The 218,723-nt window shown below is 45.1% G+C and overlaps 1 protein-coding gene and 3 long non-coding RNA genes across 5 annotated transcripts; 3 read left to right on the forward strand and 1 right to left on the reverse strand.

The window, feature by feature from the left end:
• Positions 1–5,267: 5,267 nt before the first annotated feature.
• PARVA (parvin alpha) lies at positions 5,268–151,862 on the forward strand. 2 transcript variants are annotated; one of them, XM_023646063.2, is made up of 13 exons: positions 5,268–5,634; positions 101,134–101,223; positions 101,303–101,373; positions 104,187–104,289; positions 121,996–122,136; positions 128,282–128,397; positions 131,913–131,971; positions 134,617–134,636; positions 135,992–136,053; positions 136,776–136,844; positions 139,909–140,010; positions 140,770–140,842; positions 149,812–151,862. In XM_023646063.2, the coding sequence occupies exons 1-13, from the start codon at positions 5,499–5,501 to the stop codon at positions 149,886–149,888; spliced, it is 1,119 nt and encodes a 372-aa protein (XP_023501831.1). In that variant the 5' UTR covers positions 5,268–5,498; the 3' UTR covers positions 149,889–151,862. The 2 variants fall into 2 exon arrangements, with proteins under 2 accessions (XP_023501831.1, XP_070130892.1); XM_070274791.1 differs by lacking the exon at positions 5,268–5,634 and adding an exon at positions 80,884–81,172.
• Positions 88,117–97,480, reverse strand: LOC111774359 (uncharacterized). The gene is made up of 4 exons (XR_002809339.2): positions 97,004–97,480; positions 96,162–96,289; positions 91,386–91,492; positions 88,117–90,898 (listed from the first exon to the last, which is right to left on the reverse strand). It is a non-coding gene; the product is annotated as an uncharacterized lncRNA (long non-coding RNA).
• A 1,714-nt stretch (positions 151,863–153,576) lies between the features above and the next one.
• LOC138925214 (uncharacterized) lies at positions 153,577–156,708 on the forward strand. Its single transcript, XR_011441132.1, has 3 exons — positions 153,577–153,739; positions 154,044–154,318; positions 154,406–156,708. It is a non-coding gene; the product is annotated as an uncharacterized lncRNA (long non-coding RNA).
• A 2,886-nt stretch (positions 156,709–159,594) lies between these two features.
• LOC138925215 (uncharacterized) lies at positions 159,595–165,889 on the forward strand. The gene is made up of 5 exons (XR_011441133.1): positions 159,595–159,738; positions 160,786–161,069; positions 161,470–161,610; positions 162,402–162,546; positions 162,928–165,889. It is a non-coding gene; the product is annotated as an uncharacterized lncRNA (long non-coding RNA).
• Positions 165,890–218,723: the final 52,834 nt, after the last annotated feature.

Genomic DNA, 218,723 nt, shown 5'->3' on the forward strand with positions numbered 1-218,723 from the left:
ATGTGACGGGCTCACCTCCCTGGGATCTTCCTTCTAGATCTTGGCCCTATAGGTGTTGTCAGCTTTCCAGTACTCTCAAGCAGATGATTTTACATTCTGTTCAGCCTTCCAGTTTTTCTCAGCAGGGGCTTGGCCTCTCCTATACAGGCTGATGGTATAAGTCCGAACATCCTTTTCCTGTCTATTTGTTAGGAAGATTCTGGAAGCCGTCACATAACACTTTGCTTACATCCCATCACTCAAAGTTTAGTCATGTGCCTGCAGCTAGCTGAAAAATATAGTCTTTCTTCTGAGGGACCATAATCCTAGCTGAAGATTGTGAGTTCGATGGATATTTGGGAGAACAGAATCTTGGGGCTATAGTATTAGTCTCTCAGTTATTGGCCATGTGATCTGAAGCAAGTTATTTAAACTCTCTGAGTTTCAAGTTACTCTCCTATAAAATGGAGGTCATGATATCATGTATGGGTCTCAAAGGAGATCCTCATAATCAACATTTATTGAGCTAATCCTTGTTATCTGCTGGGCACTGAGCTGAGTAGTTTGTTTATACTGACTCTCTTGGTCCTCCCAACAACCTTATGAGGCAAGCACTCATTTGTTCTCATTATGATGAGAAAATTGAGGCACAGAGGGGTTGTATGACTTGTACAAGATTATACAGATATTTGGCTGCAGAATGGCATTTGAACCCATACCCTTCACCACTACATGGTCTTGCCTTGTAAATCGCAAAGCCATGACTGTTGGAATTGCTGAGGGGAGATGACAGGACCAGGATGGGAACGATGCTGGGTGGCACATGTTTAGCTAGAAAAATGGTCTCCTAAAAGAAGGTCTGGGGACAGAACTGGCCTAGTTTGGGACCTATGGATTTTTGAGTGATGTGGGCTACCCAGGGAGTTGGAGAAGGAGACCACAGAGATAGAAGGGACCCTACAGAGCATGTCGTCCCATGGCTTCAATTTAAATATTTAATCATTTTTGTGATAAATCTATGAACTTTGTTGAAGTACTTTACACATACAGAAAATTGCTCAAATTATTAAGCACATGCTCCATGAATTTTCAAAGTGAATACAGCCATGTAACCAGTACCCAGATCAAGAAATAGAACGTTACCAGCTCCAGTAACTTCCCTCATGTCTCCCCTCACTGCCCCTGCCCCCTTCCATTCACTGTCCCTCCCAAGATTAGTCATTATCCTGACTTCTAATGGGTTAGTTTTGCCTGTTTTTGAACTTTGTATGATTAGAACGATAGAGTATATGCTCTTTTGTCTGATTTTTTTCACTCAGCACTATATTGAGATACATTTCTATTGCTGCTTGTAGTTGGAAATTGTTCATTCTCACTGCTGTATAATATTCCACTATGTAATTATCACAATTTATTCATCGATTCAACTGTTAATGGGCATTTGAATGGTGTTACTATGAACTTTCTAAAACATGTATCTGCGTGCACAAATTTAGTCGTTTTTGTTGAGTGTAACCTAGAATTGAAACTGTTGATCATAACGAATGAGGGACGTTCAGCTGTAGCAGATACTGCCTTGGCTTTGCTTTACTGATGATGGAAATGAAAGTATAGGAAAGGCAAAGATTTGTCCAAAGTCACCCAGCTACTGAGCCAGGACCGGAAGCTGGCTAATTCTCTCCAAGGGCAGTTTGTCCAGGTCTAGATTTCAGGGAGAGACTGGCCTGGGGATTCAGCAGAGTTTCACAGCAACACATTTAACTCATGAGCTGTCCTTCTCATCTAACCCTTGGGTAACATGACACCAATGACCAAGCATGAGAGGGGCTACTGAGCAGTGGGGCCCTAACTGTAAATATCCATTGAGATTGGGGAGAGCTGGCACATCTTCTCTGCATCTCATCAAAGAACAGCACGTGTGTGTCCCTGATTATGCTAGATTTAGATTCAGTCTACTTCAGTGCCAGGCCCTGTGCAAGGTGCTTTCCTGTATATTATCTCATTTAATCTCCTGAACAAACACCAGATCAATTCATATCCATAAGGACTGTGAAAGCATAACATCAAAAGAGAGTCTATAAACTCTGTAAGCAAACCAGAGCAATTTAGAACAGTGCTTTTCAAATAATCGATGGCGAAGGACGAATCCATCATAGATCAATATTTTGTAAAATACAATAAAGAAAGAATTATTAGAAAAATAAAATGAAAAGACATTCAAAATATAAGCTTCCAATTTTTATCATTAAACAAATACAAAATTGCATTGTTAAATTGCTATAAAATTTTCTAAACACTCAGTTTCTATTTTTATATCATTGAGGACCAATAACAGCTTGCGGATCAATATTGGTTTCAGACTACACTTTGAGGAGTACTGATTTATAATTCACCATCCATTCTCCCTTGGACTTTCAAGAGAGACTGATAATTATCCTAGAGGCAGAAAGGTTTGAATAACAAGCCTTCTGCATAATACTGAGACTCTGGAAACCTCTCACACCCATACGATCATTTCCCCATCTTTATCAACATAACTTTATTCCAAAAAATTCCTGCAGAGAAAGATTAAACTTACAAATAACTTTATTGTTTTTTTCAAGAACTTCCCCCCAAATCTCATTGAAATTAACATAGAACCCTTAAACTTCTCAATAGATACCATTAAAAAGACTATTTACTCTCGTCTTGCCTTGCGTCCACCAATCCTATACTATTATATCACAATCCTTAGCCAAAATAAAACAAGCATCACCGCATGGAAAGACCTGCCTTAAACCAGATTCCAAAACTTTATAAATATCCCCGCTTTACCCTCCCCCAGTCTGAGATGCTACTGAGACTCTGCCAAGGCAAGGCTCTCTTTACCGTGTATGATAAACTCAGCTTTGCCTTCTCTACAGCTTGTTTTGCTGGTATTTTCTGGGAGCCAGCATCCAACAGTCAAGTCTTTCCTTTGTTTGTTCCTCCTATTAGTCTTGTTCACTCGCTTTCCAACTTTAGCATGCATAAAAATTACCAAAAAGTGGGGGCCAGCCAGTGGTGTAGTGGTTAAGTTTGCACACTCCACTTCAGCGGACTGCGGTTCACAGGTTCAGATCCCAGGCATGGACCTACACACTGCTCATCAAGCCACGCTGTGGCAGTGTCCCACATACAAAACAGAGGAAGACTGGCACAAATGTTATCTCAGTGACAGTCTTCCTCAAGCAAAAAGAGGAAGGTTGGTAACATAGCTCAGGGCCAATCTTCCTCACGCACGTACACAAAATTACCAAAGAGGGTTGTATATGCAAAAGCATGCACAAGCAATTTAAGAGATCTCCATGTACAATTTTGATCATGCCATATTTGGGACCTAAGCACTGCATAGAGATATCAGCAATTGGTGAAGAATAGAGAATCATGGAATGTTAGAGCTGAAAGTGGCTCTAGATGCCCAAATATCACTGCATGGACCAGCTATCTCAAAATCACCTGATATCATCCCTGTTAAAAAATACCCACCCCTTGGTTTTGCCTCAGAGGTACTGAATCAGAGTTTCTAGAGATGGGGCCTGTGAACGTTTGCAGCAAACTCTTTAGCGGAATGAGATGCACAATCGCGTTTGAGAACCACTGTTCTGTTCCACCACTTCATCTTGTAGATGAAAAAATGGAGATTCCGAAAGGGGAGTAAACTGGCCCAAGATCACCTGGCTATTGAGCCGTGTGTCTCCTGATTCCCTGGCACGAGTGCCCAGGGCTAGAGATCAGATTTTGGAGATGTCCTTATGTATCCAATATCTGAACAAGAATGATTAATGATGTAATCAAACCACAATTCTATTTTGGCTTCTCACCATTAGATTTATCAAGATGGTAGCTGGAGGAGGGGAAGAGGGTGTCGTAATCTTCCCCTGCTCCGGGGCGAACATTCTAGCAGTCATCATGACTTCTCTGCTTTCAATCAGGTAAGAGGCACCAGCTAAGGCATAATTTTCAAAAGAGGTAAACTTATGACTCTCAAGCAAGGATAAAATGAACACATACTCTGCTGAGAGTCTGAATCTGTTGACCCTCTTGTTTGTTCTGCTCAGGAATTGTCACTTGTCATTTTGCTGATTAGCTCAAGTTAAGGCAGATGGGTTATTAAAAGGCTTCAGGAACATGTCCTAGGAAGGAAGCGCAGCCAGCCCTCCTGGGAACTGCAAGGGAGCACCGGGAAGAGATTCAAGGTCCAGGCAGCTACTTCCCACAATTGTTCATTACTCAGACCACATGGCTTCTTGAGCAAACTTCTTTGCTCTATTCTTTCGTTTCTCTATTTATCAGCATGCATACGGCTAAAGATGGCTACCCCAGTCTTGAGTCTGCAAGATCATCACTAAGTGCTCAACTTTGGACAACAGTCTCTGGAGCTTAGTTCGGTTCTCCCTGGAGACCATCTGATTGGCAGATCTCCAGTCAAGTAGTAGTCCTTTGGGTCAGGTGATCACCCAGGGTCAACCAGCTGTAGCTGCTTGGAGGAAACAGTTGCCAGGGGGCCGTGTGAGTCTGTATGTGAACGAGAGACGGCCAGAAGAGCCAAGCGAGAACTTCAAGAGGGCAGGCACAATAAAACCTGCTGGTAATCATGTCTAGCGAGACTCACTGAAACATTGGGGTTTATGCCACTCCCTGTTAGCCCGAATGAGTCTGGTCATCACTCTGTTGCTTTTATGTAGGTGGCATAAGTTTGGGAGGGGGTGGTCTCACAGGAGCCCATGGTGGTACCTTCCAACTCGTTTCCACCAGCATTTGGGATCCTCCTTTGCACAAGTCATTGAGCTCCAAGAAACTGGGGTGTTTGTAAGAAGCAGCAGCCTAGGCCCTGCGCTCGTGGACTTAAACTTCTCGGTCTTGGATGGGGGTGAAGAGGAGGTTGACAGCCAGGGAGAGGGGCAGGAACAGTTGGATGTGCCCCGCTCATGGGGCCTGAACCCATTTTGGTTCACTGTTTCTTCCCAGAGCTGGCTCGCTCTCTTTTGTGGGCACAAGACATGGGCCTCACAGCTGTCCAGGTGGAAATCAACGAGAGGGAAGAGCGAGCTCCTCACCAGCAGCCGGGGCCAAGGCACTGGGAGACGGAGGAGCAGGTGGGTTCGGTCCAGCAATGACTGAACCCCCATTTGTGCCCGGATCTGTGCTGGGTGCAGAGCCAGGGAAAGGAGGCTCCCCAGCTGGAGGGTCACCACCCAGAAACAGATCAGACCCCGCGTCCTGCAAGGGGCAGATGGGGCATCCTCCCGGCTCGGGCGGGCAGCCGCGGGGCGCGGGGCGCAGGCCCGGCCGGGGCGAGGGCCCGGAGCGCGCAGCTCCTGCCGGGCGGAGGGCGGCGCGAGGGAGGGAGAGAGGGAAGGGAAAGGCGAGCGCGAGCTGCCTCAAATGCTTGGAATAATTCCGCTTCCGTTTGGAAAGCCGCAGCCTCCGTCCCGCCGCCGCGCCCGCCCAGCGCCAGCTCCGCGTCCCCACCGGCCCGCGCTGCCCGCTCCGCCGCCATGGCCACCTCCCCGCAGAAGTCGCCCTCTGTCCCCAAGTCCCCCACTCCCAAGTCGCCCCCGTCCCGGAAGAAAGATGACTCCTTCTTGGGGAAACTCGGAGGGACCCTGGCCCGGAGGAAGAAAGCCAAGGAGGGTGAGTGCGGCCGGGCCAGCGAGCGGCGGGGGCCGGGGCCGAGGGGCCGGGGGAGAGCGGGGCCGGGCGGGAGCGCGCGCGGGTGCCGGGGGCGGAGGCGGGTGGCGGCGGTGGCGCGAGCGCGCGCTTCCCGGTAACCTGGTGCCGCGGCCGTGCGCGCCCCGCGGCCCCGTCGCCCTGCTTGTGGTCGGCCCGCGCTGCGCTCCGGGCCTGGGCGCTCTGGTGGCGCAGCCGGGGACTGGGACCAGGCGACGCCCGCGCTGGGCCTGGCGGCTCCGCGTGGCCCGAGGGCCGAGGAGGCGGCGGCGTCCTCCCCTAGGCCCCGAGTCCCCGCCTCTCCGCGCCCGTAGGCTGGCATTTCCCGAGTTAGTGCAGAAACTTTTCTGGGCGCCGTCAGTCTCACTCTTCGCCTTCATTGGTCTTTGCCATCACGTCGTTTCCTAGACCTGCTGAAGTCCAGATGCAGCGGTGGCCTCTTTGATCTTTTGTCCATTCCCAGGGCCCGGCAGGGCTCTATTAATGAGTAGATTAACATCAAATGCTTGTTGAGTGAATGAGTGAAAAGCTGGCTTTCCTAGTGGTCCCACCGTGTAATAAATGATCAACTGGCACCCAAGGGGAAAACCTGGATTAGACACACACACTTAGCATCATGGCTGCGACCCTTCTGTGAACTCAGGAGCTGAGGGCTCCTGCAAAAACCATTTCCTTTTTCCCACCGGGGTGAATTGAGGCGATCTTAGTTTTTTCCAGGACAGTCTGCCTGTAAAATATTTGGTCTCTTGGGCAGATTTCACATCCTGGTTTTTGGTTTGAAAAACGAGATCTCACTTCTGAAGACGCATTAGTGATAGATGTGTAGAGGTTGTTTGGTTAAGAAAAATTTTTTCCATAGTTTCAGTGATTTGGGAATAACCCTTCTGAAGGCCGTGATGCTGAGAGGGAAAACAAGTTTCACGTTCTGAGTTATCCTAAAGCGTAAGTTCTTTTAACTTCAGTGTTGAGAATCACCAAACTTCACGCAAAGAACTAGACTTCTGTTCTCTGTTTTGATGTGAAAAGCAGCAAAACACATCCCCCAAAATGTTTTCCCCCAGTGTGGTTATTTTGGTAAAGCATTGTCTGAGTAGAGTGCTTTGGTACCAAATCATGAAATCCTGGCTTGGAAAGTCCTTTTCTAGACTCCCTTTCTAATTTTCCCTACAGTATTCCTGATACAGGCTCTCTGGCTTCAGACTGGGCAACTCAGAATTTCTGAAGCTCGTGTCCTACCAGGAGAGCTCACCCCACCTTTGCCAACTCTTTAGAAAAGTTTACTTTATAGTAAAAGTAAAAAGCTGGTGTCTCTGTATCTACTGTTATTCTATTCATGGAACCAGGAGAATGAGTCTAAGGGTGGCCCTTCATTTTGTTGGTGTGGACAGCCTGCTTCCTGGAGTCTTCCCTTCACCAGCCGAAACATCCTCTTTTCTGGTAGCTGGGCCGCATAGACATGATTTTTTGGCCCGTCGGCATCCTGACTCTCCAGTTTTGGTCAGGGTTCCTGCAGGAAACAGAGGTCAATTTAGTTGGGATTTTGAAAATAATGTCAATGAAGGGACTATTTACAGAGGTGTGGCCAGGGTTAAGGGAACCCAGAAGGAATGATCAGGAACCTTCAGGCTAACAGCGGACGGGGGAAGCTGTTACCACCCCAAGACCCGAAGGGACAAGGGGACCCATTGAGTGTAACAGGAACCCATTGAGAGCTGGCGCTGTGGCAGGCGGGCTGCCTGACGGGAACTGTAGCTGCAGAGGGGCATAGCCTCTGTGGGAAACGTGCGGGTGGACAAGGGGGACAGTGGCACAACAGGGACTCTGCGTGTTCCCTCTCTCTTCTTAACCTTGAATCTCTTGTTGGCGTTTCCCATTGGCTGGACCCAGTGGGAAGTCACAGGGACAAGGGCATCTGGGTGATGCATTATGAAGGGGTCAGCTCCCTTAGGGCACAGAGCAGTGCGGGAGTAGATTGTAGTCAGGGAGGGGGCTTGGAGAATAACTGGCAGACCCTCTCAAAGTGAGCTGCCCAGAGGTCAGCATAGTGCATAGCAGCCCAGTCCAGCCAGCACAGGTGAGAACAGGACTGTCACCTCCTTTGTTCTGGCATAGACACCATGTTCTCTGAACGCAGCTAAGCTGCTTTTCTTTATTCTTCTGCCAGCTGCGTCACACTGTTATCTCTCATGGCGCCTGCTATCTGCTTACTCGAAGACATTTTTTGTTTGTTGCTCCTAAGCCATTTCCTTCGCCATCTCAGATTTCCTCCGTTGGGTTTTTGAAACCAAGTGCAAGATCTTATTTTCATCTTTGTTAAACTTAACTGCTAAGTCCTGATTGTGTCGTTCAGTCCATGAGCTGATCCGGGGGATGTAAGTGGGTGAGTTGAAGAGCACGTGCTTTTTCTAATGGGGCCCACCGTCACCCAGCTCCAGCTGCTCGCTGCTGCCCGTGGTGGTTCTGTGAGCCCAAAGAAGGCAGTGGGGTTGGTCTGAAATGACTTGCTCTTGGTGAGTGTGTGCTGGGTCTCAGGAATCAAAGGCGCACTAACCATCACTTCAGTAACAGTATGGCTAGATCTTGCTCTGGATCCTGCAGAAATGTCCTAGCAGAACCTGCATAAATGTCTAGTGTCCTAGAACCTCCCATTCTTCATGATTCCTCAAGATTGCTGACATCGGTCTGTCCGCAGATTATCTCCGTGCTTTGGCATAGAATTCTCCTGGGCCCGACGACTACCGTTCATTCCTCTGAGACCTGTTGTGTCCCACTGTAGGACCCAAAGATTGGAAAAGCAGTAATACACGTTAGTTAGAATATTTAGGTCAATAATTTCATATAAAAATATATCTTCCTAAGAATTCCTACTATATGCATCATAGAATGACTTCGTCTCATAAAAATACATTAAAATTAGTCATCACTTCCTGTGTTTTCATAAGAAAAAATAGTGTTAGGCAAGAGAGACTAGAGATTAAAAGCATCGTCTTGGCACCAGACACATTTGGGTTTGATTTCTGGTCTGGCCCCTTATTTATTGCCATGACTTAGGACAAGTTCTTTAATCCCTCCAAGCTTCTGTTTTTTCCTCTATAAAACGGGAATAAAAACTTCTTCCTTACTTGGAGGTTTTGAGGCTTAATTGAGATGATGTATGTAATGTGCATAGCATGGTGTGAATAATGGTAGCTGTTAAGAATGACAGCTCAGTTTTAAATAGTCTTTCAATTTTGAAATTGTCTTTTCGTTATGGACTGCAGAAGATTCCACAGGTTCTGCAAATAGCCTGTGGCGCACGACTGTGTGAAGCCCTGGTAGCACTATTTTGTTCCTTTAGAAATTAGGGATCTTTCTTTGCAAGTCAGATCCTCTTCTTTCCCAAGATGTCCCATTTCAGCATTTTGAAATATCTGGGCCCATTCTCATGAGCTGTGGCTGAGTGGCTTTTGCTTTTCTCTATGGATCTTCTCTTTTTGGATTTCCAGTCCCCATTTACACTGCACATGGCCCTCCTGTGTAGGTTCTTAGATGAGTCTTTCAGGGTCTCCTTGCCAAAGAGTCACTTTTCATCTTTCTTCCTCAAGACCTGCTCTTTCCAGGAACCGCACCTTGAATTGTATCTGCCAGCTGAAGGCACCCCAAATCAGGGCAGCAGCAAGGGTCATTCCCATCATTTACCCACTGATTTAAGTTATATCTGTGAGAGTTTTACGTTTTGTCCATGTCCATGCCTGAAGTGTACAATGAAGGCTTTACCTTAATAATTCTTAGAGTAATAATAAGACTGACCTCTTTGGTTCTCGCTGGCTGTCCAGTGTTGCTGGGGAAAATCCCCAAACCCTGTAACAGATGTAAGATTTCTAGAGTGAGCAGAGCCCTCAGCACTGCTGAGCAGTCCTTCTCTTCTCTCCTAATCAGCTTGCATTCTCATTTCCAAAGTGCCTTGTTCATACCCTTACCACTCAAGCTCTGCCCAGACCTTGAGACAGAAAATTGAGTGCCAGGGATGCGCTTGTTCAAATTCCCTTTGCTGTTAGTGCCCCCTGTATCTACTTCCATGCTTCCCTGCTGCCTTCCTGCCCTAGTCCGTTGCAAAAGATCCCATCTCCCCTTGCTTATGAGGCCATCATTTCTGCTGGCCTGGCATAGCCAGATAGCCTTTCTCATGCTGCTCAATCCCCCTAACATTCTGCAGATACGCTCGGGTCTTTCCCAGTTGTAGAAAATATCTGAGGCTGGTTTCCTCTTAAGCTACTCACCAGAGGTCCTGAAAGAGTTGTGTGTCCTGGCTTCCCTTTTCTCATCTCCTAGTCACTTCCCGATCCACTATTCCCATTCTTCCACCAATTATGTATTGAGTGCCTACCATGTGCGGGCACTGTACTCAGTCCTGGGATACAGCAAGGAAAAAAACCAGACAAAACCTCTGCCCTCATGGAGCCTACAGTCTAGTGGAGGAGACAGGTAACAGACAAGATAAATTAGTAAAATGTGTGTGTTTTGTTAGAGTGGTAAGGGCTATAGAGTGAAATAAAGCAGGAAAAGGGGAAACAGAACGTTGTGCGATGAAGGGTGGTTGGCAGTGTTAAGTGGGATGATTAGAGAAGACCTCACTGAGAAGGGGATTTGAGTAAAGACCTGAAGGAAGTGAAGGAGAGAGCCAGATGTGTATCTGGGAGAATATGGCAGGCAGAAGGAATGGTGAATTCCAAGGCCCTGAGGTAGGAGTGGACCTGGTGTGTTGAGGACCAGCAGGGAGGTCGCTGTGACTGGAAGAGGGGGTGAGGACAATTGTGGAAGGTGGTGAGGTCTCAGGGTAATTAGGTAGGGTGGGGGCAGGTTGTGTAGGGCCCCAGAGGCCATTGTAAGACTTGGGCCTTTCCTCAGAGTGGGATGGGTGGGTTTTGGAGGATTTTGTGCAGAGGAATAACACAGTCTCACTTCTGTTTTAACAGGATCACTCTGATGGTGTTAAGTGACTGAGGGGGGCAAGGGTGGAAGCAGGGAGAAGAGCTAGGAGGCTGCTGTGATGATCCAGGTGAGAGATGGTGGTGGTCTGGAGCTGAGTGGTAGCAGTGGCGGGGGACGAGCATTGAATTCTGGATATAGTTTGAAAGGATAGCAGATAGGATTTACTGGAAGACTGGATGGAAGATGAGAGAGTCGAATCACGATGACTTCAGGGTTTTTGGTTTGAACAACTGGAAAGATGGAACTGAGTTTAACTGAGATGGAGAATCTGCAGGAAGAGCTGGTTTTGGGAGAAAGAGGAGGAACTCACTTTTGGACCTGTTTAATTAGAGGCACCTACTGGACTTCCCAATGGCGGTGTTGAGTTGGCAGTTGGTTTTAGGAGCCTGGTTCTGGGGAGGGGTCTGGGCTGGAGATGCATCAGTGCGGAGGCATAGTTACAGCCATGAGACTGGATGGGATCATCAGGGAAGGGAGCATGGATGGAAAGTAGAAGAGTCCAGGGACTGAGCCCTATGGCATTCCAACATTTAGAAATTGGGAGATGAAGAAGGACCAGCAAGAGAGGCTGAAAAGGGGTGGCAAGTGTGATAGGAGGAAACCGGAGAGTGTGGAATCCTGGAAGCCACCTGGAGAATCCATTCTGTTCCCACTGTTTGTGCTTCGCTGGCTGAGGCCTCCAAATGCACTGTTCCTTTTTCAGTCCTCATTCCACTTGGGCTTTTGGTGGCATTTGGATTATTTAACTTTTTCTTTTCCTTAAAATTTTCTTCTCCCTTGACCTTATCCCCGCTGAATTGTTCCCTATGTCTCTGACAACTCTTTGTCAGACTCCTCAGGCTTTTCTTGTCTGTTTTCCCCCTCATGAGCATTTCCTGGGGTTCTGACCTCACCAGCTTTGTCCTCTGTTTTTATTTTACCCATGGATTATCTCACCTACTCCCATGGCTTCAATGACCACCCACCCATTGAAGATTCCCGAATCCAGATCCCAAATTCAGATCTTTCACCTATATCCACATACATCCTTCCACCATCTCCTGGATGTGTCACAAGGTCCTCAAACTCAGCATGCCGTTGATGGAATCATTATTAGTTCCATTTGCTGAAATCTGCTTCTCCTCTCCCACCGTCCCACCAGCTGCCTAAAGTAGAAGGGTGCAGTCATCCTATATTTCAGAGATCGGCAACTTTTTCTTAAAGGGTGAGATAGTAAACATTTTAGACTTTCTTGGCCCTGCGGCCTCTCCTCAGCTCCAGCCTTGTTGCCATAGATGATAGGCAGATGAAGGAACATGTCCGTGTTCCAGTAAAGCTTTAGTTATGGACACTGAAATTTGAATTTCACGTAATTTTTATGTGTCACAAAATATTCTTTTGTTCTTTTTCAGCCATTTAAGAATGTGAAAACCATTCTTAAAGCTCGGGCTGAACAGGAATAGATGGCAGGCTGGATGTGGTCGTGGCCAGTAGCTTGCCCACCCCTTCTCCGTTTTATCCCCCACGTTAAATCATCTCTCATGAAGTCCTGCTGGTTCTGGCTTCTAAATATCACTGCCTTGACTCAGGCCTTGCGAGTACTACTCGTCTTCTTGAGATTGTTTATTTTTTAAAATTTGACCATCTTTATTTTCCACCTGAAATATTGCAGTATCTACCCCATTGGTCTCCCTATCTCTGGTCCTTTTTTCTTCAATCCACCCTTCATCCTTTGCCAATATGGCATTTTTTTTAAACACAAAGATAACGTCTCCCCAGGACAAACTTCTTAGCATGACATTTAAGACTTTTGCAATGGCTCCTTTATCTACGCTTTTGGTCTAGTCTCCTCTATTTCTCTTTTGAGAAGCCTCCATTTTAACCACACCAAACTGCTCTTCATTCCCCAAACATGTCATGTCCTTTCACATGTTTAAGCTTTATGCATGCTCTTCCATCTTTCTGGAATGACCCTCGTCCCTTCTCTATACAGCAAAGCACTGTTCAATCAGATATCCCCTTCTGCTTGATGCCTTTTTTGCTCCCCAGGAAGAGTGAGACGCCTCCTTCTCTGTGCTCCCACACCACCTTGTCCATACCTCTGTTGTAGCACTGGCCACATTGCATTGCAGCCATATGTGGGTGTGCAAGTCACACACTATGGTGAAAGCTTTCCTGTTGAGCATGATATTTAACACATAATGGTATTGGAGTTGCTGTGAATGAATTTCCCCGTCTTTACCTTGGTGCAAATAGCCTACCACCAACTGGTTGTGTAATCTTAGACAAGTCTCTTCGCCTTTGCCCATTTCTAACATCCGCAGATTAGGCTAAATAACCTCTTAGGCCTTGCAGCTCTGGTATTCTATGATTTCTGAGCTCTCATTTCACCAGGCTTCTCTCAAATTCAGTTTTATTGTCTGTGTAGTGTGGTCTGGGAATGACATCATCTCAAAGACCTCTTTCTTTCCTCCACTAATGAAGGCACCTCTGTGTCGGGAGCAGGAGATGGAAACCGGGATAAGTGGGCCCCGACCCAAGGACACCTCCATATTAGGAATCGGGCTCCTTGTCTCCTGGAATATCTCTATTTGGTTAACAAGCGCAGCTCGTAATTACGTCTTAGCCATTAGTACTGGAGAAGAGATGAAATCCTCGTGTAAACATTTGTAAGCATCTAAAATCTCCACTCACTGTCATGGAGAAAGGAACACGTTTCTGGAAAGCCCTGCAACAATTTCAGTAATAAAAGACTTTAAAAAATACTTTAAAAATAACAAAAGCAAAATACTTTTGAAAAAGATGTAAACATTCTGTTAAGTTTTCAGTCTGTTCTGCAGCCTGCCGTCAGTAGGAAATCCAAATGAGGGCTGGCCAGAGGACCGAGGTGGCCTCAGCCCTGCCCTTTGGTTTCCCCGTGGCCTCCAGGAGGACAGGAGTTGTGTCTGTTCTGCTCCCATTTGTCTCCTGGGTGCCTAGACAGCACCAGCCACTTCACAGGTGCTCTGCAAAATGGTTAATGAACGGGCTGCATCAGCAATGGGCATCTTATTCCCACTGAGGGTGTCCCCAGGTTACTTCAAACTCTGTTCTAACCTCAGATAACTCTTCTGGTCCCCTGATTCCACCCAGGCCTCGACTTCTGGCCCCATGTGTACGTGTGTGTGTGTGTGTGTGTGTGTCTTACGAAACAGGCTTCTCCTCCCCCTAGGAATCTCTCCACCCTTTGTGAGAAGACATTACCACTTAACCCTATTATTTGACAAACACAGAAAGGGCCCTGAGACTGGAGGCTTGGGTCCTGGAATCTGTGGGCACTGACTGTGCAGGGTGGCAGTGAACACCCAGGGAGGCCCACTGGTCAAGGGTGGGGACCAGTATTCTTTGTTTTCATCCAGAAAAACTTGCTTTGTGGCGACGGCACTGCACATATCACATTAGAGTGCTTAAATGAAGGGGAAACCGAGGTGAAGTAGCCTGTTTGCGAGGCTTGGGGGAGACGAGAGACGTGTGCAGACTGCAACTCTGCAAGAGAGATTCAGAATTCCTTTAATTCCCCAGAGTCAGCCATTCCCCCTCCCTCGCACCCCTTCTTGCCTGGCTCAGCTTCATTTACTAAGCAGAGAGTGAAGGAAATCTGAACATCTGCCAGAGCAGGGCCACTATCGTCACTCCTCATCAAGAGAGCTCCATCACTGCAGCTCTCCCCACCTGAACCCATCAAGAAAAAGAACCTTCCAGAAGGAGAGAGAGGGCCCAATGCCACCCTTGCGCTGAGCTTTGCCTCTATCTGTTCCTTGTGGCTGCTTCATTTTCCTTCAGGCCTGGGAGAAATGTTTGCCTGGCGTGTGGATCATTATGGGACTGCCCTAAACTCTGGTTCTACTAGCTTTTACTAAGTGGTAATTCTCGTTGCTTTGCACATGACAGCCTGACAAAGCCTTCAACAAACCAACTTTGTGACTAGTGTCGTTGTCTTCCCTTCAGGCCAGCCTTAGGGAAACGTTAGGCTGTGGATGGAAGAAGCAGTGAACTTAATCAGTTTCAAGAGAAATATTCTTAACTACTGCACACGCTCTTGGAGGAATGAAGCATGTACCAAATCACTTAGCATCTAATTTTTTTAATAAAAGGGTTTTTTTCTTCCCCATTATAAAACTAACCCATGCGTATGGGATTTATGGGAAAATAGAGCAAACAATCTTGCAGAGTTCCAACTTCCAAAGGCAATCACTGGTAGAATTTGGGTTTATTTCTTTCTATTCTTTTTTCTTCATTATAACTTTTTTCTTTTTTATAATTGTGAGTATACCATATGTATTATATAGATAAAACTTCTGTATCTTTTTTCATTTATTATTATGGTGTAAATATTTTTCATATTATTACCAATCTTATTAAATGTACTTTTTATAGGTGTATAATATTCCATTGAGTGAATGCCCTAATGTTTACCTAACCGTTTCTTTTGGTCCTCTTTATAGTTTTCTAGAAATAATGCTGCCTAAAGTTTTTTTTTAATATTCAGAATAATTTCCTTTGCAAGCCCTGGAAGTGCAATTACAGGATCAAAGGGCGACAGTTGGCTTGCTTATCATCAATACTTTACTACTGACAACCAAGGAGACATTGCCACCATCTGGGTGGTCTTCCTGGTAGATGGTTTGAAAGTAAAACCAACACTGTTAGGCTGGAAGTTTCTGTCTGCTCCTGGCTGGTGGGCCCAGGTCACTGGGGGATGGGGTCGGGTGGGAGGAGGATGCGTCAGGGGAGCACAACTTTCCAGCCTGGCCAGGAACATGTTCAAAGTCAGCTCTACTGCAGGCAGTCTTTAGTTCACAACATTCTCTTATAGTCACCCTTCCATCAATATATGGCCTGGTGTGTCACCCCCAGTGCCTGTTCTTCCTTCTAACAGGGCCCAGGGTGTGGCCCCCTTGGGACTAGTCATCCTTGAAGCTCTCCTGGGAGTCATAGCTACTGCCCCTGTCCCCTTCTGAGTTCTCACCACTCCCATGTGAGACCCAGTGGAGGTTTGGTCAAGAAGTCCCTCCTTCCCTTAATCATTTCCTCCCCACCTCCAAACTTCTGAACTCTTGGACTTGCCCTGGAACTTGGTAACCACAGACAAATGAGAGGGACTCCCAAGGCAGTGGGCTATGTGCTACGGCAGAGAAATCTAGGTGACGGGCTTGAGGGACCCCTTAGGAGACGTGGTGCTTTCAAGCTGGGTCTTCAAGCCCGAGGAAGGACTCCCCCAGGCTGACAAGAGAAGGGACAGGATTTGGGAGCCTTCTGTATTTCAGTTGGATTTGACAGAGTGGGCTGGCCTGGGCTGGGCTGATGCCTCAGGGGCTCAGGTTCCTCAACCTGTATTAGGAGGCAGGAGGCAGGTGTCTCAGTTCATCTCCTGAGAATGGATCTGAGCTAGTTGGAGCATGTAATTATCACACCCGGCACCCCAGGGAGTATTTCTGGGGAGTCAGTCATGGAGGCAGACGCCTCCATGGGAGTGATGTGTCAAGGGCATTTATTTCACTGTTGAATCATGTCCCATTCTCTTCACTCATTCCCTTATCTCTTTTAAAATCCAGAGGCAACTCCTCTCTTCTCTGCTGTGAGAAACACAGCCTGACATGGAGGAGCTGCGGATGATGCTCTTCATGAAAAGGCAGCAGATCTCCTGGGGGTGATGATGTTGGACTAGAAAGAGGCAAGGCTGCCGGCCTGCTTCTGCTCCCTCGGTGACGTAAACCCAGGTCACAGGGCTCCTGATTACACCAAGGGGCTCGATGGAGCAGGCTCTGCTCTTGTTTCTTTCCAGGATACAGTCATCGGTAGAATAATTAATCTGCCAATTGAAAGATTATGTTGACTTTGCAATTCAAAACAATTGTTCTTATAGCAGTTTTTGTCTTGGCCAACATGGCTTTGGCTGTGGGGCGTCCTGGGAGCCCCTGTGGGGAGGGGAAATGAGAGGGGAGTTCAGGAAGAGGTTCTGCAACCCCAAGCACCAAGGGTAGGGGGCAGGGCGTTCCAAGTCCGTTGAGGTGGCAGGATGCGGAGATTCTTGGCATCTGTTTGGTGTCTGAGTCCCGAATGAGGGAGGCTCATCCGAGTCCAGGTGGGATCTCAGGTTCAGGGTCTTGGGGATGGAAACTGGCAGAACTTAGCAGGCAAGTCAGAACCCCAGCTGAGTAGGTGAGGAGTGGGGACAGTCTCCGGTCTCAGTGTGGACTCGGGATTCACTGGCCCCACAGAATGGAGGTAGGTTGGGGAGGCTGCCAACGCCCACCCAGGAACCCTGGGTCCTGCCTCACTCACCGTCCTCTATACTCCAGGCTTGGAAATAAACTTTCCTGTCAGCGTGGACGATTTTCTTATTTACTGTAAGGCTGAGCTACCCATGGCTCCCAGCCCTGGTGGGGCAGACCTGAGGATAACAGGGAGTTAATAATATAGCTAAGAGAATCAGGGGCGGCAGAAACTGGCAGTTTTGATGCTGTTTGCAAAACACAGAAGGAGGGTAACACAGTTCCATTTTAAAGCAACTCAGGATCCAGGCAAGTCCTGAGGTAGCCACTTGCAAGGAGCGGCAACTGCGTCTTGGCTGAAGGTGGCAAGGCCTTTCTTGGTGGGCTCAGTAGCCCCTCCAGCTCATATCCATGTGCCTGGAGAACAGAACGATCCCTTCGCCTGCTTTTCCTCCATGCCTGTCATTATGGTAAATTACAAGGCTCCCGTGATGACTTGGGAGAGGCAGATTGATTTGTTCCTTCTGATTGTCACTGTGCTGGACTTGGCCAGGATGATGGGCACCCAGATTTCACACCTTGTAATGGTCCTGCCAGGGGTGGATGTTAGCACAATTGGGACTTGACACTTCAGTAAATCTGAGACATTCTGCTGCAGAGATCAAAGTTCAGAATTGCTTAAATTGGTGTTGGAGCAGGTGGGAAACAGGAGTCCAGGGCCATGAATTGCATAGGTAGCAATTGCCGTTCAGTTTGTAAGGCCTGAATGTCGGCTTTTCAAATGATAGGACATCAATTTAAGTCATTTGGGCTCCCAGCTACCTAGCCCTTTCAGTAACACTGGTTCTTGGAAGTGTGATTCATATCTAACGAATGCTCTTGTGTGGACGAAAGGAAAAAACCAACCTGCTTGTATCTCTGGGGTCGGTCAGTTATGTTTGCACAGGGTTGGTGTCATTGGGCTATCGGTTTTCACGGGAGTATGTATGACGATTTCATCTCCTACCTGGATGTGCCAGTAACTCCCCTGGCTACACTTCCAGCCGTGACCCCTTGCCTGAGCTTCAGACTCATTAGCATTTTTGTGTCATGGCACTGTCACTTGCAGACAGAGACGGACTTGGGTTTTAACACAGGGCACATCATTCTCAAGGCTTCTGACGAGGTGAGAATTTGCTCTGGTTTCTGATGACAGCTCAAGTCCAGAGGAGAGGTGGTCTGATCCATATGAAGGAGTGGGCCTTTTACAAAACATATTGCAGCTTTATTGAGATACAATTCACTCATTTAAACGGTATAATTCAATGGTTTTTAGTATACTCAAAGTTGTGTAACCATCGGCACAATCAATTTTAGAATACTTTTGTCACCCCAAAAAGAAATCCTGTACCCATTAGCAATCACTTCCCCTCCCCATTCGCTTACTCCCAAGTAACCACCAATCTGTATTCTGTCTTCGTAGATTTGCCTATTCCGGACGTTTCGTATAAATGGAATTATGCAGTAGGCGGTGCTTTGTGACTGGCTTTCTTCGCTTAGCATAATCTTTTCAAGGTTCATCCATGTTATAGCATGTATCAGTACTTCATTCCTTTTTATGACTGAAAAATATTATATGACTTTATCACATTTTGTTTATCCATTCATCAGGTAATGGACATTTGGCTTTTTTGCACTTTTTGGCTGTCATGAATAATGTGGCTATTAATTTTGGGGACATATGTTTTCATGTCTCTTGGCTGTATATCTAGGAGTGGGGTCATGTGGGAACTCTGTGGTTAACATTTTGAAGATTTGCTAGACTGTTTTCCCAAGGGACGGCACCGTTTTACACTCCCACCAGCAGTGTATGAGGGATCCAGTTTCTCCACATCCTCACCAACACTTGTCACTATCTGTCTTTTTGATTATGGCCTGCCCAGTGAGTGTGGAGTATATCTCATTGTGGTTCTCATTTGCATTTCCCTGATGGCCAGTGATGCTGAGCATGTTTTCATGTGTTTGTTTGGGCATTTGTAGATCTTCTTGGGCCCTGGTTTTTTAAATTCCATAGAGCTGGGTGCACATCTCCTCAGCCCTGCGCGTGATAAGAGCTCTGGCTGCTAACCCGGAAAGATGCACGCTGAGGAAGTCTCAGTCTCCCGTTTTTTCAATGCCAGCTGGGAGCACTGGAGACATGCTACATCTTGTACTAGCTGCATTTCATCTTGCAGAATGACTGTATTCCTGAAATATTTCCTGTTAAGCAATTGTCATAATCTTGTTATACCACTGACTTTCATTATTAAATTGGAAATTGTTTGGCTGGAATACAATTTTAGCCCCAAATTACAACAACAACAAAAAATTCATACCAAGAAAATAGCAAAGATTTAAAACTCGCACATTTCAGTGAAATGTGGGAATTTTTGGTGATATACTGTGACTTTTCAAATAATACTGCCAAGACCGCTGACAAAAACGTAAGTACATCAGAGGCAGGCTCTTATGCAGTGCTGTTATGGGTCAGGCAATCTAGTAGATGCTTTACGTATATTAACTTATTTGATCTTCCTAACAAGCCCATGAAATAGTTATTATTAGCATCTTTGCCCCTTTGCAGATGAGGAAAGTGAAGGACAGAGAGGTAACTTGCCCAAGGTCAAGGCTGGTGTCCTAGTTAAGGTAATACTAGCTGCTGTAACAGATAAGCCCCAAGTTCTCAGAAGCTTAACAAAATAAAAGTTTATTTCTTGCTTAGAACAGAACCCAGTGGCATCATTCTTGGTTGGATTGCCTTCCGCGTGATCATTTCATCTTATGGCTCTGCCTTCCTCCAGGTTCTTTGAGTCCTCACCAATTGATCAGTGGGTGAGAAAGAGAACGAGACTGCACTGGGAGGTTTATATGGGCCAGGCATAAACATGATGCATATCACTTCTGCTCACTTACCACCAGCCAGAACTCAGTTATGTGGCGAGACCTGCCTGCAAGAGAGGCTGAGAAACGTGGTTGCCTTCCCAGAGGGAGAGGAAAGGAGCTTTGGCAAATACGTGCGTCCTTTTGCTAGCTAGTGGAAGACATGGGATTTGAACCCTGGCAGTCTGGCTCCAGAGACTTGCTCTTGACTAGGACATTCTACCACCTCTCTGTGAACAGTGGCTCAAAGTCCGAGAAAATTGTGGAGAGCACAGGTTTTGATTCAGTTTTCTCCCGCATTTGGTTGCCTGGATGCTGTCCTTGGGATTCTGTTGGAGTCACTATCTCTCGGGAAAGAATAACAACGGGAACTAAGATTGAGTGAGTGTTCGCGCGCTGTGCCAGCTACTGTTCTGTCCATCTTACCTCTTCTGTTTCATTTCATTCTCACAATAACCCCGTGAGATGGGGAGTTATTATTATTCCCACTTTCCAGGAGAGGAAGCTGAAGCAGAGCTTGGTTGCTATCCAAGGCCATTCAAGCTGGAGTTGTCTCTGGGCTTCGGACGCCCTCACTGTGAAACCACTGTGCTTGGGGCGGAGCTGGGGGGTGGGGGTGGGGTTGAAGGGAAAAGGAGAGAAGATGAGAGAGCCAGAGCCACCACAGGTACGATTCAAAACCCAGCCAGACCTTCGTTGGGACCCTGCTTCAACCAAATCAACTTCTAGAAGTTATTTACGTGACAGTCAGGAAGATGACAACACTCAGTGGGGATCCGATGACTTTGAGGAATCATTGTTAACTTGGAGGCTATGAGAATGGTGGTGTGGTTCTGTTAAAAAGAAAATAGTCCTTATCTTTTCCAGATACATTCTAGAATGTTTATGGATGACATGATAAAACGTCTAGGATTTGCTTCAAATCATGCAGTGTAGGGGTTGAGGTGGAGATGGGAAAAAAGCGGCCGCGAGTTGCTCGTTATTGTAGAAGGGTGGTGGGTACACGGAGGATTGTGGTACTAGTCTGTTGCTTTGGGGTATATTTGGAAATGTCTAGAATAGTCATAATAAAAAGAGAAGACTTTAGTGGATGGACTTTCTGTGGCCCCCTGGATGGTGAATGAAGGGAAGGGGGGTGGGCTCAGAGCACAGGGCAAGATTGCTGAAGAACAGCTGAGCGGCCTGGAGGGTTTTGTGACGCCGGTCTGCAGGGACCCTTCGGGAACCATAGGCTGGTTTTTGGGTTCTGAGTCTGCGATAGTCCTGGAGGCAGCGTTTAGTGCCTGGAGAACTGAGCGCCTGCAGATGAGCGCTGGGGCCTCCACAAGGCAGAAGCACAGGCTTCCTGGGTGAGGGGGAGACTGAGCCAAGGCCTGGCTCTGCCCTGGCCAAGTGGCCTCAGCACAGGCTGGTTGTGCAACCCGTGACGAATATCTTGCTGAAAGGTACAGCACGGCGCCAGGCCTCAGCTGCGCTTTAATTAAACAGTGAAAATCCATCAAAGACTCAGCCTCCTCAGCCGGCCAGTGCGCCTGAGTCCCAGGTGAAGCCAGCTCTCGACTGGCCTCGGGCCAGGAGGAAGGTGGGCTGCCGGCCCTCCCAAGGCCCTGCCTAAAACCAACAGCCGACACCCGCGCGGCAGCCCCGCTTCGACCCGATGCAAATGAAGCCTGGCATTTGGACATGGGATTAAGTGTCCTAACCCAATATACTAGAGGCAGGATCAGAACAATTAAAAACCCTGATTTCCTCCTCAGATTGTTGGAGTATATATGAATATAAGTTTTTCAGTTCACTTTTAAAACTCAGCGGGTTGAGAAAGGTGGGGGTCGGCTCGGCGGTGCTCTGAGCATCTTTTTCTATTTTTATACATGTCCAACATATGTGCCTGACATAGGGGCTTTCATTTATGATGTCACATTTAATCCTTGCAGTCACCCTGGGAAGTCCTGTCAGCCCCATTTTACAGATGAGGGCACTGAGGCTCAGAGAGGTGGAGTGCCTTGCCCAAGGTGTCTCAGCGACTCAGTGGTAGAGTAGCGATTTGAATCAGTTTCTTCGTACTAAAATCCAATGCTTTGCCCACTGTAACACAGCCGACTTTTCTGAATAGTGTTTATTTTTCACTCATCAATAATAATAGTTAACAACGATGAGTAAACAGTAGAATAGTAACTGTTTAATAGTTTACGGTTTCTCTCGTCCTAAAAGATGTTGGCACTTTTTCTAGTTTGTCCATTTGCTCAACAAACGTTTATGGAGAGGCTGCCTCCTGGGGAGGTTTCTGGGCTCTGGAGCCCACCAGACTGCCTGGTCCCACCCCACACTGGCTGTGTGACCTAGGACAAGTTCCTCTGCTCCCCGAGGCCCGGCTTCCTCATCTGCAACATGGGATGTTACTAGGCCCACCTCACAGGGTCGTCATGAAGAGGAAAGGAATTGGCACTTGCAAAGTGTTGAGAGTAGGGCCCGGCCCTCACGGGGCTTTCCATGAACACCTGCCCCTGGCGGACACTGTCCAGGCCCGAGAGAAAGAGCTGTGTCTTTGCTGTCATGGAACTGACCTCTTATGTTTCACCAGTTGATACTGTTGCTTCTGTTTTTAAGAAGCTGGCTAAAAATGTTGATGGTAAAAAATTTAAAGAGGCCCGAAATATAAACTGAAAAATAAGGGCCCCCTTCTACTTTCCCACCCACAGGCTTTTGAGATAATCTATAATCTATACAGATTTATATAAATAATATATGTAATATGTAATAAGAGGGTAGTGTCAGAAATACTCTGTTGTGCAAGTGTATGTACTTGTTTTGTTTTTATAAAACAGGAATATCATTGTAAAGAGTGTTCACCAGTGTATATTTTTCCACATACCTATTTGTCTTGAGTACCTTTCATATATGGATTTACCTCGGTTTTTAAACAACTTTATGCATTGTGTGGATGTGCCATAGTTAAATTTGGTCAGTTCCCTGTCAATGGACGTTTAAGTTTTTGTTGTGTTTTGCTGCTCCACACAACGCTGCATTAAACATGCTTGCAAACAAACACGAACATTCTGTACCTGTTTATTTGTACAATACGTTCTTAGAGGTGGAATTGCTGAGTCAAAAATTAGGTTTGAATTTTGTTGGAGATTACCAGACTGCTACTCAAAAAGGAAATACTAGGGAAGAAAAACGCCTACCCAAACTTTAACTCTTATTTCTTGTTAAGAATTGTCTTGAAAAGAGAAGGTGGAAATGGAAAGTTATCCAGATCTCTAATTTTAGTGAAAATGCTTTTCTTTGGCCACAGATTTTTAGACGTCAAATTCTCAGGTTCCTGTCTTCGGCACTTAGTACAGACAGAATGTTCTGGATTTCAAGGCAGAATCCTGTGTTCTTAACTGTCTCTCTACTCCCAGGCTCCCTGCCCCTGTTCTCTGAAGGAAGGATTTTGTTCTCTCCCTTCCACTTCCAGGATAAATATTTAGAGGTTTCACCTTCTTCTGGAATGGACACTCTTTGCTGCAGAGGGCCCGGATTTCTCCCTGGAGGGAAAAAAAATCACAGAAGAGCATCCCCAAGCGAATGTCTGAAGCCAGCATCTTGCTAAGCTTTCCACAGGCCCAGCAGCACAGGCCTCCCTGCCTCCCTCCAGGCCCGGAAACAGCTGGGTCCCGCCAGTGTCCTTCCTTCTGCCTCTGGTCCCCCTGGCAGGGAGAGATGGGGCTTGGTACCACACTGATTTCCTTTTAGGGGTGGCTGTTCCACCAACCCCCAGCCAACCAGGAGCAGAAAACCCAATGACGAAGATAATAAATCACGTCCAGGGACACGGCGAGGAGGGGGAGCCGAATGACTCATGAGCCCCTACATCCTCCTGCTGCATTCCAAGAGCTGCCTTCCTCGAGGCTTAGATCACTCCCTAAGAGCAACTCCAACCAGGCTGCGGAGGAAGGCCAGCTGCTGTTTTCTGGCCTGGGTGAGGGGGACCCGGTGAAGGCCCTCGCTGGAAACAAGTCCTGGATTTTTCTTTTGGACTGGTTTTTGAATAGGCTGGTGACCCGGCTCCCCTGGGAACAAGACACAGTGCCTTTCTGTTCCCAACGGCTTGCAGTCTAGCCTCCAGGGACTCCTGTCCTCCTGTGCCTAGATCAGTGCCCTGGTGAGAAACAGACCTAGGTGACCCTGGGCAAGTCACTTCCTTTCTCTGAACCTCAGTTTTCTGCTCTACAAAATGGGGATGAAAAGAACTTAGTATCAGTCTCTAGTGTTGTTAATAATTAATGAGCTGTTTCGTGTCAAGTGCTTGCATGGAACCTGGCATACATAAAGCGCTTAATATTACTTGATGTTAGTGCTACTATTTCCACCAATATTTCTTGACCCATTTTGCAAATAAAAAATTGGGTAGTGTGGTCTGGCTGTGGCTCCATGATTTATAATAATAATAGTAAACATTTATATGGAGCTTATCGTGTTCCAGGGCTGTACGTATGCTGACTCATTTAATTCTGCCAAACTCTGTGAGTAGCTGTGAGATAGGTTCCGTGATTATCCCCATTTTACGCATGGACAAACTGAGGCACAGAGAGGTGGAGAACCAGCCCATAGTTAGTAAATGGTGGGGCCAGGAGTCAAACCAGGTTGTCAGCTCTGGAATCTATTTTCCTAACCACTTTGTCATCCTGCCTTTCAGGATGCTGGTACATTTCTATAGGGAAGTTTTCCAAAGGTGTAGCACTCAAGTGATATTTATTTTCCTCTTTCTGCTGGCATTTAAAAAAATAAAATATGTTGGTTTTTCTTATAGCAATATAGCATTATAAAAAAATTTGGAAAATATAGAAGACGAAGATAAACATATTTATCTCCAGTGCTACGACCAAACCAGTGGTCTAGAGAAAGGGCCAGTTCTTTTTTATTTCCAATCCTTTGTGGGCTGTGATGTCCAACTGTGTGTGACTGCTGTACAGCTCGCATCACCTGTGACTCTCCATTCCAGTTTGCCAACACTCAGGCTGGTCTCTACTCTGTTCAATTAACTGTACATGATCCCATGGAACATGCACTTGGATGTCACAGCCATACCAAATTGCTGAAAGTTTCTAAATGCATACTATAAAATTGTTTCTTGTCGTGATAGACAGGTAACATGGTTCACAGACAGGCTGGTGTGTGAGCCACGCTCTGAGGAGCACTGACCTAGACAACGACTCTTTACACTTTACCACATTTACCCCCAGTACTCTTCTACATTTTTTTTGTTTATTTTTACTCTGTATCCACATTTCTTTTTCTCACTCTATTTCCTGTTACAGTGTTACTGTCAGTAACTCTTGAGCATAATCTTTAATGACTGTAACATAATGATAATATTCCATCTGGAAGATGCACCGTGGATTACCAACCCGTTCCCTCTATCATGGAGTTTGGTATGTTTCCAGTTATTTACCATGATGAAAATATGATGGTGAACAGTTTTAATATAATTATTTTTCCATTTTTATATTATTTCCATAGGGTAGATTTCCTAGAATGGAATTACTGGTCAAACCATAGGAAGCCTTTTCAATTGCTTGATAGATATTACCAAATTACTTTCTAAAAGGGATGTGCCAATATATGCTCCAAGGAGTGGTTTATGAGAATACCTGTTTAACTACATCTTTTTCTGCATTCATTGTTATAATTTAATTAATGGGAAAAACCTTAATTGTTTTTAATTTCTTTGATTACTGATGAGGTTCAGCATTTTCTGTGCATGTAGCCATTTGTATCTCCTCTTTTGTTTTTATACTCAGTTGGGCACTAGAGTAAAATTTTACTACTTTGAACAGATTTCAAACTACTTTAGACTGGAAGCCAAGTCAATCCATACATAAAGTCTGTCCATATTGACGTACGGTATCTCCGTTGTCTAGGTCTTTCCTCTTTTCTCTGCTGCCAGATTTGGGGGATGCTTTTATATGAGCTTGATGGTCCTCATCTTTAGAAAAGCATACCAACTACTATGCATTGATAATGTGCCAAGTACAGTCAGGCATCACTTAACGACGAGGATACTTCTGAGAAATGTGTCATTGGGCTATTTCGTCATTGTGCGATCATCATAGAGTGCACTTACACAAACCTACATGGTATAGCCTACTACTACACCTGGGCTATGTGGTACGAATCTTATGGGACCGCCATCATATGTATGGTCCGTCGTTGACTAGAACATCGTTATAAGGCACATGACTGTATATGGGACTGTTACAGTCTGAATCTTTGTGTTCCCCCAGAATTCATATGTTGAAATCCTAACCCCCAAGTGAAGGTGTTAATTGCTGGGGCCTTTGGGAGTTCACTGGGGAGACATTAGTGTCTTTATAAAAGAGGCTGCAGAGAGAGCCATTGCCCTCTTCCGCCATGTGAGGACACAGCGACAGGGTGCTGGCTATGAACCAGGAAGCGACCCTCACCAGGCACAATCATGCTGGCACCTTGATCTTGGACTTCCAGCCTCCAGAACTGGGAGAAACACGTTTCTGTTGTTTATAAGCCCCCTAGTCCATGGTATTTTGTTGTAGCCACCAGAACGGACTAAGAGGGTACTTTTCTTGAGTATTTTCAATTATTTCCTCAGCCATATATTTTTTTTTTGTATGATTTAGGTCTTTTTTTAAACATTGCATTCCAGCTTGAATTAATCGATTTCAAAACTACTGATCCATTGGAATTTCTGACATATTTTTGTTAATTATGGGGAAGGTAGGAAGAATTTTTGAAATCCGGATGATTTTAGGAAATTCTAGATGCCTGAACACAGGTATTTAACCGTATTCCTGTGTGCTGTCTTAGCAGTGAGGGCGCAATGAGGCCTGAGGAGCCACAAGGGCAGTTTGGGCTGGGGTCTGGCACTAAATGTGGATTCACACTTCCCTTAAAGGGATTCAGCGAGGGCTTGTTCGCTCTTTAATAACATTAGGAGATATTTATCAATAAGACAATGATTTCTCAGTATGCCCCAAAGTACACCCTTTCAAAGTGTACGCCGACAGCGAGTGGAGCAGTGGTGGTGGGATGAGGATATTCCCTTGCAGTTGGCTCCCACCTTAACAGCCTCAGGTCCCCTCCCTGTGCTGGTAGATATTTTTAAGCAATGCAAAAGGCCCTAATTGGAACCTATACTGACTTTACAGGCAAATAATTATAACTGGCTAAAATATGTGGATATTAAGAGAATTTAGAAAGAAAGTTATCTAATTTTATATTTAGGAAAGCTGTTAATAAGCATCTACCCAAAAAAAGTATCCCTATGTTCAAATTAGTTCAGGAAAAGTTAGCTTAAAGGAGCTTCTTTTCTTGCTATCAAGGCTTAATATGCTCTGAATTTCAAAAGCAGAGGTGAAATGCAATACAGCGTACAGTTTTTCCAAAACTATTTTTGCCTATAGAATCCTATTTTTCAAGAAGCACCTATTAACCTCTTGCAAAATAGTGTTTTGCAGCACACAACATGCAATGGAAAATGCTGGAGCCAGCCCAGCTTCTGTGGCTTTGATGCTCACATTGCTCATGAATCTTTAGAAGCTGGGGATCGTTGTACTGAAGTAGAGAACCATCTGTGAAATGGGAATGATGGCCCCTCCTTTGTAAGAGTCGGTTTTTGAAATGCAGTGCTTCACTGCCAACTCCCCTCTGTGTCCAGTGGGAGACCAGTCACCTTGGGGAGCAATAGGGTTGGGAAACCATGATCACGGGTCAAGTCTTTGATGGCACTAAAAATATTTCTTCCTCTTGCTAAAATAGAACAATCAAGACAGCGTTGTAAGTGAAGACATTTCACACAGCTTAGGTTACAGGGGCAATATTGCAGTAGTTAAAGAGAGTAGAGGCATGGAGCATGACTGCCTGTGTCAAATCCAGACTCTGCCACTTAATTAGCTGTGTGACTTTGGGCAGTTAGTCAACCCATCAGAATTCTCAAGTCCCCCATCCATACAGTGAGGATAATAATTTCACCCATAGAGTTGATAGGCATTAAAAATGCATGGAAAGTGCTCAGAGCCTCAGGTATCAGTTGAGGTCCTGATGGACAGTTGGCCCACTCTATGGACTGATTGAGGACAGTAATGAAGGGACCCTTACAAAGGTGTGGGTGGAGTTGAAGGAAACCAAGGATGGCGAAGCTTCACAAGGGTGACAACAGCAGAAAACAGTTACTGCTCTTGGTTAGGCCTTAAGGGGACAGGCATTAACCAGCAGTTGGGGAGGAAGCTGTGGCTGGAGGAGTAGAGTAGTCACTGTCCACTCGTGGTCCCGCAGCGAGGGAGCCAAGGAGCAAACATCCTAACCTCATCCACTGGCCAAACTCCGCCGTGGTCCAGAGCGGATTCGCAGCAGCAAATGGATGGCTCAGATGGTGAGGGCTCAGTACCTGCTAACTAATGTTGATGGGTACCACGCAGTTAATTTCTGTTTTTTCCCTTGGTCACAAGAAATTCTACAGGATTGCTCTGACTTACTATCTGTGTAACTTGTGGAAAATTGAAAATTACTTAACTTCATTGTGCTTCAGCTTTCTCTCTCTCTCTGCAAAGGGGCTACTATTAGTATGTTTCTTGTGATACGAGTAAGATATCGAGTGTCATCCATGTCGGGCACATAGACTAGTGCCTGGCCCATAGTAAGCTCTCAGTAGATGGGAAGCAATGAGCTATTTCCCTTCCTCGCAGTTTCAAAGAGATGTCGACGTGTATGTTCTGCTTTGTTGCAGATCATACACACATAAATGTAAGGAGTTTATTTCCCTCCTGGGTCTGGTCCTCTATCTGAAAGTTGAATACCTGTCTGATTTTGTGGTTCAGTTGTTGAGTCTCCATTCTGTGGGCCTCAGTTCAGTCCCAGAAACCTGAAGACATTTTTCTGATGCTTATGGTAACTTTTCTGTACTTGGCAGCGCTGAGAAGTATTTCTCAATCCCTCTCTAGAACCCGTGGTTAGCTCTGCCCATTAAATCTTTGTGCTAAAGCATATGTCATCAACCCTGCTAGCACATGTCTTGGCGGCCTCCCTCCCTCCCCACCGAGGCCAGTGGGGGGCAGCTCCAAGATCCTGTCCGCTTTTCGGTTTCCTCTCTCTCACTCTTTTCCAAGGTTTCATTGTGAAACCCCTATTCCACTCTGCCTTTTCCTTAACCCCTACTCCCCTCCTCTGCCATTTCTGTTAACCGTAACGGCGGGAGGAGGGGGAGGAAGAACCCTCTTGCTTTTCCAATCTTGCCACGAGCAGCCTGAGTTCTTGGTTTTAAGGTCACCAGGATGGGGGACCAGGTGCCCTGATTAGTCCCCTAGCAGGCGATGGGACACTATATAGCCCTCAGGGGGGTGGGGACTGATTCTCACCGGCTTTCACATGATGATAGGACCCCCCTCGCCTTCCTGTGCTCAGGCAGCTCTGAGCATTTTGACTGTGTGCCTGAGAGGTTCTAATATGGTGGGACCCAGTGTTAGGCCAAATACTTGAAGTGTGTGTTCAACATTTAGGAAGTGGGGATGGGGAGAAACTGATATTTGTATAAATAGAGCTAGTACACCTGTTCCTTTATATTCAAAATAAGGGATTACATGTGTTTACTTCATGTGATTTTCTGAGCTAAGCAATGTTTTGGAAAATAGAGTAAAGAAGTTAAAATTGAGTTACTCAACACATCAGTTATTCCCACTAAATCACTTTAATGTCTAGGGTTTGTTTGGTTTCAAAATTTCTGCTGACCTGGACCTGCTGACTTCAGGTCCCTGTCAGGTGGTTGGTTTGGGGGTTGTTGATCTGGCCTCTAGTTACGCTTTGCAGCTTGCACATCTGGCAATGCAAACATGTTCATCCGAGATAGCTTTCAGAAAGGACTGCCTTTCCCCACTCCCACCACGTGCACTGTCTTCTTTGACAAAGTGACCATTTTACACTTGACCAGTTATGGGAGAAGCAGCATGTAGAAACCTGAGTTAACTGGTACTGTATTTCCAATTATTCCAGGGATGTTTTAACATTTCTTATAAACTTGTACCCAAGGCAGCTGCCCAGCTGGCTCACCATTTAATATGGCTTTTTTGGTGGGCCGGCCTGATGGCGCAGTGGTTAAGTTCGCACGTTCCGCTCCGGTGGCCTGGGGTTCTCTGGTTCGGATGCCCAGTGTGGACGTGGCACTGCTTGGCAAGCCATGCTGTGGTAGGCGTCACATATAAAGTAGAGGAAGATGGGCATGGATGTGAGCTCAGGGCCAGTCTTCCTCAGCAAAAAGAGGAGGATTGGTGGCAGATGTTAGCTCAGGGCTGGTCTTCCTCAAAAAATAAAACAAACAAAAATAATAATAATAATACCACTTTTTTTTTTTTTCCAATCATTGGGAAATGCTTAGATAGGAGACTTGCCAGGACCTCAGTTACGGCCTATCCGTAGTATGTTGAGTCATTTGTTCAGCAAACACCAGGTATTGCTCCAGCCTGGATTACCACTGGGTCTTGGGGGTGCAGGTTATGCAGGATCTTCTGGGGCACCAGTGCTTGGGCGTGAAGGGATCCTGATTTGGGGAGGGCAGCCCACTTGGTGCAGGGATGCTGTACAGCAGGCCCAGTTTCCTGAGAGGCCAAGGAAGGTGTCAGCCCCAGGAAAAGTGTCCAGTCCTAAAGCGATTCAAGAGTCCACTTAGTCTGGGCAGGCCAGGAAGAGGGGAGGACGGAAGTTCTCTTGGTGCTAGAGCCCAGTCCGACAGCTTGGAGCTGCCGGCAGCGGGAGTTGCCCTTGTATCCTAAGTCTTCTGCAGTGGGGCCGTCCCTTTACGGGCACGGGGATGGCAGCTGGCCCCGGCCTGGTGCCAATAATGAGGTGGGATCTGGAGAGGCTGCTGAGAGTGGAAAGAAAGCGCTGAATTTCCGCCATGTGGGGCAGTGCGGGTGGCCCTGGTCACTTCCAGCTGTGGAGCTTGAGTCAGCAGGGGCCCTGGCCCGGGTGCCTTGGACATGTAGCAAAAGCCAGGGCCTTTTTGGTGTTGGCACCTGACCCTGGCCATTCTCATCCTTCCTAGAGCTTAATGAGCTATTGTCTGAAGTCAGAGAAGGCTGTGGAAGGCCGGGGAGAAGACCCCGTAATGCAATTGACATGGTTCTCACACAATCCATCTGGGAACAGTAATGAAAATCACTCACATGTGCCTAGTTTTATGGTTTAAAAGGAAGGAATTTGGGCTGTGTCAACCATCAGCTGGGTGTCCATGTACAAACCGCTTAAACCCTCTTAGCCTCAGTTTCCTCATTTACGAAACAGGGAAGATAAAAGTCATTGTCTTGCCCATTAAATGGGTTTTTCTTGCCAGGCAAGAAGGAAGGGGCAGGATGGCACACAAAAAAACTGGGGCTGGAGGAAAGACCAAGAATAAAATTTTCGGCTTGAATAGCAGGTGAGAGGTAAAGAAGGGGTTTTCTGGTTTGAAAAGTGCACAGTATACCTTTTAGTGGACGGTGGAATTGCGCTGTGGAAGTCAGATCATATTGCAAGTATGTTTTCCCTGATTACAAAAGTGAGACACGCTTATAGGAAAAAAATTTAAGTAAAAATTAAGTATAAAGACAAAAATTAACATAAACCATAATCTTTTCACTGTTAATATTTGGATATGTTTCCCTCTCTCTCATTGTTCAAATAGCTAATAGTTTAATAGTAAAATCAGAATCATACTAGATATTCAGTTATGAGACTCAAGCTTTATCAATGTAATTTATACATGAACATTTTTTTACAAAATTGGAATCATACTGCGTATCCGTCAGGGTTCTCCAGAGGAACAGAACCGATGGGGGAGACACACACATGCACGTAGACATACATTCATACATTTATGTATATGCACACATACGTATTTACATATGCATATCAAGAGATACATATACATGTATACGCATACATATCTATGCATTCATACATATATATACACACATACATATGCATATTAAGAAATACATATATATATATCCACTCTCACACATACATATGAAGAGATTTATTTTAAGGAGTTGGGTCATGTGATTGCGGGGGCTGGCAGGTCTAAAATCTATAGGTCAGGCCGGCAGGCTGGAAACTCAGGCAGGAATTAATGGCGCAGTCTTGAAGCAGAATTCCTTCTTCTTTGGGAAATCTCAGTTTTGCTGGTAAGGCCTTTAGCTGATTAGATGAGGTCTATCTACATCACAGAGAGTAAGCTCCTTTACTTACATTCAACTGAGTATAGACATTAACCACCTCTACCCATACCTTCACAGCAACGTCTAGTGTTTGATTGAATAACTGGGTACCGTAACCTAGCCAAGCCAACGCATAAAACTGACCATCATATACCAAATACCCCAATTTTGTGTTTCGACTTTTTCACTTCACATGTCATGAACATTCTTCCATAGCATCAAACATTTTATAAGAACTTGATATTTAGTGACTAGATTGTTTTTCTTCAAATGGCTTTACCATTATATATTTAGAAATTTCCCTGTTCTCAGATGTTTAGGTTGTATCCGTTTTTTACTGTAGATGTAACAATGTGATAAACATCGTGGGGTGGGGTGCATTTTCTTTTTAGGTGTTCCTTATTAGTCCCTACTATATATCATTAACAACAAATTACTGGGTCAAACGTTATGAAGATTTTAAGGCTTTTGACATACATTGCTAAATTTTCTCTAGGATGTTGCTTCTCAGGGTGAGACCCTTGCACCGATACCATCACTATAACCGGGTAGCTCGAGAGAAATGCCGATTCTTGGGCCTCACCCTACACTTACTGAATCAGAATCTGCATTTTAACTAGGTCCCCATCTGACTTGTATGAACACTACAGTTGAGAGGCACTACCTGAGAAAATTTGTGCCGATTTATGGTCCTACCAGGCTATGGGCTGAATGTTTGTGTCCTCTCAAAATACGCCTGTCGAACTCCTTATACCTGATGTGATGGTAGTAGTAGGGGGGACCTGTGGGAGGTGATTTGGTCATGGAGTAAAGCCCTCATGAATGGGGTTAGTGCCTTATAAGGGAGGCTCCAGAGAGCTCCCTGGCCCCTTCCACCATGTGAGGACACAGCAAGAAGGGGCCAGCTCTGAACCAGGGAGAGTGTCTGCACTGGAGAACTTGACCATGCTGGAGCCTTGATCTTGGACTTCCAGCCTCCAGAACTGTAAGAAATACATTTCTGTTGTTTATGAGCCCCCTAGTCTGTGCTCTTTTGTTATAGCTGCCCGAAGGGACTAAGACGCACCGGAAGTATAGAGAGACTTGTTTCTCTTCACTCTCTTCAAAACTGGGCATTATTTTGTTTATTTTGTTTTTCATCTTTGTTAACTTGCTAGCCAAAAAAGTGATGCTCTATTCTTTTGATTTTTATTTTATAACAAGTTTATTGAACAGACTGATTTCCATAGAAGTTCAATCAGGAGAAAGCCTTTTTTTCTTCCCTAAGCACCGCCTTAAAATATGCTCTGTAACATCTTAGGCAGATCATGTGACTTTCTAGTCCCTTCCAACTCTAAGGACAGTCTCATTTAGGAAATCGTGACTCACTTGTAGGTATGGAGGTCTAGTCCAGTCTTACTTCAGTTTCCCACCCACTTCCATGCTTTTCCCCTCCTCCTCGCTGGGCCTGCGCGAGTAGGCGGTGGGCCTAGTGTGGTCTTTCTCTCTTTTTCTACGTCCTCCCCTTGCATCTCTTCGCTCTGGCCGGGGCAGGAAGGAATTACGATGAGGGGGCCAAAAGTCCTCCAACATTGGTACCGTTGTTTGATGTTCTCCTGGTTGTTGCTGGCTTGCTGGCTCATTGCTGATGTCCCGTACTTGGTTCTTCAGAGGCCCTACAGGGAGTGTTTAAAGAGTTCTTCAATGTGGTTAGCTTGGTTGGGATATCATTCTGTGGAGTCTGTGATGCAATGGCCTCCCCTGTCATACATTAAAACAATGACCCTCAGGGCTACTGCTGCTGTCACCCATAGAAAATGTGATGACATCTGTTTAAATTCCCCACAGATGACAGCAAAGTGGACTGAGAATTCTGATGTTTAAAATGTGTGTATCTGATTATTAGAATATGGAAAGATCAATCCCTTTGGAGGTTGGAACCATCTTTTTTCTTTTTGGGGGTTTATTTCTGAAGCCTCAATTCTACCTTGGATGTCTTGGGAAAAAATAGTGCATGAGTACAGTTTTCTACCGTAGGCATTATAGCTAGCACTGATGCTAGGAAAAGGCCATGCAAATATAGATTGTTATTCTTTGGAGTGGAAGCATAGCGGAGATAAACCATAAGGGGATATTTTTAAATGTTTTGTTTAAAACAGGCTCAGTGAATCAAAAACTCTCCCCAGTCAGCTTTTTAATTTGTTTTCTGAAATCAGGAAACTAAATATTCACTCTGGGGGTTGGGAGAAGAGGGAATTGCTTTGGCTCCAGTTACAGGTCACGGTTCCCAATCTTTCTACTCTTGGCCACTTCTTACCCTCTCCCACGTGTTCCCAGCTGCCCACATGACCACCATCGTAGAGGAAAGCAGTTTGACAGGCTTCTGGCCCAGAGCTGTTGGGGTCTCTCTGCATCACCCTCTTGAAGGCACTTCGCTGGAGGACAATGCTTAACCCAAGGGAACAGAGCCCCAAGAGCAGGCTTTGCGATGTAGCCATATATATGGTCCAAGGCCTTTTTGGCACCTACTCCACCGAGCAGAGAACAAGTCTTCCTGCCATCCAATCCATGCTGCCTTCCTCTGCTAAAATAAGTCTTTCAAAAACATGGGCTTTTCTCCCACTCAAGAACCTGCCATGACTCCCCATCCTTTTAAAGGATAAAGTATAGATTCTTCAGTCCAGCTGTTAAGGCATCCAGAGTCTGCTTCTCACTTGACTTTATTTTCGTCTCCTTCCTAATGTTCACCTTCTGCTGATTGTCTCCCACACATGTCCTGCCCATCCTGGGGTCTACGTCTGTGCTTGTGCATCCCCCTGTCCATCCTTCTTGCTGTGGCCCAGCAGTTAGACCCAGCTAGTGCGGCCCCCATGTGCCCTCACACATCTGGTCCCGTGGCCTTCCTGTCTGGCAGCGAACCCTGAATCGTGTGCCTCCTGGTCCATCTGATTGTTTCATGTTTTGGGTTGGTTTCCCCGAGTTGATTAGGAATTCTTGGTTTGCAGTGACCGTGTCCTCTCCTGGTCTCATAGCCCTCCGAGCCAAGCACGCAGACCATACTCAGTTATGCTCGCTGATTGATTGGGACATGGCGGCCTGGTCAGCAGGCCCGTGTCACTGTTTCACTGCACTCCACTCAGCAGGGGGCTGCTGGAGAGCTCAACCCAGTGTTTTCATCCCTGCACCTCCCAGCTGGCCCGAGGGTCTCTGATGGTGAGCTTGGGAGTGGTCTCTTGAGAGGCAGAGGTGTGGAGTACGTCCTGTGTTGGAATCCCAGCTGACTAGCTCTGTGAACTTGGTCATATCATTTCGTTTCCTCACTTACATAGCTTAGATTTGTTCATTTAATAAGTGTTTATTGAGTGAAGACTATGTGCTAAGCCCTATTTTGGGAGTTGGGGATATAACAGTGAATAGGATAGAGATCTGAATAATGAGGGAGGGCCAGCTGTGTGAAGATCTTGGGGACGAATGTTCCAGAAAGACGGGTCAGCAGGTGCAGCCACAGAAGTTCGAGGAACTGAAAGGAGCACCACGTGGGCAAAGCATGGAGGTCGAAGGGGGATGTCAGGATATGGGGCTGAGAGTGGGCCAAGGCTGGATTCCACGGGGCCATCCGAAGGCTGTGAGTTTTTCCCAAGGACATATGGGAAGCCCTTAGAAGACTTTAGCAGGTGAGTGACACAATCTAGTTTATTAACAGTGCCTGCCTCATTGAACATTAACTACAATTAAATAAGATCCTGTATGTAAGGTGCCAGTGGTGTGCCTGGTACACAGTAGATCCTTGCTAAGTGGTTATTATTTTTATGTTTTGGAGAAAGAATAGTTATCTCCTATGGTTTGACCTTAAAAGATGAAGTTTGTGATAGGCTGAATAATGGTGCCCCCAAAATGTCCATGACCTGATCCCCGGAACCTGTAAATATATTACCTTACGTGGCAAGGGAGAATCAAGGTTGCACGTGGAATTAAGGTCACTAATCAGCTGACCTTAAAATAGGGGGAGTATCCTGGATTATCCCGATGGGTCCAGTGTAATCACAAGGGTCCTTAAGTTGGAAGAGGGCGGCAGAAGAGAAAGGCAGAATTACGCAAGGTCAGAGAGATGCAGCGTTGCTTTGAAGGTGGCGTAAGGGGGCCACAAACCAAAAAATGCAGGTTCTCGAAGCTGGACGAGGCAAGGGGATGGATTCTTCCCTAGAGTCTCCAGAGGGAGCGCAGCCCTGCCAACGTTTTGATTTTTAGCCCAGGGAGACCCATTTTGACTTCTGACCACCAGAACTGTGAGATGACAGATTTGTGTTGTTTGAAGCCACTAAGTCTGTAGTAATTTGTTGCAGCAGACGTAGGAAACGATACAAGGACTTTGTACCAAATATTCTAAACTCCAGTTTAGTACACTGCAATTTGACCTATGACCTGTGAACTTTTAAATCTGTTTAGTTCACTGTCTGTTGACTGGTGCCTGCTACGTGCCAGGCTGTGTGAAATTGCATCTGTGCTTTTGGGGAGCTGGCTGGCTAGGAGACTTGCTGGTACTTTCTGTAACCTTTAGGGGCACCAAATTCCCTAGTGCCTTTCGGTGGCCCTTAGGAGCCTATCAAGCACGCTGGTGAAGTGAGTCTTGCTTTTCATTGATCAGAGAAGGCAGAGAAGCTCCAGAGCTCTTAGCCCCAGTCCTCTCCGGCTGGGTGACCCAGGCATGGGATGGCGGGGTGGGGGGTGGGGGGTTGGGGGGGATGTTGCCTTATGCTGGCCTTGGGCCCTGCCTGATGTCCCTCCATCTGCCCTTCCCTAGTTTTCAGGACCCAACCCCCCGGCCTCCTCTGTGAAGCACCCTGTCCTACCCTAGCCCGCAAGAAGCACCAAGACCCAGCTCCTCCCCTGGCAGGGGCTCCGGGCCAGCCTGCTCCATGGCTTCGGCTGTGCTCATTTTCCATTTGCTAACCGTGGGCTCCTGTCTGTGGAGGCGGCAGACAGGGAGCTCCTGGAGGCAGGCCCGGGCCAGGCACACGTTTAGGAACTCAGCAGTCCCCGTGGTTTGATGGGTTGGGGCTGGATAGGAAGTGTTCCTATTGCAAGGGCTTTCTTTATCCTTTTAGGGAAGTTCATTCTCTCTGGCTGCTCCTCCTCCTTTTGGAGACTTTGCTAGGAAATCTTAGCTGCAGAGACCCAGTGCCTGCCCAGTCCATCCTTCACACTGCAGCTGCCAGAACGTTCGCTCGAAAACACAGCTCTGCCCCGGCCCTCCTCCTACCCACCCCATCTATAGCTGTGGTTTCCAGTGTTAAAAAGGAAAACAATAAAATCGGTCCAGAACCATCTTTTTCAGTGAAATATCAGTATATAAAAGTCAGGAGGCAGTAAAGTATAAAGTCATCATTGAGCATCTGGACTCTGGCATCAGACAGACCTGGCTTCAAATCCAGGCTCTGTCACTTATACAACCTCAGGCAAGTTGCCTAACTGCTCTGTGCCTCACTTACCTCATCTGTAAAATGGGTTCCTAGTTCATGGGGCTGCTGTGATCAGATGGGTAAGGAATGTGGAGTACTTAGCAGAGTGCCTGGCCAGGCATAGGTACTCAATAAATGTTGGCTGTTGTTACTAGAGTATAAATTAACTTTCTAGGTTCTCATTAATAACATTTAATTATCATAAAGCCCATCAGGGACAATAGTTTGGCTGTTTGGATGAACACAGCCTATTTATTTGTTTATGTGTTTATGAACACATATTTAATTTTTAAAAAATATGTTTAATTTTTTTGAACAGTTCTAGAGTTACAGAAAAATTGTGAGGACAGTACAGAGGGTTCCCATATACCTAGCACCTAGTTTCCCCTATTGTTAACATCTTAGATTAATATGGCATATTTCTTACGGTTAATGAAGCATAATCATTAACTAGGATTCATACTTTATTCAAACTTCCTTAATTTTTACCTAAGAATGTGCTTTTTTCTGTTCCAGGATTCTGTCCAGGACAGCACATTAAATCTAGCTGTCATATCTCCTGAGGCTCCTGTCGGCCATGCCAGCGCCCGGACTTCCCTTGTCTTTGATTAGTTTTCAGGAGCCCTGGTATTTTGTAGGATGCCCTCTACTGGAATTTGTCTGATATTTTTCTTCTAATTAGACTGGAGTTGAACACATAAATTTGCAGTCACTGGGTCACAGATGGCTACTGTAGTTTTCTTCTAGCCTCAGCACACATGAAATTAGAATCAGATGTCAGTGGGAAGCTTCAAGTACAATTTGAAACATGATGATGGAGAAGATGAAGTCCACGCTCCTCGGTGTGGCCTACAAGGTTCTTCTCAGTCCACCCTGCCCACTTCACCAGCCTCCTTTCCCCGCCGTGAGCACCCCACTTCACCACATTCCCCCAGTAGGTCTGGACTTTGGGGCGTAATGATTCTTCTACCTGCAATGCCTGCCCTCCTTTCTCTGCCTGGCTAATTCCTGGTCTCTAAGAAAAAACTCCTCCTCCCTGACGCCTTTTCCACTTTCCCCAAGGAGACTGTCCCCAGGCTTCCCATAAAACTTGGCACATCTCTTTTTGCGTTGTCCTTCGTGGGTCCTGTCTCTGCCTCTTTCTCTAGGCTAGACGCCTCTTGAAAGCAGAGACTGAGTCATAATCCTTTGTATTACTCATGCCCAATGTGGGGCCTGGCACACAGTAGGTGCTCAGGAGATGCTTAGTGAATGACTCTGACATTAGAGAGAGGTGCTGTTTCCATAGCAGCCTTAATACACGGTACGCTGCCATGGTCCTAAGAGTGTGTGTGTTCCAGTGCATGATGGATGCCAGTGATGAACCCTTGCGTGGATCTTTCAGCTGCTTTCTCTCTCTGCCCCAAAGGGGTATGAGAACTTGATGTGAACATGGAAAGGGCCACCAGGGGGCTCCAGGAAGCAGTTCACCAGCCCAGCCCTAGAAGAAGGTTCGGCAGTGGCTTCAGCAGCAAGCCCTGGGTCCAGCAGAATCCACAAAGAAAGTGTGTCAAAAGAGAGGTCTGTTTTGCTATTGGTGTGCCAGGCTCTGTAGCAAGGACAGGATGTACCAGCCTGTTCTGAAAACATGTGTGGGCCCCAGACAGTATCTTTCCCCCAGAGGTCTCTGCCTGCAGAAATCAGGACGAAAGATACCAATAGCCAAGAAATACTATCTGCAGGAGCAAATAATCTGCTTAATGGGTATTCCTAAAGCCAAGTTTATCCCTGAGAAGTTGGAGCCAAAATCTCAGGGCTTTTTTTGAATTCTATGAGGAGGGGGAAAAAAATAGCTGAGTTAATTTGAGATAATGAAGCTTGAAATAGAAATTGCAGTCTGGGATCAATAACATCTATTATTTTGTTCTTGTGGCTAATGTTATTAACAGTAAAAATAATAAAAAATAGCTCTCGTGTCTTGGGTGCCCACTCCATGTGGCACTGGGATGGAGATGTCTGCCCGTGCCAGGCGTTTGCCCTTGGGCATCCACAGGGCATTAGAGCGGCATAATTCCTGCCCATTCTGCTACAGAGATATGAGCTTCATTTCATAGATGAGGACACTGAAGCTCAGGCAGATTAGGTGATTTCTCAAGGCTGGAAATCTAATTCTCTCTGGCTTCAAGACCTGAACTCTTGTCAATCACCCAAACATACCCCAAAAGGATCTAAAAGAGTTGCCAATCAGAAAACATGACTGTGCCCAGGAGAAGGGAAGGGATTATCACACAAGACAGAAATGTATAGGCATTACAAGTAAATCCATCATTAATAATAATGATGAGGGGCCAGCCTGGTGGCATAGTGGTTACAGTTTGTGTGCTCTGCTTTGGTGGCCTGGAGTTCATGGGTTCAGATCCCTGGCATGGACCTACTCACCACTCATCAAGCCACACTGTGGTGGCGTCCCATATACAAAATAGAGGAAGATTGGCACAGATGTTAGCGACAATCTTCCTCACCAAAAATAATAGTAATAATAATAACAATGAAAGGAATGATAATATCTTACCTTGTGGGGCCATGAGTTTCCTAGCATTCGTGATAGACAAATGAAAATACAGAGGGATATGTGCTAGAATTTAATACTGTTTGTATTCAAAAGACTTCTATAGTTTACTGTAGAAGCAGAGTTAAGATGGAATCTCTAAACTCATACACTTTAAGAGGCAGACCCCTCCTCCAGAGGGTGTTGACCCAGAGGCACATGATCCGCACCCTTCCTCTGTTTGGCCCTTCAGACGTGAGTGTGGTCAGGTGAGGTGCCGTCAGGCAGGCTCCAGGAAGCTGGCACTGGCAGCTCCCTGTCCCGAAGGCTCTCTGGCCCCAATTTCTGAGGATGAGAAGGCAAAACGGTAGAGCCCAGAACCAAACTCAGAGAACACGCGAGCCCCCAGCTGAAGGACGTTAATCACATGCACAGCTTTCTTAAACAGCAGAGAGTTTGTAACCAGAGCACAAAGCCGTTTCTGCGCAAAACCATGACTAATGACCTCTTGGACTTTCGTCCCACATAATAGCCGAAGTCCCCCCAGAAGGTCCGAGGTTCTCGGGACCCAGTGTGCACCCTGCCCTTGGCCAGGCCCGGGGTGTGGGCCACACGGCGGCCGTGCCTGGCACATCCTCAGCGAGTTCACTTCGCCACCCTCCGGGACTCGCCCCGTGCCAGCACAGAGCTATTAATTCTTTTTCTTTGTCAAACCTTTGTCAGCAACTTCATCCCAAAAGAAATGGTTTATTTTCCCTTTGGCAGTGTTTGTGACTCTAGTAAATACGAGATAATTATGCTGCAGTTTAAAATTAAAACCAAAAAAGCTCGAGATGCCAGTGAGGAGTTATTTACATTTTCCAGCAGCCCGCTCCCTAGTCAGAGATTCAGCTGACTTAGTTTGTGATGTTTCATGCAGACTCTCAGGGTTTGAGTGGTTTAGATGTTAAATTTTTAAGAGGCCCAAAGCTTCTTTTCTTTTGCTTCCAGTTAGTATTAAATAATGCTTCACATTCTTTTGTATTTTAGCGCCTCTGGAGGAATGTGAGGCTCTGAAACCGCAATTAAAATGTGAGCATTAAGGAATTGCAAGATTAAATGAGAGAATGTATCAGAAAGTGTTTGGAGATGATTTTATTGTGTCATATTCTTTCTGTGTGCATAATGCTTTGATCTGGCGGGGGGCACTTGTGACTGCTTGACTCGTGGCTGCTGAGAATTTTTTCTTTGTCCCCTAGTTTGTACTTAGAAAGTGAAAATATATTCAGAGTCCTTACAGACATTTGATCTTGTTTTCACAAGAAGTGAAAGGAATTGTGCAAAGTAATTTTAAAAATGGCATTCAATTCTTATTGTTGTTTGGCCCATGCCCCCATCGGCGGGGTGGGAGAGAGGAGTTCTGTGGGGTGTGGCCAGCCCTGGATGGATGTTAACAGACATCTCATGATGGAAGTTGGTGAAGCTTTGCTACAGGAAGCGTTTTGGGAGGAGAAGACGTCTTCTCGTTGTGTCAGAGGAAAAACACCACAGATTAAAGGGCCTTGTTCTTTTCAGAATGTAAGGCTGGACACAGGAGCCCGCCTGGGGGCTGGCAGGCTGGCTCACTTCCAAGCTTTTCACCCACATCCCCCTCCCGACTCCCACCCCCTGATGAAGTGATGTGCTGCGGGCAGTAGGGCAGCACTGGGGACTTGGGGAGAGTTTACTTCTGACAAGTGAGCTGCTGGCTGTACTTACACAGATGGGCACTGGGCACCGGAAATCTGTGAATACCCCCCAAGGACACTGTAGGGCCCACGGAAGCAAAGATGGAACGAGAAACTTAAAACAAGAATTCCAGTGTGGCAGAGTGGGAAGAGAGTAAAGTTTTGTGTGCTATGTGCTAAGCTTTCTGATAGGCCTTTCATTTCTGTAAATCGAAGGAGAAAGCCATGTTTTGACAACCGCACATTTAGCCACACCAACCACTTTGACTATTTGCAGTGGAACTGGACGCAAGATGGGGATGTGTCTGTAGACTCTGCTGTCTTAAAAGCACTCCCTGATGTCATCAACGCTTCAATTTATTTGGAGAGATGAGGAGAGTTTCAGACAATGAGAAACGATGGCCAGTGTTTACTCTCCAGGGGATCAGCCTTTACATCATCTGAACCAGAGACGTTTTCTGGACGGCAATATATATTATCCCAGATCTTCATTAGAGGCATCGATGCTAGAATAATTTCATTTTGAAATATAGTGGTAGTAAAATTCATCATTAACATGAGCAGTCAGTAATTCAAACTTTTATTTGCTCTGATATCAAAGGGATATCTTTCTGCTCTCATCAGCCGGGGGGGAAAAAAAGAGAGAGATTTAGCATTTTACTGATAATAGTACTTTTTCAGCCCAATTTTTTTCTTAAGGGAGAAGCTTTATAGTTGATTTGTATGGTTTCTGAAGTCCGCGAGGCTCCTGCATAGCTCCCTGGATCTTCATGGAAAGGCGCACGGCCTTTCCGACTTGGCTGTTGACCTCAATGCCTTATCGGGGGCAGAAAGCTTGAAAACTTAGGAGAACTGTTTGTAATCTCCATTTGTTTCCCCTTTGACATCTTAATGTCGTGGTGAACTGGCTATTTTGGCAAAGAGGTCTAAAGCAGAATGATGGGGGCGCATTTTCCCCCTTGGTGAAACTGATTGATTAGCCTATGTGACTAGCTTTAGAAAAAATTTCATCTGTAGAATAATTTTGGCCATTATGAGCATAAATGGCTTTGTCACCATTTAGCAGGCAGATGGAGCATGTGTTTCACATTATTAATTCGAGGCAGCATTGGGGCTGGTTGAAGCAACTTTTAAGAAAGCACAGTCTACACGTCCCCATCTTGCTTCCAGTTCCACTGCAAAAGGCACTGTAAAAATTGTCCGGGGTTGTGGAACAGCCCCTTCTGATGGGAAGGCTGTGTGACATGGACCTTGCCAAAAACTAATGGATCATTTACAGGAAATAAGAAGTTAAAGAGGAGGATGAGTCAGTAGACTTCAAAGCTAACCCATTTCCACAGAACTTAAATAATGAATACCAAAAACTGAAGATTTCATGGACAGCTTATACAGCTCTCTGTGCAGCTGGAACCTTCGCCCAGCTCTAGCACTGTCTGCTTTGGTGAAGGGTTCCTACAGCTTCAGGAAGAGGAGACAAGGAGGAAGGAGGGAAAGAAAGGGAGAAAGGAGAGGGAATGGAAAAGAAAGAAGGGAAGTGATTTGAAAAGAAAGGGAGAGGAAGAAAGATGAATGGAAGGATGGGTGGAAGGAAAGAAGGAAGAAGGGAGGAAGAAAGGAGGAAGGAGGTAGGAAGGAAGGAGGGGGAGAGAGTTGGAGGGAAAGAGGGTGAGAGACATTAGAAGGTGGGTAGTTAAGTTTAATTTTACACAAATGTATTTTACGTGGCAAGTATCTTGGTGCATCTATCATGTGGGTCTCTGTTTAGCGAATTACTAAAGTCAAAATAAAATTGTGTATCTTTTTAAATGCCACTGAGTCCTTTATGAACTCTTAGACAACAGGTTTAAGGAGTTTTATTTTGGAACCACTTATAGTGGAGAACTGTGCTTGAGAAACCAAGGGCTGGTTCAGGTTATAAGCACGGTGCAAAGATCTGTCACTTTTTTTTTTTTTTAAAGATTTTATTTTTTCCTTTTTCTCCCCAAAGTCCTCCGGTACATAGTTGCATATTCTTCATTGTGGGTCCTTCTAGTTGTGGCATGTGGGACGCTGCCCCAGTGTGGCTTGATGAGCAGTGCCATGTCCCTGCCCAGGATTCGAACCAATGAAACACTGGGCCGCCTGCAGCGGAGCGCGCGAACTTAACCACTCGGCCACGGGGCCAGCCCCCAAAGATCTGTCACTTTAAGGAAACTTGTGTATCAGTGAAATAGACTGATTAGGGAGATTTATGCATGTTACAAGACATTTTGAGCCAGCATTTCAACTTTTACGAGTTTATTCTTAAGATATAATTGGACAAAGTTGTAAACCCTGTGTGAATACCAGCATTGTTCACACTTGTGAAAACCTTGAAATAAACTATATGTCTAAGAAGAAGAGACACTAAATAAATCATCACATATCATATAATAATATACTATGATGTCACTAAAAATACAGTGCAGTTCTACATTATTGACATGGAATGATTTTCACACTATAGTAATAGAAACATTTTCCAAGAAGTATTTATGTATTTTTATATGTGTATATATATGCAAAAATATATGTTTATATTTGCATTGAACAAAGTCTGGAAATGTTTACCTAAAGTGTTAATAGCAGTGATTAAATCTGGAAGGTAGTGTTTGGAGTGATTTTAATTTCTCTGTCTGCATTTTCTAATTTATTTTCTACAATGAATATGTATTACTTTCCTAATATGAAAAACAGTTGGTAGGAGAGGAGGGTTTTTCGCTCTGAGAGAGGATTTATTTAAGCTTTTTTTCCACAGAGAAGAGCCCAAGTTAAGTTTGTGTTTACAGAGCCCCTCCCAATGTTGAGAAGGGAAAAAACCTTTCCCAAATGTCAAAATCCTGTTTCTGGATGATTTTTGCTTCAAAGGCGCCCTGTTGCCAAGCCTGCCTTCTTGCTTGCAGCCTGACCTGAGTCTTCTCAGAGGGCTGGAGCACCCTTTCCTCTGATTGGAGACCCCACCAGTAGCAGGCTCTGATGGGAAGTAACCGTAGGCCACACAAGGCCAGCTTGGTTGTTTTAAAAGGCTTGGAGATGGGTGGGGAGGAGAAATCATTTCTTTGAAAGAAAAAAACCCTAAACTGCAAGTCACTTTAAGGTTCCTGCTGGCACACCCCTCTGGGCCCGGAGGAAAACTGGGAACTGAATTCCTGCCCTGTTCTCAGAAAATTCTCCAAGGAGATCTGCATGGGCCCAGTGAGAGTCCAAGGTGGGAGTGTGGGCCGCCTCCCTGGGCTTTGTGCTACATGACAGATGCCCCTGGTCTCTGGCTGGGTGACATGGGTTTGTTTCCTCAGTGTGGGCTTGGCGAGGGTGCCCTGGCAGGCTCTGACCACAGGCGTTTGAGATCTCGCATCTGGATCTTGCTCTTCCATCTGCTGGGGGGCCGTGGTGACCTCTGGGACCAGCTTCCCACTTTTGTCTTATGTTCTCTTTGTTGGATCCAGCTGGTCTGGTCCCTGGGGCAGGATGGGTGTGGGAGGAGGATGAAGACAGTTGGGATTCTTTAGCTGGTGGGTTGTTGGCCTGGAGCAACGCCAAGCTTCTCAGCCATCCCCACCACAGCCTCCCCCACCCCTGCTTAATGGTTGGGACATAAGCTCCAGTTCGGACTTGATCTGGAGCCAGCATGATGATTGCTTACTTCTCTGTAAGGCAAGTGGACCTCACTGGAGCTGTATTTCATCTTTATTCTGCCACGCACTGGCTTTGTGACCCAGGCAGATGACTTAACCTCTCCGAGCCTCTCTTTCCTCATCTGTAAAATTTCAGCTTTATTGGGAGTGGCGGTGGGGGGGTTGAAGACTAAATGCCATAACATAGGAAAGTGCTTCCAATAGCGCTTTGCACAGTGTAATAAGTATTCTTATTACTGCTGTAACTCACACTTATTGAACAATTCTTTGTGCCAGGCACTCTTATCAACACTGTATGTGTAGTCATTGACGGTGCTCACAATGGCCTCTGAGGTGGGTACTAACTAATCCCATTTACAGATGAGTTAATTGAACCGTGGAGAGATTGAATAACCTGCCCAAGTTAGTAAGTGAATTAGTGAAGTAACCAGGCTGTGACCAGACTTCTTTTTTTTTTAAACTGTGGTAAAATGCACATAACGTAAAATTTACCATCTTAACCATGTTTAAGTGTACGGTTCAGCAGCATTAAGTACATTCACATTGTTGTGCAACCAATCTCCAGAACTCTTTTCGTCTTGCAAAACTGAAACTCTGTATCCATTAAACAATAACTCCCCATGACCCTAGAAACCACCATTCTGCTTTCTCTCCCTGTGAATTTGACTACTCTATATACTTCATATAAGTAGAATCATGCATGTTTGTCTTTCTGTGGCTAGCTTATTTCACTAAGCATAATATCTTCAAGGTTCATCCATGTTGTAGTGTGTGTTAGAATTTACTTCCTTTTTAAGGCTGAATAATATTCCATTCTATGTATATAACACATTTTGTTTATCCATTTGTCTGTCAGTAGACACTTGGGTTGCTTCCACCCTTTGGCTATTGTGATAATGCTGCTGTGAACACAGGTGTATCTGAGTCCCTGCTTTCAGTTCTTTTGAGAATATACCCAGAAGTATTGCTGGATCATACGGTAATTCTATTTCTAAGTTTTTGAGGAACCGCCCTACTGGTTTCCATAGTGGCTGTACCATTTTATGTTCCCACCAATAGTGCACAAGGGTTCCAATTTCTTCGCATTTTTGCCAACATGTGTTGTTTTCTGTTTTTTTGATAGTAGCCATCCCAATGGGTGTGAGGTGGTGTCTCATTGGTTTTGATTTGCATGTCCCTATTGATTAGTGATTTGAGCATCTTTTCATGTGCTCATTGGCCATTTGTGCATCTTCTTTGGAGAAATGTCTCTTCAAGTTCTTTTTTTTTTTTTTTTGAGGAAGATTAGCCTTGAGCTAACATCTGCTGCCAATCCTCCTCTCTTTTCTGAGGAAGACTGGCCCTGAGCTCACATCCGTGCCCATCTTCCTCTACTTTATATGTGGGACACCTGCCACAGCATGGCTTGCCAAGTGGTGCCATGTTCACACGCAGGATCTGAACTGGCAAACCCAGCGCTGCCAAAGTGGAAGGTGCGAACTTAACCGCTGCACCACTGGGCTGGCCCCTCTCTTCAAGTTCTTTGCCTATTTTTTAATCAGATTTTTTGTGGTCGTTGAGTCGTAGGAGTTCTTTATGTATTCTAGATATTAACCTCTTGTCAGATATACAATTTACAAATATTTTTTTCCCATTCTGTGTGTAGCCTTTTCACTCTATTAATTGTCCTTTGATTAACAGAAGTTTTAAATTTGAGATAGTCCAATTTATCTATTTTTTACTTTTGTTTCCTTTGCTTTTGGTGTCATATCCAACCAAGGAATTCTTTTGGGTGATCTGTAGTTGAGGTAAGATGAAGGAAGAAGCAAATTCTACCCATTTTGTTTGGAAAGTAAGATGTGGAGATAGAAACCACCATTCTGAGCGGTACTGAACAGTGCAGAGAAACTTAATAAAAAAGATAAGAAAGCTTAACTAAGGGGAGGCAATTTGGGATTGGATCCCAGCCCAAAATCGAGAGAAAAAGAGCCTGAGAATACTGTATTAGTAGACACTATTTGAGGCAGAAAAGAGAAAGAGTCTTAAAGGACCGAGAGCCAAAAAGTCCAATAAGAATAAAAAATTAGGAGAAGATGGGGAAATGATGGGCCTTTGACGAGCTAAGGGGGGAAAATGGTGGCGGTCATTAGGGAAGGCATTATTGAGTAGAAATTTGAGCAGAGAAGTTGGTAAATTTGCCTGGCTGGGGAAAAGGGAGATTCTACTGACTGGGGTAAAATGGATTTTGCAACAGTATAGGAGGAAAAAGCAGGACAGGGAGGAAGCGAGGCTGCTAATTAAGAGAGAGGGAGGGCTTTTCGGAGACTCAAGGAAATGACTGCGGAGCTAAATTCTTAGTCCCTTTCAGCCTTCCCTGTAAGGGGTGGCAGTGACAATGAATCCAGCACAGCCGGAGTAGGCGAGGAAACAGGAGGAATGGGAGTGCTAAAGAGCAGGCGAAGAAATATCTGAAGCCCATGCACGTCCCTTGGTTTCTGTTATTTATTTAAAAAATGGAGAGAGCTGCACCTTGGCAGGAAAAACCCTGGCCAGGATGGCTGCTACAAACCCGCAAAAGGTGGAGGAAGTCTACACGTCTGAGGCAAGCCGACTTCAAACAGCCGCAGCACTACGTGAAGACGATTCTACAAGCCAGGGGAGAGTTCAGCTGGAAAGGACACTGTGCTGGGAGTCAACAGGCCTGGCACGGCCGACTTTGCTGTGCATTTACTCTGCTTCCGTGGTTCCTCACATCTTCATCTAGAAAATAAAGGCCACCGCTAGTTGATCTTTGTTTCCGAGAGGCAGAGAGTCTTAATCAAATGATCTCAAGTAATGGCGGGTTTATGTTAAGGATGCACAATGACGAGAGCTCTGAAGAAGAGGAAAGGCAGGCAGACCACAGGCTGGGCGGCCACCACGTGACAACTGGACCTTAAGGAGGAAGGAACATGAGAGGTGCTCAGAAGCTAAGGCAGCAGGAGTGGCCTTAGAGGTAGAAGTTTTTGGATTTTCAATCTTGTGTGCTGCCACTGAAGTGACTCTATGCTCTTTTCCTGCTACTGGATGGCTTTCTGACCCTCCACTCCAGACCTATTCTCTCCATTTTTGCCTCTGCTTACCTATCATATCAGCTTGAAGTAAGGATTGTTCTGTGGGATGGTTCAGATGGAGAGCCCAAGACCTGTTCTTGGTGGATGACGGGGATGATAATGATAGCCAACATTTATTGAGTGCCTACTGTGTGCCAGCCACTGTTCTAAGCACATTACTGGTCTTAATCACTTAATCTTCTTACCGATCTTGTGGGGCAAGAACCATCCTTATTCTCAGTTTAGAGATGGAAAAAACTGGGCCCAGTGAAGCACTTTGCCCATGTCACAATGGCTACGAAGTGGCGTGTCCAGGAACTAGACTCCAGAGTCCACGCTCTCCATACTAGCCACTACCTCCCCGCAAGGATGGAAGGAGTTAGCTGCCAGAGGTCTTAAATTCCTGTTTCCTTTGATGGTCACCCAAGCGGCTGTCAACCGTCTTCAGATCAACCCGTTTAGTACTTTTTTGGGGGTATTTTTCAATCTGTCCCAGCTCTGAGAGGTAGTACTAACCTGAATTTACTACATGGTATGTCTTGATGGACTCAGGTGCTTGCCATTATGGATTGTTTGACGTGAGATGGGCGAGGAGGTAGAATGGTGAGAGGAGCCGCTGAGGATCTGGCACAGGTGAGGGCATTCAAGCATGGTGACAGAGGGATTACAGACATCTCAGCCCTCAGTAGACGTGTTGATGTTCTATCCTATTAGGAAATCTAGGCAAAGACGTGGGACTAGAATTCAGGTTGGGGAGGGGAAGTGGTGGCCATTAAGCCATAAGAAGGAATGAACTTTCCTAAAGAGAGTGTATGATGTGGTAACTCCAACTGCATTTATCAGATTCTTTCTCTGCCAGCCTAAATACCAGATGAATCCCAACAACAGATTTTTTTTTCTTTAATCTGCCTTTTAAACTCTCCTTCCTTTGTAGTAACTGCAAAACAGTTTTGCTGAAATGGACTTCACTTTGTGGATATCCATCCTCCAGTGCCTATCTCAGTGGCCCACCCGGTGATGTCTAACTGCCCAGGCCATGCTTTCTGCACAGGCTGGTGACGGGTAGTCACAAATGGTGTTCTATTGGCAAGGCTCTAATTGCAATGCTTTTAGTCATTTATGTGTTTCAGTGGGAAACAATGGCTTAAATTCTTCAACTGGAATTGCACAAATGTAGTTTGTACGCTCCAATCCTTAATCCACAAAATAAAAGGAAAAACCAAAAGGATGCATTCCAAAAATATTGGGGCTGATCAAATCTTTTTCTGATTAAGTTTTTTTTTTTTTTGAAGTTAAACGATCTAAGCTCTAGAAATATTGGAGCAGGTCAGGCCTGGAGCATTCTTGATTGAGTAGTTCAAGATCTAGTGATAGAATTCAAAGCCTTCGCAGGCAGCTGTGCAAGCCAGATGCTCTGCTTTTAACCCGGCTTCTGCCTGCATTTGGAGGGTTTTCTAGCCGGGGAAGGATTTTGATTCACAATCATCATCGTCTATGTCTAATTTGAAATGCTTCGCATTGCTCTCCCATTTAGCACTCTCACGCTTGTTTTTTTTTTAAACTTAAAATTGTTCCGTGTATGCCTTTCTACCCATAGATCTACTCACATGATCACTTACAGTTTTTGATAACTTTTTAGAATGCCATTGAATTGCTATACAGAAGTTACTTACCTGTTCCCCTGTGGTTAGACATTTAAGCTGATTGGATTTTGGTTCTCATTGATAGGCTGTTAGAAACTTTGTTCACATTGTTTACTTTTCTTTCTTTCTGTCTCTCTTTTCCTTTTGAGTATTTCCTTGGAAATATAGTCCCAAAGAAGAATTAAGGATCAAAAGGTTTTATAGCGCTTGTTCCGTATGGTCAGACAGCCTGCAGAAACCCCTGGAGTGATTTACCGTGCCCTGGCAAGGGTTGCGTATGCTTGTTCCAGACAGCTCCACCAATGTTGTTCTATCGTTGTAGCTCACATTGTTTTTAAACAGGTACTCAGTTATTTTGATTCTGTAATTGTTAGTGAGACCGAGCGTCTTCCCATGTGTTGGTGTATCGGGGACATTTTCCAGTGTGCATCGTGTGTATATATCAAGTGCCTGACACAGGATCGCAGTTTCTTAACGTTCCTTCTCTCTCTCCCTCTTCAGCCATGTGTCAAATAGGGCCTTGTTACTGATGACAGTATGCTTATATCACAGTATAAGATGGCATTCCTATTTTGGATTGTAAATATTTATCCGTTATCTTTATCATAATTTAAAACTTTATTTCACCCCCTTTGTATTTGTTTTGTTACTTTTATTGAGGACACTTTAAATCGACTTTAAAATAGTTGAATCCACCTTCCTCCAGCCTTATAATGCTATTTCATTTTTCAGTAGTCATGAATTTCTTTCTCTGCTACAGCTGGGATAAATACACCATCCTTTCTTTCTTTCTTTTTTTTTTAATGCTCTCTGTGTTTAGTTCATTGACCAATTTGGAAAGTATTGTCATATTTGGTGGGTTATGGCTATAATCCCCTTTTCTTCATATTGCTACCAGATTGTTCTACCAGCATTTATTAAATGGTTGTTCCTTCTTCCATTATTGTGATTCTTAGTTTAGTTTTTTTGTTTGTTGGTTTGCTTGCTGTATCCTCAGGGTTTATAAGTGCTTAAATCCATCTCTGGAATCACTATCTTATTAGAGTTTTTGTCCTGGCTTTGATCCAGCAAAATTCAGTTTTGACGAATATCACTTTATAATATATCCTTAAATTTGATTATTTCATCCTCCTCCAGTCTTCTTTGGTATGATTGTGTATTTATTTTTCCTTATTAATTTTGCCAGTGATTTATTATATGCTAGAGCATTCCAGCAGGAATTTAATTGTTCTTATGTTAATCTATTTTTGTTTTATGGACTAATGTCGCTGATATTACTCTAAGTTTTCTAAATCAGGAGCAGTGGATGTAACTTTGTTTGTTGAGGTATTCTTTTCTTTTTCCCACTATGATTTTATAATTTTCACTTCACTAGGTATCTTATTTATCTAGATATATAAATTCTCAAGTATTTTATTTGTTTCAGTATTGGGAATAGCACCATTTTTCATTGCTTTTCTAGCTTTCCATCATTGGTATGCGTTTGGTTGATCTTGCATTTTCTATTTACGCTATTATATCATCTGCAAAAAAGTGATGTTTCTACTTCTGCCTTTCTTATATTTATTCCCTATTTCTTTTTCATCTTGCGCTTCAATATTTTCTACTATTACCTCTGATAGGAGTGCTGAGAGGAGCATCTTAGCCTTCTGCCTGAGTCCTAGGGGCTGAGTGAAAATTGAAATTTAAAATTCAAAAACAGAAAGAATTCAGTTCCTCAGTCCCACCAGCCACATTTAAGTGTGCAGTAGCCACACGTGACTAGCTGCCCCTGTACTGGACAGTGCAGAAATAAATATTGCCATCATTGTAGAAAGTAATAATAGACAGCACTAATCTAGGATTGCCACATATTCAGTATTATTAAAAATAATATTGAAACTCAGATTTAAATCTATACTCTTTTTTATCTTAAGGAATAAATCCCCTCTTCCTGTTTCAAAGAGTTCTTACAAAGAGTTAGTGTTGGCTGTTGACGATGGCCTTCTCAGCACCCACCAAAATAATTCTTGGATTTAAAAATAGATTTTTTTCTGTCAAAGGATCAAACTATCCTGATAATTTCCCCCATGTGGAGCTAGTTCTGGCTTCATAGAGTAGCTCATGCTTGTTTGTTTTTGAAACGTTTCCACTGTTTGTAGGATATTATTTATGATTTATTAAGCAATATGCTTGAATAAGATAGTCCTGTAATTCTCTTTCTCACTCCTCTCTCTCAGCGTTGTCCTCAGTAGGTGTTTTAGAGCAAGATCCTGTGAGCTTCCTCATGTGAGTTATGTAACATACAGTCTTGTCCACGTTCTGACACCTTTTCTGTAAATGGTATTTGAAAACGTGGAGATGTTCTCCTGAGAAGCCATCAGAAGCTTCCCTTAGAAATGGATCCAGGGGACAGAGCTTTCCCTCACTGTTCCTCTGACATGAGTCTATTTGTGCTTTTAATTTTTTATTCAACCTAATTAGTTCAGCCAGCACCGTTGAATATAAACCTCCCGTAAGACACGAGGCAAAGTGCTGGATGACAAGATACATGTGACACTGGCCGTCAGAAAGAATGAGGATTTTCACATCCTCTCTTCACTGGATTCTTCAAGGCTCTCCCCACCTCTCTGTTTCCCCACTGTACTCCCAACGCGAATCACCAGATCAGGCTTCTCCTCCCTCCACGCAATACATTGAACTTATTTCTTCCTCCCCATTCCAGTTTCTCTTGCAGAGAAAGCCCTTTGCCCCTTCACCTCCCATTCACCCCGAGGACCCACCCAAAGTTCCCATCTGTGATTTTCCCTGAGTGATTTCTCTCTGCTGTCATCTTAATGTATTCCTTGAGTGTGTCATTCTTTTTGGCAAATAGCTCTTCACAGCCTTGTCATATTATCTAATTATCTTCTGTGTTATGTACATCTCATATGTCTAATAGCCCTATGGGGTGGGAGTAGAGGGGATTTCAGGTCTTGTATTTCATTTCTTTAGCAAACAGAGGCCTAAACAGAGTGCTAAGTGTGTGGCAGACATCAAGAGATACTTGTTGAATGTGTGTGTTGATAAATGAATGATCCTCACTTCATTCTCAGGCAAAACCAGTAAAAGCTGTGGCCAAAGGAAGGTTTGATTAGCTTTAGTAAATTAGGATAACCTATTTTGAGAAAAAGGCAAAAGAGTTTCCGTAAAGGACCGTACTCATCTTTTAAGTTTTTTAATTCAGCCGCTCATTCCCATTGACTCAACGGAGAATTATTGAGTACCTCCCAGGAGCTAGATGTGGGAGATACAGGGCAGAATAAAATAAACATGGTCCCTGGCTTCGTGGCATTTGCAGTCTAGTAGGGGAGATTAGTATTAAACAAGTAAACCAACAAATATATAATTACAAATTGTGGGAAGTGCTATAAAGGACAGAGAAGGATAAGGACAATTAAATTTAGTCTGGGTGGTCTGGCAGGGTTTTGATCAGATTAGGAAGTGACATTTAAACTGAGAGCTGAAGGATGAGTCATTAGCCAAGTGAAGCCAAGTGAAGAAGCCAGGGAGAGGGAACAGCATGTGCAAAGGCCCTGAGGTGTGAAAGAGGTTAGTGGGTTTGAGAAACAACCAAAGGCAGTTTGTAACTGGAACATGGTGAATAAGGGAGTAATTGATGTGGGTTGAGGCAGTTCCATATCCAAAGGGTTGGGTATCTGGGTTTTAAGGAATCTGATGTACATTTCCAGAGATTTTTCTAAGCCAATATATCTGGCTAGTACTGCTCCAAACAATATAGATATATTATCTTATTTAATACTGAAAACATCCATTTGACATAGGTACTTTTTTTGTTTTTGTTTTTGAGGAAGATCCACCATGAGCTAAGGTCTGTTGCCAATCCTCCTCTTTTTGCTTGAGGAAGATTTGCCCCAATCTAACATCTGTGCCGGTCTTCCTCTATTTTGTATGTAGGTTGCTGCCACAGCGTGGCCCCCGATGAGTGGTGCGGCTCCACGCCCAGTATCTGAACCCAGGCCACCATTGCAGAGCGTGCCAAACTTAACCACTACGTCATGGGGCCAGCCCCATAGCTACTTTTAATATGCCCATCCTCCAGATGAGGAAACCAAGGCCCAGAGGTGTTAAGCAGTTAGCCTGGGGTCACGCGGTATGTTCAGGAAGGGGCCAGTGTAGAACCAGGTTGTCCTGAGCCTCCACAGCCCAAGCTCTGACTGCTGGGTGGCCTTCCCACAGCACTTGGCCACTGTGCGCTGATGAGTTGGGCGGTGGAGGAGCAGGCAGGTAAATTTGGGGGCGCTTTCAGGAGTCCAGGTGAAAGGTCACGGCCTGGACCAGGGGGTGCTGGGTAAGTGGAGAGAAATTGATACTCTGGGGTCAGGACAAGGAGAGAGAAGGGGAAAGATGATATAAGGGAATTAACATATATGATTTATTTAGACTTAAAAAAGGCTTTGAAGTCTCTTTTTAAAGAATTTAGAATTTAGAAAAGAAACAAAGCAATCGGCAAAAGCACAGCATGAAAAGGAAATTAAAGAAAGAAATGAAATACAAGTCAGACTAATAAAACAATTTTTTTTCTATTTTAATTGATACAGTGGGAAAAAAGAAAAGAAGTGAGAAAGGAAATATAAATATTCTAAAAGAAATGTGTCATTTGTATTATGGAATATTATTTATAACTCTCTGCTAAATTAGCTAACCGAGCTGAAACAGGTAACTGCTTAAATAAAAGGAGATACTGAAATTGGTCAATAATTTCTTGTCATGAAATCTGATATGAAATCCCCTGCCTGCCATGGGGCCCTACCTTTTCCCTTCTTCCCCTCTCCTGTCCCTGCCTCTTGAAGTCTCCAGTTTTCATGAACCTGTTCAGATCCCTTCCTAAAATAGAAAAATAAAGCCATCAACATGAATACATGGTTATCTTAGCCCAAATCAACAATTACTAGCAATACAGATGGCCCTGCAGTAGTGGAAGCAGATTATGTTACGTTCGGCCTTTTCTGTTGAAAAGAGCAGGGATGGGTTAAATCTGGTCTAGCAACATTTTCTACCACAACAGACACATTTTTAAAAAGCAAGTTTGGGAGCATAAAAGCCTAAAAATTATCTAGAAATCTTTATCATGTGGATTACCAAGTGGGCTGAATAAAGTTAGAGGGAAGCAGCTGTGGGCGAATTTAGGTCGTCAGCTTTTAGGTAAAAACCTCAAATATAGCTGCCATGTTACTTTTATTCTCTTGGGAAAAGGTGAACGACAATGGTTAGAAGTAAATTACAGTCGGGTTCTCCAGCTGAGACGTGAGGATGCCGTTTCCAGTGAGCAGGTTTGCGGCCAGTCTGGCGTGTGCCCTAGGAGCTCGCATCCTGGCCAGCGCGAGAGAGGGCAGAAGAACTCCAAGTGTGGCTGCTGGTTCCACCTCACGCCTGTCTTCTCCAAGCCTTCCTCATCCTGGGACAGGGCTCCCTACCAGCCTATGCGACCTCCCCTCAAGAGCGAGCCCCCCTTGTAAATGGTACCAAGTGCTTTCTATGAAGGGACAGGGAAATTTGCAGAGTGATGGCAGAAGGTGAGCAGAGAAGTTGGGCAAAGGTGGCTTCTCAAGCCATGTGCATTAGGTGTTGCCAGATTACAAATCTTAGGAAGGCAGTCTTACTTTCATATATTTCAGGTTCAGGGGGCCGGCCCGGTGGCGCAGCGGTTAAGTTCGCACGTTCCGCTTCTCGGCGGCCCGGGGTTCGCTGGTTCGGATCCCGGGTGCGGACATGGCACTGCTTGGCAGCCATGCTGTGGTAGGCGTCCCACGTATAAACTAGAGGAAGATGGGCACGGATGTTAGCTCAGAGCCAGGCTTCCTCAGCAAAAAGAGGAGGACTGGCAGTAGTTAGCTGAGGGCTAATCTTCCTCCAAAAAAAAACAAACAAACAAACAAACATATATATCAGGTTCAGGCCACTCTAGTTTCCTTTTCTATAACCCTAACGCTCATATGAAAGGGAGGAAAGGAAGGTAAGAAGAAGGAAGAAGAGAAGAAACAGGATGGATAACTAGGTGCAAATATTAGGCCACTCAGTCACTCATTCGTGCACTCATGCCTGCATTCGACGTTACTAAGCCGGGACAGAGCTGGGTCCTGAGAACTGAGAGGACCGAGGCACAGACTCGAGGTACCTTCTTTGGCTAGTCAGCCACGTGTTCACAGATGCTGGTGAGTCTAGATAGTCTGTGCAAGTCCCTGGCGTAGCATCTGGCACGTACTTGTTGCTCAGCAAACCCTGGCCACCATCCCATCACCATCATCATTACAAGGCTGTGAGATCCTTGAGGACAGACGAGTTGTTCATGCATTTTGGAATCCCTGGGTTGACAAATGTCTGGTGCAGAGGTCAGACTCCATGAACATTTGTTGACCCATTGACTAACTGAATGAATTCATTTTTGAATACCTGCTCCATGCGGGCACCTTTAAAAGGCCTGTAGAAGTCTGCTGAGACTGACCTTTGTCCTAACGCGAGATGGAGCGTAAATTAAAAATGTTGTAAGTTGAAAAACCAAAACGGGGGTAGCATTTACTAAGTGCCAAATGAATAAAAACAGAAGGAGCTTCAGGAATTTGGGAGAGGAGTAAATTCTGTGGGGTGGTAGGGAGCGTGTGACATGTATTAATCCAGAATCTAATGAGGTCCAGAGTCTTTTAAAAGAAGTGCTAACCCTTTAACCCTGTACTGATATAAATGACGCATAGCACACGTTTCACAAATATTAATAAAATGTCCAATACTCTTTATTGTAAATTCCATGTAGCCACTTGATTCTCACAGAATGCATTTGTTGATTTCTGCGGAGCTCATATAGCCATAGCTAACCCATGATTGCAATTCAACCACAATTTGACTAGTGGAATTTCATCCCAGTCCACTAACTCTTTGCCCCCAGATTTATTGCCATTAAATCTGATAGGTGATCTGCTAAACTATTTCTCACCCTTGTGCATATTATATTCATGAAACCGAAGCCTGTTTCAGCTTCAGCACCGTGCATGTCAGAATTTACTCGTTCATCAATGGCGTGAACACCTTTGCTGATTCAAATAATGGTTTTCAAATTCAGGAAGAGTATTTTCCTCTTTCTTTGTGTGTGCTGTTCACAATGTAATGACTACAGACTCGCTTTTAAGTTTAATCTGCATTATTGACATTTCCTCCATCCCTTTCTTAAATCTCGATAATCAACCAAACAAGAATTCAAGCCCTGACTTGTAGTGTTTGCTGATTTCCAAGGTGTAAATACCCCCCCCACCATGGCCAATTTTGTGATCTCCTTGAACATGGAATTGCCAAGAGATTGCACACCATTATATAATAGCAATACCATTATATAGTATTTCTACCATATATATGTTGTCAATGTAAATAATCTCAAGAGCATAGACAATAAAATAGTGATGAGTTTTGAGTGTTTATTACCTTTGTTTTTAAGTATAATTTATTTAACTGAGTTTATATTATAAATTTTAATAATGGCCGTATTTAACAATGGCGCAATGAATTCCTGAAAATCTAATAATCAAGAGCTGGTAGGAGCCGGCTCTAATAGCCCCCGTCAACCTTCTTCCTAATGAAATGGGGGGCAAGTCTTCTGTTTGGGTGAGGAGGCCTGCTCCCCCCTGGCCTTGCCCCTCCCACACAGGCAGGCCCTGGTGCGCCTGCTGCCTTCAGCAGAAAGATTCATGTGGAAGCTGGTTTCTCTCCTGAAGCTGGCACCGGGCACGCTGTAGGGAGGGTGATGTGGCTCTTGCCTAGGCCTCATTCCTCACCCTGATCATGACGTTAGTGTATCTCCTAATACATTGACATGTCACACTTCTTTCCATCATGTCTTTCTTTAAAGATAAAAACAAGAAGGAAGGACCTCGTGTGGCTGTGACAGAGGATGGTCATACACAGAGCACTTGGCCAGCTGTCACATTAGCTGCCCTCAAGTGCTCCCCACAAGCTCGCTCCTGACCTCGCTCCTAAACAGGCTGGAGATGCGGGCGCCTCCCCGCCCTCCATCTCAGCCTCACCACGAGAATGAGGAGACACAATTCCTAATATCAAAAGCACAACCTTTTATCAGCAAAGCAAGCTTTTATTGAGAAATCTGACAGAAACAAGCTCCCTCTGGCTGCACCCTCAGCCTTGTTTTCCTTTCTTGAGCAATATCCCTTTCACACAGATGTGGAAAAAACGGCCAAGTGGGAGGCGGGAATAACCTGTCCACCCTGCCCCCAGGGCTGACTCATGGCAGCTTATTTTTGCACTGACTGGTAAATAGCTGACCCCTGTCCCCACCAGCGCCCCCGACCCCCGTCAGGCAACCTTGCCCCTCCCCAGGCCCGGTGAGGCCCTCTCACGATCCAGCGACTGCCCCCACATCTGACTGGACAGGACCCGGATGTCACCCATTGTTCAGTACTTTGACTGTCACCCCTGTCACTGCCTGCATCCTCCCCACCACGGGGCTTGAGCCACAAAACACCCTGTCTGCTCAGTGGCTCCCTCCAGATCTGGAGGCTCAGGCCCGCTTCGTGGCTGTGGGATCCATCTTGTTCTTCATAGAGAACTCAGCAGCTTAGAATGGGGCGAGAATCTCCAGAATGCAAGGCCCCAGCTCCCATGTGTCGGCCCTGCATTTCCAGTCCTCGACTGGTTCCCAGATGGCTTCACTCATTTATCCCCACATCCCAGGTCCTTTAAAACCAGGGCCCTGTGGGCTCTCACCTGCCCTGACAGGGCCCCCGTCCCTGCTAGCATCTTCCCATCTACGAAACTTTCCAAGGCTGACCCTCTGGTCCGCTGGGGCTTATCATGCCTGCGTCCAGACTCCTGAGGCTGAAGCCATCCAGGCCCCACCTCGCTCTCTACCGACTTCCCTGACTCTTGTCACTCTGTTGCCATCAACACTTAGTCACAGTGCCTCACTTGCCCGTGGGGACTTTTTCTTATCTTCTGTGTGTTCCAAACCTAAGCAATCATCTGAACCCAGCAGTTGTTGGAAACACCCAACTTTCCCTGTTCTGCCTACAGCCCTGTCCTCATAGAGGTAAGGGCACTAGTTTACATTGGGGTCTCCTGTCCCTTTGACCAAAATCACAAAAGAGATGGGACATTTCTTCAAAGGGAAAGGTCTCTGCAGAGGAACTGGAATGTGATCAATATCCAGTCACAGAATCATAATACAATCATTATTTCAATTAACGTGAAATTTTTCCTACTTGCTTTGGGTTGTGAAATTACTACTACAATTGAATAATGATTAAATCGTGGGGTTTTTTCTCATTTTCTTTCTTGCCCGTTGCTTTAAGAACATTGTTCACAGCTGTTTGAGAATTTTTATTGGGGCTGGCCCAGTGGCATAGTGGTTAAGTTCGGCACTCTGCTTTGGCGGCCTGGGGTTTGAGGGTTTGGATCCTGGGTGCGGACCTACGCACCACTTATCAAGCCATGCTGTGGTGGCGTCCCATATACAAAATGGAGGAAGACTGGCAACAGATGTTAGCTCAGGGCCAATCTTCCTCACCAAAAAAATAGGGGAAAAAAAAAGAATTTATATTAAAAGTGAATTCCAGGGGCCTGCCCGGTGGTGCCAGTGTTTAAGTTCGCATTTCCACTTCAGCGGCCCAGGGTTTGTGGGTTTGGATCTCAGGTGTGGACGTGGCACTGGTTGGCAAGCCATGCTGTGGCAGGCATCCCACATATAAAGTAGAGGAAGATGGGCACCGATGTTAGCTCAGGGCCAGTCTTCCTCAGCAAAAAGAGAATTGGCAGCAGATGTTAGCCCAGGGCTAATCTTCCTCAAAAAAAAAGAAAGTGAGGGGCTGGCCCTGTGGCCAAGTGGTTAAGTTCGCACACTCCGCTGCAGGTGGCCCAGTGTTCCATGGGTTCGAATCCTGGGCACGGACATGGCACTGCTCATCAAACCACACTGAGGCAGCGTCCCACATGCCACAACTAGAAGGACCCACAACGAAGAATATACAACTATGTACCAGGGGGCTTTGGGGAGAAAAAGGAAAAAAATAAAATCTTTAAAAAAAAAAAAGAAAGTGAATTCCAATAAAAGGCCTATTAATTAAATTATTCAGCTTGGTTCAGTAACTCTTTGTAAAAATCATGTGCATGTTTAGGACAGGAGTGTTTTCCAATTGTCATTTCGTGAGATAAATGTGTTGGGAAATGAAGAGATGTGAATGTCATTTTATCTAGTTGAAGACGAATGCTGAATTTGGGGAGCTGTCGGAGAATTGAGTCCTGGTTCAAACCTGCCTTGAAAGAGATTTATGATCATGGGATCTGAAGCTTTGTCTCCCAAGGGCTCTCCTGGTGACCATTAACTCCTTCAACTCAGTGCTCTGTCTTTGTGTGTCTGGAAGAGGCAGCTTGCAAGGTGGATAGGGGAGAAGGAAGGAGGTTGCAGATTGTTTGACAAGTCAACAAGACAGGACCAAACAAAAAAACCAACAGCTTCCTCTGGGCCTGTGGAGCTTAATTGGTTTGAAACTAAAATTCATCTTCTATCATGTGTATATTGTGCCAACTAACCATCCCTTGGGCTTTTAGATCTTTTTCTCTTTACATCATTGAGATTTTCCAGAATGTTTTTTAAAAAGGGAAGTAGAGGTAGGTTTAGGACAGTTGGGTTTAGACATTATTGTTGAAGCCAAGCTTAGCCGTGCATTTGAGCTTGATTTCCTCCTTGACCTCTGAAAACCTTTTCCCAGAAAACTGACTGTTTAGGTCTGATCTGTGGTTACACACAAAGCAGATTGTGCTAGAATTGAGGGCTCTGTTGTGGCCGGGATACTAGAAGATGCTTTCCTGATAGAATACTGCAAGGCGTGGTTTAAAATATTAAGCGGTGTGTTAAATGGGGTTGTTTTGGTGGCTTGAATACCCTTAGAGGTTGCTGGGGAAAGCTCGAGCCCTTAATGACGGACTTGAAGAATGAAATGCACTTGAACCCTCCAGGTCAAAGGCTGAATTCCTTCTGCAGGTGGAAATGCTGCACCTTACAAGGGAGGCCAAGGCTCATTTTTGTGATGACCTTACCCGTTTGAAACTTTCCCGGAATCTCTTATCATTAGCTCCCCACCCAACGGATGAAAAACACCATCTGATTTCTAGTTTTCCCATCTCCTATTTGAGTTTGCAACTTTCTTGACTAACAGATGGCCAGAAAAATGTGTAAGCCCAAATAAAAGCAAAGCATGGGCTTCATGCGTCTTCACTGGTGTCAGTGCTTTTTAAAATTAAAATTATGTAAATGATCCCTTGGCTTTAAGTAGGAGAATCAGAAATGAAGGAAACAACCCCGGCACTTGAGAGTGGTTTAGTTTGGGTTGTGTATAGGGCTTTTTTCCTTTTCTTTTTTTAAAGCTTTTAATGTTTCCTTTTAAAGAAAAAGAAGAGAAGAGGCATTTGGTGGAAGCATTTTGCAAGTTGCTCATTCACAAAGCTCGCGGAGTTTCCCCGGCAGCCCGCCTAGAATATCAGGGCTGGCAGAGACCGTGGAGGTCCTTGCTTTAATTGACTTGAAGATAGGGAAAAGGCACAGGAGGGCCCGGCCGCTCTGGCTTTGGCATCTTTCTTACCTCAAGGAGTTAACATTCTGGGGCTGAGCGTGATCAACCAGATGGTCTTTAACAGTAACATGGTTCATATTGTTTAGATTATCCTGTTGCAAGTACCCTGCCTCGTTTACCTTTTATGGAATAAAGTGTGGAAAATTGACCACAGATGTAAGTAACCAAGAATGACGGGGAAGCTGTTGTTACCAGGCCTCCTCTTTTCTCTCCAACACGCCTGATCCCGCAGATAAAAATAAAGAGAGAAATGGGAGGCAGGCCGAGAAGCAGCCTGCCTTACCTCCGCGGCTTGGGTCTGAGCACCGTTACTCCTCTGTTCCACGTTTTCATAAATCCACCGTTGGCCTCACGACGCATGTTGAGCCTCAAATTCTGGTTTTCTACGTGCCCTCCAGTTAAAATATCATACTCTGAGCAGTTTTTCCATCCTGTTTTGAAAAGCAGGGGTGCAAGGCCAACAGACTGACCTGGAGCGCTTTTGCAGCCCTCTGTTCCCTGAAGGAGAGAAGTGAGTGGCATTTTGCAGCCCGAGGAGCGCGGATAAATTCTGCATTCCCGTTGCTTTGATTGCTATCTCAGCTGCAGGCTGGGCCAGATTAATTAGAACTAGGCCCTCGTGATTCCCGAGAATGTATTTCCGAGCTTTACAAAAGAGTTGCCTGCCCAGAATGGGCCCAGCGTAGGAAGGAGCTTGTTGAGACAGGCCTATGCTCTCCTTTATGGCATGCTTTTTAGGATTATAAAGGCATTTATGCCTTTTTAAACCCTCAGAGGAATATTCTCCAACCAAAGTAATAAACTAGGTTTTATGAAGTCCCTTTGTTTTCTCTCACTTCCTCTTCACCTTCCTCAGTTCTGTGCACCGTTGCCAAGGCCGCTCTGACTTTTTCCTCTCCTCCTTCTCTGTGGCGCTTGCTGCCTCTGCTCGTGGCTATAACCACAGTCAGGTGACCAGACTTCTGCTTGCAGGTCTGCTGGAGGCAGTGAGGGTCAAAATGACCCCCTCAGAGGCTCTGGGCCTCTGGAGAATGGACGCCACTTCTCAGAGTGGTCTACTGGGTTGCCTTCCCTTTATGTGGGGTCCATGATGCGACGGGGCCCGCTCCTCCGGTCACATGTATTTTCTGCCTTCTCAGTCCCCTCTAATTCAGCTCTCCTTTCTCCCGCCAGGCCCCTCCACTAATTCTTTCTGCCAGGCTCTCTCTCTGCTGTCCTGATTCTACTGTCTAGAAACTCCCCAACATGGAACCTCCTTAAGCCATCCCTTACACACTTTCCTGGAAACCTGGGCCTGTCTCCGGGACACGGCTTCCCTCCCAAGCTTCTCTGGTTTTCAATGCACACCTCCATGACCCCTTTGAAACTTCTCCTTTTAAGCTGAGGTGCCTGGTTAGCCCACTCTCATCTTTTATGAACCCTGGGATGCTTCTTCATGCTCACTGAGGACTTTGGCATCTGCTGTTGTCACACACTCCTCTGGTGAACTCAACAGCCTCCCTGCTGACCTGTCCACTGGCCACGTAGTTCCACTACCTTCTCTGCTTCTGTGGCTGTTCCCTCCACTCTATCAAGTGAGTTTGCTTCCATGCTCCAGTCTGGAATCGTGAACTTGCCCCCTGAACTTCCCCTCCCTAACCGCAACCTTCCATTTCACCCTCTCTCCTGCTCTGTAATTACCATGAAGATGTGATCATCAACCTCCAGCTCCTGACTCTGTTCTCCCAGAGCATCACTCCCCTCCCACCCAGGCTAGTCAACTGTGGATTGCTTCAGCCACATCCTCCAGCATCCTCAGTTTCCACCTCCCCTACGCCAACTCCCTTTCTTCTTTCACTGTTCCAACTGAGTGATTCCCAGCCTGAATCAACTCACAAGGCCTTTTTCCTGAGCCTGCCACAGGTCTGCTAAGAGCTGCTGGAGATATTCACTTAATCTCCTAAATGACCTGGGACAAACCCCTGGTTTCTAACATTACCACCACCCTCAGTGCCACCCCCATCCATTCTCCTCCATCAGCTCCGTTTCTTCCCTTGTTCATTGAGTGTCTTGAAAACACATCTATGGCGTCGCTTTTTCACTTCCACTTGTTGGGGAGGGGAAAATTCCCTCCCTTCCCTTCTTGGTTCTTATAGCTGGTCAAATAATTAAAATGACATAAGACAGGTTAACAGGAGAAAATCAAATTTAATACGTGTGCATGGGAAATTCACATAAGCATGAAAAATTTCAAAGACAATCAGGCAAAATGAGGCATATATGCCTTTCTGGACTAAGTAGAAGTCTGCAACTTCAAAGGGAAAGAAGGCAATTGACAGGACGATGAAGAGAGTTAATGTTTGGTAAACAAATTTTGTTGGACCATCCAGAGACGTTGGGGGCCCAGAGAGGCCTTGCTAGGTTCCTCCCTGTCTATCACACCTAGTTCATATTATACTGGAGTTATCTATGATGATAGAGCCTTCCTGGACTAGGCCCTTTCTAACTTAAATTCTTTTAGGCAGTTTAGGGGAAGGTCAGAGGTTCTTCCTGAGCCTTCCAAGCCTTGATTGTTTTTAGCTCAAAATAATCTGCATACCAGAGTGGCACATCTTGGGGTGGCCTGCCCAAACCCCATCACACTCATGCCTCAAACTGCAGTCTGGCTTTTGCTCCCATGGAAATTGCTCCCAATTTCCCGATTTTCTTTCTTGCTCTTATGTGACCTCTCTCCAACTGTCTACTTCTTGGAGCCCTCCTCTTCCTCAGCTGTGGCAGGCATGTCTCGAGGTTTCCCTCTCTCTCTCTCTCCCAACACTTGTTCCGTTTTCCCCACAGACGCTCCCTTTTCTTTCTGCTTCTTAAAAATTATTACTCCCTGAGTTCCCATCCTCTGCCCCTTCTCTTCTCACTCTAGCTAAGACCCTGATCCTGAACGTGAGAAAAAGTGAAGAGGGTTGACCATAACAAAGCCACTTCTGAAGCATCCTTCTCATTCAACACAGGTGGGAAGTGCAACATCCCAGATGACTGATGACGCTTAACAGTCTGCTTCTGAGATGATGAGCATGAGTCCCAGGACTGAAAAGTATGAGTTCTGGTGGTGCTAACAAGTATCGGTGCCCATGGGTTCTGGATGTGCAAGCCTATGGCATGAGTGAAGGGTTTGTGCTGCCATGTTGGGTGTTAAATTCTTGTAGGCCGTCAGGGGCAATGAATGAGTGGTTCCTAGAACCTGGAGAAGAGCTGCCATTGCAAAGCCTGGGGTGAACAGTGGAAACAGTGCAGGGTTTGGATTAGACATTACATATATTTCGCATCCCACTCTCCTCTGACCACTTGTGTGACCTTGGGCAACTGACTTCTTTCCTGGCTGTATCTCAGTGTTTCCATTTGCAAAATAGATAACATTATCTTCTTCTTCTGAGCATTAGGGATAATGCACATATTAGGAAGATATTATTTGCTAGACTTAATCGGTAGGATGATTGAGCTGATACAGTGATACTCTCCTGAGCCAACTGTAAACCTGACAACCTTGACAACTCACCAAAAATTACCTAATAACCTCTTTGATGGCACTAGCATCAAGAGTCAAGGAAGAGAAAGAAGAGAACTGGTCTCTACTCTCAGACTGGTTGAAGCTACACACGATGCAATTAGAGCCCATTCAGTACCAATCTCTCTCACCCAGGTTTCATTGATGTTGGATAACAAGAGTTCTGGAGATGGAGAGATCAGTATGGGCCAGAGTAGATGGGACAAGTAGCCTGGGAGAATCTTGGCTGCCTGGAATAGAAATGTCATATTAGTATAAAGCAAGTAATGAGTGATAGAATCATAGGCTTCTGTTAAAGTTAGGTGGGAGAATTAAAATTGTTGCCAAAGGCCCTGGGGAGCCATTGAATATTTTTGAGTGAGAGCATGATAAAAATGGTGTTTTAGGAAGATTAGTTTAGCTTCCTTATATGTAAGACACTTTTGATTGGGAAGATGGGGTCAGGAAGGACATTGGACAGACTGTTGCAGGAACTAGAACCTGATCTGAAGAAGTGCAGGATTAGGTTGGGAACGAAAGGATGGCAATGCAAACTATTTCAAAAGAAAAAACTATTAAAAGTATCAGTGATCATTTTCATATCAGAGATTCCAATATGGGTTTTTTTCAACACAGCCAATCAGTTCTGCAGTTCTCAGCAGACACTGACCAGATGTCCTACAGTTTAACTCAATTCTGACACTCTCTGCCTGGCAATAGTGTCAGATCCTGCAGGTTCAGGGCTCAGTCCTACGAGACTGTTCCCCTCCCCCACTCCCACTTATGCCAGTCTCAAGTCCAGGTTGTTACCTGTGTTTCTGACTGACTGCCTATAGATTGAAGGCTCCCATGATGCCCTCCTCGGGTTCAATTAATTTGCTTGAATGGTTTACGGAACTCGGGAAAACAGTTTACTTACTAGATTGCCGGTTTATTAAGAATGTAAGCCAGGAACAGCCAGGTGGAAGAGACGCATAGGGCAAGGTCTGTAGGAAGGGGCACCAAGCTTCCAAGCCCTCTCTGGGCGCACCACTCTCCTGGCACCTCCACATGTTCACCAACTGGAAGCTCTCTGAACCCCGTTCTTTTTTTGGTTTTTATGGAGGCTTCCTTATGTCGGCGTGATTGATTAAATCATTGGCCATTGGTGCCCCTCAGAGGTAGTGGGGTAAGTTCCAATTCTCTAGTCACGTGGTTGGTTCCCCTGGCAACCAGCCCTCATCCTTGGGGGCTTTCCAAAACTCCCTCATTAACATAAACTCAGATATGGTTCAAAGGGGCTTGTAAAGAATATCAAAAGACACTTTATCGCTCTTATCACTTAGGAAATTCCAAGGGTTTTAGGAGCTCTGTGCCAGAAATGGGGACGAAGACCAAATATATATTTCTTGTGATAAAGCACAATATTACAGAGATGAAAGTAAAAAATGACTTAAAAGTAACTCCAAAATTTCTACTGCAGATATTATGAAAATGAAAGAAATTTTTTGTGTCTGGTAAAATATACACAACATAAATTTTACCTTTTTAACCGTTTTAAGTGCCCTGTTCAGGGGCATTAAATACATCCACATTCTCGTGCTACCATCACCACCAGAGGAGAAACTTTTACAGCAGTTTGACTTCGCTGCAACATCTGAGCACGTGATGAGTGTGCTTGTGTTCTGTATGCTTTGTTAGTTCAATATTTTCTAGTAATTTTTTTTATCATATATTGCAAAGTATCAGTCTGCCATGATTTGGAAATTTAAAAAAAAGAAACTGGTGCTTTTTGTCGGATTGCTTGAGGAACACTCTCCTCGAGGAACAAGGTATAGGGGGTCTGGGAAGGAAGAGGTGAGGTGTGGGAAGAATATCCCCTCCCTCCTCTCGCAGGCAAGATCCTCTTCCTTCTCTGCAAAGCTCAACTCTGGAGCCCCTCCCTCCCAGAAGCCTTCTCTTCCCAAGCTCCCCGTAAACTTTCAAGTCTCACCAGAGGTTAACCAGCTCTCATGTTGCCGCTGTCCAGTGGACATACTTCTGTTGCTGCCATCATGATATTGTACGAACTGGCCGTCTTGGTGGTCTCCCCCAGTAGAATATGAGCTCTACATGGAGACCATGGCTTTTCATCTCAGTGTCCACATTTCTGCACACAGTAGGTGCTCAGTGCAGTGTTGTTCACGTGAATTGAATTGAATTGAATTGAGAGAGCAGACTTGGAGGGTGGCTATAGAGATAATGATATGTCGGGTGAAGACAAAAGAGCATCAGGGCCATGCTCGGTATCCAAGTCTCCTTCGGGAAGGAGGAGGCCATTCATCTGCTATGAGTAAGACATGTGGGGAAGACACAGAAGCTGAAGCACAGAAACAGAGTTGGCCAGCCTGTGTGGGGAAGTGCTGGGGAGGCAAAGAGAGAAATTAAGAGGAAGAGATGGCAGCGTGGTGTCTGCTCCCATTCTTTGACCTTTGTACCTCTGCTGAAGCATTCATCATAGTTTCTTCATCAACATCCAGTCATCAAATATACTTCAAACCTTGTCATTCATTTATCCATTTATTCAACAAATATCCACTAAGGGTCTACTTTGTGTCCAGCTTTGTGCTGCAGACTTTACTTACATTATCCCTAACCCCTGAACATCCTTTTAAGGTAGGTATCATTGTCTCTGTTTCATAGAAGAGGCTCAGGAGGTTGAGTTATTTGCTCAAGTTAATGCAGCTAGTCGGTGGCAGAATCAGATTTTGAACCCAGGGCTTGAATCCCTCCTGTCTTGCACTATGTCACGAGGCTGGTGCTCAGTAAGTGTTTGTTGAATCAATTCCAGGTAAATTTGGACCAGGATGGGAAGACAGAAGATGGGAAGACCAGTTCAGAGGAAGACTGAGGAAGAATGGGGTTAGGGTCGGCAGCATGGAGCCTGGAATGGTCATGTCTCTGGGAGGGCCTCATGACCCAGGAAAGAGAGGCTGCATGAGTAAGACTGTGTTTAGGATGGAGAGTGGACAGGTTTGGGGATGTGGCAGAGGAGACCCTGCTAGTTCTGATCCCAGGGGCACTTATGAACAATAACTCTTCTGGAGTCCCTATCCTGATTTCTGAGCTGAATGTGTCCTAACACACTCTTCTCTCTAGGGACAAGAGGATAAATGGGGAATAGGACCGCTCCTGGGCCCATGGGTCTGCTGATTATTCTCCAAAACTACATGGGCAAGAGAGATGGAAGGAGGGCCCAGCTGTCTCTGTAGGGCGGAGCCTTTGGTACAGACATTCTCGTCGCATTTACCAGTGCCCCGTTACTGCCTGTGGACTTCACCCTGATTTAGTCCTCAGGCTTCCACTTGAGGACGTGGTTGAAATCCAATTGAATTAACCACCGTTGGTCTTAGCTGTAATGGGGGCATGGAGCAGCCATCTAGCCTAAATCATCCATCACCCTTTTCTTTGGGAATCATGGCACCCAGAGGCCCAGCTTATGGGGCAGGCCATCCTCTAGACCTTGTTTGGGTCTCTGACCCAGGACGAGCCAGTCCACGTCACTACCCTGCAGTCAACTCTCTAATGGTTTTCCAAAGTCCATAGCGTGGCCTGCAGGCCCTTCTTGTGTTGGCCCATGCTGCCCTCCCCCTCATTTCCTGCTATTCTCCCCTTGCTGCCACTGCTGCAACTCTGCTGGCCTTGTTCCCTTCACAGGCCAAGTAAATATCCATCCCAAAGCCTTTTCACTTTCTGTTTCCTCTTCCTGAATGTTCCTTCCACTACGTATCTGCATCTTCGGCTCCTTCACTTCACTGAAATCTCTGTTCAAATGCTCCCCTCCCCCTCAGGCCCGTGACCATGTATTTAAAAATAGCACTTCCTGTTTCCCTTGATCCAGTTGCCCTGCTCTGTTTTCCTGTGTAACCTATCATTGCTGGCACAACATGTATATTTGCTTGCCTTTTCATTGTCTCTCGTTCACCATGATGTAAACTTCCTGTGACCAGGAGTTTATCCTGTTCATTGCTGGATCCCCAGAGCACGAGAACAATTCTTAACACATTGTATGTGCTCAATTAATATTTGCTGAACAAATGAGTGACGAGTGACCAGCTTCTCTCTCAGGCATCTGAACTAAGGACACAGTGACTTCCTTGGTGGATCATAGATCCTGGCCCTGTGGGGTGGGTCAGGCTTGGGACCGACAGCTATGTTTGTCACATGTAAACACAGGAAGCTGGTCAAGATAAAAGAAGCTGAGGAGAGAGTCCAGGTGTCCCTGAGAGGGAGGAGAAGATTTCACTGCCTGGGGCTTCTCTCTCTCCCTTTGTGGCCTGACTGTATTAGCATTTGGTTTTGTATTTGTTTTGCCCATGGACTTGTCTGGGAATCTGTACTAGCATCTCTTACTGCAGAACAAATTATCCCAAATCTAGCGGCTTAAAGCAACACTCATTTACTATCTCCCAGTTCTGTAGGTCCGAAGGCTGGGTGGGCTGGCTTCTCTCCTCAGGGTCTCACAAGACGGAAATCGAGGTTTTGGCGAGACTGGCCCCTTATCTGGAGGCTCTGGGGAAGAATTTGCTTCCAAGCTCATTCAGTTTGTTGGCCATCTTCAAGTCCTTGCAGTCGCAGGACTGAGGTCCCCCTTTCCTTGCTGGCTTTTGGCAGGGCCTGCTCTTAGCTCCCAGAGGCCACTCTTAGCTCCTGGCCATGTGAGCCCCTCCTTATCAGCATAGAGAGCCTCCCACACATCCAGTCCCTCCCACACGCTCTGATTTCCTTTTCTGCTACCAGCAGGAGAAACTCTCTTAAAGGGCTCAAGTGATTAGGTTAGGCTCACCTGAATAAGCTATTGATTAACTGAAAATCAACTAACCAACAACCTTAATTACGCCTGCAAAGCTAACATCGTCAGAGTGTGAGACCTCATCATATTCATGGTCGGTCCTAGTATTAGGACTGAAAATCTTTAGGGACTATTTTAGGATTTTGCCGACCACAGTATTTACATTTTAAATCTTTATTAATTAATTAGCTGGGGGAGCGGAGGGTGGAAGGGGTCTGTTGCTTGCAACTAAAGAGCCGTGACCATAATCCACCCAGGCCTAGCCTTGGGCAGGGGTGGGGGAGGGAGCTGCAGTTCTAAATTTTGTCTTCTTGACCTCTGCTAAATTGTGGTTCTTTATTTTTCCCCTGGAATAGAGTTCAGAATACAGAGATGTGAAAGATTAGTCCATCTGCCATACTTCAGATGCCAAAAATAATGAAAATAGCCCCTTGCCTCTAAACGCTCTGGTAGAAAAGTTTTTTTTTTTAATGCTTTTTCTTGCGGATCACTCTCCAAGTGAGATCACTGGTGATACTGAGCCTTTTCCCATGACTTAATTGACGAGGAGAGGACCGCCCAGCGAAAGCTCACAGAATACATTTGGGGGTAATTGGCTCACAGCCTCCAGGCTCTTGTTGAAATGAGTGGTTTTGGTTTATCCACACCATGAAGCTGAAAAGCTATTATGTATGTATATTTTCATCCTGAGGTATTATCAAGAAATTCCATATAGAAGGGAATAAACTATGGTTTGGGAACGAAAAAAAAATTTTTTTCTTAAGAAAAATGCAAGACCAACTCTATTTCCTACAGATGTAAATCAGAGCAAGTTTTAAAGCCCTTCGTGACTCAGAGAGAGGTCACCGACCAAATCTGCTGAGGGAGGCAGGATGAAACAAAAACGGCTACATTTTTATGATTTTTTTCCCCTGCTGCCGTTAGCTCTTCCATTTGCCCAATGTAACACAATTTTCCAGAACGCTGTAGGAAATCGGAGATGGGAATTGCTATCCAGTTCACTGCCTAGCTTCAAAAAATGTATAGTAGTAGTTAAGTGTCAAAACATAGCACATGTGGCAAAGTGGGGAGAATCGAGAGGGGATGCTTGCTTTGAGGAAAATTGCCACAGGTTGAAGGGCTGTAGATTATAGAATCAGAGACGCTTAGAGCCGGGAGGAGCCTTGCCCCTTGTGGTCTAGTCCAGCCCTTATTTGGTGCATGGACCAGATCCACAACACAGAGACAGCAGGACATCAGCTCTGCCTGGTTCTACTTTTTAGAGTGAGTGCGAAGAAGTAAGGAGGCAGCGGCTGCTGGAGGACCTGGCACTTTTGAGCCTCAGTGTCAACTGGAGATCATGATACCTAGTGAGCAGGGTTTTAATAGAATTAAACATAAGATGCACGTGTAAGCTTTGCAAACCATTAAGCACATGTAAGTGACTGTATTTTATTAGCATGATTAATAGGAAGACGTTGAAACTCTCACCTAGGATGGTGGATGGTCGGTGCCTGAAGAAAAGGTACACGGCGCCCAAGACAGGCAGAGGAAATGCAGGGAAAGACATTGTGTCTTCAAGGCCAATAAATGTAAGACTAAGGGCTTGAAGCTGCTTTAAAAAGGGAGGAGGGGACAGCCACTGTGCAGGGCAAGAAGACTCGGGCCCGAGACAGAAAAGCCCACGCTGCTCCGGTATATGGAGGTACGGTGTCTATATACAGCAGCCTAAGAGCAGAGCTCTGACACGCTGCTCACCAGGCTCCCTGACAAACCAGTCGCCAAGGTTGAGCCTGAGGACCTGAGGGGAGAAGACCCAGCCCAAAGCTTCATGAAGGGAGGATGTGTAGGGCGGCCACAGCCCCTAAATAAGATAAAGGCAGTTTCCAAAAGCCATAGGGCAACTTCGGCAGCTGTATCCAGGGGTGCTATGATGCTTATTGACTTCTTAAAAGCATCGCTCACAAACTGTTTCCTCTTTTGGGAGACACTTGCCCCCCTGCAGATGTGGGATTGAAGATGTGAAGCTGACCTCTTGGCTGTTGGCAATAACAGGATTAAGTGGATTCCTTCATTTCTCTGTTAGACAAGGCTTTATTGATGCCTACTCTTGCTCAACCCTGTTCTAGGCCCCGGGGAATCAGACGTGCAGCCTAGTGGGTGTCAGACAGGAGCACATTGGTGCTTAGATGGAAGCAGGTGTAGCATAATTTTTGCTTTCCCTCTGTGCCCCCAGCCAACAGTGATTTAAGATAGTTACCATTGCTGCTGATTTCTCTCCCTATGACCTTGCTTTCTCTCCTCTGCCTTCAGGTTCTAGGCTGACCCCTGCTTCTCCTCCAAAGCCTTACTGAATCTTCTCATGCATGTGGATCCGCACTTGCTTATCTGTGCCCCAGTTGTCTCATTCCTGTTTGCCTCTTCCTTTTTGCCTGGCCTGATGGTCCAGAGCCTGACTCCGTGGGTGCTTGTGGAGCTGAACCTTGAGGTTGTCACTTCCGGTGCTGTGGGGAGGCGGGTTGGAATTTCCTGCTCCCCGACTCCTCTCTGCTCCTGGTTTCCCCAAAGAATGGGCATGTCAGTGTTGCCCCCAAGTGGTGTGGACTTGGCAGAAGTAGAATCCGAATTGTTAATGGGAACACACAGTAGGGCATCAGGCAGTGCCGTGGGTAAGAGGTGGGTCAGTAGAAAGAGGAGGCATTGAGAGGTACTCCAGATACCACCGTGAGCTAAAGTTCAAGGGCCAAGAAGAAATGGGTCCCCACCAACAAAGGCATGGGGTCCAGGAACAGGCAGCCCCGATGCTTATCACCCGGTGCTTGTGGTAACTAAACCAACTTTTATGTACAGTGACACTCAGCCCAATGTGTCTTCAAGGCATCATAGGTCTCTGGCATTCTGCTTGCCCCTGAAGAAAGAAGCCACTGGCTGTTGCCACAAAGGTGAACCTTGAGGCACTCTGAGACCTTAGTCCTGGCCTGGGGAAGAGAAAGCAGCTGGGATAGAGAAGAACCGGGACCGGAAGTTCAGGATCTCAAGAAAGTATGAGCAGCTGGATTGCAGTGCCTGGTGGTCTGTCCAGGGAGGAGCAGTCCGGCCGTCAGTGGGTGGAGTTGAGCCGTCCTGTCCTCCAGGGAAGGGGCTGGCACAGTTGTCAAGTAGGCTGTGGTGTAGGGAGGGCTCTGCTTCCAGAAGGAACCGAGGCTTTCAACCTTTGTGTACACAGAGCCAACTTAGTGATGGGTCTGGGGAAACTGACACTGCAGTTGTACGTGTTCACTGAGCAGCCTGGATCCGGGGTACGTCGGTCAGTCCCTGACACTCAAATTGTGTAACTTGAGTACAGTTTAATGAAGGGTTTATTTAAAAGAGCTAAGTGTCCTTCATCCTGGGGGAACTGTTACCACTCCTGGGCCTGAGTGGTAACTGAATTCCAGGGATAGAAGGAGTGGTGTGAGCGGGGCTACTCAACAGACAGAGCCCGTGACCTTTGGTTGTGGTGACTCCACAGCAAGGGAATCAGGAAATAAATATCCCAAGCTCCTCTCTCCCTCCCAGTCTTCTTGGGGTGCTTCCCGTTGATCTAACTTAAGCTGAAGGCACAAGGCAAGGGTGCCCATTAATGCAGCCACTCCTGGGCAGGGAGCAGGGTGGGGAATGAACAGATGGTCTGCAGGGGCAAACAGGGGGCTTTTGCAACGTAACTACTTCTGGATCCTTCCTTCTGTGGGACTGACCCTACTGACACCCTGCCTGCCCTGGTAAGGCTGGGCTCGGGACTCGGGTGCGGTGGGCCTCAGGCTAGGAATCTCTGTTGCTTAGAGCCGACAGGAGCTGAGTAAAGAGGGCCTGGCGCTGTACCTTTAAAATAACAGCCTGCTCCATACATACGGGGGCCATATGTCCTCAATTTTCCAGGACAATCTCGATTTCAAATACTCTGTCCCATTTTGCCCATAATAGTACTGGCACTTGTCAGATCACATGTTCCAATTTTTGATTCAGAAAATATGGTCACTGTACCCCTACACCACAACAAATGCCAGATGCTTTAAAGAGCTAATTTTTTTAATGGGATACTTATCCCAATTGTTGAGAAAAGACAATTTTCTGACTATTGAAGCAATTGAAGAAATTATCAGTGACAAGTTTGATGGGTTCAATTACATTTAAAAAAACACCTTTTTTTTTGTTCAAAGAAAATCAACAAAACTAGAAGGTGAAAAGAGAACTCAACAGATTAGGGAACTAGTTGCAATAAACATAACAGCTAAAAACTTAATATCCAGACATTTTGGGGGAGTTTTATGTAAATCTTAAAGGGCACAATCAAGACCTTGATGGACAGGTGGTCAAAGGATATGAGTAGGTAATTCACACAAGAGAAACATTCACTGTAAACAAATCTCGCGGAGGTAGTTGAATAAATTCTAGTTAAAACAACTGTGAGTTACCATATCACACCTATTACATTATCAAAACTAAATAAAAGCTATAAAATATACGTGGGCAGAGCCTTGTGGAAACAGATATACAGTGCAGAAGGCATTATAAATTATCTTTTTTTCCTCCTAGAAAACTGTGATGGTATGGAAAGTAGATCAGAAAAGCAATCCTCTGCTCTGACCCATCAATTCCACTTTTCGAAATATATCCCAAGGACATAACATTAGGAAGAAAGAAATATATATATATATATATATATATAGTTTTACCTGCACTGAAACAAATTGCCAGCAATTGTTTGCTGGCTTTAATATAGTAGGCTAGGACAAATAAGTATTATATTATCATTAAAATATCAAATATGTTCACCTTGTAAATATGAGGGAAGATATATTTCAGAATGTGAAGTGATAAAGAATACAATGAGACTCTGTGGCAGCGATGATGGTGGTCACGTGGAAGCTAGTTTTCTCCAATTACGAGGATCAGATAAGAGTCTAGATTGTGCAGTTCATTGTTTCCTATGGAAAAAGTGTATCCTGGCTCACTGTTTCATTATTATTGATTTTAGACATTCTAAATGTAACTAGATTTTCCATAAAAATAATGAGAAAAGTAAGAACATGGCTCTGACGCCTGTAGGTCTGTAGACCAAGTCTCAGGCATGAATGCTGGTTGCTTCCTAATTTTTTTATTTACTTATTTTTTTAAGTTTATTTTTGTTTTTTGTTTTTTGAGGAAGATTAGCCCTGAGCTGACTGCTGCCGCCAATCCTCCTCTTTTTGCTGAGGAAGACTGGCCCTGAGCTAACATCCATGCCCATCTTCCTCCACTTTATATGTGGGACGCCTGCCACAGCATGGCTTGCCAAGCGGTACCATGTCCACACCCGGCATCCGAACCAGTGAACCCGGGGCCACCGAAGCAGAATGTGCAAACTTAACTGCTGCGCCACCGGGCCAGCCCCTGGTTGCTTCTTTACATGGTTCTCCATCCAGGATGGGTGGCTTCGGCCAGTACAGCATTGTAGTCATCAGTTGGGGAACCCTCTGTTCTCTGTCTCTTTTCTCTCTGTCCTAATGTGTCTGATAAATGCCTAGGTGTCTCGTTCTAGCAGGTAATAAGGTTCCTTCTATGTGTTACTCAAATCCTGAAACTTTATACTGGACCTTAAAATCACTGTAGGTCCATCCATGTAAAGATCAATCTAGTTACTCCCACTGCAGGGAAAAGCCAATATAATCTCCAGTGTATATATTTTTGTGGTATTTTTAAAGCTTTAAATGCTAATCTGTTGAAAATAAAAGGGGCAGAGGGGCTAGAGTTCATTGTGTGAATGTAAAACTTACAAATAGGGAACCCATGTCCCTCTTAAAACGTGCAGCCAGGGACCAGCCCGGTTGCACAGCGGTTAAGTTCACACTTGTTCCACTTTGGCGGCCCAGGGTTCTGCAGTTCGGATCCTGGGTGCAGACCTACACACTATTTTTCAAGCCATGCTGTGGTAGGCATCCCACATATAAAGTAGAGGAAGATGGGCACGGATGTGAGCTCAGGGCCAGTCTTCCTCAGCAAAAAGAGGAGGATTATGGGCTCAGGGCTGCTCTTCTTCTTCAAAAAAAAAATATGCAGCCAGTGAGGACTGCTGTGTAGCTGACGGGGGGATCTCTAGCATACTTTGTGTCCCCAGCAGGGAGAGCGGGGCCAGAACACACTGCTGAACCCCAAGCCCTGCAGACACTGTGCCCGTCTGTTTGGGTGCCTTGACTTCCTCTGGGAATGCCAGGGCCCACTGGGGCAATGGCTCCCGTAAACCTGTAATAAATAAGTGCTTGTACACAGATCCCTTGAGGGTGTTTATGGAATTCCACATTTCATTTTCTGCGTGACCTCGAGTAAAGCACTTGACACCTGAATTCTCATAGCAGAGAAACCTGGGAGAGGAAGCCGAGGACATTTTCTATTAGTGCTCTGAGTTCAGTCCCTAGATCTGAAAGTAGATGCCATGTGTATTATGGAAATGTTTAGAGGCAAAAAAAAAAAAAGAGAGAGAAAGAAAGGATAGAAACCCTGTAGGGTTGCAGCTTCTCATCAGAAAGACTGCTGCCAGTGTCAGGGAAGGAACTCAGGTTTTGAAGCCAGCAGGACCGCTGTTCAGATCCCTGAGTGATGCCTCCTGGCTCTCTTCCTCATACGGAAAATGGTAATGACGACATTTAGCTCCTGGGGTGGCCGTGAGTTAAAATTAAATAATTGCATAAAGCACATAAATGAATGTCTGGTGCCAAGTAAACCTTCAATAAGCGTTAGTTCTCCTCTCCTGCCTTCACCTGCCAGGCCCTCTTGCATATGGGAGTGCTCGGTTCATGATGTATATTCATGATAACTGAGTCACATGTGTGGCTTCAGTCTGATTTACCTGCCACGCAACAGAGATAACCAAATGCAGAGAACGTGCTTTGCTATTGGTCATATGAGGCGTGGGAGTTGCCTACAGCGGAAGGGGAAGGCGGGGAGGGATGCGACTCGGAAGGGACTCTTCCTCAGGGATAGGATTGCGCTCAGATTCCCGGCTCACACACTAACAGTGAAGATGCAGTCCGTCCAGCATGGGATGCAGCAGTCTCAGATCACCATCCCAAATAATCAACAGCAGCAAAGAAGGCTCCGAGATGAAGTAGTAGGATGTCCCAGTGGGTGGATGGAGCACAGCAGCAGGAACTCGGGGGCATCATGCTCAGATGTGCAGAAAAGCAGGTGGCAGCCTCGGGCAGTCTGGTGCTTTAGCCCCAGGCACTGGGCGGTGGCACTTAGCAGGGCTCTGGGATGGTGTGCCAAGCAGATTCTTGGACACAGATTCATCAACAGGGACCAAGGCAGAAGGTCAGCAATAAGAACCTGGGTAATGGACTGGGACTCTGTCCGTTACTGGAATGAGGTACGGTATTGGGGTCTGATGATAATGCTGTTGAACCCAGGCCAGCCTCAGGTCAAGTTGGATCCTGGAAACTGAGGCAGGACTAAGTTACAGATGAGGCTCAGATGGTCCCATCGTAGGATGGGATGCAGCAGCTGGGAGCCAGGCTGGGCCAGACATTGTCCGTCTTGAAGGCAGACTCACTTGTTGCCACCTGGTTAGAATTTGGACTTATCTCCACAGATACCCGTGGACATTGCTCCAGCATTCTTCAGGGCTGACCTGGAAGGTTCCCTTTCCCTGCTCCCTTCTCTTTTATCTCTCCCCACCTTATCTAAATCAGTGTGGGGTGACATTGAGCTAAAAAACTTGTCAGAATTTTGGTGAGAGGAGGGAACTGTATGTAATGGAAAATCATCTTCAATATATTATAGTTGCTTTGATTCAGGTTTAGTCGTGATGTTTGATTCATTTTGAAATCTTAGTAAAGTGGTTTCTATGTTTAGCAAAAGGGACCTAGATTTAAAATGATCAGAAAGTACCGTTTCTGGCCCCCTCTTCCATGCAGCCTTCCCTGGCCTTCTGTTGACGGGCTCCCTCTTTGACTTACTGTAGTTCGTTTCCTCTTGACCACAGATGCTAGCTCTGCGTTGTTCTTCCTTCCTCTCAGTACATTATACTTTCCAGCTAGACCAGTAGTTCTCTGTGGGGGCGATTTTCCCCCCAGGGGACATTAGGCAATGTCTGGAGACACTGTGGTTGTCATGCCTGGGGGGGCGGATGCTCTTGGCATTTGGTGCGTAGATGCCAGTGATACTACTAAACGCCTTACAATGCACGGGACAGCCCCCTGCCCCCCTAACAAAGACGTATGCCGTCCAAAACATCAATAGCGCCTCTGTTGAGAAACCCTCGGCTAGTGTGTAAGCATATTATGAGCTGACGTGATGTCTTAAGATTCTGGCAAAATAATCATCACCGCTAGCAACTAACATTTATCAAACTCTCACTGCCTGCCAGGCATTGTTTCAAACACTTTCTACGTATTAACTCATTTAATCTTTCTCGTCAGGAATTACTGTCATCCCATTTTGCAGATGGGAAACGTGAGAAAGTTGCGTCCCTTGCCCAAGGTCACACTGCCAGTAACTGGTGAAGCCGCTCAGCAGCAGTAAGAACAGTCATAACAGTGGCAATAGAATTTTTACTAATTTGTATTAAGCCCAGGGCTTTGTACATATTGACTCATTTCATCTTTGCCGTGAGCCCACGAAATAGATGTTCTATACCCATTTCAGTGAGGCAGAAGCTAGGACTCGGTAGAACTTGCCTTGTGTTTATAGATTTGTGTATTTTTTAAGTTAATGTCCGTCTCCCCCGCTGCACTGTAATCCTAGGAAGGCCAGGACTTTGCTGCTCTTTTGCTCCCTGGAGTGACCCCCTCTTCATCTCGGGGTCTGCCAATAGGGTATACTCTGTAAGTGATGAAGGGACAAGGGAATGAAGTGGCAGGGCGTTAGATGCCCGTGGATGGACCTGTTGAGGCTATCTGTGGCTTGGCAGTTGTGCCGTGTTTTCTCTGCCCTGGAAAGCACCAGAGCTTTCCTCTGCTCCTCTGGACCAGAGCTGCCCCATGAAAGGATCTGGTCCTTATCACCCTATAGAGCCCCCAGAGTGGCGGGGTCTGGTTGAGAGCATCTGCTCTCTGGCCTCTCCTGGGCCTTGTCAGAACAAGCAGGAGCATCTGATTATTTATAGCAGCTAAAAAATTGTGACCGTGTTAAACCCCAGATTTTCAGGCACCTTTGAAAGTCTGTACGACCTGCTCTCAAAGGAAGGATGGGCTTCCTTATGGCTGGATGCTCATGTCCCGGCCTAATGAAATTTGATGAGACATGAAGCCAGGGAGAGATACTTCTTTTCCTTCTGATATCTGGATCTTTTCAGAACTTAGATAATTTTATCCTATTTACATCAAACATGCAGGTAACTCTAGACTTTTATATCTGTATTATTTCTGGGGAAGTATAATATGATTATGAATGACAGTAATTGACATTACATGCTTTAATTAAATTTCCTTCGCTGTGAATCAAAACCTTTTAGTCCAGTCCTGCAGTGCTATTTCTAGGCTTCTCTTTCACATACTCTGATGCTTTAGGCAACAGGTATGACATACATCCATTTTTATAAATTCTGCATCCCGTAGATTAAATGAGATAGTGTGTGCGAGGTCACCTGAATGCCAGTCACATAATAATTGTTAATCCAAAAATGTTAGCTGAATTTGCATACTTTGTGCCTTTTAGTTGTTGGCTATTTGAAGAATATGGTGCTTCTTATGATAATCCTAAAGCTGACACTTATGAAAAAGGCCCCTTTTTCAAATGATTGTGGGTAACATAGTAATTACATCCCAGGATTTCTCCTTCTAGGCCGTTAGGTGGTCTGTAGGGGCTTAGAGTATTATCCTTTCCCAAAAGAGAAAAGTAGCCCAGATGGCCTCCAGCTACCACCACCCCCAAAATGATGACAACAACAACAACAACAACAACAAAAGCTCATCCATCATCTGGAGCTGCCAGCCTGCTAGGAAGAACTGAAAAAGTGGATCTGGTCAGTTCCTCGAGCCTAACCCGCATCCTTTCAATCAAGTGGGCAAAGCATGTTACCTGGGAAAATGCACCTGTAGCCATTTCCAGGTGTCTGGCTGCTCCTGGGCTTTTGAGCATCCTTGAGCACCTCTGCAGCACAGTCTCCTGGCACGAGCTACACCTTGGTCGCTTGATTCTGCCCAAGGTGTCTCCTTCCAGCCTAGAGATTTTCCCTAGGTCCCCTTCTTGTCAGAAAGGTCATCTTGGTCCCCTTCCTCAGTCTCTCCCCACCCCTGGGATAGGGAGAACTGACCACAGTGGTGGGCATCCCTGCTGAGGCCCCCAAGATCCAGCATCTTGGGATCCAGTCCTGAAACTCCTCAGGGGTACTCCACCAGGACGCAGATGAACTGGTCCTGGCTTCTGAAGAATCCATCTAGTCCATGCTGGTGCTGGGTCACCTCCTTGTTTCGTACGCAGGTGAAATGGTGCAGAGTACCAGGCTCCGCCTCCCCCAGCAGAACATTGCATTAAACCAACCAGCCAACAAACCCAAAGGGCCATAGTGACAAATGTTCACATACAAGAAAGTTTTCTTCTTGTCCTTAACACATACCTAAGATTATAAATTCAGGCCTAGAAATGTGTGTGTGGATACCCTCACATCTTCACTATCTAACTGAGGGTTCAGGTTCTCTTCTGAAAGGACAGGTTCCCCCACAACGGAGAAAAGGGTTGAGGGCACAGCATGGCCACCATGTCCGGGGTTGCCTGGGGTCACCCCACTGTACCCACACCTTGCCTCTGCCTAAGGAGATGCTTATGACTGAATCTGGGTGGACTGAGAAATTTCAGATCCCCCCAGATGAGACTCAGTTCTCAGCAGCCCCCAGCAGTTGATCCCTTGAAAATACCCAGCCCAGCCTCCAGCTCTGACAGGTAACTTGAGTTGTGTACCCAGACTGAGCAAAAACAAGCAGGCACTCCAGATTTCCAGTTGCCTAGAGGCGAGAGGCAGAATCCTGTTTGCTCTGCAGCAGGTCTATGAGTCTCATGTGGCATCATATTAAATTATATAGGCAGCCACTTGTTCTCAACTGATGCACTGAGCTGAGAGTTGTATCGAGCAGGCAGCATTCTCCTCAGGAAACCGTTGGAAAGATCCTATAGCTCTGAAAGCAGAAGTGTGTGGGCCAGCGCAAGGAGAGGTCGGTTCTGGGCAGAAGATACCATGAGTGTGGCTGAAATCCTAGACCATGGGCTGCGGGGCACTTTGCCCTAAAGGTAGGTCAGAGCCTGGACAAAGTTGGACATGCTACACTGGGGGTGAGTCTATGTTGGGGGTGCCCTGGCCAGCTCCTGGCTCAGCTCTGGTGTTTGGGCTTCTGAGATCATAGGTACCCCCTCCTCTTGCCTCTGAAGGTTTGTTATATCAATCTGATCCGCATTAGCCTAGCTCTGTTGTTAGAGATGGTGTGTGTGCACGTGTGTGTGTGTGTATAAGATTTTTAGGGGTTGGGGGAGAAGATGAGGATGAACAAAGAAATAAAGGGGCAAAGGACTTATGAAAGAAAAGCTCTGCTTAATTTTACTGCTTGCTGTCCTCTGTTCCTCATAATGGTAAATCTAAGCGTGCATTCTGAAAGTGTAGAAAGCAGCTTTTGGCCTCTGTGAGCTATTAGCCTGCTAAATGCTTTTCCTAAGACCTAACAGCCAGCTCTGCTCCGTAGCTGGAGCAGAGAGGGTGCTGTAATTCTCATTAGTGACAGTAATATGAACAGGACAAATATCTTACTTTAAGAGCTCATAATCAGTAATGCCTAATGGGCCTTTCCAATTCCCCCCAAATAGTTGGGAATAAATAGATTAAGACCGGAACTGAAATGGGTTTGATGGATGTGCATGCAAGACCTTAGCAAGACTTTCCACTCAGCTTCCACCCAGATTAAACATGGTTTGAAAATTCACATGTTTGGGTTTATGGCTGGGCTGAAATGCCTCCCCAAGGATTTTGACAGGTTAAAGGTTACATCAGTTTGGGCTCCTTGATCTGGGTTCTGAAAAGACCATAATTAATGAAGGAGTAAGAAGGGTAGCCATGAGCAACTTGCAGCCACGTGGGAGCGCGAGGGATGGCCGTGGTTCCCCTGAATGCGTGTGGTTGGGAGACCTGGCTCCTCCCTGGAACCCACATGCTTTCGTCACCGATATCAGCCCACTCCCAATGATGAACGCCGAATGCACTCATTTGCACCCTCTGGGAAGGCATTTGTGTTGAAGGTCCCAGCGGGGGAGAATAGCAACGCTGGGGGCAAAGCAGGAGACTTTGAGGGATCCAGAGGTTACAACTGACGCCTGGGAGCTCGTAAGCAGAGCTGGAGTTGGCCCTTTGGTTGACTAGGGCAGTGGGTGAGCAGACACCAGAGGCAAGGGGAGTACTGAGGGGTCCAGGCTGCTCCTGACAGGCATTTCCTTGTCGCTTCGCTTACATCTCTATGGATACCGATGGAGATGCATATTTCCCCAATATTTAGTTATTTATGTATTTTTTTCTTTATATAAATTACCACTTAATGTATTTTATTAACTTTCCTTAGGGGCTTTGATAGACTGCTATTATGGATTTTTATAATGAAGTCATTATATGTTAAGAATACTAATCTATGCTTGCCACATTACTTGCATTTTTTTTTTCCAGATTGACCTTATTCTTAGTTGCTTGCCCTGATCTGCCTCCTTATTTTCCAAAACAAGCCTGTGGTTTCCTTCTGCTCCCTGCACCCAGAATCTAATTCTTAAGTACTAGGAAAAAGACAAGTACTTCTTACTACAAAAAACTTCTAACATACACAAAAGTAGAGAGGATAGTGTAGGACACCCCCAGTGAACCCGTCACCCACTTCAATGATTAATCCATGGCTGGTCTTATTTCATGTATGTCTCCCAGCTGACCCTCAGCCCCCACTGGAAGATTCTTTTGTAGCAAATCCCAGATATATCATTTCAGTATATGTGTATTTCAGTTGTAGCTCTTAAAGATAAGGATACTTTTTAAAAACACAATTTATATTACATGTAGACAAAAAAATTAATAATTCCTTAACATCTTCGGCTGTTCAGTCTCATAATTTTGATTGTTTCATTTCTTTATTTTTACAGTTTGTTGGAATCAAGATCAAAATAAGGCCCATGCATTGCAAATAGTTGATATTCTCTCAGATCTTTTATTCCTTGAAATATATTGAAGAAACCTATAGAGTTTCCCACAGTCTAGATTTTGCTAATTGTATCCTGATGGTGTCAGTTAACATGTTCCTCTGACCCCCGCGTTTCCTGAAAATTGCTTGGTAGATCTAAGACTGATGGCGTGTGTCTCTTTGGGATGGGGGAAGGGGAGGCATGATATCTGGTTGTCCCTCATTTGTGAGGAGCTGTTGGTGATCATTGTCTAGAGGCATTAATTCATTAGGGGTTTCCAAATGGTTATATTCTAATTCATTTATTCCATCGTCATTGATTGACTGAAATGCTTTATAAAGGTAAACTTTCCCTCTTGACGTATTTAATCAGCCACAGGTACGGTTTCATTTAGAAAGATGGGATGAATGTTAGATTTTTCCTTTTATTTACCATTTTTCAAAATGAGTGGGTTCCCTAGCTTCCTCCGGAGGTGACTAGAGTGGTGTGGTGCTTTGTTTTTCTAGCGTCATTATTAACTCAAGGATTTAAATATATTTGATGTTTCAATCTATTGCAGTTCTTATTCTTATGGGTGCTCAAATTTTCCTTTGGCCAGTGGAAGCCTCTTTGATACGACTCACCTAATAGATATTCATAATTTATTGGTTTCTGGCAACAAAATGTTCCAGGCTCACTGCCTCTGATCTAGAATCAGCCATTTCTCCCAGGAGCCCTGATTCCTTTTAGTGGGAAATGGCATTATAATTTAGAGGCCACAATCCGGGTGCTGTGGGTATTGAGTACCATTTGTTTCCACCTCTGAAAATTCATCCAAAATGCACTCACCACTATCAGTAGCACCACCACCCCTGAAAACCACCACAGCCGTCACCTCCGTGTCATCACCATACAGACTTCACCTTTCCCCAAGTCTGCATAACACCCATAAAATATTCCTTCTCCAACCCGCCTGGGTCGTTTCACTTGCTCCAGAATGTCCTTCCGCATTGTAAAGCATTTCAGCGGCCTTTTTCTACTCCTTTCACTATCCTCTCTTCGTCTGTTTAAGACCCAAGGCAAGGGGATAGATCATAATTTCTTAAAGTCTCCTCCAACTTTGTTTTTGAGCTCTGTTGGCTGGCCAAAGTCATTCTTGTTTCATTAGATCTTCTCTGAGTGGTCCCTGTGTCTCCCCCAGGGCACACGTGTCACTACGCACACACTGAGCAAAGGTGGGGAGAAGTAGACCAATGTTGCTGAACGCTTACTGCGGCATGTCCTACTATGCTTGGGCATTTTGTATGTGTTTTATCATCGATGCTTCGTTACAAACCTGTGAGCTATGTATTATCATCCCCATTTTAGAGAGGAAGAAAAGTTAAGTAAGAGGCAGAGCTGGGATTAATCCAAGGTCCACTTTCCGCCAGCACCCAGCCAGGCAGCTGAGACTGCCTTATCCTGGTCCATGCGTCCCAGGAAGACTTCTGCTTAGAGGGGTCCAATAGGGAACCTTTTCCCAGCTGTCCTGCACACTTGCAAAACTCTGCGTTTCTTATCCTTCAGTGGCTCCCCATTGATTTCAGAATTAAATGCACCCTCTGTCTGTTCTGGCCCTGGGCTTAACTCCCTAACAACACCCTACAAACACATTACTTTCCAGCAATCTTCCCGAAAACGTGCCTGTCCTCATGTCTCCTGCTCTGTTGTGTGCCCCCCACTCCCTCCTCACCTTGTAAACGTCTCCTTTAAGAAACCAGTGAAGCATCTCCTTGAGGAGGAGTTCAGTGATACTGCGTTGGCTCCCACAGGGTGCTGTGCTGTACTCTGGAGCCGGGTTTTACTCATCCGTTTGACCCTGGCCCAGGAAAGTTGCTCAGCAATGCTGCTGAATGCACATTTAAACAGAGCAATGAGTGCGTGGTACCAGCTCTCCCTCTTGCTCACTTGAGTAAAATGTTATCTTCTTTGAAATAGTGTATACACTTTCTTGTGGCTCTGTCACTCTATGCTTCTGTTGTGCGTGTTTATTTCTGCCTATAAGTTAAATTATGCTCTGGGCCTGGAAGGCGCAACCGGAATGAGGCTCCCAGTGCATTGCCTTGCACGTAGTCAAGGCTCAGTAATTATCCGGGGAATTGACTCAAATGGAAGGTTGTACAGAAAGAAGCCACAGTGAAAGTGTCAGGCATGCAATCAGCAGAACGCCAGACAGTTAAAGCATCTCCGATTTACTGCAATTTCTTTTAATGGGTTCTCTGTACAGATTTGCTGTCAACATGGATTGTTGGTTTAGGAAAAAAACAGGGAGCTGCAATGGCCCTTGTGATGCCCAATGACGGGCAGCATTTTACCACTTCTAGTGAGATGTCCACAGATTTCCAGTTTGGGACAAGACTTCATCATTAATGCTGAGGAGGTCCAAGTGACGAGCAAAAATGCTTCCAAGTGAATGTCTCAGACCCTCACGCTCAGAACCAGCACCTGTGTGCCCTCTCTGCTCCCTCCATTGCTTCCTCCAGTTCCGTATCCTCCTCTTCGTAAAGCCCGGACCCACCCAAGATTAATGTCTGGCTCTGATGTAGGAGGTGAAGCTGTTTGTTTGGCTGTGGCACTCTGCTGCAAGGGAGGGCTGCTCAGGGACCAGTGCTGCCATACGGATCATTCATTCATTCAGAAAATATGCGTTAAGCAGTTATTGCATGTCAGGTGCTGGCAGCGCAGTGGTGGGCAAGGCCTCGGTCCTCTTGGAGTGCTCAGAATAATGGAGGAGACAGGTGTTCTTCAGATATGCACACAGATGTCTAATTACACATGGTAGTAAGTGAGATGGAGGGCAAAACAAAGACCTAGCCACACAGGGTCTGGCACTGCCTTCTCCATGAAGCCCTCCCTGGTCCCTCCTGGCAATGCAAGGCCAGCCTGCTGCTCCCTTTGTCACCTGGAACCATGCCTATGTCAGCCCTCAGCCCACTGAGACTGAGCGTACGTGACTGTGAGCTCCTAGGGCAAGGGTTTCTTCTTTCCTAGAACAGTGTATGGCATACAGCAGGTGCTCAATAAGTGCTTAAGGGTGGGAGGAAGGGAATGAGCTCATTTTACAAGGCCCCACTCCATCAGATGAAGGAGCCGTAGACTTGCCTCACTCAGCCCCGTGATCATGATGGTGTGATGATGAATGAACTAGTGCCAGAACTTCAGCTCTGTCCCCAAGAAGAAGGCTTGTCTTCTCCAGAAGGATTGTGGGGATGCAATAATGCATGGAAACTCTCCATGCAGGGCCTGGCCTGTGGCAGGAGCTCAGCACAAGGGGCATCCCTTCCCTGCCCCAGACGTTTCCTCAGGATGCTGTCGTGCTCTGATCAAAGCCGCCTGCCCACCAGCATTACTTGGCATGCTCTCATCCTAGACCTGGGCAGGGGCAGGGGCGGGACTTGTGTCCTGCTCGTCTCTGAGTCTCCATTGTGGGCACAGCAGAGTCGGGACAAAGGAAACGTTTATTTTGAACAGCGCCAGCCTCTTGTCATCGTGTGAAGATAGGATTCTGCAGACTGTCCATTGTTGTTTGCTTCTTCCTTGGAGAAGAAGAGTGTGTTCCCCTCCCAATCTTTTCCTAAAAATGTACCCTCTTAAGTCCTACCCAGTCTCCTGGGATTTCTCTCCTGGGGAGAGGAGACAGAGGACCCTGGCCCCCAGATTTCTGGGGGAGCATAGCAGATGCTTTTGCACTGCACATCACAACCCCCGGCTACCTCTTGTTTCAGCCTGGCTGTGGTAGACAGTTTGGCACACCCAGCAGGGTCCTGCCTTAACCTGGCACCTCCACTGTCCTGTCCCAGAGCTCTAGCTTCTGAAGCCCCTCAACCAACACCCAGTGCAGCCTGAGGGTGTGGAGAGGCAGCACCCTTGGGGTAACCTCAGCTAAGGGGGCAGTCCGCGGAGACAGTCTCCATAGTTCCTCAGAGAACCCCCTTGGGGCAAGCCTCAGTGGCCCACAGGGAGCCGGCTCAGTAATGCATGCCCCCTTTGGGGGCTCTTCCTGGGTCTCTGTGTCATTCTCCTTGCCCCTCACCCCTTTCCCTGGCATTTCTTCCCACTTTCAAGTGGCTCCGTACTAAGACATTGGGAAAAGGAGATAGTGAACTGTCTGGATCATCCTCTAGGGGACTTTTCAGGGAAGTCACTTAACTTTTCTGAACTTCAGCTTCTTCCTCCATGAAAGAGTGAGAAGAATAGCCTGTGACCTGAGACTCACTTAGGGCCCTGCATCTGGCTCCCCGGAGGCACCACATTCTACTCTTGCTGGTCCCGCTGCCTGAGCACCCGCTCACCCTTCATGGCTGGCGAATGACTCAACCTTCCAGACTCAGCCACCCCCCAAGATTGGAAACCACCTAAATGTCCAACAGTTATGGGATGGTTCAGTAATGTATGGTGTGTACCTTCAACGGAGATTAAGGAAGACATTTAAAGTGATTCTTTTGATGGCATAAGGAAAGGTAATGAGATTATGTGGTGTGATGAAAGCAGCCTATAGAACTATGTGTACCCAGCATGTTAATGTGTGTATGTGTGTAAAGCAAAGGAAAGCAGGTAAGAAAATATACCATGTTAACAGTTTTTCTCTAAGCAGTAGGATTATTTTCTTAGTTTTTTTTAATGTTTTCAAAGTTCTCTTAAATGAGCATGTTTTTCTTTTATAGCCATTTCTTTTATGCATTTTTTTTTCTTTTTGGTGAGGAAGATTTACCCTGAGCTAACGTCTGTTTCCAATCTTCCTCTTTTTTTTTTCTCCCCAAAGTCCCAGTACATAGTTGTCTATCCTGGTTGTAGGTCATTCTAGTTCTTCTGTGTGGGATGCCACCACAGCATGGCTTGATGAGCTGTGTGTAGGTCTGCGCTCAGGATCCAAACAACTGAACCCTGGGCTGCCAAAGCAGAGCACATGAACTTAACCACTTGGCCATGGAGCCAGCCCCCTAGCCATTTCTTTTTTTTTGTTTTTTGAGGAAGATTAGCCCTGATCTAACATCTGCTGCCAATCCTCCTCGTTTTTTTTTAAAGATTTTATTTTTTTCCTTTTTCTCCCCAAAACCCCCCAGTACATATTTGTACATTCTTCGTTGTGGGTCCTTCTAGTTGTGGTAGGTGGGATGCTGCCTCAGCGTGGTTTGATGAGCAGTGCCATGTCCGCGCCCAGGATTCGAACCAACGAAACACTGGGCCGCCTGCAGTGGAGCGCGCGAACTTAACCATTCGGCCATGGAGCCAGCCCCCCCAATCCTCCTCTTTTTGCTGAGGAAGACTGGCCCTGAGCGAACATCTGTGCCCATCTTCCTCTCCTTTTATGTGGGACACCTGCCACAGCATGGCTTGACAAGCGGTGTGTAGGTCCACACCCAGGATCCGAACCAGTGAACCCTGGACCTCCAAAGCAGAATGTGCAAACTTAACCACTACGCCACCAGGCCAGCCACTAGCCATTTCTTTTAAATTAACCCAGTACTTACAACAAACAAAAGTACTGCTCAAATATCACTTTGTTTTAATCTGTTCTCACAGAGTCTGAGCCTCCATAGACTGACCAGGCAACCTCTAGGGCTTAGCATATGCAAGATTTTTCCCTAATAAACTTTCTCCTGGCCTTACATGGGAACACAGAAGTGACCATGTTCTAGACATATTCATATAAGAAATAAAAGCCCTTTCATAAAACTGGGACAATGTATAGTATAGTGTTAAGGATGTGAACCCTGGAGCCAGCTGGCCTGGGATCAAATCTGGGTTCACTTTCTACTCGTGTGGCCTTAGTCAGGTGACATAACCTCTCTGGGCCTCATTCTCCTCACCTGTAAAATGGGGATTACAATAGTATCTACTCATTAGATTGTTGGCAAGATTAAATGAGTTAATATATGTAAAAAAAAATGCTGCATCTAAGGGCCTGGTAGAAAGGAAGTGGAGTGTGAGTGTGTGTTCTCTCACCATCATCATCATTGTTCCCTCCAGAGGGAGTTTCCACGAACTGTTCTCCTTCAGGGTACGCCACCGACTGCCCTTCAGACAAACCTAGAAACTGCCCACGAGAACTGGTCCAACACAATGCCGTGTTCTCTCACCGGCCACTCCCAGGGCTCTTGTTTCAACAGAGGCCACCACTTGGGAATTCAAGTGGACTCGTAGTTTTGTGGCACTTTTTAAGCCGCATTGAGCCACTGAATAAGAAATGTCTGGCTGTTCAGGATTAATAAGTAAGAAGGATCTAGACATGAAATTCAAAGAGCCGTAGAAAATGGAACAAGGACACTTGACTCAGGTGACACACAGAGACAAAAGCAGGTGAGATGGAGAGGCTGCACGGGGTGCCTGGGGCCCTCCTGGCCTCCTGTGGCGTCTGCATCGCCCACTCACTCCTCATTTGCTCCCTCCCCTGCAGAAGAGTGCTCTGCACTCAGGACGTGGTTCAGAACTGCGTGGGGCCCTTGTCATTCTGCATTGTACTTCGTGTGCGTGTCTTTCTCCTCCCTCTCCAGCTAAAGCATCCTCCAGCACCCACTGAGTGCTTATCAAGTGCCAGGCATTGTCTGGGCTCTGAGGGCCACCAAAGGTAGCTGCCCTTCAGGAGCCAACTGGCCCCAGCAGAAGTACTCGTGTATCTTTGTATTCATAGCTCGTGGCCCAGCCCCTGGCACCAGAGATGCCCGTACATTTTTACGAATGAAAGAGATCAGTAGTGCCGCTTCCACGCTGGCTGCCCTGGGTTGCTCACGGTACCCACACTTCATATGCAATTAGCCAGTGTCCCAGATGAAGTTCTGTGGTCTTCCCAAGGCTGTTAGGAGTGCTCAGGGTGTATGAACACACACGGATGCACTCGCACACACAGTGGCTTGGTCTTTTCCCAGGATAGCACATCTATACCACCTTCTGCTTAAGTAGGAGCAGACCTTTAAAACCAAGGAAATGGTTCTGGTTCTCAGTCTAAAGAGATAATGGGGCATGGCGTGGCAGAAGACAGAGAGCAGTGACATGCTGTTTCCCCTTGACCCTCGGTGCCTGTGCAGTATTTACATTAAATTCCCGTGGCTTCCTTGAGCCCCCCACCCATCTTTCAGCTCACATAGATCTGACTGCCTGAAGCCCGCCAATGGGGCATCTCTCTCTCTGCCTCCGTGCTTCCTTGCAGTTGGAGGGCAGCTGTATCACATGCTTGGCTGAACAATGAATAAATGTCCAGGGGCCATTTGCTTGGCAGCCTTCCAACTCTGCAGAGACTATAAAACTGACCAACGTGAAGACACTGGTGGAAACCATAAGACTCGGGACTATGGAGCCCCTGTCAGCTCCCATCACGACACCATCCTCTAATTCCGCTTTTTGGCTGGGCTCCCAGGGCCAGATGTCAGACCCTGGTGCCTAAACAGCTGTGTCAGGTAGAGAGGAGCGTGGTGAGAGCCTGACAATCTGTTGAGGCCTCCACGAGCTGGCTCCCATGTTTACCTGATGCTTTGTATTATGTCTGCTGAAACAAGTATCCTTTTAGTTAAAAGTAATAAAACTCCTCTGGTTTAAGGGCTGGGGTGGGGGGGGTTGGGATTTTGCATTTTCTTTTGGCAATCTCACAGAGAGGAAAAGTGAACCCACATGTTGTAGGAAAGAGTGAGTATTAAGAACAGAACTTGTCCCCTTAACCAAGAAAGCTCTTGTAGGCAGAATAATGACCTCTCCTGCCAGAGGTCCGCACCCCGATCCCTGGACTCTGTGAATTTGTTGACTTGCATGGCAAGGTGAAGTTCAGGTTCAGGTGGAATTTTGGTTGCTCATCAGCCAACCCTAAAATAGAGAGATTGTCCTGGATTATTCTGGTGGACCCAGTGTAATCATAGGGTCCTTAAAAGTAGAAGGGGGAGGCGGAAGAGGAGGTCAGAGTGATGCAATGTGAGAAGGAATCTGCCCCCCCCCCGACCCCCATTGCTGGCTTTGAAGATGGAGGAAGGGGCCACAAGCCAAGGACTGCAGGTGGCCTCTAGAAGCTGGGAAAGGCAAGAAAAGAGATTCTCCTCTAGAGCTTCCAGAAAGGAACGCTGCCCTGCCAGTGCCTTGGTTTTAGCCCAGTGACGCCATGTTGGACTTCTAACCTATAGAACCACGAGCATAATAAATTGGTGTTTTTTCCAGTCACCAAGTGTGTGGTAACTTGTTACAACAGCAATAGAAAACTAATGCAAAAGCCCACGGTGTAAAGACCCCCACTGGGGACCATGGATAGATCTGATTTCCAGAGCAGCTCTGGAGAAAAGCATTAAAGAGACCACTGTACCTTCAGTGATGGTTGGACTAGTGGGACAGACCCCCTCTTGGGAAAGCAGAAATGACCCAGCCAGTAGTCCCGAAGTTATGAGGGAGCTCTATCTTCTCATTTCAGCCCTGGAAAAAAACAAACAACGAGAAAAAATTTTTTTGTACTTTCTTCCTGGAAACTTGGGTTCTTGAGTACAGCTTGTGCTACGGGACTTTGAAAAGGTTCTTGCGCTTTCCCTGCTTTATAGATGCTTCCACAGGACTCAGCGAATGTGGGATAAATTACCACAGTCTCCTTGGTGATAGGAGGAAACATGTGTAACCCATAAAATCATGGATTTCCCCCCAGTGAACTCTGTATACATTTGGAAATAACAGCAAATTTAGGTTGAGTTGTTTTTTAATAGACTACTTTTGCAGTAGTTTTAGATTTACAGAAAAATTGCAAAGATGCTCCAGAGAGTTCCCATTTATCCTACATCCAGTTTCCTCTCTTATTAACATCTTATATTAGGATGATACATTTGTCACAATTCATGAACCAGTATAGATATGTTATTATTAACTAAAATCCCTAGGTCATTCAGATTTCTTTAGTTTTTGCCTAATGTCCTTTTTCTGGTCCAGGATCCCATGTAGGATACCACATTACACTTAGCCATCTTGTTTCCTTAGGCTGCTCTTGGCTGTGACATTTTCTCAGATTATCCTTGTTTTGAATCACCTTGATAGTGCGGAGGAGTACTAATCAAGTATTTTTTAGGATACCCCTCTATTGGAATGTGTCGTGTTTTTCTCATGATTAGGCTGGGATTGTGGGTTTGGGGAAGGAAGAGCACAGAGGCAAGTGCTATTTCCTCATATCACATCAAATCCCGTGACTTACGACCGTGATGTTGACCACGGTCACCTGGCCGAGGTGGTGGTTGTCAGCTTTCTCCGCTGTAAAGTTACTCTTTTTCTCCCTTTTCATATTGTACTCTTTGGAAGGAAGTCACTATGCAAAGCCCACATTTAAGGAGTCGGGGGTTGTGCTCTCCCCCTTTGAGGGCACGGATCCATAAATTATTTGGAATTCTACCAAGAAGATTTGTCTCTTCTCCTCCATTTATTAATTGAATCAGTCATTTATGTCAGTATGGATTTATGGATATTTATTTTGTGCTTTGGGCTATAATTCAATACTACCGTATGTATTTTGTGGCTCAAATTCTTCCAGCTTCCTTACTTTCTGCTTCCAGCCTCTCTTGTGTATTTCCTCTCCAGTCCTAGAATCAGCCATTTATCCAAGGAGCCCTGGTTCCTTTGTTGGAGAATGGTGCTAGAAACCAGGATCTGAGTCCTAGATCCATTTATTGCTACTGGAGTGTCATTTCTTTTAGACTCTCTCAGCAAATAGAGCAAAAAAATATATGTGTGTGCACTAACTCATGTATATACACGTCTAAATATTTCTGTACATAACCATCGGTATCTATATTAAGATAGCATGCGTTCTTACTGATGTCTCCAACTCTAATCTGTTCCCATGTGGATCATCCCAGCCTGGTTCCCTTGCTTATCTGTAAACTTCTACTCCAACAGTGAGAAACCTGGTTTTACCATCTACCATCCATTTACTTGATTATTCAATTCCAGTATTGTCCATGTATAGCAGTATCAGAATTATTAACCCATACCCCTAGGGGAAATAACTTTATCAACTAGTCTACAGTGCTTACATGCGGTTCTTTTTCCTTTGGTCTCACAGACTTCACTCATTTCCAGTGATATTTAGGTCAGCGCTATTCCCTTAACCTCCTTCAGTGAGGTTGTCTCTTGCACAGTCAGATTCTGTTGTCACGTCTGTATTCCATCCTTGGATTCCCCAGCCTCCAAAATGGTTTTTTAAGTTTGCATACATTAAGGTTTACTCCTTGTGCTGTGTGTTCGACAAATGCATAAAATCATGTGTCCGCCATCGCAGTCATACAGAACAGTTTTACCCTCTTAAAATTGTTCCGTACTTTGCCTGTTCAACTTTCCCCCAAGCTCCTGGCAACCACTGATTTTTTTGTCTCTATAGTTTCACCTTCTCCAAATATTATATAATTGGAATCATACACTACGTAGCCTTTTCAGACTAGCCTCTTTGACTTAGGAATTATACATTTGAAGTTCCTTGTGTCTCTTCATGGCTTTATTGCTAATTTCTTTTTATCATGCATAATATTTCATCATATGTACCACAGTTTATTTGCCTATTGAAAGATAGCTTGGTTGCTTCTGGCTTTTGGCAATTATGAATAAAGCTGCTATAAACATTCATATGCAGGATTTATGTAAATATGTTTTCAAATCAACTGGGTAAATACCTAGGAACACAATGGCTGGATTATGTGGTAAGACTATAGCTTTATAAGAAACTACCAAACTATCTTCCAAAATGGCTATCTCATTTGGCATTGTCACCAGCAGTGAATGAGAGTTTCTCTTGCTCCACATCCTTGTCAGCATTTGGTATTATTAGTTTTTTTGGTTTTAACCATTCTAGTAATATGTAGTAGTGTCTCGTTGTTGTTCTATTTGTCATTCCCTAATGACAAATGATGTTGAACATCTTTTCATGTGCTTATTTCCCATCTGTACATCTTTGGTGACGTATCTTCACGTCCCTTGTTCATTTTGTAATTGTGTTGTTTGTTTTCTTATCATTCAGTTTTTAGTGTTCTCTGTGTATTTTGCATACAAGTCTTTCATCAGATATGTATTTTGCAAATATTTTATCCCAGTCTATGGCTTATCTTTTCATTCTCTTAACAATATCTTTTGCAGAGTAGACATTTTAATGAAGTCCAACTTATCAATTTTTCTTTCAGGGATTGTCCCTTTGGTGTTGTATGTAAAAACTTACTGCCAAACCCTAAATCACATAGATTTGCTCCTACGTTTTTCTCTAGGAATTTCATACTTAGGTATAAAGTGTTTTCTACTTAGGTCTGTGATCACTTTGAGTTACATTGTGTAAAGAGTGTATGGTCTGTGTATAGATTAATTTTTTTTGTGTATGGATGCTCAATTGTTCTCACACCGTTTGTTGATAAGACCATCCCTTCTGCGTCGAATTGCCTTTGCTCCTTTATGAAAAATCAGTTGACTATATTTGTGTGGGTCTGTTTCTGGGTTTTCTATTCTGTTCCATTGATCTGTTCTTTTGCCAGTAACATGCTGTCTTGATTACTGTAGCTTTCTAGTAAGTCCTGAAGTCTGGTAGTGTCAGTCCTACAACTTTGTTGTTCTTCAATACTGTGTTTCTGCTCTGCATCTTTTGCCTTTCTCTGTAAACTTTGGAATGAGTTTGTCGATATCCACAAAATAGCTTGCTGTAATTTTGGCTGGGGTTACGTTGAAGCTATAGATGAAGTTGGGAAGAATTAACGTTTTAATAATATTATGTCTTCCTATCCATGAACACTGAGTATCTCTCTATTTATCTAGATCTTCTTTGATTTCTTTCATCAGAGTTTTGTAATTTTCTGCACATCAATCCTGTACATATTTTGTTAGATTTATATCTAACTATTGCATTTTTGAGTGCTACTGTAAATAATACTGCGTTTTTAATTTCTAATTCCAATCATTTATTGCTGGTATATAGGAAAACAATTGACATTTGTATATTAACCTTGTATCCTGTAACCTTGTTATAATTGCTTATTCTAAGTGTTTGGGTTTTTTGTTCTGTTTTGTTTTGGTCAATTCTTTGGGATTTTTTACATAGAAAATCATGTCATCTACAAAGATGGTTTTATTTCTTCCTTCCCAATCTGTATACCTTTTATCTCCTTCTCTTATATTATTATACTAGGTAGGATTTTTAGTGGAATTTTGAATAGGGGGGTGAGAGGAGACATCTTTGCCTTGTTCCCAGTTTCAGGGTGAAAACATCTAGTTTCTCGCCGTTAAGTGTGATGTTAGCTGTAGATTTTTGTAGCTGTTGTTTCAGGTTGATTTTTCATATAGAGGAAGATTGTTGGGATTTGCTGAGCAGACAATGTAGTTTTCTCTAGCTGCCAAAAACTTCTGGGGGGCCCCTTGAGCCATTTAGAAATTTAGGGAGCTTTAGTAGCTTTCAAGAGGACCAGAAATTAGTTATCCCGATAAGGCTCTAGAGCAGTCCAAATGTCTCACTGGGGCCCACTTGCACTGAAGGAGAGAGACATCCTGGCTATTCTCTTGCCCTTCCTGGTCTGTTTGGTTGGCTTGTTTTCGTCTGTAGGCACAGGGAGCATGGTCCTGGGAGTGCTGGCGACAAATGAATTTGCAACCCTTGATACTCCAGACCCCACCTACTTATTTGCTTCTCTATTCCTTCCCCCCATTTCCCCTCCGTGCCCCCAGCGTTCCGGTGCTCAGACATAATCACCATTCTCTCAACACCTGCCCTGTTTGTCCACACCTTGCTGTTTTTACACAAGATGTGCCTTTTGTGGGGCACCTGTGTTGGATAAAAATTTAGATTTTTCAAAGTCCAGCTCAAATATCCCCCTTTCTGGGAATCCTTCCCAGTCTTCTCCATCTAAAGTTAGCCTTGTTCCTTCCACCTGAGCTCCCACAGCCTGCTCGTTACACGTCTCCCACCCGAGTGCAGCGTGTTGCACATTGTGTTTATCTGCCTGCCTCTCTCACCACCTGTGAGCAGATTGAGGCAGACCCATGTCAAATCCCCAAACCCTTATCCCCACTGCTGGCGCAGGGGCTGCTTCACAGGAAGTGCCCAGTAGTGTTTATTGGTTGAATGAACGAAATTACTTGCCTTGCATAAATGGACCCTTTTGTACTCTTAGAAACTTCTCTCCATTCTTCTCTTTATGCTTGTTTTCTGCCTGGTGTTCTCTGAGTCCCTGTATGTACTCTGGAGTGTAAGAGATGCCTGCAGCTATTCTGTTTCTCATGGAAAAAAGGAAAAGAAAATTACCATTCATTGCAGACCTACTGTATTCATCCATCAACTTAATAATCTTAGTGTCCTATGTATCATTTAGGGAGTTCAGGCTCCAAGCTCCAGAAAAGGCCAACTCAACTGGCTTAAACAATGAGGGAACTTATTATATCTCTTATAACAAGATACATAGAGTTAAGGTGGCACTAGGGATGGTGGCTTAACAGTATCAGCAAGAACCCCCTTCTTTCTATCTTTCTTCTCTGCTAACCTTAGCTTATTAGCTTCTTCTTTGGGCTTACTCACCTCGTGGCTACAAAATGTCTGCAGCAAATCCAGACATAACATCCTGGTGCAATAATGGTTAGAAGGAGAGAGATACCTTCTCTTTCTTGGGCCTCTCTTTAAAACGGAGGAAGACTTTTCTAGAAGCTTCTAGAAATTTCCTCTCATGGCATTGGCCAGAATTGTATCACATGACAATGCTTGAACCAGTCACTGCTAAGGGGCTTGAGATTATCATGATTAGCTTAAACCAATCAGGATCTCACCTAGAGATATAAGAGGAAGGGGTGTGTACTGGCACCGCATGAGGCTTCTTTCAGCAGGGAAAAAGACAAAAGTATACAAGGGGAAGGAAACCAGCAGTGTCAGCTACACCCTTGTTTTATAGAGCATTGTTTTATATTGAATTTCAGGGAGGTTAAGTCACTTACATAAGGTTCCACAGCTGATACAATGGAAGTAAGGTTCAAATCCAGCTCCTTCAGTCTCCCATGTACGTCTTCTGCTGCCCAGCTGGACCCAGAGTCTGACTGCGATTCCCGGAAAAGCCCGAGCGCCTTTCTCGTGGCGAGCGCTTCAGGACTTGAGGCCATCACCCTGCTTTCCCAAGCCCGACCTCCCGCTGGGCATTGCCTCTGTTTATTAAGTTATGACTAACGGCGCTGCGAGACACCGAGGGCTGCACGTTCAGACCTAGTTTTAGATTGTTAGAGGAGATTTGGAGGATAAACATCATCTTCGTGTTCTATGCCGAGAAAATCCAATTGCAGCTCTTTCTCTTGCAGAGCTCAGGGGCTGGCGAGGGGCTTCTGCGGGGTCCTGCTTTGGTGTAATCGAAATGAAACCTCCAAAGCGGTCGGGCTGTTTTGGGAAAGTGGCCGCTAATGTGGCCCCATGGGGCGGTGCCCAGCCTGAACCGCGCAGTTTGCATATTCACTTTTACAAACAGTTGGCTGGGAGTCAGCAGTTAATGGGATGGGAATGGTGTTCCTGTACCAAATCATTTCCTGAAAAAAACATTTCCAATTGCAAACATATCTCAGCCTCTCTTCTTGGGTTTGTTATGTCTCTGTGAGTGAATTAAAGAGGCAGGGCAGAGGGGAGTTTTTCTCACTGGAGATTTTTCATCTGAAAACATTTTTAACAGTGATCTACATGTAAAAAGAGATCCTGTTCAGATCCACTTTTAGAAGTCCTGGCTGTGAATGTTGCATTTCTAGCCACACTTTAAAGATGCAGGTATCTCCATATTCACAAATTGGCCCTGGCTGTACAGAGGTCTGGGGACAGGTGCGGCTTTTCTCTCTGTACAAAATGTAAGCTGGAAATGCTGCCGCAGAAATGTGTACAAGCACAAACACACACGCACACACGTGCACAGGCACACAGGGTCAGGCCAAAAGGTAAATTTTTTCTCCCTAAGGATGAGCTGGAATCCTTCTTTGCATCCTATATACTACTTTGGCAGATTCTGCCTCAACTCATAACCTGTGCAATTGAAGGGTGGTTTTAACAGTTTTGATTATTCATTTATTCAATAAATAGTTCTTTTTTTTTTTTGAGGAAGATTAGACATCAGCTAATATCCACCGCCAATCCTCCTCTTTTTTTTGCTGAGGAAGATTGGCCCTGAGCTGACACCCATGCCCATCTTCCTCTACTTTATATATGGGACGCCTGCCACAATATGGCTTGATAAGCAGTGTGTAGGTCCACCCCTGGGATCCGAACCGGCAAACCCTGGGCCAGCGAAGCGGAGCGTGCAAATTTAGCTGCTGCATCACCAGGCCAGCCCCACGATAAATAGTTCTTGAGTGCTTAAAATGCATGAGGTATTGTTTTAAGTAATAATAATAATAGCATAATAGCATATATTTACATAGGGCTTACCACATCCTGGGCACTCTCCTAAGTGATTTTCATGTATTAACCCTTTAATCCTCTCAACAACCCTAGGAGGTAGGCAGTATTATCGTTCCCATTTTGCAGGTAAGGACACTGAGGTGTACGAGGTTGGAGGGTGATGAACTTGCCCAGGGCCGCACAGCTAGTCAGCGGCAGATCCTGGATTCCAATCGGGGCAGTCTGACTCCTCTTTGGGATCTAATAGCGAACAAATGGGAAAAAGTGCCCGCCTGCACGCAGTTTACATTCTGATGGGGGAGATAGATAACAGACATATAAACAAGAATTATGATGAGTGCTATGAAGATAATAAAACAGGGGAGGGCGGCAGGGCTGATGAGAGGGTCTTATAGAGAGTTTATTGTGAGTTTGAGGGAAGCCAGAGGAAAGCTTAATGCAGGAGAGTGTATGATCCTGTTTACACCTTTATGGAACGTTCTGACTGCATTAGGGGAAGGAGGGGGAAGCGGGGTGCTTGAGAAAGCAGTAGACCCCTTAGAAGGTGGTTCTGGTTATTCAGGTGGAAGATAGCAGCAGCTGAACCAGGATCATGGTGGTGGAGACGGGGAGGCAGTGTTGGAATCGGGTCCTGTGTTGCAGGTGGTGCCCACAAAACTCACCAATGTGTTAGATGCAAAAGGAGAAATTAAGGGTGATTCCTCGGATTTTGGCTTAATCATTGTATAAATTGTGGTGCCATTTACTGAGGAGGATAAGAGTAGAGAAAGAACAGGTCTTATTTTAGTGTTGTGATGGGTGGAGTGAGGGTGTTAGACATCAGAGTTCTGTTTTGGATGTGTAAATTTCAGATCTCTGTTAATAGGCATGGAAGGAGGCATCGAGTAAGCCTGAGCTCAGGGTCAGGCCAAGGCTGGAGATTTAGGTGTGGATGTCATCAGCCTCTGGATATATCAGATCACCTAGGACAATGCCATCCAATTTCCTGGGGGAGCATGTGGATAGAGAAGGTCCTGGGCAGGAGCAAGTTGCTCCACTAGCCAGAAAGGCCAGCCCTGCTCCCACATGTAAGCCTGACTTTATTTCCACTGCCCATTGCTTGCCGGCAGTGCTTGTTAAGTAATGGAAATCTTGCTTCTTTGTGAGAAACAGCCTGGAAAAGAAAGCAAACTGCTAGTCCTAGGAGGAATATTAGAAGAAATTATAGAAGTGTAATGAAGCAATTGTTCTTCATTAGAGCAAATGCAATCCTATACTTACAGAATCCCTTAAGCCTCAAAGTTGTCGCTTATATTTTTCAGTTATATTTTATGGAGGAGAATTACATAGAGCAGTGCATATCTGTGAATTTGGAGGTTTAAGATGGCGACTGGCTGCTATCCCATATGAATGTCCAGGGCCCACAGCAGCGGGACGAAATGCCAGCTTCATAATGCAAGTTGTGTCTCCTTAGGGTAGAGTGTGTTTCACTCTCTTTGTTAGGCAATCTCGTTCCCGGCCAACTGCAACCATCAGTGAGGTTGCTAATATGAAAGGAGTCTTTGTAAGAGACTGCCTTGTGCTTAAGAGTTCTTGCAAGTATATGCTGGCAATCAGCGAGGCCAGAGTCAATAAAAAAAATAATAAAATGGAAAGATGGGACATTGCTTTTATTAAGGTTGATTGCAGCTGCCATATTAGCTCTTTCAGGACCTTTTGGTGACCAATGCCTTCAGAGAGAATGGTCTTTCTGTGCTTAATTGGTGAAAAGTAATTATCCAAACTGGAACTGAACAGAGGTGAGCAGATTTAAGCCACTGCCTTTAGGAGAGGTCATCCAAGGTCAGCACTCAGCAAGTGTCCGTCACACAACTGGTTTTGTGGGAGGAATTTCTTTTACTAAGGCTTCACTTGGGGGATGGGTGCATGGAAGGGAGCAGGCAGGAAGTCTTTCGTGGTCATTGAACTCTTTTTATTTTTCTTGAGGAAAGTGGAATTGTGGATTTCTAGGATGTGAAAATTGGAAAAGAACTTGCTGGTCTTCCAGTTGAGCTCTTCATGTTTAGCTGAGGAAACAGGCCTAGAGAGGTGAGGTGCCTGGCCTTGGGGCCCACAGCTCATTAGAGCTGAAGGGAAGAGGCCTGACTGAGGCATTCTCGAGCAGCAGCTGGGGTGGGATGAAGGAGGGAGGTGGGATAATCAGAAAATACTTAGGGAAGCCAAATCAGGAGGGAAGAGAGAAGAAGGTTGAACTGAGGATGGAAGTGGCTCACAGGATAAATGTAGCCTTAACTTGGTGACCTCATTCATCTAGTCAACAGTTATTGGGCCCCCACTGTGCACCAGACAGCAAGCCCCTGAAGGATGGGTGGCAGTGGCAAAAGGCAGAGACTTAAGAAAGAGTCAGTGCCCACCTCCCTTCTGTTTATTCTGAGAGGAGGCAACTTTCCGTGTCTTCAGGACCTCCCTATTTCTCCAACGGAACCTCCCTATTTCTCCGAGGAAAGCAGGTGAGGTGGCAGCCAGAAGAGTGAGATGAAGGGGACAATTCGGTCCTTTCAGGAGGAGAGGCAGGGAATCGCTTGCAGACTGAGTAACAGCTGTCACCCAGCCTGAGTGGTTTTATTTCTCGCTATCAGTATCAGACACGTTTGTTAGGGAGTTCCACGCCTGTTGTCTGGAGGCTGCAGTGTGACTCCGTGCTTCTTTCTTCTTGCAGTATCAGAGCTTCAGGAGGAGGGCATGAATGCCATCAACCTGCCCCTCAGCCCAATCCCCTTCGAGCTGGACCCTGAGGACACGATGCTAGGTAACTGGGTCTCCTGTTCTCTGGGGTAGTCTAAGCCTTCAAGTGGAGCCACCCCACTGACTTCCTTTTCTTTTTAAAGAGGAGAATGAAGTGCGAACCATGGTGGATCCAAACTCCCGCAGCGACCCAAAACTTCAAGAACTAATGAAGGTAAGAGGAAAGCAGGAGGGCCCCCCCCCCCCCCCCGATTTACCGGGCATCTGTAGATCACCTGGCCTGTGCAGGCACCATGCGAGCCACTGCAGAGAGAGTAAAAAGTCACGGAAGTCCCTGCCCACAGATGGCTCATGGTCCAGTAGGTGGACATCTAAAATGGAACAGAAGTGGGACCTGACAAATGCCCAACGAATGGTGTTCATCCTAAGCGCCAGAGGAAGTCAGTGAAAAGAAGCTCATTTTGCCAGGATCTGACAGTTCACTGCTTTCCTCAAGGATGCTCAAAAGCATCCTGTGAAGTAGGATTTAGTATCATTCCCATTTTACAGATGAGGAAAGTGAGTCTTAGAAAGGCCATTCAAACAGAAATAAATGAGATTAAATGAAATGTTGTGCATAATGTATCTGGCACAGGGGCTAGCATGTGGCCACCCCTCAAAAAAATGTTCATTTCAAACTCCTTCTGAGTCCCTGTCCTGTGTTTTTCTTCAACTTCTCCAAGTTAGTCTTAAAACAAGACAAAAAGGCACTGGCTGCCAGAGCGACTCATTCACAGTGTAAATCTGAATATATCGTTTTCCTGCTTAAAACTTGTGTGTAGTTTCCTATCACCTGCGGGTTGAAGCAACACTCCGGGGGGTGGTATTTGGGGTCTCTGTGCTCTAGCTGCCTCGTCAACCTCAGGCTGTCTCCTGCCTGGCAACGCAGGGACTCTGGACCTGCTCGTGGTGACTCCTGTGCACACCGTGCCTGCTTCGGGCACTCCCCCCGACCCTGCGTTTGTCCAGGCAGCCCCTCTGACCAGATGCCTCTACCTACCTTCCACCTGAAATCAGAGCGGGTCACGGTCTCCAGGAAGCCTTGTCTAAAGCCCATGCGGTCGCTGAGCCCCTCTGTGTGCTGCTGTGGTCCCTATACTTAGTTCCATCTTTGTAGTCACCACGTGATAGTACAATATTCATATACTCATATACTCCGCTGTCTCCTTCACTACATGGGGAGCTACTTGGGCTTAAAGACTGTCTCTTTTTTTCATCATTGTACCCCCAGGATCCAGCACAATGTGTGACATACAGCAGGTACTAATGAATGCTGGGGGCTGGCCCGGTGGCATAGTGATTAAGTTCATACCCTCCACTTCGGCAGCCCAGGATTCACAGGTTCGGATCCCAGGCGCGGACCTACACACCGCTCATCAGACCGTGCTGTGGCAGTGTTTCATATACAAAGTAGAGGAAGATTGGCATGGATGTTAGTACAGGGACCATCTTCCTCACCATAAATAAATGCTGGGTGGATGGATGGGTGATGGATAGATGGAGGGAGAAAGGGAAGAAAGGAGGAAGGAGGGAGAGAGGGAAGGAGGGAAGGAAAGGAGGGGAGGAATGGAGGGAGGGAGGAAGGAAGGAAGGAAGCTGCCTTAGGACTGTAGGACAATGTTCTGTGAAGGCCCCAAGCTCCACCCAGGGATGGAAACCCTGCCTGGCTACTGCCTCTGTTATAAGGCAATCTCTTTATGCTAAGTCAAAGAAGTCAAACACAAAAGGCAATGTTCCTTGTGAGTCCACTTATATGAAATCGTCAAAGAGGGAAAACTGTAGTGGTTGCCTGAGGCCTGTGGTCAGGGGAGGGGATCGAGTACCAAGGGACCAAAGGAACCTTCTTGGGGTGAGGGAACTGTTCTGTATCTCGATTGTGGTGGTGGTTACATGACTGTGTACAATGACCAAACTTTACCAAACTATGTACTTAAAATTGGTTAATTTTACTTTATATAAATAATATCTTAAACAAAAAAGAGGAAAAATTAAGAAGAAAGGTGATGGACTTAACTTGGGCAGGCCTCAGTTCTGTGCCTGAAAAACGGAACGAATGCTCCCTGCCTCTCAGGGGTGTGGTGTGGATTGACTAAATGGCCCTCACGCGGACTGCCTCTGCCCGTGCCTGACCACAGAGGGCCCTCAGTAATGACCGCTGCAAAGATACAGCCGAGGATACTGCGCTGGCCCCGGAGAGGGAGCCTGGCGCAGGGGGAGAACGTGAGCTTTGCAGTGAGGTGGACGAGAGTTCCATTCCTGTCTCTGTCCACTGAGCTCTGGGACCTTGGGTGGATATATGTTTACTTCTGTGTTAGATTTCCCCTCCTGAACAGAGGGGTCACAGTAACCACCTGGCCAAATGTCATCCATGGGAGAGTGCTTTATTTATTAGTAAGGTCTGCCTTTACTGAGCGTTTGGCCCTTGTTGTATACAATTCTTTTCTGCTACCTAATGTGGGAGGTATTTTCATCCTCAGTTTAGAGGTGCGGAATCAGAGGCTCAGAGCAGATAATGAGCTTGCCTTAGATTCATAGATCACGGAGGTCCACACCCACCCACACACACACGCACACACACACACACACACATACATGCATACACACATACACATACACATACATACAGAGGTCCACGGATAACAGAGGTACACAAACCAGGTGGTGGGTGAAGCTGGGGTTTCAACCTGGTACAAAGCCACTCAGACAAACACTGTGTGAGTGTTGCTGGCCGTTAGAGTAAGGAATGGTAGGGGGCCAGAAGATATTAGCTGGGACGCTGGTGCCACCAGCACTAGAAGGGTTTGCATCTGAAAATTGACAGGACCGTTGGGGCTCACGCTCACAGCTGCTTGTCCCCATAGTAAGTCATGTGGATAATTCTGCTGCTTTCCAAATCTGAAGTTTATTTAGATTCTAATTGTCCAGGATAAGAAAGCTGGTGAATAAGAAAATACTCCATGACTCTTCTCTTATTCTCTCTCTCTGTAGGTATTAATTGACTGGATTAATGATGTGCTGGTTGGAGAAAGAATCATTGTGAAAGACCTGGCTGAAGACTTATATGACGGCCAAGTCCTGCAGAAGCTTTTTGGTGAGAGGAGAGTTGAATGTTGCAGTGGATGTCTCTAATCTGCTGGCGGATGGACCACCTGCTCCTGCTGAGAAGGAGTGTTCTCAATTCACAGCAGATCACCCGGAGCGGAATCTGAATGTGTAGAGTCGGGGATGACACACAGTGGAGCCTGTAGATGTCCTCTTGGAATCTGTCTTATATGCGTGATTGCAAAGGGGGTCTTGATGACCAGACGGGGCCGCTCCCCCTAGCAGTCAAGGGTCATGAGCTGGGTAGATGAATAGACTTCACTGTCTGTGGGAAGACACGCCTCAGCCTCTCCAGAAAATTGTAAACTGGTGGCCTCGTAGGCATATTTACATGTGGGGGGGGGGGGGGAGAGATGCGTGCATGTGTGTGCACCTCTGTGATCTGTGGACTTGTGTGTGTACCCCTCTGTGACCAATGGGCCTGTGTATATGTGTGTGTGCCTCTGTGTATCCCTCTCTAGGTTGGGTGCAAGTATGTGGGAGTGTTGCCTCTGTGATGTCGGGCCTCTGTGTGTGTCTCTAGGTGTGTTGCTTTGAAAGGGATATAACCCTGCACCAGTTCACACCTGTTCATGTGAAAAGGTAAGACCGCGGCGGGGAGAAAGATGAATTCAGGGTGATCTTAGTGTCAAATGGCACTATCTTATCTTGAATGAATTTGGACGTCCCCTCACTGTTGCCCATCTTCTCTCTTGTGCAAACCTCTGCCCCAAGTGCTCGACTCTCGTTCTTAGCTGTCCACCTGCGGGCACCTCACTCTGAGCTCATCCACTTTCCTAAAGATGTTTCTTCCCCTCTGAGTCCATGGAACCCCTTCCCTTCTTCCTCACCACCCCCAGATCTGTGGGAGGTCTCTGAGGCCCATTTCTTCTTGCTTCCAAATTCTCTCTGCATCCATCCTCCCTACCATTTTCACTTGACTGAATTATTGAAATAACTTTCGGACTCACCCCTCTGCCCCCTATCTCACCTCCTCCAATCCATTCCCCACACAGCTGCAGGAACCTATTTAAATCCTAAGTCTAATCTTGCCAGTACTTGCTCTCCCCTACCTGTGGGCCAGAGTCCAGGCCCCTTAGCACAACATTCGAGACATTTCATCACCCGACCCCTGGCCGTCTTCTCAGCCTCACCTCCCGCCACTCTCACACATGTGGCTCATGCAATGGAAAGCGCTTAGAATAGTGCCTGATGCGGTGAGTGCCCAATAAATGTCTTTCATCCTTTTCAGCATTGTTGATTTTATTATTTTTTGTGAATACCATTGCTACATTATTACGTAGGCCGTGCATATTAACACGTCTGTCCTTTTGCCCCTGCTCGTCCTTCAGCCTCTGAGGCCCCTCCTCCTTTATCCACCAAGCCAATTCATTATTTCTCATCCTTTCAATCTCTAGAATCAATTGAATGTGCCTCCCTCTCATATCCTGACAATACAATCACACCTAGAAGTGATAGCCATGTGCCCTTCTGTTTTCCCGCAGAGAGAGTCACACACACACGCACACACATAATACACATACATGCCTTTATTATGAGACACTCCAAGTTGTTTATATAAATGTGTGTGGGCGTCTCAAGGGCAGGACCCATGTCTTATTTATCTATCCACTCTTCTCCAGGCCTAGCAGGTTGCCTAGCACTTAATCAATGTATATTGATTCAATGTGTATTGAATGCATGAATGAATGATATAAAATCTAGTAATTTCTAGGAAGCTAACCTGATTTAGTACTCAAACATCAATACTAATGAGTGTTAATATTTAAAGGCTTGTAAATGCAACTGAACACGGAGAGGAAATGAAAACGCTCAGGGAACAGGTAGATGTGGAAAAGCCTTGAGACTCCTTGAGCATCACTCCTAGTGACCGCAGCTTTTAACTCCTCCAGCAAATTCCTAGTCAGGATCTGAAATGATCTCCAAATGGGTAGGACGTGGCCATGGAGTCCCTGAACATGGCCCTGAGGTAATCTTGCCTCTGGGAAGAGTTGCAAACTGCCCAGCATCACGTGATGCAGCCCCGAGTCAGGCGTCAAGTACAGTCAGATTAGATCATGTCAGATCTCAACCTTCATGTTGAAAAGGTGATTCACAACAGAGGTGATGCTTCTTTTGTCAACTCAAATTTAGACCCTTTGTGGGTCTAGGGCTAGACACACACATTCAAAAGCTACAAGCAGGATCCCCAGTGGAGAGAATTAGTTTGCAGTTAAAAATATACATCAGGAACTCGTGGGCGGAATCAGTCTGGAGGCAAGAGTTTCAGGTGACCCCTCTGACCTTGAGTTCCCCTCTGGCTGTTTTTCTGTCTTCCTTCTTCCCCAGCTTAAGTTTCTCAAAAGAATGTTTGGCACTCACATATCTGCTTCCCCACCCCTAATCATTCCCTTCAAGGTATGGGCTGGGTGCCGCTCCCGACTTTCCACGCTTTTCCTTCCAAGGTCACCAATGTCAATTCTGACTTTCCCTGATGCTGTGGCGCTTGACCCTACTCAGCGTCTCATCCTCCTTCCCAGCCCAGTGATCTCTGTGATCTCGTGCCCTCCTGGTTCTCTGACACCTGCTTCTGAGTCGTCTTCACATGCTCCTCTTCTTTCCATGATGGTGGGCATTTCTCATTCTTCCCTCCTTGGCCCTCCTCTCTTTCTTTCCTTGTCCTGGGTGATTTTATCAACTCCTACCGTTTCAACCGTCACCTATGTGTTCAACCGTCACCTATGTGATCATCGCTTTCAGATCTATATCTCTGGAATGGCTTTCCCTTTGAAGCTGTATGGTTATCTTTTAATTGCCTTTCGAACTTGCCCACCTGGATGTCACACAGGCACCTTGTAACCAACCTGCCCCAAACGGAGCTTATGTTCCTCCTCCCCACCAAATCCGTTCTGTCTGCCACTCTGATGAATGGTGTTACAACCGCCGTCAGTTGCTCAGATTAGAAACCCGGGAGTCCTCCTGGATTGCTCCTTCTCCTTCGTCCCTATTCTGTGAGCCACAAATGTTGACAACTGTACCTCCCATGTGTAATGTATCAAACCCGTCCCATTCCTCAGTCAGTCAGTCTGCAGGAAGCCCTTAGAAAAGTGCCTGCCTCCCTCAGTGCGGGTAAGTGGACCTTTCCCCACTGTTCTCCAAGCCCACTGCTGCCACCTTAGCTCAGATCTTCATCATTTTCTTAGCTTCTCTGACCCCACAATCCTTCTCTCTGTGTCATGCCGTTCCCTGCCTTGGTAGCACTCCGGAGATCTTCCAGATCGTCTTTATATTTCACTATGTGTCCTAATACTTAAACCCATAGGTCATTGATCAGGGTTTATTTTAACTTTTTCATTTTGACCTAATTTTAGACTTAGAGCGGTTGCAGAGAGAGAACAGAGTTGCTGTCTGCCTTCCCTCTCCTCCTTCTAGTGTTAACATATTACCCATCCACAGGAGAAGCATCAAAACTAAGAAATTAACCTCAGTGTGACGCTTAACTAAATTACAGGATTTATTTGGATTTCACCAGTGTTCACATTACTATCGTTTTTCAGCTCTAGGATGTAACTCAGGATCCCATGTGGCATTCAGTTGTCATCTGCTCCAATCTTCAGCAGTCTCCCCTGTGGTTCATGACCTTGGCACTTTGGAAGAAGACTGACTTGTGATTTTGTAGAATGGTCCCCAGTCTGGGTTGTCTGATATTTTCTCATGATTGGATTAAGGTTTTACATTTTGGGGAAGAATACCACGGAAGTGATGTGTCCTCTTCAGTGCAGAATATCAGGGGGTCCATGATGCCAGCATGTCTTATTGCTGGAGATGTTAACCTTGATCGCTTGGTTAAGGTGCTGTCTGCCAGATTTCTTCATGGTAAAGTTAGTGTTTTTCTCTTTGTAATTAATTTATTGGGGGAGGGATACTTTAAGATTATGCAAATATCTTATTTCTCCTTCAACTTCTCCCACTAATTTTAATTGGTGGAACATGACTGACTCAGTTATTCCTATGATGGTCCAGGGGAGATTTCCCATCTCCCTTCCTCCTTCTATGTTTATCAGTTGGAATTCTTCTGAAAGGAAAAATCTTCCCTTGTTCCTCCTTTATTCAGTATTTATTGATATCAGTATGGTCACAGGGTACTTATTTTGTACTTTAGGTTATCTTCCAGTACTATCCTTATTCGTTGTTTTGCTCCTCTATTTCTAGCTTTGACCTTTTTTCAAGTTGGCTCCTCGATATTTTCAACATGCTGCCCCATATCTTTTTTTCTAGCATGTCCTTGCTTTCTAGCATCATAAGATGCTGCAAACTCGTCTTATATTATACTTACTCTGGCCCTGGAATCAACCACTTCTCCAAAGAGCCCTGATTTCTTTTATTAGAAAGCAGTATCTGGGTATTTTGATAGATGTTTCTAACTTGCTATCTGTAGCACAAATAAATAGGTATGGTACTATTACCTGGTGGTCCTAAGATGAATCAGGCATGATCATTTCCAGAAATTCGGCTTCAAATTGTCCTGGGGCTGGGCAGGGAGAGTAGGAGGGAGCTGAGTTTGAGATTAGTAAACTATGAAACACTGGCACTTAGAAGAAGGTGGAGATGGCGTAGGGACCTCCAGGAGTCCAGAGGTGCTGAGTCGTATCTTGGGAGCAGGATATGGATCCGGAATCTAGGAAGCCGTGTTGATGACATCGTGGAACAAGGACTTAGAACCTGGAAATCAGCAAGATGCCAAGGCAGGGATCTCTTGGCAAAAAGTTATATGTGTTTGTTGTTATGGTGATGGCTTGAATGGGTGAGCATCCCTAAGATGACAGGTGGACTCAGTGAAAAGCAGTGGCTAGGTGTTCTCTGATCATGAGCCCTGCAAGGGCAGAATTGTACCTGGTTCTCTTCTGTGTGGCCACATAGTGCTTGCCCGGCAGCAGTGTCTGGTGTGCTTGTCCTTCTCAGTCCCTAAGCACGTTGGAAGGTTCTTCTGGCACAGCCTCCCCCGACTCCTTCTTTCTGAGCTGCCTAACCACCCAGCCACCCACTGCTGCCTCTGTTCTCTGGGTCCTCCCTCTTGCCCTGGCAGCAGATCTGAGTTTAGGTTTCCCTGAAAGCAGATGCTGAGACAAGGTCTTGGATGGAGGAAGTTTATATGGGAGGTGATCTTAGAAAGTACAAATACTCAAGTGGGGAATGTAAGAGGGGAAGAGAGAAATGTCAGCTAGGGTGCATTAGTAAGGATGACACCTCTGTGTGCAACTGGGGCTCAGTCCTGCAGGGGTCCCTCTGAGAAACCAGGTGACAACACACCTCAAAATCTCCCTTCCCAGGACAGGGAGGCAGGGGCATTTATCCAGTGGCTCTCGTCACCCTGTGGTTGAGGATTGCCTGGGTAGGAACTATGAGCCTCCAGGGTGAGCTCTGGGCAGAGAAGGAGAGAGCTTCAGGGCCAGAAATGAGAGCTGTCAGTGTGCTGGGAGCTGTGTGCAGCTGCAGGAAAAGGAAGGTGGGTCGGAGAGCCCCAGAGAGAGGCATCAGCATCATCCAGGCAGACCAGACGGTACGACTTCTGCTTTAGGGGCTGCCCCTCCCCACACGGGCTGTTTCTCTGTACTGTTGGTGTCACTGCCTGGGAAAAATCAGACGCTGGCCCCTCCGTCTACCTCTTCACGATGCCCACCCCCATCTTTTCATGGCACCGACTCCAGCCCTTTGCACACATCATAACAGAAGTTTCCCAACCCCTAGATTGAAGAGGAAGTTCCTCGTTACCCTGTGGCACCAATAAGAAAGTCACAGAATAGTCCAAAGTTGAGACACATTTCCCATCGTCTTGGTTATGCAGCTGCATCCGTGCTCCCCTCGCTATCTCTGCACCCCAACACCGAGGCAATAGACGTGACTGAGTGAGAGAGGCAGGAGGTGAGGATTCCTGGAAAATGCCCACACAGGAGAACTGTCTCATTTGCTCTTGGGCCACTGCCTGCTTCTTATTGAGGTCTCCTGACTCGGGACAGCTATGCGAGTTTCCTTCTGGTATGTTTGATTCCACTGATCCTTATCTGTGAACATACGCACAAACCAGGAACAGAAAAGGCCTGTTTTGAGGCATGAAAGTCGTAAGGCTCTTCCTTCTGGTTTTCACAATAGCATGTGACTGAAACAGGATGTCGTCTTCAGGCTTGGGGACAAAGAAGGGTTGCTTGGGCATAAAGGTTCTACAGGATGGTATTTTTGTTTTGGGAGGGTGTCTTTTTCCCTGATAGACCTTAATGAGTACATCTTACACTGACCTTAATCTAGTCAATTAATATTCATTAAGCAGCAACGATTTGATTTGCTTCTGCTAACTGCTGAGGTTAGGGATAGAGAAGTAAATGTGTCAAAGGGAGGCCCTCAGGTGACTCCCAGCCTGGTCGCACGGAGGACTGTGGGGTATCAAGTGGGAGTTAGGAAAGAGGGGGCATTTTGAATGGGGCCTTATGGGAGGAGCAGAATTTCTACGAGACGAAGACGGAGAAGAGCTTTCTCATCAGCACAACAAAAGTGTTGCTGGTAAGCTCCTGTGGATTTCGGTGTGAGCGGAGGGAGAATGTTGTAGAGACAAGGAGCGCATGGGTAGGTGATCATCAGATTTGGTTGAGCAAATGATGTGTGGCTCCAAAGAAGATGAGACCCAGCACCCAGATCTTGGTTTCTTTGTTTTTTTGAGGAAGATTAGCCCTGAGCTAACTGCTGCCAATCCTCCTCTTTTTGCTGAGGAAGACTGGCCCTGAGCTAACATCCATGCCCATCTTCCTCTGCTTTATATGTGGGACGCCTACCACAGCATGGCTTGCCAAGTGGTGCCATGTCCGCACCCAGGATCTGAACTGGCGAACCCCAGGCCACCGAAGCGGAACATGCGCACTTAACCACTGCGCCACCAGGCTGGCCCCAGATCTTGGTTACTAACTCCATTCTCCAGTAATAGAGTCCAGGGCTTCTGGAGAATTGGCAGACTCCAGGACAAGAGCAGGACAAATAGAAGGTGAACCTGGAGCATCTTGCAGTGCCAAAAAGAGGTGCTAAGAAAAGAAATATTTTTACGGGGCAGCATGACGAAACTGTCAGGATCAGCTTGAAAGAGCTCCCAGTGGCCAAAGGTGGAATAATTTGAGCAAAAAAAAATGAATAACAATAGTATTGGATTATCACCCAAAGGCTAAAATTAATATTTATAAGTCCGTATTGATATAAATGAAGAGCTGAATAAATAAATGAGGGAGAAGAGACAACTCTTCCTTACAGAATAAATAATTTATGTCGTCACACAACCCCTACAAGGAGGCAGAGGTTAACTCCCCAGCCCATGCGTGGACCTCATTCAGTGACTGGCTTCCAGTGATGAGGGTATGGGATGGGGGCAGGCAAGCAGCGTCACAGAGGAGGGAGCTGGTATAGACACTAATTTGGCCAAGTGATCAAAGTTAATGTCACCAGTGATAAGTCATATTGATAGCATGTACCTTGATATGTTGTGATGAAAAGGGTACTTCACCTCTGGGTCTTCCTCCCCAAAATCCATAACCCCAGTGTAACCCTGAGAAAAACATAGGAAAAACCCAATAGTCCTCAAAACTGTCAAGGTCATGAAAAACAAGGAAAGTCTGAAAAACTATCCTAGAAGAGAGGAGACTAAGAGGACAATGATGAGTAGGTGTGAACAGAAAAGGACACTAGGGAAAAACTAGTGAAACCCAAATAAAGTAGGGAGTTTAGTTAAGAGCCATGTACCAATACTGTTCATTAGTTGTGACAAATGTATTGTAGTAATGTAAGATATTAATAATAGGTGAAACTGGATTCAGGATATGTAGGAACCATCTGAACTGTCATTTCAGGTTTTTTTATAAATCTAAAAAGCATTCTGAAATGAAAAATTTATTTAAAGAAAAAAGATGAGGCCACATTATGGGGGACCTTGAACTAAGAACTTTAGACTATTGGTGGGCAGTGGTAACTGCTGCTGGCTTGTGGGCAAAGCAACATGATCAGAAATGGGACTTTAAGAAAATAACCTAGGGGCTGGCCCGGTGGCATGTTGGTTAAGTTCGTGCACTCTTCTCTGGCAGCCCAGGATTCACCAGTTCAGATCCTGGGCGTGGACCTGCATACCACTCATCAAGCCATGCTGTGGCAGTGCCCCATATACAAAATAGAGGAGGATTGGCACAGATGTTAGCTCTGGGCCAATCTTCCTCACCAAAAAAAAAAAGAAGAAGAGAGAAAATAGGAGCAGCAGAGCAGCAGGAGGGTTGCTTAGAGGCAGTGGAGGAAACTTCAGCAAAGCATCTCCTTGTCAGAAAATAGTGGTATTGAACTAGAGGAGTGCCAATATGGATGGGGAAAAGCTTTAGGAGATCCTAGTGATGTAGGGAATGAGCAGCTAAAGTAACCCAGGCTGACTCTGACTAGTGGGTGTTGAGTGGAGATGACTCCATGAATCCCAAGAGGAGCAGCATCCTGAAGGGTTCAGCCATATTGGTTTTAAGAGTCACTTCCCCATACCAAGAAGTACATAGGCTGAAGTAGCAGCTAAGCCAAAACTGAAAGAGGAATGAAGAGAAAGATGGGCGATCTGAGTTCCAGTCTTAGTTCTACCACTAAAACATTTCTCTGCAGTTCAGGTCACTCGTCTGTAAAACCAGAAAGATGGCCTTTACTACCTTACAGCTGAGCTGTCCGATACAGTACCCACTAACCACGTGCAGCTATTAGAAGTAATTAAAATTAAAAGTTCATCTACTTAGTCACACCAGCTACATTTCAAGTGCTCAACAGCCAAACGTGTCTAGTGGCTGCCATATTGGATAGTGGAGAAACGAGCACTTCCATCATAGAAGAAAGTTCTTTGGGACGGCACTGCTCTAAGGTCTTCCTGCTATAGCCATCGCTGATTCTAGGATAGTTGAAGATAATGTATACACTGCTATTCTTATACGGAAGGAGGCATTTTCTAGTCTCTGAAAAACTCAAAAACTGGATGAAAGTCTTTTTGCTGTTATTCTTTTGTTTTTAAGTAGTAGAAAAGCTCTCTAAAATGTCTTACTAAGTAAAACAAAAAGCGTGATGCAGAACTGTGTGTTAAGGGGCACATCTATTGCTTGAGTATGTGGAGAATAACCTCTGGTAATAATCACAATAAACTGTCATTATAGACTGGGACTGGGGAACTTGGGACTACAATGGAAAGAGGGGACTTAATTTTCACAACTTGAATTTTTTCCATGTTTGCATATTATCAATCTTATAAAAAGTGGTAGGGTGCATATGTAAATTTCAGTAGCAAAACTGAATTAATCTATTAGTATGTGTCAAATAATACTTGATACATTTCAACAGCTATCTCAAATGAAATAGATAGAAAAGGAAACAATCTAAATATAATAAAGACCATTATACGAAACCTAACAGTGAACATATTAAATAGTGAAACATCAAAGATATGGTATTAGGAACAAGTCAGAAATGATGGCTGTCACCACCATTATCAGTGTTTTGGGTGTGCTAGTTGATATAATAAGGTGAGAAAATAGGTTTTCCTGTTCAACATTATGGCTAACTAGAGGTTCAGGCAGATCGTCTTGGTATTGCATGCTTTAAAAATCTAGACAAACCTTTAAAATATGTTTTCATACTGCATGGCTAAACTGGTATGGAAAGGAGGGAAATTCTTCTGATGCCAAAAACAAGGAAGTGTAAATCCAGCGAGATACATGTTAATTCCTAATGGCCAATAGCCTGAGATGTAATGGGTCACACATATAGGATCAACAGACAAAGCCTAAGTGGAGTCTCAGCAGGAAAGGAGGTTGGATCAGAGACCCCTGAATAAAGCCAGGGTCTCTGAAGAGCAACACTTTCAGTAGGTAAACTAGAAAATCTTGTCCCATAGAGAGAGGCAGTGACGATAAATGTCTGTCTCAGCCTTGGATATGAGTGGAACAGATAAAAGAAAAAGTCTGCCATTGATAATTCCTTATCAGATGTCTGTACTCACACAGATTTAGGGGTAGGATTCACACTACTTATTTGGCTTTAAAAGCCCCAAACTGAAAATGTAGTTAAAAGTGGTCCCGGGTTACTAGTGCTCCCCAAGGCAGAAGCGAACATATGTTCTTTTAGAGGAATGAACTTTAACCGTAGGCCACAAAGAACTCCCAGAGATAAAATTCCAAGAAAAATGAGCTCAAAATCATAAAACACCAAACACATGAGAAACAAGCCACCATGAGCATCGACAGAAACAGCAAACTGTAGATTCATCCCACAAATGCTATAGATACTAGCAAATGAATAGTTATGGAATATAAAATATGTTTAATATGTCAAAATAAAAGTTTAAAAAGACTATTGAAAGGATGATAAAAGCATATGTAACTATCAAAATCGGACAGGTAGATGTGAAAGCAAACCAGTAAAACTTCTAGAAATGAAAAAATGTAATAATGCAATTAGAAACTTCAATGGATTAGACATAGCCGATGAGGGAATTGGTGAACTGGAAGATGGCACTGAAGAAATTACCCAGAATGCAACATAGAGAGACAACAGTGTGGAAAATAAGAAAGAAAATTAGAAGACATAGAGATTATTCTACAAAGATCCAACATATGACTAATTGGAATTCTAACAGGAGAAGAGGAAAAGAATGGAGTATTGCAACATTTAAAGACATAGTGAATGAGAATTCTCTAGAATTGATGAAAGATATGACTTCTCCAATTCAGGAAGCTCAGGGAATCCTAAACAGGATAAATAACAAGAAATCTATAGTTACACACTTTATAATGAAACCTAAGAACACTGAAGACAAAGAAATGAGTAAAAGCAGAGAGAAAAGATAGATTACCTATAAAAGAACAACAAACTGAAAACTGTCTTTCATCAGGAACAATAAAAGCCAAAAGATATTGAAATGAAATCTTCAAAGTACAGGAAAAAATCGTCAACTTATAAGTTTATACCCATAAAAAAACCCTATTTTTTGAAAAATGAAGAGAAAATGAAGGCATTTTAAGCAAACAAACTGAGAGGGCTTACTACCAACAGACCGTCACTAAGAGGAATTCTAACAGATGTGCTCTAGGAAGAAGGAAAATGAGGGCCCAGGCCCGTGGCCGAGTGGTTAAGTTCGTGCACTCCCCTTTGGCAGCCCAGGGTTTTGCCAGTTTGGATCCTTGGCGCAGACCTAGCATCTCTCATCGAGCCATGCTAAGGCGGCGTCCCACGTAGCATAGCCAGAAGGACCTACAACTAGAATATACAACTATGTACTCGGGCACTTTGAGGAGAAGAAAAACAGAAAAAAAGACTGGCAACAGATGTTAGCTCAGGTGCCAATCTTTAAAAAAAAGGAAAAGAAACTTGATGACACAAAGTGAGTCTCAACAAATTATTTTACAGACCAAATTCTCTATGATGCAGTAAAAAAAATTTTATTAACTAACCCTCCCTATAAGTTTGGAAAGAAAAATATAATAACTCAGGAATCGTTCATACTGGAAAAAGTATTTTATATATGCTAATTCTTTGAAGGGTGTTTACATTAATATAGTATAATATTTATGGCAACTGTGTTTGTTAGAACATATCAATTCTTCTACCATTCAGAGTAATTGAGTTTATTCTGCCCTGTCTTGATACTTCAGAACATTTTGAATAGTGTTTCATTGTTTTCTAAAAATAATCTCCCCCAAGGCATATTTGGGTGCTAACTTCAAAAAGAGCTGAAAGATTCACAAAATAACCCTACTGAGAAAATTTTCTAAATAGCATCCTATTTCTAAATTATGCCTACTACTTTATAGGAAGTTAAACTAACTATGAACAGTTTGCAGCACTATGGAAACATACGGCAAACTATTTCCTGGAAGGATAAAATTTCAGCAATAGAAAATTTTCATAGAGCTAGCTGAAATTAGCCCAATAAAGAACAAAAGAGGAAAACTAGGAGTCTTGAAAAAGAAATTATCTTTAAATCCTTAGCAACACTGAGTGAAATTACTATTTAACTATAGGAATATTCGAGTGGATCTCTTAAATCTTAAGGGGTGAATATTTTTAAAATAAAGTAGGGGGTAGGAATTGCAGAAGAGGTTCTCAAAGAAATCTTTTATTTTAAAATGTCATAAAATTGAAATAATATAAGCTTAGAAAATAGAGATAACCATGTCTTAGCTTATTTGCATACCTAGAGAATGCTAAAGACTCAGATAAACAATACTAGAACTAATAAGGGGGTTTGGTAAGATGACTATATTCAAGAAGAAAATCTTTAAGGAAATAGCTTTTCTTTTTATCAGCAATAATCTGTTGGTAATACATACACACAGAGGATGTTTATTGCAACTTTATTACAAATAGGAAAAGAAGTGAGAAATATACTCTGACTACATATCTACTGGGGAATGGTTGAATAAGTTATAAGTCCTATAGTATATTATGCAGTTTAAAAAAATGAGTTATGTTGATATGTATTGACGTAGAAAGATACTCATGACGTCTGTTTGAATGAGACATGTATCGTATAGGAACTAGAGAGGTAACAGAAAAGATCAGTGAAACTAAGAGCTGGTGTTTTGAAAAGATAAACAAAATTGACAAACCTTTAGCTATAGTCACCAAGAAAAAAAGAGAGGACTGAAATAAAATCAGAAATGAAAGAGGAGATGTTATAACTGGTACCTCAGAAATACAAAGGATCCTAAGAGGCTACTGTGAATAATTATATGTCAACAAATTGGACAACCTAGAAGTGGATAAATTCCTGAAACATGCAACTTACCAGGACTGAATTGTGAAGAAACAGAAAATCTGAGCAGACTGGGTAGTAGTAAGGAGATTGAATCAGTAATCAAAAACCTCCCAACAAACAAGAGTCCTTCACTGGTAAATTCTACCAAACATTTAAGGAAGAATTAATACCAATCCATCTCAAACTCTTCCAAAAAATAAAAGATGAGGAAACACTTCCAAACTCATTTTACAAGACCAGTATTACCCTAATACCAAAACCAGACAAAGAAGCCACATGAAAACTACAAGTGAATATGCCTGATGAACATAAATGCTCAAATCCTCAGCAAAATTTTAGCAAACTGAAAATAACAATACATTAAAAGGATCATACATCACAAACAAGTGGGATTTATTCAGGGATGCAAGAATAGTTCAACATCCGCAAATCAATCAATGTGATACACCACATTAACAAAATGAAGGATAAAAATCATATGATCATCTCAATAGATGCAGAAAAAGCATGTGACAAAATTCAGCATTCATTTATGATTAAAACTCTCAACAAAGTGGGAAAAGAGGGAATATACCTCAACATAATAAAGCCCGTATGTGACAAGCCCACAGCTATCGTCGTACTCAACAGTAAAACGCTGAAAGCTTTTCCTTGAAGATCAGGAAAAACACAAGGATACCCACTTTCACCACTTTTGTTAAACATAGTATTAAGTCCTAGCCAGAGCAGTTAGGCAAGAAAAAGAAAGAAAAGGCATCCTAATTGGAAAGGAAGAGGTAAAAAGTGATTATTTGCAGACAGCATGATATTGTATATGGAAAACCCTAAAGACTCCATCAAAAAAACCTGTTACAACTAATAAAGGAATTCAGTAAAGTTTTAGGATACAAAAAAAATCAATATTTAAAAAATCCTTTGTATTTCTATATACTAAGTAACAAGCCAACAGAAAGAAAAATTAAGAAAATAATCCCATGTACAATTGCATCAAAAAGAATAAAATACCAAGGAATCAGTTTAACCAAGGAGGTGAAGGACCTGTACACTGAAAACTATAAGACACTGACAAAAGAAATTGAAGAAGACGAATACATGGAAAGATATTTCATGCTCATGAATCGGAAGAATTAATATTGTTAAAAGTTCATACTACCAAAAGCAATCTACAGATTCAGTGCAATTCCTGTCGAAATTCCAATGGCATTTTTCACAGAAATAAAACAAACAATCCTAAAGTTTGTATAGAATCATAGAAGACTCTAAATAAGCAAATCAATCTTGAGAAAAAAGAACAAAGCTGGAGGCAACACACTCTCTGATTTCAAACCATATTACAAAGCTATCATAGTCAAAACAGTATGGTATTGGCATACAAACAGACACATAGATCACTGGAGCAGAATAGAGAGCCCAGAAATAAACCCATGAGTATAGGATCAATTAATTTATGGAAAAGGAGCCAAGAATATACAGTCTCTTCAATAAGTGGTATTGGGAAAACTGGACAACCACATGCAAAAGAATGAAACTGGACCACTATCTTACACCAGCTTATCTTAGACTCAAACATAAGACCTGAAACGTTGAAAGTCCTAGAAGAAAACATAGGCAGTAAGCTGTATTGGTGATGATTTTTTGGATTTGACACTAGAAGCAAAAGTAAACAAGTGCGACCACATCAAACTAAAAAGCTTCTAAACAGCAAAGGAAACCAACAAAATGAAAAGGCAACTTACTGAATGGAGGAAAATATTTGCAAATCATATATCTGATAAGGGGTTAATATTCCAAAATACATACAGAACTCATGCAACTGAATAGCAAAAAACAACAAACAATTTGCTTTAAAAATGGGTAGAGGATCTGAGAACTTTTCCAAAGAAGATATACAGATGGCCAACAGGTACATGAAAAGATGCTCAACATCACTGATTGTTAAGGAAATGCAAATCAAACCTACAATGAGATATCACCTTGCACTATTAGAATGGCTATTATCAGAAAGATAAGAAATAACAAGTGTTCGTGAAGATGTGGAGAAAAGGGAACCCTTGTGCACTGTTGGTGGGAATGTAAATTGATGCAGCCACTATGGAAAACAATATGGTAGTTCTATTTTTAATATTTTGAGGAACCTCCATATGATCCAGCAGTTCCACTTCTGGGAGTTTATCCAAAGAAAACAAAACCATTGGCTTGAATCTGCACCTTCATGTTCACTGCAGCATTATTCACAATAGCCAAGGTATAGAAACAACCCAAGTGTCCATCAGTAGATGAACGGATAAAGAAGATGTGATATATATACACAATGAAACATTACTCAGACACAAGAAAGAAGGAAATCTTGCCCTTTGTGACAATATGGATGGACCTTGAGGGCATTTGCTAAGTGAAATAAGACAGACAGAGAAAGACAAATACTTTATGATTTCACTTATATGTTGAATCTAAAAACAAACAAAAAACTTGCTCATAAATACAGAGAACAGGTTAGTGGTTGCCAGAGAAGTTTGGGGGAATGGACAAAAATGGGCGAAAGTGGTCAAAAGGTAAAAAAATAAATAAATAGTTATACCCATATGTAGTGACATAGAAAAATACTCATGATATATGTTTGAATGGAAAAAAAAGCAGTAGCAGAAAAATGTGCAAACTGTAATCTCGCTTTCGTTAACGGAGACAGACAGAAAAAAACCTCTTTCTGTTGTGTGTGTCTTATGAGCATGAAGAGATGCACCTAAAATTGTTAATAAGGGGTACTTCAAGATATTCTCTCTACTCAAATCTATGTGACACCAATGTCAATGCCTAAAATAAAATGTCCAACAACAAAACATTATAAGAAGATAAATCCAAAGCATACTAACCAAAGTGGAAAAAGTAAAGCAGAATTACGTTTTCTAAAGAATTAGTAATGCAAAAAAAAAAAAATAAAGCAAAGCCATAAAAACTCCTCTGAATAAGCAACGCCAGATGCTAAAAAAACAGAATTTTTTTTAATTTTAGGAAGAATGGCTTATAATTTTAGTATCATGGACTACTTAAAAATATTGGTGAAAGCAGAGAAACAGTGAGCGTTCCAGTAGGTAACGTGTAAAATGCATTTTTAAAAAATGAGAACGAAATGGACATCAGTGCAAGAAAAACATATTGACCTAGAAAACAGATACAGAGACCCACGCTATTCATTCTAAGAAGTCCAGTGTCAGAAGAAAATTATACATTTGAAAATTCATGGGCAATGATATAATACAACAGGGCTAGCAAAAAAAGTGTTCCTCCTGCTCCCACTCCTTCCATCCTCACCTCCCCAGCCCACTCCTGAGACAGTTGTCACTAATGTATCTCAGCAGTCTTTTCCTCTGAGCCAAGATAAGGCTTCAGAAGTTTCCTGAACCTAGAGTTTGGGCCCAGCCTCTACCAAACTACCAAAATTGTAATTGCAATGTAAGATGACAACAACTTGTCATATCTTCAGTAGGAAAGGATCCAAGATACGAATTCACAGCCTAAGAATGGAAAAGGCACACAGGGTCTCTTCAAGGTTTGACATTCAAGAGGCAAACGTTTAGATATATGCTTGTTAAATCCCTGAACTTTAGAAATAAAGAATGATGGCCTCAAGCAACTAAAGGGAAGAGAGAGATTAACATTCAGGCCATCACAGATAAGAACAGCTGGAGACCATCCTATGAAGGTGCGGAAAAGAATTCCAAAATCCATCGAACCTGCAGAAATTCCTTGGCTGGCAACCTCATCTGCAAAGACTTACCCAAGGCGCATTTAACTTGGATAAGCTACAACTATTGAAAAATAAAATAAATAATGTAAGCAACCCTTAAAAATGGGGAGAAAAGACGTTTTAAACATGTTTCAGAGTCCTATCAATCCTTGCATGAGTTGCGGAAAGTGAATTAGGTGGATCCAATAGCAGACAACATGTTTCCCTTTGGAAATCCAAAGTTGTTCTTTTTAAGAGGTAAAAATGTAAATTTAGACTAAAAAATGATTAGACACTTTTTTGCCTTTAAGTGTCAAGGGGTTGTGTCATTGCAACAAGAACCACTGATTTTAAAACACATCCTTATGTAAGTGCCACTCAGAAAAAGAAAAAACACTTCAATTAAACTGTTACCCAGTGCTTTCTGATTGCTTAGAATTTGGACTTTCCACTCTTTGAAAGTGTTCAAGTAGGCATACTGAGACATGGAAGTGACCACACTACGAAGAGCTGTGAGCAAGTTCACACACACGGAAGCAGTGATGACTTCTTTCTTCCCCCTGGGTGACGGCAGTTGTAGGATGCCATCAATTTTAAGACACAACCTGATTTCAGGGATGTTAAAATGTGGAAAAAATGTGCACCTTCGAATTGATGAAATAGGACACATGAAACAAGTTACCTTCCAGGCGGGTTTAAAAGAAAAGAAGGTGCTTAAAACAGATAAACGTGATCTGGCATGACACGTATTGTACTGCAGGAATGTACAAAATGCCTTAGATAAGGACTTGACCACTGCCCAGGGGAAGCATGAAAGGCATTCCAAGTGGGGCACAGAAATGACCTTGGAGAAGGCAGAGTGGAAAAGAAGAGAGAAAAACCCAGAATGACGGAACAGAGTTCAAATTGTGACAGGCTGGGTTAAAGGCCCCACTTCTGCAGTCGGGATCTTATAATTTGGAGATTCAAGACACAATCATGAGGTTTTCACAAAACTGGCGCTGCCAGTGCCACCATCGGACAAGGGCGGGGAGCACAGTGTCCCTCACGTTATAGGTGCTCAGTATAGATTTGTTGAGCGAGTGAGTGAATGTGTGAGAGCGTGCGTATGGGTGAGTGAATAAATGAGTGCGTGAGTTAGGGTTGTCTGTTGCTGAAGATAACAGCTGGTCTCTTTTCCCTTCTCACCCCAGAGAAGCTTGAGAGCGAGAAGCTGAACGTTGCCGAGGTCACCCAGTCAGAGATTGCTCAGAAGCAAAAGCTGCAGACTGTGTTGGAGAAGATCAACGAGACCCTGAAACTTCCTCCCAGGAGCATCAAGTGGAATGTGGACTGTGAGTTTTACAAAGGGAAGTGAGACTGTTAAGTGACGCCTGGGTCCCTACCATGGGGTTTCCCCACGAAGCCACCAGTAAGCTGGCAGGCCCTGGGTGCGTGCAAACCCATTTATCTTTGAGTGTGAGGTGCCCTTCCTCGGAACGAAAACTTGTCATGCACACTGTTGGGGAAAATAGCAAAATGTCGAAATCCAGTGTGCCTTTCTGTAAAAGGCAGTCTGTAGAGATTGGAAGAGGAGGGAAACTGATATTCATTGAGCTACTTCAGAATCCCAGCACAACCTTTTGAGAAAGCTGTTGTCTCCAGCTTGTGGAGGCTTCAGGAAGCGGAGATCCCTACATTGGGGCAGCTGAGAAGCTGGGGGGGCAAGGATTGGCTCTGTTCCAGAACCCACACCCTTGCTCTCACCCACTTATTTTCCAGAAGGAGCAAAGATATGGCTGAGATTGTAGGCACTGTATTTCAAAATGCAGGTTTTCACAGCTAATACAGCTCAAGGGACTCAGAAAGTATAAACGGTTCATTCATATGCTGTCTCAAGGGCCTGGGTCTAATGGGACTCAATGAGTCCGTGTCAGAATCAACGTCAAATCAGCAGATTGGGTGAATCCAGCAGCAACAACATATTTCCCATGGGGAGTCCAAAGTTGCTTTGTTCTTTGTAACTGATAAAACTATGGATTTAGGTTATGTTTTTGCCCTTAAGTATTAAAAAGTTAAGTACTATACCTTACTGCATCCAACTTATACAACTTAAAATGCACATCTCCACAGAACCCCCAACCCCCGAAAAAAAACACCTTTCAAACTCGGGAAAGAAAAGGGAATCTTCGCCCGTCATCGTAGGGCCCCAGTAGCTGCGAGCGACCATCTCTTCAGCAGGTTTCTAACATCCGACATTGGAGGCCGGACGCCAAGTACCGGCTTTAGGAGAATTACACCTTTGCACAGCGTGACCAGCTACCTCGCACGGCGCTGGGCACAGACATCCTGTGTCGGGCAGGGGGAGACACCTGAGCACGGGAGGCAGGGAGGCCAGGGCTCTGGGCCCCAGATGCTGTCCCATGTCCCAGGAATGCGCAGAGTGTTCAGTAGGGGAGAGAAAAGAGGCTTGATCTCTAGTTTGGGAACTGGATCTGCATTTTGGAAATCCTCAATCATCATAAGCACTAAAGTCCTCTAATGAAGTCCCCTGCTGAATGGTGTTTGACCCTATTTCCCACTCCTTTGATGAATATGGGCCATCTCCATGTAACCCTCCAAACACAACAAAACAAAACATGTTTTAACTTATCGTGGAACCCTGTTTGGGAAAGACTGAGATAGAAGAATGGAATTTTTAAAGCCACATCAGGACCATTGTCTTCAATGGCTTTGAATGATTTGGTTTTGGTTCATGTTCACTTTCATTTTTGTAGGAAAATGCGTATGAGTAAAATAATCACTCATATTACCACTCTTCTCTGGCTATTTTTGTTTTTTGCCCACTACTGTCCATATCAGTGCATATTTTTACTTGATGAAGTCATACACACTCTTGTGTTTTGTTACTTTCTAATATTGTATTATACGTATCTTCTATATTCCCATGTAGTCTTCGTAGTTATAATTTTTGGTAGCTGCTCTGTCTCATGGGGTAGATAACCCACAGATAACTTAAACCCTTTGTTGACGTTCATCCTTTTAGGATGTCTGCCAGCCTACTGCTAATATCAGGTAGTACGAAGTTGAATGTCTTAGGTTGTATCTCTTTTTGCTTCTCTCAAATTATTCCCGGCAGATAGATTTCCAGAACTGAGATGAATTTCTAGGTCAGAGGGAATGATTATCTTGGTGGCCAGCTCCCTGCAATGCCTCGGGGCTTTGAGAAGCACTGGGCCTGTTTACAAGGCAGTGGTTTATAGGGAATGTGGCAGGCCCCACTCCTTGGGAGGCTCCGACCACTCCTCTCTGAGCTATCTTCCCTGGCTGCTGCTGAGGACGTGGCATCATCTTGCTCATCAGGATACAGGTGGCCGGGACGGCTGCTGACTCACCAAGGTCCTCGATCCAGGACTTTAGGGAATTCTTCCTTTCTCTTTTTTTTATTCACAATAATAATTGTTATTATTGAAAATTTGGAAAACACAGATAAATTAAAAGAGATTTAAATAACATCTAATGTATTTATGATGCTTACTGTATCCCTTGTACTATTCTAAACACTTTACACATTTTGATCCTTGTACTCCGCACTCAACCATCTGACGTAGGAATTCTATTATCCTCATTTTACAGATGGGAAAATCAAGACATGGAGAGGTTAAGAAACAATGAATGCAAGCTTCATGAGGGCAGGGATTGTCTCTTCACTGCTGTAACCCTAGAACCTGGAAGAGTAGCTGGCACATACTAAGCACAGTAGTATTTGCTAAAGGAGTGTCACTGTCCAAGGTCACACAGGTAGTAAGTGGTGGAGCCAGGATTGAGACCCAGAGAGTCTGGCTGCATGGCCTGTGGGTGCTAAGCCTACACATTCTGCCCCCATAAGCTGCCCAGCCAGAGACAGGCATTGTCAACCTTCAAGTCGTGTGTGTGTATGCTTATAAGAAATAAATAGATCCATAAATAAATAAAATGTGTAGACATACTTTATATGTAAAATATGCATATTTACTTTTAGAAAAATGAGATCAACCTGTATATGTTGTTTAGAAGATGTATATCTTTACACATCATTAAATATTCTTCTATATGTCACTTTTATTGTACAATATGACATAGTATGGGTGTATCATAATTACTGCTTTAGGATAGATACCTAGGAGTGGTCGTTTTAGGGCCAAAGGATATGTACAATTTTAAAGTCATAATACATACTGTCAAGTTGTCTCCAAAAAAATTATGCCAATTTCTCTTTCTACCACAATTCACTTTGGGAGGATTGTTTCTAACTCGGCAGCTCCTTTGAAAGGGTTTTCTAGCCCTAGGGTGACGCTTCCGAGTCTTGGCCCTGCTCTCATTCTGCACGTTTCCATCCTGACTTGAGCACAGGAGCACAGAGGCCCTGGCTTCTGTCTAGCATCAGGGAGAAAACTCCCAGGAGACATGCTGAGAGATGGCAGGAGGAGGGTACCCAAATATGCAAAAGTTGTTAGAATTTTTCTTATCTGAAAAGATAACATATCTTTATTCTAAAGAAAATTTTGAGATAGGAAAAAAAAAACATCTTTCCGCTCTAGAATAACTATTTTCATTTTGTTTTTATATTTCTTTCCAAGCCTTGGCCACAAGTACATGCTTGTATGCATGCATGCGTGTGCATCCATATGTGTGCATGTGTGTATGTGAGCATGTGTGTATACATAGATGTATATGTATGTACATAAACACGCATGTACATGTATAAGTATTTATACACATGTGCATATCCATCAATATGGATATTTATATTATTTATATTATTTCTCTTTAACATTACATTATTGATATTTATAGCTACATTGTCTTTTTTAAACTTTTTATTGAGATTATGATAGTTTACAACCTTGTGAAATTTCACTTGTACATTGTCAGTCGTGTTGTAGGTGCACCACTTCACCCTTTGTGCCCACCTCCCACCCCTCCTTTCCCCTGATAACCACCAATCAATTCTCTTTGTCTATATGTTTAGCTTCCACATATGAGTGGAGTCATGCAGAGATTGTCTTTCTCTATCTGGCTTATTTCACTTAACATAATACCCTCAAGGTCCGTCCATGTTGTTGTGAATGGGACGATTTTATCCTTTTTTATGGCTGAGTAATATTCTGTTGTATGTTTATACCACATCTTCTTTATCCAATCATTAGTTGATGGGTACTTAAGTTGCTTCCACATCTTGGCTATTGTAAATAATGCTACAATGAACATAGGGGTGCATGGGACTTTTAGAATTGCTGATTTCCAGTTCTTTTAACAATGATTTTCAATGCACGCGAACTATTCCATTCTCTAAGCATACCATAATTTATTAAAGCAGACACTATTAAACCATGCTTGGCCCAACTTAAAGATTTGCAAGGGAAAACTCAGACATCCTTGATGAGAGGAACAGCAGCTGTGAGGGGCTGTAGGTGGGACTCAGGGACCAGAGTGCTTGTACTTCTTTCATCAGTTTTGTCTCGTGGCTTTTAAAACAAAGGGTTTCTCTGTATAATAAAAAAAAAATTTTGAAAACCACTGGGCTAAACCACCCTCTTGCTATTGGATATGTGTTTCCCAAATTTTTAAAAAATGATGATATATTACACAATAATTAATATCTTTGAACATGTAGCATATATGTGTATGAGAGAGAGAGAGGGAGAGAAAAAGAGAGTAACTGTATAATTCTTTCTTTTGAAAAACTCCCCAGGAGGACAGAGGTCTCCTTGAAAGAGTCTGACGTCTGTGTGGTGCTTACGCTATAGCTCTGTATTGCTTACCAAGGCAGTTGAAATAACAGACACTGTCATCAGTGTGTAAGAACAACCTCTGTGAGCACAGCTTTTCCAGCATTATATTTTATCATTAAGAGAGGGAGAGGTAGCAAATGTCCTTACAAGCCTCAGGGCCTGGACCACTGGTGTGGCACTTCTGATCAGAGGAGCAGAGCTGGATTTTGCCTCTGTCAGTGAGCGCACCATGTCAGTGGGTCAGTCCCATGCCAGGAGCCTTTTTTAAGGGTGAAACTAGTTGACAGTGCCCAAAAGCCCAGAACTGAAACCTTCTTCTGGAAGGCTATGAGATGGGAGTCGTTCATCTGCCATTTGATGGTGATATTGTGCTGCTGGTCATGGTCGGTGGAAAGCCTTCTTTAAAGTAGTGATGATAAGGAGAAACTGTAAAGAGTTCCTAAGGAATGTCTGCATCATTTCCTTTTCCTAGTGATTTTTCAAAGCTTCCATTGCGGCAGACTCATTGATCCTTAGGCAGACAGAGTGACACCCTAATAATGGGCCCAGTTCATGCTAAGTACACACAATGGGCATTTTTTGTTCTTTCCTTAAATGCCCCCTGCAATGAAGAGCCACGAGGCTGGTAGGACTGTGAAGGCAGGTAAAGTATCTGGTGAATCTTCCCTTTTTGTGAGAAAGAAAGGGGAGAAAGTAGTGGTTTAATTGCCTGAGTGCCAAGCACTTTCTCATAAGTTCTAATAAAAAATATCAGCCATTCCTAGGCAGCTGCTATGTGCTGGGAGCTTTGCCTATATTATCTCTGGAAATTCTTACAACTGTATTTCTGCATAGGTACTGTTAGCCCCATTTGTGAAGTTGAGCAGATTGAGGCTCAGAGGCTTGAGTAGCCTACCCAGGGTCATGTAGGCAGTAAAGAGATGGTAGAGTTGTCAAGTCGGAACTTGAGCTCCCGTCTGCCTGACCCTGTGTGAACCCCATTACGTCACAGTCTTTTTCTCCTCTCATCCACTGTGAAAACTTCAACCTGAACAGTTGCCTAGCCTTCTCTAGCTTAAGTAGCTTAACATCCACCACATAGCTCGGTAGTTATAGAAGCCAACTAGGTCATGAAGGTCTCCTCCCAGCTATTCCCCAAGAGGCATTTTCTACATTGACCATACATGGCACTCAAGAAAGCAACAAAGCCCTTTAGATGTCTCTCAGACCTTCCTCCGGAGATCTTAAAGCCCTGAACAAAGAAAGGAGTCCAGTGTTCATGGCTCAGTGTCCATTTGTTGAGGGCCTGCCATGTGTAGAGCCTTGGGACAAGGGTGGTGGTTATAACCCAAAGAGTTCACAGTCAGATGGGAAGTGAGAGGGGGTGCAGAGCAGACGGGCTCATGGTTATTAGAAGAGAGTCAACAAGAACATGGAGTGGCAGAGGGCTGATCTGAGCTCAGAATTCAGCCATGGTCAGGGTCCCAGTGGGAACCTTGGGTTAGAGTGGAGAGGTACTACACTGGAAATCTAGCGATAACACGACCCAAGAAGAAGCTCCATGGGACCCAGCCAAGGACTGAGGGGGCCTAGGGTAAGGCCTGTGATGACCAAGAGTGTCCCCTGACCCACAGGGGTGGGATGAGAGGGGCACTGGGTATGGTCCTGCTGCACTTTGAATATCTGCTTATATCTGCCTAGAACCTAGAAGAAGATTCTCTAAGTTCTAAATCATCTTTTCTTTCAGCTGTTCATGCCAAGAGCCTGGTAGCCATCTTGCATCTGCTGGTTGCTCTGTCCCAGTATTTCCGGGCACCAATCCGCCTCCCAGACCATGTTTCCATCCAAGTGGTTGTGGTCCAGGTAAGAGAGATACCACTGCAAACACCTATGCCCTTTAAAGAGGTGTGGAGGCTGAGTTCCTGTGAGAGCTAAGGCACACTGGGGCGCTCATTGGAAGGACAGCTGAACGAAGGCTGAGTGTCTTTGGCTGTGCTCTGTGTTGGACGGCATGTGAGTGAGCTTTCTGGTGCGTGGGGCTTATCCCAGATATGTGTGCAAAGGGGGGAAGAGTGTGTGCTTGTGTATGGGATGGCCCTGCGTGGGCATGTGTCTGGGCTTTACATGCCTTTGTCAGGAGGGTGTCCGTGTAATGGGTATTTGAGGGTGTGTGGTATGTGTGTTTGTGAGGTATGTGTAGTAGGATTGGAGGGAAGATGTCTCTGTGTGTGTGTATGCCCTGAAAGTCATGCAGAATCATCATTTTTTGGTTAAATGATACACAGGTACTGGGAAGAGACGGATATCTGTGCACATGAGGCATGCATGCGTGCGTGCCTGTGTGTTTGAGAGACCCTGACTGGCCGTGTCTGTGTTGAGGGCACGGCTGCTTTTCACCCGCCCAGAGAAGTGCAGCTGGGATCTCAAGTCATCTTTTCCAGATTGTTGGATGGAATTTCCATTCACATATGGCTGTGTAATTTCCACAATGAGGGTGTGCTCTCGCCCCGTGACTATCTCACTCTGCTCCTAACCCCATTAGCTGCTCAAATTTAATTTTATTTTCCAACTTTATGCCCGCTTAGCAAAAGGTCATCATTTTGTTTGCTTCTTTCTGTTCTTTTCCAAATAAACATGCTGCAAGGGAGAATTCCTCTTATAAGCAGCTCGCTGGGTATCCAGGGTTATCCAGGGTTCCGGAAGAGAGAACAATATGGCAGCTCTGCCATCCCTTGGTGAGAAAGAGCCATGAGGTCTGGGTAGGCCTTGCTTGGCCAGGCCAGGCCAAGCCACTTTCTGGGACAAAAGGTCTTTGAGCTGAGCTTTCAAGGATCAGAAGTTAATGGGAGGGGAGGAGGGCATGGGGGTGCTGCTCAATCAATTGCTCAGTTACGCCCTGATGAAAAAGTATTTCTTATACACCTTCTGGGTACTTAACTTGCTGAACGTCAAGGGTCTGTGGTAGGAATATGACACCTTGGCCCTGTCTCTCAAGAGATAAGGCTACACAGAAGCAGCAGAGGGGCTATCAGAAGCCCATAGTCAATGTGTGTGGTTCAGACACTAAGTGCAGCTGACTGAAAGGGACGAATTGGCCTCATTTATTGAGCACTCAGCTGTGTCAAGCACGGTGCTAAGCATTTCGTGTCTGCTATGGCTATGTGGCCAGCCCATAGCATCCCGGTCCATGCATCTTCCTAGTGAATCCAGGCCATTTCTACTGTGTTATTTTTACCAATCAATAATGTGTGAATCCATTTCATTATATTTTTTAAAACTATGGTTCTAGATTTGAACAGGAGGGGAGGTGGGGCTCCTATTTTGAAACAGTGGACCCTGCAAGCCCACATCTCATGCCTTATTTTGAGCTCAATTATAGGCCATCAGAAGGCTGTTGCTGGTTTAATTTCTCCTGTAGGCAGTTTTGTTAGCTTGAGGGAGGAAAGAGGATGCGTTTCATAAAATAGCATCCATGCCTGTCAGGTTTTATGGGGTGTTTTTGCTTTATCAAGTCAAACAGGCACAGAAGCAAGACTCAGAATTGGCCGTGAGTCACTGACCGAACGAGAGAGAGCTCTTTAGGGAACAGATAATGGATCGAGGTGAATCAGGATGCTGTGCGAGGGGTTATTTAAGCCAGATTTCTTTTCCATTCTGTATAAAAGCATTTAATTCTGCATGAAGTTGAAGATGAGGTTTTACATCTGTGAATGGCTTTATAAGACAAGGACACAGATTCCATTAGCCCCATGTGAACATTTTGCATATGTTGAAGCTGAATTTGGAAAAAGCCCGGATTTATCCTCACTGGATCTCCTTTAAAAGTTATCTTTATTTTTTTCCCTTACTTTCTTTTTGCTTTGATAGTCCATTCTTCTTAATCTAATCCAGATACACTCTTGGCCTTTATCCAGCTTTGCCTTTCCTTCTGTAAAAGTATCTTGCAAGGACACTAGATGCTATGGCTATTGGGAATGTGAAGAGAAGGTTCTAGAAGTTTTGACAGGAGGGTCAAGAAGGCAGGTTTCAGTTGAGACACCAATGCTTGGAGGCTCCTTCTTGACAATCATCTCAGCTTTCATGGAAGAGGAATTTTCTCTGACAATTGCTTTCCATGCCCAGACCGTCTAAGTGTCTGGTAACTGACTGTGAAGGGACCTAATAAAATGAATCTCCCTCCTCAGGCCCATCTGAAGGTCTTCCTGAATCCTAACACTCCTGTGTTGACTCCCACGCCCGCACAATGAGCTTTAATCTCCAAACCAGCACTCGATTGATTCCCCATTGACTATTGGCACCCTCCTGCAAACAGCCTCCTGAACACATTTGTGCTCTCTTGACTGTGTCTTTTTGCTCGGGCCAGTCCTCCCACTGCAACGGCCTCTGCTCTATGTCCAGCCAAGTCCTATCCTTTAAGTTCCAGCTCAAGGACCCCTTCCCTTGGAAGGGTTCCCTGACCATCCCGGCTGAAAGTGCCTGCATTCAGCACCTCCTCTCTGCATAGGGTGACCATGTAATTTATTATCCATGACACTTTTGAAAATGAAAGGGGATCCTACTAATAACTGAGCTGGGATATCAGGCATAAGCTCTGTTTTGGGGAAAGCTCACATACTGCTTCATCTATCTCATTTTACTCTTAAGTTCCTCGAGGCCAGAAACTATGACACACGTTCCATAGTATTTGCTCCAAGTCCAGCACAGGGGCTTGTACGTAGAAAGTATTGATTGATAAAATAAACAAGAGACAGGATGAATTGACGGGAAGGGGTGGGTGGATGGATGGATGGGTGGATGGGTGGATGGGTGGATGGGTAGATGAATGGCCCAGGCTCCAAATTGTTTGCCCTTTTCTCAGAGAGTAAGCTAGTTACCTGAGGACAGTACTACTTATTTAAAAGCTCCTTTATTCATTAAAAAACACAACAGCTCTCCCTGTATTTGAATTCTCCAAGTTGGCCTCAGTTCCTCCACCCCAGACCCCCAGCTAAATGTGTTTCTCAGCTTGTCTCTGTGGCCCCAGCTGGAGGGCAGACACACCCTGGCCTTCATTTCCATTTGGTTTACTGTGGATTACTCCAGGAGGCAAACAGTTTGCTTCCAGCAGAATGTCTTCCAATAAAGAAAGAAAAGATTCACCATCCAAGAAACAGCCTACTTGTTTGGACTAAACACTAATTGCACTTAAGGACAAATGGTACAGTCCGGTCCCGGGAAATGAGGGGCCTCGTTTCCCTTCTAGCAGTATCTTGTCTCTGGATTCGTGTCTTAAACATCAGTTACTTTCTCAATAACAGGAATGCGAATACATTTTTTCTATTTTTTTAAAGCATATTTTTCTCTCCTCCTCCCAACCCTTCTCCCTACCCCCATTTCAGAAACGAGAAGGAATCCTCCAGTCTCGGCAAATCCAAGAGGAAATAACTGGTAACACAGAGTATGTCAACACCATTGTTGCCAGCGATTCTGTAATGGAACACAGATGTTTCTCCAAAATTCATCCATTTGCTGATATTTAGTTTTCATTTATTGGGATTGCAAGAGGGATTAGACTTCAGCCAATGATTATGGTTTAGCCTTTTCCATGCATTCAAAACATGCCTCTTGATGCTTAAGGTACCAACTTGGGTGGGGAAGTGGGGAGAGGGAATTAGCAGTGATTGAAAAATTCTAATTTTGTGGCAGTCCAGGAAAAAGTGTGCCCAAAAAAGCCAACCAGCATGAAATCGTCATGCCATAAACATGGGGTTGAATTTAAATTGTTAACCTTCAAAAGGACGTTTTTCTTCCTTTTCTGAATCTGATTTATTTGGTCGTGTGCCACGACCCAGAAAGCCCCTGTCTACCTTGGAGTGGTGGAGTAGTGTTTTGTGTTTTTCTTCATTTATGTCAAGCAGTTGGAATATCAGAACCTGTAGGGTGTTTGCCATGGGGAAGACAAGTTTTGTTCTTAAGCAGAAAGAGCAAGATGGTGTGTGTGGTTTTGAGATCACTGGCAAGAGTTCCTTTTCAGCCTCCCATGCACCCCCAACTTCTGTGTTCCCTTGAACAAGAGTGAAGCGGGAAGATCAGGGACCTATCAGCCAGCCCGACTTGAGTTCAAATGCAGTCTCTGCCACTTAGTCACCAGTGAGCCCCTTACGCTCTCTGACCTTGGTTTCTTCATCTCTGGAGCAGAGAGCATCTTCCTAACCAGAGAGATTGTGAGGATTCAAGTGGTAATGACCATCCCCCTTTCACTTGCCTTTCATGGCTTTCTTTCCTGACTTTTCCCCGTCACAGTTGACCTGCATCTTCCAAGCTTCGCCCAATCTCCAGGGAACTCATCCCCCTGCCCAGTCATGGCTGACAGGGGTCCAAGACACTGTCTGTCTGGACCACCCAGTGCATGTGACTTAAAAATGGCCCCGAGGTGGAGGGTGGGGGCAGCCCCGCAGGCCAGTGGTTAAGTTCATGGGTTCTGCTTCGGCAGCCTGGGGTTTGCCGGTTCAGATCCTGGGTGCAGACCTACACACTGCTCATCAAGCCATGCTGTGGTGGCCTCCCACATAGAAGAACTAGAGTGACCTACAACCATGTACTGGGGCTTTGGGGAGAAGAGGGAAAAAAAAGGAAGATTGGCAATATATGTTAGCTTAGGGCTAATCTTCCTCACCAAAAAAAAACTGGCCCAGGGGGGTGGGCATTTCAGGCCCAGGACAGGAGTGTGGAGTGGACTTTCCCAAGATGCCCCATTGGTGGCCTGTGGAGACCCCATTAGGCAGCCTCTCTGAACTCCAGGTGCCAGTCTTGGCAATTGATCTACAAGGCACACTGACCTTTGGCCTGGGATGTACCAGGGGCTGCCTGGGTCAGGCCTGCTGGGAGAGGAGCAGAGTTCCTCACCGTCCTGCCCTGCACCTCCCCTACCCTTTGCTGGGCTTGTCCGCGCTGCTGCCAAATCAGGGCAAGGGAAGTTTCGGTTTGTGGAACAAACTCTCAGCTGTATGTTGTGCCTTCTATGGTCTTTCTCTGCCATCTTGCCACATAGACATAAACATGGATGCAAACTCTTATAATGACAACATAGGGCGGTTTATGAAACCCTTTTATATCTACTGAGGTTCATAATAAACCCACGAAACAATGATTACACCTCCTAAAACCCCACAGCCCAAACACAGGTGGGGAAGGAGACCATTGTTGGTCTATCCAACCTTAATTCCAAGTTCATTATTCTTTCTAGTACACTCCCCACAAGTCATCATTTAGTGGGTAATAGATATACAGTTGGAATAAACCAATACAATAAGAACAAAAAACATGTTGAAAAAATTCACTGAGCATTTACTAAATATTAGGAATTATGCTAAAATCTGTCTACATATTAAATCATTTAATGCTCACAACACCCTATTGAGGTGTTTGCCATTATTATCCTCGCTTTAGAGATCAGAGACCTGGAGCCCAGAGGGTCGGTAGCTTGCCCGCAGTCACACAGCAAGCAAACGGCTCTGTGGGGTTTAAGCCCCAGTGCTCTGTCTCTGATGCTGGTTCTCTTAATGCTTTGCTGCCTCCTTGCTCTGAGTGGGGTCCAGCTCCTGCCCTCTTTGAGAAAACCTGTCCTGGCTCAGCGGCAGTGCAGCTTGGTGGGTATTCCAGGACGGGCAGGAGAGATACAACCCTGACCTCCCCAAGCAGATGCCCACAGCAGCCTGGGCAGTGAAGTCCCACACTGGGGTGGTGGCCAAGCTCTGCTCCTGAAATGTGGATGGGAATCTTGAACCCCTGAGTCTAGTATTCCTTCTCAACTGTAAGCAAGAGTGTGATTTTATTTAAGGCAGGAAACTTAAGATTTTTGTTTAAGGCATCTTTCTTTTATTCAAGAAAGATGCTTAAGTCCTTTAAGCATCATTTATACCAGGCTTTGCACAAACACCAGTATATCTGTATAGCAGAGGGAAAAAATGGGTGGTAATGTGGTAAAGACCACTAATAACTGGAGCCTGAGAGCAGAATAAAATGCCAAGGAAGCTTTTTGGGCTCTTCAACCAAGGGCAAGAAGAGGAGAGTCATGCTGTTTTCTTTCTCCCTTTCCTGCAGGGCTCTTTCTGGAAGGCATGGTAAGTTGCATAAGATTGTCCTCTGGTGCGGTGGCTGCCCCGGGGTCTAGTTAATTCTGCAGCAGCTGGAAAGAGTAGGCGCCCGGCTTGCTCCCTGCAGAGCGTCTGCACCAGCCTGCTGACGGGGCTGCTTGGCAGGGAGGATGCGCTTACTTGTGGGAAGAGGAAAGCGTACCACGACTGCACAGTCCTCTTGCAAGTAACCAGACCACTGACATTGCTGGGCTTCCCGACCAGTCCTGGGCATCTGCAGGGCAGTCTTGGTCTAAGTGTATTGTGGCAGTAAAGGAAAAAGCGTATCTACACGCTGAGGACTCTCCCGACCCTGCCCAGCCCTTCTAGAAGCTGCCTTCTCCCTCTTCCCTCATCACACCTCCTACCTCTCCCATTTCTCAGAACTTTGGGTTTGTTTATAAAGTTTGTGAATATCGGAGCTCACAATCACCTTCCTGGCTGTCTCAGATTTACCCTTGGGTGCAAGAGTCGGAAAGGCAGACCCCAGGACCACGAACCCTCCCAGCCCCAGGTTCCTCCCGCTCAGATCCCCTCCACTGCATCAGCTCTCAGTTTGCAGAACATGGGGCTGTAGCACGGAGAATGCCTGCAGGGGGCATGGCTTTGCTACTTTCCATGATCCTGTATTTACTATGGATAATATTTTGAAATATTCCAATAATGCTAATAACTCAGATCAACAGAAACTTCAGAGTGTACAGAGCACACACACATGTACATTCTTGTCTTTCATCCTCATGACACAACTGGGGGGGGGCGTTCATTTTTTGGGTGGCATTTGGTAGAAGAGGAAACCAAGGCGCAAAGGGTTGAGGTGGCCAGATCTCAGGAGGAGGCGCTCACATCCTATGCTGGGCTCCCTGGTGCCCAGTGTGTTCATCTCTGCCCTCTACCAGAATGTTGGTCTTGGACGACTTGGTTTTGAAAATTAAAGGGTGAAGTGATTCGATATTTGGATAACATTCTACCTCCAAAAAGCTTCACAAACACTTTAGAATTATGACTAAATCAGGATGTAATGGAATACAAATAGCGCAGAGATGACCAATCCGAAGTCAACCTGCCATCAGGGCCCCCAAACCCGGCCCAAAAGAGGGTTGACGTAGAGGGTGGGTGCACGCGCGTGCACACACACACGCAGAGAAAAAGGCCCCAACGGTAAGACTCAGCCCCAAATGTCTGCCCAAAAGCCAGCTTCCCGAGTTCCCAGCACAGTCTCATACTCCAAAGAAGTCCCGTCTAGAGCTGAGCACGTGGCCTTTAAAGGCTTGAGGCTGGGACCTGGGTGGGGTCCCCACCAGGAGTCAGCTCTCTGCTCCCCTTCACATTTTCCTCTTCAGAACGTGATGCCTTCGACACGTTGTTCGACCACGCGCCGGACAAGCTCAACGTGGTGAAAAAGGTGGGGAAAAGGGGCCTGGGAGGAGGGAGTTAGGGAGGGAGGGGAGCAAGATGTGGCAAAACGTTAGGGAAACCCAAACCTGCAGGTTGCAAGCTTCCTGAAACTGGTGTCATCACCAGATCTCTGCAAGCACGGGGCAGTCCCACTGGATGTCTGTTTTACGTGTCTTGTTCCCACTGGATACTTTATCCAGTCCCTTTCTTCTCGCATCAGGATGAAAGTGTCCCTTGGGGGTTCCGAGGCTACAAGCACCCTGTCTTCCCACCTGCACTGAACCCCTGGCCGTCCCTGCCTCCTCACACAGCCCTCCCTCTGTCTTCCCGGGCACAGGCACCTGCACCTAGGAAGGGCCTGGGAGGAGGCACCCAGTGGGTCATTTCTTCTCTGGCCCACCTCCTAATTGCCCCTCGGCCCCCTAACCCTGCACCTATCGTTCTGCCTCTCAGGACTCCCCGCTCCCATCACAGTCCTGACACTGGCTATTTGAACCACACAGTGTATGGGGCTGCAAATGCCAGGGCGCATCCTTTCCCGGGAACTCGGGCTCTGCAGGAAGAGCCCCACAGGCTGCTCGTCCTCTCAGCTCAGTACAGTGATCCAGGCCAGCCGAGAGCACTCTGTTCTCGCCGGTCCTTGTCCTCATGGTGGAGTTGCAGAGGCGGCTGCAGGGCCTGGCGTGGCGAGAGTCTCCATCTCAGTTCCCGGCTGTGCTTCTCTTTCAGACGCTCATCACGTTTGTGAACAAGCACCTGAATAAACTGAACCTGGAGGTCACGGAACTGGAAACCCAGGTGAGTGACAGCCCCGGGTGCAGGGTGGCGGGGCAGGGCCCTGCTGACAGCCCCATCCCCCCACTGCCCGCAGGGCTCTCCAGCTGACCCTGAACTTTTCTGGGAGGGAGGGGGGTTGCATTCTGCTGGGGGTGGGGGGGGGCAGTGAACTACATGGAATTTCTCTGAATTTTTTCCGATGTTTTATTTTGAAAAGTTGTAAGAATATTATCATGGATACCCATATACTCCTCACCCACGCACACCAATTGTTAACATTTGGCCACGTTTGGGGTTTTTTTCTCCCTCTCCACTCCTAAATACTTCAGTATACACAGTCCCCAACTTACGATGTTTTGACTTAGGATTTTTTGACTTTATGATGGTGCAAAAGCTATACATGTTCAGTAAAAACCGTACTTAGAATTTAGAATTCTGATCTTTTCCCGGGCTGGTGATATGTGGTACTATCCTTCTTGTGATGCTGGGCAGCGGCAGCGAGCCGCGGCTCCTGGTCAGGCACGCGACCACAGGGGTAAACGACCCATATCCTTTCAACCATTCCATACCTGCACAACCATTCTGTATTCACCTTCAGCACAGTGCTCAATGAATTACACGACATATTCAACACTTTATTATAAAATAGGCTTTGTGTTAGATGGTTTTGCCCAACCGTAGGCTAATGTAAGTGTTCTGAGCACATTTAAGATGGGTGAGGCCAAGCTTCGGTAGGTTAGATGTATTAAATGCATTTTCGATTTATGATTTTTCAACTTACAATGGGTTTATCAGGATGTAACCAGATCGTAAGCTGAGGAAGATCTGTATACATCTCTTAAGAACAAATACATTCTCTTACATAGTCATAATACAGTTATCACATTCAGGCAATTTTAACATCAATACGAGATGTTAATCTGTTTAGGTTGAACCATACGAAATTGCTGATATTTGACTATTTTTGACCATGTCATGTGGTTCAAGGAAACTCAGCCTCCTTCGTGATGAACTTCCGAAGTGCTTTTCTTTTGAGCTCGTGGGCATCTCCTGTTATTTTGAAAGGCACTTCCCGGGTCTGTGGCTGAGCTCTACCTGAGTGTGTCTGGACGCTGCAGAGTGAGCTTCATAGACTCTTTTGGGAGAGAGGGAACGCTCTGGAAAAGTGATGCTTCCTCGAGGGGGCTAGAAGGAGCTCTGGAACGTTCACTTCAGTGTTTACAGGCAGGGAGTGCTATGACAGGGAGTCTCTGCTGACAGGCGCATCTCACATCCGTCTGCATGCTTTACCACCAAGTCAGGAGACCAGCAGTCGGGGGTGGGAGCAAAGTCAGTGGCTCTCAGAGCTGTCAGTAACACGAGGACGCCTGACCCTAACCCAGGGTCCTCCCCTGAGCTGACAGATTGGATTCCTTTATTCTCAGCCCATTCCAGCCACACCCAGAATGGGGCCCAGTTAACCAGTTCCGTGGGAGGGCCTTGATTTTGACGCAGACGCTGGGGCCTGCTCTCCCGGTGTCCACCCTCGGTTGAGTCATGCTCAGGCCCTGCCCGCCTGAGTTGAAGGCCAATGGATGGGAGCAAGGAGGAAGCTGCTCTTAGGTCAAGACCTCGCCCAAGGTCATCCTCCCATAACCAAGGCTGAGCCGCAGGCCCACCAGCCTGTCACCCAGCAGAGCTCCGACTCTAGACTCTGGGACCAGCCCACATTCCGGGCAGTTCAGTCTAGTTTTTGCTGTTTCCTAAGATGATTCCAAAAACTTTGGCCTCTTGCATACTCTAACAACTGCTGTTTATGCCCACAAACATTTGGTGGTCCCGCCTCCTTTGAAAGATTCTAGAATATCAGATGTGCATCTGACCTCTATATCTTTGCTCAGGCCATCCTCTGTACCTGGGACTCCTACTCTGTCCAAATTTCCCTCACCCCACAGGCCTCCGCTGCCTCCACAAGCCTGCCCCCATTGCCAGCGCCCACCCTCCCTCGAGGAGAAGGCCTCCCCCCTCTGCTTAGCCCAGGAGTCTGTTGTCCCTCAGACCAGGTTCCCAACTGGTCCAGCCACCACTGTCCTCCATGGAAGGGACCAGGCTCTAAGCCTCTCGCCATGGCCCTCAGCACAGTTGTGCTTTGTCAACAAGAGCCAGGAAGTTGTGTCCTGATTGCTTTGTTGTTTCTCTGGACAGTAATAGCAACAGTGAATATTCATTAAGAATTGCCTACATGCCAAGTGGTGTTCCAGGCACTTTACACACCTTAACTGGTTTAGTCCTCAGGATAACCTATTAAGTAGATACTATACTGTTATCACCCCCATTTTACAGATGAGAAAAATGAGGCCCAGAGAAGTTATGTAACTTGCTGGAGTCACAAAGCTAGTAAGTAGTGGAGCTGGAGGCCCAGCTCTGGAGCCCACATTCATGACAGCTACGCTAAGCTGCCTCCTCAGCAGTAATACCCTGCAAGGTGAGAAAGGAGAATGCCCAGGCCTGGATGACACTAGAGTCTTTCTCCGTTCATAAAGCGAAAGCCACCCGAGTAGCCTCATGCCATTGGCCATGGACATCGCCTTTCGCTCCTCCAAGAGCTAACTCCTGCTCAATCTCAGGTCTCCATTCAGGCAGTGCCTCCTCCAGAAGCCTCCCCGGTGGCCTTCAGTGGGAGTGAGTGACCTCTGTCCTTCTCACGCAGGCCACCGTGCTTCCCTCCATCAGAGCAGCCGCTGCATTTCCTCTACCTCAGTCTCCCCACCAGACTGTGAGCTCCTCGAGGGCAGGGGCCACACCTGACCCCTCCCGGTGGTCCCCGTGCCAGATCAGGGCTTGGTACGTGGTTGATGCTCAAGAAATGCTGGATCAGCTGAGATCAGGACCATGGGCTTGTGGCCTCAGTGCTGGACCAGCCAGACATGGGGCAGGCCAGCTGCAGAGCAGACCTTCCTGCCTCGGGGACTGCCTCCACGCCCTGCCAGCAGCCTGCCTGGGGATGTAGCCTGCGGCAGGTTGACATGGAAGCTGACAAGCCCCCTGGATGGGGTTGGACTGGGGCTCAGGGGCCCAGTGCCTTCAGCCGGCTCTCTCCCTCCAGTTTGCAGATGGGGTGTACCTGGTGCTGCTCATGGGGCTCCTGGAGGGCTATTTCGTGCCCCTGCACAGCTTCTTCCTGACCCCCGACAGCTTTGAACAGAAGGTAAGGAGAGGTGACGTCAAGGGAGGCGCCTAGTCCACATGCCCCGACTCATCTGCCCACACCTCTGCTAGGGCCGTCAGGGAAGAAGGCAGCAGGCATCCCATCTGCCCAGGGTCTTCACTGGTTGGATGTGGGGCCCATCCTGATGAGCAGCTGAGCTGGGAAGCAGCTACCTGCAGACCAGCGAGCATCCTGAGCCACTTTCCCTTCCCCTTGCAGCCTGGCGTGGTCCCCTAGGCATGCACTCCTGCCAGATACCACAGCCCAGCCTCACCTCTCCCCAGAGGTGACAGGGAAGGTGGCTGCAAGACTGGGCAGACCTGAGGCCCACACGCACCCTCATTCTGATACCTCTCGTGGGCTGCCACCGCCTGCCCACCAGACAAGGGGCATTTGGTCCAAAGCAGAAACCCTTCTCTGCCTCTTGAACATGTCTTCCATCTTATCCTTTCAACTATGTGACTGACGTCCCTGAGTTTAAAGTCCTGGCAGTTGACATGGGAACACAGGACAGGAAAAGGCCTTTGAACTTCTCCAGGAGCGCCTCACCAACGGCAGGTTGGGGCCCGCCAGCTAACATGCCACACGGCCTGCCTGTTTTGGTAGCCTCGTTTCTCCAAATTAGGGCCTCATTTTAGCTCAGCCTCTGCCTGTCTGACTGCAGTGCTGGCTGCTTCACTTCCCAGGGGCCGGTCCTGGGGCAACTGCGGGTCCAGGAATGCACGTCCAATGCCACATACACTGCATTTCTCTTTCCAGGTCCTGAATGTCTCCTTTGCCTTTGAGCTCATGCAAGATGGAGGGTTGGAAAAGCCAAAACCACGGCCAGAAGGTAGTTTGTTCTTCCCCGGGTTTGTGACAAGACGGCGAGACCCTCTGCCTGCACACAAGCGCTCAGGGCTCAGGGCGAGGCTCCCGTTCTATAGCAGAGGGGAGACCTCTTCTCTGAAGGCTTTGCCATTGGCAGAGGAAGGCGGGACAGGGTGCAGCTGCTCAGTCCTGGGGACCCTTTGTGATCTGCAAATCACACGGCCGTGGGAAGAAAAAGAATCTGAAATCCCACACATGGGATGGTGGGGGCAAGAGCTAAGCATACGTGGCGCAGAACAGACGTGCTGCTGCGGGAAGTGCCCTGTGCCTGAATTCCAGGTCCTTCTGTCCCTGGGCTGAGTGCTGACCTGCCAGAGAGCTGTGGCCCAGGCAGGGAGGATGCAGGGTCATCGCAGGCAGCTCTGCTCTGAGCATAAACGCCTTTCGTGTCCTTTGCCCGCTCCAGCTCTGCCCCAGGACGAGGCTGGATTTATCGGGTCTGGATTGCACACACAGGACTGGAAAAAATGCCAAAGGAACGAAACGCTCCAGCAGCCCCTCGTGCTCACGCTTGGAGCCGTGGGTGCACATGTGCATGCAGGAGGCATGTTCTCCCCCGTAGTCTTTTTGGTGGTACAGATGTTTATTTTCTGCCGCTTACTGACTGATATTCCATTTACCAGCGCTAGTTAGTCAACACTGTGTTGCAGATAATTTTCTGTTTATGTCGAATTGGGACATTGAGAATGCCACTCACAGGCCCTTGGCTTGCACTTTTCCAGTCATTTAAAGCAGGTGGACAGGTGGGGATTGTGTGCTTTCACTCCCCGTCGCTGCCTCTGCCCCAAGCCCCTCCCCCCAAACCTCCTCATAGAGGGGTCGTTCGGTGACTGTCTGGTTGCCTGAGACCCCATCGATCGTGACATGCCAGGTAGGGTGGACCGTCCCTGACCACAGGCACTTGCAACCAGCCAGGGGAGAGAAAAGGTGCACCCGTCACCAAAACAGAATGAGAGTCATGATAGCTGCGATAAAAGAGGTTGTGAGAACTGAGGAGGTGATACCACGTCTGTCTGCGGCGAGGGACGGTTTGATGGAGATGGTGACAGTTGAGCTAAACCGTAAGGATCAGGTGGGGTTTTGTGTTTGGAGATTAGGCTAGAGGAGTGGGCATCCCAGACGGGATGATGACGTGAGCAAGAGTCCCGCCTGGGGAATGGGGAGGGCCTCAGTCTGTGACACAGCAGAGCATGTGGCCAAGCCCATGACAGTCCTGGGTCCGGTCCCCAGCCCACGAGCTGTGTGGCCTTGGGCAACTTACTTACCACGTCTGAGCCTATTTTTCATGTCAGTAAAAATGGAACTCCTAGAGACATGCACATGACGAGACTAAATGTAATGCTGTCTGCTGCCCTAATAATGACTGTATGCAGTTACCTATTTGGCTAGAATATTAAGAATATTCATCAATAATGAATAATGGTTGATGAGGGTGAAGCAAGCTGGTGTTAGGTCCTGGAGGGCCTTGACGCCAAGACAGAAAGTTTAGACTTTATCCTGTAGGCAGTGGGAGTCATGGAAGGTTCTTGAGCAGGTAAGTGATGTGATCAGAGCTCTGTTCCAGAGAGGTCGTTTGGAAGGCAGTGTGAAGAACAGATGTTTAGATGTGGAGCACCGTCAGCAGCACTGGGGAACCCGGGAGGGAAAACAAGCTTGGGAGGGGACATGAGGATGTCAGCTTTGGAAACTTTGAGATTGACACCTAGGCATTGACCAAGAGGAACTGGAGTTCGGGGAAAAGATCGGGGCTGTGGTTATGTAACTGGAAGTCTTCCCCTTATTGGAAGCCAACACGCCAAGAGAGTGTGGAACAGCAGGAAGGCATTTAGAGAAAAGAAAAAGGTTAAGGACAGTATCTCGTGGGAATGCCTTTACTTATGGAGCTGGAGGAGAAAGCAGGAAAACCAGAGGAGAGAGGTGGATTGTGGAGAAATGGGTCGGCCCCTGTCTCATGACTCATTCCAGACCTCAGTAACTGTCAGTTCTGGCTTCTTCTCTTTCATGATCATGTTGGTCTAAGCACCTGGTGACTGCTAGGGGAGGACCGCGTGCAAAGCTGGCGTCCCTCTAGGGGCTCTCTCCCTGGCGAGGCCGCTCTAGCCATCCTAGTGCCATTAGGAATGGATCTGAGGGTCCTGTGGCCAGAGCGCCCTGCTGCCGGGTAGGAGAGAGAGCGGGAGAGTTCTGGCCAGCATTTCTGCTTCCATTTTCTCGAACTGCTTAGCATGAAACTTCCCAGTTACAGATTGGAAGCACTCCTGCTTCTGCTTCCGTTCTGAGGCATTTATTTCCCTCAGGACAGAGAGTTTTCCCAATATCAATTAGTCGATAGGGATATTTCGGCATATAGTTGACTTCTCTTGTGCAGTTACTGGACGCTTAATATGAAACTTCCTGACCAATGTGAATGGAAATACACATCTGTTTTATTTGTTGTTACCCTGGGCCTCATGCCCATGCTGGACGTTTTTCAGCGTATAAGGGAGAATTGAAATGGTATTTTGTGCAACTGTACTTTGTGAGAAGTATACCCCAGCCCTCCCTCTGGTTTCTATGCTTCTACCTGGAAAGTGAAATTCAGTAGTAAATGCTGCAGACTTTACAAAAGGGGCCAATGTGGGTGATTCTTTGAAGGTGTTTCAAAATCAGATTGGCTGCGGTGGAGGCATTTTTCATGGCAAAAGGTTTTTACGGTCAGGAAAATGCATTCTCGGTATGTTGTTTGACACTTAAAGCTCTGTTGTGCCTTGCAATCCCCTGGAAACTGGCTTTCCGTCTCAGATGACGTTTGCTGCCCAGGCATCATAACCTTGGAGTATCCCAACTGGGGTAAGTCAAGCGTGAGCATCAAGTTCATGGCCAATGGAGCAGTTGAAATACTGGCGTGAAGCTGGTGGCTTTTTATTTAGGACGTCGTACCTTGTCTTCAAATGCACACACCTACCCTACTAGCATCATGCAAGTAGACTCGTCATCGAGTATGGTTAGGACCCAGCATCACAGGCAGGCAGGGACTCAGAAAGGATCTAGTACCAAGCAAGAACGAAGCCTGTATGTGGGGGAGCCAGCAGGCTGATGGAATATCTAAAATTTAAGGAGTCAGAGAGCTGGGACCAGACTACTTCAAGCAATGCTGAAAATCCAGACAGGTGATGGCAGCTTAGTTCTAGGTGATCAGTACTACTTGGGGAAGGACTTGGTCAGTGGCTGGAAAGAGGAAAAATGGTTCAACTTCCGTTCCCCGTTTCCTGAGGAGATAGTGTGTAGACCAGACAGTGGCAAACGTTTAAAACTCTGATGATATCAAGTGTTAGCAAGGATGTAGAGCAACTGAAACTGATGTCGGGGCCGGCCCGGTGGTACAGTGGTTAAGTTCGCACGTTCCGCTTTGGCGGCCCGGGGTTCGCCGGTTCGGATCCCGGGTGCTGACGTGGTGCCACTTGGCAAGCCATGCAGTGGCAGGCGTCCCACATATAAAGTAGAGGAAGATGGGCACGGATGTTAGCTCAGGGCCAGTCTTCCTCAGCAAAAAGAGGAGGATTGGCAGCAGATGTTAGCTCAGAGCTAATCTTCCTCAAAAAAAAAAAGAAAAAGGAAAAGAAACTGGTGTGAATGTAAATTGATACAACCATTTTGGAAAATACTTTGTCCTTATCTAATATAGTTGAAGATTTCTAATGCCTCAGGTGGTAGGCAGAATGATGACTCCCCAAAATGTCCATGTCCTAATCCCGGGGATCGGTTAATACGTTGTTACCTTCTGGTAAAAGGGACTTTGCAGATGTGACTAAGTTGAGGATCTCACGATGGGGAGGTTATCGTGGACAGGCTGAGTCGTTCCAGTGTAATCGCAAGGGAAGGGGAAGCGGAAGACTCAGTGTCAGAGCGATGCAGCGTGAGAAAGACCCGACCGGCCATGGCTGGCCTTGCAGTTGCAAGGGGCCGTGAGCCAAAGACTGCAAGCAGTCCTTAGAAGCTGGAAAAAGTACGAAAACAGGTTCCCCCTGAGGGTCCCCAGAAGAGAACACAGCCCTGCCGGTAGCTGATTTCATCCCAGTGAGACCCATTTTGGACTTAGACGTTTAGAGCTGTAAGATAACGAGTTTGGGTTGTTTTAAGCTGCCAAATTTGTGATACTTACAGCAGCAATAGGAAACTAACACACCCCCTGACCCAGCCATTCCACCCATGGGGATGCACGTCCGTGGAGCAGGAGACTCTGCCAAGAACAGCCATGGCAGCCGGACCTGGCGTGTGCGCCCCCAGCGTCCTGCTAACTAGGCTGGAGCATGTTCCGACCGTGGATTGATACACAGCAAGAGGTGGACTGAGAGACCAGGAGGGGGACTTCCAGCTACACAGCGTAAAGAGCTCAGTGATTATTCTGCAAAAAAGCAGGCATAAAACTGGACAAAATGGTCAAAAACAACTATTTCAGGGCGCTGAAAATTTATCCAAAGTAGACAACAAATTGAGAAGCATTTATTCTTGAAAACTATGGAATTATAGTTATACCTCAATTAAACAATAAGTTATACCTCAATAAAAGTGTTAAAAAATGAGCATTCATGCAACATGGGTGACTCCTATCAACATAATTTTGAACAAATAAGAAGAAAATCACAAAAGAGTACATGTAGTATGATTCCATTTATATAAAGTATAAAAACAGGCAAAACTGAAATCTGCCGTGTGAGGGTGCAGATGTTACTGGCGGAACTGTGAGGAAGAGCAAGTCAGTCATCACGAGTCAGGACACTGTTATCTTTGCGGAGAGAGAAGGTTGTGGCCAGAGTGTAGGGGGGGGGGCTGCTAGCTTGCTGGCAGTGTTCTAGTTTTACGTGGTGCTGGTTACGTAAGGGTTCTCTTCCAAGTGCTTAGAACTGCACACATATGTGGCATGTACTTTTCTGGATGTTTACACATTAAAAAAACATTTTAAATATGGCAAAGAAAATGGCAAATTCACCAGCTAGAGTAGCAGGCCACCAATAAAATGACCCCTCTCCAAAGGATGGATTCTGTCCTGGTGGGGAATAGGGAGCACACGGGAAAGGGAGGCAGAGACTGAGGATGAGCTGGGTCCGTGGGGGTGGGGTGGAGGCCGGAACATGAGGGACACCTGGGGGCTGGGCTCACCCCCCCCAGCGTGTGGCCACCCAACTTATTCCAGCCCCCGCCACCTGGTGGCACTGAGCCACCAGGAGTCCTCCCACCTTGGTCAAGGGACTCAGGGACCCAGGGGAAGGTGGGGAGGGGGTGAGGGGGCTTCAGAGAAGGGGCCTGAGCAGCTGCCTCAGATTGGCGTGAAGGAGGCTGGAGGTGGGGGGCACATGGGCCCAGGGAGGGTCCCTCCACGTGGGGCCATGTCCCCCTGTGGAGAGCCTGGGTTTCTGCCGTGAGGAGAGGTCCCCTCCGTCCTTTGACTTCTGCATCATTTGGAGAACGTGAATTCGTTTTGGACAGTCTGCTGGCGGACAGGAAGACTCGCTAATGCCGCCGGGGGAAAGGAAAAAGCATGGAGCCCTCGCCCCTTGGCCCGAGGCTGCTTTCTCCCTGGAGGGGCCTTGAGTCTGATTTCTTACTTCCTTGGCCCCAGACAGCCCGGCTCTGCTCTGGCTGTCTCTAACCAAGAGCCGAACCATTCTGACTGGCCGTTCCCAGAGAGGGGCCCTGGGCCAGCACACCACTGCCATCAGACCAGTAGTGTGCTGCCAATCGCACAATTTATTAGGCCAGGGCCTTAGAGAGGCCCTGTGTATATAGTTTGGAGTCACAGTTCATTCCCAGGCATTCAAAGCCCCTCTCCTGCCTGAGATGGCCCACCTACTGGCCTGCCCGGAACTAGCTGGGTGGCCCGTGGCTTTCTTGATAAGAACAGACAATAAGCAGTGTCTCTGACTGCAGTCCCCGCTCTTCATCAGGCCCACCGAGTGGTGATGGCCTGTAGGAAGGAGGAACTCAGATTTCCCAAGAAGCAGGACTTAGTCTATGTGGATGGCGCCCCCTGGAGTTGTGCAGTGCACAGACTGCACTACTGTACGTAACAGCTCTGCTAACAGGCAAAGAAGGGAAAGCAGGGAGGCAATTACCATTTAGGGAGTCCTTCCTGTGTTCTGGGTGTTTTTCATAAAACCCAATTTTACCAGTGAGAAAAGTGATTCAGAGAAGTTTAGTGACTCTAACTGGGTCACACAGGTATAGTGAAGATGGGCTTCAAACCTTAGTGGGCCCTAACATTCAATAAAATGGTCCTCCCGTTGTGAACATTTTCTTTCTCTAATGGCAGAACTCACCCGTCTCTAAAAGGGGGGAACAAATCCTCCTGCCTCCATCCACATGGGGCCTTCATTGGGCCCCCAGATTCCTCCTTTGCGCCGTGCCTGCCACCTCCACTTCTCCTCTGCCCATTCTGCTGTGGACCCTGTGCCTGCCCCTGCACGTGGCCCAGCTCTCTCTCACGCCAGCAGCTGGGACCGTGTCCCCTGGGACCTCGTGCAGCCCTCACCTCTTCACCCTCTTGGGAGCATGTGGCCGTGTTGGCCCCTCTCTCTTTCTGGAATTTTCTTCCTTGGCTCCCAGGACACTGGGCAATCATTCATTCACTTATCCGTTAATATCTGTTGAGGTCTGTGCACGCCACGTACTGGGCCAGGCACTGGAGCAAAACAAGACAGGCTGCCTGTGGTGAGGTTGCTCAGCGTCCGGGGCAGAGACAGATTGCATCAAAGCACACGATTCACTCATTTAGAGCTGGAGTGAGTGCCACGAAGGAAGAGCGTGGGGGCTTAGAGACATAAGCGGGTCGCCCTTCCCCAGGCCAGGGGTCCGGAGGGCTTCCCAGAGGAGGCGGTGCTCAGAGCTGAGGTCTGCGGGAGCATCAGCTGCTTGGGGAGAGTAATCTAGATGTGGCCACAGCATGTGCAGAGGCCAAGACGACAGAGGAGCGCAGCCCATTGCGAGGTGGAGAGAGGAGCTGCTGTGACGGGTGCATAGTGAATGGGGGGGGACTGCGGCGTGAAGTGAGACTGAAAAGGTGGGTGGGGTTATGCCTTGCAAAGCTGTGATTTAGGCTTTTGGACCGTATCTCAAATGAAATGGCTGTGGCCATACAAATTGTGAGCTGCACAACTCCAAGGGCCACCGTTTATGTTGTGGTCTATGGTAATGATGCCCTGGAAATGTGGACCATGTGCCCTGGTGTTGTGCAGTGCACGTCCTGCACAACCATACCTGGAGGCTGAATGGGCTAGCCATGTGAGTAGAATGGATCGGAAAGGGCTAGAGGCTTTGAAAAGCCCAGTTAGAAGCCTGCTGCAGTGGCCCCAGTGCCATCCTACCTCCTCCTTCACACTCGCTCCCTTGGTGAGTTCACCTCTGCCCTGCTCTGCCTTTCTAGCAATTCCTTCCTGGAGTAACCTCCTGTTCTTTGACTTGGGTGGAATTTAAGAAACACTCAACACCAAGCAGTCAGGGGAGAAAGGAATCAATGCAGACGGCATAGGACTCCCTGGCAGAGGGTGATTCAGTATGAGCAGGGCTGAGCCACCAGGCAGGGCCCCAGGTAGAGGCTCAGATGTGTGCATGAACCAACATGGGAGCAGAAAGGGAGCTGAGCTCCAGGCCTCTCTGGTGGTCCTTGGGAGCCCCTGGTCTATCAGCAAGAGAGCTAGGAGCAGAGTCCTAGCCCAGCTGGGTGGAGCAGGGTAGGTCTGCAACTGGGATAAAGCCTGGGAGGGGCAGAGGAGCTCAGGGGTGGGGAGAGTCCTAAGAAGGTTCCTCAGCCCGGGACCCTCAGCTAGTAGCCCAGTCGGTGTGGATCTTTGCGGTGCCTGGAGCCTGGGGTCTGAGGGCCCCTGGGAGCCATAGCCCGGCCTGCCGGAGCCTTTGGCCTCCTGCCCTGCTTGGTCTTGAAAGACCTCTGTTCCTGTTGAGCAGGGCGCTGCTAGAGTCCTGACGTCGTCCCCAGTCCCTCCTTTTCCAGTGGCTCAGCCTGATCTCTCCCACCTCTGAGTCCCAGAGCATTTATTATTTTCTCTTACATCATTTGCCTCATCTGACCTTCTGCACAGTTAGGTTTTTTTAAAATCATTTTTACCGTGAAAAATACCTCATCTCCAGAAAGGTGCGTAAAGCGTAGATTACAGGCTGGTGAAATATTGTCCAGCAAGCCACCACGTCACCCCCACTTGGCTCAAGGACAAGAGTCACCCCAGCTCCTGAGAGTTCCCGCCAACCTGCTCTTTCTGAACAGAATCCTCAACCTCTCGCCTAAAGAGAACCACTGTCCCGACTTTCCTAGTCATCAGGCTTGTGCCTCTGGGATCTCTCCAGAGAATATAGCCCCAACTTCTAGTTTCAAACCCAGCTGCCTTGCTCTCTCCTCACTTGAAGCCGTCGGTCCCCTGGTGACGCGTTTCCTGAGTACTTTCTGCCAGGTGGGCTTCCTTGCTCTCTAGGGCCCTCGCTCCTGGATGCAGAGGCAGCTTAGTCCTAACTCAGCGCCTCTCCGCGCTGCACCCCCAGGCCCTTCCCTCCTCCACCACTCAAGGCTGGCTCTGTGGACAGGGAGACTGGGGGGACAGAGTCAGGCTGGGGCCAGCACCCCTGTCACCTGGAGATGCTGTTTCCAGGGCAAAGGCTGCATGCTCTGGGGTCTGCTTCATTTTAGGGAGAGGTGAGGACCCTCCCCCCATGCCCAGCACCTCTGCCCCTCGCTGCCCACCCCGGCCATCCTTCGACACCCACCTGCCCCTGGTCATCTCATGGGTTTGCACTTCTCTCCCAGCAGGACGTCCTGTGGGTGATGGGGATCCCACCCCAGCAGGTGCTGGGCACGTGAAGGGGGTGGTGGCCGGAAGGGGGCAGCAGATGCCAACTTTGGGCCAGCGGCCCCCCTGAAGCAAGGGGTGTTTTTTGTTTTCTCTGCAGACATCGTCAACTGCGACCTGAAATCCACACTGCGAGTGCTGTACAATCTCTTCACCAAGTACCGGAACGTGGAGTGAGGGGCAGGCGGGACTCTCCTCCCAACCGCCTCCGCCCGCTTCCTCCTGCCGCCTGCTCTGTGCTCGCCCGCAAGTCCAGCTACAGCCCGGAGATCGCGGGAACTGCGATTAGGAAGGAAACGATCAACAACTCAGTGGGCTGACCCACACCTCCCAGGCCCTGGGGACTGGCCCCACGATGGCCTGGGAAGGTTGTCCCCATCCTGGTCCAGGTCCAGGTTTCCCTCAGTGTGACTTGGAAACTAGCTTAGGCACAAGAGACCCCCCCCCCCCAAGAAGATGAAAATAAAGATAATAGTTACCACTCAGTGGGTGTAAACTATGCACCAGGCACCACATTAGGTGCGTGACGTACTCAGATTCATTAATCCTCGTGACTTCCCTTGAAGCAGGTGTTAGAATCCCCATTTACAGATGAGGAAACTGAGGCTCAGAGAGGTGAAGGGACTTGCCAGAAGCTGGCATTTGTTTTTTCTCTTTGAACAACATTTTTGTTAATAACTAGCCCATCACATCACATTCTTTGCACACTCTGGAGTTGTGTGTGTGTATGTGTATATGCATGCACGTGCACCCTCAAAGAAGACAGGAGCCCACTGAGCTCACCACCAGGCAGCTAGGTCAGGACTAAGTGATTCACACTAAAATTGGCACATCAGATTGAACCCAATTAATAGTGTGTGTGTGGCAGGAGTCATGGCCCTCAACTCCTTTGTACAAATGAAAATTACTCTTAATTCCTTCAGATTTGTAATAACCCCAGACTCTGGTTTCAGGGTGACATTTGGGAAGGATTCTGTTTAAAATTAATGGAGTGGCACATTTTGCAGCCTTTTTGCTTGATTGCATGTAATGGAAATGCCCTATATTTTCCTGCAAAATAAGTACTCAATTCATTATCGTGTGGCCAAGGGAGAGTATGCTCAGGCCCCGCAGAGAGCTGGGCGCAGGCCCGTGTGAGCATGGCTTCGGAAGTAGAGCTCTTCAACAGGGACCCTTGAACTTTAAAGAAAGGAACTCCTTTTTGCCTTCTAATTGATCATTTAGACCGTTTCTGACTAAGTCTGCCCACAGACAATTATCGGCTAATTCAGGCGAGGAAAAAATGTCAGTCATTTAGACCCAAGCCGAGCAGTTTCATTGCGTGGCTGCCCGTGGGCTTGTGGTTACTTGTGTCCCCTCTCTGTGAACCTGACTTTGAAACCCAGGCCTCTAGGGCCCCAGGCTGCCGGGTCCTGGAGGAACGGGAAAGGGGCTGAAAGTGGGGGTGAGCACGGGGACAAGACGCGTGGGGGAGATATTTGCATACTTAACGTCTAGGGGAATACAGACAAAGGGATGGGGCTTGTGGGGTTTACAATCTTCATAAATGGACCAAGGCCTTGGCACAATTAATAACTTTTACTGATATTATGTTTTCATTATAGATTTTCCTAAATATGCCAGATGGACAGCAGCCTGGGTCCCGCCTCCAGAAGTCTGTGCCTGCTTTTGTCACTAGGCCATTGCACAAAGTCCGTCTCTAGTTTAAAGAATTCATTTTGGTCTCCATCTACGCCACCCTGAATTAGGCCTCTCGTGTTGTCCAAAACATTTCCTTCCAGCTTCTAAACATTTCTTACGCTACGGTCTATCTGCAGTCACTCAGAACCCGTGAAATTTAGATATGCTACATATTTCTCTGGATATTTTGCTCTCAGAAAGAATTGTTACTCAGCAGAGTGAGCGTTTAAGACGTAGAGACAGTGTACTCTCTTGTGTCAATCTATGTGAAAGAATACAATTCTTTTTTACCTAATCAATGAAATATTCCTTTTTTTATTAGGAAACGCTAAATAGTGTAATATTTCTGTTTGCTTTCTTTTAAATTGCTGATGGCAAATCAAGATAAATCATTGCTTTGTCCCCTTGAGCAATGCTGAAGCGGGTGAAATAAGAGAGATGCGTTCATTTAAACATGCTTTGCTGTATGAATTTTGTCTCCTTTTTTGTCTTTTTTTTCCTTCTCTTCAAGCTGCAAGGGTCCATGTAACAAGGGCCCTTATGAAGAGCACCCCTTTTTATATTTTATGTATACACAGTGTGAAAACACGTCAGAACACCTAGAAAATTGTTCAGTAACAGGTCTAATTATCAGAAAATTGTGTTTGGAGACCGAGGCCTTAGCCTCAGCCAGCATCCCAGGGCCCCGGCCTGGGTTTACAACCCTGTTGTCTCGCTCAAAGGGTTTTCTTTAGATTCTAAAATCTCCTGCTTATTACATGCCCGGGTTTTCAAAGAAGGGAAAGGCATCAAAACAATAAATAAACCAAACTTAACCGTCCTCTCTTCCCAAAAAAAGAAACTGAGACAAGAATCGAGTCTCGGTAAGTTCCCTGGGTCCTTTTTTTTTTCCGCCTTTTCTCTTCTTTTCTAAATTTAAATTCATTGATATTTTTAATAGTTAATACATAAATGGTGCAAAATTTAAAAATCATGAATGGGTATCTAATGAAATACCTGAATCGCCCTCCCTCCCCTCCCCCAGCAGCCAGCACCCCTCCGCAGGGGCAACTGTTTTGCTCTGTTTCTTAGTTTCACTTCCCAAGACATTCCAGTCATATGAAGCATCAACAAACATATAAAATCGTTGGGTTGGTTTTTTTTTTTACATAAATAGCATACTATACATACTGTCATGCGCATTGCTTTTTCCACTTAATGTTATCTCTTGGCAATGATTTTACACTGGGTATTAAAACCTTTCACATTTTAAAATGAGAATCTGAGCGCTTTGTAAAGCCAAATGCACATCTCTGGTCTGCTTGAGCGAGGCACTGGAAGCCCTCCCCGAGGAGGAAATGCTGCCTGGATGGTGATTTCAAAGACAGGACTGGGGTGGGGGCGGGGGCGTGTTACCAGAGACATTCTCATGTGCCTGGAACCGAATTTCTTTGAAAGGCCTCCTTTGGGTTATTATGGGGAATTGCATGCACTTTGATGAAGCTTTTCATTTGTGCATATTACTAGGGCTACTAATTTGTAATCAACTAAGAAAGTCCCCAACGTGCCTGAGTCCCCAAGAAGCCCCGCCCCCATGCGCTGCTGGCCTCCTCTACCGGAAGGCTCCGGTTTCACATGTGCGGGCAGAGTTGACATTTCCAAAACCTGGGAGAGGGACTGTTTATCAGCACATCATCAGTGTCGCCTTGAATTGGTTGCGATTTGCAATTGCTGCTCCGAGTACTTTTTAATTATGAATTACTGTTAGTGTAGCTTTATCATGATCAGTTGACTTTGTTGTGGGTTGCTTGGCTAACACTACAGAATATACTGAAGCTTATTTGCATGAACAGTATTGTGGGGCTGTAATTTTCCAATAACCAGACTCTAAGCCATGTATACACTGTGGTTCAAATATGAACCATCCGTTCTCCAGTGCTAGAGCAATGTATACATAATCCACTCCCCGACAATTATCACAAATTTATTTTTCCGCTGGAAAATGAGACTAGATAGAGCCAGTAGGTCAAAGCAGTTTTGCTCAAGTGTGAGCTGGTCAAAAATAATTTGAGATTCACTGCCTTTAATACAGCCCCACCTCAAGAACCTCCCCACATAAAACATCCAAGATATGCAAGAGAAATAAGTCCCAAAACCCTCACTAATGCTAATATTGATGCAATCTCCCCCCATAAAATTCACTTAGGTCTATTGGAAAATTCAAGAGAGTTGCTGCGGATACTGAGAACAAGAAAACTGCATTGAAATGCAAATACTGGGTAATAGGTGGACTCACTCACCTGCTAAGGGGCTGAAGTCTACACACCAGCTTCCCAATGCTTGCAAATTCAGGTCTCCGCAAAAGACAGGTTAGTATGTAAGAGCTGCTCGCAGCCGTAACTACAGTCACGTGCCACATAACGACGTTTTGGTCAGTGACGGACGGTGTCCCATAAGATGAGTATCATAAAGACTAGGTGTGTAGTAGGCTTTACCATCTAGGTTTGTGTAAGTATATTCTATGATGTTCACATAACAACGAAATCACCTAATGATGCATTTCTCAGAATGTATCCTTGTCATTAGGTGACACATGGCTGGACAAAGATTCTATCTGCAAACACAAAGTTTTGACTGTTTTTTCCCTCTTTTCCCTGAAAAATATAAATCCAGGCTAACTTTGAAATTTGCTCCTGCCCCCTGCTTTACTGCAGTGGTGGTTGCACAGAGAATACGTGCCTGTGTGCTCTTGACAACGGCAAGGCAACCGTGAGGGGGGTCAGCGCAGGATGGGCGGCCCCCACACCAAGCCTGACAACCTTCCCAGGTCGGAAGCCACCAGTGAAGCATCTCTTAAGTACATTCTGCAGAACGTTAGGTAAAAAAACTTCACATTCAAATAAGTTTGAGAGACATGAAGCTAAAGAAGATTAATCTCGCTTTCTTAGGTTCGGTTTTATCTTTTGCTTTGTTTTTGTTTTCTATTTGGAGCCCATCTCAGAGTTTCTTACACTAATGCATTATCCCTCTCTAAGGGGAGACAGAAGAGGGCACGTCCCGATGGTGTTTGAGCACGGGACCTATTTACCCCCTGAGACATTTGCAGGATGCAGACTCTGTGGAACTCGTCCACCCATTTAACCATTTGGCCATATGGTCCACGAGGATGTGCCGAGCATCTACAATGTGTCAGGGGTACTGTGTCCAGTGGCGAGTGAGCTCACAGTATAATGGGAGAGATGCCTGAAAAATAATCACAAATCGATGGTACTTACAAATTGTGATCACCGCTGTGAAGGAAAGTACAAAAAACTATAAAAGAGGTCTCACTTCGATTCTGAGGTCAAGAGAGTTCTCTGGCCAAGTGACGTTTTAAAGTGACACACGAATCGTCAAGCTACTCAAGTGAAGAGCTTGCTGTTCAAGGGAACAGCACAGGTGGGGATCCCGAGCCGGGAGACTCAGCTCCCTGGAGGAATTGGCAGAAAGCCGGGATGGCTATTGTACAAAGAGTGAGGAGGAAGAAGATGTGTCCCATCAGAGGATTGCAGGTTTTATCATAAGAAAAATGGGAAGCAATTTTTGTTAGGCCTTTTGGCCACCAAGTGGGAAAACTTCGGGGAAAGATACGTTGGCGGTATGGCGGTCTGAGGCTGCCGTTTCCCACCTACACCTCATGGTCATGGGTAGAGAGCAAAGAGGTTAGGAGAGGAGATAGAGCCTCTGGCCGCCCCTGCCGCACTCCTCAATCTGGCCCCAAGCACGAGCTGGAAGCCTAGGTGTGCTGTTCTAAGGCAGCACCTGCTGCGTGGTCCTAATACTCCATCACTGGGGCTGCTGAGAGGGCAGGAGCTCCTAGAGCATCCCCAGCCTCTCCACATTTTGGTCCTCTGCGAAGTGCTAAGGGACCGGCAGACTGGATGAGGCTGCTTATGAGAAGCAAAGGAAGGAAGAGGACTACCAGACGGAAAGCTGATCCCTGGGGACCAGTGCCTCCAACCTTCTCACCACGGAGGACTGCTGCTGTTTTATCCCTGTGTGGATTCGGCGGGGGGGGGGGGGAAGCGGGGGATGCTGTCATCCAGCCTGTGTCAGGGCAAGGCGTAGGCTTCCTGGAGGCAAAATAATAATTTCATTTTCCCAGTCCATATTAATCAGCATGAATTAGTATTGTTACAATGCTTACCACGTTAGATAAAGCCTACCAAAAGTGAGCCCCTTATGCTTCACAGTTAGTGTCTTGTGAAACATATTCTTAGGAAGGTATAGTATTTTCACTGGGAGTTTTGAAATACAAGAAATATCCTTGGAAACCTCTGCTTGGGAGGTCCCGGGTTGGAGACCAGTCCAGCGGGTGTCTGCCCCAGAATGTCTCTTCTCCTTAGCCGGCGCCCGAGACCTGAGCGGTGTCTCGTCTCGCCTGACTCCCTGGGCCTTCTGCACACACATGGGCACTAGCTTTGATGCTGGCATTTAAAAGGGCACTTAGAAAATTCTGAGACGCCCCAATGATTAAGATAAATGATGTTTTATCAGCGAAACAGACTTTTCATTTCTTGTTATCGATTTTCATGTTTTCACATCTTCAGATGCAATTTGTTAGCCCAGGGCGGCATTCCAAGACACACAAATGTCATTAAGTGAACCACTTTAAAGGGTGCCATGTTTTATTGAGGCGGACAGGACAATAGATAAATATTTAATCTGTTGCATGTTTGTTCGGTATGGGAGCGAGGGTTGGGGCTGCCTGACTCTCGGGCTCTTATATGTCTTCCTGGAAACCCTGACAATGGCCTCACCACTCGCCTGTAGACACAGTGCCTGCCCTAGGCAAACATTTGCCGGCGTTTCTGAACAGCAGCCCCTGGAAGCCTGCTTTCATTCGAGCTTCACAGCTTACCCCATCTTCCCTTATTTGTCATGACATGGGAGACTGTAAACTCTCATGGAACTGGGGACACATTTGGCTTCAAATAATGGACAATGAGATGGTGACCATGCACTAAGCTAGGTTATCAAGGCCATGGACCCCCCATCTCTTCTCTCTCCTGAGTCTCAGGTTGATGCCGTGTACTCACAGGGTAGTTGCATTCTCTGTGCTACACTGGAGCCTGCGCTTGCTGCGTCGTTGGTTCTCCCAGCTAATTCCCATAATGTCCTATTATCCTACATTGGAATTGCGTGCTGTCCAGATCCATGACCAAGTCTGTCCTTGCCTGTGAGAGACCAAGCTCACCAGTAGCCACCCTAATCAAGGGATCTGCCAGATTGCTTTAGTTTTTAAAATTCACCCATCCACACGTCTTCATTTTGGGATTAAATGGCTTTCTGACCTGCATGCCTTCCGTGTGATTTGTCAATAAGATCCAGAGCTTTCTCTCCTGTTCCTTTCATGAGGATTCTAATCCCTGCATGAACTGTGGCCTGAGTCTGGCCTAGCATTGATGACTGGGATGCTTAACACCATGGGACAAGAAGAATCGCTGTCGGCTCCCTGGGTGGGTCCCAAACTGCGCATGAGCAGAATGCAATCAAGTCAGGGAATACTTGTGGAATGGCTGTTCTGGGTTCCACCCCTTTCTGTACACAAACTGGGATCAGAAAATGCAGGGTCCCTTCCCAAATGGATTCCTCCATCCTGATGGAGGTGACAGATGCAGCTCATTTGAAATAACTCAATGACATGATGAGATAGCGCTAAATCTTTTCAGGGTCCCCAGTTAGATTCTCCCAGATAATACCCCAGCCGCCAGGTAGTCTTTAGGGGCGTTTGCCCCTAGGATCAGCAATTTCATGTTCTGTACAGATTTACTGCTACAAAAACCACACAACTCACCCTAAAACCAAATGGAGACCTAGGGTCATTTTTCTAAAGTCTTACTTGTTGCTAGAAAATCACTGTCCCTATTCCACAGATTCCAAATAGCCAGCCAGGACCCCAAAGTCCAGCCTGGGCTCCTCTGCCAACCGTTTTGACTCTGTTCTCACACTCCGAGGTTCCTTGCCTCTCCAAACTCACCCTTTGGTCAGTCCCACCGACCACTAGTAGGCATCTCTACTCTTGTTCCCCAGCACAGAATTGCTACCAAAAATCACAGAATGGACATGCACCAGCTGGCTGCCCAGTCATCCTTCAGCTGCCACTGGGTGCTCCCTGGCTTCTGAGAGTCCCTCTCATCTCTCATGGATTGCCTCCAGCCCCCGTAAGCTTATTCCCTACCTTCTCCCCATGGCCTCCTCTCACTTTCTCCCCACTTATGTCTTCACCACTTCTTTCACCATGAAATCAAAGCTGTTGCTTCTTGATCTTTCCACAGCATCTCAACATCTCTTCTCCCTGCCTCTCTTCACTTCTTCCCACCTCAATTCCCAGGCTGCCCCTTCCTCCACCTGCCTCCTCCAGGATGGGCTCCCTCATCCTCCTACAAACTCCAGCTTCCCTCCCCCTCTAGTATCTTGATTTTCACTCCAAACCACGCAGATCTCTAGGATGAAAAAGACTCGCACTTGAGCTGGTTCTTCCTGCAATTCCATCCTCTGTCCTGTTTCCATTTTTCCTTAAGACACTCTCCTGCAGGTGTCTTACTGATCCATGCTGATTCCTCCCTTTCTCCTTTCTTTCATGGACCCATAAAATCCACCTCTAGTTTTCCAGAAGCTGAACTTACTCTGAGTGGCCAGCTCTCCATTCACTGGGCTGATCCTGCTCCCTATTTCCCTGGCTTTGCAGCCTCTGACCTTGCTGTGCATCACCTCCTTCTGGGAACTTGGCTGCCAGGGTTTCAGAGACACCACATTCTTCTGCTTCTCTCCCACCCTCTGGCTGCTGCTCTGTTTGCTCCTAGGTGCGCTCTTTTCCTCTCCTCAGCTCCCAAACGCGAGTGCTCCCTGGGGACGTCCTCCATACTCTCCTTACATCATTCCCTGGCTCCCACTGTGGCCTGCTCTCCCTCCAGCCCCCGGATCTCACCCATCCAGTTGAGCATGTCCAGCTTCACAACATGTCCTCGTGAATGGGCTACCCCAAGGCCAACTCGGCACACCCCAAACTGAATTCTTATCCTCCCCATACCTGCTCCTTCTTTAGACATCCTTTGTCTCTTCTAGAGGCGCTATCTGCTTCCCAGAACCCTGGCTCTCAGACACACAGGGAGCTCTGAATTTTCTGCCCACCTCCCACCCCCCACCCACTCCCATCAGTTTCTATTGATTGCTTCTTCACTGACAATATGTTTTGTATTGATCCCCTCCTCTTCGGGCCCCCAATTATTCCCTAATTTAGGGCTCATCCTCTCCTGCCTGATATTGCGATGGCCTCTTACTAAATTTCCCTTCGAGCTGCTCCATCCCGCACATGTTCGCTGCTTAAATGTCTTGAAACACGGCTCAGATAATGTCACGCCCTTCGTATAGTGTGCACTTTGTACAAAAATCTCATTTAATCCACTCAACAACCCTATGAGGTAGGTACTATTTTCATCCTCATTTTTCAGATGGAAAAATGAAGGCACAGAGAGATCTAGTGACTTGATACAGGTCACACGCCTCGTATGTGACAGAGCTGGGCTTTGAGCCTGGGCAGCCTGACTCCAGAGTTCAGGTTCTAACCTCTTAACCTCAGGACGCCTTCCTCAGAACCTTCAGTGGCTTCCACTGTCCCCAGACCAGAATCCCTTTGCCTGCTCCACGCTTCTGGACTCCAGTTCCGTGCTGCCTGACCAGTCACTGACTCTGCGTCCAGACAGACCCATCAGTTTGCCACAGAACCCTTGTTTCCTGCCAGCAGCTGTTCTCCTTTGCTTTGTTTTTAAGTGGAATTCCTGAAACAACCAGGCTCTGACTGATAAGGTTGTCACTCACTCATTTATTCTGCATTTGTTCCGTAAATATTTAAGCATTGCCGGTGGTGCCAGAGCCTGTGCTAGGTACAGGAGAATACCGCAGAGAAAGGACATACCGGCCCTCATCCTCATGGGTGTACGCTCTAGTGACTTCCAAGCCCTGCCACTTCCCTCTGACCCCTAATTCATACCCCACACGGGGCTGGGCTGCCTCTCCTCCCCGCTTCTCCTCTGTCTCACCCCCTCCAACCACGATCCCTGCTAGGACCCTACTGATCCCCTTGTCTCTGGGATCAGAGCCCCTTTGGTTGTGTCATATGTAACCTGTGCTTTGCCAAAGTTAAGGGCGTTGCCAGGGGACAGATGCTCTCTCTTTCGCTCAGCTCCCAGCCCTTTTCTGCTCAGGAGGCCGTGATCCAGTGATGAGCTCCAGGGGTAAAGGAAGGACTTTCGACAAACTCTTGTTGGACTGCAGCCATGTGCCAGGCACAGGGTTGGCGCCTACAGACATCTCAGCAACCTCTCAGGTAGGTGCTGTTGTTGTCCCTATTTTAAGAAGAGAAAACAGAGGTTTGCAGAGGGTCACCAGCTGGGACTCAAACGCAGCTCTGTTGACTCTGAAGTCTTCCTTCTCTCCACGGTCCCCTGCTGCCTCCATGTTCCTATAATCCTGGCTACCCCAGGCCACTTGAGCTGGAGAGGGGGGTCAAGAGCAATGTCAGTGGGGTGTGGATCAGTGTTCCTTCTCACATTTTAAATCCTGTGTTTCTGTTTGACTTTGTTTCACATATTTAGTTAGTTAGTTGATTGGCAGGGGGGCATGGTTGGGCTTTCTTTAACTGGTGGCAGGAAACTCTGAAATTGAGTGAAGAAAGTTTTAACAAGACTCCAAAGCATTCTTTGGAGGGTATGTTCTATGTCTTTCCTGCCAAACACTTGGTTATTTGGGGTGCTCTGGGAAGGGGCCCAGGTATGAACACCTGAAGGAAGCTCACTTCCTCGCCAGCAAAGAGATGGCCTGTCAATGCCCCGGAGTGGGGATTCGAGGGGCCGTCTGGCTTTGGGCAGAAAGCAGGAGACAGGCTGAGCACAAGGCCTGTGGCTGGAGCAAGGGAAAGGGCCCGGGCCTGGGCAGGCCAGGCGTGGGGCAGCTGAGCACTGCTGGGCCCAGGGAGAGCAGCCAGAACTGCCGAGGGCTCACAGGCGAGGCTCCCACAGGCTGGACACAGTTCAAGCCAGTAAATGGGGAGGGAGTGGGGGTAAGGACTGCAGCAGGTAGGGCTGAGCCCCGGCAGTCCACAAGGCTTGAGACGAGGGAGGTGGCACCGGTCGCAGAAGGCGCTGACCAGACCACCTTTTGAGTCCCAGTGGGCAACTGCGGTGCAGAGCAGGGGCCGAGGCAGGAGCTCAGGCCTCGGAGCTGGACAAGAGAGCCACAAAGAGGGCGCCGCCATCAGAGTGCTGGGTCCTCCAGCTGGACTCTGGGTCCTTCATAAGAAACCTTCCCAGGGCTGCTGAGCTGCTGTCTGCCCGCGAACCCTACGCCCACCCTCTCCTCTTCCTCCCCTACCTAGCCCCCCACAACCCGCCACTGCCCCGCCAGCCAGGGGGTTGGCTCCTGCATCTGCAGCTCGGAACACCAGTGGACCCAGCAGTGGGGAGCTGAAGAAACACGATGACAGCAGTCCTGGCTCACAGTGTAGGCCCAGCCCAGCTGCCCTGCTGAGAGCACACTGCTCTGTTGTCATGGCCTGTGCCCATGTGTGAACAGACTCCATCGAAAGTCCCTGCTTCCTCCATCCACGACCCAGGATTACTCACACTGGCCTCTGCATCAATGCTGTTTGAAAAGTTAAAGGTGACGCATGGGTGCATATTCACAATAACTCTGTGAGATGATATTTCAAAATAGATTTCCAGGGGAAAAAAGCAAGCAAGCCGCACACAGCAACAATGTTCTTCTCTTAGGTTTTCCCAATGTGTCAGGGGGTCAAGTGACACTGACCCAGCGTAGAGGAAGAGGGCACAAGAACATTTTCTAGGTATAGCCAGAACCCCTGAAAACTTCTATTTAGAGCAAAGGACCTGGGTTCAAGGCCTGGCACTTGTGAGCTGTGTATTATTGGGCAAGTCACTTTACCTCTCTGAGCCTGTTTCTTTGTCCGTAGTGAGATGTAAGGGGGGCTTGTCACGTGTTCAGTATTGGGCTTGGTTCTGCTTGCCTGACTCAGAACGTGTCTCCCACCTCCCATCTTCAGGCCTCCCTTCTGAAGCTGTGCTCCGACTATGATAGGAACCATCACAGACAGAGCAGGACCGTCCTATAAGCCAGTGCTTGTCAAGCAGACTGAATGAGAGCATGACTGTGGACATTTGGCGAAGCCAAAACTCCACGGCAGGTGTGAGTTCTTACTGCTATTGTTATTCTTTCAAGCACAAGACCAAGGCTGGCAAATAGCAGCATGCTCCCTCTGCTCATCGCATACCATGGCAGATGTCACTAATCAATCCAGAACTCTTCCTCCTTAGACTGACTACTGATGTCTGCAGTGGAGCGGGAGGGAGGCAGGAACATAGAGAGGAAAGCTATTTGCCCTGTGGCACTGCACAGAATTTATAGCTTAAGGTACCAATACAAGGCTCCACGTAAGTGCCTGAATGCTCCTCACTGGCCCTGTTTGGGTCAGATGGCCCATCCTGGGCCAACTCACTGCAACTGGGGGTAGGGGCAGGCAGCAGAATTTATAAGAAGATAGTAGCTACCATTCAAACTCAAGAGAAGGAAACATCCACTAGAAGGATGTTGTTCTGCTTGGGTAGTCCTATCGGTTCTTTAGAAAAGGCACTCCCCTAGGTCCTGAGGGTAGTACCAAAACACGTGAGAGATGAGCAAACAAACCCAGAGTCATGTGGTGTGGCCAGGATGGCCCTCTAGAAAGGCCTAGAACCGTGGACTCCAGCCTCTGTGCCTTTCCCCTCTGGGCAGGCCACAGGGTCTCCAAAACCCCTGCCTTACCCAGAGGCCCACAGACCCAGCGCCAGAGGGCTGCCCTACAAAGTGAGGCCCAGGGAGCCCTCGGCCAGGTTCTCAGAGCTGAGAAGCCACCAAAATGAAATCCAGAAGGCTCTTTAGAGAAGCCTGCAGTTTGGGAACAATCCCGCTAAGTCATAAATGCTTCGAATTCCTCAGCCTTTGCCGTCAGAATTTCTGGCAGCCCCGGGCAGAGGGCAAGCATCCACGGACAGACACCAGTTCTCCTCTGCTGGGGAAGGCCAGGCCAGAACCAAGGCCAAGAAGCCAGCAGACCAAATCCCATCTCCAGAAAAGTCCAGAGGTGAGAAGGGCTTTTGCTGTGGACACTGCAGCACCCACCCAGATCCCCCTTGGGACCCAGCCACTCATTCCTCCCCTCTCCTGCCTTCCCCCCATCAGCTGCCTCCCACTCGGCCATCGGCCTCAGTTAAGAAAGCTGCTGGGTCCAAGCCCACGTGCCCTCCCTCCCCTGGAGACCCAATGACTGGTGATGTGGACGCAAAGGCCGGTACCTTGCTTCCACCCAGGACATCTCTGAAGGGCTGTCACAGCCTTGGAGGTGTGGGTGAGAGTGCTGAGGCCGCTATTCAGCCCCCTCACAGTTCAGCATGTCTCCCAGTCACTCCTGCTCCCTCATGGCGATGTCCCTCGCAGTTGTTGGTCCCGTAATCTGTGCTCCCAGCAGGTGCATCTTGTTCCCTCCCGGGTGTTCCTGCCATCATGCTCCTGTATGCCTCGTGCTGGCAAACCTCCATCTCAGAGCCCGCTTCCCAGGACCCGACCTGCGGCAGCTTGGGAAGAAAAAGAAGACTTGTGGGGTCCAGCTGCTCAGAGCACCGAGAAATCATCTCCAGCCCCACTGTCTCACAGGTGCAAACAGCCTGCCCAAGGTCGCAGAGCCAAGAGGTGGCAAAGCTGGCCCCGGGGTCCTTTGATGCCATTACCCTCCACCTCCATGGGACCATATCAATACTGCTGACATGTTTGAACACCTGCTTTGTATAGAAGCATTTCCCCTAATCGTCACAACAACTCTGTGAGGGGGTGTAATTAGCTTCACATTTTACAGATGTCATAAATGAGTTGCCCAAGATTGCAAGCTTGGAAGTAATCAAGGCCAATTCCATCACAGGTCTGGAGTGACTGTGTGACTCTGGAGCCCGTCTTCTTTGCACTAGCCACATCGCCTCATTTGGGGAAAATGGGGTCTTCGGATTGTTCATGCCACATACGAGACCCACGCGGGTCCTGTCCCCTGTGACCTCTGGGAAAGGGTCCCCTGGGGAGGCCCTTGTTGAAGAGGTGTGTGCTCCCAGGCCTCAGCGGGCCCTGGCCCCAGGGTGGCCCATGGGTAGAGTTGCTCCTTTTGAAGATCAAGTTCCCACTCGTTCCTCAGAGCAGCCCTTTGGGCTGGCATTCCATCCAGGGATGCCAGAGGTCGAAGAGTCAGGATTTAAACCAGATGCCCTGCTGCTCCCCAGGGATGTCCTCAAAGGTGACAGAAGTGTGTCACACTCATGCTCTATACACTAGACTGAGTCAGAATTGTCATGACTCAAGATGGCGGTCGTTGAGGAGGCAAGAGGAGCTTCCCAGGATGACGTACAACAGGGGAGAGACGGATATAAAAGCGTCATGGTACACCAGCCAGGAGAGAGAAGGGAAGCAGGAAAGGGAAATGGGCAGAAAACCAGGGGGGGCCAGTCTCCGAGTCCCTGTGGGCCCCCTGCCCTGCTCACACCTCTGCACACACACCCCTGGACCCTGTGCACCCACCCCTGCAAGTTCAGCCTCCTTCAGGCCCTGAGCCCACGGGGGCACCCTCAGGGCCCCGGTGGCATGAAGTTTACTCAGGCCTAGTGGATGGGGCTTAAGAGGCTGTGGATCTGAGCAGTGACCTCTCGCTGTTCCCCCAACACACCTGCATGTCTGCCTCTATTTCCTTGCCTAGCCCTCTTATTTCCCAAGGGAATTATTGCTGACCATGAGTCCAACCACTGGCTTTGGTCCTCCTCAAAGGGATAGAGTTCCCAGAACTCAGTCATTGTTGACGATGGCAGAGGGCTGGGGTCAGTAGCCCAACCATGGAGCATGGTCAAAGGGTGACACTACATGGCTTTGGAAGCTCAGACAAGATTTAGCTGGGGATGGACCTGAGAAGAAACAGTCCATAGGCAGACATGGTATCCAATATCCAGCATCGGCCAGAGGGGGGTGGTTAGGCCACCTGCCCAGCTAGTGACCAGGGGCTTGGCTGATTCGAAGCTTCAAGGAAACCCCTGGAGCCCAGGGCTGAGGCCGAGGCCAAGGCCAGAAAAGGCCTCAAGGGCTGGGCTCTGACCCCTAGGCTGAATGCCTGAGCTGCATCTGGGTCAGCAACGATAGCCCTGGAGCTGGGGCCAGCCGGGGTATTCATACCTTCAGTAATGTTTGCCTGAGAAGAGCCAAGAGAAATCAGTCTCTGAAGGCGACCCAGGGTGGGCGGTGGGGTACCCCAGGAAAGATGTGTACCCCAGGAATACGGGCGAGAGAAGCTGTAAGGTGCTCGGTCTTGGAGCATCCCTGCTGGAGAGCAGGGCCGGCCCAGGTAGCACCGCGAGGTGCATCATCGGACAAAGAGTCCTAAGACCTGTGTTCAAGAACCAGCTCCACCCCTAAGTTGCTGAGAGACCTTGGGCAAGTGGCTTCACCTCTGTCTCAGGTGGTCCCTGCAGGAAGTGGACGGACCACTCAGAAGGAGTGAGGAAGATTAACAATGGGACCGTCAGTGAGAACTTAATGAGGGGGCTATCTTCACAGTTGGGGTGGGGCTGAGGGAAGCAATGAAGCGCTGGAGACCAGCAGCACTGGGCAACGGGTCCCACGCCAGGGGCAGGAGCGGAGGGCACTCACCGGCCCCAGCAAGATCTTAGGCACAAGAAAAGGCCTCTGGATGCATGGGAGCTGTGGCTTTCAGTGGAAGAGTCTATCCCCAAGGCCTCCTGAGGCCCGGCAGGGATGGAGCAGGAGTGAACACCCCTACCTTCTCCCCCCGCCCTCAAGTCTCCTGTTGGTGCCTCCCAGTGGAAAGCCAGAGGCCAAGGGAGCCCAGCTGTTGCAGTGTCCTGGGGCACAGAGAAGGGTGGAGAAAGTCTGCAAGCAGGCCTGGAGGGGCAGAGAACATCCAGCACACCCTTTCTGAAAACATTTCCTCATCCAAAAAAGGAGAACACAACCTCTGTCCTGCTAACCTCCAAGGAGGCCGTGAGGCTCGCCCAGGAGGTCCAAGCTGTTGGGAAGGGGGCTGGGGGACTTCCAAGGTCCCTCTCAGTTCTCAGAGCCTGGGATTCTCAGCAAATAAAATCTAGACAGCAGGACTGAGCAGGGCGCCGGGGACAGAGACAAAAGTCTGGGGAAGCTCGCAGAGCCAGCTGGAGACACAGCAGAGTTCGAGGTTGAGTTTGAGTTCCAAAGTGGCCCCCACAGTCAGAACCAACTTCCTCTGGGGACAATGGCTGGACGTGGGTGTGCTGGGAAGGCCCCGGTTCAAATTCTGGCTTGGCCACTTATTAGCTGTGTAAGGAAAGGGACCAGATCCTTCTGTCTTACTATGCTGAACTGTAAAAACGCAAATAAACTTTCACAGGCTTGTTATAAGGATTAAATTGAGAGAGATGATGTGTCACTGTGCCTGGCGTACAGGACATTCCCATTAAGTAGGAGATTTTCCTTTCCTTTCTTAGGGACACAGGACAGGGAAGGACGACACGGACTTAGTGAGAAGTGGTGAGAATAAAATTGAGAAAACAAGCGGGCTCGGTGTCTCAGGAGGCGGGATACCTATGAAACTGTCCCCCTAAGGGTTGGGGAAGGCCCACGAGAACCCAGAAATGCTGTAGGACAAGTAACATGAGACCACAGAGTGACCCGCTGTGAATGTCCAGAGATGACTCAGCCTCGGGGCAGAACTGGCTGTTTGTGGTCCAAAGCACGTACCAGCCAAAGCCCCAGGTCCCCCTGACAGCTGACTCATCAAGTCTTGGTCAACGCATACCTCTCCAAAGGGCATTCAGGGATCCAGGTGCCCTGGTGGTTGGAACAGGCGTGTAGGGAAAACCCTGAGCGTGTGCTCTCCTCTGGGAGGGGGCTGGCCCCTTGCTAGTTGCATGAGAGATGGGAATTGGGTACTGAGGAAGAAGCCCTGGACCCAGAGCCAGCAGTTCTGCATCCAGTCCCAGCTCTGCCACTAGTTGCAGCTTCTCCTCGAGTCTCCTTCTCTCATCTGCAGAACAGGAGTGACAATAATCTCCACTTCACAGAGTTTCCGTGAGGATTCAGAAAGAACATGGAAAATGTGGAAAATCGTACGCACCCATGGGTGCAGCGTGATCAAACAGCAGTGCCCTGTGCTCACTCTCTCCCGGAGGCTCCCGCTGCGCAGGAGAGAAGCCACAGCAGAGAAATGACTCTTCCCCTCAAAGGCCGAGGAAGGCGAACCCTTCCCAGCCACACAGCAGGAAGCAGCATGTGCTGATGGGATTGAGAGCATGGATACCCAGGCCCCAAACTCTGAGTGCCAAGGTCATGGGGAGGGAAGTCATTCGGGCATTTGGTATGGTACTAGTAGGGCAGACTGATGAGACAGAAGTGACCTCTATGGCAACTAATTCACCAAGACGGCAGATGCTGAGAATTCCCTGCAGGAAAGTCAGCAGTGAGGCCCAAGGCTGGGATGACAGAAGCTGGAAGGAGAGGAGGCCTGCCTGAGTCAGGGCAGAGATAACTCCCCTGTAACTCGCAGCCCTCGCCCACCCATGGTGCTCTAGAGCGCTGTGTAATCTGAGTAAGGTCCTCATTGCAGAGTACGAGGTCGGTCATTCCCAGCAAATCCTTCTGCTGTCCTTACAAGAGCTCCAGGTACGGGTGATGAGGGAGCCAACCTAAGTAGACTCTATCTAAAAGCTTAATGATGCTAGTAATCAGGATGGCCAATCAAAGAAGCTCCCCATTTCCTATTCTTTGTTGGAAAAAAATGACACCTTAGGTAGACAGGTTCCTCTCTGGATATGCTTCCTGAGATGCCAGCTCCCAGCACAATTCCTGGCCCCTTTCTGGCACTCAGTAAATGTCCATGCTGTCATTTCTCTAGGGGATGCATTGCCATCCAGACCCAGGAAGACTGACGCTCAGTCTAACATTTGTGCCCAGCCTATTGGAGAGGACTCCTTCTGGAAGCAGCCTGGAACCAATGCCCTCGACAGCACCAAGGCCCCTGGCCCCAGCACATCTTAAAGGAGAGGAAGCCAAGCAACCCAGACCTAAGAGCTCCAGAACCCAGCCCTATAGTCAGAAGGGGCAATCAAGGCCTTCCTCTGGCTGTGGACTCCTTGCCCCACACCTCATGCCCCACCCCTCTTATTCCAGCTGTCTGGACCCAGTTGCCAAGGGTCACAGCTCCTCCTGCAGTTCCTGAACATCACATCTGCTCCAGATGGTGGGCCAGACCCTGGGGGATCTGAAAAGGCCTAAGAAACGATCCTTGCCCTCAAAATGGCTACCCAGGGACTTTTAAATAGGTCTGGGTGGGAACAGAAGGCACAGAGTAGAGGTAAGTGTTGAAAGAAGGACAAATGTTGGGTTGTGAAGGACCTCGAATGTCAAGCTAAGAGACTGTCTTTTGCCCTGCCTTCAGGAACCACAGAGGGTCTCTGAGGTTCTCTAAGCATGGAAGTGATACGGTCAGGTGTGACTGGCAAAGAGAGAGAAAGCGGGGCCCCGCCTGCTCCCTGAGCCCACAGCCCCCTCACCACCAGAGCAGTGGTGATGGCCCCATCAGCTCCTCTGACCCAGAGTCCTGGTGCCAGCCTGGCCTCGTCCTTGCTCCTCAGCACTTCTCCCCTAGGCTCCTTCCTCTTCTTGCCAGCATGATCAGGGGCTTGGGATGGTCTTGTTGAAGGCCCAGAAGTCTCCCAGACTTCACAATGTAACACAAATGTTAGAGCGCTGGAGACAGGGGGATTGGGCTCTAGAACCAAATTTCCTTTCTGGGTGACCTTGAACTGGTCACGACCCCTCTCTGCCCTGGATTCTGTTTCTGTAAAATAGCTTTGCCCATTGCTGTGAGGAAGCAATGAGATCACGTGTGTCCAGACAGCTAGTGAGTGGCCTGGGGAGCCAGAAAGAGGTTATGAATTACTGCTCGCTGAGTGAGAACCTGCCTAGCAGTGCAGCCTGGGGTCTGCGTGCGGGAGGAAGCCTGCCAGGCCCAGCCCAGCAGGAAGGGTTCCCTAACTAGGAGAATTTCAGGGATCATAAGTGTTCTGAGACCATATCAGGCAGCGCTCTGACCCCTTTGCCTTCCCCGGGTGGGTGGGGCTGGGGCTCCGCTCCAGGGGTTTACAGGCTATTAATAGTCGGTGACAACAGAGCTGCAGGCTGCTGTCCAAGGGGCTCCTCTCTTCCCTCCTGCTCTCAGCTGTGCGGTTCTTTAGAAACACCCAGAAAGAGTTGTGTTATTCGGGGAAACTGGCGGGAGAGAGGGCATGGAACCTTTCCTAGAGAAGCCTACCACTCTCCCCAAATTGTTTGTTTCCCAACAAATGTCGGTCTATTTCAGCTCTCTTTCCAGCAAGGTAAATGAACGCCTTCCTTCTCTGCTCCTTGTTTGGGGTTTTCCTTTAGAGCAATTGTCTATAAATAGGAGTTCATATTGTAAAGCACGTTGACATTTTCTCTTTCAATCTTTATCCTGAGGTAGGGGCTACTTTTTTCCCCAATTTGCAAGTAAGAAAACTGAGGTTATGAGAGCTGGTGTGATTCAGCCAGCGCGGCAGGGCTGGCAATGGAATCGCCAGGATCAAACTCAGGATTTCTGCCTCCGAGGCCTATACTCTTTCTGGTGCCCCGACTGCCTCTTGTTTCCCTCAGGACCTCCCTCCATTGGCCTGTCAGAGCTCCTCTCTGAGCACCACAGGAGCAGAGAATTCCAGAGTTTGAAAGGACCTACTGTATTTCCTACACAGGGCAGGAACCACAACGCTCCTGGGGTCGGACATCCTGTTTCCCGGAAGAGGAAGTAACATGAGCCAGCCCGTGCTGGAGTGTATCATCTAGGTTGACTTCACCTGCAAGAAAGAACACGTTCTGACTTGATTGTCCTAAACCATAAGGAAAATTTGTCTACGTAACGGGAATTCTAGCACTGGTTAATTCAGTGGCTCCACGATGCCGTCAAGGACCCAGGTTCTTTTCCCAGGCTCTGCTATCCTCTGGGGGTCGGTGTTTCCCCACATGGGTTTGACTTGGCCACTTCCAGTCCAGGCTCCACAGGCAGCCTCAACAATAACCAGTGGAAAAAGGACAGATTTTTTTCTCCCTATATGTCTTCTTCCTCTTTTTTAGAGCAAAGAAACCTTTCCTGACATCTTTAGTGACAATTCCTCATGTCTCCTTGGCCAGGACTGAGCCTCATGGCCACCCTTAAACCAACCACAGGGAAAGGGAAAGAAATCACCGGAATGAACGGCCTGAAATAGTGCAGATTGAATGTGCCTCCTTGAGTCAGAGACAGGAGGCGCGGAGCCCCAAATACAACCGTCAAGGAAAAAGGGGAGAATGGTTGCGGGGGAGCTGACCAACAGTCTCTGACCCTGGTAGATGCTATTTTCTCTGACTTACAGGTGAGAAAAACTGAGATTGAGAAGAACTAAATGACTCCCAGCCTTGTCTGTTGGACTTTACCCAGCGTCTCACTCCCTTCTGTAACCCCAAGCATCTAGGACAATGCTTTGCAGAGAGGTGGTGCTCAACAAACTCACTCAGTTTAATGCAACAATCATTTGGGGGTTGCCTACTGTGTGCCAAGCAGTTTTCAGGGTGCTGGGGGTACAAAGATGAACAAGGTGGGGTCTCTACCCTTGAGCTTACAATCTGGTACCTTTTGGTTGTTATTAGTCTTGTTATTATTACCTAATATTTACTTAGCACCCATAACGTGCTAGGCATTTGGGGAATATATAATGTTCATGTCAAGATTCAGGATAATTTTTTGTATCCCCTGTGGCAGACAAGAAAGTGATACTGAGGGACAAGAAGTAATTTGCCCAAAGTCACGTGGCTGATGGGTGTCAGACCCAAGAACAAACTGAGGTTCACCTAACTCAGAGCCTGCCCTCTTTCTGTCAATCACATTCTCTGTGCTGCTCACTCTACTGAAGGTTCTAGCTTACCAATAAAGAAAATACAGCGTTAAGCCATTATGCAGATATGTAGGTCTCAAAAGTTCTTGTCATGAGATCAATTTTTGTTTGCCGCTCCCTGTATTTTGGGGGATTGCCCTTCCCTACCACGAGATGCAAAGTTGGGCAGTTCCATCATTTTCTCCTAGATCTGAATGCCTCTCATTAAGTTTCCAACAAAATAATTCAAAATGGAAACGTCTCCCCACTTGTGCCAGGGAGAGCCCACAGTCAGGGAAATGGAGTGCTTCTTCTCTCTTTACTTTCTAGCTAATGAATGTTCCTCAGGTCAAGATCACTACTGAGTCATTTCTAGGATCCAGAAGTTCCTCCACTTTGAATGTCAGACTTTAGTAACCACCAGTCTTCTCTACCTCTGGGCCTCTGAAGCTGCCTCACGATGATCCAAAGAACATGCTCTAAGATGTCGCAAGTGAAAACAAATGACATTTGTTGGCCAGCTTTGCTCAGAAGTGTGCTTCTTGACATGTCATGTGGTTCAGGATCCCACCGGTTCCACTCTGAAAGCGTGCTCCTCTTCACTGGCACGAGCTGCTGGCCGCTGCTGAGGCACGCTCTGCTCCGTCCATCTCCCTCTCTGGGTTGTGCCCTAAAACAGACCTGCTGCCAGCCCCTTGGGAACCCAGAATCCAGGGGGGTAGGTAGTGAGCCACCCATCTGGCCCAGGAAGGCTGTTTTAAAGGAATTAGAAGAAATTCAATAAACATCCCTCCCTAAACCGCAATGAGTCACACTGCAGGCCTCAGCGCCGGGGGCTGTCGTGTCTGCACTCTGAACCCATAGACCACATACGTACTTCCATGTTGACTGCACCCGGGGAGCCTCACTCCTCTCCCTCAGGGGCAAAGAGTAGCGGGCAGCTGCTCAGAACCCCTCAGTCTCTGTGCTAGTTGCTGGAAGTTCTTCTCCTTAAATAAGTGCTTCCTGGGGAAATTTGGTCAGTAACCTCCTTTCGGGTTTCCGGGACCCACAAGGTCTTCAGAGGTTGGGCTTGGGGTCAGCATGGGCCAGGCCTCTGCCATTTTTCCCACCTGCCTCTACCTCCTTCCATCTGCCTCTCAGTTGCCTCCCTCTTGGTCACCTTAGTTTTTCTTGTCCCAGTCTCTTTTCCTGGACTCGACATCAGGCCTTCTTGCTTATGGCCAGTGCTGTGGCATAGCGAAAACAAGCAGAGACCCGAGGTTCAGGCTACGGCCAGATTCAAATCCAGATGCTTCCACTTACCAGCTGTGAATTGTAAGATAAGAGACTCCACCTGCCGGAGGCTCAGTTTTCTCTTCTGTAAAATAGGGTTAAAAATTCCTGCCTCGTAGGGCTCTTGCTGGACTGAGATCTGTCGTGCAGCGAGCCTGGAACGCAGCCTGGCATATTGTCAGATACGAAATCCGTGTCAGGCCGCATCACACCAGGTAGCCCACCTAAGCAGGCTCACTAGTGTTCAATACAGTCTTGAATTAACCCAAAATAAACATTTTCCAGATTTCTGGGCTGCCCTGGAACAGCTTCCTCCACCATTCCTATCTCAGTTTAAAAAAACAGAGTCAGAAGCTTGAAGGTTGAGGAGGGCCTGGAGAGAGGGCCGTGAAGCCAGCCGGATGCTAGAAGCCCAGATCGCCTTTGGCTCCGTCTGGATTTGAGGGAAACCTGGAATTACTGCGATTTCATCACAGCAGCTGGTCCAAGATAAACCTGCCAGAACTGCTCAAAGGCCAGATCTGGATTGCAGCGATAGCCAGGGCCTGCTGAGAAGCAAGGAGAAACTATTTATCTGACATTTTTTCAACCCCAACCAAGAATTTTCTTTGGCTCCAGATGCCGTTGGGACCGGTTTTCATTTGCGTGGAGCTCACTTGAGGATCCCCGTCTGACAGCGGAGACTTCTTAGAAAGACTTCCATTCCCTTGCCTCCCTTCCACGTGTGCCTCTCTCGTGATTCAGAAATCATTATTCATCCAGGAAGGTTAATCCTTGGCTCTCATCTGCGCCTGGATTGTGCCAGAACTTCACATATAGGTCCTCTCCGATTCAGGTCCACGCACGGCCCGCAAAGATGGTCAACAGGGAACATTTGCCCTCCTTCCAAACTGGCGGCCTTCATCTAATTGAACCCATGTTAACTGATGTGGCACATTTTAATCCATTTCACTGATTCAAACTGTGGCATCTAATTAGAGTGTGAATCTTCTTAACAGCTGCTTCTAGAGTTGCTGTCTGGAATCTCTGCATCCTTGACTCTTTGGGGCCAACCAGAGAAAAACCTGTCCATTTATTATATATCGTGGAGGGGTTTTAAGACTGTCATGTCCAGACTAAAATGCCACCATTCTTGACATATTATTACATAGACTCTACACTTTTCAAATAGATAGCATTTGGGAAGTGCTATGATTCCAGAATAGAATAGTGAGATGTTTTTTAAGAAAACAATCCAGGGGCACGCCCAGTGGCGCAGTGGTTAAGTTCGCACGTTCTGCCTCTCGGTGGTCTGGGGTTTGCCGGTTTGGATCCTGGGGGCAGACATGGCACCGCTTGGCAAAAGCCATGCTGTGGCAGGCATCCCACATATAAAGAAGAGGAAGATGGGCATGGATGTTAGCTCAGGGCCAGTCTTCCTCAGCAAAAAGAGGAGGATTGGCAGTAGTTAGCTCAGGGCTAATCTTCCTTAAAAAAAAAAAAGAAAGAAAGAAAACAATCCAGAATGCATCCAATCAGATCAGCATTATCTGTTTGCAACCAGTCACCTTATTCCAATGATACTGCCTGGGGCTGCCTAAGTCTTTGGTTTATCATTCTCAGTCAAAGCTAAGCATGAGGATGGTCTTTGCTGCATTGTTGTCACGGCCAAAGGTTAGAAACAAGTGCTCATCAATAGAGACTGGCTAAATCAATTATGATACATCCAGTCAATGAAATGTCATAGAGTCATTAAAAGAAAAAAAAGGATGCAGCAAGAATGAACAAGGGTTGGTGTGCATCAATCTCCAAGAAATCCCGTTAAATCTGGGAATACCCAAGATCCTGGTCATACTGGTTATCTCTGGGGAGAAGAACTAATGGCAGAGGGCAAGGGAAGGCAGAAGTTGTCATTTTCACCATCTAATTTTTGTACACTTTGAGTTTTGTACCTTGAATTACCCATATACACAATAACAAAATGATCGATTTTTCAAAAAGTGCATTCAGAATCTAGTCTGAAAAAAAGATGGTTGAACGAGCCATGTAATTCAAACAATTATAATCATAAAAGCTCTCATTTGCTGAGCAATTACTCTCTATCAGCCTCTGTGTTATGGCTATTTACTACACGTTTCATCTGATTTTCTCCTCAAAGCAATCCCATGAAGTAGATTTTACCGTCTTCATTTTAGAAACGAGGACAGTGACTCAAGGAGTTTAGGAAAGTTGCCTGAGGTTACACAACCCGCACAAGCCTAAACTGGGATTCAAACTGAGGTCGGGCTAACTTTTTCCACTGGCCCCTGGGGGCCTCCTTCGGTCAAACACTCAATGGGCCTGCCTCTCCCTCATCACTCTGTCCCCAGGGCCTGGCAGAGCCCTTGGCACACAGGAGGTGTCTAATACGTGCCATGCCGAATGAATGATAAACAGAAAGCAAAACAGTGAAAGCAGGACTCAGCCAGTAATACCCTAAAAGGAATTTTACACATGTTTGAGCATCTTGGAATTGCAGGACAACATCCCACTGAGATTACTTGGAAGACAACAATTTGGATGGCTATATTCTGTTGCGTTTGTTTTAAAAAAAAGTAGTCACATTGTTTTTGGTTGCACCTCACGCAGTCTCATTACTTCAAAATGGCTGCCTGGTGGAAGACGATTTCACAACGAGAAAAAAAACAGAGAATGTGGTTTTCATTAGGCAATCTTTAAAAATCACTGTTTTTCAGATGGGATCATATGAATAGATATGTATTTCTTTTTTATTTTATCTTCTGTTTTTCTTCATGATTGTTGGAAAAGTCCAAACAAGCTTGGCCATTCATTTCAGGGTGACTTTGGGACCCAAACAGTTAAACAACCAGTCGATTTGGCTTCCTTGCTGCCTCCCAGCCAAGGAGATGAATGGAATGTTCATGAGGTCGGTTGGCAGGCGTCCACATTCCTATGGGAATGTTCCAGCAGAGAGAGCTTTGGGACACCAAGAGGCAAATGTGTGGGAGTTGTGGGGCGAACTGCAAATGAACCAAAGGCTCAGAAAAATGCCTGGAGCGCCGTTGGCCCAAGGATGCTTTGCAGAGGACCAGCAAAGTCTCCGCCCTTGCTCAAATTGATGACAGAGACAGGAATCAGCACTGTCCAGTTCTCTCTGACAGCTGCCCAGGCCTTGAATCGTACAGGCCACTTCCAGCACTGCTGCGGATGTGCATTCATGAAAAGAATCTCATCAAGGAGTCCTGCTCCTTCAGCCGGTCTTTGTACTCCTTCTCTTTCTCTCATACTCAAGAAAATGACTTTAGAGGAATTTGCCCAGCCCCCTCTTCCTTGCGCTGTTCCCCCAGCAGCCTTCTCTGTCCTTCCCCATGAAGAGGACTCAAACCCAATGCATTCTCATTTTCCTCAAGTGCTTTCCCTGCAACATTTGAAATGTACTCTGGAGACCGGAGGAGCTCACCAGAACGCCGCCTTACAACTCCCTCCAGCTTTTAGGAAAGCCCACATCCACTCGACGATGATGGTGGAAGTTGGATTTTCTGTTTAAAATTAGCAATTGTGATCTTCACATTTTGCCCCAAAGAGCAGCTCATAAGAAAATGTCTTGTCAGCACACTAAAAAGAAAGCTCGAGCCTAGAGCTGTCCCACCAGAGACTTCTGTACGGACCCCAAATATCTCTTGTGCATCATGCTGAGAAATGCCCCCTGCTCTGAGGAGGGAGCCCTGTATTCTGACTTCCTTCCCCCTCGGTGACATTGCACCAGGGAGTCGTAAGCACTTGAGACAAGTTCTCCGTAGTAACTTGGGCTGTTAAGAAAAGCCTTTGCTCTATGCCAGCGCCATTAGCCTACGATATGGAGGGAATGGAGACACTGGGAGCTGTGGAGTTCATTTTTCTCTCTCCGTGTCACCTTATCCCCAGTGTTTGCAAAAAGACACCTTTCCATTCCATCTCGAAGGCTAAGAGATAAAGCAGAAGGTCACTGGCTTTGTTAGTGAGGCCCTACCCAGTTAACACCCCTGAAGGCAAAACTAGCGGCCTCTCCCTAGGCCAGCGAGCCAGGCTAAGAAGCTTATGAGGAAGGGACCATTTTGGGAAGAGAGAAATTTCTAGGGAGGGAAACAGTATCCTGGCTTTGTTGGTACCACAGGGCACGGAAACCTTAGAAGCCTTTAGAACCAGAACAAAAAGAATAAAGGAAATAAGACAGCACAGAAATAACATTACAGAGCTATAGTGATGAAGTCATCTGCCCAGCCTTCCAGAGAAGCTGCATTCCTTTGGCCACAAGTAGCTCTTGGCTACAGCGTTATCTGAACAGATGCCCTGCTCCCCACCCTCGAGCTGATTGATCATAGGTGGACACCTGACCCAAACTGAACGGATCAGACTCTCTCTTCCAGGAGTTCAGATTCAGGATCCAGAGATGCTAGATTAGTCACTTGAATTGAAGAGATGGCATTTGGCAGTGGTGGGGGGGCCATCTTCTGTTTGTCCTATAGATAGAGAGGCCTGAAACCCCCTCTGTAGAGAGGAGGGGAATGAACTGACCAGCGAACAGAAACAGAGAGCGAGACCATTGGGGCCAGACAACCCCTGAAAGACCCTGATCCTGGCTCCTATGGCGTCTTTGCTCAGGCCCAGTCACATCCTTGGATTCTGCGAAATCCATCTACTCCTATAATGATACCAACCCCCACCACCATGTTTTCTTTGGTTAAGCTAATGTGAGTAGATTTCTGTTACTTATAACCAAAAGAACATTGGCTGAGGCAGAAGCACAGGAAGGTCCCCAGGCCAGGGACAGAGGGAGTTCAAGCAAGATTTATAAGGTAACATGGTCTACCCGGGCGTCAGGATGGGACTGCAGCTGTCCTCACCCGGTCTGGGCTGCCCTCCTACGCAAAGCCTGGAGGGTTTGCTGTTGTTGCTTTCCTACACAGTAAGTCATATATAGTCTCTTAGTAAAGTTTCAAACAATACAAACGTATACAGAATAATAGAGAAGTCCCTCGTCATTCTTAGCCAATCACGGATCCTACCTCCAAGATCACCCTTGCTCATGCCCTACTTTATGCAACCTGAAATACCACCAATCGTAAGACACATCTCCACTTCAGAGATGTTGAAAGATGAAATGAGATACACTAGCGTGTTGGGTATCTTTCCAAATATTTTTCTCGGCATTCCATGGATCCATAGATTTTTGTATGGTTATTATTATTTTTTTGAAGAAGAAGATTAGCCCTGAGCTAACTGCTGCCAGTCCTCCTCTTTTTGCTGAGGAAGACTGGCCCTGAGCTGACATCCGTGCCCATCTTCCTCTACTTTATATGTGGGACGCCTACCACAGCATGGCTTTTGCCAAGCGGTGCCATGTCTGCACCGGGGATCTGAACCGGCGAACCCCGGGCAGCCAAGAAGCACAACGTGCGCACTTAACGGCTACGCCACTGGGCCGGCCCCTGGTTATTATTTTTTTTATCGTGAATAGACTCATTTTAAGCTTACTGTTCTGCAACTGCCTTCTGAACATTTCTTGGAGCATTTTCCTTTTCAGTAAAAGACTGTTCTATCTACCATTGTATCTCCAGTGCCAGAACCACCCCTGGCGCATAGTGGGAACTCAACACAGCAAGGCTCAACTACTGAACGATCAGCCGCTTTGTTCTTCTAATGCTGACATGGTCTTGAATAGTATTTATTCAGCCTTTCCCTGTTGAAGTAACCATTGCAGTTACTTCCCATTTTTCACCTTTATCAATAATACTACAGTGAACGTGCTGGCCCCATTGTGTTCACGTAACAGAGATGGTTACCATCATTGAGTGCTCACTATGTTACAAATGCTAATAGAAGTACTTTACAGGTATTAACTTACTTAATATTCACAGCAGCCATCTGGGGTTGGTGCGGTTCTCATCCCCATTTTTCAGATGACAAAACTGAGAAACAAAGAGGTAAATGACTTGCCCCCAAAATCAGCTGGGAACAAGTTAAGAGGCAAGGATTTAGACCTCAGGCAACCTTGCTCCAAAGGCAGCCCTCATATCATGGTGCTCCCCTCTTTGCATGGATTTCTTGAAGTTGAATTGTTGTGGCTGAGGGCAAGGACATTTCACTCCAAAAATGCTACACCAATTTGATTCCCTCTGTCATTGTTGGAGAGTACCTCTTCCCGACACCCTTGCCAATGATGAATATTAGCAGTTGTTTAAGTCATTTAAAAATATAGTAAAAAGTAATATTTCATTCTTCATTTAATCTATATTTCCTGGCTTACTGGGACACTGAGCTTCTTTCCATCGATTATTGGCCATTTGTACTTTTCCCATGAATCACCTGATTATTTTCTTTGCCCATTTTTTCCATTGAGTTCTTTGGCTTTTAGTTATTGATTTCTGGGAACACTAAATGTAATTATAAATATGGCAAAAAGTTTCACCTAGGCTGTCCCTTTGATATATTTTGTCACTCAAAAGTTTTTAAAATTTGAGGTCATCAAATTCATCCTTTTTTTTCTGAATGTGGCTTCTGAGTTTTGTGTCCTTTCCCACTCATAATGATAAAGTACTCTACTTTTTTCTTCTAACATTCTATTTTTATGTTCAACTCTGTAGTACTCCATCTGGAACCCATTTGGGGATTAACTTAGGCTCTAACTTTTTAAGTGGAAACCCAGTGATCCTATATCATTATTCTTTGATACACTGTTTATTGTATATTAAATTTCCATAAATACAGAGTCTGTTTCTAGACTTTCTACTATGTTTCATTGTCTTAATGGTCTATTCCTGAGCCACAACATGTGTGTAAAGCACAGAGGCACAGTCAGCACATAATTAATGTCAATTATCTCCTTTATCTCTTTTTTTTTTTCTCTCTAAAGCCCCCCAAGTACATAGTTGTATATCCTAGTTGTAGGTTCTTCCAATTCTTCTGTGTGGGACACTGCCCCAGCATGGTCTGATGAATGGTGCTAGTTCCACACCCAGGATCCAAACTGGCGAACCCTGGGCCGCCGAAGCAGACAGCTCGGACTTAACCACTCGGCCATGGGGCCGGCCCCTCCTTTATCTCTTCTTAATCTTCCTACATTCTTTTCCTTTCCACAGTTTCAATCTATAGATTCATTCCTATATTATATTTTATCCCTTTAGAATGTTTCACCCTGAATGTTAGGGTACACATCTTACTACCCTCAACTCTAACGAAATGAGATGATGTGGTCACTTGACCAAATACTTTTTAGAGATTTATAGCTATTTAACTAAGTTCCCTCCCAGTCCCATTAAACCAGCCAGTCTCTCCTCATTGGTCAAAATAAGAAATAGTTGAATTTCTTCAGGTCACTTCTTAGGGTTCCTGGAGACTAAATTATTCATAAATCTGTTTGTCAATCATTCTGCTGTTAGCTGAATCTGAGGTTTGGGGGAAAGATACAGAGAGACAACTCTTTGTGGTGGCTATATCTGCCACTTCTGTCATCTGGGTCTGATGGCATCATTCAATGCCTCCCCACGGCCGTGTGACCTGCCACAGAGTCCTACAGGTGTCCTCAGCACCCCCAGGCTCATTGATTCTGACTCAAGTGACCCCCATTCCATCCCTGCCCCTTCTCATGGGCTGTCTCTTGGAGTAAAGGTAACTCTTCTTTCCCCATATTCTAGTCCAGTTCCCGTCTCCGCAGTGTCAATGACACTATGAGATCCTTCTCAAGTAATGAATAACAATCTCAGATTTGTTCTGCAAGTTATTTACTTTCTACACTTTGGTGTTTTAATACTTGGGGCTGTAATAATCTAGTCCCCATTCCAACTGTTTCTCCGTATAACACAGTACAACATCCAGTTACGAGCCTGACCCTGGAAGCCAGTCGGCTGTGTCTGAACCCAGCTGCTCCCTCAACCAGCTGTGTAACCTCAGGCCTCTGTCTACCTCAGTTTCCTCACTTGGGAAATGGGGGTAATGATGATAATATATCCATCTTTTAGGGTTGCTGTGGGACTACATGAATTAATAATTGTTAAGTACTTAGCGCCTGACACATAATAAAGCCTGGAACCCATGAAGCCTTTCCTACATTTTCATTAATCTCCCCATGTCATTCCTTCCACTCCACATTTGTTTGTTATTTATGTTTCTCCCTCTTTAACATTCTTGTGAAAATATTCTTTAAATATATCAACTAGGCTCAGAGTGTGTGTGTTTATTTCTCATCCTCCATAGAGGCCCTGCAGATTTCTGAGATTGACAATCTTGTAGAATTAATAGTTGTAAAAGTAGTATAACAATAATAATAAGGACATCTGCAAGGCCTGTATAAAGAAAACTTTGAAACTCCTGAAGGAAATAAAAGATTTGCCTGAGTGGGTAGGCAGACTCAATATCATAAAAACGTCAATTATCCCTGAGTTAATCTATAAATTAACTCAATAAAAATACCAGTAAGTTTTTCAAAACTGGAAAAGGTGACTGTAAAGTTTATGCAAAAGACGAAAACAAAAATATTCTGGAAAAAGCTAAAAATGAAGAGCAGTGAGGAAGAAACTATGCTGAGCATTTTTTTTTTTTATTAATGTTATGATAGATTACAACCTTGTGAGATTTCAGTTGTACATTTTTGTTAGTCATGTTGTGGGTACACCACTTCCCCCTTTGTGCCCTCCCCCCACCCCCCCTTTTCCCTGGTAACCACCGATCTGATCTCCTTATCAATATACTAACTTCCACCTATGAGTGGAGTCATATAGAGTTCGTCTTTCTCTGACTGGCTTATTTCACTTAACATAATACCCTCGAGGTCCATCCACGTTGTTGTGAATGGGCCAATTTTGTCTTTTTTATGGCTGAGTAGTATTCCATTGTGTATATATACCACATCTTCTTTATCCAATCATCAGTTTCTGGGCATGTAGGCTGGTTCCACGTCTTGGCTATCGTAAATAATGCTGCGATGAACATGGGGTGCAACGGACTCTTGAGATTTCTGATATCAGGTTCTTAGGATAGATACCCAGTAATGGGATGGCTGGGTCATAGGGTATTTCTATTTTTAACTTTTTGAGAAATCTCCATACTGTTTTCCATAGTGGCTGTACCAGTTTGCATTCCCACCAACAGTGTATGAGGGTTCCTTTTTTTCCACAACCTCTCCAACATTTGTCGCTCTTGGTTTTGGATGTTTTTGCCAATCTAACGGGTGTAAGGTGAAATCTTAGTGTAGTTTTGATTTGCATTTCCCTGATGATTAGCGATGATGAACATCTTTTCATGTGTCTATTGGCCATATTCATATCTTCTTTTGAGAAATGTCTGTTCATGTCCTCTGCCCATTTTTTGATCGGGTTGTTTGTTTTTTTGTTGTTAAGCAGTGTGAGTTCTTTGTATATTATGGAGATTAACCCTTTGTCGGATAAGTGGCTTGTAAATATTTTTTCCCAATTAGTGAGCTGTTTTTTTGTTTCAATCCTGTTTTCCCTTGCCTTGAAGAAGCTCTTTAGTCTGATGAAGTCCCATTTGTTCATTCTTTCTATTGTTTCCCTCAACTGAGGAGTTACAGTGTCCGAAAAGATTCTTTTGAAACTGATTTCAAAGAGTGTACTGCCTATATTCTCTTCCAAAAGACTTATTGTCTCAGGCCTAATCTTTAGGTCTTTGATCCATTTTGAGTTTATTTTGGTGTGTGGTGAAAAAGAATGGTCAATTTTCAATCTTTTGCATGTGGCTGTCCAGTTTTCCCAGCACCATTTGTTGAAGAGACTTTCTTTTCTCCATTGTAGGCCCTCTGCTCCTTTGTCGAAGATTAGCTGTCCATAGATGTGTGGTTTTATCTCTGGGCTTTCAATTCTGTTCCATTGATCTGTGGACCTGTTTTTGTACCAGTACCATGCTGTTTTGATCACTGTAGCTTTGTAGTATGTTTTGAAATCGGGGATTGTGATTCCGCTGGCTTTGTTTTTCTTGCTCAGGATTGCTTTAGCAATTCGCGGTCTTTTGTTGCCCCATATGAATTTTAGGATTGTTTGTTCAATTTCTGTGAAGAATGTTCTTGGGATTCTGATTGGGATAGCATTGAATCTGTATATTGCTTTAGGTAGTATGGACATTTTAACTATGTTTATTCTTCCAATCCATGTGCATGGAATGTCTTTCCATCTCTTTATGTCATCGTCAATTTCTTTCAAGAAAGTCTTGTAGTTTTCATTGTATAGATCCTTCACTTCCTTGGTTAAGTTTATCCCAAGGTATTTTATTCTTTTCATTGCGATTGTGAATGGGATTGAGTTCTTGAGTTCTTTTTCTGTTAGTTCATTGTTAGTGTATAGAAATGCTACTGATTTATGCACGTTAATTTTATACCCTGCTACTTTGCTGTAGCTGTTGATTATTTCTAATAGTTTTTCTATGGATTCTTTGGGGTTTTCTATATATAAGATCATGTCGTCTGCAAACAGCGAGAGTTTTACTTCTTCGTTACCTATTTGGATTCCTTTTATTTCTTTTTCCTGCTGAATTCCTCTGGCCAGCACCTCCAGTACTATGTTGAATAGGAGTGGTGAAAGTGGGCACCCTTGTCTTGTTCCTGTCCTCAGAGGGATGGCTTTCTATGCTGAGCATATTTTAAAACTTTTTTATAAAGCCTCATGTGGTCTTGGTACATGACTTCACAGACTGACCAATAAAACAAAATAAGAAATGAGCCTTTAGTGGACGATAAAAGGGACACCTCAAATCACCAGGGAAGGTGAATCATGCAGCGGGGCGGTGGGGCAGTTAGCAGCCTCTTGAAAAACCATAGACAATCGATTCTCATTCGCAGTGGTTATATTCTACAAAGATGCTGCAAACGCTGAATTAATGAATACTGAAACTTTTTTGCCAGGAGTTATATGGGGTTAGGTTTCTGTAAGCCGCTGGTCACGACATTTTCATCAGCTGGTCAACGCATACCTTGTTTTATGGGTGTTTCTGTTTAAAGACATTTTGTTTAATATATGCTGTTGACTCGTTAACATTGAACTCAAGGCCGACAGCACTATAACTCTTGCCTGAAGAAAACTTATCTAGCACACATATTTTTTCCATAAGGCATATCGGAGCCTTCTTGTGCTTGAGAACACTAGACGGCACTTCAACACCACACGTGGCGGCCATTTCAAACAGTGACGTCACCAGCAAACAGCCCAGAAATGCGAAAAATGTGGCACCAAATAGCCGCTCGTTTACAGCGCTAGAGCTGAAACAAGAAGGTGGAGAGCATCGCCTCGTTCAGCCTCAGCTGGGAACGCACACGTGTCAGGAGGCTCAAATTTTCGCCACCCTTTGTATGTGCACAAACAGTGAAAGTGCTGTGAGTATTGATTTGGGGGTTACAAATAAATTTTAACAAGTAGACGAATTTGTGAATGCAGAATCTGTGAATGATGAGGGTAGACTGTGATTAGATCCATAACTCATATTGCGTACTAGGGTAAATTCCAAGGATCCAATTTTGAAACATAAAGTAAAATAATCACAAAGTAGTAGAAAAAATAGTGGAGAATTTTTATGACCTTGGAATGGGGAAGACCTTTCTAATTAAAACATGAAAGTGAAAAGCCGCAAATAAAGATAGCTAAATTTGACTGCAATGAGAAACAAACAAACAAAAACTAGTTCAAGACAAAAAAGAATTATGACAACCACAGTCAACTTTAACTTATTAAATAATCAAAATAGCAGAAGATAAATGACAAATCAGGAAAATATTTGCAATTCATAGGAGAGCAGAGGGCTAATCTCCCTACAATATAAAATGTCCTAGACATAGAAAAGAAAAAAACTAAACTCCATTAAAAAAGATGAAAAGGGATATGAAAAATTTACAGAAAAAATATGTAAGCAGCTCATAAAATGTATAAGAAAATGCTCACCTTTATTCGTAATAAAAGAAATGTAAACCAAAGCTATACTTAGCATTATTTCTCTCCCATCAGACTAGCAAAATCCAAAAGGTTTTAGAATGGTACAATGATGCTGCTTTGAGGAAACATGCATTTTCACACGTCTTTATTAGGAATTTTAATTGACACAACCCACGTAGAGGGAAAATTGCCAATAATTGTCAGAATTCAAACGGATATAATCTATGACCCAGAAATTCACTTTCGGGAATTTATTCTATACTTAGGCACATGCAGAATGACCAATGGACAGGGTTATTTGTTGCAACATTGTGGACGTTAGCCAAAGATTAGAATGTCAATAAAATAAGGATTAAATACACTATGGTTATTTATACAATGAAAACCGCAGCTGCAAAAACATATGAAAAAGCTCTTTATGGATTAACGTGAAAAGATCAGCAAGATATATCGTTAAGTGAAGAGCAAGATGCAGAAAAATATTTATGTTACCTCTTGTGTAAAAAGGGAAGAAGAAAAAAAAATTACGTGCACCAGCTTGCATATGCATAAAAATTCAATGAAAGGAATATTAAGAAACTAATAACAGTGGTTACCTATTATGGAAATTGAGCAAATATAGGAATAAAGTGGGAAGGAGATTGTTTTAGAATTCCTGATATTTGATGATTAGGAATGTATTCCATGTTCAAAAAATTAAACAGAAAGTTTTATTTAAAAATGGAAGCTGGATAGATTAGATTGTAAGATGAAAGCACATTATCGTTTTATCAATATAAAAACAGAAAGGTAATTAGAAACTGCAGGAGGAAAACGAACAAACAAAAAACTATACAAGAAAGCCCTGGTTCAAACTGGAAGCCAACTAAGATTCATGATAATTTCTGTAAATGCTCTGCAGTACACGGAATGAACTCGCTCAGCCTCAACGCTCAGGACAGTGCTCTTCAGGACCCGTCTATTCCCTGGGTCCCAGATCCTTGAGCAGTCAACTCAGGTCAGTAGGTGCCAATTTAAAATTAATGATATTCAAAAGGGAAGTTATCATGACTGGAAAATCACTGTTTGGGCCAGCCACCCTGTCTTTGTGTACAACTACTAAACTAACTTAAAATTAAAACTAAATCTAACTAATAAAAAAAAAATTTCCTTAAAACTTGACCACTTCCCTATCTCACATATAATAACCTAAAAACGTAACCTCACTTTAGGCATTCTACCAGTCACACCAGGCTCTGGGAAGGCAAGGATGATTCAAACTTCCGTGGAATAGTATAACTATCTTTATGAAAAGCCTGCTGGCCAGCACCAACACTGTTAGCTTCTCTTTGCAGTCAGGCTGTGATAAGAAGAGTTGCGTGCCAGAGAGTTTCATCTCATTGTCTCTCAACATCTCCTGGAGTTCCAAGAGTTGCCATCCAGATTCTCTCTACCCGGATCAGCCCCTGCGAGTCCCACGAGTACAGCGGATGCCTTGGTTTGTGGATACGTTGATGTGATTATGGCATTTCATCACGGAAAAGGCTCAAGAACAGAGCTCAGCAAACTGCAGCCCATGGACCAAATCTGGCCCGCTGCCTGTTCTTGTCAATAAAATTTCATTGGAACGTGCCCACACCCATTCATTTCTGTATTGCTTCTAGCTGCTTTCATGCTACAACAGCAGAACTGAGTATTTGCAACAGGAGAACATGTGGCCTGCAAGCCAAAAATGTTAACTCTCTAGCCCTTTATGGAAAAGTTTTGCTGAACCCTGCTCAAGAGTGTCCAGGCCTGGCATCCAGCTGATTCCCAGCAACAAAATCAGACAGACATGATAGCACATATAGCCTGAATCACCACTAAAAATCCTTCTTTGGAGATATAGATACAGACAAAATTATCATTATTGTATCTAATAAGTATATATGTGTGCATGTCTGTATATATGTATAGAGTTACATATATGTGTGTGTACATATGTGTGTGTATGTGTAGTGGCACATTCTTACTACAAAATAACAGTAAGATATTATAATAAATAATTGTATTTATTATATAAATATTATAATAAAGATATAATGGTGTCCCTGGGGACACTATTACCTTCCTTAAAGGGAGGATCAATGAGACCCACATGTAAGGTGCCCTGCTCATAGTCAGCACTCAATACATGACTACTGTTGGTCTCACTGTACCTGTTCTCATCTGCCTGGATCCCACTCTTCTTGCTTTTTTCATTCCCTTGTCCCATGATCCAACCACTATTTCCTTTAATTACTGATCATATCTTTATGAATACCCTTTCTCTTATCTGTATTTAGGTACTTTTTTTTCTTTGATGAGGAAGATTGGCCCTGAGCTAACATCAGTTGCCAATCTTCCTCTTTTCGCTTGAGCAAGATTGTCACTGAGCTAACACCTGTGCTAATCTTCCTCTATCCTGTATGAGGGATGCTGCCACAACATGGCTTGACAAGCGGTGTGTAGATCTGCACCCAAGAGCTGAACTCGTGAACCCGGGTCCTGGAAGCAGAGCACATGAACCTAACTATTACACCACCAGGCAAGCCCCTAGGTACTTATTATTTTTTTTAAAGATTTTATTTTTTTCCTTTTTCTTCCCAAAGCCCCCATGTACATAGTTGTATATTTCTCATTGTGGGTCCTTCTAGTTGTGGCATGTGGGACGCTGCCTCAGCGTGGTTTGATGAGCGGTGCCATGTCCGCGCCCAGGATTCGAACCAACGAAACACTGGGCAGCCTGCAGCAGAGTGCGCAAACTTAACCACTTGGCCATGGGGCCAGCCCCTCTAGGTACTTATTTTTTAACTTCAAAGTGTTGAAGGCTAGAAGCCTCACTAAGTTGCCACTAACTAGTAATCAAAAAGAAAACATGTAGTTATCTGAAGGTATATATTTTTTATTCATATATATACTTTTAATAGTTAGCGATGTAAGAAGTAAATAGAAATCTCCACATCCTGGAAGAGGAAACTGAAAATCAGAACAATAAATGTGGGAGCTGACTCTGCGAAGGCCCTGGAGGGAGGGAGATACTAGTTTCAGTAATCTAGGGATTTGGGTTTCAACATCCATGTGAGGACAGAAAAGCCTCATGTAATGCCAGGAGTTAGAAACGAGATAGCTACACAAAGTTTGGCACCTTCTAGGGGAAAAAAAACTATCCATCAACGCGCAAGGATCATAAGAAGGTTTGTCAGTCTTTTCCTAGGCTCCAGACTGAAAAAAGGAAATCTCTCTCCTGATCATTCGAAAATGTGGGCCTGTACCATACGTGGGTTTGGACCTCGAATTTACACTCTCCATGGGATCTGAGGACACCGAAGATGTCCAATATCTGAAAACAATGATTTCATACATTTTGTGAGCTCATCTTCAGTGGGTTTTTATCTGTGGAAACACTGTGCAGCTGAGAAATTAACAGAATCTGATAGAAGGAGCAAAAAACGACTCTAGAGGGACAAGCCTTCAACACAGGCTGCATAGGATTCTGACAGAAAAGATCCACCGAAGATGAGCTCATAATAAAATCTAACAATGTTAACATTTGAAAACATAATTCACCATGAGTGAATAACAGTATGCACCTCATAAAACACAATGTAATCACGAGGAATCTTAGATAGAGTCTGCATCCATCCATAAAGTAGATACTTTTAAAGTTATTAAAGATGAGAACTTCCACCTTGGGCCAATATGAAGGAACAGAGATTGGATTTGATCTTCCATCTGAAACAACCCAAAAAAAGGACAAAATCTATGAAACAATGGTTTTCAGATATTGGACATCAGACAGTCCTGGACAGTGACACCTGAGAGAAAGGGAACACGGAAGGTGAGCCCAACAATTGCCTCAGCTTACTGCTTGGAGAGAATTTCCAGACCACAACGCCAGAAGGGAGAACGGAGGCAGAGGCTTGCAGGCTCTCTGAGCTGAGGAGAGAGAGCTGAAGACAGGGGGAGGCTGGGTGGCTAAGAGCTCACAGGACAGAGAGTCAGAAAAAATAAAGATGCCTCAAAAGAGAGCTCCAGAGATCATCAGAGCCTCTGGAGTTTTCACTTGAATAGAGAGCCGCGCGTGCTTGTGAGGAAACTATCCAAGGATGGAGAAAGAATCAACCAAAAGGAGCAGAAAGAACAATCCCCAAAGCTCACACAAAGGCAGGAATAGTTCATTTGCCTGCCAGGCAGCATGAAAACCCTCGTAATTCAAGGACATTGAGTAGAATACTTAGAAGGATGTCACCTCATTAATAATATCAAGGTTTAGAACAAAAAGTATTGTGATGAATAAGGAGAGACATTTAATAATAACAAAGGGATCAATTCATCCAAAGGAATTCCTCCTTGACTTGAGGAGATGTAGCTGGGAGCCTGGGGAGACCGAGGTGGCCAGGATTTGCAGGACGGAGTACAAGAGAAGATTGAGCATCACACAAAGGGAGCTCCAAGGATCTGCAGAGGGTCCCCTGGGGTTTTCAGCTGAGTATGAGAAGCACATGTGTGTGAGGAATCTGGCCAAGGCTGGGGAAAGAACCATCCAAAGGATTTTTAAGTGCTAGTGCCCAGTGCTCGTGCATAACTAGGAATGGTGCCTGTTCGCACCAGCCAGGCTGGGAAACCTCATGACTCTCAGAGTGTGAGGTAGAGTACACACAAGCCTCTTGCATCAACACAGGAGAACAATTAATTAGTCCTCTACCGAGCCCTCCGTGAGCTTTGCCTCATAAATCTTAAAAGCCAAACCTGAACGGATCAAACTATTTCAAGTGACTTAACTCTGTCCTGGAAGAAAGGGCTAAAAACAAAAATATCCAGCACCCCTTAGGGAAAAATTCACAATGTCTGAGATGCAATAAAAAATTCCCAGATACAACAAAGGAGGAAAATATGACCAATAAAGAGAAAAAATAAGTAAATAAATTGAAACCAAACCAGAACTGACACAGATATTTGAATTAACAAAGATAGTCATTAAACCGGTTACTATAACTATATTCCACACATTAAAACAAAGGTAAGTGGAGATATGGAAGATATTAAAAAATAACCAAATAAAACTTCTAGAGAAGAAAACTACAATGTGTGTGAGATAGAAAATATACTAAATAGGTTTAATGGCAAATTAGATTTTGTGGAAGAAAAGGTTAATGAACCTGAAGATGGAATGATAGAAACTATCCAGAAAAAGAAATGCAGAAAGAAAAGAGAACTTTTTACTTTTTATTTTTTATTTTTTTTTTAGATTTTATTTTTCCTTCTTCTCTCCAAAGCCCCCCAGTACATAGTTGTATATTTTAGTTGTAGTCCTTCTAGTTGTGGCACGTGGAAGGCTGCCTCAGTGTGGCTTGATGAGCGGTGCTCAGTCTGCGCCTAGGATGCGAAACTGGCAAAACCCTGGGCCACCAAAGCAGAGTGCATAAACTTAACCACTCAACCACAGGGCCATGGAGCTGGTCCCCAGGAAAACTTTTTGAAATGAGCATAGTATTTGCAACTGGAGTCCCTAAAGGATGGAAACGTGGGAGCATAAAAAATATTTCAAGAAATAATGACTATAATATTTCATAATTTGATGAAATGTATAAACCCACAGATCTAAGAATTTCAACAAACCCCAAACATGAGAAATATTAAGAAAACTATACAAAGGCCCATCATAACCAAATTCTTCAAAACCAGTGATTAAAAAAAACTTCAAAGCAGCCAGATTTTTTTAAAAATTAGGACAAAATGTGTTACATCACACTTCCTGATTTCAATCTATATTACAAGGCTATAGTCATCAAAACAGTATGGTATTGGCATAAGAACAGACACGTAGATCAGTGGAACAGAATAGCCCAGAAATAAACTCATGCATATATGGTCAACTAATTTATGACAAAGGAGCCAATAATACACAATAGAGAAAGGACAGCTTCTTAAATAAATCGTGTTAGGAAAACTACACAAAACTCAGCAAAAAACAAGTAATTCTTTAAAAAATGGGCAGAGGAACTGAACAGATATCTTTCCCAAGAAGACATATAGATGGCCAATAGGCATGTGAAAAGGAGCTCAACATCACTAGACACCAGAGAAATGCAAACAATGAGCTATCCCCTCACACCTGTTAGAATGGTTTTATCAAAAAGACAAGAGATAGCAAGTGTTGACAAAAACGTGGAGGAAAGGGAACCCTTGTGCACTGTTGGTGGGAATGTAAATTGGTGCATTCACGATGGAAAATAGTATGGAGGTTCCTCAAAAAATTAGACATAGAACTACCATTTGATCTGGCAATCCCACTTCTGGATATATATCCAAAGGAAATAAAAACAGGATATTGAAGAGATGTTTGCACTCCCATGTTTATCGCAGCATTATTCGCAATAGCCAAGCTATGGAAACAGCTTAAGTTTCCATCAGTGGGTGAACGGATAAAGAAGATGTGGTAAATATACAATGGAATACTACTCTGCCACGAGAAAGAAGGGAATCCTGCCATTTGCAACAACATGGATAGAAGTTGAGGGCATTATGTTAACTGAAACAAGCCTGACAAAGAAAGACAAATACTGTGTGGTATCACTTAGATGTGTAATCTAAAACACACACAAAAAAAGTTAAGGTCGTAGACACAGAGTATAAAAGTGGATGCCAGGGGCTGGGGATTGGGGAAATAGAGAGAGGATAGTGAAAGGGTACAAACGTTCAGCTGTAAAATGAATAAAGTCTGAGGCTCTAACATAAAATGTAGTGACTATAGTTGCTAACACTGTGCTCTATAATTGAAACTTGCTAACAGAGAACTTAAATGTTCACACACACAAAAGAAAGATAAATATGTGACAGGACACATTTGTTACTTAACTGGACAGTGGGAATCCCTTCACAATGTATGTGTACATCAAGTCACCATGACGTATTCTTGTAAATAACTTATAATTTTAGTCACCAGTTATACCTCAATAAATCTGAAAAGAAAAACCCAATATGTAACATACAGGGGAACAAAGATAACTTGCCTAGAAACAATGCGAGTAAGAAGACGACAGACAACCTCTTTAAAATGCTGAGAGAAAATAAACTGCCAGCCTAGAATTCTATACCCAGGAATAATATACTTTTCAAAAATGAAGGTGAAATGGATTTTTTTCCAGATATTCAACAGCTGAAAGAATTCACCACCAGCAGACCCAAGAAATTTTAAAAGAAGTCCTTCAGGCAGAAGCAAGAATCTATCAGATGAAAATATGGATCTATGCAAAGGAAGAGAGAGCACGGCAAATGGTGAGTACTTGGGTAAATATATAAGATTTTTCTCTTATTATATAAATGCCTGTAAAGAGAATTGACTCTTTAAACAAAAGCAATAACTAGTTAGTTTGGGTTTTATCACCTATATAAAAGTAAAACATATGACAACAATAGCTTAAAGTTTAGGAGGAAAGATAGAAGCATACTATTGAAAAGTTCTCGTACTGTGTACGAAATGGTATAATAGCACTTGAAGGCAGAATGTAATAAGTTAAAGGTGTATGTTATAAACCCTAAAGCAACCTCTAAAATAAGAAGAAAGAGTTACCCCTAATTATCTAACATAGCAGATAAAGCAGAATCACAAAACATAGTCAATTAATCCAAAAGCAGTTAGAAAAAGAGGGAAAAGAGAACAAAGAATAGACGGGACAAATAGGAAAAAAAGGAAGCTAGATCTCAACTTAATCATATTATATGTAAATGGTCTAATTGCCCTAATTAAAAGGCAAAAATTGTCAAATTGGATAAAAAGATGAGGCCCCATACATGCCGGCTATAGGAAACTCACTTCAAATATGAAGTCTTCCCTTGTCTTCTTTCCAGAAGGAAAAGCTTTTCTCTGAGCTTTTGTTGTCCATCCTGTTCCAGTTCTGTAATCGTGCCACCCTTGGGGTAAAGCTGGGGGACAAAGGAGGAAACAAAACCAAGAAATTAATTCCCATATTGATTGTTCTTAAGATCAGACTTCCCTCCCCAATTTGAATATTATTTTTTCTTTTTCAGAGTCTTCAAGTAGGTTTTTTTTTTCAATTCCATTCAGAGCCATTAGTTGTCATCTGTGGGAAATAAAGGCTGTACTGGACTTAATCCATCTGGACCAGCGCCAGAAGTCACAAGTAAGTTTTTAAGGCAGATGAAGGTATGAACACACATTCGGCAGTGGCAGAGAACCGAAAACTCATAAACTCGTAAACAAAAATTGACGTTCATTTATAATCAGGGAAATGGAAGTTAATGCAATAAAATTTGTACACAGCAGTTTGGCAAATTTTTTTATCATCTGATAACATCAGGAGTGGAGGAAGATATAAGGAAACAGAAACCCGTTTACATTTTACGTGGAGCTGTAAACTGGTATAACCAATTTCTAACCAAAGACATTATAGAGATTAAAAGAATTAAGAGAGAATATTGCATGCAACCTCCCTAGCCACAAATCTGAAAATCTACAGGAAATGGACAATTTCCTAACAAAATAAAAATTGCCAACATTAACCCAAGAGGAAAGAAAGAAATGTTGAATAGACTAATTATCAAAGCTGTTGAAAAATGACAAGAAACCTATCGTTGAAAATGGCACTAAGTCCACATGGGTTCAGAACCAAGCTTCAGCCAAGCTATGGGACAAATTATCATAACTCTGTTTAAATTATTCCAAGCCACGTAAAAATATAGAAAACTTTCCAACTCATTTTACCAGCAAACATTTTAATAACCAAATTGGTTAAAGATAGTATAAAACAAAGAAGATCAAGCTCATCCATTTATTTAGAAAGAAAAATTCTAAACAAAGCATCACAAGTCAAATGCAGCAATATATAAAATTATATACCATATGGTCAACTGAGGTTTGTTTTAGAGATTCAACAGTGGTACAATAGCAAAAGATTGATCAATATAATTCATTCCATAAAGAAATCAAAGGAGAAAAACTGTATCATCCTTCGGCATCTATCATCCATGTGTCAAGATGTTCAAGACTAATAAATATTAGGAAACATAGCTGAGAGAAAAAGAGACCTTCTGATTGTCTTTTAAGGCCCTGAATTGTAGTTATGTGTGATCAGCAGTTCATTTGTCCTTCTTAATTACATAAACTAATACTTTTCTCTTTTTCCTTTTGGCCAGTTTGAATCGGTAGGATGTCACTTGCAATTGCAAGCACATACCAATACAAGCATCAACAGAAAAGCTATTAAAAAAATAAAAGATTGTTCAATAAGATAGTCACATATTAAACAAATATTTGAAAGTGAGTAGAGAAACTTCATACACTGCTGGGGGGATGTAAAATAGTATGGCCACTTTGGAAAACAGTTTGGCAGTTTCTCAAAAAGTTAAATGTAAAGTTACCATACAACCCAACAAGTCCACTCATACGTCTCTACCTAAGAGAAATAAAAACGTATGTCCACACGAGACTTCACATGAATGTTCACGGGAGCATTATTCGTAATGCTAGTGAATGGACAGACAACATGTGGGCTCAACATCCAGTGGAATAGTATTCAGCAGTACCAAGAAACAAGCCACTCACACGGGCTACGTCATAGATGAACCTTGAGAAACATTACGCTAAGTGAAAGAAAGCCAGACACGAGAGACTACACATTGTATGATTCATTTATATGGATTGTCCAGAAAATTTATAGAGACAGAAAGTAAATTAGTGCTCACCTGGGGCTGGGGATGGGAACTGGGATTAATTGTAAATAGGCATAAAAGATCTCATTGGAGGAAGGAAAATATTCTAAAATTAATTTATAGTGATAGTTGCAACACTTAGTAATGTCAATAAAATCATTGAAATGCACATTTGAAATGAGTGAATTCTACAGTACTGTAAAGTGTATCTCAATAAAGCTGCTACAAGGGCCAGCCTGGTGGTGTAGTGGTTAAGTCTGCACACTCCACTTTGACGACCTGGGACTGGCAGGCCCGGATCCTGGGCACAGACCTAGCACCACTCCTCAAGCCATGCTGTGGCAGCGTCCCACATAAAATAGAGGAAGCCTGGCACAGACGTTAGCTCAGTGACAATCTTCCTCAAGCGAAAAGAGGAAGATTGACAACAGATGTTAGCTCAGGGCCTCACCAACAAAAATAATGATAAGCTGCTAAAAAATTAAAAACAAATCTCATAGATTTCTGATGGACAAACAATAATCAAGTAAATAATCACGTAAATGATAGAAGAAAACATTCCATTCACAACTATAGAAAATCATAAATTATCTAGGAATAATGTAACAGGAAATGTTGGGACTTATCAGAAACTAAAAAAATTCTACTAAGAAGGTTAAATCTTGAATAAATTGAGAGAGATATCTTGTTTTTTAAAAGTAAATTTCACCATCATAAATTTTTCCTAAATTAAACTATAAATTCAACGTATTCATAATCAAAATCCCAGCAGGATTTTTTTAGAAGGAACTTGCAAAAATGATTCTTAACTTCATCTAAAATTATAAACATATGATAATAGCAGAGAAAATCCTTAGAAAAAAAAAAGAACAAGAAATGGGAAGATGTCATACAATACGTTGTTATCATAAGCTACCATCCTTAAAACAGTACAATAGAATTTGTAGACATATCAATGGAACAGAATAAAAATGGGTAAATTAGCAAATAAATATGCAAATTTAATCTATTATAAATCAAATTTCAAAGCAAAGGGAGAAGTATGGAATATCCAATATATGGTGTTTGGACTGTTGTCAAGTCATTTGGAAAAACATAAAGCGTGGTTCTGACCTCACTTCATATGCCAAAATAAAATCCAGATGGATGCTATTTTTATAATAGCTAAGTAGAGAAGACTTTTCTAAGCATTTCACAAAGATCAGTGTCTGTAGAGAAGATGGTAAGTTGGATCGCGTTTTAGCAAGTAGTATCCGAGACTCACTCCATACCAGGCACTCTTCTACGCATGCTGCAATTAGTAACGTGTTTAATCTACACAACTACCCTGTGATGTAGGTACCCCCATAAACTGACGTTTTTGTGCGCATTCTCAGGGTCTCGAAATCTCAACTGTCTCCTGGACTGTCAGCCATTTGCTCTGCCTCACTCGCCACCTCAGCCAAAGGACTGCATGCAGGTCCTTGTGGTCCTGCTGCCTGAGGTTGGCCAGCCACTCACCTGGAGGCCCCGGCTCCTCCCACCACCTCCAGACACCGATGAAATGCCACTCCACAGGGAATGGGATCTGGCTGCCCACAGCTACCAAAAAGCCTCATGGTGCAACTCAGAGATGAGGGAAAGTTAACTCCCAGTGGGGCAAATGTTGACCCCCAGGAAAAGACAGGGAGCTGGAGGGTAGACCCCCTCTCCATCCGCCAACCACTGATGGCTCTGAGACCTGATTGTCATTCGGCCCATCTGGAGGCATCTTGCACCGCTGAGAGCCTCACCTGCTGAGCAGCGGGCTGTATCTTGGTAGCTGGTCTTGAGACGGTGGCCAGGCCAGGAAGGCATCACCTCCATCGCTTCCCATATGCCTTGCCTCACTTTCCCTGTCGCTCATTCTTGCTGCCCTGGGATTACGCCTCTCACGTAAGGTACTAGCACTTAATCCTTATCCCAGTCTCTGTTTATTAGGGACCTAGAGTAGGACATACTTTTTTTTTGATGAGAAAACTAACTCACGGAGACTTAAAGTAACTTCCCAAACACCATCCAGCTAGTTATTCACGAAGCTTGGCTTTGAACCCAAGGAAATTCATTAGTCTCGTACAGGATAACCGCACACACACACACAAAAACCCAACAGCAAACATCATCCTTACTGTTGAACTACGAAACACTATTTTGGGGATTGGGAATAAGACAAAACTGCCCACTATTACTACCTCTGTTCAGTATTATACTAGAAATCCTCGGCTATGCATTTGGCAGGCAAAAAAAACAAAAGAAATAGAATGGATATTACCCACAGATGTTATGATTGTATACATAGAATTTTTATTTTGAAATCTACCAATAAATTATTAGAATTAATAAATGTGAATTAATGAAATGTTGCTGAATACAAGGGCAATATACAAAGCTCAATTATATTTTTATCAGCAACAAAGCACAAATACTACTTTCAATAGCATAAAAAATACCCAAGAATAAACCTTACAGGAAATGTGCAAGAGACTCTCAAAACCATAAAACATTATCAGGAGAAATTAGTTAGGACTCCTCCAAAAATGGAGATACGTATTGCAACGAGGAATTGTAAGGCTCAATATTATAATGATATCATTTCTTCTTAAATTTGTCTATAGAGTCAATGCCATCTTAAAGTTCTAGCAATTTTTTGTTTGGAGGTATTTGTGTGTGTGTGTGTGTGATAAATGTGTCCAAAGGGTCAAGAATAACCAAAATGCTCTTAAAGAAGAACAAATGGAGAAGGACCTGCTCTAACAGATGCTAAGGTACAGGAAATCCAGCACAGTGTTGGCACAAAGGCTGACAAATAATGGAGAAGAATAGAACCCAGAATCAAACCCACTCAGAAGGAAATAGGCCATAATGAAAAAGACACTATTGAACCCTTACTTCACACCATATCTAAAATTAATTCTGGGTAGACTAAAGAGGAAATGAGAAAAGTAAAGCTATGTAACTTTTAGAAAATAACATATCTTTATTATTTCACAATAGGAAAGGCTTTCTTAAACAAGATACAAAAAGATAAAAACCGTAGAGAAAAAGGTAGATAAGTTTGACTCCATTAAAACTTAGAACTTCCGGGGCCGGCCCAGTGGCGCAGCAGTGAAGTGAGCACATTCTGCTTCGGCGGTCCAGGGTTCGTCAGTTTGGATCCCGGATGCGGATGTGGCACCGCTTGTCAAGCCATGCTGTGGTAGGTGTCCCACATACAAAGTAGAGGAAGATGGGCACAGATGTTAGCTCAGGGCCAGTCTTCCTCAGCAAAAAGAGGAGGATTGGCAGCAGATGTTAGCTCAGGGCTAATCTTCCTCAAAAAAACAAAACAAAAACAAAAAAATCTTAGAACCATAAAGAGAGGGAAAACTAAGCCACACCTCAGGGGAAGCTGTTCACAACACATATAACTGGCAAAGTTTTTGTATCTAGAATACCACATGTTTTGTTTCTATGACACACATTTTTCCACATTTTACCATCTCAGAAATTGGCTGCATGTCACGATCAATGGCAGGTTATCATTTAATTGATAATGTTCTTTTTTTCTTAATGTAACATAAAATATCAGTGCATTTTTTAATCAATGACACCTTAGATTTGGTGAAAAATTACATGTAAAGAATACTTAAGAATCATGAAATAAAAGACAAACAACTCAAAAGAAAAATGGACAAGTGATTTGAATAAACATTTTGTGAGGAGAAAACCAAAATGGTCACTAATCATGTAAAAAATAATCTTAGCCCCATTTGGAATCAGATAAATGCAAATTAAGAGCACAATGAAATTCTACATACAGGCAAAAATTTTTAAGTCTGACAATACCAAGCGTTAGCAAAGATGTAAAGAAATAGGACCTCTCATCCATTTTGGTCAGAGGGAAAATTGGTTAAAACTATTTTAGAATACAATTTAGATTACCTAGTAAAGACAAACATCTGCAAACGCCATGAACCAACAATTCCTCTCCTAGGTACATATAGGAAACCTTTCATACACTTCCACCAGGAGATGTACACAAAATTTTACAATACAGTTATTTATAGTATCAAGAAAACTGGAAACAATACAAATGTCCATCAACAGTCCAAGAGATAAACAAATTGATTTCTATCCATGCAATGGAGTATTATACATCAATGAAAATAAATGAGCTGGAGCTACATGCAGCAACATGAATTAATCTCGTTGATAATACTGAATGAAAGAAAGAAGCCACAGAAAAATGAATTCAGTGTTATTCTTTTCATATAAAGTTCAAAATAATCAAAACTAACCAAATATCATTTAGCGATACATAGATATGTGATACAAGCATGAAGAAAAGCAGGAGAATGCTTGTCACAAAAATCAAGGCCATGGCTCCCTGTGGAAGACTGCGTGTGATCACGAAGGAACACAGAGAGCTTCTCAGGCGCAGGCAATTTTCTACTTTTTAACTTGAGTAGAGGTTGCACTGGTGTACATTTAATTATAATTCATTAAAATGTACACCTCTACTTATATAATCATCTGCATATCTAATAACATCACAATTTAAAAAAAAACAAAAAACAAAAAAGCAGATTGCAGAGCAACACGATCTCATTTGATTTTCTTATAAATATGTGTTCCATGCTAATGGATAGATAGAGTCTGGAACACTACATAAACTGCTTATTTATGGGGTATGACCTCTGGAGTTTTGGGTTGTGAGTTTATAAGATACTCATAATCTATGCTATTGAGTTTTTACAGTAAGTACATATTACCTTGTAATTAATGACTTTGTAATTAAGACTTTCAAGCAACCAGGAAAATCCTGCCAGGAAAAATGTACCAGGTATTGAGGAGACCCAGCTCTCACCCACATAATTCAAATTGAACATTTCCATAAATTTTCATGTTCTTTACCATATTGCCTGGGTTGCTAAGAATCAGATTTCGAAAGTCAGTGAAAGCCCTTATGGAAAACCGATTATACAAGCACAGCCAAAATTCTGGTGCTGACAATAGCTTTTAACTGAGTCCCACCATTGCATTATATCACAGTTAGCTTTACCTGTTATAAATAATTCTCGGCTTCTTCAGGCGCATCCCAGAGCCTTTTCCAAATGTAACAAGAGCCAGAGACATTCCAAACTTGGTACAAAGCTCTCACAGCTTTCGGTCGTCATGGACAACAGGGCAGTAGCAGGACAGACGCAGATGTGGCAAGTGTAAAATCTGTAAACATGGCTTAAACTTCACACCTCACCTCCAAGTTTAATCAGCTCTAAATAAAAAAAGAATCCTTCATCCTATCTATAACTATTTAATATAATGAGATTTTTCTAGCCCCTAAAAATTTTTCCAATGGAATTTGTATCAAAAGTGTTGAAATTCTATTCATAACTGCATTCCCATCAGCATTTTCCTTTTATTTTCTTTTTTAACTAAAGAACACCTATACCAAATATTTCTATTTGTAAAATACCAAATCCCCGTTCCTAGGCCCCACGAGAGCTAGCTGTCCCGAATAAGAAAGGGGAACAACCACAGGCTGCTGCATTTAAATCATCACTGTCCTTTTTTCTTTTGATATTTGGCTCTGAACCTTGCCCTTTCCCAGGGATTAAACCAATGGTGTCCTGATAGATGTTTAGCAACCAGCTTTTGGGAGGGTAGGGGCTGGTTTGTAGCATTAGCCAATGTCCATGGTGTAAACACTTCGCAATGGACCATTTCCAGCTACCTATCTGACATCACTGAACACAGAGTTAAGAAGAGATGCAAGGTGGCACACCACTGCGTAGTATTTCCGCCATTCAGTTTCAACAGATGTAAACCATTCAAAAGCATAGATAAGAGTAAAATGTAGTGAAATAATTTAGGAAGTGATGAGTTTTGAGCTTGTATAATGTTCGTTTTTAACATAATTTTTTTTTTTTTGAGGAAGATTAGCCCTGAGCTAACTGCTGGCATTCCTCCTCTTTTTGCTGAGGAAGACTGGCCCTGAGCTAACATCCATGCCCATCTTCCTCTACTTTATATGTGGGACGCCTACCACAGCATGGCGTGCCGAGCGGTGCCTTGTCTGCACCTGGGATCCGAATCGGCGAACCCCGGGCTGCCGAAGCAGAATGTGCTCACTTAACCGCTGTGCCACCGGGCCGGCCCAATATAATTTTTAATTATGTTTATAAAATTTAATTTTTAATAATGGCTACATCTACTAACCAGCTCGTGAAATCCCTGAAAATTTAACAGTCGGCTCTTGTGAGCTGGCACACCACTGGATCGTGCCACACTTTCTCAAGGCTCCCATTCGAACTTAACTTCCCGCCAAGACCTCTCTGGCTCTTCAGGGCTGGGAGATGTAGACTCCACACCCCAGTCCTCCGGGGCTGCCACACGTCTGCACAAACTGGTGCCCACTTTTCTTACCTTTTGCCCCAGCAGCAAGTTCCCTGAAGCCTTTATGCTGTTCACATCTTAGGTCATTTCCCAGCTTTTCCCTTGAGTTAGAAAAACGGGAAAAAATGCCTACTAAATTAAACTTAAAACTAGTTATTTAGAAGTTACAGAAGTTAGTTACATTGGTTGATAAAGACAGAAAGACGTGGGTCTTAATCCTGATTCTGCTACTTACGAGCTGTAGGACTCCTTCAAGCTGAGTTCCAGCATCCTCAGCAGTAAAATGGGAACAATAACAACCTCTTAGGTGGTTGTGAAGATTGAATGAAATAATGTCTACAGAACAGCACAGTGTCCGGCGTTGAGTAAGCGTTAATAAATGGGAACTGTTATTATCTGTTTTTAAAGGGCAGTTTTATGCGGGTACACATATGACACAAGTTGTGAAACTTTAGAATAGTATCAACTCCTGATTAACTAGCTTACTATCAAAGCAAAAGACCTTCCAAAAATCACCTTATTTCAATATTCATTCTCAAATATTAAAATCAGGAATATATTCTTCAGCCACCAAAACACCCCACCTACTTTTTCATATTAATGCAATGAAGAAGTGCATGAATTTATTAATCTAGTTTTCCAGGCATGGAAAATCCAACATTTAACAAAGGAGACACAATTTTTACCACCATGGAACTTATGGCCTACTGGGAGACAGGGACATGGAACTTAATCACACAAATACCTAATTTCATGTTGAAATTGAAGAGCAAGGAAAAGACGTTATGAGAAATTATTTCAGGCAGATCTTATGACATCTGGAATGTTAGGGGAGCTATCTGTTAATAAGAGATTCTTAAGCTAAGATCTAAATGATGAGCAACGTTAATCAGCAACAAATTATGGGGAAAAGCATTCCGTGGTAAATGATCAGCCTTTGCTGAGGCCTTGCAATGGGGGAGAGCTTGGTGTGTTCAAGGCAAAAGAGAGGAGCTACATGGTGTAATAAGCATGAAAGAAAAGCTGTGTTTGTTATTAATATAAACCACATTTGTTATTCCCCCTCACTTGCTCGCTACCCCGCCTCTCCAGCTCTTTCTGAGAGGGAGGATCCTATACCTAGGAAAGAGCCCTTTGTGATATGTTTGAACTCCATCAGTTTGGAGGCAGAAGTTGGAGTCAAGTTGGGATCCAGCTTAATTGCTCAGCATATTAAAGGAAAGAGGTTTAAGAGTGGCCGGAGGGAGAAGCCGAGGGGCAGTGAGGCTGCGTGCTGCACCACGGAAGGTAGTTTCAGCCAGAAGGAGGCGAGAAGCCAGGCCATTTACCTGCCTTCAGCTGGGCCTCTAGCAGCAGCTGCATCCCCACTGTAACTTCAGCTCCTGCCAGGCAGCCCCTCCCCTTGGTCCCAGCTCCCAGCAGGAAGGCCTGGCCGTGTGGCCAGATACCGCTGACGGCACCAAGTTCTAGGCTTTGGTCATAACATCTCCTCTTCCTTCGACTCTAAGGACGTTTGTGCCTTCCTGCTATTGCTCATCTCTGGTTGCCTCAACTTCTCCTATTTCCTTACCATTCAAGACATGGTTCATGGACAAGCAGCATTGGCTTCATTTGGGAACTTCTTAAAAATGCAGACTCTCAGGCCCCACCCCAAACCTACTCAATTTGAAGCTGCAATTTAAAAAGATCCCCAGTGATTTGAATACGCAATAAAGTATGAGAAGTAGTGCCCTATTTGTGTCTTCAGGAAGACAATCCCCTAAGTAACAAATGGCCTGTACTAAATTCCCTGTGTTTGAAATGCCCAGGTGGTTTCTGTTTCCTGATGGGACCCTAACTGACACAGTTAAGTTTTTATGTCACATGTTCACTCGTTTTCAGTGTTTACCACCTATCCTATTGAACTACAATTCAACACTCCTGAATTAATTTAGCTTCATCCCTCACTTGATTTTTCTGACCAATATGCATTCACATTTTTTCCTTCAAAACTGTGCAGATGTTGATCTATTTTCTTAAGTTATTCAATGTTACCAAAGAGAAGTCTGATTTTTCTTCCTTTAGAGAATCTGGGGGCTTTTTACATGGATTCTTATAGAATTCTTCGTTGTTGTTTTCCTTAAAATTAAAAAAAATATTATCAAGAAGATAAACTCATGTCACCTGGAACATAACAAACCATATGGATGTCCAAATGCTGACCTTTTCTTCCACTAAAGAATAATTTCTTTTATTAAAACTTATATTTTTATTTTTGTTTTATTTATTCTAATCTTTTCCTCAGGAACAATTCAATTTGATAAAGTCATGTCCAATGCCAATATTGATATTAGTGTTGCTTTTGGAGTTGACTCGCCAGCTCCCTTTTTGTTTCATATCATTTCTGATAAAGGTCACTTACCCTTTTGCAGAAAGACCACGACTTCTCACATCTTACTGACAATAATAAGCAAACTTCTTCCTTTTATGACTTCTATAATAAATAATTGTTAGAGTTACAATTGTCCTCTGAGCCTAGAGAATAATTTTCCATTTCTTCTATGCTATCATAATTTTTATAGGACATCTTTTTTTTACTGTAGGCTTGTCCTTCATCGAGGCCCAGTCTTTGCCAACAAGTAGAGGCCATGGGATCTGTTTGTTTTCTCTCCCTGTCCACTTGGGTGATGGAGTATCCTTCTTTAAAATCTAGACTTAGAATACAGGTGCATGTACATGGTCCCTAGTCCTGGCTGGGCAGGCAATCATCCCACATGACTGTGCAAGACTGAGGTGAGCTCTCCTCTCCCTCTGACTTTTGTGTCACACATATTCATTAGTTCTTTTGTCAGAAAGAGCATAAAAGACCACATCCTTTCTCTTGCCTCTTCCTCCATCGCTACTCTGTATCTACCTACTGTACTGTTCCCAGAACTCTACCATTTCCACTAGAATGTTTTCTTTTGGATAGCTACTCATTTCACAATGTAATACATCACATGTCCTGAGAATCATAGCTTCTGGATATGTGTGGACTGGAATTTATGGGAATGATAGGATAGGACCACCTTGCCAAGCTCAAAGGATAATCCCCAAATGCAGAAGGGTTGTAGCTGCATAGGGTTTGTTGATATTTGGGGTCAGTTTAGACTCTTTCCCAAAAGGGCATTCCATGCTTTCTAAAGGAGAGTGTAATCCAGGATGTGTATCTTTATCAACAGCACAGCTGGAAGAAATTCTCCTCAGACATTGGAGTACAGCCAGCGTTTGTCTTTTCGAGTATCTTCATGGATATTTTAATGGGAGGATATCAGACAACGTGTTGGCACTGCTAATGTGCTATCATTAACAACGACAGCAAGGCTAACATTTATTGAATGTTTACTATGTGCCAGGCACTGTGCTTAATATTTCGTATGTATAACCTCATACATCACCCTCACAACAACACTTTGCTGTAGGTGTTGGAGACAACCTCCCTTCCTCCGGCTTCATGTCTTCATGTGGAAGGACCTCCATTAGAGTAAAACTCGCCTTTTGTTCAACTCCTCATTCTCCCTGGAAAGGGTCACTCATCCCATTGGTTAGTTGGGAAGAAGGAGCTAGACACACTTGGTGCAGCCGCTTCTAGGATCACTCTTTGATCTGCTTGCTAAACCTTCCAGGAAGCTTAGTGGAGCAGACCTGTGCCAGGGAAAGGCCTGTAGTTTCCATTTCTGCCTGTGCCTAGCAAGCATGTTTAATGTTGGGGTGCAGGACTAGGAAGACCGTCATTTCTAAGCATCCAAGTTTTTAAATACAGTTCTATTAGTAGTAAAGCAACATTTTGATATCCATCTATCTAATTTCTTCCCTTTCAATCAGTTCCAAACCTAAATGGGGGAGATGGGAAATTATTTGTCGATGCCTTAAAATCTCCAAAGTAGGTATTACTAGTACCTGCAGGTTGGATGGTGTCAACACAGCACTGAGCCAACTTTCGCAAGGCTCCCCAGCTCCTCAGTGACACAGTGTGGATTCTCCCTCAGTTCTGCCTGAGGCCAGAGCGAACCCTGGACCACTGCGCCACGCTGATCCCTGTAACTCCACCGCTCCCCACGGCTGGTCCTCACAAAATCTCGTCACATCTTTAAGACTCGATGATGGCACCATCTGAGGAAAACCCAGCCTCTCCTTCAAGAACTTCTGGGGAGCCTTTCCTAATTCTCCCGGATAGAGGTGGTGATTCCATCCTCTGTGCTCTCTGTACAGCCTTCTATTGGAGAGCAAGATTCACTCAGTTACCGGTTTGCTCATTCGTTTGTCTCTCTAGACTTAGCGTAGGAGCCAGTTCAATTTCTGTCAAATTGTACTCACAGGAACAGATTAACCCATACCAAATTCTCCAAAGCAGCCACTTTAAGCACAAGGTCTACACAGATTCCAGCATGGACTTAGTTGTTCTCCAGTAATATTTACCCCAGTTGTATTCCAGGGCCCCTCTTTGTTCCATTTAGTTTTGAGGGGGGGAGGGGTCTTTCAGTTTTTTGTTTAAGTTCCTTCTACCCTTGCCTTCAGAAGATGTGCTGAGAAGCAGTAAATTGGCGGCATATATGAGGCCCATTAGCGTTGTTTTACTGCACCTGGTTTAATCTCACTCTGAACTGCCACAGGAACCCAAAATAATTAAAACATTAGCAGAACATGAAATTGCTAATACTGCCATTTATCAATCATGTGCCAAACACCGCGCCAAATAGTTTATACACGTTGGCTCTAACCATCCTAAGAAGCCTGCGAGGTAAGTATTATTATCCCCATCTCACAAATGAGAAAATCGAGGCTCGGCGAGTTGAAGATTTTGCCCCCTGACACACACCAGTCAGTGGCAGAGCAGAGACTGCATCCGTGCCGCCTGGCTCCAGAGCTGGCTCTCCTTCCATTACTTGGTGCCCTCTGGAACATATAGCAGCTGTCGTGACGATTAGAAAAGAGATTGGGTGGGAACGTGCTTGGAAAACTCCGCAGAGAGCTAGGCATGTAAGAGATTAGGAAGACATGTTGAGAGCTTTGGCAAGGGCACTGTAATAATAGCCCTGGGGAGGGGAACAAATTGATCTGGCTGGAGTTTAGGGACATTTCCTATTATGTAATTGCTCCGAATTCAGTATTTCTGAAACAGTGGAAGCGCAGACCCTTCTTTCTTTGTGAAACAGTCATCATCTCTGGGAACAAAGACAGGAGAGGTTAGTTTGTTTTAAACCATTTATTTTCTTTCAAGACAAATGAAAGGGTGGGGGCGGAGTGGCGGTATCGTCCACTTGCTGTTGGGTCCTAGACATTGATTGATTCCGGACCCGATTCTGAGTGAGAGCGGTAACTTACAACACATGCTGAACGTTTTTCCATTAAAAATGCATTTCAAAAACACAATAGGGCACATGTTTATTCTCTGATATATAGCACAACAGAATGCACAGATTGTTACATATGTTCTGAATGTTTCATCAGACTCCAGAGGCAGAGAAAGGCCTTTTGTTCTCTCGTTCACCAACAAACACTTATTGAATGATTTCTATATGTCAGGCATTGTCCTAGGCACTGAGAACAAGACAGGGGCCCTGTTGTCAAAAAACTAAGATGAGGGTAGGAGAGACAGACCTATAAACTAATTTTTAAATATTATGATACAGTGTAAGTACAACAACAGAAGTACATGCAAGATAAAGAAACTGAATGAGAGCCTGATGCTCTCCACCAGTGGAGAACTCCTTCCAAGAAGACATGATGTCTGAGCTGACTTTCAATGACCAAACAGGAAAATTAAGCCCAATCTCTATTATGTGCACTGTCTCCCACTCTCCATATATATCTGGTGCATGGAAACACACTAAAATATTATTTGTTATTTTAATAATTACTTATTAAGCACCTACTATGTGCAGAACACTATATCAATATTTGTGTAGGACGCAAAGAATAAGGTATGGTTTATTCCATCAAATATATCAAAACAGATTAGAGTAGAGAAAACATGACATGTTCCAAAATAATAAAAGAGTGAACAATAATAGGGGAAATGTTTACACAATGTTGGCTATGAAAGATCAAGCTGACAAAATATAAACTCTGAATCAGTGGGCAGAGAATGGGTTCAGTGATCTAAGCTTCCACCTTAAGAAGCTAGAAAAAGAAGAGTAAATTAAACCAAAATACATAGAAGGAGAGAAGCAGTAAAACTAAGAGCAGAAAACCATAAAATAAAAAGCAGATAAAGAATAGACAAAAACAATGAAAGTAAAAACTGCTTCTCTGAAATGATCAATAGAATTGAAAAAATTCCAGCTAGACTTCTCTAGAATAAAAGAGAGTATACACAGAATACCAATTCAGGAATAAAAGAGGGAACATCCCTATAGGTATTGTATATATTAAATGGATAATAAGGCAATATTATGAACGACATAATGTCCACAAATTTGACAACTTAGACGAAATAGACAAATTCCCTAAAAGAATACAATTTACCAAAACTGACTCAAGAAGAAATAGAAAATCTAACTAGATCTGTATCCTGTTAAAGAAACTGAATCAGTAATTAAACACTGCTATAGACTAAATGCTTGAGTCTCCCGAAAATTCCTGTGTTGAACCCTAATCTCAATGTGAGTAAGTGTGAAGCCTCCATGAATGGGATTAGTGCTCTTACAAGGGACTGAAGAGACCAAAGTTCTCCATTCCTGCCATGTGAGGACAAAGTAAAGACAACCATCTACGAACCAGGAAGTGGGCCCTCACCAGACACTGAATCTGTCAGTGCCTTGATCTTGGACTTCGCAGCCTCCAGAACTATGAGAAACAAAAGTTTGTTGTTTAAGCCACCCTGTCTATCGTATTTTTGTTACAGCAGTCCAAGCAATCTAAAACAAACACCTTCACACAAAGAAATCTCCACAGCCAGATGGCTTCCTTGGTGAATTCTGCATTCAACGTTCAAACACTACAGGAAGAAATAATACAATTTCTACACAAACTCTTTCAGAAAATAGAAAATGAAGCCAGCATTTCCTGCTACCAAAACCCGACAAAGACACTACAAGACAAGAAAACTACCAACCACTATCCTTTATGAACATGGATGCAAAATCCTTCAAAAACAATTAACAAATTGTATCCAGAAATATTTTTAAAGCATAGCAAATCATAGTCAAATGGAGTTTGTTCCTGGAATTCAAGCTTGGATTTATATTGTAAATCAGTTGATGTAACTTATCATGTTAACAGAATATGGTACATTTGCATAGATGTAGAAAAAGTATTTGACAAAGTTCAGCATCCGTGATAAAAACCCTCAGCAAACTAGCAGTAGAAGAGAACTTCAACTTGAATAACGGTATCTGTAACAAACCTATATCGAACAGCGTACTTAATGGTAAAAGACTGAATATTTCCCCCCATAAACTTCAGAACAAGGAAACATTATACTGGAGGTCTTAGCCAATGCAAAAAAGGAAATTTTTAAAAAAGTAACAGCATACAGTTTGGAAAGAAGCAAAATTATGTTTATCCCAAATGATATGATTATAAACCTAGAAAATCCTAAAAAGTCTTCCTACTAGAACTGATAATTAATTGAGTTTAACGTGGTTGCAGGACACAAAATTAATGTACAAAAATCAACTGCATCTGTACATATTAGCAACAAAGAATTGAAAAAGGAACTAAAATATCTCTTATAGAGCATTCAAAAAGATGAACTACTTAGGGATAAATTTAATAAATTATGAAAGAACTATAAAACGGAAACTGTAAAATATTGTTGAAAGTAAAGAAAATCTAAGTAAATGGAGAGATACACCCTGCTCATGGATTGGAAAACTCGATACCGCTAATGTATCAATTCTCCTCAAATTAATTTATAAATTTAACTCAATCCCTATCAAAATCTGAGCAGACTATTTTAGAAATTGATAAGCTTGTTCCAACATTTACAAAGAACATAGAATAGCCAAAACAATTTTGAAAAAGATGTAAGTTGGAGGCCTTACACAACCTGATTTCAAGATTTATTATAAAGCTACAATAATCAAAACAGTATGGTATCGTAAGGACAGATCTATAAATCAAAGGCACAGAATTAACTGTCCGGAAATAAGCCCACATATATATATGGTTAATTATTTTTTAGCAAAGTTTCCTAAGTAATTCTCTGAGGAAAGGATAGTCTTTTCAACAAATGGCGTTGGAAGAAGTGAATATCCACTTGGAAGACATGACCTTGACCCTCACCTCAAATGTGTGCAAAAATTAACTCAAATTATCATAGATATAACAAAGACATTAAAACTATTAAACTTTTAAACATACAAGAAAATTTTTGCAAATGTGGGGACATCAAAGATTTCTCTGATGACAAAGACACAAAAAAAGTAACTAAGCACAAAAGAACACAATAAGTTGAACTTAATCAAAACTAACACTTCCTGCTCTTTGACAGACACCATTTTTTAATTATTTTATTGTCATAATAGCTTATAGCACCATGAAATTTCAGTTGCAAGTTATTATTAGTCAGTCACCATATATATGTGCCCCTTTACCCTTATGCCCACCCCCCAACCCCCTTCCCCTCTGGTAACCACTAATCTGTTCTCTTTGTCCATGCGTTTGTTTATCTTCCACATATGAGTGAAATCATATAGAGTTTGTCTGTCTCTATGTGGCTTATTTTGCTTAACATAAAACACTCAAGGTCCATCCGTGTTGTTGTAAGTGGGATGATTTATCCTTCTTATGGCTGAGTAGTATTCCACTGTATATATATACTATATCTTCTTTATCCATTCATCAGTCGTTGGGCACTTGGGTTGCTTCCACATCTTGTCTATTGTGAATAATGTTGCAATGAGCATAGAGGTGCATAAGTCTCTTTGAATTGCTGATTTCAAGTTCTTTGGATAACTACCCAGTAGTGGGATGGCTGGGTCATATGGTAATTCTATTTTTAATTTTTTGAGAAGTCTCCATACTGTTTTCCACAGTGGCTGCATCAGTTTGCACTCCTACCTGCAGGGGAAGAAGTTTCCCTTTTCTCCACAACCTCTCCAACATTTGTTATTTTTTGCCTTGGTGATTATGGCCATTCTGATGGGTGTAAGGTGATATCTCAGTGTAGTTTTGATTTGCATTTCCCTAGTATTAGTGTTGTTGAACATCTTTTCACGTGCTTATTGGCCATCTGTATATCTTCTTTGGAAAAATGTCTGTTCATTTCCTCTGCCCGTTTTTTGATCAGGTTGTTTGTTTTGTTGTTGAGTTGTGTGAGTTCTTTATATATTTTGGAAATTAACTCCTTGTTGAATACATGATTTGCAAATATTTTCTCCCAGTTGGTGGGTTGTCTTCTCGTTTTGTTCCTGGTTTCCTTTGCCTTGCAGAAGCTCTTTAGTCTGATGAAGTCCCATTTGTTTATTTTTCCTTTTGTTTCCCTCGCCCAAGTAGGCACGGTATTTGAAAAGATGTTTCTAAGGCTAATGTCAAAGAGTGTACTGCCCATATTTTCTTCAAGGAGTTTTACGGTTTCATATCTTGCCTTCAAGTCTTTAATCCGTTTTCATTTAGTTTTTGCGACAGACACCATTTTTTAAAATGAAAAGACAAGTTTCAGATAGACACAAATATAATGAATAGTTACATATTCACTCAAATATATGTATACATGTGTGTGAATATATATGCAAACACACACACATCTGACAAACAACTTATATCCAGAATATAGAAAGATCTCCTCCTACCATGCATTCAGAAGAAGCCCAATGACCCAATTTTTTCAAAAGGAGCAAAAGATTTGAACAAGCAACTTTACAAAAGAAGATATATGTGTAACCAATGAACACATGAAAAGTATGTTCAACGTGACTAATCTTCAGCTAAATGCAAACTAAAATCACAAGATGTCATTCCACATGAACTAAAATGTAAAAAACTGACAATAACAAGGGTGCAGAGCAGCTGAAACTCGAACAGTGCTGGTGGGCATGTAAATAGCACCCCTTTGAGAACCAGGCTGGCAGTTTCTTAACAAGTTAAATGCTCGGGTTGGCCCAGTGGTGTAGTGGTTAAGTTTGCACACTCCACTTCAGCAGCCCAGAATTCATGGGTTCAGATCCGGGGAGCAGACCTATACACTGCTCATCAAGCCATGCTGTGGTGGCATCCCATATACAAAGTAGAGGGAGATTGGCTACCTCAGGGACAGTCTTCCTCAAGCAAAAAGAGGAAGATTGGCAACAGACGTTAGCTCAAAGCCAATCTTCCTCACTTAAAAAAAAAAAGTTAAATGCTTTGCATACAACTCAGAAATTCCATTCATAGAAATTTACCTAAGAGAAATAAAAACTTATGTCAAACAAAGAAGTGTACGCAAATGTTCGTAGCAGCATTTTTCATAGCAGTTCAAAACTGGAAGCCACGCAAACATCCCTCAAGAGTAATGGTGAATACATAAGCAAGTTGTTGCATATGAACACAGTGGAATACTACTCAGCAATAAGAATAAATACACTACTGGTATATGAAACAACATGGATAAATCTCAAAAGCATTAAGCCCAGCAAAAAACCCCAGGCCCAAAAGTGTACACATTGTATGATTCCATTTACATGAAGTTTTAGAAAAGGCAAAATTAATCTACAGTGAAGAAAGCAGGTTAGCGTTTACCTGGACTGGAGGTGAAATTGGCCACAAAGGGGCACAAGAAAATTTTTTAAGATAATGGAAATATTTTATATTTTGTTGTGGTGGCGGTTACGAGGTGTATACATTAGTCAAAGCACATCAAACTGTACATTTAAAATGAGCTCATTTTATTATGTTAACTACATCTAACTAGAGTTGACTTAAAAAGAAAAAAGTTTTTAAACAAGAAGGAAGTGTGATGCAAGAGAGAGATCATAGGCTGATAGACAGATTGGGTTCAAATCTCAGCTCTTTATCCCAGAGGTGTGACCTTGGATAGGGCACTCCACCTGTCAGATCCTCGGTTTCCTCTGTACAGTGGGAGGACTGATACCTACGCCAAATAGTTGTAATGACGGATAAATTCATAGATATATATTTCAGAATTTAATACTTAATAGTGCTCTGATAATGTTAATCCTCCTCTATTTAACTTTCACCAAGGAGATGAAACAACCAGAAGGCTGTGGCATTCCTTTGGGATCTTTAACCAACCCTTTGGACCCAAACAGTTCAGAAATAATTATGGCCCCGAGTCACAGATCAGGCCAGCAGACACTACTCTCTTCCCTGGATAATAAGACAAAACACAGGAAACTGTGGCTTGGCAGTGGTTCTTAGAAGAAAGGGAGGCTTGTAGGACAAACCATAGGGAGGGTGGACGATGCGTATGAAGAGGGAAGGAGATGCATGCAGAACTGTGAGAATGAGGCTTTTCCTCTCTGCTGAGAGTCCAAGTTTCTCTTCAGTTGCATGATTGATGGTGTCTGTAGGTAACAAATAATTAGTGTGTTCAGTGCAGGGCAGCTTGTGGAAAGAAAACAGCCTTTGAAGTTCTCAGCCCTGGGCTTGAATGCCAACTTTTCCATTTCATGAGTGTGCGATCCTTGGCGGCAGAGGTGGGGTCTCTGAATGGCGATCTCTGCATCTCTAAGACGGAGACAGCAGAAGAATCAAGCTCCCAGGGTGTCCTGGGGATTAAACAGCACAGGCTTCCATCGGAATCCGTTAGAGATGGGGTTCACAAAGACAGGAGTTTGTGTGAATGTATGACCAAGAATAGGCACAGGTGATACAGAGATCCAAGCCGGTCCCCCAGGGGCAGGTCCAGATTGGAGGAGAATGTTCTCTCAGCCTGTTGGCGAAGCACCCGGCCCTCAGGGGTGTGAATGCGCTACTTAAGACTTCACAGGGTCATAAAAGGCTTTGTCCTCCTCCACCCCGTCCTCAGCCACATTCCTCTTGGAGGACCTCAGCGCCATCCCCTACTGCTGCTTATCCTCTTGGCCCCAGAGCCCACAGAGCAGAACGTGAGTGTGTCCTCCCCCTGGGGAAGCATTGCGTCACGGCTGAGTGTGTTCTGTGAAGTGTTTGTCCTGCCCGGGCTTGGTAAATGACCCTCTCCTCCGTGGGCGCCAAGGCTTCCTGTCCCAGGTGGCACTGGGCGCGTCCCACCCAGCAGCTAGGGGAAGCCTGGGCAGGAGCTCTGAGGAGCTAGACAGCTCTGTTGAGGTCCTTGTTGCAGCAGGAAATCTTGAGTGGTCTTAGGACTGTGCCCGCAAGGATCTCATTTTAAAAGACCAGTATTTGGAGAATATTTGAGAAGGGAAAATTATACAACGTTGAAGGAACAAGAATCAGGGAACAGCCTGTTATCGCCACGCTGTCCCTCCACTGGCTGAGAGGGTAGTGTGCACCCTCACCACGTGTCCTTTTAAGAGAGTCACTCCAGAAACTGTGTGTTGTTGTGGAAAGAGCAAGGGTCAGAAGTCATGGATTCAGGACTATTCTGGACTCTCCCAAGTTCTGAGAACTTTGACACGTCTCTACTTTTCTGAGCCTTTGTGTATTAATAATATCTATTACCATTCACTGGCTCTGTTCCACGTCATGCTTCCAAAAACGATGTCATTTAATCCTCACAACAATTATATGAGGACAGTGTTACTTATCCGCCATTTTATAGGTGAAGAAACTGAGGCCTACGAAGTCAGTTACCCGAGGTTTTCATCAGGTCAAATCGTTGAGATCTTTCTGACTCCAGAGTTTGCACTGACGCATGCTGTCTCCGGTATACATTCTCAGTTTTCAAATAAACCTTAGTAATAATCATGATCATACTCATATAATAATAATGTCTTTGTCACATATTTTGCCTTGCAAACTTTAAAATTATTCAAATGATTATTTATATGTAAGATTATAGTCAAGGCCACAGAAAGAGCCTGTGTTTCAGGGTCTGAGAGTAACCTCCACAGAGGGCGGCACACCAGGAGCACGAGATCCGTGGAGAGGGCTGAACTCAGGCCCGTGATCGTGAGCATGGCCAGGGCCTGATCAGAGCCCAGCTTGGGAGCACACTTCTGACTGCAGCCTCTCCCCTCACCTGGCCGTGCTGCTGAGGCGTGTGCGACAGCCCCACCTCTTCCTGGCCACTCCTTTGCCCCTGGGCGGAGGTCTCCAGGGCTTTAACCAAGAGTCTGACGCAACAGTCCCCTCTCCCTGGCTCTGCTATGCAGGCTTGAAGAAGCCCATCACTGACTTTACTACTCTTTTGAAAGCTACTGCATCTCCCTCAAAATGCTGCCTTTCCATTTATCCACAGTTTCCTCCCTCCTGCTCCCCTCAGCCATGGGAGCTGCATGGCTTATAATAGCTACAACTTGAAGCAACTTAGACATCCACAGAGGACTGATTACGTAAGTTAGGCTACATCCTTACTTTCTTCACTAATCACCTACAGTTCAATTGTAGGTAAAATAAATACAACTCAAACTGCCTGCGGCTAAAATAGGGGTTTATTGGCTCACATAACTGAAGGGCTCAAGGTATATGGCTTCAGGTCCAGTGGGATCCAGGTATTCGAACAATGTTGTCAGGAACCTCCCTCCTTCCATCTCTTGGATCTGCTTTCTTCTGCCTAGGCTTCATTCTTAGGCAGCAAAGATAGCCAACAGCAGCTCAGGCTTTTATCCCACAAAATTCACCACCTCAAAAGGAAAAGAGCCTCCTGTGTACTAGTGTGAGTTATGGCTGCCCCTTTCTGGCCCAATCTCTGTGATTCAGACCAGGCCAAGTCTTAATCAAGGGATAGACGTAACATAAAGGCTAACATTAAACTTCTCAAAGAAGACACGAGAAAATCTTTACAGCCTTGGAATAGACAAAGGTTTTCTTAAACAAAACACCAAAAGAGCACTATTTATAAAAGGAAAAAAATCATAAATTAGACTTAATCAAAGGTAAAACCTGTTGTTTGAAAGACACCATTTAGAATCAAAAGGCAAGACAGCCCGAGAGAAAACGGTAGACGTCCCAGAAACTGAAGCAACTTCACCACTATTAAAAATAAATGACGTGTATCAATACGAAAAGATCTTTGGGGAAAGGGATTTCTGTCTGTTTTATTCACTACCACATGTCTAGCACCTAAAATAGTGCACAACCCATACTTGTTAAGTGAATGAATTGCCAAAATATATTATTAAATGAAAAAAATAATGCTGTGTACAGGTTGATCTCATTTATGTTAAAAAAAGTAGGTTGTATGTATGTACAAATGCATAGAAATAGGATTACAAGGGGGAAGAGAGAGGTGAACTTTTACTTTTCACTCATTACTCTTATGTAGATGTTGGATTTTTTTACTAAAATAAATAGAAAAAAAATCGCAAGGCTATCTCCTTCAGGGCCTGGTCTTTACACCGTCCGCCTGGAGCAGAAGAGTCATATCTAGTGGTTCTGGGAATTACTGCAGATTCTGCCTCTCAAGCCCACTTTAAAGTTTCACTCATGATTGATTTTTCAAGTTTTAGGCCAATTTGTACACAACTGAGCTTCTCTCTTTCGACCCAGCTCCTTTGAATTGACAAATCAATCGCCTAGCTTTTAATTTGCCTTTCCGTAAGATACTGTCTCTCAAGTCATTCCCTCAGACCATCCGTCTCAGCTCTTGTGTGAAGGATGCTCCAACCTGTCATTGCCCCGTGTGCCCTGCACACTGCATCCCAGCCGGGGAATGTCCTCAGCAGAACGGGATGAGGAATCAACCTGGCTCTCCCTCCAGGGTGAAAACTGAGCCAGGTGCCTTCAAGTCACTGGAGTTATATAAGATATAAGAGCGTGAAAAAAAATGACCTTGTGTGTAACATGGTTACTGTTTTCAAGGAATATGAGCAGAACAAGTTTTCTTTATTATTCTCATTTTAAAGAAAGGGGGTGACTGACCTCCACCTTTGAATAAACGCCCTGGCTCACACAGCGAGTGAGCGGCTCTGGCTCAGACTTAAGTCTCTCTGATTAAAGTTGATTCTCTCTTGTTCAGCCACACCAAGCTGCCACCAGGGACTGTGCACACGCAGCAAGATCCTGCTTGTCCCCAAGTCTCCCTATGTAAGCTTAGAACTAAGAGAATTCACCCAAGGAGTGAAGTTTCTGCTCGAATCTCACTGTCCTGCTTGTCCCACAGATGCCACTGCTGTGAGAGAGTCCAGGTACGGCCATCCTGAGCAGAGGGACTCCCATCATCTGAAATGTGTCTCATGTTGGCCTCTTGAAAACTTTTAAGTCTGTAAAGGGAAGAAGCTGATTATCCAAGAGAACTTGATGGTTTTCGCACTCACCCAAGTCTAGAGGAGTGGTTTCTTTGGAAATATAAAGATTTCAGAACTTTCAAAAGTGCTTCAAGGAAAGCAAGTGAAGATGTGAAATGTGCCTCATGAAGGGTGTGCTCATAATTCGATATCCCCCATTCGATATCCTCTTGGAAAAATACCCTAGGCTCAGTGCCAAAGGGACAGCTCTATGTCCCATGTGACCAGGTCCCCACTCAGCTGATTGGGCCAGAAATGGACACCTGCAATTGAGCTGAGATGATCTTAACTCAGGGAGCAACTCAAGGAAGTGGCGAAGTACTGGCCTGAATATCAAAGAAATAAGTGAAAAATCATCGAACTGATTGGTGAGATTTCCCAGGACTTCGGAAGCCGGGAGTACAGCCCTGCTCAAGAGAAAGGACCTACATCTGCTGCCATTTTGATGTCCCCTCAAGGAAATGGCCAGGTTACCCCTAATCAGTGAAGTCTGCCTTCCTTTCTCTCTCTCTCTCTCTCTCTCTCTCACACACACACTCATACATGCCTCCAATATTAGGGCCTTGTTTTTAAAGTATATATTTTTTTAAAAAACAAGGCTTATCAGACATTTGGAGAAAGCTTATGGGTTTTTTTTATTGAAGTCATAATAGTTTATAACATTGTGAAATTTCAGTTGTACATTACTATTTGTCAGGCACCATACAAATGCGCTCCTTCACCCTTTGTGCCGACTCCCTAGCCTCCTTCCCTCTAGTAACCACTAAACTGTTCTCTTTGCCTGTAAGTTTGTTTATCTTCCACATATGAGTGAAAGCATACGGTGTTTATCTTTCTCTCTCTGGCTTATTTCGCTTAACATAATACCCTCAAGGTCCATTCATGTTGTTGTGAATGGGATGATTTTATCTTTTTTATGGCTGAGTAGTATTCCATTATATATATATATATATATATATATATATATATATATATATATATAACACATCTTCATCCAGTCATCCATCAATGGGCACTTGGGTTGCTTCCACGTCTCGGCTATTGTGAATAATGCTGCCATGAACGTAGGGGTGCATAAGTTTCTTTTAATTGTTAATTTCAAGATCTTTCGGTAAATACCCAGAAGTGGGATAGCTGGGTCGTATGGTGTTTCTATTTTTAATTTTTTGAGGAATCTCTGTACTGTTTTCCATAGTGGCTGCATCAGTCTGCATTCCCGCCAGCAGTGTATGAGGGTTCCCTTTGGAGAAAGCTTATGTTTTAATGTAACAGACTGAGACAAAATGAAGAAACAGGAGAAATAAAAAGAGAAAGGAAGAGAGAGAAAGAGTAATGTAGAGAAACTAGAAACAATTCAAGAAATGAATAAACTTTTAAAAAATTATATTACACTCAAGCAGATGGCAGGTGAAATTATTGAATAATGTGAGACTAGATAATAAAATCACTCTTCTGCTGAGAATATCTATAGAAGCTGGATCAAAAGAAAAAATTAAACCTGCTTGGAGTCACTGAAGAACCAAAAAGATAGTGAAGAATTGCTGGACCAAGATGCAGGAGAAAACAGAAATATGGAGTTTCAAGGAACTTGGGGCCCCCTGAACCTAGAGACACTTACCAACTCCAACAGTGTCTAAAACAGCTGTTCATTCTCTCACAGTTCTGGAGGCCAGAAGTCCAAAATCAGTTTCACTGGGACAAAATCAAGATGTCAGCAGGGCCACATTCCTTCCAGAGGCTCTAGGAGAGAAACTGTTCTGGCCTCTTCCAGCTTCTGGAGGCTGTTGGCCTTCTTGGGCTAGTGGTGACATCGCTCCAACCATCAAGGTCAGCATCTTCAAATTTCTTTCTGCTCCACCTTTTTTTTTTTTTGAGGAGGAGGATTAGCCCTGAGCTAACATCTGTGCCAATCCTCCTCCACTTTATATATGGGTCGCCACCATAGCATGGCTGATGAGTGGTGTAGGTCTGTGCCCAGGATCCAAACCTGCTAACCCAGGCCACTGAAGCAGAGTGTGCTGAACTTAACCACTCTGCCATGGGGCCAGCCCCTCTTTCTGCTCCATCTTAATATGAACTTCTCCCTGTGCACCCCTTCAGATCTCCCTCTGCCTCTCATAAGGAGACCTGTAATGGCATTTTAGGGCCCACCCAATAAGCCAGGCCAGTCTCCTCACCTCAAGACCCTTAACCTAATCACATCTGCAACGACTCTTTTCCAAACAAGGTCACATTTACAGGTTTCTGGGATGAGGACCCAGCATCATGGGGGGTCAGGGGGGCATTTTTCAGCCTACCAAAAGTAGTGTCAAAAACCATCAAGTATCTAGTAACAAATATAATGAAATCTGGGCAAGACCTCTACACTGAAAACCACAAAATGTTATTGAGAGAAATGAAAATAAATCTAAATAAATGGAAATATATGCCATTTTCATGAATGGAAGACAATATTTGAAAGATACTGATACTCTTCAAATCAATCTATAAGTTGCATGCAACCTTGATCAAAGTGTCAGCAATGTTATATTGGGGGACATTGACAAGCTGTTTCTGAAACGTATATGAAAATGCCAAAGCTGAGAAAAGCCAAGACAGGCTTGAAAAAAGAACAAAGTTGGAGGAATTAAACAACTAGATGTCAATGAAAAGTTAGCAACATAAATGAAATTATACGTCAGTTGGATTCTAATGCAGCATTTTAAAAATTCAAATATGAGGCTGGCGTGGTGGCGTGGTGGTTAAGTTTGCACGCTCTGCTTTGGCAGCCTGGGATTCATAGGTTCAGATCCCGGGTGTGGACATACACACCACTCATCAAGCCATGCTGTGGTGGCATCCCACATACAAAATGGAGGAAGATGGGCCCTGATGTTGGCTCAGGGCCAATCTTCCTCAAGCAAAAAAAGAGGAAGATTGGCAACAGTTCTTAGCTCAGGGCTGATCTTCCTCACCAAAACAAAAACCAAAAAACCTAAAATATGTACAGGGGGACCAGATAGGTATATCACTTAAATTACATTTTTCTCACTCACTGCCCCCTACTTTCCAGAGTAAGCCCACCCATTGCAGTGAGGGTTTTTGTTCATAATACGTGAAAAGAATAGGTGCTCAGGAAATATTTACTGAATTGACTTTAATAACCCAGTTCTCCTTGCAATTTTTAAAATAATAATTATCACATCAACAAAAGGGCTAACACCTTCCCATATGTGTCCATTAGTGATTTGGGGAAATGATAAGTGATCGTATAGTAGACTCAGGTATCGGACATCGGATTAATCAGTTTTCTATGAAGGCTTTCCTCATAGATCTACATAGATCCAATGATCTACAGACCAAGACGATGGGACTAACTCTGTACCTCAGCTGATTTCTAGGAAGCACATGGCTCCTTCAGCAATGCGCCCAGGTGAGGTGTGTACTTTGTATCAGTGCCTTTATCTACACAGATGGCCCTGGGGCCTCACTCTATTGTGATCAGCAAACAAGACTTCAGAAATAGGCTGCCTGTACCAATAATGACTCCATGGGACCTTATCTTTCTATTGTGGCTCCTAAAATTAGTCTTTCTTTCTGTTACCGTTAAAAAAAAATAATCTCCATTGATTGCAAAAAGCCTGATATTACAGCATGATTACTTTCAGAGCAAATTGAATACTGTATTGTCCAGTAACAATTATCAAGTTAAAGAGATTTCAGTCTGCAAGATAGGATGAAATCCTGTCAATTAGATAATATCCAATAAACCAATAACCCAACTGTGCCAGTGCATTAAATGTAATTAGCCTTAGATTTTTAAAA

Source organism: Equus caballus, chromosome 7 (assembly GCF_041296265.1).
Source record: "Equus caballus isolate H_3958 breed thoroughbred chromosome 7, TB-T2T, whole genome shotgun sequence".
NCBI classification, from domain to species: Eukaryota; Metazoa; Chordata; class Mammalia; order Perissodactyla; family Equidae; genus Equus; species Equus caballus.

What these genes read in the sequence shown, in the direction of transcription:
- PARVA (XM_023646063.2), top strand. Translation starts at nt 5,499, where the DNA reads ATGGCCACCTCCCCGCAGAAGTCGCCCTCTGTCCCCAAGTCCCCCACT. An exon ending in TCCAAGTGGTTGTGGTCCAG is followed by an intron (nt 128,398 to 131,912) that starts GTAAGAGAGATA and finishes CCCCCATTTCAG; the next exon opens with AAACGAGAAGGAATCCTCCA. An exon ending in AGCTCAACGTGGTGAAAAAG is followed by an intron (nt 136,054 to 136,775) that starts GTGGGGAAAAGG and finishes CTTCTCTTTCAG; the next exon opens with ACGCTCATCACGTTTGTGAA.